A 280,728-nucleotide genomic window follows, 5' to 3' on the forward strand; every position below is an offset into this window, starting at 1 on the left:
TCTTCCCCTCCTTCCCATATTTCGTCTCTTTGTGTCTCCTACACAACCCAGCTCACGCTTGTTCTCTCCCATACTGAGAGGAGGCGGCGGCAAAGAATTTGCTGCTGACCGCTGCATCGCTAGGAGGCAAACACATGGCCGGCCTTGTGCAGGCCAGTTTCTGCCTGAGTGCCCCAAGTCACATATCCCCAGCATCATCTCTGGCACTGGGAAAACAGATGGTAGAATAAATGAGCACAGTCTGATAAAAAGGAGGAAAGGGTGCCTGCCTCGTCTGCCCCTCACCCGCGCAGAGACACACATCCAACATGGGCACAGGTCTCCCGCTCCTGTACCAGTCCAGTTTCACAGCAGAACTGGTCCACTGAACAAGGCACAAGGCTCTAGCCCAGTATCAGATAGAGAAGAGAGGGGTAGGAGAGGGTGGTAGTGGATAGAAAGACCAGTGAGGTTTTTTTTCTAACTGCATCTTATAACACCAGAAAGAAAAGTACATGGAAGGATCTAAACAGTCTTAAAATAATGGAAAGGGCTGTTAGCATGGGAGGAGTGGCAGAATTTCGGGGATGCATAGTTATAAGACCTTCATGTGCAGGGACAGTTAGAAGGAAAAAGGCAAGAGGCATGGACAGTGTAGAGGAATCAAATATCAAAATGGTTGTGGACCAAAATGGCATCCAGTGATCAGGTCTGTCTTGCTGAAGACGGAAAGCCACCTTACTGGCACTCTTAGCTGGGAAGGCCATAAAGAACAATGATTTAGTCTATTTAAGGAAAATATCCCCAGGTCTCAATAGGTCCAGAAAGCAGAGAGGACAGACTCTGCATTATTCTGTTTTTGCTCCCACCAGAAATATCTTCCTGCCCTTACCCAGTTTCACCATATTGTCCAAGAACGTTCCTTTACCTCCTCTACTACCTCCCAGACATCTGCACCCAGAGACTTGCAGCATCCTTTCCTCTGCATTTACCTCAGTTACAAGAAACCCACACTTGTTATCTGTTTCCAAACCCAGCGGCGTTCCTTCCTCATCTAACATTTCCACATTCATTGCAGCCTGATCTCTTGCTGCTGACAATAACACTGAAAAGCATTATCTTAACCCTGTAAGACATCTTTCCTAGATACTCTGTTCTGCTGTCCTTACAAGCTGATTTTATTCCTGATGCTTCAACTGCAACCTGAATTTCAAAACTTCTGGTTTCACAGTCCCCAGACTGAAGCCACACAACATTACAAAAGCAAAGTCCTAGAAATAGCACACAATGGCCACACAAAGTTGTTAGATTAAGAGAAAAGCGATGCTTCATAGGATTCAAAATAAATTAGCAAAAGCAGAGAAGGGAAACCAACACAGAAGAGATTCCTCCCATGCGGAGCTGAAGATGTTTTTTTATTGTAGGTAATTTTATTCACGAACAGAGTGTTTTCTATCTGCTTTACACTGGCATCACATACATTGCATTTTTCTATTTTTTGTGGTTGAATATTGATATTCTGGGAAGGTCTTCTGCTGTATGAACCTATCACAAAGCTTTTGCTGTGAGATGTCAATGCAAAAATTGCAGTGGGCACTTCCGCTTGGTTGAGTGAGGTGCAGGTTCTCTTTCCATTCCCTGAATGGATGAACATGATGTATTCAGGATGCTGCAGCACAATTAGGCATAAGTTTATGTGTTGTTACCTGCCCCCTCACCCCTGCCCAGAAAAAAAAAAGTTTAAACTAAATAGATCAGCTCTTTTTGTGGCAAAAGAAAACAGAGATAGCACTGGAACTAATTTGTGTTTTAAACAATACAAAGATGTGTGGGTAACACTTGTAGGCCTCTATTTCCCCCTACTTAGAAATCCTCTTGGAAGAACTGTACTCAATCTGAATTTCCAACACCTCTTCACACTCTTCCACTCTGATAGTCTGATAGTGTCCTTAGCTTACCTACTCTCTTTTTTCTGGTCTCATCTGGATATGCTCTCTCCAACCACTGCTCCTCATGGCATCACAGCTTGCTGTTCTTATCTCCCCACATGACTCTGAGGCTTATCATTCTGGACTCTTGCTTTTGTCCTATTGAATCCCAGCATCAACCCTGTCATGCAGACTTTAACTCATACTGCCTGGTTCTAACGCAGGCCTTGCATATTGAGCCTAAACTGATGGTTAGCATTGACCTTACTCATAATGGCTCTGAATTCTCCAAACTGATCTTGGCCCTGAAAATCTCTGTTATTTACTACCACCTGCCTTCCCACCTGCAGTGTCATCCAGCTTTATCCACTATATCCTCATTTTCCCCTCAACGGCTCATGCAAAAATTACTTTTCCTCCCACTTTACTTCCATACACCATTCTACAACCCAGGAAAAGCCTTACGTCTTCCCACTCCTAATTTCCATCCTCCCACTCTGCCTCAACAAATCCTTCGGGGTCTTCATGAAGGGATATAGAACCTACTATTTCCAACATATTCCTATTCCCCTCCCCTCCTGCATTTCCCCTGTTTGGGATACAGCAGCAGATCATTTCTGCCTTTATACCTTTCAGAGAATCATTCTGCTCACAGTCCCTAACTTGAAACCCTCATATTGTGTATTTTTCCAGTACTCATGGAGAAAGATTAAAAGCTCCACATTTCTCCAAGAGATGCATACGTGGCTGGAGGGAAACTCATCAAACTGACCCCATCCTTGACCCCAGCTTGACATGTAGGGTCTGTCACATTTCCTTTTTAAACATTGCCAGATTTGGATTTGATCTCAGAGATCAGGAAAGAGAGCAGTTCCAGGCTTCTCTTGACAAACAGCTCTAGGGGAGGAAACATGTGAAGCTGTGACAGAAGAACGAGAGAAAGACCCCCCCCCCAAGGAGTAAAAACAAACAAACAAACAAAAACAAACAAAAAAACCCCAAACCAAAACAACACCACCACACAGAGCTCCAAATCAGAATGAGAACAGCCAGTGTCTGTGAAAGTTACATTGCAGTAAGCTTTGAAGAGCCAAGATGAGGCTGCCAGGTCTCAGCTGAGGGTCTCCTGCCAGGAAATTACACTCCAGACTGAGCAACATCCCCATCTCTCAGGTGGCTTCGACAGGGAGTCACAATACCTGAAGAGCCCTGAAAAGACTAGAGAGCGAGTAGCCTTTTTCTTTCTCCCTCCCTGAAGCATTGTTGTTCCAGGTCAACAGAGCCAAGGGCAACTGGCACAGAAGACATTATTCTCAAGGCAAGATGACAGCAGGAGGAGGAAATAGGATGCGAGAAGCAGAGAGATGATGTGCCCTTAGGCTAAGAGAGATGTTGCAGGGTCTAACATGGCCCTTGGAAGAGCTCCTGCTCAGCTTCCACCTCTGCTGCAGAAGGTCCTGGATGTCCCTTAGCCCCAGCTTCCATGGACTACCATGGGAGAAGAGACCAACACCCTCCATGCTACAACCTCCTTTCAGGTAGTTGCAGACCGTGATAAGGTCTCCCCTCAGCCTCCTTTTCTCCAGTCTGAACAGCCCCAGTTCCCTCAGCTGCTCCTCATCAGACTTGTGCTCCAGGCCCCTCACCAGTTTTGTTGCCCTCCTCTGAACTCTCTCCAGCACCTCAGTGTCTTTCTTGTAGTGAGAGGCCCAAAACTGAACACAGGGTTTGAGGTGCTGCCTCACCAGTGCTGAGTACAGGGGGAAAATATACAAGCAGATGAGACAACAACTGCAAGCAGTTGGCAGCTGAACATCATAGAGACACTAATTATTAAAAGCAGAGCACAGTCTTGAGCGGGGTATGGACCCCCACAGATCTGTATAAGCACCAGCAGAAAGCAGTTGCTGCCTACAGAACAGAAATGCAGTGTTTTCCCTGCTGTCAGCACCTGCGTCAGCCTCCTGTTTCTCCTGAGATACAGCTCTTAATTGGGATAGATTGTACATCTTCTGCTGTAGCCCAGCCCAGCTCCCAGTTTAATTGCTAGTTTATGACTTAGCCTGTTTTGTGCTTTCCACGCTACTTCTTTCCCCACTTAATCTAATAGAATTATAGAAAGTATTGCTGAGAGGACCTCAGGAGGCCACACGGTTTATCCTTCTGCCCCAAGGCAGTATTTCATTTTCAACAACATCATGTGTCTTTTGCTATCAGGTCAGATCGGTCCAAGATGCATAGTGGGTAAAGAAACGAAGCTTACCCAGGGGAGTCAATTGGCATAAAAGACTAAATCCAGCCCTTTAAGTCACTGAAGTTGTATCAGAAATAACCCTGGTCCAAATGGTGTCATTTATCAGATCAGTTTTCTGAAATATGTCCTTTCTTAAGTTTTAAGTCTCTAAAACGAACAAATCTCTAGAAAAAACAAACAAACAAACAGTTTTGACAGCCCCATTTCAGTATATTTAATGCTTTATTATGAACAGCAGTGACCATTCCATTGTTAAAGCTGAACAGATCTTATCAGAGTACGATCAGCTTTGAAACTCCTATTAACTCCCACAATAAAACCTGATCTTGCTGGAATTTTACATCCTGCATTTCACTCCATAGTAGAATGTGTCTGGCAAGACAAAACCAAACCATTAAAGCTTCTTTAATATGACAACTTTACACAAACGAATTTCCAGTAAAATTACAGAATGTCAGTCAGCTTCTTAAGGTTCTTTCTTCCAAGACAATTTAACTAAAAATTCTACTTTTGTTTTCTTTTGTCTATTAATCTTTGTAAGAAGAAATGTCTTGCAGCCTTGGGAACAGATAATGCAGAAATTAGGATTTAAAAAAAAATCAGCTGGTGATGTATCAAGCTAAGTAAAGCAGGACACAAGTATAACAGGGATTCTGCACAGCAGAACCATGAGGACCAAAGGAAAGGTAAGAAGGAGGGCCTCCAAGGAAGAAAAAATGGGTTTTGTCTAATCAAACCAGAAAGCAGGAAAAAGAAGCACTATGTATCTCTTAAAAACAGTTAAAGGCCTCTTTGTTTCCTCCTTTTTCTTTTGAAATTTCAGTTCTGGTTGACCTACGTCTCTTCTGGGTTGTAAACATCCATGCTGAGCACCTGCAGCACTGCACAGTTGGACAAAACAGGGAAGCTGTAAGACGACAAGCAGCTTCCTGGTCAGCAGACAGGCTTTCTGCCTTCCTCCCACTGCTCTCCACAGTGTCTGTAATTCAGAGTGATGCTAAGGCTCTGAGCAGCAAATGTGCATCCTCACCCTATAGATGTGATCACAACAGTTACTGAACACCGTTAAGAGAAACTTAATGGCTACAAACCCTTGGTCCCCCTGCTTGTCCAGGTCACCCACTCACTACCCTAAACTCCTTCTCACAGACACAGAACTACTTTCCACAGCCTACCTGTATCTGGCTCCCAGGTTCTCTACCCGCTCTTCACTACTAGCCTCTACAACCAAGGTCACAAATAAGTTAGGAAAATAGCAACGAGCATCACCTGCATCATGCTGGTATTATATAGCACATTAGCCAGGAAGAACCGTCTCTTATGCTTTTAAAATGCATTTGGAAGGATTGAGGTGGTTATTGTCAAACATACCATTTTGAAGGACATTAAATTGTGTCTACATTAGTGCTTGAAATAGTCCTGTAAAAAGCAAGTTGGGCAACATGCTTCAGACACAACCCCTTTTCTAATTCTAGTCATGGCATGTGTGAAGAGGGAAAGGGGCAGTGGGTGAATCCCTACTGCTAGCTAATTAGATCACACATTCCCTCTCTCAGGCAATATATCTTTCCCTGCATGGGATGCATTTTTCTTCACTAACCTCTCAAAAGCAGCTTCCCTATAAATCACAAATCACCACTGCAAGCATTCCCTTAATGAGATCCTCCAGCTTTTGCATTCATTTAATAAAACAGTGTTCACCAATCTTCATCTTAGTGGTGTATTTAGACTGTTCATTTGAAGTTATAGGAGGTCCTTCTGGTGCGGAGATTGACCTCGCTGGTTAGAGACTGCATAGGATTCACTTTATCACCTATTCCCAAGGCGTTCGTCCCCTCTATATACCACGTCACAGGTGGCATACACACCTGGCATGCTATTTTTCAATATGAAAAAATATCTGTCTTGTGTTCTAATCACATCATCAATAGAACCAGGGGCAAAATGATCTACCAAATCAAAACAAAACTTTAGTTCTTTAATTAGACCAGCATAGCATCCAATATAACGTGTATTCTTAATAGCTGGACGTACTAGCACCTGCAGGCAAGACTCTACTCAGCCCATGTAAATCAACAGACACCCACCCAGAATTAACAAGAGAATCCATGTAAAATAAAAATGCCAGTAACAGTAATCTAATCCAAAAAGCAGTGAGTTTCCTCGTTACCCTAAGGCCATGGAGGAGCCCTTCTTTCTTTGGAGGAAGCAAGAGTTTTCCCAGCTGTTTCTGGCATTTTTTTAGGTGGCTTCCAGCAAAAGAACCTATTCATTTTCTTTTCTTGTGGGCTGAGTTTCTACTTAACCTCTTTAGCTGGTATTCATGCTCCCTAGCTAATTCCCGGCATCAACACTGCTGCCAGTGAAATGAGCCCAGCTGCTTCTCTAGATTCTCGAAGTGCTTCATAAACTCAACTACAACATCTGCAGCCATATTTCTTATGTTCAATCCAATGTACTTTTCCTAGCATTGGGCATAAAAATGGTTATAAAATGCACATTTAAAAGTCTTGAAACAGATTCCTGAAAATCCTGCCTGAAAATTCACTCACTGGTTACTCTCTACAAAATCCAGCTTCCCTTGCCCAAGGGGGGCTAACGTAATCTGGGAGAAGAAGATGGTTACAGTTTTGAACTCCTTGGTGTTAGGCTCAGTTACAAGGCAGTACCTTACCATGGATGCTTTCACATACTGCATTAGCAGACTCTCACACATGCAACATCAGCACTCCACACATAAGAGCAGTTTTCTCTAGGCTTTTACCCTTTCTGAACTTAGCCAGGTTTGCTTTCATTTCCTGAGTCCTGTTTCCACTAGTGATATCAGAATCATGGTCTTTAATCTGAAATTAAAGGACAAGCAGGGAAAGTTTAACAACAAAGAGGACTCTGATTCTAGTGAAGGATTGAGAATTGAACTTGGTATTGCCAAGTTCAGCTGGCAAAAAGAAAAATGACACAAAACCACATAAAATGACAAAGACATGAAGAAAATATAATTTCTTTAAAATTTTGGACTCAGAATAAAACAGGTATTCTTGCCACCTGACCACATTTTGCAGATAAGCCAATTTGGATGTGCCTGTAGGAAATCCTGCTCACTTCAAGAGAGGTAGCTTCAGAAATCTTGTGACCTGGGACCAGCAGAGGGCACTGCATTACCAAGTGACAATAGCACAGATGCCAGATCGTTTCTACCAGGCAGTGAAAGTGAGCCATGTCGAATAAAAGAACCAGATTCAAGAAGTCAGAAACACATATTAGTCATCAACATATCAGTCCTATGATTGATAAGATTAACGCTGTTAAAAAAGGCCTCAAACTCTGGGCGCTCCTAGAAACACACCTAAAGCGAGCTCTGTCCCCGCACATCTCAGTCTCTATGTGTTGGTTTTAAGGCACTGGTCCCCTACTGAAAATGCTTTTCAAGTGGCAGGGACACACCAGTCCCGCCCTGCAATATAGGCATCAAGGCTGCGTTGCTTAAGTTGAAAAACATCCTGTCAGTTTCCTCTCTCCTCCAAACCTCTAAATCCTGGCTTGTAGCAGCAGGAAGTCTGTTCAGACAAGAGACAAGACAATATCAAAGCAAAGAGCTGGCAATTTCCATTCTGCCCTCCCCTTTTACTCCCCACCTCCTCCAACGCAGCAGACTTTCAGTGAGCAGAGAACCAAGTTAGAGGACATGAAAGGAATGCTGAGGTAGCAACTTCAGAAGAGTGTCTTTCCACTTGCTTATTTCTAGTTTATTTTGAATTACCAGAAGATGACCATGAAGCAGCAAATAGCTCATCTTTTCTTCTCTCTGTATTCCATCCTGCAGGATTCTGGGCGCTAGAAAAAGCTTAGAGGATAAAAAAGTCATCCCAGTCACGGCCCTCAAGCTAGTGAGTGAAAAGTTTCCACTTTCTCTTTGTACAGTTGGTGGAATGACTTTGCCAGGATGTGGAAAGGTGCCTCAAAATTTTTCATCTCCTTCTGTAAAGAAATAAGAAAATTCTGAACGACAGATGGAATAAGCATTTGACTGTTTCTGCTCAAACTGCTTCACAAAAGACATTGAAACTGAGGGTGAGTTAGATGACATACAAGTGGAAAAAAGCCCCCAATTATCTTTCTTTACCTGAAAGAGAAGATAATTTTACACACGCGCACTTCCACAGATGGTGAAAGGTGCAGATACTCACCACTGACATCTCACAGTACGCCAGGCCATGTTTCTCAGCCCACTGCTCTGCTTGTTCCTGCTCCACGACTCGACGACCAACCAGGTCTGTTTTATTCCCCACTAAGACACCTACAGAAAAAAAAACCAAACAAAACACAAACAAAACACAAACAAAACAAACAAACATGAAACAAAGGAAAAACAACAACCAAGAAATGCTGACTTGTTAGCAGTAAATGCTGAAAAAGTTGGAGGTGTGGAGAACAGTCTACAACTACCTAGAAAAGTTTCCACAGAGAAAATATATTTATGCCTTATCTGCTTTGTGATAAAAGCAAAGAAGTTGGAGGAAGTCATGCCCACCCCTGGCTTAAAATACATATGCTATGCCACATCGCGACAGAAACAACTGTTGTCATACAAAAGGGGAGCAGACAAGAATCTCACCCATTTCTTACCTGGGATGTGCCTTCCAACTGCTTGAGCCCTCAGCTTCTCCAACCACTTGGCACAGTTGTTGAAAGATTGCTCATTAGTGACATCATACACAAGGCACAGGACGTTGGGTTGCTCCCACTGCACAGCAAGAAAGGAACATTGTCAGCTCTAATGAAACTGATGTGGTCAACAGCCAGTCTGTAACTACAGCAAACACAGATGCTAAGACAAAAATAAAATGCCTAACATATAGGAATTGTATGCCCTGGCTGAGGTTTCACACCTCAGCTGAGCTGACTGAATAAATAGCAAGCACTGGGAAAGGTGGTCCTGCGCTCCTTCCCCAGTCCTGTCTACACAGTCCTGCTACTTTACTTATAGCAGCTCTGACACTCATCTGATCCCTGGGTAAGCTGATTCTTCATGCTGAATCAGCGCAAAATTAATCCTCCAGTCTGAGAAGCTGGGGCAGCTTCTACAGGGATCCCTTGCAAACCAGACCTAGTGCAAGGGAAAAAGTGGAATTACCCCTTGTAAAACAATGAACTATTAGGTTGACTTAGCTGTCTTATGAAACCTCACATCAGTTAATTGATTGTACATCTCAAAATGGAGATACTGTACAGGTAAGGACACAAATGCATGAAAGAAAAAAATCAAGGGTGGTATTATGCTCAAGGACAAGAATGAGCCCTGTTGGATCAAACACATCACTATAACACAGAAAAACCCCACTGTTGGAGTAGCAGCAAAATAGATGTTTTTCTAAGAAATAAAAATCACTTTAACCAAGAGTACACAGCGATTTTCAGTTAAACATCCCTATTTCTTTTGTAAGAAAACTGAATGACTATCTGCCTTCTCTCCTCTGGAAAGTATTTCTTCCAGTACTTTTACAGGTTTTAGGGACACAGAACAGGATGCATTGGCAACTGAGGTAATTGCTCCCATTTACACTAAAGACAAAGTTTGCTACATCTGCCAGACTAAAGAGTTCAGATCTTCAAAGCAAAAGCACTTCTTCGGAGGAAGAGGACTGTTACATAAGGCTTACCAGTTTCTCCAGCATTTCAGAAAATAGATCTTTTCCTGCAGAGTCAAAAATGAAGAATTCCTGAAAGCAGAAGCAGAAAGAAGGCTCTTCCCATGAAAAACACAGTGTAGGGAAAGGTTTTGAAAGTAAATACTGGAACTTGTAACTCCTGCATTTTGTTCAGTACAGCAGTGCTGTGTCCCTAAGGGACAAGTTCCCCACACGAGAAGAGTCCAGTTCAGATAGTATGAGAAAACAAATATTAATAGCTATTTTTCATGTATAACCAATAAAATGGTTACCTCCAAGACCTCAAGTCTGGTTTCCATGTCTACTGGAAACAGAATATGGGGAGTGAGACAGTAACATTCACTATTAATACAAAATTATGCATGCGGTCCACATTCCACCAGTCATTAAGGAGAATAACAGATAAGTTCCAGCTTCTGTAGTTTTAAGAAACACAAACTAAACCTGAATGCCCTAAAGGACAGAACAGAATTCGAACAAAGCTGGCAACAGCTTTGGTTTAAGATGTCACATTGGATACAAGTATGTAAAACTTACATTTTTAAAATTAAACTAATCCTGGAGTATCAGCAATTGTACATGATCAGCCTCATTTCCTTAATGCAACTTAACGGCCTTATGAACACACAGAGCGATCTTCCACCAGAATGAGACTGAAGTGAGGTTTGAGCTCTGGATGTCTCTTTCTGACCCAATTTATGTCACAGAAAAACTCACCACACTATCACTTGTCTCTGGAATTGATACAGCCTTCACCAACAGTTCTATGCCCGTTGTCTGTCAAGAAGAATCAGGAAAACAAGCATCAGAAGAGTTTTTAAGAGCCTGTCTGACTGCATACGAACGATGCATTGGATTGAAGCAATTATTGTGAATCATTACAATCCCATCAAACATAGACTGCTGGGAACCACTCATAGCTCTGGCAACATACTCCCACCTACATGTCAAAGCCACATAGATTTGTTCTGATGGGGGGAAAAGATGGAGAAGAACCAACATCCAGAGATTTTCTTATATACAACTAAGGGTATTAGCTGGAACCTGCAGGGCTACGTTCACTATCACGCTGCTGCTCTAAAGCACGCCGTAGAACATTTTGCACCAACCATGTGATCAGCTAACATGTGGGACTGAGGTTATTTGTGCCTCTTCCACCTTTTATCTCATTCTGCTTTGTAGCTTGTTTGTTTGTTCTATTTCTATCCTTAACTTTTGGTTTCCATCTTTATTTCAATGAATAAACGTATTTTAGGTTTTTTTTCTCCACAGTCATATTTTCCTTTTTTTTTTTTAACTTTACTTATATTTACTTTTATTTTTATCCTGCTTCTGATTAGTCATCACCATTGATTTTCACACTGAAAGACTGCAAACTGTATCCTCTTCATCTGGGAACAGTTTCTGTAGATTATAATTACCTTGGGACTATGCAGCACATCTTCATGTTTGCATAGTGATAAGTGCACTGTCCACATGCACATTTAATAGTTGGAATTAAAAGCTTTCTCCTTCAGCAATGCTTTTTCATAGAGCACTCCCTAAAGGGGGAAACTCTCTAACACCACAAAAGCTTGTGAAAACATTGGTTCAGCAGGAAAATTATAAAATTAACTAAATTACTCTGCATTAAGTTTCAAAACCATCACCCACACAATGTAAAGACTTACAGAATATTAAATGGTTTCTCTTCAGAATCTAGGATGTAAAAGACAGAAAACCCTATAAGTCCCCACCTTGAATGCTGCAACTTAAAATCATATTATTTATTTTATTCTAGACCTTCTTAGTTTTATCATGCAATGTAGAAAAATGTTGGATAGCAGTTTAAGCTTGCTTACCAGTGTGTAGTTCTTCTGAAAATGAGCCCCATCATTGCGGAACATCTGGGCTAAAGCACTCTTCCCCACAGCTGGATCTCCTGCAAAACCAAAAACATAAAAGATTTTTGTTTCATCTTACAGAATCTTGTTTTCTCTCAGTTCTTTTACTATCACATGCCATAAGACCTTGGATGCTACAACTCTGAATACAGGCAAGATAACTGTCACAACAAGCACAAAAAAATATAAAAGGCAATACACGAAGAAATTAGTATTGCCATTATGCATACTGGTGCTGACATCAGATTTCTGCTCTATGAATGACAGTAAAGAGCCCCCAAACCAGAGTGGAACTGCTGTGTGTTCTAAAATTCATGTCTACCCTATAGCCTTTACATGAGAATTAAAATTTCTGATATATGTTGTCATATTGAGAAAACCACAATATGATAAGGAAGACTGGGCTGCATAAAAGACTATTTTATCTCCTAATATTACTCCTTTCACCAAATTCAAATCCTTGTTATATACTGAGTTAAGGGAAAAAACAAGTAATTTATATACTACAAAGCTGCTTAAGCTGCTAACGTTCCTCGATGAACTGTTCTTGCTGACCCTGCTAAGAGAGCAACTCTTGCTGACTCAATGCTGCTGGTGGCTCATTAGTTGCATTCTGGGCAGAACAGAAGAGAATGTCACTTGGCTGGAGAGAAAGAGCCTGCTGATTCATCCCTATATGAAAGGAAAACCAAGGGGCTTTAGTTTTTGCTCTTTTAGAGCCAAGGCTTTCTGGTATGGCTTGTACAACACTTCAGGCAAACTTGGCAGCTGCGTTCTTTGGCCTGCTGTTACAAAACTTGGTAAAATCCAAAGCAGTGGCAGAGAACTGCAGAATTCACCTATGCCCCTATCATTCCATGAAAATACCATCATCCTTGCAAACAAAGACTTAATGTTCTGAAACAGCTCATCCTCTCTTCACATATGGTCTCACTAGCCTCGACAGTTCAAAGGACAGGAACCAGAAACTAAATACCTCAGTGGTTCTTGCTTTATTCTTAAAGCAACAGTCATGACAGCCAAGCCTGGGATACAAGTCTTTGACCTTATGTTTTTAAATAATAAACCCAGAAATTGGTATATTTTGATCCTATTACAGCTTCATAGGTTGTGTTTCAAAGGAAATAGGGAAAGCTATCTGCTCACATAATATTATAGAGGAGGAAGGGTGTTTTGGATAGTGACAATTGCTCCTAGATGCATTAACCAAATGTACTTCTTGTTTAAACATGTTTAGCATGCTTGCTTACTTTGAGATGAGTTGGGTTCATAATATTTAGACAGAAAAATCTGGTAAGTCAGCTTGTTTGTTCCCTGCTCAGTTCAAGCTTGTGCTGAAGACTACACTCTGTTCTGAGTGGAAGCTATTCTGTATTTCAATAGACAATTAGATCTGTCTTTGTAAAATGAGACAGAGAAGCACACATTGCTCCAATCTGCACAAGCATCATCTGGTGCATATTCTTAAGTAATGTGTTGCCTTTTTTCAGTTTGACAGCCTCAGTTGTTCTTTCCCTCTCCTTATTCTTTGTCACCCTCTTAGCCCATTACTTCACTACACTTTCTCAAGATAAGTTTCCTTGCCCTTTTCATGTAGTTTGGTCTCACCTGCCAGTACCGCATCCCACAGTATTTATTCTATCCATACTTCTGTTATTCTGCCAGAACCTGTAGTATGGGTCTAAAACACCTGCTACTGCCAGCTGTCTTTCTACAATGAAAACCTTTTCATAGCGCTTTCATAGTAAGCTCAGACAACAATACCTTTTACTGTGTGTCTGTATATTACTCGAGATAACACAGGATTCACTTTCTATTGTCAAGTTAATATTCTCACTCTTGCTAATAAAAGCCCTTTTCCCCTGTTGTTCTCTTTGACCTTGGTGCAGTTCCCAATACTCTGAGCCACTATGTTCTTCATAACCATTTCCTAAGGTACACAAGAGTTCCCTGTTCCATCTCTGACGTTTTTGCTCCTATGTCATTGCATTTTCTTGTTCCCTTCAAGTTGTTGTGGTTACTCACCTCTTATGTATCCTTCACTATACTTGTCTTTTCTGTAAGCAAGAAGTTATTTTGCCTGGTTTGCTCCATTAATTTATTATTTTTAATAATACATGGATATTATTGTAGCACTTAGGAGCACTATATATGGGACAGGACCTTCCTGTTGTTTGTGTTATGGACAGAATTGAAAAGGCAGCTCCAGATCCAATTAGGATTAAGCACATAACTGGGTCATTCAAAAAAAACCTAAAGTGAATTTTAAATGGTCATAGAATTGGCCTTCGGTAACATTGAACAACAAAACGTGAAAGACTTAAATAGAGACTATGTATTAGGACCTGGAAACTTCCAAACTGGAAACGGTGTGTACATTTCAAATCCAGAAGACAGGCAAGATACTCATGCTGTCCACAGTAACTATCAACAGAGGCACCAGGGAGATCAATTCTTTTGCATATGCCAAAGATCACACCTGATTTTGTGTAAGCTGATGGTTAGCTGTTTCTGAGGCAATCATTTTAAAAAATGGCAACCATTTTATTCTGGATGAAAAAAAAGAGGTTTGTAGCAAAGAGTTAAACCCGGGAGATGTCTGCACACAAATGTTTTATGAATTCATGCTTCTGGCTGAGGGAAAGAAAAAAAAAGGTTTTCTTACTGTAGTGTTAACAGTCAGCTGTACTTAACTTCAACACCTCCATAATTCATCCTGACTAAATAAACTGGTGTCTTCACCTCAGCTCTTTTTTTCAGGTTAACCTCCAGTTTGCTTGGGGAAAAAGCTGCCTCTCTGAAGTGCACATGCTTAATCCTTGCACTGCTTGCTAAGGCCTCACCCTTCCATCACACACCCAGAATCATCCCAATTTCTGACATGAATTTTCCCTCCAGCACAAAGGGAGCTTCCCACAAGAGGCAGGACTCTGCTGTCTACCCTGCTCCCTTCGCACTTTCCCCCTCCTCAGACCACCTTTCCACACTGTAGAAATACTCTTTTTCTTTGTTTCTTTGATTTTTTTTGGATCCTATCCTTGCATTTCAGCTGGTCCAGCTACGCCTCACGCCCGCCCTGAATGCAGCTCTTGACTCTCCGCATGTCAGGAGAGGGAGAGGGTATGGGGTAGGTAACAGCGAATAGTGGCTGCCACGGTTCCCGTCCCCTGGGTGTTGCGGTCCCCACCTCTTCGCCGTCGGTGCGAACCCCTGACAAGGGGCTGAGAGAAGCCAGGCCACCTCCCGGCGCGGCCTGCGACCATCCACCCGGGGCTCCCCCACGCTGAGGGGGCCTGGGCGTCCCAGCACCGCCCCGCTGCTGGCCTCGCCCCACCCCACGGAGCCCGCTCTCTACCGCCAGAGGGGCGGATGGGACCGGGCGGCCTGGACTCACCTGCCAGGAGGCACTTGGCAGCAAGTTTCACCATCGCCCCGGTCCCCGGGAAGGCGGCGGCGGGACAGGAGGGCCGCAGCAGAGCGCGGTGGCGGCAGCCGCTGCCCTAGCAACGGCGCGGCCCTAGCAACCGAGCGCCCCGCCTCCGTCAGGAGACGACCAACCCCCCAAGCTTGGTTGGCTGTGGGCTCTGCTCATCGATGCTACCCGGAGTTGTTATGGGTTCACTTGTCTTTTCCCGCCCACTAGACTTCCTGTCATTCAAACCCGACTCCCCGCCCCTTTTAGTATCTAAGGCGGGGCAACGCGCTCAGCGGATGGCGCGGTGGTGTTACGGAGTCAACGGAGTAGTTTCTGCCCAGCAACTAAATACGCTTGTAGAGTCTGTTTGGTATTGGGTAGAAGACAGGGGACTGTACCACGTAGCCGAAATTAACCCCCTGTGGACAGGACAGAAAATAATAAAGCCACGGGCAAAGACCTATTACATAGGGGTGCGGCAGTACCAAGGAGAGAAAAAAAAAATAGAGAGTGAGGGAGACAAGCCTCAATTTTCCGCTTATGCCCTTCCCACGGAATGGGATCTTCCGTGCAGAAGCGCCCGCGCCCTCATCCGCACGCCTGGCTGTGTGCTTTCCTGCGCATGCGCAGGATCGGATGCTCGTCTCCTCCCCACTCCCGGCTCTCGGGGCCGGCGGAGCGGGTACGCGCTAATTCCGCCCATCTGCTGCGCATGCGCGGACGGTTACGCCCGGTGGCGCCTTGAGTGCGGCGATGGCCGTTAGGGGCGGGCGGGTGGCCGTTGCTCAGGCTGAGTAGTGGGCCTGGCTGTGGGGCAGGGGATGTGGGGCCTACCCAAACAAAGGGCAGGGGGCTGTGTCATATGTCCTGTCACCGGCTGCGGGAGTCTCGTGATTTGGGTCATTTTTTCCCTCAGGGCTCGGAGCTGGAGTCAAATCGCAGGATTTCAGGGCGGGTTGGGTCAGTATGTTTAAAATAGCCGGTTTATGAGTCCTGTGTGTCCAATGTGGAAATTGAGCAACGTTCCTTCTCAACCAGGGGCAACATTTGATCTCTTTCTTGCAGTTCATCTTTTTTGTTGCTTTTCACTATGTTGCTGTTCTAGAGAGGGTTCTCTTACTCACTGATTTCTTAATTGCTTTTTTCGTAGTATCTTGGAATTTTGTTCCTTTTTTTTTCCTTTTTTTTTTTTTTTTTTTTTGTTATTTTTGTAGTCTTTCACACTGCAGTAGGTTGTTTCCATTAATTACTTGGTTTTCTTTTTCAAATCTTTTTACTAGGATCTCCCTTGACTTCTCTTAAACTGTTTCTGTGCCCTTTTCTTAATCTTTAGACTGATCTATTCTCCTTAGGCAGTCTAAGTCAACCTTTATGGATTTGGGTTAGAGCTTGTAAGGAACATTTAACGAAGAACTGTTGTTTTTACATAACTGAGGATCTGGCACCTGACCCCAGCAGGGGGGAAGGACAGAGAGACATCGGACTATGAATTCTTAATGTAATACACAGTCTCTTCCCGGAATATGTACTGACACCTGTATACATACCGATACCTGTATTGATAAGTTAATTTAGGGGGAAGTGTAGCCAGAGTACCAGGAATCTGTATCTTAAATACATTGATAAGGGAAAGGGTATTTTTGTGCATTGGGATAGTCTGTAAACCCTGAAGTACCCAACCAATGGGGGGGAGGGAAATTGCAGTCGGGATTTTGGGGAGATATAAGCAGGGGCTTTTTGCCCTATTAGGTGTGCCTACCTTTAGGTAGAACACCCGGTCTTGCAAAATCGTTATTAAAATATGCTTTGCCGAGAGATCCTGCCTGGGCCTATTATATTTGCAAAACAATTGTTTCCTACAAGCTGAAAAAGCTGACCGTGAAGCTTCCTGCATTTTTTTCCCCCTCCTTCCAATCTCTTCGAAAGCTCTTACACAGTTAGAAAGCATGGCATCAATAACAAACAATAGTTTTTCAGGGTATAGACTTTGCTTGGCTACACATATTGTGTACTTTGGAGCACAGAATCTGCTTACTAGGAAAAGCAGTAAGCAAGCTTGGGAATAAGAGAATATAATCAGTAGTGGACCTGTGTTTGGATTATAAGATTGGACATTCCAAGAGCAGAGTTCATTGAAAATATTTTTTTCCAAGTGTTGTATTAATCTCAAAGCAGTGCCTGCCTAGAAATCAGCTTTTTATGGTCTTTTCTAGTATGAATGACCCATTTCATATGTTTGGGACTACGTGACATCTGCCAGTATTCTAGCCAGATAAGCAAATAACATAAAAATAATAACTACCTATAGCAAAATCGAAGGATTATTTTATATGTACATAAAAGTAATTGTTTCTTTAACAAAAATCCTAAAGGGATTTCTCTAGCCTGAGTGGGCAGAGACTTTGATTGTAGACGATGATTGTAGTGAAGTATAGTGATGGAGTCAGCACTTGGAATTCCTTTAAAAAGGAAAAGAAAAATTAATCCCAAGTCTCATTATTACTTTCACTGTTTTCTCCTCCATTCCTGAATCCTCCATCACATAAAACAGGTGTGGGGTTATTGATCTTCTATATCATTTATGTCTAAATAGCTTACCTGCTTTTTCATCTTTTCTGTCTTCCGCTCCATCCTCCAAGAAATTCACTTATCTCTGTGTTGTTCCATTCTTACAATCTTTGCGTTATCCTTTGTTGTCTATTTGTAATATTGCCCCAGTTTACTGACAGGTCTGTATGTGAAGGCTTTGAGACTCCATTATGATGCACTTGAGATTTATTGATCGTGGCTGTAACGTAGTGGTATCCATCAGCATTATACTGAGCTCTCAAACATCTCCACCATTTTACACTGGGATCAGTGTAATAGATGGCATAGATTATGTTGGTAGTGAGATTTTCATTGCTATTGAAAAATTCTGCTTGGAATCTGGCTATCTCCTTTCTCCTGTTTGCTGCTTTTCTATTAGCACCCTGGTCCTTCATCCCATCCCTCATTTCCTACTTAGTTCTGCATGCACTTGCACATCAAGCTCTTAATGTACTTGTGTCCTCTCCATTTCTGCTGTCCTTTTGCCCCACACTTCCTCCCCCCCACCCCCCCGCCCCGTCATGGTCTTTTCCTCTACCTGACTTCTCACAGGTAAAAGTTGCTCCCTTACCACCATTGACAGTGATAGATTAAGGATGGAATTACTTATCTGTGCCTTGTAATCCAAGCAGAATCACAGTCTGCTGTTAGCAGTCCACAGGGGCTGCTGCTGAATAAATTGGAATACTGGTAGCTGTGCTCACTGAAGCCTCTCTCATCTTGTATACGTGAGAAAGAGAGGGAGAGAGAAACCCTATGGATTTTAGAAAAAAACAAACGCCAACAACAGAGGATAATGTTCTTACCCTAGAGAAGTGTTTATTAGGTTAAATCCTATACTTACCAGCTAAGGAGAGATAGAGTGCTCTTCTTGTTCACACATTTAATTTCTTCCTCAAATAAAGCAAAATTCCTATGAGTGGGAAGCACCCCTTCTCTAACGTGAGCAGAATAAGTTGCCCTGACAGCCACAGGACCCTGAAATTTGAAGTCACGTTCATTTAGGCGATGGTCACAAAATGGTAGATAAACTGCATGTGTCCATGTGTGGCTCACATTTCATCGGGCTACAGAAGGCAGCAATGGTGGAACTGCAGCACCAGTAGCAGTGGCAAGGAATTGCAGAAGCAAGGTAAGGCTTTGCAATGAGGACTAAAGCAAGGTCATACGGTCTTTTAGACTGCCTTGTGCTTCACATTCTGTTGGGCACTGTGCAGGTTACTTCATTGTCTCCTTCACAGCATATACCTGTTGAAAAGTGATTTTTTTTTGAGGCAGAACTTGCTAATATTCCTAGGGCTTGTTTTTATAGTTATTCATGTATTGGTGCAAACATTCTGGCTGTGTTCAGAGTTGAGCAGGTTGCAACCTGTAACTTGAACATGCTGCCTAATAAAAGCTACTGAGGAAGTAATGCAGATTTCCTTGGGGTGAGCAGTGCTTCTCAGGAGGGCACTAATGTCGAGGAAAGGAATTGATAGATCTTTCTATAAGAAATCTCTTAAATACAAAGCGTTTCATCAGTATTTTTTTTCTTTTTTAAATCCTATGTTACTAAAAGGAAACAGTGTGGCAAAACAACATCAGAAATATCTTGCAAATGGATGAATATTCAGAGTTCATGAAGCTTTTAAAATCTGTATAGATTCTTACAGAATTGTCTATGAGTGTTCAGCAATATGTCTGGAGAGTTTTGAAAACTGCAGGAGAGGATGTGTAAATTTTATTATAGATTTCCGTCCTTTACCTATCCTCAAGTAGTAGAATAAATAGAAACTTCATCTGTTTTGAGGGCTACTTCATTGGGCATTCCCCAAAATTGCCTTTTGTTTCTCTTCAGAGTGGGGCTATTAGCACCGAAGTATGCATCTGGACGCTTTCTATATCACTGTTGATAACGGCATTATAGTTCCAGGACTTCAGATTTTTCTCTCTTGTGGTAGGGACTGAGGCACAGATATGAAAGCTTTTTGGCTGAGACTCGGTGCACTGAAATGTAAGATGATTATGAAATGGTTGAATCAGCCAAAGGATTTGTTGGCAGTTACAGCAGCGCTTCTGACTGATCTGGCATATCTGTCGTTTGTTTCTGATCTGCTACGTTGGGAAAGTGAAAGTTAGAAATGACTAGTGGTTGTGGCATCAATGAAAAGCAATAAATTATTAGATGTAGGGTAAGTACCTCTACAAGGCTGCAAACTTGGTTCAAGTATGCTAATTGTAACTGTCATGTCCTCTCTTTTCATGAATATGGAACGAGGAACAGATTTCTCAAGTATGCATTAAAATCCACAAGGATAAACATAAGGAGAATTTGGGGGGAATAATTATTCTTCGTATGTCCAGAAGAATTCCAGCTTGAATCTTTATTTGTTTGTTCTTGCACATAGAAGCTAAGAAGAGCACTGGGAACAAAATGTAAATCCTCATTTAGTTTTTAACAATATACTCCAAACCATTAGACATGGATAGTTTATCAGGAATCTGGAACTTCATACGGCAAGTCTTACTGTTGTATAGGATTCTCTGTGGGGGAGCATCTGTGACGGACTGAGGACTTGCTGTGGCCTTGTGTGTGGCCTGAACCTTTCTCAGCTGTGAGTACGCTATTATTGGAGCAATCATTGTCATGCTCTTTTGCACAGAGTCATGCATAGAGTGATTGGATGCTGGCGAGTGTTGAGTATGCTTCTGCATCATGGGGAAGGGGTTAATCTGTCAAATACAGAATATATGAATAGATAAAATCCTTAAATGAGCCACCCATAATTCCAGCATGGCAGTCATTATGTGGTGATGATGATTATGATATCAGCTGGGAATCTTTTTTTGGATCTCTAGCTGCCGTCTGCTTAGAAAGCAGCTGCTAGGTTTACACTAATGCTATATCTTATGTTAAAAACTGTAAGAGAGACTACATTCAGATAAATAAATTTATTAAAAAATAAAAGGCTATGTTTTGGTTTATATTCTGTTTATGGTTTTAGGGTTTGAATATTCAAAGTTTTCTCTGCAGGCATGACAGCTAGAATTTTTTTCCCCTTACTGAAAACTGAGAGTCAGCCATGTAATTTGAGAACCTGGATCTTTAATGGAAGAAGGAGAACAGAAATATTTGAGATTCCTAATTAAATTTTCAAGAGTTTTTAGCACTGTTTTCTATCATTTCCACTTTTCTAACAGGTTAATTTTTAAGCATAAACTTTTCCACCTTATCCATGTCCTTTTTTTCAAGGTCAATTTATTATAATGTATTTATACTATAATAAAACCCCTCGTGCTCTAAGCTTTTCAGATCCTCCCTCTAATAATATCCAATCTTTCCTTGCTCAGGATTTTCTTTTCCCAAAGTCCCAGACCCTGAATTTCTGTGGTGTTCACCCTTTGGCCCCTGTCTCGGGGCTCTCTGTCTGTGTATTGTTGCTCTTTCTTACTTCAAAAGCAAGGCTCCTGCTCCTGCATTGCCAGAAGCTGTTCGCACCAGCTGCTGAGCATTGCTGGGCAAAGTCTTTGTGGCTTTCTTCCTACAGATGTAGGGTCTTGGTTCCTGCTTCAGATGAAGTCATAAACATCTGGGCTACAGAGTGAACTTAGAGAAATTCTGAATGAGAAGGATCCTGAGCTTGTAAAAATAGTATACACACAGGAAAAAAATTTACACGGGGGCCATTCATTGTTATGTGTTCTGTGTTTTGTATTCTATAGGCTAGATGAAATTTCAGGTTAATTTTGACCTATCAGGCCTTCAGTGAGAAATAATTTCAGTTCTGTTGTATCAGTTATCTTCCTGTGGAGCTTTCAAAATGACGATACATTTGAACACTAGGATTGCCAACAGGCCAAAAAAATATGTAGACTCATTAGATCTATGGGCAAATGTCTCTTAAGACTCCTCTGCTTTGCTAAGAAGGCTATCACGTGTGAACAAGAATGTTAATACATGCACAGAGGAACAGAAAAACACTGACTCTAGTAATGGAGATTGTTACAGAACATAATTGAACACTGACTGCAGCAAAGCTAAAAGGAGACTTGCATTACAATGACATGAAATCTTTTTTTTCCCCCTAACCTCTGATTTCAGCTGTCTGACTAAGAGCAGGTGCTGGGCAATAGCTCAATTTCAGCAACCCATTGCAGCTGAAAGAGTAGAGGCAATTATGCTGTATCCAGCAAAATGGAAAATTACTTTAAGGGGGAGAATGCAAATGTTTTAAGACAGAAATCTTCATCTGCAGAAGGAAGTGTAAAATTAGCACAGCCACATAATTCTTATTCTCCTTTATATTAAAGCAGTAATAAATGCTTGATAATTTTCTATTACCTATATATTTTTGTATCTTTCTAGTGATACTTTTTTTTTTTAAACCGCATTGAATTGTGAAAATACAGGAAGTGGTTTGTTAACAATTAAAATGTTAGAATTAAAAAAAAACATTTCCCAAATCTGAACATGTGTCTGAACCATTTGTCTGCTCAGCATCCCAGGGCCCTTCCCTCTGATAATGAATGCTCAAGCATTTGACCTCTGGCCCTGCTCCTCTTATGACCTGTCTAGAAGTTCTAGTGGTAAAGTTGGAATTAACAGAGAGTTACTGTGTTCTTACCACCTGAAGGCCCAGGTATCCATTTGTTAATGCCAGTGTCATACCACTGTAACACCAGTGAAACCAAAAGTATTTTTATACCTAAACCATTAATTGCTGAGACAAGCGTCTCCTATAATTAAAAACTGTTGTTGCAATGTGAGTTGGACCTTCTGACTCAGGCACCGACAAGATCCTTTCACTTACATTTTCCTGGGTGGAAGACTGAATGAATTTATGAAAAACATATCTTTCCTAGCTGCATGTTCCATAGGTTTATTAAGTGCCTTCCAGTATTTTATATGGATATTCTGGTCCATGCAATGCCTTCTGTTTCTCTTGTGGCTGGAGAAGGGACTCTACTATTTGTATTTACATTTACTTCTGTCTTTAAAAGTGTGTCAACCTGTGTTAAGCTTTATTACTTTAGCAACCAGAAGAGCACTAACCAGAAACACACTTTCTCCCCTGTGAAGTAATTATCCCACATTAGGAGATCCTGCAGTCTGGGAAAGTTTTGACGATTGATCTCTCATGCACACAGCTAACCCCCTTTAGACACATTTGGCTTCGCTCTCTCTTGTTTAGGAGAAAAGTTGTTTTAAATGTTGGAGCTCTAGAGAGTGTTGGGATTTCTGAAGAGTGTACATCTTTGGGAAAGAGAATCTGCCAAACTAATCTCTCAGAATGAAGATGCAGCAGCTCAGGTTGAAGCGTGCATTAACAATGAGAGAGTCCAGGACCTAGAGGAGGTAGTTTAATCACTGGCATCTGCTAAATCCTATGCTGTTGTGTTACCCATGGTTCCTAGTGATGTTAGAGCAAGAACGTCAGCACATGGTTTAACCCAGATGAATTTTGGTGTGTTAATGTGTGCCATATAATTTCTTTTTCATTTGCAATTGATTTATAAATAGAAGAATGTGTTCTCTATCCGCTGAGCACTTAAATCTCAATCTGGGAATTTTAGAATCAAGTTATTTTGTGCATTATGCTCATTAATAAAAATATTGTGGACTAATGTGTGTCTTCAGTGAACCTTGTATAAATTAATAATCTTTGATGTTATTTTGTTGAGGCAGAACATGTTGCAAATATTGTGAAATGCCACAGTTTTTAATTCTATAACAATATTAACTCTGTTTTGGACAGAATATTGTTAATGTTTAGATGCTATAGCACAAAGGCTTTGGTAAAACTGTGTCTGTGTTGAACTGCATTTTCAGTCTTCAAAAGTATTCAGAAGCTAGAGGAAAATGTCCTTATTTACCCCCAAAAGATGCAAAGTCAGGAAAGTCAAAAGAAATGGACAAGCAAATTTTGCTTTGATTAAGGGAACAAAGAGTGGAAGCAATCATAGAACATTAGGCAGTGATGAGCTCAGAACTGGTGGATAGACTGTAAATATAAGTCCTAGCTCAGCTTCTGCAAAGTGAACAGGTGTTATGGCCTCCAGTCCATTGATTCCCAAAATAAGACATGTGGAAAATTGCTGGTCCATGAAACTCCATTACGAGCTTGGCAGGACCCTTAAAGCATAAACAATTATGAATTTATTGGTTAACAGTTTGGTGATGGTAGATGGTGATCGGAGAAATTTTAAGACTTGGTGATGGTCTATTAGTACAAATCCTTTTTGTTAAATGCTGATGTCATTTGTTAAGAAATTATGCTTTGTGTATGACTTGAGTAATTGGCTCTTCTTCCTTCTGAGTGTAGCTGAGAAAGAGTTGTATTTATTTCCCAGCAATATATAAGTGGTGTCTCTTTTTTTTTTGTATCTGTAAACATAATTTATATCTTTTAAATAATCCAGTTGTGTCTTGTTACAAACTATTGGCTATGAATCTAAGGAAAGGATGTGGACCGATTACTTAAAACTTTGTCTTCAACAAGATGGCTGGGGGGTTTTGTTGTTGTGGTTGGCTGGTTGGTTGGGATTTGTTTTGTTTTGTTTTTCCCATAACAGGACAAAGAAGATGATGTAATATGCCAATTAAGAAATTGAAGGTAAATGTTTCATGGAGAAGCTTAATCTTGCTCCTTGCTTATGCATGTGAAAATTAAAACCTCTTTCTTCATGAAACATTGCAGAGTAATGTGATTTTTTTTTTATTTTTCAAGCGTACAATTATCCACACTCTGCCAAAAGCCTGATTAAATTTTTTTTTGCAAATTCTACTTTCTTCAGCCCTTACAGTAGCTTCTGTGACAATCTTAAAGACATTAAAATGAGACCAATATGAAAATTAGTAATTTAATATATTGTATGGATATTGTTTTATATTTTATTTTAACTTAAAATTTTGCATTTCCTTGCTGCATTTTGGGCCATGACTAGATAACTTCCATCTAACAGGAAAATTTTTGTCAATTGGAAGTGGAACAATACAAGATTTGGGAAGTTTTGGAAGGAATTTGGGTGGGAAAAGTAAGCATCTAAGATAAGCATCAAAGAGCCAGAAGTGAAAAAAGTAGTACTTTGATAATTGATGAAACAGTAATTTTATGTTAGGGCAGAGATTTCTTTATATTTTTTTTCTTCAGTGGTAGAAGCATGAAGTATTGAAATTTGAACGTTGAATTTAAATTACAGTTAGGGAAAAAAAAAAAAAGTGATTTAAAACAGATTTTATGAGAATTGTGATTACATAGGTTATGAGTATACCGGTTGCATATTTGAATAAACTGACCAAATGTTTAGAGTATCAGGTACCATCACCATGAAAAGTAAAGATGGTATTTTGGAGGTCGCTCTACTCATTGTAACTGGTATCTATATTATAACTTTTTCAGTTTGAAAGTAAAAGGATATTTCTTTTCATCTTATCTATTACTATACAGCTGAAAAATTTCAGGCCAAATTAGGCACTTAGTGTTGCCTGTTCAGGAGTTGTTGAGGGAATAATGTGAAGAAAGACTGATATCGGAATCATTGGGGTCTTCAAACTTTTATGGCAGTGAAATATCCCCATTAATGTTGCTGTAACTTATTCAATTTCACGTAATGTGATATAAATCATTTTAGACTCATTAATAGCTATGTTTATTTGCTATTTGTTCTATTGTACTATTTTTTTGTTAAAGCCCTGGATAAAATCTCAGATTTTGTGCCGTCCAGTGAAGCATTAAAATACAAATCCTGGCAGGCTCAAAGAATAGAAGGAGACTATAGAGGTGTTTATGTAGCGATTTTTATGTTGATCTGTTACTCCATGGATCCTTATTCATCATACGTCGATAGCTAACTTCCTATTTTTTTTTTTTTTCTGTAGCCATAAACAATCTTGTAATTACATTTTATTGCCACTTGAGGTCAGCAGCTGCCGAGAAAAAGAAGTAAATAAACGGTCATGCTTCATTGCAATCCGTTTTCATTTGCTTTATTTAGAATACTTAAAAATCAATACATTCTTCAGATATGTATATACATTGTGCAAAACCAAAGGATTTCTTTTGAACGCACAGCAGCTTCAGCAAAAAGTCTTGTAAGTTACTATGAGAGTGAAAATCTAGAGTGGCTTTAGAGTGGCCGAGTAGCGTTGGGTAATCACTGTGGCAGAGAATGTTATTCAGTACAACGTGATGGTGACAGGGTTTCAGCTTTATTCTTTTTATATACTAAATTAGTGATAGTAAATCTGAACAGAATAAGGTATTATTGCTGCAGAGAATAATTTGGAATCCAGAAATAGCAAATATCCTTCCTTTCTATTGCAGTAGTCATCAATGTTATGTCAAGATGTGGGGAAAATATTCCCTAAAAGTGACTTTCCCCCCACTCCTTTAATTTTTGCTAAAACAAATAAATAAATAACAAAACAAAAACCCAAACCAACCAAACAAAAAAAAAAAACACCAAAAAAAACCCCAACCAAACAAAACAAAAAAAAACCCCAATCAAACAAAAAAAACCCCAAACCATGAGCTTGGTGTCAGAGTCAGGGAACAGGATGTGGGAAACATGTTTAGCTCTTGGCTCTGTCATAGGCTTACTGTTGGCTAGTCATTCCCTTAGCTTGACTTTCAACAGCTTCCTATATGTAAATCAAAGAAAGATATTCACTTCTCTGGTGAAGTTTTAGAATAAATGTTTTCTGATGGAATTTTTTTATATATTATTTTAACATTGGGAGTGTCAACAGTAGAATCACACCTGAATCTTGGTGTCCCCTTTCCTGAAATTCATACTGTTTTTTCTTGTGAGTATTCCATTCTCTCTGTCCTATAAAGTTGTGTAACATTGCTAGTAATATCTCCTGTGTTTTAGAAATGACCACTTTTTAATAGTTTATGAAGTTGTCCCCATGCATGATTGGCACCAACTGATATTCCTATCAAACCTTTTATCCAAAAATCTCCTTGCATCAGGCAAATTTAACAAATTATACAGACAAGGATCAATTTACCAATCCCTAAAATGCAGCAGGGAAGATGTAGGTTAAATATTAGGAAATACTTTTGAGCTATAACATTGATTAAGTCAAAAGAACAAGCTGCCAAATGAAGCTGGGTAATTGCCATCACTAGAGATTTTCCAGGCTATGAGTATGCATCCATTTAGCAGGGATGGCTTAAAAATAATGCAGTCAGTTTTGCCACAATTCAGAACTTGGACTGAATGACTCATTATATGCGGGTTTTATCCCAAATAATGTCTTAAATTTCTTCCCACTTTACCCTAGCTAGGGATAAAGCAGCAGGGATGTCAGCAATAAAGAGTGAAATTTTCTCTCAGCATGTGCCAAGCCTACATGAAGTAAGAAATAAGTTATAGTGAGAGAGAATAAAACTCAGATTGATGTGACCTTTATTATTTTAACAGTGTCTTTCAGCACAATTACAGAGTTGCAGGATTGCAGAAAACAGAGCTGGAGTATAAAATAACATAAATAAATAGAACAGGAGCCAAAGCAGCCAGCAGGAGGTGGTTGGAATCGGACAGTGAAGGATGGGTGAAGGGTTTGCATTGGTCAAAGCCTTTATGATTCAGCCACCAGAGTTGCAAATTCTGGAGAAGGGAAAAATTTTTGAAAATATTAAGAAAGGAAAATGTAAAGAAAGAGGAAGCATATTACAATGATTACAGAGTCACTGGTGTAGCAGAAACATCACAATAACAAAGGAACAAAGAAATCCAAGTTAATTAAAGGGGAGGTATGACTTGGGAAATCTTACAGTGAAATGAAAGGATTTTTTTAGGGTAAGGAGGAAATGCTATACATGCCATACTGTCAAGACTGTCTGCTACTACTCATCTGAAGAACTTTATTAGTTCCCTGTTTTTCCTTGGTAAATCTCAATGGGATGAAGGCAAGAAGTGGAAATTTAATTTTGCACAGAGATAAATTTCCTTTATATCAGAGTTTGGCAAAGTGTCTCATTAATGAGTCTTTCAGAGTATTCATGTCCCTATGTTATAAATATATTACATTTACACTCAATTTTGTAATGGCAAATTGCCTGAAAATGACAGATTACGAAACCAGACAGCTGATACAAACCTACGTAACAATCTTGACCACATTGGTGATAATGAGAAAAATCCCTGTGATCTCAGAGGGCCAGGATTTTACCCTGTGGCTTTTATTAGTGTTACATCTATAATATTTACATAAATGTATCTATTTGTAGCTTGGGATTATATAACACTTTTCAGCAGAGTGACAAAGTTATCGCAATGAATAGCCGGCTGGCATACTGCACTCTGAATAATGTACTACCCAAGGAGGTTTTAATTCCAAACTCCATCTAACCTTGGAACAGTTACATGTGAGAATACCTTGCAAAGTTGTGTGTGCCTCAGAGCGTTAAAAATGACAGACTGGAGGGAATCGCAAGAAGGGCAACAAATATGATAACGGGATTAGAGGGTATACAGAGAGAGTGGTTTATGAGTTTAACATAATCAGCTGAGAAGAAAATGCCAAATAGGGGAGGCAGTCATCTGTAAAGGCTCAAGAGAAAATTACTGAAGTTTGACATAATGAAAAATAATGTCTTACAAATAAAAAAAAGATAGGAGATTCAAATTAGACATTTTAAAGATCATTCTATTGTTCAGTTGAAAAAATGCCAAACTCTAAACAAGTGAGATCTTTACTGACTGGTGTGTACAAACGGAGAGTATTTTTGATGACACATCCAAAAAAACATGTTGCCAAATGCTGAAAAAACAGACCGAGAAATAAAAGTGCCAGAGGGTTTAAATTAAATCCAAATTTATCCATCATTTTGAAAGATGTAAATCCAAATTAGGATTAGTGATGCAGATTACTTAACACAAAACGTGTATAAATCCTGTACATGGTGAGTACATAGACTGAAAGTGTTGCAAACTGAATTTAGGAGATAACGTAAAGTACTTGTGATAGAAACCCAGACTCTTCTGGGCAGAAAAGGAAAAAGGCTACCATTATTACATCACTGTGTGAACAAATCCCACAGAGAGAAACTGCAATGGATGAAACCTTTCCAAAAGGGAAAACTAAATACGCATATTCTGTTAGAACAAGTTGTCATACTTGCTACAGGTAAATTAAGTCTTTTTTTATAATCATTTGTCGCTATGGAATATGTTTGGAAAAGGTTATTCAAACTTGCAGCCAGATAATTTCTATAGTATGTTATGATATTATCACTTAGTGGTAATATATTTCACAGATACTTTCTGATAGCCAGCAAACCGTAAAATACTCCTTCATGAGTAACTGCTATAAGCTTTCTACTATTTTTTAAAGGATTTTCAATATACTTTAAATATTTCAAAGATATTCCAGATGAATAATCATGTAAACTAGTTCACTATTTGTTTTCAGATGAAGGTTATCCCAACCACAGGTGGTTTGTGGAGGCATTGTTATAAAGTGCATTCATATACGCAAAACTTCTGAGATAAGCCACTGTATATTGGTCCCTGTCTCTTGGTCATTCTTGTAAATGTTTATTTCCTCTGACTGGCCTGTTAATAAGGCAGTCCTTGAGACTGACTACATGTTCTTCTCCAGCTGTAATTCTCCTTCCAAACAAAATTGAGTTATACCTTCCTTTGCACAAATAACAGTTTTATAGTAAAAGGATTTAGACTATTGTGTCATATAAAATAATTTAATAGCTGTCTTTTGTCAAAGCTCTCTATTAAAAAGAGAGGATTCTTTCACTGTGCTCAATATAGTTTAGTTGTATAGACCAGACTAATGTATACCCTGTATTATTTTACTGAAATGATGGATATCATTACAGAGGACATGTTGTAGGCTAGTGATTTCTATCATCAGATTGTGGTTTTTACATTACCTGTAAAATATCAAATCTGTTTAGGAAACTTTGTAAATAATGGTTCACAGTGATTTATTTTAGAAGATACAAGAGCACAAAGAGATAACAGAAGTAAGACTTCCAAAAGATTTTTTTTTGTCATGACTTTTACCTATGGCAAGGTCATGACTTATCAGTTGTAATTTTGAATGCTTGATGTCTCATTTTTACAACATTTAGAGAAAATAATTTAAACATTTTAAAACATTTGCAGAAGTTAGAGCTGTATCAAGAGAAATGTTTTGACTTTCTGGGATAAAAATTTGGATTTGTTCTGTCTTCAGTGCATGATCTTTGAAAGTTCTCTATGCACTTTCCAAGTTCATTAATATCAAGAAACTGAAAGGCATGATGTGCATGTCCAGAACTAATACACAAAATAGATTTAAAAAAACATTCTGAGCAGAAATCTTAATTTTCTTTTGTCCTCTTATAAACGTTCTCCTGAAGTGGACAGAGCTGTTTCAGCATCACTTCCCAATCCAATCTGGAAGCTAACATTTGCAGTTTTATTAGGCAGCCTCGCCTTGACCTGCAAGTTTTTTCAGATTTGTCATCTTCTGTTCACATCGGTGGAAAATGGAGGGGGCTTGACACCACACAGAAGATGATCACGTCTTGCATGAACAGGCTGCAAGTTTCCAACTGTCTGAAACTGGATCAGCCACAAACTACAAATCTTGATCTAACAAGAGGTAAGGTGGTGGAACTATTTCTGAGATGAACGGTCTTGCAGGAGTGCTAAAAGGTTTAAAGCAGGAGACCTGAGAGAAAATTTATAATGTGAGACCTCTAACTGGAAGAAGGCTGATTAGGTTGGGATTAATGTTTGTGATGATATGTGTGAGAAAAATGGCTCTGTGGTGTTAAAAATCCATGAAGATCAGTTCTTACAACTGCAATGGGCTCCTGAGGGATGGTGTTCAAGGGCCATCTAGTGAATTAACTTTAAGCCCTGTGAAAGGCTGCCCATTTGTGATCTTTTAGTGAAAAGTGATGCCTGATAACTTAGTTACAGGGAAACAAACAAATGGTTTGCAACAGAAATACAGCATTGCAATACTGAATATGAATGTGATATACGTTCATGGCTCTAGAGTTCGTTTACACAGGCAGTTATAATCGGGAATTAGATTTATGAACTAAAGGAAAAGCTGGAAAGTATCTGTCATCCTCATCCTTTGGTCACTGTCCCAGTTGATAAATTTGCATGTATTTCAAGCCTTCCTGGTCTAACAATTTGCTGTCTGAGTCAAATTTAAGAAGTGGAAAAGAAACTGATAATGTTGTATAGTAGGGATATGGCCAGAAGAAGCAGAAGAAAAAAGCCCTTCATTATCTTCTTGTTATTGCATATAAATTCAGAGTAATTCCAGTTCAAAGTTTAAGGAAGGGTAAAAGTTGCAGAAAAAAGAGATAAGAATAGGTGTTTCGTATGCTTTCTTACAACGTACCAGCTTTTAGGCATTGTTTCAAGTTTAAAAAAAAAAGTGACGGTCAATCTTAAATAAGTTAATGCTGTATCCTCTTGTATAAGGCATAATCATTCTGCAGTATAGTTCTTTTATTCCAATTGATACTGCTTTTGTTTTTCAGCCTTCTGGGAATAACTGAGAATGTATCTTATGTGAGGCTGGCAGATCAGCTGTAAGCTTACTTACATGAATCAATTTTCTTCTGAAAATCTTACCCTCTGATTTTAGTACCGCTGCCACTAATTTTAATGGGAATAAGGAGAACCAATATAATAAGCATATGGAATCTCAAATAATGACACACTCCTTGGGTTCAGTAGCACTGCTAGGGTTTAGCAGAAACTTCCTCTACGCGCTTCACAGTTGCTCTTGTGCAACTGTAATATAATAACGATCTGAGAAATTAAGACGCTCTGGTCTAGAAACACAATCATAGTCACCGATATGCCAACATGCTATGGACAGACAGTTTAGCTAATACATCACCTGACTAATATGTCAGTGGGTGATTTTGCATGCCATTTTTCAGCGTCTAAATGGGGAAAGTATGTTAGTTAACCATATTTTGCTTTTTATTCATTTTTTAATTGCTTTTGATTTGGAGATGACACTTTTTACAAATCCCAGGTGTCAGTTAACACAGAGAGATGTGAGGCTTTTTAGATATTCTTTTATTTCACCCTATCATATGGCTTGTCAGTATGGTGAAAACTTAGCAACTGCCTGCTGTCTAGGTGATTTAGTACTCTGACCACAAACCCCTGCTACTATCTCCTCCAATGAGGAAGGATTGAATTCAAAAATGCATCTCTTCATATCTGTGTCTCAAGGATACAGAAGAAAGAGGAAAAAGGATAAATTTGATATGTGGGCTAATTTGATCCATCCAAAGAGACAGCAGAAGACAGCAGTAGTTTTCAAAGCAATGCTGTGAGAAGAAAAGTTGTTCTTTTATTGTAGTACTCATATTTAGTAAAAGGGAGTGACAAACTTTCTCAGCTGTAAAGACTCACACAAACACTAGAAAAAGCTGGATAGACAGTTATTGTATAAAAATTACGTAGCAGAATGACTGTACTTTGACTTTTTAGAGTGTTGCTTTGCTAAATCTTGGATTACTTTCCTATGTGCTAATTATCAAGCAGAAATACTGGTATTCCGCTTTTTTCTTTGTCTTTTCTAAGTTTTATAGTCAAGCCCGGGTCTTTGAACTGTCAGTGTCTCGATCCTCGCTTCACTGAAATAACGGAAAAATTAAACTAATTGGAGTAGAAGCTGAATTGGTTCTTAGTCCTGTGCTGTACTGTGCCTTAACTACATCTCGGTTTCTGTAAGCTCTTGCCCCCTCTAGTGTCAGACCTCGGCTGCTGTTTCCCCTGAAGCCTGCAAGCAAGGTACGGCTAATGTAGCAGGACTTCGCATTTCATTAAATCCAAATTGTGTCCTTCAGAAGGTCACAGCCCCCAGTGATTCCTAGATTTCCTCAGTTCTTGTATGTAAGAGTAACGTTCGATTGTTACTGTCAAAGTTTACTCCTCTAATCACATACCATCAGCGCCAATTTTACCATCACCATCCTTATCTCCAGCAGCCAGAAGAGCCTTCGTTTCTTTGTCTGATAGGTCTCTTCCATCTGGGGTAAAGCCTTTCAGTACAAACCTGAAGAGGAGGCATGAAAAAAAAAAAAAAAAGGAAAGTGGTGGGGTTTTTGGTGTGTGTGTTTTTTTTTGTTTGGGTTTGGGTGTTTGTTGGTTTGCTTTTTCCCACCCCCCCAGAACAGTTCCACTTTTTAGTTATTTGTACCACTGATTTGATATATGAGTTGGAATCCCGGGTTGTATCTTCTGTTGACCTTCTTTAACACTCAGGAAGAGTGCTGTACTCTGAAACTTCATTTGACTGAAGAGCTATCTGTAAGGTATTGATGATTCATGTGTTTCAGGGTCCTGCAATGAAAGCTACAGCTAGCTACCTCCAGCACACTTTATCATGTAATCTGCAAACAACTGATCATTGAACACCAGTACTAGTCAAAGATTGAATTGTATACTGTTATCTAGAATCTTGTAAAAAAAAAAAAAAAAAAAAAAAAAGCCAGGAAATTAGACTCTTAAGACAAGGTTGTTTGAGAAGGGCGTATCTTTACTTACTTCAATTCTTCCTCTTCGATGAAGCCACTTCGATCTTTATCAAGAATGTGGAAAACCTTCTTCACATCTTCTGGGCTCTTCTTTTTCAGTCCTACCATCTCGAAAAACTTCTTGTAGTTAAAAGATTCAGCCGCTATAAGAGATGAAAAGCCAGAGAACTGCTTAGAAAAGTGATCGAAACATATACCAACACATACCTGTGGTTTTCTTCATCACTGCTGTGTGTCCTGCCCTGGGAGGCACAGTCGAGCCCAACTCTGGTAGGAGCTAGATGTACGCACTGTAATTGTCCGTTCTTTACAGACGCTAATTGAATTAAACAAAGTGGGAGAAGGATAGGGTATCTGTTATAAAGATGAAGAGCTGAGAGCTACAGAGGGATGGAGATTTGCCCAAGGTCACACAGGACAGAGTGACAGAGTTGGGAGCTGAAGTCTAACCTGCTCTGCCTCACTGCCTTACTCCTTTTTTTTTTTTTTTTAAAAAAAAAAAAAAAGTTTAACACTAAGAACAGTAATGTGAAAGCAGATTCTGATTATTATATCGCTGTCACTTTTTGACATTTCCACCCCTGGAAAACAAACAAACAAACAAGCGCTCTTGCTCAACCTCGGAGCCTAGCATTGATAAGAAGTGTTTCAGAGCACATGGCTATTTCAGCTCTGTGTCGTTTTTCCTGAAGACTTCCTAGAAATCAGTGTTGCATTTCGACCACTAAAGGTATGTGCAATCGTTGTTCGTAAGCTCAGGCGCTGCAAGGGAGTGCTGTACGGTACGCTGCCTGCGAGACCTTGGGAGGCACGATCGCCGGGGGGGGGGGAAAACCAGAGCCTTTGAAATCGGAGCCGAGGTAAATGAGTTTACCTGCTCCACCTCTCCTGTCCTTTGACCGCACCCGCTTTTGTTCCACCCACGTAGCCCAACGACTACGGTGGGAATTAGAAATCCAATACAGTGACCTCCAAAACGTGCTGTGGACTTTTTTTTTCTTTTCTTCCCCATGCATCCTTATTCCCGCCGCAGCTTTTCCTATGACATAAAATTAAGGAGGCTCAGTCTTTTGGGATCTGCTTGACTGAGGTCTGCCGTTAGTTGCTGCTAATTGCATCTGCTCTGGGACTTGGAGATGGCCCCAGAACAATGAAAGCTAATGAGGAAACAGCTGCTGGATCGAGCAAAGCAGTTTGTTGGTCCCTTCGACTCCCCGGCTGCGGAGTTTATTAGGGCTCAGCGGGTTTTGCGCGGCTGTCTGTCTGGGAAGGTCATCGCACAGAGCAGGACAGACAGAGGCTGCTCTCCTGGGTGGTAGGTCAGCCAGGTAGTCTGGGGGGAGGGGGGAGATAACACGCACCCCGGAACACGATTTCTGGCGTTTCTCTGGGAGCAACCTTAACTATATGCATCTTTGTAAGCACGAAGAGGGTTTGCTGTCAGTCTAGGGGTCGCGATGAATAAAAGGAGTAGGGACTATCTGAAACCCGGAGCAGTCTGAGAGAGAGGAGTGGACCGCTGCAGCCATTCGTCCTGCAGAAAGCTTCTGCAGTCGAGCAGTGTACCCGCTTGCTCTACTGTTGCCTTCTGCTCCATCCCGAAAAGCAAAGCCCACCCAGGGATTCCGCATAGGAAGTAAGAAAAGAGCGATGCCGAGAAACGGCAGTTCTGCAGTACCTGAAACTGAATTTTGGGGGTGAGTGGGAAGCTGCCGTCATCCACGGCTGACTTCCCTATCCCACATCAAGACATAATTCATCCTGGTTGGCCGAGGGTTTTATTCTTTTTGAAAGTATCCTGTCGGTAGAAGCAAAGTCTGTCCGCAGTTACTGCTTGCCTTCCTTTAAAAGAAATATTTCACCTCTATAATGTGCAGGCTAACTTTGCTGAGGATGCAGCCCGGCACTTGATAAACCCGTTATGCTTTCACTGCACTTCTGAAAACACATCCTCATTTGATATTTTGTCTAGCCGGATCCTCTAATCTTCCGCGAGTTTAAATAAATGCGCCGTTATCCTAAAATGAAGAAACGAGAGAGAGAGAAAAAGAAAAAAAAAAACACAACACTCACCTGAAAAGGCTCCCACAGCCTTCTTGATATCCTCAGCGCTGAGCACGTCAGTCATAGCCATCCTGCAACTGTTTGAACAGGGAAGCAAGTGCGAAAATATTAAAAAGTGCTTTTCTCATCATTTCTGCTCATATGACCAAAGCTGCAGTGCTGTGTGGGGATGGCACACCGGGGAAGGCTGGAGCCGTGCCAGCTCTATAGCTCTGCGTGGAGAAGTGCCATGAGCTGTCGCTCTCCAGTTTGCAGAGCACCAAGTAGTCCACGGACGCGGGGGTTAGGCTAAAGAGAGGGGACGGGGATGCCTTTGCGGGGAGCCGGATGGGGGAGGACGCGAGTGGGGGTCGCTCCCTAGAGCTTAAGCCTTACTGGAGGAGTGCCAGAGTCTGTCGTGATACCGGCTGGAGAAAGAGTTGTGCCAAGGTCAAGTTCTCAGGTGCCGAAGAGCTAGTCGTGCAGAGCAGAACCTTTTCCTTTAGTAAGTCGGGACGGGTTTTACCGGTTATATTCGTGGTGAGTAAGGAACTGCAGCATATGCCAAGCTTCAGGCTGTTCTTGAGGTCGGGAAGCAAACGTAATGTAGCTTTTGAACATTTGCCTTATCGTTCAAACGCTTTAAACATCTCCCCCTTCCCCCTCCCCTTCACACACATATTCCTTTTAGACCTCGTTTCTTTCGGGCCAGTCCATATTAAGCATCATCCTCGCTGAATTAATTATCACATCCCTGAGAATCCTACAGATCCCGTTTGTAATGCACAATATGCTGCAGAATCTTCTGCGATATGATATGGTGAAACGAGATGCGAGGTGATAACATGCTCGTGCGGAGCTCCTGTGCAGTGGTGGGCATCTCAGGCGGGACCGGGCATTTCCCGACATGGCCAGAAAAAGATTTAGGAATTGCAATGTGTTTTCTAGGTTTTGTTTTCTTCAATAAACTGTGCCCATATGGCAAGTCGTCCAACTCGATCTTGGGGTTTGGGCAGGAGCCATTGGGCTGAGATAGCCAAGGTTAGGGCCCAGTAGTAGGGCAGATCTCTGCAGGAGTATTGGCATCGCTGCTTCAGGAAAGACGGGGGAGGGCAGAGCGGCCGCAGCGACATCCCCACGCTGCGATCGGCGGGTACAGCCCGATCCCGCTGACGCGATCGCACCCTTGTCCTGAAAGGGACCGCGAGAGAGCGGCCTTGAAAAGGAGGCGGCTGCTGCAAAAACTCGGGTCGCTTTGTCAGTAATTCCTCGGCGCTTTTAAAAGTACGAGCCCCCATCATTTTCTCAGCGGCCTAAGTTCAGCTATAACGGGTGAGTCATTAGCATGCCACTGAGCGCAGAAGGACGGAGGAGGAGGTGACATTGGGGTCTCCTTTTTTTTTTTTTTTTTCCTTTTTTAAACAGGGACTCTGTTGTGGGAGGGACTGTCGTTTTTCTGTCGCTGAGATTTTTTTTTTTTAAACCCATTTCCGTGTGTTTCTTGAGATGCAAGAGAGACTTAGTCTTCTCCAAGGACAAACAAGGAGACGGTTGGAGAGCCAAGTCCCTCTCCCTAGGGTGAAAGCATCTTTCCCTGATCCACAAGGAAAGTGGAGCTTTGCGCTCGGATGCTGAGCCGAGATAAAGTGCAGCCCCGCAGAAGGGCTCTGCGCACCTTCCCGCAGGGGTAGTTCTCGCTCAGCTCTCCCCGTTGTTTTGGCGCTGGGAGATGAAAGGGTGCAATACAGATAGTAGGTGGGTTACTCGGGTCCCTTGCTTTAGCGGAGTTCAGCTTGGAGAAAGGAGCTGAAAAAAGCCTCGTGTAGCACAGGTTAAAACCCAATCGTTAGTGTGTTTGACGCTTAGGTTAAATGTAGACTCATCAATATACAGCTATTTACAAGATAAATCAATGTGCATGGTCTTCTGTAATTGGCGTCCCTTCACTTGTCCTTAAATGGAGGAAGAGAGAAGAGTCTTTCCTTATTTCCAGTGCAGACACCTCCGGCCTGATAGGACATGGCCATCAGCTTCCCTGCTTTGTAGCCGCCTTTCCCTTCAGTATCGGTGCAGTCTGCAAAGCAGCTGGGCCTCAGTCTCCAGTCTCTCTCTTTTCTTTCTCACGAAGCCGTTGCTGAGGTTTCCTCGTTCTTGGGGCCACAGAGCCTCCTTTGAGGTCCCTACAAACGGGAACGCTCCTGCCCATCCACCAGTGAAGATGCTCTCGTTGCGGGTGGACTCGTGTTTCGCTGTCAGCCCGGCTCTGCTGACCGCTCAGAGAGCATCTGGAGCGCTGCCCCCGGAGGCAACTGAAGCCGGGAGCTGGCAGCGGCGATGCGCGGCGCTGCCTGCTGTGCTGGCAGGCGCTGATCAGGTTAACTAGCCTCATGGCAAGCAAACCGGCCAGAGGCGCGTAGCTGCCTGCCGTCTAAAGCCCGTTCCGTGTCCTGAGGATGGGAGCCCGGCAGCTCCCTCCGCGTCCCGAACGATGCGCGAACGGCCCCGCTTTCCCTCGTCATCGGATCCGTCAGGTTGCTACGGCCTAATCGTGCTGTGAAGGCGAAAAGTGAGAGGTGCCAGAAAAATGAGGCTTCAGATCAGGTGGAGCCATTTGCATAGCGTAAATAACATTTCCCCAGCTTCCCGACCCCTGCTTGTCCATGGCGAGAAAAGTGAAAGCAGCTGCATAAAAGTTTAGGAAGCGGACAGTTGGGGATCTAACATGCAGCAGTGGCAGAGGCCCGTCTCTAATCTCAGCAGCGCATCCGTTTTAAGGACAGCCAGCAAACTTCTAGAAGCTTTTAAACACTAAGTTGTAGTCAAAACTGTTATGTTATTCTAATATAAAAGGCGTTTCACGAATTGGCAGTTTCACACTCGACCCTTCACCTTTTTCTCATCGCTCCTGCGAGATGACTGACGAGTTTTTCTTTATTTCTGAGATTTTGCCAATTTTCCTGCCCGGACTATTTGCAAAATCCACACCGTGGATTTCCAAGTTGTCTTCACCGAAGCTTTCGTATAGATCAACTCCTCTTTCCAGTATCCCCAGAATGATAATATTCTTACTAGGTAAATCAAGTAGATTAAGTAGAAATCAACCTGCCCTTGTCAAAAGCAATTAATTCACTGAGTGGCAAGAAGCTCCCACGCCAAAAGCTGAAGCAAAAAGCCGTGAGTCCTGTGTAAAAAGAATGACACGTTTCCATTATCTTCCTAATGGCCACACCAAGGAGAGCAACTTCATCCCGTCGCTTACGATCGTCTGTGCATAGAGATGTCATTTCTGCGATGTCTTTGGGGAGGGGGGGAGGTTGCTTTTGCTACACGACTGAGCATTTCAGTAAATTTTGTTCACCGAGTCCTTGCTCGCGTTCTCGTTCACTTTCTCCTGTTCCCTCCCGTTTTGTTATTTCCATTTTCTTACTTTCTCACCTAATTTTCTCCTTATTCGCCCCTCAACGTGTTCACCTATTCCCTCATTTTAATGGCCCTTTCTTGCCCTTTGGAGTCTTCTCTGCGGGAAGTCATTCCTCTGTGTTAGGAAGATTTACACCTCTTTCGTCTCCGGGCTTTTGTTTGCGGGAAGGGGGATAGGGTGGGAGTAATGGTAGATATCCTTATCTGCTTTCCTTCAGGCGAAGGTCCTGGGTTCCTGCCGGCAGCGGGCGAATCCACCTTTGCTGTGTAAGTTTGAACGTTTTATTGCTACTTACCTTTTGGATCTCTCCTAAGCACGCCTGGAAAGGGTGTTAGGTATGGAGGTGGTCTAAACGGGGTGGAACTCGGGGTAGGAACCCCACTTATATAATGTCTCTTGCTCTTTCTATTTTTGGCAGGTGATACCCACTCCTCACTGGTATCAGATATTCAGGGATTTTGGTAGCGGTGTCACATTTATCTTTCCCTTAACTAATCAAGGAACACTATTAATAATCCTTGGCACTCACCCTCCCCTGGCTGTGAAAACCTATTACCTCGGCAATCTGACGGTCCGCTTGAAACTTTATTGTTAAGGGTAGAGGCAGGCGGTATGAATCAGCTATTTGGGTACAAACAGGCACTTCATGGTCCATCAAATGGAGGTGGCGTCGGGAATATCTGTCACGATGAATCAGGAGGGTCGGTTCGAGAGTTGGGACTCTGCTCAGAAGGAAGCGAATAAATAGGAAGATGCAACCTCCTCATCAGAATGAGGGAAAGCAAGGACACTCAGGAGTTAGTTGTTTTCTCTCTTTAGCCCTGGCAGCTACTACTCGAAACTGAAGGGAACAGCCCTAAACTTCCTCCCGCACCTAAAGCTGCAACATTGAGCTTTACCTCTTGGCCTTGAAGGAAGGCAGAAATAATTTTTCCTGCAGGCAACAGCAAGCTCAATTGTGTAATTCTGGTTTCTCACACTTACAGGGACATCCAAAATCTCCATTCTAGGCCCATTGGGCAAGGTGCTGTAGAAGTAAAAAAAATTTACAACCCCATATTTCTTAGCAGAGGCAGAAAGTTGTAAATGAAGAGATACTATATATACAGTCACAATACATTGACTGTAACCTTTTCAGGATATAAATTCTCTTTATGCTGAGTTGCTTATTCCAGGGAAAGACACCTTTGAAGACACCTCTATTTTCACTCTGTTAAGCAATAATAACAACAATAAAAATGCCTTTGAGACCTGTTTGCCATTCTGTAATCCATTCGGGGACACTTTTCCTGATACTTAATGTTTTTCTGGCAAGGGGAATCATTTTATAAAGGACTATGAATCACACTTATCTGGAATATATTTGTGAGTAAAAAAAAAAATAAGATAATTCTGTTTCAGGACTCAAACCCACCAGTTCTTAGGTTGAAAAGCAACTCAGTCTGTTGTGATACAACTGAAACTAACTTTCAGGAAAGGCAGGTGCTGCAAAAGTGAGATTTGGTTTTTCTATCTTGGTAATTGATCCTAGAAGAGAGAAAAGGTAATTGAGGTATGTATGGGATAAGAATATTTTAAAATATTTCTCTACTGCCAGTATAATCTTGATGCTGAGTTCTGTGATGAATTGGAAATTCTCCAGCAGCTTTAGATAATTTCTAAAGAGGGAGCTTCATTGACTCAAACATGACAAAAGTTAATTCAATCAGTTTGATGTTCTTTCTCTTATTTATCTTTATTACACTTCCTGTAGTGGTTTTTGAATTTTCAGTGTGCTACAGTAGTAGGGGAAGTAATATTACCTTTCAGGCAACCTCCTTTACGTATGATAAACACTGTGTCTGTGCCCCAGCTCAGACAAGGTGAGACTTTAATTACAATGCGAGATAGTGACGCTTGTGGATCCAAATGTTTCAACAAACCATTGTGTTGCCTTTGAAACAGTATGATTCATAGTATTCTGTTTCCAAAATTCAGTGCAGTGGGTTTTGCATTACACTTTCACATATACACCCTTGATGCAGTAACAAGATTAGATTCTGGTTTAGAGATACCGGTATCTTGTGGTTGTTGGCTGGATGCTCTATTTCCATTTGGTAGCTGGCAGAACAACTTTTCTCTCTTACCTTCTATTGGCAGCTTAGAGAGAATAAGGATTGTCTTTTTGGCTACTGGAGTGTGACTTACATTTCTGTCTGCTCCGTTGGAATGAGTGCATTTGTCCTCTGGTGAAAGGAGAGCAAGTGCAGGGCTAGTAATTGTGATTCCTGTGTGTAACTCAGCCTTGTGAAAGCAATCCTGATTAGTGGAAATCCTTTCTTATCCTTTTAGTTTGCTCCTTACTAAAGCTTATTTACAAAGAGAGAAGCAGATTTATGACCTCATTGGGCATATAGTGAGGTCTTTGTTACATGTAAAATATTTAATTAATTAAAAAGGGGTTTTTTGTTAGGATTTTTTTTTTTTTTTTTTAGGTAAGAAGAATACAATCAAAATCTGACACCTCTATGTTATTTGTACAAATCTGCCTAAAGCTGAAAGACATGGAGAGCTGTGGCAACAGGATCACTGAGAGTTCACCTATGTGAAATTAATTTAGGGAGGAGGATTGTGTTACTGCACTAATCAGTTTCACTAATGTGATTACATCTTTACTGTCATCTCAATCAGGTTCATTCAGGAAGAGGTGAGGACTGAGCTTCCCCTTTCGGGGAAGCTTTCTTTTCTTTTTCTCTTTCCCACCCCACATAAATAACTCTAATCTGAATAATAAGGTGCTCCAGGTCCATATGAGCCAACGTACCTGAAATGTTTGATGTTATCATCAGAGTGCTAGCTTTGAAAAGGAATCTTGTCCTGCTGCTATCCCCAATGTCTAGTACGTGTGTTGTGACAAGTACCATCAGTCTTCAGGGGTAGCAGTCAGCCATCTTTCACTTGCCCTGCATTTCTGTTCCTACTTATTTGTCAAAGGAGCCATATGACTTCCTTTATTTGAAAGCATATTCTAAAATTTAGAGGTTTCATTGATAAGAAATGCTTCTTGGTCGCCAGCTAACATTTCTCTTATATATATTTATCTCATCTATGTTTCATATATGTCTCTGGATCAGCCTTCTTTTTCACTGTCTTCTTGGTGCTTATGCCTTTCATTGGATTTTACAAACAGTTATTATATCCTTCAGTCCTTGGGTTTGCCAAGATATACAGAATTATTTATTTTACATATTTTCTCATGAATCAGCCTCTCTAGACGCGTAATCATTTTTTCTTAATTGTTTTTAGTATTCCTCCAGTTTTGTTGGCATCATCTTGGTATATGCCCAGCATAGTATGGAGTTACTTTGCTGTCTGAGCTTGTAGAGTATTCTGAAGTATGTTACCTTCTCCAACCTGCTATATAAGCCAAGAAAGATAAATCAGGTTGAATTTATTGCAGTCTGAAACATATATACAATCTAGTACCCATCCACATTGCATTTAGATTTGGAAAGAATTCACACAACTATTTTAAATCTTTTAAAAAATATTTTGTATGCCTGCAGCATATTTTGGTTAAAAACATTTGGCAGCATTTTATAGCTGCCATTCATTATATAGGAACTCCTTCATTTTCCTCTAAGGCAAAGCTCAGTGCCAGTCTCACCTTTGTTTAGAGGAAATATAGGAATCCTTACAATGGTAGTATTTTATCTGGTGTTATGATGTAAGTGTATATTTCTTCTTGCTGCCGCTTCTCACAAGGTCTTAGGTATTTTGTCCTCTTTCATCTTACTTCTAAAAAAAGGAAGAAATATAATATCCTTCTTAGCTGAAATGAAATACCTTGGTGCTCCATATAGCCATTGAAAGTTACCAGATTCATACATGACATATCCAGCTTGTGAAGTTCCTGAGTTAAAGTGGTTCAGATTTGGGAGGTGATTAGGGGAAAGCGTCATGTGATTGCCTTGTGGTTATGTTCCTCCAAAGGCTTTTGTCTGTGTCCACTGTTGGGAACAGGATACTGGATTAGAGCACTAGAGGAAACTTATTTTGATCCACTATGGTAGTTCTTAACTTATTTTCCTCAGTGGAGTTCATAATACCACACACGTGAAAAGTGGAAGAATCAGATGGACAGAATTTATATGAAAAATAGAACAGTTAAAAGTAGTCATAGAAACAGTACTCACAGAAAAAAAATCCTCACTAATATATAATAGGAAACTTCAGTCCATGTTTACTGTGACTGCTTTGTTTATATGCTGCTCTTGAGTTCACATATGCCCTCTTTAGGCTGCATATGAGCATATTTGTTCAGGTATATGTATATTTTAAACTACTACCCTGTGACTGAAAATGTCAGGATTTTGTATATACTAGTTATAATTTCCTTCTGCCAGATGGAGTATATCAGACTGATTCGGGCTTTTTAGATTCTGTTACTTCTTCATAGCCCACGCAATGGACTCTTCTTTGTTTTGCCTGAGAGAAGTCTGTATTCCTAGGATCAAAGCTTAGTGGTTCCATTTTTACACACAACTAGTCTGATAATTGGCTCAAAAGCTGGAAATAGCAAATGGCTACAAGAGATACCCTGGAGGCCAGAAGTAGGTCACTAATAGTCCATGCTATCAGTGGGCTTTGGGGACTCTCCAGCTTGTACTGCAAATGGTGTGGAAAAGAAAGTAAAAGGTCTTGAACAGTATCACCCAAAGGAGATAATACAAATGAAAAACAGCAATAGGTGTTTCTGTGTAAATCCCTGATGAGAGTTAGGCTCAGATTACCTAACAAGAAAAAAACTTAATGCTGAAGAGTGGGTCTGTGTATCATAACACCTCCTAGCAACTCTCAAATGGATACTTACAGCAGGAAAAAAAGCTGTTAGTCCCAGTGGGAAACCCTGACCCAAAGGTTAAGAGAATGGAAACAGTTGGTTTTCTTCACAACAGACACTTTTGGGTATCAGACATTTGTCATAATTGACACTTCAGTGTTGTTCACACTGGGATGGATAAGCCCATGTAATTATTACCACAGGGGTTATATTCCAGGAAAACTAGCACAGCAGAGGGAGGGCTTCATTATTAATTCCCATTTATACTAGACGGCTGGTAGGAGAGCAGTCAAAGCATTTAGATCAGGGTAAACAGCTTTTGGGGAAATCTGACTCCAGTTTTAGCAGTTGAAATCTTGTGGTAACCTAAATTTTGATAGTTAATTTTGATAGTTATTCTTTAATGAATCTGTGTTCTTTTGTATTTTGTTTTGTTTTCTTTTTGTGCTCTTATTTGTTTCAGAGCTGTTAGTGCACATGTTAAATGGATTTAGAAGTCAGAGGTTTGTAAAGGAGTCAAATGTTTCTGGGTGAACAGCAAGTGGGAAGAATTTTATAGCAGTGATGCTCAAATGGCCAGTTGGGGCTTTTCCTGCCAACATCCCAAGTAGAAAGTGTTGGCTAAGAAAGTCTATAACTAGTTACACAAAAAGAGCAGGGTTATGTCAGCTGGTTATTTATTGTCAATATTTCATTAGAAAACAATTCTTCTACTTACAGGATTGCTAAATGAGATATCTTCTCAGGTTTAGGTCATGATTCGAATGCAGCCAAGGAGAATCCCAGCAAATGAAAGTCATTATTCTGTAGTAGTGTTTCAGTCACCCCGATGAAGTGAGTTGAACAGCCCCAGTCCAGTTGTTAAAAGACAAATACACACAAACGAAACTTACTGGGACTAAAAGAGTATTCATGGCCTGAATCAGACCCAAACACTGAATTCTCCTGTACTTTCTCTTCTTTATCTCTTTAGATTGCCTGAAGGGAGGACTGCAGTAAGGAAATCCCTACTCTTTTTACCTATGCTAAACTTCTTAGGAGAATGGATGGACATTCAACTGTTAGCTTGTCCAGCAGCATTCACTTCTGCTTCATCTGGGATTCTCTTAGGTAAACGTCAAATTTAAAATTTGAGTTTATATTTTGTAACGTACTTATCCTCTGTCTTCTGGAGAGAATTTTATTATATAAGGACTCACTGACATATCCTAAGGGAAGTCTATCTTCCCTGCTGTTACCAGTGTACCACAACTTCTTCTTACAATTACCTTTTAGATATTCCTTCTGATAATCATTTTAACACCTTGTTCATAATTTTATGGATGATGATTTATTTTTTTCCTAGGCAATGTGAAAAAGTTTATTGCCATGACTTACAACATGATTTGCAAAAAAAAAAAAAAAGAAACAGTTTTATTGGGGTAACCCATTTTATAGAAACTTACATGAATGTTTTTTTATTCTGCACATCTGAATTGATGCTCATTATGGGCATACATTTTTTTCTTGGATGCTTTTATTGTTTCTCGTTCCTCAAAACAGTCACAGTGGTAATCTTGTAGATAAACCACCTTATTGCAGAGCCTTTTTACACTCCTTTTAAACCTTTGTGAATATTCCTTGTGTAGGTAAAATAAATGTGATCTAGAAGTGGAATATTGATGTAGCATGTGGTACAGATCTGAATGATATGCAGCAGCACTTTTAGCTCATGCTATGGTATTTTGACCATTATTTGCAACTGGCAGTAGCCCTCAGGCTCTTTGAGTTTTGGTCTCAGTGGGACACAGAAGCTGCTCTATTGAAGAAGAATGAGATAGTTCAGTAAATTAACCATTAGTATCTTGCTTTTGGATGAAGCAGAAACTTGCAAGATGCAAGTGATTTGCTGACTGGCAGTATTTTGCCTCTTTGAAGTGTACCATCTCTGATATTCTTCTGCACTTGTGTTGACATTTCTACCCTCTAATTAGTGAGAGAAAAACCAAGTAGCAGGGCATACTAAAAACCTCATTGATCTCTGAACTAGTGTACCTCATGTTTTCTATTACTATTGTCTGACTGTCTTGGTATTTATTTTTCCACCAACACTTCCTCCTGTTAAAGGGCAGACAACTGAAACACCCACAAATTAACTGTTTGCATGAGACCACACACTACAGTGGCACAAGAAAACCCATGTTGTATCCTGTCCTGGCACAGTATCTTCAAAATTGGACCATCCTTTTATTTTTTCTTGTTGCTCTAGATTTTGATTGTGAGGAGTATAGCTTGTGTTAACAGTTTCACTTGGGTGAAGCAAGAGGATCCTCCTTTTCGCAGAAAGGATCTGTTTGTTACTTGACCTCTTCTTTGCTACCAGGTTCACCCTGTGTTTTGCACAGAATCTTGTCTCTTTTCAATTGAGCTTCTCTTACCCTTTCTTAATAGAGCTAGATTTTTTCTGATTATTAATATTATTCATAGGCATGTTTATTATAATAGTTACAAGAGGCAGGGGAAGGAGAGCGGTGCTTCCTTCTCCCAGGAGAGGGAAAGTTTGCTGATGCCCTGGGAGGGAATGGCAGATGATTTCTCTCTCAGGTTACACTCGCTCTAAATCCTCTTCACCATTTCTTTCCAGCAATGAGGAGACAGATGCTACCGTAGCAGCACAGAACTTGTGTGAGTCCCTTACAAGGACCTTTTATTGCTGCTATGAGTAAAAACAAATGATTTGCTTAGCCTTTCATCCTATTTTTAGAGAGCTTTACATTTCTGAAGGGTATATCTGATTTCCTTACATGGCTTTGGCTAGTCTTCTGTTGTTGACATTTTTTTTCATTTTCTTTTAGTGTGACATGGGAGGATGAAGGTGGGAGAAAGCAAGCGTCTGTTTCTCTGAACTGTTGTGTTGGAATTTGTTAACCTGACATTTCGTGTGCTGTGATGTGGCCAATTCCCTTCCTAGCTGTAGCCATGGGGATATAGACAGCAGAAATCACACTTCCTCTCCTGAAAAAAAAAGCTGGTGAATATGAAAGACGAATGATTTTGGAAACAAATCTTTGATGTGTCCTCAGAGTAAATACTATGAAGTCTTTGGAATGGAAGTTTTTTTTATTTCACCAGTTTACTGTAACCTGGTTTGCAATGATCGATTTTATATCCAGAGAGCTGTAGTCTTGACTCTGTTGTCTTTTTTAGGACCTGAGCCACCTTCCACAGTTGTCATGAGGACTCTTTCTGGTGTTTTTAATTGAGATTTCACCAGGCCCCTCTTCTAGAGCTTTTTACAGAAATTGGAAAGAGATAGGGATCAATTAGTACCACTGAGTAACTACTTTGTGGGGAGAAGGCCAATCTGTTAGTAATTTGATTGACACCATTGATCTATGTAGGTACTGATCTCTTGTTAGTGACTTCTGAAAACTACTGATGATTTAGATTGCAATTACTGTTCCACAGGTAAAAAAAAATCTATCTTAGCTATTTCCTCTTAAGCATCCATATTTATCCTCTACTCTTTTTTCTTTTTAAGAAAGAGTACATGCTGGACTGTATCTGTTTACGTTTTGTTTTGTGTGTGTTTTCTGCGTGTGTGTGAGAAGTTCACAGTTCTGGAATAGTAATGGACTATCGTATATTGTCATCAAAACTAACCAGCTGTTGATGTTGACATGCAAATTATTTAGGACACCATGTATTTTACTACTTAGTAAAAGCAGGAGGGATATATGTCCTGATAATTATTTATGAGTGTGAGTGAGAGAAGTAAACAAGGGAATGATTCACTGTGTGAGGACAAAGACTGGGCAACAGACACACACACACACACATATATATATCTACATCTATCTATCTATATATCACATACACACACATATATATGTAGATAAATACCTTTTTACCTCATATGTGTCAGTTGGACCAGATGTCTCAGGCATGCATGCCGCCTTAACCTAAGTATGTGTGTACCTCCTCCGTAGATAATGTACATGCTTGTAGAGGAAAGTGGGTACTTGTCTGCAAACTTGTGCAGACATATGCATGCACACACCTAGTATGGAATTAAATGACAAGTGTTTCAATAGTTGAGTTCCTGTTCTTATAAAATCAGGGAAATTGTAGTGAGCTTGAAAAATGTGTGGAAGCTTTGAAAAACCGTTGGAGGAAAGCAGGGTTCTCCTACCTCTTGGTAAGTGGAATATTTGGAGCTTTCCGCTCCACCTCCCCTAGCAGAAGTGCATCTGATACACTGTACAGGGATTTAAAAGTTTAATTTAGCTTAACTCTTGGCTGCAATCGACTGCTGATAAATTTAGTTGGGGGATTAGGGAACCTTAAAGACTAATAGCTCCTTAAAAGGAGCTTGAAGATCAGCCAGCAAAACAAAAACATCTGCTAAAGTGTCCCTTAGAATGGTATCACACCATACAGTAATAGCTTAGAGAAATAAATAGATTGTGTTAGGGCGAGATGGGATTTTTGTAGATGTAGAGACTTGGAGAAAGAAAGCCAAATGTGTGAATATTTATGAGAGTTGTTGCCTCTACTAAGTGAAGGAAAGGTTATTCTGATTAGAATCAATAGTACATAGCAAACACTCTTCCGTAGTTCTAGATCATTTGGTAGCCCATAAAATAGCTATTGTTAACTTCTTTCTCCCATTACATCTTTTTTAAACACTGTCATGTTTAGATAAAGTTTTTGCACTTCTGTGATAGCATTAATTCAAATTTGAGTTCTTAAGCATGGCTACCCCATCTTCTTAATGCTGTCTATGGAGCGTAAAGTAGATGTGTTGACCAGTTTTCACATGTGCAATGGAGACTCAAACCCAATCAATACAAGGAAACTCAGTCAGGTATTTATTTGGAGACAAGACTTACTAAAAATTACTAGAAGTTTATTTTCCTAGATGTTGCTTTCTCACTTTTTTTTGTACTGCATCAATTTTTGTAGATCCAATTGTAACTAGGGCCTTCCCTAAGTATTGTACTTATATGTCTCATAGCAAGAAACAATTCTTGTGCCAAAGACACTGTGATCTTGCAGAGCCTTCTGCTTTATGCTTAACTTTCAAACTATGAATAGTTCCTCTGAAGCCAGATTTGAAGCCTAAGTGAGAATACAGTAACTATTTAATGCCTTTTTCATTTCTTGCCTTCTTTACTCCTTCTTCCCCTATCCTACAGTTACATTTTTAGTTTTTCTATTGCCCAAGGGCCTGAGAAAGAACTTAGGTGAGAAAAGGTTAAAAAGAAAAAAGTATTTGAATAATTATTATTCAAATTAAGTTGGAGTAATCATTTGATAAAATGTAAATCTGCTTAAAAGGAATGTCCTTTCACACAGTGTTTAATTATCTTGTGGGTTTAGCAGCTGGATGGTTATTATTTCAGCAAAGAGTTTATTGAGATTTGAAGAAGGATTATATGTAAAAGTAGAGTATCTGCTGTCAGCTTAGCTAAATCGGGTAGACTTTGAAAGCATAAGACAATCAACAGTAGGAGTAAGAATAGGAACTATATTGCCAAGGCAGGCAACTGTATTTTCTATTTGATTTTATTTTTTCTGCAACATATGGAATAAAGCACTATTGGAAAGTATTCAGAGTGGGAATACAGGTCTGCTCTGATGAATCAAAATATGTATTCAGGAATGAGAGAAACTAACAATTTTTATAGTATAAAAATTTCTGATTTTCATAAACTCTTTGTATAGTTACATCATGACATAGGTGGATGGGTAAGCATTGTGTATGGCATTCAAACATGTGAACAGCAATTTTTCTGTAACTGAGAGCAAAATTACACTGAATTTTCAGCTTATATTATTCAGGACACCAATTGGATTTATGTAGTTAGGTGGTGAAAGTGTTCTCTTCTGTGATTCTTGTTCTCTGAACCAGATATGTTTGTAAAAATCTGCAACCTTTCTGATTGCTCACTAGTTAATGGCCTAAAGACTCCAGTTTCAAATTGTGTGAATTTTTCTTCATCCTTTTTTTCACTGTTTCAGACATATAGACAAGCATGCTAAGTTTCTGTAACCATTTTATTTCTTACAGTAAGACTCTTGGTGTCTAAACGCCACAGCACAAACAACAATAAGGATACTAAGGGTAATGAGAGCCAAGTTACTGAAGAACTATATTTACTGCTTATAAAATCAGTGCAGGTCTAATGCTTGTGCAGTGCATACATTTAATTTCTCTATTCATTTTCATGGTGGGTGTATTCCGCTCCTCCCCTCCTTTCAAATACTGAATACTTGATGTGTCAGGCAACATTTGAGGAAGGCTGCTCTAAGGTACTTCAGGCATCAGACTCTCTTGTTTATTTTACAAGTATCAGTAATGCAGATCAGGCTTTCCCTGGGATTACCAGGTCAGTTTATGGGTTTCTTGGGCATTCCAAAGCTTCCACACACACTTGTTGACAAGAGAGATCTGACAAAGCAGGAGCAGGCCCAAAGCCAAAAAATTAGCTGCTCTTTAGGGGATGTGCCTTGAAGAATTCTTTTCCAACTTGGGATGAGAGATTTAGGAGGAGAAGAATAAAGAGTGAGACAGGGCTCAAAAAAAAAAAAAAAAAAAGACAAAAAAAGTGATGTGGAAAGGAAAGCAGGTTGAGGAAGAAGATGGGCTTGGACAGGGATGAGTCCCACAAGGGGAAAATGGAGAGGAGGGAAATGTTAGTGTTCCAAGAGGAAAGAATTTGCAGATGCATGAGGAAATCCAGTCCAAGAATATCCATCAACATGCTTTACTATGAAGTTATTAAAAGTAATATTTTTTTTAAGTCTTGTTTTTCAGGGAACTTGTGTTCCTCCTGTTCCTTTTTTCTTTTTATACAGAAAATTTCATTTTATAGCGCAGTACCATAAACTGTCTGAAATGCTCACAGTTGACAACTGCATGAGAGCTTTTAATTTATGTTAAGCAGATTGTCCTGGATAACGTGACCTGTAACTCAGATAGAGACTTTGGTTAGCTGAAGATAGCATCTGGTATTTGCACAAAGCAAAAATAAGGTTAGAAGAGGCCACTGGATGTTGTCTACACAATGCCTTGCTCAAAGCTGGTCTAATATGAAAGTTAGATCAAGCTTGTCTAGTGAAAGTTTGCAAATCTCACTGGATGGAGACCCCATACTCTTTCTGGGCCCTTATTTCAGTGTCGTATTGAATAATTTTTTCTTATGTCCAATGAGATTTTTCCCTTGTTGCAACTTGTGATTCTTGTCTCCCATGCTTTCATTGTGCACCTAGGAGAATAGTCTAGATATATCTCCTCTTTAATCTCACTTTGTTTTACTTGATTAGCAATTAGATCTCCCTTCTAGTCTTCTCTAAGATAAACAAACCCACTTACTTCAGCCTTTCCTCATATATCATATGCTCCAGCCTTATTTATCCTCTGTGGGAGTCTATCCAAGTTGTCAACGTTTCTCTTGTTTGGGGGGGCTCCAAAACTAGTGATAGTATTCCAGATACAGTCTTATAGGCATTTAGTAGAAATGAAAAATAATTTCTCTTGACCTCCTGTTTTGCTAATTCCGAAAAAAAAAAACCCCACAAAAAATATATGTAGAGAGAAATGAAGGAGATGAGATAAACAATTAAGATATGTGAAAAAAAAAAAGAAAGAGGAAAAAACAAGGATTTGAGCAAATCTCAGTCAATGAAATTGCAAGTATTGTACATCTGAAAGTGTAGTTGTGCTAGGCAGCCATGCTGTCAGGCAGTGGAAAAAGGGTTCTGATCTATTAGCTTTTATAATGGAGAGGTTTTGGCAAGGAGTATTGCCACTTCAGGACACCTGCAGATTTTTAGGTGCTCACAGAGTATATCCCAGGCAGTGCCCAGGAGGGCAAGGACAAGATTCTTATGCGTCATTTTCCTCTTCCTCTCTCCTAATGTAAATCATCTTGGCTCATCTAAGAGACATAATTTATGGCCAGCCTGTTGGCTGGTCAGCTTCATGTCTCTCATAAATTAGATAGCCAGACATATGTGGGTCAAGTCTGGACATGCAATGCATGTCTTTTTAGAGGAGGGATGGATTTTTCCCAGTCCTTCTTTATATTTGCTTGTTTCCACACATCCCTCTTTATTCCTTTTATGTTCCTCTTTTTGTCAACTGTGTGTCTCTGTTTTTCCTCTCATTCTCTTCTTTTTTTCCCTGGTGAGCATGTTGATGGCTGTACCAGATCAGTATCTGAACTTATCTGACTTTTGTGCCTAATTTTTCATTTATCCCACACCCCAGATACAGAACAAAGGACTGTGTTCTTCCTCCCAGTCTTCCCTCCCTTGTCCTCTCTACTTAGGCACTTATTTCATCATGAGAGGGACTGTGATGAAAGTTCTCTGGATGTCAAAGCTCACGATGTTCTGTTGCAGCTGAACAGCAGTAAAAGTCCCAGCTCTTCTCACATTCTCAATAAATATTTTATTTAGTCTCAGATAGGTTTCTGGGCTATAACAGCAATTGCTGTACATCAAGGCCTGAGATTTTTTTTTTTGTAATTTTTTTTAGATGAAGTCTTTAGGCAGTACAGTTTATTTTGTTCTGGCATAAAGTGTATACAAGAGGAGAAGTTACTGATATAATTCTGTTATCAAAGTCCTTTTTTTCCTTTTCAACCTGTAGCTCCCTCACTGTCTATTTGTTGATGCAGTCAAGAGAATTAAAAGTTGGAGTTGGGAGAAATCAGTCATATGGGTTGTTCTCCTTCTTGTATCATCATCAGCAGAGTATAAGGAAGTAGTATTGAAAATGGATCTAATTCAATACTTTCTCTACTGTGGAAGTGATGATTCCACTAAAAGGCTTCAGTAAAAATCGGTCCAGTTAGCTGGAAGCAAAAAGGGGTGTCTGGCACAAAGGCTTTTCTAGTCAGTTAATGGGGATATATCCAGTTCAATCCCCCTTTGAGTATGATCAGGCCAGGTTTTGAAGGTTACTTGCCCATTTTAATTTTAGTGGAATATATTACAGTGCAGATTATCTCTGTGAGATTCAGAAATGTTAATCCTGGTGGGGTAAAAGAGACACCAGTTTCTCTTTTAAATCCTCTATTATTATCTTGCAGAAATCACTTCTTATTCTGTCTCGTGGTAGTATTAAAAGAGCCTTGTGGCCAACAACTTGATTTAGTATTAGAGCAGCCAGGTAGAATCTAATATAGGGAAAAAAGGGGGGAGAAGTGAGCGCCTTAAGTTGACTGAGTTTTTGTAATTACTAGCAAATCCACTGGACTGGTCTATTGACAAACAAGACAGGGAGAGCCGGAGGTAGATCCCTGCTGGATAACAGAGCAAAAAATCAGCCCAACATCTTGGACAACTTTGGAAACTTGTTTCTTGTCTGGCTCATTTCCTTCTCCCTGCCCCCATTTCCCTGCAGCAGCAGCAGTGTTGAAGGGTGTGTACTCTGTCTACCAGGCTGTTGGAGGAGTCTCTGGCCTCAAATTACACAGTATGAGAACTCTGTGCATAAAATTAGCAGCAGAGTTCTGTGTATTAGGCGCCAGGGAAAAATGTCACATTCAGCAGAACTCAGAGGCGAGAGGAGGAACAGAAAGAACTGGAACGGGACATCAATCCCCCTCTGTCTCTTAGTGTTTTGCAGCAAACATCTGAGTGTGTCATAACCAGCAGGCTTGGAGCAAAGATTATTTGAGTAGGAAATGGATTTTATTGAGTGCCTTAGTAACAGGGATGTTTGATTTTTCTTCCTCACCCATCCCGCTTCACTTGCTCTTTTTCCTTTATTCTGAAGATTTCTTACTTTTTGCCTTTTCACAAGGAAATCACTTCTCAATCATGAAGAAGTGCTGTTGACATACCGTTTTGTGTCCCCCTTATCACCTTCCTTTGGTCTCATTCCTGGTGAGAAACCCGCTGTAGTGATACTACATTCGGATTGTGAACAGTTTATACAAGTTGTTTGTAGTGAAATCTGGAAAACTAAATAAAGTACTGGCAAACAGAGCAAAGGCACGAAAGCAGAGAGAAGCAGCTATTCAACAACTGGATTCTTTAGCTACTATCTCAGTAGCAGCTATCTCATTCAGAAAAACTATTACAGAAAAGGTCATGGTTTGAGGGTGTGTTTTGGCTCCTTCCTTACATCGTAAAAGCCATAAAATCCTTGCTATGCCAGTGTTAGATTGCCCTGAAGCAGATGCATGAAAGAGGCTGCATTAAGATCTGTATGTGGAGATGGATTGCCAAGGGACATTAATGTACACTTGCCTGAATTGTTTGGGGAGGTACATGTACACACGTACATTCACTGCGTTGTCAGAGTGCTTTTGTAAGACAAAGTTATCAGGCAGCAATGCTGGTTTAATGTATCCCTCCCCATTCGTTCTCCATATTGATGTCTGTGGTGTGAGCTGGGCTGGGAAATTGATCTCTGGTTTAAAAAACTGTTTTTACAGCTGGATTAGTTAGCTGATGTATTTTGCAGCACAGCCTCAGATGTGCCATCCTGTGGGGCAGGAAAAAGCAGGAGTATGTGAGGGCAGGGTATTTCCCAAGCTGATACCATCGCCATATACTCATTTATTGAAATCACAAATTCTAAGTCCCCTATTACCTTTGATTGGCTCAGATTATTGAAGCAATCTGCAAGCAAGATGGTGTATTCCCAGATTAGATTGTGCTCTGGGGCAGAAAGCTGTTCTTGATTTTGTTTCCTTGTTCTTTCAGTAGTAGAACAGGTCCATTGACTACTGCTGTTTAATATATGTGATAGTTTAGCAACTACATTCTTTTCTAAGGGTTTGGGAATCAATTATAAGACCTGGCATCAGAGCATCATGGTGCATTTTTAAAGAGCTATGTTTTTATATTGTTTTCAGTTGGCACTGTGAGTGATTTTGAGTGCAAGTGAGTTGCTAAGGATAATGGTTGTCATTTCTCACTTTTCACCTGACTTTCCCAAAGAATTATATCTCTAGTGAGCCTTTTTCCTCCTTACTCTCCCCCCATGAGAGAAGTATTACTGTCAGCCCCATTTTACCGATGGCAAAGCTGAAGCATAAGGAATCACTTGGCAAGCCCACAGCTGAACTGAATGCAGTTAATTGAGAGGTCTCTTCTTCAGACTCAGCTTCACATAGCAAGGCAGCTTTCTGCCTGTTGAGGTATGGGAGACACAAGCTCCAGCCATCCACACTTGAAATGGCAGCTGTCTTGAGATCAGATGGCTTATTGATACTGTAATCGATGTGTTCATTCCACATGTCTGTCTTTCAAGGAATGAAGACTGAAATGATAAAAGGCCAGTAAGTGAGGCAGCAGGTGAGCCTGGCTAGAAGTGTATGCTGTGAGGAACACTGATGGAACTTTGAAAGTTACAGGATCTTGATATTTATTATCTCTTTATTCGCTACTTGCCTGCCTATCCTGATCTCTAGCCCCGTTGCCCCCCAAATTTATTAGGGAATATTGTCCCAATTTATGAACCATTAGAAAATGAGCCATAAACTCTCTATAATGTTGGATGTGTCTGCACCAGAAAATTGTGCTTCTTTGACTATATCAGTGTAGCTAAAGTAGTACAACTCCCCTAGGGTAAAGACAATTATACGAGTGTAAAAGTGCATATCCAAATATAGCTGAATCCCAAATGGGAAGGTACCTTTATACTAGTAATAACTAGGTCCACAGTAAGACACAGATTTATTTCCTTAAATTTAGGAACCTGAGGTGGCAAAATTGGGAATATAGTTACTTTATAATTCATGTATATTCCAAGGAGATAGATAAAACCTTCAGAGGGGGAGTTGGCCCACTTGAAGTCTGATTTAGTGGCCAGTGGTGCCTGTCTCTCTTTCCTGTCTATTCAGAGAACTTCCACTTAAGTAAAATCACTTATCTAAAGTTTCTAAATTAAGTAAAAGGAATTTGGTGGTCATAAGATTTCATCAAATACATGGGGAAATTAAACTATCAGGAACAGTTTAGGATAGTTTGAATGTAGCACTGCACAAATTTTAGCAAATCCCAACCCTGTTTTGAGATTTGGGAAAATTCAGTGAAAAATTCGTTTGAGTAATTTTTACAGGCCTTTTGAACTTGTGGAACAGATGAAGCAGGATTTTTTTTTTTATCTTGAGCAGTGATGCTTTTTGACTCTCAAGATGATTAGGAAACTAAAACACAGAGACTGTCCTGCCACAAAGGGTCACCACTGGTATGCACTTAAAAGGAGGTGTTAAGCTTCTGAAAGAATGGTTATAGGCATAGCTCTCTCAGGAGTTGTGGATGCAGCTGTCCTTCTTTGCAATGGCCAGTTACCACATTTTGACATTGGTACTTGACTGGAGCATATGGGTCCACCTCCAGCCCATGTCTGTCATACATAGTGGCAATGGCAAGCTCTGCCCTATTTCTTCCCCATTTGCCTCTTTTATTCTAGAAGTGATATGCTGTCTGAGTGAAGAAATATTCCGTTGCTGTTCCTGAGCTTCCATTCTTCTCACTTAGCCTGGTCTTGAGCATCAATATCCGTCTGAGCTCTGCAAGAACAAAAAGCCCCATTGCTCATCAAGGAGAAGTTACAGCTGTTCTGGTAAGACTTCCTCTAACTCTTCCAGTCTGAAGGGATCCTAACATATCAGAGAGAAATCCCATATCTTTTTAGAAGATTTTTAAAGGAAGCAGGTTTATTGTAAAGGGAGAATTATTTTCCACAGAGAGGAAGACCATAATACTGTTTGTGATACTGCTCTGCATAAGAAAAGTTTGCAAGATCTAGCTATATCATCATGAACTGACAAAACCCAGAATGATACTGTCAAATGCAGATTTCCAAAATGGCTGATGACTGAAGAAAAACCTCACTTTTGGGGGGTATTTTTTTCTGCAATACTTATTCCTTCATGAGTTGTTTTGCTCAAGCAATTGAGGCACTAGAGCCGAGATTCAGTTATGGAATTGAATTTGGTGTTCCTAGAAAAATGTCATTTGAAAAAGAGGCTGCTGTTTCTTTATTATTTGGTTCTCTAAAGCCTATTCATGTTGAGTAACAATTTATTCTGTAAATGACACCATCAAGTTCCTTATCAGGAATAGTGGTAGATGCTGACCTTTTTTTTTTTTTAGCTCAAGATGGATTGCTTAGTTGTATTTCGATCAGGAGGGCATGATCGCGGTCCTTCAGTCCTTTTCTACAAATGCCTATTAGTTACTTTTCATCCTAAACAAGCAGTCATGGAAACTGTCTCTAGACTTAAATCAAAGCAAATTTCTGAAGTTCTATTTATTTACACTCTGTGCCTTTTTTCCTCCCAACACTGTGTGACAGGGAGGGTCTCCATGCACTCAGGCAATATGGATTCAGCCATTATCTAATTAAGAATATATAAAACCAATCAGCTCAACTTGACTCCTTTTTTTTTGGAAAGAAGTTTGGAAAGATAGGATTTTTTTTTTTTTTTTTTTGGTGAGCTTGTTTTCAGCTGTCCTCTAAGCACATATTGAATAAAGAGGGTCTCATTACTTACCATTGGACCAACTGCCTTCTAAGAATTTTATAGCACCACCTGCAAAAGAGCACTGAATATTACAAGACAGACAACAGTATCTTATGTAATTTTTGTCCAAAAATTTTGCAGAGCTGTAATTCATTATTCATATGCTATTATAATAATGATAAAGAGTTCAAACATTATTGTATTTGAAAATAAATATTGTAAAAGTTTATTAAAGCATTCCATAAAGCTGATGGTAACCATAAAAGAAAAATCTGTACAAGTATGTAATGTGAATGGAAACTGGAATATAGCCCCAAATCACTTTCCCCAAATCAGTGTTATCAGTTGCAGCTCAGCCTCAAGCAACCACAGAAGAAAAGACACTCAACTGCTAATGACGTGTATGCTACAGAAACAAATATTCCTCATATAATTTGAAAACAATAGGTTGGATGAAAGTATCTTGCAAGCCAAGTCTGTGATATGTGTTCCTATTTGATGTTCAGCTTCCTTGCAGTGATTGTTAAAGTGTTATTTCCTTTACAGATTAGTCTGTGATGATACCAGACATTTTTAAGAATATTATGCTTGTTCACTTCATTTTGTCACTGAACAAGTTTATTCTATGGCTAGGGGTTGAACATAACTATGCAGCACTTCTCTAATGTCAGGTGCATCAGAGAGAAGCCATTATTCTGAAGCGTGCAGATATGCACAGCCAAAATAATACAGTAGCTGCTGCCCTAGTAGACCCGGTATGTAGTGGTGTCATAAAAATTGATTCAGCTGAGTATTTTTGTTATGTTCCTTTGATTTACCTTTTATTAGTGGTTCATGTATCTTTAGTGATTTGGGACTACATTCCCATTTTCTGTTAAAATTCCATACTTGCTCTGACTGTTTGCGTGTAGCTGATGCTCTGAGATTTCCAAGGTGCTATTGATAGAGGGAACTAATGAACTAACATTTTAAGGGTTAACCACATAATGAGTGCCTAGTTTAGAGCTTTATGTAACCAATTATATTAAGAAAAACAATGCCTCATTGAATGCAAAGATAAGAAGTCTTACAGCACACAGCTGTATCCTTGAGGAGACAAGATAATGAAGATTTTCAGCAAAAGGGGGGCACCAATCTGGTTTCAACTGACTTGGCAGTTTGGGTTCCAGCCAATTCAGCATACGAAGCCAAAGGTAAAAAGTTCACTGTGACAAAGCTGAAGGAGCCTTTATCCAAAGATCCCCAAAGACCCCTTCTCAAGACCACCAGTTGGCACCGTGCAGGTGCAACAGGGAGGGGCCAAGGTCCTGGAACTCATTTTAATAAGAACCACCTTCTCGGGGAATGGTTATGAATATGTATAGGTGTTCCTGGGGTTACTGTGAATATGTAACACCTTGCTGTATTTAAACACACCTTCTATTGTTAGAAGGCACGTGCAGGATTAAAGGAACAATCCTTCACGCACCCGACGTCGAATCAAAACATACCTGCTTTATAACCTTGTGAGTTGTAAAGTTTTATGACTTTATAGGTTGTAAAGTTGTTTCCGTGCACCACTATATGTATCCTTTTACAAGTATTTTCTAACAATATGCGTGTTAGACAATGGCTGCAATTTCACAGCTCACAGGCATACATCGCCAGAATAATATAGTATGTGCTGAACTGCAAAAAGTTATGTAATCATGTCAGCACATGGTCATAATTCAGTCATCTGAGGATTTTCTTAGTATTCATTAGTATTTCTTGCAGCTGGATTCCTGCTTTCTCTTGCACATGGATAAGGGTCAGTGCATAGTGCCATAATGACCGTGCAACCCATGGCATATTGGTGGATTTTCTCAAAACTGAGAGCTGACCATGTCAGGTGATGAAATGGGATACTTTCCTAGTGCAGACATATCTCTTGGCATGGGTACTGTCACTAAGGTATCAGTTTTGTAATGGACATTTATTTTGTTCATCAATAATAAAGTAATTATTTGAGCATTGAGACAATGGGGATTTGACTAGACTCAACCCATTTCCTCAGGCCAAATAGTAGAACTTGCTGTTTCTACTATAGTAGCACAATAATAGAAACCTTGTAGTTGAGGCACAGATTTGGCACAGAAGAATGTGGCAAAGCAGTGTTTCAAATCTTAGTCTCTCATAGCCTAGGTGAGCTCTCTATCCAGCCAGCTATCCACTCTTCTGAGGTAGGAATCTGCCTTTTCCTCAGAAAAGAAGATCTTGGGTTTGGTTTAGTTCAGAACAAGAAAATACTGCAGAATCAGAAACTTTCTTAGCAGGTTTAGCATTATTCTGTCAGACTATTAGTATTACTGGCTATAATCTCTAGTAGAGAGCAGTGAAATTCAGGAGCTGCTCTCAGTTTATTTTACTCAGATTGCAGCAAAGCCATTGCATATACAGTTTGTCTGAAGGGTTGTCTGTTGACATGTTATTGAAAAACAAGATAAACAATGAACAAGTATTTTTGCATTGTGTCATATCTTCTGTCTCTTAAAAGATGTATCTGCATTGTATCTAGATTATCTTCCAAGAGATTTGAAAAGATTAGAATATCCATTCTATGATTTTCTGGTCAAAATGATGGTATGCATCAAATATGAACAGTTACCTTAAAAACACCTCTCCAGCCTTTCTCTTTCACTTCTATTAAAGTTTGCCCAGTTCTTGTGCTTTCCACGATCTTTTTGCATGGGTCAGGAGGGCCCTTCTGAATTTTCATGAGTTCATATATATTGATCTTGTGATTAAGAATTCTGGTCAAGGTGATCTGTTCCTATTGCCTTCTGAATGTCAGGAGAAAGCAAGAGGATTGCAGTTAGAAAACTTGCTTATTTGTCTCTCTCACTCGAGGTAAAGGGAAGAGAATAATGAGCCTGACTTCAGGTTACATGAGGACTGCACATTTAGAAGGCCTAATCAGGAAAAAAGAATACCAAACAGGGTGTGAAGGTCTGGGGAAATACTTATATCCAACATCATCGCTTAAAACAATTCTGCTAAGTCTGTGTGGGTGGCACAGAGTAGCAGATCACTCAGAAAATACAGTTCAGAATTTTGTAGCTTTCCTTGTCCCTTTTGATCAAGAGAAACTATACCCCCTCTCAAATTCTATAATGGTGCCTTCAATTATCCACAGGAAAGAGAAGGGTGAAGAATTTACTTCATTAAAATGCAATGAAATGCAGTTTACTCTCAAGGTTGATGATTACAGTTGTAAATGGAGTTTTATTTTGAAGGATGCTTGTTGACTTTCGCTCTATTCAGATGAGAAGTTTTGTGCTTGACAACAGGAGGAGAAGGAAACAAATATGTAATGAACATGAAAATGGAAGAGAGCTAAAGAGTGAAATGGGGAGGCAAAGATACTACGTGACAGCTTTTGACTGATGCAGATAAGCTATGCTGCAATTTATCCACAGTGTTAGAAAATGATGGTTTCCTCATCATTTTCTCACTTCTGTTTTCTTCTTGAAAAATTGTTCACTGATGTTATACAAATTCTGTATCAGTACCTTTTGTGTACAAGGTGGGGCAGTCAGGATTCTCTTTGAGTGAGCCATGATCATGGATTTGTAGGTGGCAAATGTGGATTGTTTCGAGCATACGGAGCTGAGAAGAGCTCTTTCAAGGACTCATGTCTTACTTGCATTGATCCATCCTTCAAAGCTCATTTCCTAATTTCTTGTGCCTGATTTCCTGATACCCATATGTTTGACAAGGTTACATTTCCTGACCACACTTTCTGCTCTCACTTGAAAATTTATTCTTTGGCTCCACCTCCTGGCTTTTGGTCCATGGAAAGGAGGATTCTCTGGAATCACAGAGACTCAAGAAGAGATCAGGAGTATTCATCCTAGTTTACAAATGTTAGTGTAGAGGTGTATGTTGGGACATTTTGGCTGGAGCAAAACAGAATTTGTTGAGCCCACTCATACTTCATTTCCACAGAGGCAGATGTTTTGGTGGAGATGTGGACAATGGAGTGTGTGGCTCATAGTTTCTGCTTTTTTGGGGGCTTTTGGTTTCGTGACTGTGGCAGTTTCAATACATGACAGACAGCACAAAAGAGCCTTTCTTTATGACTGTTTTTTCTCTAGTACTTCCTCAATCTCATGGGGGAGGGGAGGTACAGAAGAAGTCGTCTGACACTGCAACATTAAAGAAAAAGATCTCTGAGGCCTTGCAAAGGAGTCTTGATTCATGCAGGGAGAGTTGCTTTGACTGTGTTAATCCTATTCAAGCAGGAGCTGCCCAAGAAGCCGAGGAATAGATTTTAGCAATCTGGATTTAAGAAGGTGAAACATGTCTCTTCCCCGCCAGCTGCGCGAAAAGAGGTAATGTGTCTCTCCCTCGTCCCACTTCCCCACGAGCCTCCATGTAACTACTGCAATCTTTTCATTTAATTTAGATGCAGGCTTCTTTGCTGATTCTAAAAGTGTTCTTGTTATCATAGCTTCCAAACTATTAGGCTGCTCAGTGGAGCAGATCATTGATTAAGTTGGAATGGGCTTGCTTGCTTCTTTTCCTGGGGGATATTCACCACCTAGGACAATAGTGGGTCATTGTCCTCTTTAGAGCTGCAAATGGTTTCCCTTTTACTGCTGTTTGTGATATGACTAATTATGTCTCTTGATGTCCATAGCCACATCCCTCTTCACAGTAAGTGGTAGTATTTACGGTGCCGTGGGTGGTGCTGATTCATGTCATTCTTCTTGTACAGGAAGCTATTGCAAGACTTTGCATCATTACTTCAGCCTTCCAGATGGGCTACACATTGTGGAAGCCCCTGATTTGGATATTCTCCTAGCAGAATAAACTGAGCCAACTGCTGTTTTTGTAGTATTATCAGAATATTTAACATTACTTCAGCTTGGCATATCTTAAATGACCCTCTTTAAGGTTTCTCTTTCTACCTCGTTTTTTGTCCTTTATTCATCATTCTTGATCCTTTTTACTTAAGTGTTAATATAAATACCACTCTAACAACATTGAGTTGTAAGATCGAAGCAATGGTGAATTTGTCTTCTGTTTGTCAAAGAAGTTGTACCAAGGAGAAGGTCCCAGAGGAAAAAGCACCTGCCAGTCCTTGCTGTTTCATTGTGTGGACAATATACACAAGAAAACGTGACAGCATGGTCATGTGTCTGCTCTTTAGGTGTTCCTCCAAGGATCTTCCTTCTCTCTTGATTCAAACACAATACTTTCTATAATAGAATCCACAAAACTTATTCTAACTTGGCCCATTCTCTTGTGTTCCTTCACACATTTTTGACATTTTCAAACATGTATCTTTGTGTTTGCTTCAGGTTGTCTGCTGTGGCTGGGAGGTCTCATAAGTATTTCCTAGGATACTCCTGCTCTTTTCAAAGCCTCTTAAAGAGTCCGCTTTACTGTGTTGTTTACAAGAAAACGTGACAATGTTTTGACAGCTGGTGCAGGCACCACTGCTTACGATATAGAACAATTCTATGTCTTTGTTTCTTTGCTTTTTTTTCCCCCGTTTTTGCTTATCCTTCTGTTGTTTCTTATATTATATGAATAAGGTACATTGTGTACATCTTACACATAGAGTGCAAGTATTTCAGGAATTAGTTTTGTGCTGTCAGTTTCTACAGCACCTAGTACAACAAGCTCTTTTCTCAGAACTGTTTCCTATTCCCTGCAGTAATATAGTAACAATAACACCATTAATGGTATATAACTGTCTCCTTAGAATAAGGAATACTGCTGCGGAGTTGTTGTTCTAAGTCTATTAGGCGCTGTAGGAAGGATTAAGAATGCACCCACAGTTGATCCCATTTGTCAGGAAAAGTTTACCATCTTAAGTGTTTCTTTTGTAGCCTTGCTGCTCTAGCAAGCCTAGGATTGACAGGGACTTTTTTTAGGATTGACGGATCTTCACAATGATCTGACTGACTTAGGCTGAACATAAAAGCTCAACATCTCAAGATCAGACTTCCAAATGAAGAGAATGGCACCATGAATTTCTAACTTATTGGTTTTGACACTAGATAATGTGATGTTGCCTAACTATCTTTTGTTCTGTACGGCACAGAGACCTCCAAAGGCTAATACCAGTATGAGTAACCTAAATCTTTTATTCTTGCTTCACAGTGATTTTGACCAGCTTCCCGATGATGTCCCTGTTTCAGCTAACATTGCAGATATTGAAGAGAAGAAAGGCTTTACTAATTATTATGTAAGAAAGGAGATTTATCCTGTTGTTATGTGCCCTCAGCTGTGACTGGTTTGGTTGTGAGATGCAAAATGCAGTTAATCAATAAGTTGTGAAATACCGTAAGGGAAGGTAATAGTCGGGAAAAGGCCTGTGAGATTTTCTGAAGAGGGATTTTGGAAAACACCAGCTTAGTCTGACTTCTGCAGGATATGCTGCTTTTGCTGGAGACATTGCTTGTAATGCCTTCCGACTGCAGTGTGCAGCTTTTACTCTGGAATATAATGATGTTTGGTTGCTCTGTCTTTATGTTTTCTGAAGGAGCTGCGCGCAACATGACTCAGAAGTCAGTGCATGGAAATCATGGGCTCTTTTACAGGAAAGCAATTTTGGCAAGAGATAAGAAATAACATAGTGGTTGAAGGAGGGCATTACAAGTAAGATGACTAAGTTCTTTTTCTGGCCTTACCTTTGGCCAGACCATAATTTCTGAAATTTTGTACTTTAAAGTCAGAAAGAAGTAGGAATACCTGCAACTCTGAAAATCAATTAATTTAGATGTCTGTCTATAGATTTAGATGTCCAAAGCATCCTACTGTAAAATGTTTGTATTTACCTCCCTAATATATTTTGATTGTCACAGAGGGAAGGTATGTAAGCATAAAGTAGCGTGTAGTCATTTCAGGTTTCCTTTTAAGATTAGGTAATAGAAAGCAGCCACATGGAAATGATCCATGGGAAAGCTGGACCCACACATATACCACAATGCCTAGTGCTAACTGGGTATTTTCTGGTACTTGAGTCTGAAGACATTTAACTTCAGTCTTACTTTCCACTCTGCCTCTAAGACAGTATTTCCACTGCTGGAGCACTGATCTTATGTTCCTATTGTATGCCTCACTGTGATTTTTTAAGTATTTATAATTATGAATATCAGCCTGGATACCCCTTCTCTTTTTCAGCTGTTTGTCATTGAAGTAAAGCTTAAAGGTGGCGGCAGATACCTGATTTTCCGACGCTATCGTCAGTTCTATGCCCTGCACACCAAACTAGAGGAGAGATATGGGGCAGAGAGCAAAAACAGTCCTTTTACCTGCACACTCCCTGTATTGCCAGGTAAGCTATCAGTACCAAATCTGTGCAGGATTAGCAGCTTTCTCAGTCCTGGGCTGTCCTAAAGAGGAGTGCATTGTAGGCAAGTACACAGGATTTCTACTTGTGACAAGGAACTAGTTCCCATCTGTGGATGCTGGAGAAGTCAAGTTCCACTAGCAGTCCCTCCACTTGTGGTAAAGTTAATTTAGAAATCTAAAATCCTGTAGAGAATATGTATTTTCTTGGACATCCTACTTTCTACTGTTTGCTTCGTTTCTCTGACAGCCTCCATTTTTTTCTTCAATAACTGTCACAGGTTTCATATTTTCCAGGAAAAGTTTATGTTGGGTCCAAAAAGGAAATTGCTGAGAACAGGATTCCTATCCTAAATGTCTACATGAAGGTAAAGGTTAATTTTGAAGTAGAGATTGCACTGAGCATGGGAGATACTTACCCCTTGAAATCATCTAAGAGAGACTATACTGTTTTAGCCCTAAGTATCTGCTTCTCTCTGTACTGTTTTCCCTGAAGACACATTGTCCACACTGTGGGACAACCTGCAGTCCTAGTCCTGAGATTGTTCAGACTGTAGGATCTGCTGGACAACACAGTTCACAAAGGCTTGCTCCTTGCCTTTATGTATAGATAGATATCCATAAAAAAAAAAACAACCCAAAACACACAAAAAAATCCCCCCCCCAACAAACAAACAAACAAACAAAACAGACAAACAAACAAGATGTATGAGGAAATGGTGAATCTCCAGGTGTTGCGTGAACATGGAGTTGGTATGTGCATCAAAGGGACCAAGAAAGTGGGGTGGGCTTCTAGGTGTACCTACTCTACAGGGAAGACACAGCAAGGCAAGACACGGAGGAGATAAATTCTTTGTGTACAGGTTAACTGAAGACCTGACTTTAAATCAGTAAAAGTCTGAAGCACTGACCAGGACTTCCAGTACTTAAGATTGCCTTCTTTCCACAGTCATTCATGTTCTGAAGGGAAACACAAAGAGCAATTTACTCCTTCTGCAGTAAATCAGGCACAAAAAGAGCGAAGCAATACATTGGCCAACTTCTGGAGTAAACAGGAGAAACTGTCAGCTGTTCAGCTGTGTCCTGCTGAGAGAGAAGGGAGAGGAGGGAGAGTTCTGGCAGTAATGAATAACCTTCATGATCCTGTAGGTCCAAGAGGCGCATTTGTTACATGTAGATAAATAGAGAATTGATCTCTCCCAGTGTTATATTCTGCTTTCTACTTGCTCTTGGCACAGAACCTACTCTGCCTACCTGCTTGGGTGTTGATGGATGAAGAGGTACGACTGTTCTTCTACCACTCAAACTTTGATTGTGAACAAGTGCCTCACAGATTGAGACGGCTTCGCCCACGGACACGCCGAGTGTAAGTGATTGACATGTTTTTTCAGCATTGCTTGCTGTAAGAGATGCTGTCCACTTCTGGGGGGACAGAGAGTCGAGTATCACCACTGTGTTTCCAAAGTGAATCCATGAAGTCCTAATATGAAGATCTTTATAGTAGAGCAGACACAAGATATTTCTTGTTTTGAGTAGTCTCAAATTTTTAAAGGGGATATATTGTACTTGTATTAAAGGAGAATTCAAAAATGACAATATAGCTTGCTTTAAAAAAATGCTGCACAGCTCTATCTATTGATAATTCTTTAATGGTAATATCTGTTATAATGTACAGAATATACAGGCCAAACTTAAGAACATAGGTTTGCACCACTAAAGTCAATGTGAGTTTTGGCACTGAATTCAGTGAGATCTGGTTCAGATACTAAGTGGAACTGAATATGTAGTTTGTTCCTGTTTGTCTAAACAGGGGCCTGTCCCACATAGCAGTATTGACACCCTTTTGGAGAACTGCTAAGTAGACGTTATACTTCATTACCCTTCAGACAAATTAATTCTCCTTTCAAAGATGGACCTGCTTCCTTTTCATTTACCCCAAACTGCAAAAACTGCACGTGTGTACGCAGTCTCGGATGTGTGTGTGATGGCAGAATTTTAACTGAATGCCATAAATGCTAGAAACAGTGATGCCCAGAAGGCAGAGTAAGTGGGACTGAGCTGTGCTGTGGCAGAGAGGTCCAGGATACTGACTGTATTGAAAATTCCATCTGTTCTCAGCTGCAGACATCTTCAAATCACTGCTGCTCTGCACTGAAACCAAGAGAAGTAGGGCAATGTTGTTGCATCCATATTTCTTTACTTCAGTGCTGCACACAGATTCTCGTGCAGTTTCTCCAGTGATCTATGGCTTGCCTACCTCTTGAACAATGAAAATGCAGACATGGTACTGCTGGTCGCATAGTATTTTTGATGACTAGAAAGGCTGTTGTCTCTTTTCTTTGCAGTAAAAGCATTTCACCTCAAGTGCCTGTTTCTGACCGTGTGGCAACTCCACGGGCTGAGGTGAGTATTCTACACAATCTGTCAAGGGATAGGAGATTAAACTCTGTTTTACTTTGGCATCTCATCGATCAAGTTGCCTTTTCCAATTAGAGTTTGGGGAAAGAAGGGAAGTGAAATCGACACAGGAAAACAGCTGATTTTTAACAACAGGGAATGAAACAAAGGATGGAAATAAGTGTTCTGTTCCTCCTTACTTGAGTAAATAAGAAGGTCCATTGTGAAGGCAGAATGACAGGAGGTTCGAAACTGAGACATGTACAGCTTACTGCCAAATGGTCTGCATTTGCATAAGTGATACCCATAAATTAAATTTAAAACAAGCACAAACTTCAGTCTCATTGACTTCAGTATATGTTTAAAAGCTTCACAGGTGAGGTATCTTAGTATTTTCTGTAACGTAATTGTTCTACTGAAAAACACCTGTACCCTTTTCTTTTGCTGTATATTGTCTTGGTATTAAGCACATGGAACTGCTTTGTAACCAGCACTTATCTGAGTATCATCTTGTATCCTGGAACATGTGACTTTGCCATGTAAGTTTAAAAAACCATGCAGGTGCTTTGAGGTTTGTTTGGTTTGTTTTTCACACTGAGTATGGCAGGTCTTGTATCAGTCATATCTCTTGGGTTTTATCTATTAATTTATTAATATTGAATATACCTACCAAAACGTTTCAGTAGACCAAAAAAGAGTTTTGAAAGAGCTATTAAGTAGACGTATGAACTACTGGCACAACAGTAGCCATTGTCTTTTTTTTATTAGAAGAACTCTTGTCATTAACAAACCCAGAAGAATAATTTCAAAATGGAATAAAGAACACTTTTAAATTTTTGCATTTCTAAAAGCATTTAAATGACTACCATGTTCTCTGAGGACAGTGGGGGAGATATGTATTTTTGATAACTTGGCCCCTTTAACTATTCAAGAACAGCTTGTTAGGGTGGTAGCATGTGCTTACTACTTCTTTTTTTTTTTTTTTTTTTTTTTTCCCCTGAAGGGGGCATCTAAGTTCCATTTTAACTACATGTCATTTTCCCAGACTTCCCCAAATCTCTCAGTTCAGCCATGAACAGGCCTGAAAGCTACATATAAAAACAACAGTTAGTTACCCCTAAATTAGGACACAACCCTTCCGCAATTTTTTAAGGCTCGCTGTGATACTTTGCAGCAAATCTGAAAACTGTAAAACTGCAACCAGAAATATTATATATATATTTTTTTTAATACTCAGGATTTCAAGTTGTCAAGTTTTCAATTTGCCTGTTGTCTTCGGCTCTGCTGACTTACTTGCTCTTAAGTGTTTTCAACTTTCTTTTCTGGTGCTCAGTGTCCTGCCACTTTAAGAATCCTAGCACATAGCCCTCTCAGAGCCATGTTTATTCTAGTGCTTTCACTACTTTCTCAAAGCATTTTTGTGTGTGCTGAGTAGAAGAAATTGTGAGAACTTCGGACTACGGTCATATATATATATGACCTTACCCCAGAAATACAGCTGTGATGACAAAGTACATACTATTGTGCTGCTTTATGGTGTCACCCCAAGAACAGAACATAAAGAAGGATTCACTTTTGTAATTCTGTGAATAAATACTTACAGTGTTATTGCTTTCCATAGGCTCTCTTTGATTTTTCTGGAACCAATAAACTGGAACTCAGCTTCAAGAAGGGAGACTTGATCTATCTACTCAGCAGAGTAAACAAAGACTGGTTGGAGGTAAGACTGCAATACTAAATTATTAGCATACTTTGAAATATATGAGTAGAAAGGGCTCTCCTACTCCTTGTGACCTGTCTTCTCCTTTCAATGAGAAACTGCATCATAATCAGGTCTTACTGTCAAGAACAAATCCTTGACTCCAAATTTGAAATTGTTTCCTTCCTTGATGGTTTTTAGCTTACAAATTTTCTGCCCTCTAGACTTCAGTTTGCATTTGCATTTGCTTCTGCTGGAATGTTTTTAAATTCTTTGGAAGTGATTAGAACATAAAAAGGCCACAGAAAGGAGATGGAAACTCCATTTCAGTGATTAATTGGTTTCTTGCCTCAGGACAAGTTGCTATATACTTTATGCTTCATACCACAACACACGTCAGCTTGATTAGAGAGAATTTGGGCAATGCGGCAGTGTTCTGAAAAAGGACGAGGAGAACATACTGTGTGTTTGCTGATAGGATATCTCTGCTTGCTCAAACACCACAGCCTTCCTTGGCAACCATCTGACTTTCATTTTTTACACACTGTTTCACTCCCCTGCCTTCTATTTGACTAAGCAATTGTATAATCTTTTTGTAGAGATGCCATCAGGTCATTTCCATAGCCTTTCTTTTCTTGATTATAGTAGAAAAATTCTTACTGTTGTTTCCATGGAAATTAATTGAATTCCAGAACTTACTGTATGTGACCAAAATGGCATGGTTTTCTTCATTCTAACAACTCTTATCATTCCAGGGAACAGTTGATGATGCCACTGGAATATTCCCATGTGCTTTTGTGAAGATCATAAAAGATTTACCACAGCAGGAAGACACAGTTAATAAAATTCGTTGTTATTACCATGATGAGGCAGTGAGCACTATCAGGTAATAAGAAGCAGTTTACTGCTGAAGAGATGCTGACAAGTCTTTTTTCATTATGTGTAATGATTAGATTTGCTCTCGTTACAGGGATATCTCAGTGGAAGAGGATCTGAGCAGCATTCCATCATTCAAAGATCTCATGAAATTGATGAGGTACAGTGCAAACAGTTAGTTGTATGTTTAATATCATTTAAGCATTTGTCAAGTTCCTTCCAGTTCTAGATTTTCTATATTCTATTTGGTTATCGCCATGTTTTGGGTGTGAAATACTTTTCAAGTGTCCTGAAAAAGTTGTACTTTGCCTTGGACCAGGGCCATCTGTGCAGACACTAGTCTGCCTTGGGATAGCCAGTAAACATGGAATGTGACACACTTCTGTCTCATTTAAGCTGGACGGAAGTTTCCATTTCTTGTTCTAAGACCAGAGCCATACTCCCATGCAGGGATCTTTGGTCTAATATATTATACTTCTGCAGGATGCAGAAACATGAAGACATTAGAAGATCAAATATTAGTAATACCTATGTTAACATTCTTCCATTCCTTAACCTGCCCTCCCCTCAGGAAAAAAAAAAAAAAAAGCAACCATAAGTAGGCAAAAGTGGGTCCGCAGTCAACTGTTCCGCATAGGGATTTCATCAAACTCACAGATTAATTTTGCCATGCATGTTGTGTTACTGGAAATGGGTCTTGGTTCTTACAGATTTCTCAGCTTAAACACAACACAGCATGAATGTGGCTGTATGATCTCTAGTACTAGCTGTATCAAGAATGCCAAGACACCCAAGGCTTTGTGTAGCTTTTAGCAGAATTAAATAGATTGCCAGTATATCGTTCATCATGCAACATCTCCCAGGTGTTCCTTTATTTCTGGGGATCAATCAATTTATTTTCTACCAGGCGGGAGTTTGACCAAGATGACATTGTTTTGAATTACCGGGACCTTGATGGTGATCTGATCCGGTTGCTCTCTGATGAGGATGTTGAACTCATGGTGACTCAGAGCAGAAGGAGGCCATCTGAGAAGCATTTCTTCCCTTGGAAGCTGCACATCACTCAAAAAGATGACTTGGGTGTCTACAACACTAGTCCAGGAATAGGTCTACTCAAGCAGTAAGAGCAACATGAGTGCTATATAGAGACTTTCCAGTCGGTAGCTATACAGTCCTGCCATAATTCCTCTTTGCAGACAGTTTCCTTTAACAAGCCTTTGAAGTGATCTTGAAAAGAGCAATTTTTAGTAATATATTACCTTTCAATGTAAAATCTGTACTTAGGTAACTTCTTCAGCTTTTTAGCACTCCTCTGTAATAGACAAAACTACATAGAGACCAGATAAAGTGAGGAACAGAGAAATAAAATCACTGGCCGTATTTGCCAAGCAAGTCAGTGTTAGCTTGCAATAGATGTTTAGTGTCCTGAGCCCCAAGAACTGCTCTAATCTCTGTTCTCACTCCCAGAGCTAGTTAATTTGTCCAGAATGTCTTCATAAGCTTTTTTCCTAGACTGCCATAATTTTCTCTTCATTTGCTGATATGAAGGTTTGTGTGCCAGTGCTTACAAACACGTAATTATTTCTGTCAAGTTGGAGTCTACTGGGCATTCAGAGTTTGTTCTGGAAACATCAAGAAAACTCTTTCATATATCAGTGAAGAAATTGCAGCCTACCTTTGCTTTCTTTTTTCCACTGACCAAAGTTCTGAATTCTGTGAATCAAACCTAGTACACCTGTGGTGTTCCTTGTAGATGTTTTTGTAATTGTACAGGCTACTTATTTCCACGTTCTGGGAAAATTTGTGTGATGCCTATTCAAATAGCACTTTCTTCTCTGTCTGCCTTCTGCTTTCTCACACCTCATTGAAAAGTAGAACTAACAAGAAATTACTGTATCGGACTCTTCAAAAAATAAAGTTACGTATGAGATTATTTTATCAGTTTCAATACAAAAGGAGGTTTTTTGGGATATGAAATAATTTTCCTCCTTATTTTGCTTGAAAGTGAGATGATTTTGGAAGAAGAGTTTGCATGTCACCTATTCAGCTTTCCTTAAGGAGGAGTTATATTATTGCAAAAGAATGTATCTTGCAATAATTTCTTCAATGGTCATGCAATTAAAATATTTTCTTCTTGAACAAAGTTACTGCTACTTGTAAGAATTACAAGTTATGTATGTTTTACATAAATTGTTTGATACCTAAAATACTGCATTTTAAAAACAGCATGCAGTCATGATGTTAAAGAGATACCAACAAGTATAAATATAATCAGTAAAAAATAAGAAGTTAAAAGAGTGTTCAAACACCATGCTTTGCATTCAAGTGTTAGTTTCAGTGGTACTAAGCTACAATTCCTAATGGTACAATTCTGTGGTACTAAGGTACAATACAAGAAGGTTGTTCTTAACCTACTGCTAAAATTTGTACAGAAAAAAGGGAAGATTAATAAGTATCTGCAGGTACTAAGAAACAGTTAACTAACAATGCATAAATAATTAACCTACCCTTCCCCAAACTGGCAAAATAATGTTTTCTCTTTTTCTTAGATGTTACCTGTAATGCTATCAGATAATAAGATCAACAACAACAACAAAAGTATTTAAGGCAACTTATCCTTTAATTTTTTTTCTTCCTGATGTATATACATAAACTTATTTATATACATAAGCTTTAATACTGTATTATCTGTGGCCCTGCATTTATGCATTTAAGTGTATTGGAAATAAAGGAAAGAGTTTATATTTAAAGATAAGCATGTCATTTGCTATATTTGGATCCATAAATCATTTCTTACTTGACACTTTATTAAGTACACAATTCCAGCACTATACCAGTCCTCTACAGACTTGTCTAAGAAAATGCACTCTCCAAAGAGTTGTTAGATGTGCTACAGGCCATATCTGCTTTCCAGGTACAAAAGTTCCACCTGAAGGATCCACACATACTAAATTTTGGAGGTAGATGACATATATTCAGAAGAGATACAGATTATATCTTCCTTTCTACTACTGACGCAAGATTTTAGTTAACAGTATTTTACTAAAATGTTACAAAATGTAACTTCCCACTTCAAAGGCGTTGTAGCAGTGTGGTTTAGGAAGGAGATGAAGAAATGTACCATGACAATGTTAGTAATCTTACACCTTGTGATACATAACAGAATGTATTGTAAATTAGAAGCCTAACTGGCACGCATGGCCTGTAAAGCTGCTGGTGTGCAGGGTTACCTGTTACCTGTTCCTGGAGTTCAACAGAGCAAATGATGTCTGAAGATTTTTGCTGACAGCTAGATCCTGCGATGTTACCAGCAACTCAGCAAATCTGTTTGAAGACGAAGGAGCAGTTTCAGTGAGGAAGGAAAGGAGAATGTCTTCTGGGAAATAAGAAACCCCTTTGCTAAGCATGGGGGAAGAACATGCATGAACTTACTGGCCTCTGGAAATCAGAGCAGCAGAATTCCTTTCTGCCTTTATACTGTAATGCAAAGTAAATTCTGCCCATCCAACAAAGTTGCATATTCCTCCCCATATTCTTCCCCCCCATATTCACCATATACATTTTTTTTTCCTTGTATTTTGATGTAGTTCTTGTGAGATCCTAACTGCACTAACTAAGGTTTGGTCAGTATACAGGGATCTAAAGAAGGTGTAGTAGCAGTGTAGGACAGACTCTGGCAGTCATATTCTGTATTTGGGGACTCATCTTAGTTCCTTGTAGTTTACCTTTGAAGGTGCAACCCTGTGTGTGTCTGTCCCTTATGGCTACCTAACCTTCCTATAAATCTTAATATTGAAGGCTACTGGACTAAGTTTTAAAGCTGGATTTAAAACAGTGTGCCTGCCATGGATGTAGGATGTAGGATAACTTTATTAAACTCTTCTCACCAGTTTTCTTTTGTTTCTTCTATGTACTAGAATACTTATAATTTGTCATTGATTGTTGTTGAAATAGGTAAAACTTTTAAAAATATTACTCAAAGGCTTACAGAGATAAAACCATACTTCACATCATGCGTTGACCAATTCAAACTCATACACTTGTGTTCCATACGTTAACCCATACAAGTACAGAATTATCCCTGTCTTGAAGATTGTATCACCTAGAGTAAAGCAAGAAACAGTCTTTCTCACATCTGCTGCACTCAACCCTCTTTTTTTTTTTTAATTTTCTGCAAATAGATTAGTCCCATGATCTGGTAACTGTTAACGTGCAGATTGGCAATGACAAATTTCCTTTCCCTCCCTTCCCAGTTAAGCAGTCCCATCTAAGTGCGTGCTTTGGTGCCTAAAATAGGAAGTACAGACTTCCTTATTTTACAGGCAATTACACAGACTTTCCTTGAAAAGGCGTGGTCTGCTTCTTCGAAAGTGGCATTTGGAGTGCATAGAAGATATAGCAGTTATTTTGAAGACTTACTTGCCAAGAAAATCCTGTGGTCAATTCATTGCTGTGTCTCCAGTTCTAGGGAAGTGTGGTTTTGCTGGTTTCTGCATCAGAGGATTCTGATGCTGTGGGGGGAGGCTGGACAGGGAGAGTCACCCGTCAGGTTGAATCATCTGCCTCACAGACAGCTCTGGATCCAGGTAAGGGAACTGCGTCATCTGTGGGGAAAGCAAAGCGGCAGAGAGTCTGCTCTCATACAAGGGCTTGTAAGTAATTCTAGTAATTCTAGCTGTAGTGATTATTCAAGGGCTCAGCCAGCTGTTTCTGGCATTCAGGAATCTGAAAATCAATAGGAATTTAAAAGCACCTATTTCCATGCTCCCCTAAAGTAGAAAAGAGTCTCAGCTCTGTGACATACCTGAGTAGGTGAGTTTATTAAACTTTTGAGAGAGCAATGACAGATGGCCAATAGGACTTGAATTCCAGTATTGAACAATGTGATCCCTGGTCTTTGGACCACTCAATCTACTCTCAGTCTCAATAATAATAATAATAATTTAAGAAAAGAGTTTATTTGTTATTATTTCTGCAATTTGCAACTTGATTGAGGAGTAACTAGAAAAGTAGCATGTTGAAGAGAAATCTGAAGGTGAATGAATACAGAAATTCAAGCCCTGTAGCTCCCAGGAGCTGTGTAGTTGGAGATCATATTTTTAAGGAAAGGTAAAAAACAACACCATTGTGGTTCATTAGGAGGGCTTTGAGCATGAAGAGCAGAAGAATGAATGAATTTGAAAGCTGAGTTCTCTTCAGATTAGGATTGTTTCTTGTTGCCACTCAACTGAAAGACTCTCTGCACTTCCTTAGAAATGTGCATTTACTTCTTCATTCTTTGCTCATATTGTAAGCTCAGACAGTATGAAAACACAGATTTCGTCCTACAATAAGCACTTGGGAGAAGTTCTTTCTGAATGTCACTCCAACACAAAACCTAAAGAAGTTCCCTAATTCAGTTTTACTTCTCTTTGTGTGAAGTGGAAACAAGAAGCCCCACCATAAACAGAGCAAGAGAGTAGCCAGTGAGAAATGAAAACAATTGTCTTCTGAACTAGGATCGAACTTGTGCGCAAAGGACAGTGTGAACATGAGAGAGATTTTCATCCTTCTGCTGAATCTGTATTTGGTCTTTGGTGTTCAAGCCATTCGAGGTGAGTTTCAAATTTATGCTCTCTTTTATCTTTCCATTATTGCCTTTCCTTTTTTATCTCCTTCTTTCAGCTAATGCTCTTCCTCATTTTGTGCTTGCTTTTTTGCTTTTTTCTGACACCATCTTCTATACTGTAGGAGAACAGACAACTTGGTCAAAACCAGTGTGTAGCAGATGCACGTGCAGACAAACCACTTGTAGGCTGGTGGTATGGGCAGGTGAAATACTGGAAAAATGGATGAGATGAACAAGTTAACTGGTCAATCGGTGAACAGGAAGGAGGAATAGAGCCTGAAAGTTAAAACACAGGAAAACAAAGGGCTGAGTGTGTGATCCAGGTAGTGTACAGGAGTAGAGACAGTGTAGAGGAGAGACACAAGATGGGGAGGAGTGTGTGGGGGCTACCAACAGCCCCTTAACCAAACCGATAGTAGTTCTCGTCAAGAAAAATTTAGAGAGCACACTCATGTTTGCATGCTGACATCTCTCTCATCTGAAGGTCATATCCCAATAGTGTACCACAGGTATTACCTTCAGAGAAAATAAAGAAGTAGAAGAAAGCAACTTGCTTTATAGTGCATGTACCAGAGGAGGCATCTATTTTTCCACTTCACCGTTGTGAGGTTAGGAAAAAAAGTTATCCCTGGCGAGAGGTGTGGCCATTTCTGAGTCATAAATCTAGTTCCAACAAATTAGTCTGGGCATTCTTCTGAGTCATAGCAAGATTATTCTCAGAGTATCTCACTTTTAAATACACCTTTCTAGTGTCATAACCTTTGCTAGGAGGTTAGTGGCAAAGAAGTCCCATGCAGGAACACACAAAGATTAAATGATCACTATATGCCTGCTGACAGTGGCATCTACTAATCCTTGGAAGCATTCAGTGTTTGAAAAATGATACCTTGGATAGAATTAAGTACTTTGCAGGCACAGAGGTCTCACTTCATTGTTGTTACTTGTAGCTTGGGTTGGACACTTGCCTGTTGTGAAGATGTGCAGAATGGCCACAATTCTGTACGTATTTTCACCAAGAATCATTTTCTGGTGCCATGAGGAAAGTACTGTTATCAGTGCCTTCCCCATCCTTCTGGCAGAATCTCTCACTATTTACATTTGCAATCACTGCATTTTTTTTCCTGAATTCCTTTCTCAGAGAGCATCCCTATGAAGAGCTTGAGCTGCTACAATGACTACAACTCACAGGTGACCTGCACATGGATGGAGCATTCTGAGGCTCATGCCCTCGTCGGTATGACTCTTTACCAAAGAGATAATATTATAATGTGAGTACCTGAAATGTGCTGTGCTGCATAAAAGTCCAAAGGGAAATTGGCCACAATCGCAAGGACCTGCAGTCAGGTTTTCAGAAAGCATGGCCACCTCCTCCTGTCATCGGGTTAAAATAAAGGTTGTGCCAGCCTCTGAGGCCTCTTCTAGGAAGGGAGGAATGAATAAGGTGAGCTAGTGGAGTTATTTTTATCACTTTTACAGTTGTTTTCCCATAATTTTGTTGTGGGATCATAGATATGAAGTATGATGGGGCATATAGGTCGCTATTAGTGAGGTGAAGAAGACGATGTTAGTACAACTGTGAACCTGAGTATTGTTTATGAACCCAAAAGGGAGTAGAAATTCCCCCGTTATTTTGCCTATTTAGGAGCATCACTGAGTGTGGTTTTGATCACTACTGAGGAACATGTATAAACTGTGTGTTTGTGAGATAGAGAAGGCTGTTAAGTTCATCTGTGCTATCAGTTTTCCTCCCAGAGATACTGGTCTGTTTCTGACAGTATCTCTCTGTTACATATTTCGTTATGAAAAGGGAACTGAATCACCAGACTGGATCGATTGTGAGGATAAGAAAGAAATAGTCAGGGGAGAGAGGAAGACAAAGATGGAAAGCTGAGAAGAAAATGAATTAGAGTCTGGGGATACAGGAAAGAAAGGAAAGAGAAAGAACTCTTGATTTTATTCTAAAGAGGAGAGAATTAATAGACCTAAAAGCAGGTGAAATCAGCGGAAGGTCTTTGGAACAGAACCTTGAAGCTAATGCTTCTGGGAAAAGATGGTATAAAATTACTTGGACCTTTGGAAGATTGTCTGTGACATCTTTACATGATAGAGTGTGTGGATCACAGCAGAAACATGACAGAAGTGAACTAATCAGACAAGCAGGTATTAAGTGTGGACAGTCATGCAGATGAAATTAAAGTGGCCAATGGTTAAACTAGCTCAGCTCATAGATGAAGAATAGTTGACTAAATCCCAAACTGTAAGGTAATTCTAGTGAACAGACAGAAATATCTTCAGGACTTCACAACCCTTTGACTGACTCTTCTGTTTAAGGGTATGCACATGTATTGTCAATGCCAGCCATACTTAAGAATATCTCTGTTTTTCTTGCTAATACACAACTTTTAAAAATAACAATAGTGCTGAATAATGCTTGCTGACATAAAGTTGGCCAGGAGACTCCATCCTATCCTGGAAGACAGTATTTGGCCTTAGATATTCACAACTTAATATTCCTCATCTGAACTGGAACAATGTAATATACTGGGTATGAAACCATAAACACAAACAAAATTCCTGAGGGTACAAAAAGAAGCAACACATGTCTCCAGCAGCTCAGGCTACTGCAGGCACACAAACAGTATCCTCTCCTGTCTAATTTAAAATATCTTTTTAATTTTCATGATGCTCCTTGGCCTGGAGAAAGGCTATCTGAAAGGATGATTAACATCCTGAATAAAATCTTCAATGAATACATAAGGTCCCTTGACAGAACAGAACTACTAAGTACGTTTTAGTAGGAGAATTATTTTTAAGTGTCTTTCTGTGACTGCAAAATTAATGTCTTCAAGAAGCTAAGGATCATCAGAAACTGTCTTTTACTCTGAGTAAAAGGTATATTTCCATGACATTATTTTTCATCACGCCATTTCTCACATTAAAAGTATGAGATTGCATAGAGTTAGGCTAAAAACTAATGAAAATAGGCTGGTAGCAAAATATACTGCTGCATAACTTTGAAATGGGAAGGCATTTGACAAAAATCCTAGTGTTAAAAATGTTTGTCCTATTAAGTGAAGCAAAACAGGACTAATAGGTTCAGTGAGGATATAAATGCCTAAGGGAATTATAACAACAGAATGGGGTGGAATTGGTTTCAGACATATAATTTTGCATTAACTATAGGGCTCCAAATCAGATCTTTATAGATCACTTTCTCTATACACAGGGAGAACAAGGAGATGTTCTGCAAACGCCAGACAGAAAATGACTTACATGAGGCTCCAGACTCCTATGTGCACTGGGTTTGTCTCAACGCTACAGACAATGTTGGAATAGGCGTAGAAGATATTTACAGCTTCAGACCTGACAAGATGCTTCAAGCAGAACTAAATGTTGACCTTTTCCAAAATGGTAAGGATTAAATGCAAATTATCATTTCCCAATTAATATTAGGTATCTCTGAGAATGTATTTGCTGTTCAGCCAGGAAGTGAATTCCACTTCTATTCTGAAAATTGCCAAAGAGTTCAACATTGAGAGGATAGGGCAGGGAGGGGAGAGGCCAAGTTTCTGGGAGCAGCTGGACCTGGAAGGGAGAATCAAGCAGGAGCTAATTCGTGTGGCAGGGATAAAATAATCTCGAAATGGGGAAATTTAACTAGGCATTTTCCTGTCCTCCTCATGTCTCTGTCCTCACTACCTCCTCTCATGGGTTGTACCTTCACCTTCCAGTTCAGACCCTCCCACCTCAAAACCTCTCAGTCAGCTTGATGACATCAGGAGACTTCTTGCTGACCTGGAAAGCAGCTGATGGAAGCCAAGGGCTGGGCAATGCCCTGGAGCACGAAGTCACTTACAAGCGGGACTGGGAGTCCTGGGAGGTAAGAGAGGAGGAGCTGGGCTGCCCTGGTTTGGGCTGCACCCTTGTGGCCGGCTGAGAGCTTGTGGAACAAGCTGTGCAAATGAATGCCCTTCCCCTTCTCAGGCACTGTGAGGAGCTGCAACACGTTGTTTCAGGTCAGGAGGAAGGGGCTCTCTTTCTGCTTGCAAGTGACTTGCCCAGTGAAATACCATTTATCCTGAATTGAATGTAAAGATCTGTCCTTCACTGAAAAAAAAAAAAAAAAGCCCCCTGCAATTGGTTTTGAGTTGGAATTGGTTTTGCCCTGAATCCCTCCCAAATGTAATTAAAGGATATTCGGTAGGAGCCTGTGGGTTCATGTGGGGAAATGGCAAAATCCATTTGAGGCTGCTTCACCTTCCAGGAGGATATGTTATGTCTATTTTTTTTTTTTTTCAGTTTTTAGGACTCCATATCTTTTGCCCTGTTGTTTCCCTAGATATGCCTGTTGTGTACCTGTCAGCCTGATCTTTAGTTTTTAAGAGAAGTATCTTGTCCAGATTCCCACAAAGTTCTGCACTGAACAGTGTTGTGAACTTGTATAGCTGGTGTTGAAGACAACCAGGGCTCTGCAAGCTGTGGGAGCTGGCCCAGCTGCTGGAGCATATTTTGCCCAACAGTGCTTGCCTGTACCTCACCCTGCCTGCACTGTGTGGGCTCACTGAAGACCCTCTAGTATGGGAGCTAGGAACACTGCATGACAGCATGTACATGTACCATATCATGCATGGGACTGCTGGGAGATGCAGCCTGGCAGTCACCTCCTCTCACTTCTTCCCTGTCTTCTACCCCTCTTCTCCATTTCCCAACTCCCCAATTTCCTCCCTCCTTTCCCCCAACAACAGAAAGCTGTCTCACTTTTGCTCTCCAACACCACACGTTGCCACCTCAGCTGCAAGGACCTTGTCCCAGGGAGCAGCTACGTCGCCCGTGTGCGAGCCAGACCGGGGCGATCCAGTGGATTCTCTGGGCAGTTCAGTGAGTGGAGCACGGAGGTGTCGTGGGAGACCCCTGAAGGTAGCGTAGGACAGAGCGGGGATGTGCAGGGGTGGAAGCTCTGGCTGGGAAGCCAGACCTTTCCTGTGACTTAGCTCACTCTCCTCTGCTCTGAAGGTGGCCTTCAGCCCAGGAACCTTCACTGCCTCTTCAATGGTGCAGATCGTCTGACATGCAGCTGGGAAGTGAAGAAAGCGATCATCACCTCTGTCATCTTTGGCTTGTTCTTCAGGGCCACTCCAGCATCAGCGTACGTTCTCTGTCCATGGCAGCATGCCTGTGACCCTCCCATGGAGTTTCTGCTCTGTTTCATTCCCCCTGATCTCAGCTCAACCTCTTTTTGTTCCCTCAGAGAAGAGGAGTGTTCTCCTGTGCAGGAGAAGTCTTTGCCCCATGTCCCATATGTGGTCCAGAGCTGTGAGATCCTTGTCAGCAACGCCAGCAGTCAGAGCCAGTACCATGTGTCTGTCCAGGTCAAGACAGAAGAGAAGCTGATTGAAGCCTACAAGCACAGTGAGTTGCTGCGTTGTCTTGTTTCTCCTGGTTGTTTCTTGGAGAGACACCTGGCTGTGTGGTTGTGGCTGAGGTCAGTGGTGCTGAGGAAAGATGAAAGATGAAGTGAGCTGGACTGATGAAGAGAGGAACTGGACTTTGTGTCAAGTCAGAGGCCTGGGAGAAGTCGTTTGTAGGTGTGGAGTTCCTCAGTGGCATTTGTTACTCTGAGGAAGGTGGCATCAGTGGATGCTGCTCTGCAGAAATTCGGGTTGTGACCCAGAGCTTCCTGGTGAGTGGTTGTCACCCTGATGACTTCTCTCTGACTGACCTTCATGGGTGCCACAGGTTTCAGGGAGCTGTGGTGACAGGGATTGTGGGGAGTGTGTCACGATGTGATTTCTTAAGAAGCCAGTGGCGTGTTGTGGGATTGTGCGGTGGCTGCTGGAGCACTGGATGGGTCAGGACTTGTCTGCTGAGTGAGGTGTGCCAGGTGGATCATCTCTGCCTGCATGTATCTGGAGGTACTGGTGCAACTTTTCACACACTAACACTGGGAGAGCTCCTGCAGTGAGTGAAAATACCAGTATAGATGTTTCAAATATTGCTTTCCTGCTTTTCTGTACACAGGGAGTGCTGTCAATATTAACGGGTATGGATTTTCTGTTATTTCATGTCTCTATTGCTTTATTGTTTTTGACAAGAAAATTAAGATGTGGGGATTTAATAAATGTTAAAAAGCTGAGACTACTTACATTGCATACAACAACATTGTTCTCAGTGTCTGCAAACTATTAATAGTCACAGTGGTGAAAGGAAGTGCTGGACCAGTATGTTGATGAACAGTCTGAGACATTCTTGTGTGTTCCAGTTAAGGTGATGCCACCTACCAATGTGTCAGTAACAGTGACAGAGAACCAAGAGTATGAACTGAGGTGGATAAAACATACTTTGGCATATGGCTTCATAAAACAGAGATATGAAGTCAAATACTGGAAAAACAACCAATATGAAAAGGTGAGCCTTAGAAAGTGCAGGAGTCCTGGATTTCTCTTTGTTGGCCAAATGGGTAAGACAGTTCCTCTTATCTCTGTCATTTGTGCTTCTGTCTTCTCTCCAGACTCTCCAGAAGTTAAATATCAGCAACGATGAACCTCCTTTCACCTTCACCCCGCAGATGCTGGCATCATCTACAGAATATAGGGGGAAAATGCGTGCAAGGGTGAATACGCCTCTGGATTATGAGGGACCTTGGAGTGAATGGAGTGAGGAGTTCACCTGGAAGACTGAAAATGGTACTGCTCATGGGGGCTACTTCTGTAAGGTTTTGTGGACTGTTAATGGTTCAAGTGCCTCTATTAAAAAATACATTCTCTCAGCTGGGGTTATGTCCAGCCATGAGCTAGTTGGGGTCACTTCACAATGGAGCTGTGCTGTCTGCATCCTTGCAGTACAGCAGCAATGCTAATGAGGGAGCAGAGCAGGAATGACTTTAAACTTCTTCCCTATGTCCATTCACAAGGTGTGTGCAACCAGTCATAATGGTTTTCACATGAAGAATCAAGTGAAGATCCTGCCCCAAGGATCATCCTTGTTTCCTAATGCCAGTAGTGCCTTGTGCTCTCAATGACTGAAGAGCCCGAGACTGCAAGAAGACACAATATAATCTATCAGATTTTAAAATTTGCACAGTGACTATAGGGTGGCATAAAATGCACAACAGAGTCTACTGGAGATCAAGCTTTTACATGTTTTTTGCTATATCTGGACTTTTGTGTCCAAAGTACTGTGATCTCGCATGATTTGTCCTGAGGAAGTGTGTAGTGGTAAGACAGTGGCTTAGGCAATTCTGATGAGTGTACTCAGGAAGAACTTGGAATCTTGTTGATGATCAGCTGTGGCCACTAGCAGATGAAGCTCTTTCTTAGAAAATCCCTGAAACCACCATCTCTTCAGAACTGTACAGACTAAGGCAGACCTCAGACGCCTGAAGATGTGTGTTATTCATGGTGGAGGGAGGTACCTAACCATCTGTTTGTTAGCATCATTTCTTTACTCTGTCACCAGTAAAAAACAAACAAGCAAACAATCAAACAAACACAAAACAAAAAAAATCCAAAACAAACAAAAAAACTAAAACAAAACAAAACAAACCCTACCAAAACTCAGCACAGGAAACTATTAACTCCTTCAGTCAGGAAGCTGTTCAGGGCACTTTTGGTCTCTTACACCTCGGTGGGTATCCCAGCTGTTTGAAGGCCTCATGATCCTGTCCCTGACCACCTGCATTGCCCTCATCTGCTTGTATGTGACCAGAGTGAAAAACACATTGTGGGAAGCAGCCACTCTGCAGGTGGATTCCTATTTCTCTTTCCTCTGTTTCAGTTCTGCCACCAGTGGTTCTCCCAGTGATGCTCCCAGTTCTCATCATCACTTTGCTAATCATTGCTTATTGCAGCTACAGATATTTCCTCAGGTAGGTTTCCATTGTGAGCAGATTTAGCAGCGTGTTGGCTGTGTGTGTGGCATAAAGGCTGAGGCACTTCTTGTCCCCATGAGAGGCTGGTCTCTGTGGAGATGAGCCGTAGTGTGTGATGGGCAGCCTTGTGCATGTCTGCGAGTCGGGAGGTGGTGTGCCAGGGCTTTGGTGGTGCCTCACACTGCAGGGCAGCGCAGCGTACGGGGTGCAGTCTTGTCTGGTTGCAGCCACATTGAGAAGCGAATCTTGAAAACTCTGTGTTGTTGTTGCAGGAAGAAGCAAATGTGGGAGGAAAAGATTCCCAACCCCAGCAAGAGTCTCCTGATCCAGAGCTACCTGGAGGTAAGAGGGCACTGTACCTTGAAGGGTTCATTATTTCTGTCTTTTTCAGGACTTCAAATAATCCTAAGAGCATTTCTTGTCCCCTAGTCCACAATGAACAGATATCTTCTTTAATCTATGCCTAATATTTCAGAAAAGTTCTGGTAATACCTAACATAACTGTGTTCTTATTTTGGTGCTAGTATACTTCTTTGTGTTGTGCTTGTCAGCATTGCTGTGATTTAAAATCCAGCTAGAAAGTATTCAGTACTTCAGAATTTTAACCGACTGAAATAATCTAGTGCCATTGGCAATGTTCATCAGCTGGTGCTTTTGTTCATCTCCAAATAGTAATCAACACTAATTCAGAGCTTTTTAGAATATGATGGTAGCCCTAGTAGAGAAACTTTTATTTTAAGGAACTGGATTTTCTGGAATAAAGGTTACAACATGCTTGTCTGTTAGCAGGACAATCATTCTATATTGGAAATAAAGCAACACACTTAGACAGCATTTGGTCAAAGCTATGTAAATAGAACACCCCTCCTTCCTCCCTTCCAAAAAAACCCAACATCTGGAAATGTGGTATATGCATCTCTAGATTTTAGTGGTAAAAGTTTTAGAGTCTTGCAAGCATAGCTTATTCAATAACATGCCCAGCCCAACACACACATACACACAGAAACATACTTTTGTATAACAGTTGATTCTATTCTATGTTCATGAGGGATGGGTCACTATAAGTTTAGATTTGTGGCAATCCAATTAGTATAATTTACAACATGGCCTTTGTGTGAAGTGAGTAAGCACTTACAGTAGTTTTTCCAGGAACTGAGGTTAGACTAACAGGTCTGTAGTTTCCTGGGTGTTCCCTTGTGCCCTTCTCCCAAATTAGAATGATACTGGCAAGCTTCCAGTCTGCACGGACTTTTGCATAGTCCCAAGACTTTTGGTAGATGATTGAGAGGTGTCCTGCTGTAACGTCCACTAGCTACTTCAGTACTCTGGGATGAATCCTGTCAGTCCCCATGGACTTGTGAACACTCAGCTGATACAGCAGGTCCCTTGCAATTTCAGTGCCTGCAAATGGAAAGTCACTGTTCCCATACTCACAGTCCTCTGATTCGGGGGACTGGGCAGCCCAACCTCTATTAGTATTATTAAAGACTGAGGCAAAAAAAGCATCAAATGCCCCTACTTTTTCTTCATCCCTATTAGTCAGGTGACTATGATCAACAAGTATTGGTCCAGTGTTTTCTTTAGACCTCCTCTTGCTTAACGTACTTAAAAAAGCCCTTCTTGTTGTCTGGTACAATACTGGTGAGCCTCAACCTAATTGAGCTTTAGCCTTTTGTTGTCTTCTCCCTGCATATATGAACCACAGCTTCTGCAAAGCCTCACCTTGCTTCCAGAGATAGTATAGTTTCCTTTTCATCTTGAGCTCCCCTAGGAGTTCCCTATTCAGCCAAGCTGGTCTTCTTCCCCTCTTGTTTGACTTACGCCACAATGGCATTGCCTGCTCCTGTGCTTTTGAAAGGTAGCTCTGAAAAACTGACCAGCACTCATGGACTCCCAAACCCTCAAAAGCAGATTCCCAGGGGACACTACTGAGTAGCACCCTGAATAGCTTAAAGCTTGCTTTCTTGATATCCAGGGTAGCAACTCTGCTGTCCTTTTCACTCATTACTCTGAAAATTTAAAACTCAACCATGTTGTGATCACTGTGGCCAAGATAACCATCTACTATCACATATCCAATGAGTCCTCAATTCACGAAGAGGGCATCTTTCCTAGCTGGCTCACTGAGTACTTGTAGTTAGGTCAGTGGAGGTCAAAATGAGTTTGAAATAACCATCTTCTGGAGAACAGAACACACCTTCTAGTCATTTGTGAAGTTGTATCCCTGTTGCTAGTTGCTGTAGGCTCTCCTATTTTTTCTATTTGTCCATGAGTAATTGTTGCAGTTTAACCCCCAGCCAGCAGCTAAGCATCACCCAGCCGCTTGCTCATTCCACCAGCATGGGATGTAGGACGGAATCATAAGGGCAAAACAAAACAAGGGATTTGTTCACTACTTTGCAGTAGCAGACAGGTGTTCAGCCATCTGCAGGAAAGCAGGGCTCTGTCACACACAGCAGTTACTTGGGAAGACAAACACCATCACTCTGAACATACCTCCCTTCCTTCTTCTTCTCGCATATTTATACACTGAACATGATGTCATATGGTACAGAATATCCCTTTGGTCACTTGGGGTCAGCTGTCCCAGCTGTGTCCCCTCCCAACCTCTTGTACACTCCCCACCATCTCACTGGCAGGCCAGCATGAAAAGCTAAAAGTCCTTGACTGCTCAGCAACAACTAAAACATTGATGTGTTATCAACATTATTATCATACTAAATCAAAAGTACAGCACTATAGTAGCTACTAGGAAGAAAATTAGCTCTACCCCAGCTGAAACTAGGACAGGAATGTATCGTTCTTGGTTCTACTGCCAGTGAGACACTGCTCTCTTCTCATATCTGCCTTTTTGTTTTCAGAAAGTACATGTAGGAAACTGGCCAACAAGCAGCCAACTGGACTTCAACAAATATAACGTTTCAGAGAAGATGGAGCAGGCTAGCTTCCTTCAAGTTGTGGACAGGTGAGTGAACAGCACATTATAGTGACTCTGTGGGTGACTGATAGTCTCAAAGAGCTCCATAAGTCATGGCAGGATATAATCACATGTTCTGTCATTAAAATGCCTATACAAGTTGCTTTTGAGGAAGGGATACAGTTTTTTTTTCTATCTAGGTTAGCCTGTTTCCCCAAGAAAGATTTTTTTCTAACCCTATGTGTAGCTATGTTTGTTTTCAACTCAGCTTGTTTTATATTTAATGTTTACCAAAATAATATCTCTCACGAGCAACTTTTAACTTTCTCCCATTCAGGCAGATGAAGAGTTTGGCAGAATCCCCTGAAGGGCAGGCTAAAAAGACAGATGTTTCCCCTGTTGCACTGGACCTACAGAACTCATACCATGCTTTAAATGAGTCAGAGCATGCCCCAGTTATCTGCTCAAGTCAGATTGCTGGCCATTCCTTTTCTGTTTCAAGGAGAAACAGTGCTGACGCAAGTATTGCTTCCCAGATGGCAATCCCTTGCTTTGCTTTCAATGGTCCATACTTGTACAGCTCAATGATGTCCTCCCAGCCTGATATGCATCAGACCCTGCAAGTGAACCTAGCAGGACTCCATGGGAAATCACTTTCCCTTCAGTATGTGACCCTCCCAAAGGAGGACTGTCCCCACGCTCCACAGGGGCAAGAACAGCCAGGAGCAGGTCCTCCACAGCCCTTCCCAGATCAGAAAGAAATGATGCAGCACCTGAGCGATCAGAAAGAAGTGCCTTTGGCCCCACCAGCTTGTGGGCAAGATGCAAACATGAGAACAGAAGAGCAGAAATCTCCAAAGGCTCTTAGCTGTATCACATCTCCTCAGCACTGCCCCTTGGAGTACATCACCACAGAGAGCCTGTTATTGCCATCAGCCAGTGACTCGACCCATCTGCCACCTATCACTGCAGGGGAGTCACCTGGTGTCTCACAGGAGCCCCAGCTCCCCAGTGACCACTCCTGCCCTGAGTTTTCTCCTGGGAAAACTGGTGTCATGGTCCCAGTTTCAGGTCAAGCACCAACCTCTTCTCCTGAATTGCACCTGGATGTCTTTGGAGACTACCTTACTGTCCCTTTAGGTCTCCATGGACTTTCAGAACCACCACAAATGTCTTTGCCTGTCTTACAGAAGGGAAATGATCTTCCTAGAAAGCAGACATTGTCAGAGAGTAACTTGGTGGTGTTAAACCCTGACAGCACTGAGCCAGTTTTCCTTTGCCAGGTTGGTGACTATTGCTTCCACAGCCTCAAGTCCAGTGTGAAGATGGATATTACTCAGGAAGACCACCAACTCAAGAAACCTTCCAAAGGCAAGACAGTGCCTGGGAAGCCTGTGTCTGATGATGAATCCATCACTGGCAAGGAAAAGGATCTATCAAAAATGCAGGCTATTCAGCTTTTCAAAAACCTGAAATCAGATGATTACTTTTCCTGGCAGCAGTCTTTAAGGATCACATAAATCTGTTAAATGGGCAAATATTGACGAATACCAAAGCTACAGGTAACTGAAAGAGTTTGCAACTGTCTGATGAAAATGAACCTTCAAACCTAGGAAAAAATAAATGCCAATTCCTTTTTCCAGCTTCCCACCTAACATGTTGAAAGACTCGAAGTAGCTCAATATCCTTCTCAATGATCTTCACAGATCTGGCATGAAAGACAATCCAAATGTCACCCTTTGGTGGTTTTCAAACTTTTTGGCTTATCCATAATGAACAGTTCAGCCTCCTCATGATTCTGTGACAGATCACAGTCATCTTGCAATAATACCAGATTGACTGGGGCAAACCTCATGGCAGCAAATGTAGACTTAACACCACAAAATGCTATCAGAAGAAGACAGGCTTGGAAACTTGGGAAAGAGAACTTGTATTCTTAAGAGAAATTTTGTTGAACTTTGGTATAATAGATCTAAGAGTCACCAGGGTGCTTTATATCTCTACCATTCCACTACTGGCACTAAATAGGTATTGTCTAAGTTGAAAAACCACAAATATTAATAGAAGGGTAAACCATTCTCAAGCGCAGTGTATCACAGCATATTCTAAGGGCAAGAAGCAAACATTACTGGGATACATAAGGCAGACTGCAGAGAACCATGGGGAGAAGATACATTACAGAAAGAAAACTCAAGGACTTGTAAGGTGCAATGAGACGAAGGGAGTGTGGATGGTAACAGAAAATGACAGGCTGTGAATGTGCACAAGCCTGTATCTGCTGAGGTTTTTCTAAGTATTCAAGCACTATATATGTTCATTGGCTGTTTCTGCATTGTATAATTAATCTTAACTATGTAATTTATTCTTTTTTTTTTTTTAATTTTTTTCTGAGCAATAAGCTTTGTTGAGAAAAAGGAGCTGTTTTTTCTCAGTTCTGTTGTAAAGAAAGTGCTGCAAAGTAAAAGTATTTGTTCAGAGCTGCCACTCTGTGATCAGAAAAAGGCATCAGTTTCAGATGGGTAGGTGGGCTTGCATTACAAAAAACCACATTTATTTTTTCAAATATAAGCCTTGTACTAATAAAAATATTATTTCTTCCTATAAATCTTTCTTTTCATATGTTAAGAGCATTATGGTTGCAATGACATTACTATTAGCTCGTCTGAACAGGCCTTGAAAAATTCTGTAGGTTCAGCTATGTCACCTGTGAAGTAGGATGTTTTCTCTTGACTTTGCTATATTATTTGACAGAGATAATGGGAAGCGGTTTTGTGTTTGTGCCAGCCGATTCCTCCTGCTGGGTTAATGGGACAGTGCTGATTCAGAAATTGCAGTGAAATGCAACGTATTTTTTTTTTTCAGAATTTAAATCTTTATAAATACAATTTAAAATTTGAAAGGTGTGCAAATTTAATTTGGTGTTCTTGACAGCAAAAGGCAGGCAGTTGCAGCCTCTGATAGAGAATACTGAGGAACACTTTGAGGGATTTTCAATTTACTCCTTTCCTAATCCATGGATTTTTTCGTTAGTCTCTTCTTTGACCTTTTATGAGTAGCAGACACAGTTTCTTCCAGATTGTATGATTGTGCTCTATCTAGTCATTTGTTAAAAGTAGATGTTCAAATTCCTATGCAAATTTGGTATCTGGATTTCCATCTTAGATATGCCACCTTGCTGGGCCTTGAATTGCTATGGATTTAATTGCCAAGAAGAATAGTGAGTGGGAGAGCTTTTGGTTGCTTTTGGGTGAAGCCCATTTGCATTGTCATCAGTATTCTAAGAGCTGTCTATTCCTCCTGTCCTTCTGCATTTGATTGAGAATTTGCAAAGGCTGTTTTTGGAGATAGAATTTGTAGGTAGAAGAACATTGGATATGATCCCACAGAGCAGATATTATGACCTGAAGGTTACTTCAGAAACCTGGAACTTGAAGAGTAACACGCCATTGTCAGGCTAGGGGAGTTGACAGTGGTTTTCTTTTGCAACTATAACAATTGTTTTAGGGCAGAGTGAGTTTCTGCTCCAGGGACTTGATCAATATCCACTTAAGCATCATTAAATAAAATATGTAATGAGCATTGGAAGCAGGGGTCACAACCTACAGCTTTGCTGTGCCAGAGGAATCCACTTCTTATTGGGTTACAGAATCAAACCTTCCATAAACTTTGGCTGTTGCTGATCCTATAAATCTTCCATTCCCTTCTGCATGAGGTCCAGCTGCAGTGGGGGTGGTAAAAAGCATTTTACAACCCTGTAGCCTGTTGAGTCAGGACTTAGGAACTGTTGTGAGTTCCCTGTCTTCAGCTTCCTGATGATTAGCTTGAGCCACAAAGTTACTGTGCAAAAGGAGGTGGCTGCTACTTTTCCCCGTGCTATGTATTGATATGTAGGAGAGGAATCATTTTTCTGATGATTCAGGAGCTTATGACATGCTCTTCTCTGTGGGGCTTCCTACTAAGTAGTTCCAGCCCCTCAGCCTGTATATCTGAGTGATGATTCACCAGTGTTTCCTAGGTAGTCAAAAAGGAGAGGTAGGCGACTCAATTAATACTGGTAATTGTATTTTACAAATCTCTGTTTACGCTGAATATATAGTTATGAAATCTCTGCAACCCTTTCCTTACTGTATGCTCAAAAATCAAAGATTCTGCCTGTGTTTTAACAGCAAGCTATTTTCATTGCTCCGAGGTAATCAGTTTATTATTCCCTTATCATAATCTTCCTCAGCCAGAAATATATTACCTGAATTTGCATGAGATTAGGGTAGTAAGTATATTGTGACCTCAATAATTCTAATTAAGATCCATGCTGAACTAGTCTGTTGTTCTGTTTCTGCTAGCCTGGGGACGTCTTTTATGTAAGGAAGGAAAATGAGGCTGAATGGCTTGCCAGAAAAGGAAAGCCCTCCAAGGTCTCAGGGAACAATAGCTGGAGAATTTCTTAGAATCCTGTATGCCTGCGGGATAAAGGAAAACAAACCCAACCCATCCTGCCAGTCCCTATGTAGTGTCTTGTTCATTCAGTCAAACACATTTGTACACACAATGTAATTCCCATACAACTCCCTCTGCTCTCACTACAGAGCTGAAATTTCCATGAAAAGAAACCTCACATGGCATCTTCTGTACAGGGGGAACAAGTTGCACAATGACTTCCTGCCTCTTTTGGCCCTTTTTTTGTCCTTACAAGTGGCTGCCAGGATTCTGTACGGTCCAGCCTTGACCCTAAGAACTCCTCATACTACCTGATGGATGTTTCACCATGCCGTTAGGTGGGTAGACCCAGACTGCAAACTTACTCAACATGAGCCAGCTTTAGGTCAAAAGATTTGTAGATTCATTGTGTGCTTTCCAGTTTTTTGGTAGAGGAGCATATTGTTCTTGTTGTTGAAGGCTAATTTGTTTGTCCAGAAAAGGAAATGTAAAGCAATTGAATGAATTTTCCTGTTGTCCTTTAAAACATTTTCCAGCTCCTTGTTCACACTGTGCACATACATTGCACACTTTTGAGATGAGTATTTTTGCATCTGCTGGAGCCTTGTAGTGTACTTCTAACCTCTTAGTCTTTCTGCTGTACTCAGAAGTACATGGGATGTTTACACACATTTTTAGTTTGTTTTATTCACTGCAGATTGATGGATTCATGCTGTTTCAGCACCTACAGACACTCTTTTCTCCCCTTCTACTTGCAGCAGAGACTGTCATACAGGAAGATAAGACTAACACACTGGCTATAAGCAGTCATTCCATCTTGCCCACTATTGTGTCTCTGCCAATATTTACACCAGATAATGAAAGCCAGGCTGTAGTAAACATGGAGAAATACACAGTAAATAATTAAATCCTTAGGTAATATATTTACATGGTATCTGTCCCAGAGCCTATGTGAGTTGGAGGTGACATCTAAGCTGTTGTAGCTAACATGTACTTAGCTCTAGCCTTTAGAGATTTAACTGATCCCTTTCTAAAACCACTTAACTTTTGACTTCCTTGTGTCTGATAGTAAAGCATTAACAAATTTGTTTATAAATAAAAACATTTTTTAAAAAGCACCCATATTTTCCTGGACTCATTTTGTGCTAATTGCATGGTAAGTTAATCCTTTGTTCTTGTTCTAGAAGAATTGATAAACCATCATTCCTTATTCACTGTCTCCTGTTTGATGAGATGAGATGCTACAAACTTCTGTCAAATCATGTCTCAGTTATTTCTTTTTCCAAGCTGAAGAATTCCATAGTAATTAGTCTACCTTCCCACAGATCCCATATTTCTGATAACATTGCTGTGCCTTTCCTGTTTTTACAGTGTATTCTATAGTATTCTTTCAGACAGGAGATGACAAGAACCGAATGTGGTATTCAAGAAACGTGTTATTTAGCCAGTCTGGGATAACTGGACTCTCCCATTGCTATTGTCTACTCTGACAGGTTCTTTGATCTTGTTGTATAGTTAGAATTATTTTTTGTCACATGAATTTCTATGTATTTATTAACACTGAATTGATTAATTGATTGAGAGCAGCCCTGCAGAGAAGGACATTGGTATAGTGGAGGATGAAAAATTAGACATGAGCAAGCAACGTGAGCTTGCAGACCAGAAAGCTGATGGTATCCTGGGCTGCATCAAAAGGAGCACGGCCAGCAGGTCAAGGGAGGTGACTCTACCCCTCTGCTCTGGTGAGACCCCATCTGGAGTCCTGCATCCAGCTCTGGGGTCCCCAGTACAAGCAAATCATGGACCTGATGGAGAGGGTCCAGAGAAGGGCCATGAAAACTATCAGAGGGCTGGAGCACCTCTCCTATGAAGAAAGGCTGAAAGACTTGGGGTTGTTGGAGAAGAAAACTCCAGGGAGACCTTATTGTGACCTACAAAGGGGGCTTATAAGAAAGATGGGGAAAGACTTCTTGCCAGGTCCTGTAGTAGCAGGACAAGGGACAATGGTTTCAAACTGAAAGAGGATTTAGATTGAAAGGAATTTTGATGATGAGGGTGGCAAGACATGGAAACCTGTTGCCCAGGGAAGCTGTGGATGTCCCATCATTGAAAGTATTCAAAGTCAGGTTGCAGGGGGCTTTGAGCAAGCTGATCTAGTGAAAGATATCCCTACTCATTGCAGAGGAGTTGGAGCCTTCTAACGCAAACTATTCTATGGTTCTGTGATTCTAATTTCATACACCATTTATACCTAATAACTTAGTGTTTTCTCCAGCATCATTAGATCGGAGCACCCTAGATAAAATTTTGTCTTTCTCAGTCACCCACATCTCTCCTCTGAGAGATCATTTAAAATGATCACTTGTTGAAGATTATAAGTTCCTGGAACAACTCACTTAAAGCTCTCCTGCAACAGAAAACCTAACCATTAATTTCTCTCACTTGTTTTCTGTCTTAAACAGACTTTAACCTGAATGATAACTTTCCTTTTATCTCTTAGTTTGTTGGAACCACATTTTTGAGGGACTTCATCAAGATTTATAGACATCTAGGTATAATACACTAGTTGGATAACCCTGTATCTGTTTGCTCCTGGAGTTCTTCCAAGAACTCTACCAGTTTTACGAGGCATGACTACTCTCTACAAAACTATGTTAACTCTTCCCCAGAACATTTCTCTCTGCTATTTCTATTTTTCATTATCATTTATATCACAGATCCTGTACAAAAGCCAGCCTGATTGGTCAGTAGTTCACTGGATTCTTCTCTGAGTACTTGTCAAAAACTTGCATTTGGTACTTCTTTTCTCTCATGGTGAGACCCATTAAAGCCTTGGATTATTTACTACAATGACTAGTTCAGCAATTGAATTTTTAAGTTCCTTTGCAGATTTTATTGCAAGAAAGCAATTGCGTAAGAATGTAGGTTATGCAAGGCTTGTAAGGAAAGTAATTATATTAAAATGAAATACTTAGTTGAAAAAGATCATTGGAAATTATAATTTTTCTCTATATGTCTTGCCTCATTTACTTTTTTCAGAACATTAAGGCTACAATAACCCTGCCTTTATAGCTTGGCTAGACTTACAAAAGGTGTAAGTTCACTTTTGAGTTTTTAAAAGATACTTTTGACAGTCCCTTTGGCACTGCAAACATTTGACCCTTTTAACAACTTCTTGGGCTTATTTTTTGCCAGTCTTGTTATTTTTATGTATTCCCTTAAAACATTATTGTAGTAAACTTGTGTCTTTTGTTTTTTTCAACTTATACTAAGTCTTGCATGTTATCCAGGACTAAATCAGTTTGTTTATTTTGCTGTGGGTGTTTTCACGAATAACTCTGAGAAGCAATCATTTATAGTGACTAAAAAAACCAGAATCTGTGACTAGATCCATACTAGCAAATAAAGTAGACCAAGGTCCATTTCTGGCTGTCAAAGCAAGTTGATGTGGAGCAGTCAAGGAAGATCCATGCATTCAAGCTCTCTCCCCAACAGTAGAAAGTAGCCTGTTTCACTCTGTGTATTGGAAACTGTCCCTGGCTTGCTCATTGACATGGACAAAAGCCATGTAAAAGAGTTCACTAACTATTGATCACAGTCTATGATGTCATTCCAGAACTCAAACCTTTGCCTTATCCTGGTTTAGCCTACTAGTGCAGACTCATCATGGTTCACAGTGACATTTACCTGGTCTAGTGGGACTGGACTGTCCCATTTTTACTGCCTGTCTGCCCTTCAGGCTCCCTGTTTGTCTCCAGCATTTCAGTCCCCTCATTTTGGTGAGGTGATTGATAGGGCAGCACTAACAGCATCCTGCTCCTTCTAGTGTGAAATGAAATTCTGCAGCCATGGAAATTCTGTGGTGCAACACAACTGTTGACACATACCCTCTTTGACACTTTACTGTCTTTAACATGTAAATGCAAACTACACTCCTTGTACAAAATGTATTAGTGTTCCACTGAATATCTTCTTTTTGTCAAACTGCCATAATGCCTTTTACATTTTTTTTAAATGCTTTTGCCAATTGTTCTGCCATTTAAACCATATTTTAAAATAGAAGTATTTGTATAGATATATTTGTTCTATCGTCTTGACCTAGCTGCATATTATTATATGCTCTACTTACCTATGATATTTTTTCTTTTTTTCTCTTTTTTCTCTTTTTTTTTTTTTTCCCCACTTACCTTCTATCTATTTTTCTAAGTCATAGGCTTTCTGTTTTTTCACACTACACAGATATATCAATCTGAAAAATTTGCTTTCCACAGCTGGCATGATTTCCTTGATTTTTATTTTAAAATTGCCTCATAGCATTTTCAATCTTGAATGTCAGCAGCACTGATTCTGTTTTGATTAGGTGTAACCTGTCTCATATAAATTTCATCTGCTTCAAAAATTTACCAGATACTAATAAATATAATCCCCTTTTGCCTACACAGTTTAATCAATCATACACTGAGCCTCTGTTATCTGAAACAGTGCATAAAACCAGGACCAATGAAGAATGCTTCTATGTAGGACAGCGTTTTTAGCCTCCTGGTTTAAACTTTGCTTTCAGGACCTCTTGCCTGCTGCTTGTTTGTTGGTGATGTGCATATAAGCCATAGCTATTGGGTCTTTTTTAGGACTCACTAAGAGATTGTCTAGATTCCTCGTGGTATGTGCCATCTTTTTAACTGCACACATCTTCTCTAGTAAAATGTTTGTCCATATTTTTATTTACTTGGTCATGATCTTAATTTTATTAGAAACAAAGGAGATATTTTCCTTTTTCTGCTTCTGAAGCGAGCTCATCCTACTAAAGACACCTGTCAGCCTTTGTTGCACTTGGTATCTGTTGAGTAACTCATGGAACAGCATTGGCTAGTGTTCATGTCATCCAGGACCACTTTTTGGGAGGTGACCTCCTCCTGGAGGTGAAGACCAGATCCAGCAGATGAGGTCCACTCGGCCCTACCAGGGATACCTGGCTACTGTGATATCAGTCTGTGACATCACATGCCAGATCAAACTTTCACTGAGTGCAAGAGAGACTATGGATGGCCTATACAGATATGACAAGACCCAGACAGTGTCTAAAGGATGGTTTGGTTTCATCCTCACGTCCTGTGTTGGAGCTGAAAGTCTTGAAATGTCCATCCACTCAGTCAAGTTATATCTCACTTTGGGTTAACTGACCAACAAATGGCCTTTTGGTGTATTGTCAGTTCATGTTTCTATGTTTTCTGAAAGGATTAATTAAAGTCTTTCTGGTCAAAGAGCCCATCCTAGTAGTCCTGAAGAGATTACCACTGAATTTATGACAATCTGCTCACTCCTTTTTATATATACCCTTGAAAGTTGCTTCCACTACGGCTCAGCAAACAAAGCAAGAGAAATCCAGGGATTTAGAGTCATCCCTCCTACCTGGTCTTCGTATCACAAGAGTTTTCTTGAACCTCTTCCCTAAGTTGCTGCTAAAGTTTTTTACTGGATTTCACCTTAGAAAGGGAATTAACATGCCAGTTAACTCCCTTTGTGAGGCGTTTAAAAAGAAAGGCATTACTTCACAATCTGATTATATAGAGGAAGTTGCCTTTCAACTTTCTGAAGCCAGAGCTCTTCAGGCCTTCGTAGCATATATATGTCTTGGCACAGTGACTTCTGTGCAAACTAACAAGGTGTCAGACCCTGCCATGAGACAAGCACAGTGAATTTACTGTCACTGATTCAGACACACTCCATGCAAGCTCAAGTATCGGTAGCAGCTTCGCTGGAGAGGCAATGCCTCCATTCCATCCAATGGAATTTTAATCTGACATTCACCAAGCATTGCTCTACTGCAGAAGTACTGCATCTGATAGGTAGATCATTTGTGTCTTGGGATGCCAATACCTAATTGGAGTAAATTAAATGAGAGGAGTAACACAGTATTGCTTGGAATCACACACAGTGTGAGGGTGCTTAACAAGCATGAAAAGAAGAAAAAGCAATTACTTATGAATGACTGAAGTTTCAAGAGACATGATGCATGGGTATTCACTAACAATTCTCATTTTTTTCCACTGAGGTCTCTGCATGTAAGTGGAATAATTCTTCTGCCTGTTAAGAAGAAACTGAAGGGATAAGCTTACACATCTTGTTGTTGTTTTGTTTGTTTGTTTGTTCTGTGAAAGAAGCATGAACAGAAGGAGAGTCCATGTGTCCCCTTTGGGGACTGTGAAGACAAAAACTCTTCATTCTCAGGCTCATGTCCATGCACTGTGTGCAATGTTCACTTTCACAGCTTATCCTGAAAATTATTGCCAAGTATTTTTCATTACATCTTCCTCTCTTTGGCCTACTCTGCTTTTCTTTTAGGTTTTAAAAATGTTTCCAATGCACTTCCAGAAGCCACTGATTCATGAGAAATTGTGTATGCTGCAGAGGATGTAATCCAAAGTTGCTTGAACGGTGTTACTTGCAATTGATAAAGGTATTGCCTAAAACTATAGTAGTCTCTTCACAGAGACTGCAGTCTATGTTAGAGAAAGCAATAAGAAACTTCACCACCTCTCACTTCTTTAGATGCCACCACTCCCCTTCCTTTGTTTCCTGAGATGAAAAATAAGATCAAATATATGTTAAATTACACTTTCTCAATTTGAGTGTGTTTTCCTCACTTCTACTGATGCAGAGTGATATTATGACTTAAATTAAAATATGTAATCAGAGCATGGATTGAATTTTAATCCCTTAACAGTGTGGGTTGGGTTAAAGCTGAATCGACACTTCTAGTGCTACTATTTGGATGGAGACTGTTTTATACAGGTCAGGCTTAGCAACAACAATGTATCTTTAAGACAACATTCACAATGTAAATGAATGTTTTATTTATTGACCATTTAGCTTTATGTCAATTAACTTTCCTTTCAGAAAACATTGCACACAAGGAGAATGATGATTGAAAAGACAGATTTTGAGTGCAGATCAACAGAAAAGAGAAAAAGCAGAAACGTTCAGCCTCTGTTAACAGATCACTGCATCTTATTTGCGGAAAAGTTAGTCACATTTCTTGGAAATTGTTTAAGCAAAATGTAACAGTGGAAAATACTTCCCTCTTCCTCATAATTGCATGACATCTGGTTAGGAACCTAGTTGCTATAAAGAGGAAGGGCAGAGAGATCAAGTCAAACATGTCTCTGGTGCTGAAAACTTCAACTGCACAACTGAAAGGGAAATAAAGCACCAGCTCATTGGAAGGGGTGGGGCTGTGGGTGTCCCCAGTAGCTGCATTTGCATCGACGCTATGTGAGTGATAAATGAGAAACTCAACCACTTGCCGTGAAGCACTGGCCTTAAAGATTACTCAGCATTCAGGTAAAGTTGTTACTGTGGGGAAGGAATTGGCAAGGAGCCCTATCTCCTCAAACAAGCAAGGACTTAAAAGCCCCATGAAACAGGTTATAAAGTGAAGAAATGGAAGGACTGGATCTCTCAATTTGTCAGAAGTACATTTTTGTGAGTAGGAGTGGTAAGAGAGGCAAGGAGGTGTTTATTTTTTGACAGGTTCATGATTCAATGGAACAGCAGGATGTGCTTTGTTTGGATCAGATGGGTAAATCAGCATGGATAATTAATTCCTTCTTATAACTTAGGGGTTATTACTTACTCTTGAGGTGAAGGAAGGAGGTGGAAAATCCTATCATTAGTTCCAAACAGCAAGCTTTGTCCTCGTCCCCTGGGGAAGAGGCAGAAAGCTTTCCCAATTAATAAATTATCTTCATATGAAGCTACTCTGAGAGATCATGTTAGTGTTGATGGAAGAGGTGGTTTGGGGCCAACAGAAGGCCCAAGACTCTCCAAAATAACCACATGAGTTTTGCTTTCAGGTACAACTGGTGCCCAAGAAGGAAGAACGGTGGCTGTTGTGCATGTTCCACATGCATTTGAAGAAAAATAGCCAGTGATGCAGGAACTTGTTGCCTGACATAAGGTGATGCTTGTGTGTAGATGTGGAAAGATGAGAGAGCTCATCAGTCTTCTTCTGGCTCCATGTTTGGTTTTGGGGGTTGGAACTACTCGAGGTGAGTGTCTGACTCTTTACCTCTATGTTTTCCTCCTTTCTTTTCTACTATAGTTCCTTTTCTTTTAGCCTGATATTTCTCCATCCTCCCTTTATTTTCTACTTTCATCTTGGTGACAGAAATAGCAGAGGATTTGGTGAGTGTACACGTGGGTAGTAACCAGGGTTATATAAAACACTCCAGATGTATGTCAATGGATACTTGTGAGTGGTATTTTAGCAAGACCCCAAACTTCGTGAGCTAGACAATGTTCAAGGTCTGTTAGTATTTTTACTTAAATTGACTAGCCATTAAGTTTCACATCTGAGTATGCCTGACTATTACCAGTATGAGCAGTGACTTCACCTGTCCCATTGTTAGATATTGCTTTGGTTTATAGCAAAATATTTTTCCCAACTTGCCTTTTTTTCCTCAAAAATAGCTGTCTCCTTATTACATCTATTGACATGTCCTGCCTTCAAGTGATAGCTCCCTTTTCTTTAGAGAGCTGGCTGCTTCCTAAGAGACAGGGATCTGAAAGCAGGTTGATAACACAGCTGGCAGAGCAGAGGCACAGCACCTGTGCGAGTGAGGAATTTAGTCATTACTTATGTGTTGAAGGCTCTGAGGTATTGAATAAAAGGTATTGAAATAAAAGGTACTGAAAAACATACCCATTGCACACCTGTCTTTCCAGAGACAGACACGTCTCTGCTACTTGGGAGGATTATGCTCCCTTGCCTAACTTGATTCACAGTACTGAATGTCATGAACTCTGTGATCTCTCAAACATTAGTCCTATGATGACTAAAACAACCTTGTCTTCGCAGCATATTTCACCTTTTCTACCTGAAAGTGACTTGGCTTGGGCACTGTTGTTTCTTGCATGATTAGACATCAGCTGCCCTAGGCCTGCTGGGAATGCAGAATCATTCCTTGTCATTTCTGGTCTGCTGTTTCTGAAAAAAAGAGCTCTCAACCAAGCTGACCCTCGGTCCATAGTTCCCATCATAGAAGGGACAACTCCAGTGCCTGCTGTTGGAGTTTGAATTCTCAGGGAAAGGCACATTCATTTTCCCAGGTTAACAGTAACCTTTCCTCAACACAGACACAGCTCCTCCTTGCACAGAGCCTTTCACAAAGAAAAAGGTTCTCTGCAAATCCACCTGTGAGGCATGCTTGTTGCTGATAGAGTGACACAAATTTTTCCGCTGTTGGATTTTTAAAATACGTTTTTCTTGCCAGGAAGCTTTCTCCTTTCTGTGACTTAAATGTCATTGGAGCTAATCAGAGTGGGTGTCTCTCACTTTCGCATTTGACGTCTTAGAGGCATAACTCTTGCTAAGGCGAGTGGGCTTATTCGGTGGGCACATGAATGTATTCACCACCATGACAACAACCCACAAAGGCAAAACTGAATGTCCTGCTTAATGAGGCATCTGTTGGTTTTTTTTTTTGCCTTAAACAATAAATCACTCACTCATATCCTGCACTTACCACCTTTCTACTGAGATATCCCTGGACTACGAGAAGAGCAGCGAATTGGTGAGAGCATTTGTTTGGATTCTTGAAATCTATAAACATGTTCTTGGAAGTTGTTTTTATAAATGTGTCCCAGATTCTTTTTTTTTGTTAAGGAGTGCAAAGGTCAACACGACACTACTTTGGTCCTGAACATCCTCCCATTCAACTTGGACCCTTGTTTATTACAAAACTATGCAGAGGTTTACCAGGACTCAAAATCATGCTGATATTGAGACACTGATGCTGATGTGAGTGGTCAGCTGAATAAATCCCCATTCAGGATTGCCTAGTTGGTCTTGGTACTCTCATTTCCTCCTACTGGGAATGTCAAAACATCATTCATAGGAGAAAACAAGCTTCTTATCAGGGAGAGCTGCTCTTTTAGGCTCTCTGTGTTATACTCACACTTGCTTGACCAGCTTTCCATCTGCATTGGAATTTCATGGAGCATCAGGCCTCTGCAGTTCGGGAAGAGAAAAAGACATTCAATCTGAAGTCTTAGATCATAGTTCATTGTATCAGAATGGCCGTGATTCCTTTCTAGGTGCAGGGAGTGGAAAGGGGAAGATGTAGTTTGAGGTTTTAGCCAGTGTAATGAGGCCCTTTTTCTTCAAAGATATGAAGGCCAATGAGGCTTAAAAACACTAAGCTTAACCCTTTGGACTTATCTTTTGAATTAGAATATTTCTTGAAAATTAATTTTACCTATTACAAAACAATTCCAGCTTTTCTTCACAGGTTGTAGACCAGAATCTTAATTTTCTTGCATGACCATTCTGATTTACAAACAAACAGAGTAAAAAAGATGAGTATTTCTCTGTCCAAAGACTCACAGTAAAATTCTAATAAATGGCAACTTAATGACAGTCCAGCCTGCTCTAAGAGCAGCAGCTGCTGTTGGAGACTTCTTACCTTCAGGATTTCCCATGAAGGACCAAATTTTATTTGTAGAATCCACACAATATGAGCTGAACAACATAGGGGATATTCCCAGGAGGTCTCATCACTCAGGTCCTCGCTTTGTTGTCTCTGCCTTCTCCAGCACAGTAGCAGACCTTGTGTTCATTTTACCATTTCTTACTACCTCCTTTAGCCCCATCTCTCTTCTGATTGTTTCCTTTTTTCAGTGAGCATCCCAAGGCATACCCTACAGTGTTATAATGACTACATGTCTCTTACAACTTGCACATGGATGGAGTGTTCAGAGGCTCATCAACTCCTGAATGTGACTCTGAACCACGGCTGTGAAAAGTAAGTGCCTGACTGGTGTTCTGTGAAGGGTCTACAGGGGCTCGGCTACTGAACCTAAGAGGTGGAGCTGGGCCAAAGGACAGTGGACTGGGCTTGCAGTCAGAACAGTACCCAGCTTGCAGACACCAGTGTTATGTCCAGGCCTGGGAGAAAGTTGCATCTGTACAGGATGAAGAAGAACAGGAAGAAGAGAATATTAATACTAATCAAGTTTTTTCATTATGTTTTCATTCAGTCTCCCCTGCTTTTGCTGTGAGAGCACATGCACAAAATATGCCAAGCCATGTTAATTGTTGCACCTGAGTGGAGAGGGATGTGTCACACTAGATGCAGTGGTGATAATAACTAATCAGAATGGCAAAGAAGGCTTCTTCTTCCTTATGCCAGCAAGAGCAATAGCTATGTTGAAATAATCTCTGCAAAAGAAACTGTGAGAAAAACAGAAGTTGTACATGTTTGTTTGACTTACTTGGTTTCCTCTCAGAGATACTAGGCTATGTCTTGCATTATCTTTTTGCTCCTTCTGCTTCCTTTCAAGAAAAAAATAGAGAACAGTCAAACTTGAGAGAATGAGGGAGAAGAAAGAGCAAAAAGATAATGCAAGAGAAGACAGAAGAGAGGGGAAGGGGAAAAAGAATAATAGAAGCAGGAAGTGGAGGAGTAAACAGCAGAGAGATTGGAGGGTGGGAAGAAAACATGACATAACAATAGGAAGAAGTTATTTTGTTTTTTATTTTTGAGAAAGAGCTCTAGGATTCATTCACTAATTCACCTGACATCTGTTGAAATCAATGGAAAAGGTGCTCTTTACAGTCTCTACAGTATTGCTGTGGACTGAAGTCTACAAATACAGAAGTGTTCCTGTGGCACAAAGGACTCCGCAGTCTGCATGGATTTTTTGTTTTTGTTTTTGGTAGGAGGACTGCAGAACCACAGTCCTCACAAAACTTCTGTCCCAACTGCGAGCTGCTTTTCTATGGCTTACCTTTTTTAACTTCTCTAGTGTCTAGGGTAGCATAACATACATATGTACACATGTCAACTGCCAACGCTACTGTTACAGAAACAGCAAGTTTTGTTGGCTAAGGGAAGGTGAACTATGAGTAGACAGTGACAGTGAGGCATTAACATCATTGATAATGGCATAAACCCACAGTAACAAGAAAAGCAGAGCAGTGAGAGTAGCTAGGATCAGCCATCAGTCCAGATCCCCAAGGAGGTCTCTATCCAGCATGCAAGCTTCAGGTCAAGGTAGGAAGTAAATTCCACCGGTCACAAGCAGCAATGTGTATCACCAGGCACAGACATGGCTGCCTCACAGCCCAGGCAAAGACCAAACACAAGGGCCTGAAATCAAAAGTAGATTCTGAGTGAAGGTGGGGAGGCACTCAGGCTAATTGCAGCTTAGACAGCCTTGAGCAGGGGAAGCCAAACCCCTTACTGGGGGGGGCAGTGAAAGAGCTTGTGCTCAGGGCACAGACACCTACCAACCTGAGACAGTTATTGTGAGTTCATCTCCCTTGGAAGAAAGGAAGAGACAGTAAAGCAGGTGTGCTTGATATTAGAGAATTTATTTATGTCACTTAATGAACTACAGGAGTCTGCCACCATAATTCAGTGGTAGACATTGATCTAGAAACAGGACAAAATAGCACGTGAGGAAGGTTTCAAACACCACACTTTGGGCCACTTAGCCGCATCCTATTCAGACAGTCGTGTTTTTTTTTTTTCTTTTCTTTTTTTTTTTTCTCTCTGTATAACTAGGAGCAAAGAAATGACATGCAGGTCTCACGAAGGTGAAAACCACGCTGACTGCCAGAACTTCACAATGCATTGGGTGTGTGACATCCATGCATGTGATGAAGAAAACTACAACTTTGAATTTGACCTGACATTGCAGGCAGAGCTAGATGTCTACTTGTTTCAGAATGGTAAAGATAAACCACTAAGTCTTGTCTCTATTCTTGAATATTTAAGAGTTTTTCAGAGTAACATATTGAATATCTAACCCTAAAAAAACCCGCTTAGGTCAGCCCTTAACCTGAAATGTAAGAAAAATTGGAGTTAAATGGCTACAAGGCCACATTAGTACCCTCACATTTATTTGGGATATGCAAAATAGTCTGTCTTCAATGACTACAATGGAAAAAAATGGGGGCAGTCCTGCCAGCAAACCAGTGTCTTGACTGGGACTGGAGGAAGATATCAAAAAAGCCTTCCATTTCAGCACCATGCTCTACATGCACTGTGGTATATTATTTCATAAAATTACTATAACACTGCAGAATGGCACCGCTCTCTCAACTTTCCTCTTCCAATAATGAATACATTTCCCAGGTCTTGTAGAGTTTGCACTTTACAGTGAACAAGAATCATGGACTATTTGTAGCAATCCAGGAAAATTGTTAAATATCCAGATTCTGTCATTCAGAGAACATCCGCAAGAGATTTGCTTCCTCTCTTCACATCCCCGTCCTCACTACCTCCTCTCATGGGTTGTACCTTCACCTTCCAGTTCAGACCCTCCCACCTCAAAACCTCTCAGTCAGCTTGATGACATCAGGAGACTTCTTGCTGAGCTGGAAAGCAGCTGATGGAAGCCAAGGGCTGGGCAATGCCCTGGAGCACGAAGTCACTTACAAGCGGGACTGGGAGTCCTGGGAGGTAAGAGAGGAGGAGCTGGGCTGCCCTGGTTTGGGCTGCACCCTTGTGACTGGCTAAGAGCTTGTGGAACAAGCTGTGCAAATGAATGCCCTTCCCCTTCTCAGGCACTGTGAGGAGATGCAACACATGTTGTTTCAGGTCAGGAGGAAGGGGCTCTCTTTCTGTTTGCAAGTGATTTGCCCAGTGAAACACCATCTGTCCTGGATTAAATGTAAAGATCTGTCCTTCACTGGAAAAAAAAAAGCATCACACTTGATTTTGAGTTGGAATTGATTTTGCCCTGAATCCCTCCCAAATGGAATTAAAGCATGTTCAAACAGGAGCCTGTGGGTTCGTGTGGGAAAACGGCAAAATACATTTGAAGCTGCCTCCCCTTCCAGGAGGAGGCACTATTTTTTTTTTTTTTTTTAATTTTTGAAGTGTGCATATCCCTAACTCCCCAATTACCTCCCTCCTGTTCTCCCTCCTTTCCCCCAACAACAGAAAGCTGTCTCACTTTTGCTCTCCAACACCACACGTTGCCACCTCAGCTGCAAGGACCTTGTCCCAGGGAGCAGCTACGTCGCCCGTGTGCGAGACAGACCGGGGCGATCCAGTGGATTCTCTGGGCAGTTCAGTGAGTGGAGCACGGAGGTGTCGTGGGAGACCCCTGAAGGTAGCGTGGGACTGAGTGGGGATGTGCAGGGGTGGAAGCTCTGGCTGGGAAGCCAGACCTTTCCTGTGACTTAGCTCACTCTCCTCTGCTCTGAAGGTGGCCTTCAGCCCAGGAACCTTCGCTGCCTCTTCAATGGTGCAGATCGTCTGACATGCAGCTGGGAAGTGAAGAAAGCGATCATCACCTCTGTCATCTTTGGCTTGTTCTTCAGGGCCACTCCAGCATCAGCGTACGTTCTCTGTCCATGGCAGCATGCCTGTGACTCTCCCATGGAGTTTCTGCTCTGTTTCATTCCCCCTGATCTCAGCTCAACCTCTTTTTGTTCCCTCAGAGAAGAGGAGTGTTCTCCTGTGCAGGAGAAGTCTTTGCCCCATGTCCCATATGTGGTCCAGAGCTGTGAGATCCCTGTCAGTAACTCCAGCAGTCAGAGCCAGTACCACATGTCTGTCCGGGCCAAGAAAGAAGAAAAGCTGATCAATGCCCGCAAAAACAGTGAGTTGCTGTGTTGCCTTGTTTCTTCTGGTTGTTTCCTGGAGAGATGCCTGACTGCACAAATGTGGCAGAGGGCAGTGGTGGTGAGGAAAAGTGGGTGGGAAGAGGAAGAGACTTGGATGCATGCAGAAAGTAACAGGACATTGTCTCAGGTCAGAGATCTGGGAGAGGTGGTTTGTAGGTGTGGAGTTCCTCAGTGGCATTTGTTACTCTGAGGAAGGTGGCATCAGTGGATGCTGCTCTGCAGAAATTCGGGTTGTGACCCAGAGCTTCTTGGTGAGTGGTTGTCACCCTGACAACTTCTCTCTGATTGACCTTCATGGGTGCCACAGGTTTCAGGGAGCTGTGGTGACAGGGATTGTGGGGAGTGTGTCACTATATGATTTCTTAAGAAGCCAGTGGCGTGTTGTGGGATTGTGCGGTGGCTGCTGGAGCACTGGATGGGTCAGGACTTGTCTGCTGAGTGAGGTGTGCCAGGTGGATCATCTCTGCCTGCATGTATCTGGAGGTATTGGTGCAACTTTTCACACACTAACACTGGGAGAGCTCCTGCAGTGAGTGAAAATACCAGTACAGATGTTTCAAATATTGCTTACCTGCTTTTCTGTACACAGGGAGTGCTGTCAATATTAATGGGTATGGATTTTCTGTTATTTCATGTCTCTATTGCTTTATTGTTTTTGGCAAGAAAATTAAGATGTGGGGATTTAATAAATGTTAAAAAGCTGAGACTACTTACATTGCATACAACAACATTGTTCTCAGTGTCTGCAAACTATTAATAGTCACAGTGGTGAAAGGAAGTGCTGGACCAGTATGTTGATGAACAGTCTGAGACATTCTTGTGTGTTCCAGTTAAGGTGATGCCACCTACCAATGTGTCAGTAACAGTGACAGAGAACCAAGAGTATGAACTGAGGTGGATAAAACATACTTTGGCATATGGCTTCATAAAACAGAGATATGAAGTCAAATACTGGAAAAACAACCAATATGAAAAGGTGAGCCTTAGAAAGTGCAGGAGTTCTGGATTTCTCTTTGTTGGCCAAATGAGTAAGACAGTTCCTCTCATCTCTGTCATTTGTGCTTCTGTCTTCTCTCCAGACTCTCCAGAAGTTAAATATCAACAACGATGAACCTCCTTTCATCTTCAACCCACAGATGCTGGCATCATCTACAGAATATAGGGGGAAAATGCGTGCAAGGGTGAATACGCCTCTGGATTATGAGGGACCTTGGAGCGAATGGAGTGAGGAGTTCACCTGGAAGACTGAGAATGGTACTGCTCATGGGGGCTACTTCTGTAAGGTTTTGTGGACTGTTACTGGTTCAAGTGCCTCTATAAAAAAATACATTCTCTCAGCTGGGGTTATGTCCAGTCATGAGCTAGTTGGGGTCACTTCACAATGGAGCTGTCCTGTCTGCATCCTTGCAGTACAGCAGCAATGCTAATGAGGGAGCAGAGCAGGAATGACTTTAAACTTCTTCCCTACGTCCCTTCACAAGGTGTGTGCAACCACCCATAATGGTTTCCACATGAAGAATCAAGTGAAGATCCTGCCCCAAAGATCATCCTTGTTTCCTAATGCCAGTAGTGCATTGTGCTCTCAGTGACTAAAAAGCCCGAGACTGCAAGAAGACACAATATAATCCATTAGATTTTAAAATTTGCACAGTGACTATAGGGTGGCATAAAATGCACAACAGAGTCTACTGGAGATCAAGCTTTTACATGTTTTTTGCTATATCTGGACTTTTGTGTCCAAAGTAATGTGATCTCGCATGATTTGTCCTGAGGAAGCGTGTAGTGGTAAGACAGTGGCTTAGGCAATTCTGATGCGTGTACTCAGGAAGAACTTGGAATCTTGTTGATGATCAGCTGTGGCCACTAGCAGATGAAGCTCTTTCTTAGAAAATCCCTGAAACCACCATCTCTTCAGAACTGTACAGACTAAGGCAGACCTCAGATGCCTGAAGATGTGTGTTATTCATGGTGGAGCGAGGTACCTAACCATCTTTTTGTTAGCATCATTTCTTTACTCTGTTGCCAGTAAAAATAAAATAAAATAAAAAAGAATCATTACAGGAAACAACTTGTTTAGTCAGGACCATATCTGGTCTTTTCCACCTCAGGGGGTATCTCAACAGTTTGAAGGCCTCATGATCCTGTCCCTTGACCACCTGCATTGCCCTCATCTGCTTGCATGTGACCAGAGTGAAAAACACATTGTGGGAAGCAGCCACTCTGCAGGCGGATTCCTATTTCTCTTTCCTCTGTTTCAGTTCTGCCACCAGTGGTTCTCCCAGTGATGCTCCCAGTTCTCATCATCACTTTGCTAATCATTGCTTATTGCAGCTACAGGTATTTTCTCAGGTAGGTTTCCATTGTGAGCAGATTTAACAGGGTTTTGGCCATGTGTCTGGCATAAAGGCTGAGGCACTTCTTGTCCCCATGAGAGGCTGGTCTCTGTGGAGATGAGCCGTAGTGTGTGATGGGCAGCCTTGTGCATGTCTGCGAGTCGGGAGGTGGTGTGCCAGGGCTTTGGTGGTGCCTCACACTGCAGGGCAGCGCAGCGTACGGGGTGCAGTCTTGTCTGGTTGCAGCCACATTGAGAAGCGAATCTTGAAAACTCTGTGTTGTTGTTGCAGGAAGAAGCAAATGTGGGAGGAAAAGATTCCGAACCCCAGTAAGAGTCTCCTGATCCAGAGCTACCTGGAGGTAAGAGGACACGGTACCTTGCAGGGTGCTCCTGCAGAAATACAACATGGAGTTTTCCAGGTTGAATAGAAAGAAGGGAGGAGTGTATTCGGATGTCTGGTTGAGGGGGAGATGCCAGCTCATGGTCTGGACTACCACTGGACAAACTGACGTCCTGTCTAGGAGGATTATGGACCCTGGCTGAGCCTCATGAAACCCTTCACTACAGACTTTGGTCTTCTGTCTCTTTTCCTTCCTTAGTATACAGCACCTAAGAGTTGAAAAAGAGAACAAACTTTTGCCTGACACATCTGGTCAGGTTTGCCATCTCTTTCCTCCAGAATGCCTCTCAAACTCCTCATACATGAAACCCATTGCCCCTAGATACTCTTGACCTTTCTCTGTTACTGGTCAGGATGTTGCCTGACTCTCTTTAGTGCTGCCTTCTGTAGTCTTTGCATCTTTACCTTCCTGTATACTCTTCTGCAGTTGCTGGAGGTTGACTTTATACTGTGAGATATATATTTCCTACTACACACTATAGTTCCCAGATATGGACATTTTTTTCTATGCAAGAGAGGAGAGGGCAAAGAAAAGGAAATTTATAGTTTACACAGTCATATCTTTAAAGGCATTTTAAAATGTAAGTGGCTTATTTTTTACTCCAGCCCTCTCCCTCACCCATTTCCTGATTTCATCTCCAAGGGTCATGCAGATCTTGTGATCCAAACCAATTATTACCCAGTAGGTGCATATCAACACAAGGCACTGCGTGGGCTATACTTGGAGCTTTATGAAAAGAGTGGCTAGGTTCCCTCCTGGAGCTGACTCTTTCATGTTTCGTTTTCTCAGTATTGTAATTCCACAGCCTTATCTCTTTGCAATTCTCCCCTGGAACCATTTGATTTGTATTTGATCTCACATCTGTAACGTCTCTATCTCCTTAAGGCAATGCTGCTAATCTCCATTCTACAGACAGAGAGCTCATGCTATTTTTGCCACTATGTTTTATCTTCTACTTAAGCTAAATGACTTCCACCTCATCTCTGGCTCCCTGCAGTGCAAGCAAGTGATGCACAACTCCAGGGAAGAGTGGCCTTTACAAAGATTAACTTAGAAGTTACTTATCCAATTGCAACACTTTTAGCTTTTCACCCCTCTCTCCTCTGTTACCCTCACCCTTTACCTTGAAAGTCCTTTTGTCCCAATTTATATTTTCACCTTAAGTGGAGTGCCTGATCTTAGCTTTGCTCTTGAAGGTGCTGAGCATGGTGGGCTGTCATGGTCCTCAGCTAAATGTTCATTTGAAAACTGATATTTCTCAGCCCCTCATTCATTCAGCAAGCAGCATCTCTCAGGCATGCATCCAGTTAGTAGCTGATTCAGGGGAAGTGTGTTACACCAGGCTGCTCTACATGACGTGTATCTGCATGTTTTGCAGGCTCTGATAAATTCCCCTTGCATATCATTTGTTTGTTCTGATTAATTTGGCTGTCAGCAGACATCATCAATTTATTTTTCTGTCCACACACAATAATCGACACTATTACAAAGTTATCCACCACTCTAAAAAGCATCACAGTAGTGTTGCTACTTGATATGCAGCTCTCCATCCACTCTCTGTTCTTAGTCATGTGGTTCTGACCGTTTTCATCCCTGTAGCAAATTCCTTTATCCTAAACTTTGTAAACATCCCAGCAATTTTGTTTCTCTGGTCAGACAACACAGGAAAGTCCTTTGAGCTCTACAGCTGCAATGTTGCCCAAAGCGTCCTCATATGCTGCTGAATCAGAGCGGGCATTCCACAAAACAGCAGCTTTGAAGTTTCTTGTGGTGGGAACTGCAGTAGCCACTGACTCCTACGCTGCATAAAGATAGGTCGGGGTAGGCAATGTAGAAGAGAAGGGATAGTCTTCTGGAGGACAGGACATTACTATGTAGCCACAGCTGTCAGATTGTTTCCACATTACCATCCATTGTGACTGGAAGATTGAAGAGAAATCAAGCTCAGCTTCTTCTGACTGGATAATGAAGGATGAAATGTGACGAGATCTGCAGATTGGGGTGAGGACAAAGGAGGGGAAAGCTGATAGATGTTGGAACAAATCAAAGTGGTATGAAGGTGCCAGGAATACACTCAGACTGGCAGTTTTTTAAACCTGCATCAATCTATTACAGATTGCCTGTAGCAATGTTACTGCTGTGTTTAGGAGAGGAAACAGCACAGCCCTAAAAATGAGAACATCAAGGTTGTTGGAACAAAAGTTATTTAGAAAAGATTACTTCTAAAACATAGGCTCATAAACTGATAAATGTGAATGCCTGGAAGCTCGTTCTTGCACTATCACAATTGTGCTACTAGCATTCTTGTGTCCATGGCTCCCAGCTCTTCCTGGCCTTAACATGACATCTCTTTTCTTAGAAGTCTCACAATCTTTATTTTCTCTCTTCAGAAAGCTGTCAGCCAATGTCCAGTCAGCCAGGTGGGCTTATGTAGACAGAACACTTCTGAGGAGCTGGAGCCGATTAACTGCCTTCAAGTGCTGGATGGGTACGTAGGCAGCTCATTCCCTCTTCCTTTCTTGAAAGGGTCCTTGTTAACCATGGGGTAAGAGCAGGCTCCGCATGGATATCACCGTTGCCATGGGGAGGACAAAGCATTTTCACCTGTATATCTCCTAAGTCTGTGTACACCTTCCAATCATCTATGGAAACTGTAATTGCTGTGGCTGCAAACCTTGACTTTCTTGGCTGGAAGTCCAAGGATAAAAACTACTTACTTTCTCCCTCTGTGTTTCCTTCGGAAATAGGTTTGAATAACCACTTAACAGGGTGGAAATCTTGTTGGCTGAATTCCTCCCAGCCCACCTGACCACAAATTCCCTCCCACAAAAATACACATATTTCCTTACCTCATCATCCCCTAGAACTGACATATTTTCTGCTCCTTGAAGGAAAGTCTGAACTTGAAAGTGAAATGTGAACTAAGAAGAGCTGCAGTGGTCCTGCCCAGTGCGCAGCTATCCTGGGTTGCAGAGCAGCCAGGGAGGTTGACGCAAATTAAATTGACTCTTGGGTTTCATTATAATTGTCTGCCTTTTAGGAGAGAGTGTCAGGTCTTTTTAATATATACTTTTGTAAGCCATGTGAAGGAAAAATGAATTATGTTTGTTACTTCTTTGAAATCTCTGTCTTATCCCCTTGTCCAGCTTCACATTCAGTGCTTGTAAGAGACAGAGGCCCTTTATATTGAAGAAGTAACTGCAAAATATTACTGAAAGCTTGCGAGCTGCATAAATGCTGATGCTAGCAGTCATACTGCCTGAGTCTGAACTGCTAAATAAGTCAGGGCCAAGATGTAGTATCAAGCACTGCCTTGTAACTGCTTGCCCTGCTTTGTTGTCAGCACTCTCCCTGCCATGGTTTGGCTTGTGCCAACTAGTGCTCTCCAAGATGACACTCTGGCACAGTCTGGGAGATAGCACAGGGTAGCAACTATTGCCAGTAGGCAACATGGACATGATTGTACCGGGTTAGGCTGTGTCCAGTGTCCTTCAACAGTATTCTAGCAGGCTGTGCACCCAGGCCGGGCAACACACATCCTGTTTTACACTACGAATACAGCTGTAACACAGCGGTCACACTATGCCATGCACTTTGAACTGAAAGGAACAGACACAAAACCTTAGCTGTGTTTTAGACTGCAGAGACACTGCAGGAGGCCCAGAAGATGCCATGGCCATGCAGTGTGGACACAGCTAGTCTATGCCATTTTACCAGAGGGCCAAGGAATGGTCCCTATCTCTGTTTTCCCAAAAGCTGATTTGTGCTTGGCACTGAGAAAAGTTGGCACTAGACAGTTGATCTCTTGCTGTGGCACAGAAAAGGATGAGGCTTGCATCTTCTAAGTAAGGTACAAGAGATGTGGCCAAAGGTTCCTTTTCATTTCCTGGAAGATAGTGTACCCACTTAGAGCACCTCTTGTTCATATGCAGTTACCACCTTAAAGAGCTGTCAATTAGAAAGCTGTCAATAGCAGCTAAAAATCCTGTGTTTTTTCACTTGAACAGGATGACTAAGAGCTCAGCAGAGTTCCATGGAGCTGAGGCAAAGACAGTGCAGACTTTCCATGATACACTGGCTCCACAAAACTCCTGCCAGAATTCTGGAGTGCCACATAAAACCTCATTTTCCTCGTCCGCGCTCATCTCGCCATTGAATCAGACTGCTGGTCCATCCTGCCAGTTTGCCAGGCTACCGCACAGGAGTGCTTCTCATGCAAGTATTGCTTCCCAGACTTGCTTTGCTTTCAATGGTCCATACTTGTACAGCTCAATGATGTCCTCCCAGCCTGAGATGCATCAGACCCTGCAAGTGAACCTAGCAGGACTCCATGGGAAATCACTTTCCCTTCAGTATGTGACCCTCCCAAAGGAGGACTGTCCCCATGCTCCACAGGGGCAAGAACAGCCAGGAGCAGGTGCTCCACAGCCCTTCCCAGATCAGAAAGAAATGATGCAGCACCTGAGCGATCAGAAAGAAGTGCCTTTGGCCCCACCAGCTTGTAAGCAAGACATAAACATGAGAACAGAAGAGCAGAAATCTCCAAAGGCTCTTAGCTGTATCACATCTCCTCAGCACTGCTCCTTGGAGTACATCACCACAGAGAGCCTGTTATTGCCATCAGCCAGTGACTCGACCCATCTGCCACTTGTCACTGCAGGAGAGTCACCTGTTGTCTCACAGGAGCCCCAGCTCCCCAGTGACCACTCCTGCCCTGAGTTTTCTCCTGGGAAAACTGGTGTCATGGTCCCAGTTTCAGGTCAAGCACCAGCCTCTTCTCCTGAATTGCACCTGGATGTGTTTGAAGACTCTTCAGGTATCCATGGACCTTCAGAACCCACAAAAATGTCCTTACATATTCCTTGAAAAGGCAAGGTTCCCAAAGAACCTGTGTCTGAGAACAACATAGATAAATTTATTCCTACCAGCACCATAAAATTTTCCTCCACTATGGGCAATTGCTACTCTGTCCCCAACCTGAAACCCAGTAAGAAGGTGGAGTCAAGTCAGAAAGATTCCCAAGTGTATTTGGTTTACAAGTCAAGTTTTTGACAGCAGGGAAGCTACAGGGGTGGCTCCCATGTGAAGTTAGAAGCTTCCCCCATGTCCAGCAAAGTTCCAGCCAGCTCCAAGATGGACCTGCCACTGGCCGAAGCTGAGCTCATCAGCGATGTTGGTAGCACCTCTGTGGTAATGTATTTAAGAAGGGGTAAAAACTGCTCTGCAACATAATTGCCATGTACCTGCTTTAGATAGGCTTGCTTCATATTCCCCTGATAGGTGCAATTGGCAGGGGAAGCAGACAGATTTAGCTTGGGCTTCTTTCTAAAAACAGGTAATCAATTTCTGCTCAAGCCTCTTAGGTTATAGGAAAAGAAAATTATTTTTCTGGGGTACATAATAGGTCTGGATAATCAGTTTTGCTGCTCAAGACCAATGAGCCCAAGTGTTTAAAAGAAAATAAATAAAATGGCAGCTCAGCATAAACACTGGTAGGCCTGTTTACTAAAATCAGCAGTACAGCCTGAAAGCTTCTTGGTAATGTGGCCCATTCCACTGTTTTGCCCAGATCTGAGAGAGTCCATTGTCCATGAGGAGACGGTGCTTCTAAACCTCGCTTACTGTTGCCAAGTGCAGTGATCCCACCTCTGATGCTGGGTCACTGCTCTTAGCAGCTTCAGCCCATGGAGCCTTGGTTCTGTCCACAGTCCCACGCTGCCCCCTCAACGTTTCAGATCCTCAGAGAGGAGTCTGTGGCAAACAAAACCCAAAGAGAACCCTGAGGAAACACCTATTATTATTACTATTATTTTTTTTTTTTCACTTGCTTGATCTATGGCTTCTTTGCTCTACCACTACCAAGGGGAACACCACAGGTAATTCTTAGCCCTCAAAACACCATTCTCTCTTGATGGATGTTTTAAATACCTTTAAACTTAAGACACAATTGTATTTCAACCACGGTGCCCAAGAATGGAATCCACTGAAGTCAGTTCAGTTGCTCCCTCTTTGTTGTGATCTCTAGCCACTTCAAGCAGTGCTGGATTTCTCTTTTATCCCATTAAGGGCAGGATCAGCAGTAACTACTCCATTCTTTTAGGAATACTAGGCTTACCTCCAGATAGATGTAGCTGCAAATTCAATTTTTTTTTTCAGTGTAAGCTTTACAGAATAAAGGATTGAATTTAAGAGCAGGCTGAAGACACTGGTAAGAGTTCTTGCAGTGATTGTCATCTCCTGTTCTTACAGCTGTTACAGTTTCTTTAATGAGCCTTTCAAAGTCATTTGCAGTGGAAATACCAAAGGTTGGAATCATTCAGCATAGCATGAGATAGGCAGAAGTCAGGGGAATATATGAAAAGAGATTGGCTGGAGAAGAGGAAATATTAAAAGTGATACCCTGCAGAATGATCTGTGCCTCAACTGCAGGGACTCATAAGCCTAAATTGGGAAATACCCTTTACTACAAGAAATAATAGAAGGTATGAGGAAAGAGCTGCAGAAACTTAGATGTACTTGGTCTCTTCTACTTCAAATTGCTGTAGTATGATTATCTGTATTTCAAACGGATCGACTGTTCATAGATGACTGAAACAGTTCTTAAATAGCTGTATTGGTGAAGGTTTTGCTACACCAGATAACCTATTTTTTTTCTCCAAGTTCTGCCCTGCCAGATAGAAACGTTGGCTCAGAGCTGCCACCCAATGATCAGACCTCGCAAAATCACTGAAGTACAGGCTGCCCATGTTGTCAAGTGCTGAGTTCAGTGAGAAAATATAGAGACCAACTAATATCTCACTGCAGTGAAAGGCCATTTCCCTCTCCACTCCCTTTCCATTACTCTTTCTCAACATTTACATACCCCATCATTCTCATTGCCTCACCTGCAACAATGTCCTTTGCTTAGAAGATTTAATTTGTTAACTTGTTAACTTTGGTTTTTTTTCTTCTGTATTGATTTTCTGCTGGTTTATCAAGTTCAGTCAGTTCAGATTGTAGGCAGGTGTGTCAGCACCAGCACAAACAAGCAAGAAGGAATGAACTGCTGAGAGCAGAGGGATGGCTAGAGGGGAGATTTTGGGGATGTGAGGACTTATTTCAGCCCTGTTCTTGTCTCATTGCATCTGACATGCTACTTGGAGATCCAAAACTGCCTTTAATTACATATGTTTGGATACTCAAAGCATTCTGGTCAACACAGAGTGCCATACGGGGTAATGATCCTTGCCAAGGTTTTGGCTAAATTAGTCTGCTCAGCACTCAGAGACTGCAGGTATTGATTGCTCCCAGTGGCTGCGCTGCCTCATGGAAAGCCATCTCAGTTATCTGTGCAGTGTGTCACCCATCAGAAAGTGCTTGCTCTGACTGAGCTGTAACATTTGGTAGAACAAAGAAGATGAAGGGGGATTGCCACACATATGTTCATCTGGCACCAAACACCTGTCACCCATCTGAGTGCATTATAAAATGTCAACTATTTTGTACTATTTATGTGCTTATAAAAATATTTTCATTTGTAAACAGTGTACAAAGTGGCTTTACTCCACTGCAGGAGACAAAAAACACAGTTTGTGGCAGAGCGTAGCAGTGTACCAACAAGACTTTTCAGTCTGTTTCCCTTCTGATGTAGTTTCTTCATGAGCCTTCCATGGGTGGCAAAGGGCATTTGCTCCAAGCTGTACCATAATCCTGGAGTCTGCCTGCCCTCATGTCTCTTTAATTCTAATGTCTATGAGAAATAGATCTGTAAACCTATGTGCTGATTCAGCCCACATGTTACGTTTTGTGCATTAGCTAACTGTGCCCTGAACTGCCTGCTTCCAATATGCCAAACAGCATCAGTAGACTTCTGTTCAGCTCTGTGTTTTCTGGATTAGGGCTTGCTGCAGTCTCAGAGGACAGCATTTGTTATGTACCTGGAGTCACGCTGGTCATCAGTGCTGGATGCAACACAGAGAACAGGGTGTTCTACAGAGCTGTGCTGTTCAGCTGGTGTGTGCTCTGACAGAAGCCACGTGGTGCTGATGCACAAGGAAAACCCACAGGGAGGTTTCTACAAGCTGCCATTTGGCCTGTCTCCCTAATTTGAAAGACTTGGACGTGTGCCTGGAAACATCTAAGTTCCAAATGGTTAATTATTGTTGATGGAAAATGATTATCACTTGATTATCATTAGTTACATTTTAACCTCCTTCACTACTTTCATGAAGTCAGCATATCGTTATCTAATACACCACCAGTGAAGGGAGAAGTAACAATCCTAATTCTGCCCCAAAATGGTTCATATCAGAGAGCAAAGCATCAACCTTTTGACATGGTGAAAGCTTGGGAACAGATGGGAAAGTGCGGGGCATTGCTATTCCCAGACACGTACTTGGTGATTGCTGCATCAAACTGCTACACTTTGGAGCTGGAAGGCAGCATTCTGGAATAAGGGCCATTAAATACTACGAGAAAAACAAATCAGGAAGCCCTAAAGACCCTGCATGTCCTGCATCATTCAAGCCTTTGGGTGGTCCTTGGTTACTGTCCAGATATACTCTCTGAACTTCAGATTATGCAGACTGTATGGTGAATGCACATGCTTCCCTCTGAGAGACATTTATCTTTGAGTTAAGGAAAAAGCTGACAGGGATGACTATGGCTTATGAGAGCTTCTCTAAGTGTCCATTCTCATAGTGGGGTGATTTGCAGATTGGAAAAGCTCTGGGGGTTCTTGCAGATTTCCTGTTTCCTTTAGGTGGGATAAACCTTTTGCATTGGCTTGGCCTGCAAATAGTGTGGGCTTTAGTGAATACCCCAATGAGTACCTCAGGTGAGTTTCTGTTTTTGCATGCTAATGCTGCTCCCTGCCAGGGTAAGAGTTTTCCCTGAAATCCTCCAAGTGGCAGATAATACAACAAAACTAGAGTGGTGGGCAGAGAGCCCTTCTTTCCTATCCCAGATAGGCACCTGGTGCCAATCATATGGAGTTGTGTCCAGGCTATTGAGTGGACACCATTTGGTACGTTGCTGGCAGAGAGTCCAAATTCACCTCAGAAGCATCAACAGGGAGCTGGGTCTTTGCTTGGTGTGTCCAGCTGCCACGTACACAGAGCTCTGAAGCTTCCCTGTGTGGCAGTATTACAGCCTTCAGGGTGGGGAGAGGTAAGCAGCATTCAGGTCCTTGGGCAGCTCCGGTTCATTCCCAGTGCATCTCCTCTACTTCTCTCTGGACTGCTGGTCACCTCCACATCCCTCTGCAAAGGTGTGTGCCTCACACACTAATCAAGACCACCTAACTAGTGACCAACAGAGTGATTTTTTTCTTTTTGTATTAATATTCAGATTTATCTTGCATTCTTCTCCCCAAGGGCATCCTAATTGAGAGGGGAAGAGAGCACCAGCAACAAATACGCTGTTGACAACTAGCAAGTAATGAGCTTGTGCTTTATGTGGAGGTTTATTAGACGGCTGAGGAAAGAGATCACTCGCCGAATGCCCTCCAAACCTCAACCTTCATCTTCTAAGGCTTCTCTTTTTTCTTCCCATATTTGTCCTCCAGTGCTTTCTGTAGTTTAAGATTTAGGGCATTTTTCTGATGCCATTTCCCTGTAAAGAAGGCAAATCACAGTTCAGTCACAGCCTCCCTTCTAATGTTATTATCTCTCAAGGATTTTTCTCACTGTAGAGCTTCTCTCTTGTGAAAGTGCCAATTTCTAGCCCCCCTGCACCTTTGCCCAAACCCATCCATTGTCATTGACAGGAGCAGCACCCATCTCAGGAATCCAACAATGCACTTTTCCTGGCAGAAGCCATACCTAGCTCATCGGTCCTCCTTCCATGCCAATTCTTAGGATCCCTGATTGCCTTCTGAATTATATCAGGGGTGTAGGAATCTTTCATCAAGCTTCGGCTCTCCAGTGGGCCACCTGCAAGGAAGAGCAAATAAAGAACTGTACGCAGAAACCACCCTACTGCGGTCCTGGAATTGAAGCAGGGGAACAACATCAGCAGTTTCAGGGGCTAAAGGCGTGTGTTGACTGCAGTACCTTTGGTCAAGTGTGTGGCTAGGTGCTGAATAACAGCTTCATCATCATCAGGAGGGAGCTTGTGTTTGCCAATTTATCTGCTTTTCATCCTCAAGTATGAGACACACACAGAGGGTGCCACAAGTTACCATCTTTATTTGTATCCAAGTGCCCTTTCTTCATTCAAGTGCCCACTTATCTCCCGTTCAATCCCCTTATTCATGTGAGTAACTTCCTACTCAGCAGCACAGTTCCACAAAAAGTACCATCTTACCACTCCAGGCCTTCTTGAGTTCCTTTTTCTGCCATGATACTTACAAATAATGCTCAACTGTGACTTCTCTTTTTATCCCCCCTTGACTTTTAGTCATTTGAGGGGGCTTTATTTTAATCCCTCAACCTTTCCTCTTCACCTTTCTTTTTATTGTACCTTATACTTGATAATAACTATTTTGACCTCCCTGGGGAAAGATGTCCTTCCTTTCTGTGTGACTGCATAAACCCAGGACAATGCAGGCTTCAATACCCAGCAAGGTCTTGTCATGGAACATACTGTATAAGGAAAAGGAATCTGTTTTATGCTGGTACATGAGAAACTAGAGTCAGAGAAAATTATTTCAGAGTTTCTTGGATTTGGTGGTAATGATAATGGAATGAAAGTATAGTTCCCAATGTTTGTTTAGATGGAAGGATCCCTGGGGACCATGGAAACAGAGGTTTGGGCAAGACATCTCAGAGCCCCACATCTCTAAAGGTGTTGAAAAGAAATAGTGTTGGTATTGGAACCAGAGGTAAGTTGAGACTGGAGATGATAGGGAACATTGAATAGCAAATGATGTGGATTTGGACAGCTCTGAACATGGAGGACAGGGGTGAAGATACACCTGCGCTTTTCACATCTCGGGAAAGGAAGAGTGAAAGGAAAGAAAGTGATAGAATACATGGAAAGGGAGGCTCTAGCTTTCATTTCCTCAAGCACCACCGCTTGGAAAAGCAGTGACTGTGGACAGAAGGAATACGAGGGGAAAGTGAGGATCACCTACAGTCAGATCGCTACCCAAAGCAGTGTGGCTGCCCTGAGCCCAGGCAAAGTGATGACAGAATCAGCTTGAAGGTCAGGCACAGGTATGTATGGTTCCTCACCTTGGAAGATATTTGACCTCAGGTGAAAACCCAGCTGGTTGTAATCAGCAAAACGTGTACAGTTCAAGGGGTCTTTCAGCATTTCAGTACGGTCGCTGAGTCTTTTCTGTCCCATGATTAATGCTGCCATGCACAGAGCTCGCCGTTCCTGAAAACACAAGTAACAAGGAAACACTGTCAGTCCATATTCCCTAAGTGCAGCAAACTCCTGGCATTTCCACCCCTGCACAGGTCTTTCAGCTATGACTTGTCCCTGGGATCTGGGTCTGTCCTCGAGTCTCTCTCAGCAGCTTCTGTAGGCATTGTAATTGCATGGGACAACTAGGACTGGTAAAAAGGCAGAGAATTAGAATGGGATGATGGTTTTGGGCTCTGGTCTGGGTCCTCGCACCACATTGTTTTGCCTTGCTCAGATGGAACTGGCTACAGGAACCGTATAAATGAAAGGCGGATGGAAAAACAAAATTTAAAAAGATGTGGGAAAGGCTGTAGAATGTGTCACTGCTCCATAGTGTGAAGCTCAAATCCTGCTGCATGTCTTCTAGAAACTGCTAATATACTGCTAATATCCCACCCACTCAGCCCCCTGCTACACCATAAAAACAGCCTTCAACCTGCCACAAAGGATACATGAAATGGCCTCCTCCAATACCTCTTCGTCGCTAGTAAGTTCATCTGCATTGGCACATTTATCTTTGCTGTTTCTCTTCTCCAGAAGTTGCTTCCATTCTTGTTTCATATCTGACTCTGATGACTCTAAGGACTCTTTGGAACTTAATCTGCTGCAGGTCTCCTTGGCTTTTTTGTAGCTGACTTTGATAGTCTTCTGGGAAGATCCATGTCCTCTAGACCTCAGTGTTTGCTGCTGGCCTGCTACTAGTTCTTGGGCATTTGAGATGGATTTGATGTCTTCTGCCTCTGTCTGCTTGGATATTGCAGACAGATGGGAAGTGCTGCTGCTCTGTATTGGCTTCTGCACCACTATGGGGTCTTTGGTGGCAGAAGTATCTTCTCTTTCCTCTTCAAGGCTTCTTGAATGAAGACCCTGCGTGGGGGGAGTTTTAGCCTGGAGACTCTCTTTGCTCTGGTTTTCAGTCTGAACACATTTTGCAGAAGGAGATGCCTGGGATTTAATAGAAGTGGAATTCTTTGCTCTTCCTTGAGCCACTGGGTCCTTGGGGGTCTTCCAGGAGGCTCTGCTGGAGCTCCTCTGGGATGTTCTCTGTCTGCTGGGACGTAAGCCTTTTGGAAGAAGCTCCTTTTTCACTTCCTTAGGTTTCACTTAAAGACAAAAATAACAGCTCAATGAATTTGATACTGTTTTGATAATAGCTGGTACTGTAAATGGAGCTGGAAACAACCCGACATGTCATTGTGTCATTGTCAAACAGAGACATTAAAGGTCTCAGAGGGAAAGAAAAAACCAACAACCTAGCAGTGTTATACCAATCGTCTTGCTGAACCAGGTGAATGTTTCTGAGGAGTCTTAAAAGCTCTTGTGAGATGAACATGCACAGAAGCATAGAAGTAAAAGCAAAGGTCTGTATTTTCTTATGTGTAGGGCCCCTTCCAATCCATGATTCACTCTCATGAACATGCAGTTATAGTTTCTGTGGCTCATCAGTATTTGCTGATGAGTTTACAGCATGTCAGTGCCTTATTGTGCTTGTGCAGGGAGGTAGTAAGACAAGTCCTCCACTGGACTTGGGGCAGGGAGATTTTAACCCATCAGCCCATGGCACATGGGATCCCTCTCCAAGTAGTTTTCACTCACAGGGGTATCTGCATGAAGGGACAGAGGGAGTGACACATGGCTTCACAAACTGTGCTGCAAAGCAAGGTCTGAAGGAGGGACAGCTTTGTCTGCCATCTCGCTTACCTGAAGTACTGCTGGTCAGCACAGAGTCACTTTTTGCCATGTCAGGTGCATGGGAAGGTGGAACTTCTGGCACCTCCTTGGAAGAGAAACAAGGGCTGCATCAGGCTCAAAGACAGGAAATAAGGGGATGGTGGCCCTGCTCATCTTTAGATGAGATAGGTTATTCTCACACAAATGCATTATACACCTCCCCAGATAAAGATCAAGCTGTCCCTGCCTGCCTGCTTGGTTGGTCCTACAACCCATGATGCTCTTAAAAAAGCATAGAAGTCCTGCAGGATTTCACATTAACAGCTCACATGGGACAGCCTGCCTACAACACAGCCAACCAGTGCCTCTAAGGAATACCGAGCTGCAAGAGTTTTCACAGGCAGTGGTGCAGACACAAGCCAAAATGGAAAAATACCTCAGTGAAAATGTAATTTTTTATTTTGAAGCACTTATGAGATATCAGATCTGTCATGTGCTGTGCAGTTACAACAGTTCCTTCCTTTGGTGCCAGAAAAAATTGGGAGAGGAGTTGATAAACAGAAAATGCCTGTGCAATGCTGTCTAGGCAAAGGAAGAGAAACAGGCTGGAGACACAGTTTCTTCCCTGATTCTGGCAGACTATCCTGTTTTGCTGTGCTAGTCCTGCTGATGTGATTGATCCAACACTCAGCCTGTGCAAACTGCCTCCTGCACTAGGAGGAAGCTCAAGTCTTTCCTGCAGAGGGAATGTCTGTGTAATCCTCAGTTGTCTCCTGCTGATGGTCTGTGTTCCTCAGTCCAGCAGGATCTGTGACAGGTGACAACTGAAGCCATGGCCCACAGTGGTGAACATGGTAATTGTGAGCCTGCTGGCACCAGCAAAGGTACACATGGCATCTGGATCCGGTAGGGATATATGTTTGCATTTGCCAAATTAGGTCATGGCATGACATAAGATGCTTACCTTCTGCTCTGGAGACTAATTCTTGGAAGTAAGACACGATTGCTGATGGGGCCGGAAGCCCATTGCTTCAAAGTTAACTCGCCAGGGCTGACCTGAACCAGCAGCTTGTATTTTACATTGTGCCACTTCACAGCAGCATGTCTGGTACAACATTGGGATCTTAACGCTGAAGTTACTCTATTAATCAGATTCCAGGAGTCAGTGCTATGTGCTCTGCAAATGTGTTAAGAGACAGAACCTCTCCCACAAAAAGAACAGGGCCACAAGAGATGAAGAGAGGAAACCAGTTGTGGCTCACAAGGTGGGATCTGTTTCTTCTCTGCATGATTTTTCATTCTTTTTAAAGAAAAGCCAAACATGTACACATGACCAAAGTGCAGGAATCTGTGTTGCTAAATAAACTGTGTTAATGGCCTCCTCCTTAAGTAAAACAAAAACATGTCTGTTTGTTATTATTACTATGTTCAGCAGAACGAACTTTCCAGCCTGCTGTTGTAGAAAATTCTCCTCTCCCATTTCTTCCAACAAAGCAGGATTTCTGTGTAATGAGGCAATGTGCTCATTTCCCAAATTCTGTTCACTGATAACTTTCCTTTCCCCAGTTCCTCCTGGACAAAAGTATACTGAATCCTGCAACTGTTTCTACTTTCTAGTTTGTAATTGTGTATAATGTTACTGTTACTGTTTATTGTTCATTTTACTTCTGAGCCTGAAGGTCCAAAGTCAAAACACCACTCTGAGACTCCTGCATGTCAATGCCAAGAAGGACTTGAAGGCCATTTTACCGTCATCCTGGATAAAAGAAACCACACAACTACGTCTAGTTATTTCTCTGCTAAGGCAGTGTCAGAGACTGATAAGGGTAATGGCTCAAACATTGTGGCAAAATGAGTTCATCCAGCCACAGGAGATGGTACATTCAGTATAAGGTGAATTGTGATTTACATATCAACGACAAACTAACGAGCCACAGACCAGGCCGGCTGGCTGATACACCTTCTGGTACGCCTGGCATGGCAGATAGGGAAAAGCTGAGACCCTTCAAGATGGCCGGAGGTTTGTCAATCTTTTGCAATCACCCCCCTCCCGACTTTTCTATCTTTTGCAATAACACCTCTACAAAAGACCAAAAATTACACAAGTGGGCAACCCAGAGGGCTATGAAGGCCCACCTTGTGCAAGCACTGGCAGCCCCCACCCACCGTCCTGAGGACCACTCTGCCCGCCAGTCTCACCGCATCAACTGAACAAGACACTGGAGGACACCGCGCATCACTGGATCCGAGACTGCAAACTCCGTCACACATAAAGAGGAGCCATAAGGATGGTGAAATCTTTCTCTCTCTTTTCTTTCCCATACTTCTACTTTTTTTTTTTTTTCTTTCTTTTTGTATAAGTAACAAAGTAATGTAAAATTTACAGTCCCGCATATGCCACAAACTTTTTATGTTTACCAGTTGAACCTACAATAACATAAATCCTTCTGCTATCAAATCATATACCATTTGGGCCAAGCTGTAAAATAAAAGCCTTTTGTTTGTGGACCTTAAGTACTGTGTATACTGTTTTCCAGACCATGAACCTGAGCAATTTCTCCCCCTCACTCACACCTCTGGGCAGGACATGACTGGCAGTTCTGTGAGAGACGACACACCAGAAAAGACGTATCTTGATCAAAGAGCTAAAAATTATTAAACTTGATCTTTCTTTTGAAATGAAAAAAAAAAGAACACAAAAAACCCTAAAAATGTATGTTTAGCATAGCCTAGTACTCTGAGTTTCCTGACATGCAGCTATGGAGGAAAGAAGCAAGCTGTCCTTCCCAGGCAGAAAATTAACCTCCTCAGCCAGGTGTAGGAATCGGTATGCCTTTCTCACCAGCCACGAGAAAGGTCTCATGGGCCTTCCACATCTGGTTGAGCCTCCAAAATATGAGATTTCAGTGACTCCCCAGACCTGAGAAGCTGCATAGGTGTCAAAATGGCACCAGATCTTTTATCTTTTGATTTTTTTTTAAGAAAAAAAAAAAAAATAAAAGCTCCAGGGTTTAATAAAAGGCAAAACCTCTTCCATAACTACCTCTCTCACTTGGTCCATGATCCCTGATGTGGTGCCACAGTGATTTTTACAAGCAGGCAGGTCCTGCTGACGTCCAGTCCAGGTACAGAGGTGGGATGAAGGCTGAACAGGAGAGATGGTTGCTAGGGAACAACCCTCCCTCTATCTATGAGCTGTGGTCTCCACGGGAACCAGAAGAAACATGGTAGAGATGGGGGCCATCCTGGCTGATTGAAAAAAACAGGCATGGAAGAGAGTAAAAGGCTCATGTCTCATGAAACTCCTGTGCCCAGAAGTTCTCATCACATGCACAGGATTTCTTGGAGACTTTTGTAACACAGTCACAATAATCCAGCAGAACTGGATCTTCTAGCACCTCCAAATGCTTCACATGAGCTCACTGACCCACATCAGAGATGCAGGGAAAGGTGCTCCAGTTTTCTACTTCAGAAAAGGGGAGATGGTGAGCTGGCAAAATATCTGCCATTGAGTCAGTGACAGAACCACAGCTTGAGCCTCCTGTGTCCAGCACCCAGCATTATATCTTAGTCCCAGACTTTTCATCCATTCTGCTCTCACCAGGCCACCAAAATCTCTGCAAGTCTACAGGGAAGAGTGCAACTCTCCATGTTGCAAAGCTGCTTTTCCCACCCCGCACAAGTAGATCACAGGCAACAAGGAAGAATTAGAAATATTCCAGATGCATCATCTTAGAAGTAGATTTTATTCACTATGAGAAACCGACAGATTGATAGAGATCTCATTATCCTTACTAGAAAAACTGACAAAATATAAATTAGCATGTTTTTTCTGTACTTCTACCTCCTCCCTTTCCCTGTACCCTGGGCTGGAGACAGTTGGTAGATCTCATTGTCCAAGAACAACTCTTCCTCCTCTAGCCCTTGTTGCGCTTCAACTCAGAGACCTTGTAGTGAGGTGGGGCACGGTGGAACCACTCTGACCAGGAACCATCATAAACAGCCACATCACGCTTGCCACACAGGTAGGCTGCCAAGGCAATGTGACATGCTGTGACACCTTTGCGGCACGTGGCTGTCAGCGGCTTTGAGAGATCCACTTCCTTCTCACGGAATATTTGTTGAATCTCCTCAATACTCTTCTCGTGGCCAGTTTCTGTTAGGAATGAGCGGAAGGGTATGTTCACAGAGCCAGGTATGTGACCAGATTCCAGCCCTGAAAGAGAGAACAAGAAAAGTAAACATGAGCAAGGAGACATTAACATAAGTGATGAAAGACACCTACAGAAGAAACATCAATGAGACATCACTGCAGATACTTCCACTCTCTCCAAGATATTAATACTAATTTATTTCAGGTAATGATGAGGATGCAAAGCAGTATGGGGCTAAAAAGAGAAGGACAAAGATTATTCAACTTTGCTGAAGTCAAAACATCCAGAATATTTAGCAAACTATTCTCCCCTGAAAGCAATGAGAGGTAGGAATCTGAAGAAGCCCTAGATATGACAAGAATCAAAGAACCACCACAGAAAAGAAGCTAAGAAAGGCATTAAGGGGGTTCTGTGTAAAGAAAAATGCAGCAGTGCATTTCTGACCTTCCTCAAGTGTGCCAGCAGTGTGTAGTGGCACAGTTTTCAGAAGCAGGAAGTATGGCTTGTATGTGGCATTTGTGACAGTAGCTATTCGATCAGTGTTAATTCCTGTGTCACCTTAAAATTGTATTTTAGAAAAGTAATGCAACCTTAAAGTCAGCCACATTACTGCTGAGGCAGATAACCTGGGGCAATGGGGTCAGAGAAGTGGGAATTTAGATTTTGTACCACTTTTTATCCACTCCATGGACAAAATCAGCAGGTATTCTGTTTTTCTACTGGCATTACTGACCACTCCAGGCAAGTTGAAAGTTGTATCTCAAGAACAAGGTCTTTTGAGAAAAGCAGATATAAAATTATGGTGGATAAGATTTTAATCAAATTCAAACTGTCACTGTGGGCTTAATCAAAGTCCATTACATTCGTTGGAAACTTTTCCACTGACTTTGAGAGGCTTTGGATCAAGCCTCCTTGGAGCAGGAAACATTACATATTACGTTGAAAATGCTTTTTAGGGAACGGTTCCTTGCTAGGTTTGAGCTTCTAACAAGACAGCCCTGGGAAAGCCACATAAATAGTATAATCTTTTTCACTGACAGCTTTGCATGTGCCTAAGTCATCAGGGCAACTGATCTCAGGGATTGGGGCAGGGAAACTTTGTCATAGTCAAGTGATTGGAGTACAGCTAGTCAGAGATTGACATCACACATCATAATGATACTGTGGTTTCACCACTCATGTAAAGTGATGTCACAACAAGATGAGATATGTCACAAGGGGAAAACAGGGTTTTGGTTGGGTATTGAAGAGAGGATTTTTGCTCTGCTTGACAAGGACTGAGAACCTAAAGACAATCAAAGCTACCCTGAGTCAGCTTCATAAGATCTCTCCCTGTTCCAGATGGACCTTCTTTGTCTCTTGATTCATCTTCCCCGAGTATCTTACAAATCTCACACTGTTGTCTACTAGTCACCTCATGCACTCTTCAGTGTTTAGCATTACAGGGAGAAGTCACGAGAAAAACTGCTGACTTCTGGAGGGACTAACATTAAAAAGAAAATAAAAAATAAGACAATGTTTTGGACTGATGCTTTCACCACATTTTTTCCAGTTCCAGAAAACAACAGTTCATCACTCCAGTACAGGGAACTGCAAAACCTACATTCATTAATATTGTGTCTGTGTGACAGAGGGGAAATAAAAATAATCCAAAAAATGAGTATCAAAAAAACCTTGTTTGTAGTTAGACTGCAGATCTTCTTACTGGAGAATTACATGCCAGGGTTAGGCTACCACTTTCCCAGAGTGAATGGTCCTGACCCTGTCATTTGGCAAGGGATTTCTGCAAGGCTCTGCTGCAGTGCTGGTGATCACCCCAATGCAGACAAGTCTGTGAGCTGCAGAACAATGCTCTCACACCATCCCCGGGCACTGGGAAGTGCAGAGGTCAAGAAGTCCTGGGTGGCAAGAGCCAGCTCTTGCTCACAGAAGCTTGTGGGGCCACCAGTACAGTTCTTAGGTGTCCCAGGCCCCATGGTCATGATTGCTTTCCTAGACTGTTCAAACATCTTAAAATAGGTATGCTTGTAACCCTTCTCTTATTGGGAACTGCTGTGACAGACACTCACCACCCTTAAACAACTCTTCAGTTAGGAGCTGAGCAGATGTGAAAAGAACAGTATCATTTTAGAGTATTTTTGATTTTGAACTACAGGGAAACTTTCCTTGCTGCAGAGATTCAAAAGTCTGTTGGAGCTGGACACCAGTGCTTACACTCAGCAAAAGATGGGGAATTCTGTAGCAACTGCATTTGCTCACGTATGTGAGTGTTCAGCTGAAAGAAGGAGCTGACATTGCACAATCACAATCTCTTGGACTGCCTAGGAAGTGCTCTTGAGTGGTTGAGGAAGTTTTATCAGCTCTCTCTGCTAGGACAAGAGCAGAGAAACACGGGACTGGAAGGCGAGGCTGGATGCAGCTGGGATCTGAATGGGGGAGATGATACATCTGCTCCTGCCTTATATGACACAGAGTAAACTCCCTGCCAGATTCATGCAGTCACCCTCAGAAACGCCAGGAAAGAACCCCAGGATTACAGAGTCTGGCTCCCAGCTACTACAGGGATCACCTCATAGGCTCCCTATCATAAAAGCATCCATCTCAGACCCAGTTTGGATTGATGCCGTGAAACTTCCCACTGAGACACCTCGTTGCTCATGTGAGGAGGAATATGCATTTGCATTGTTAAGTTTGTCACAGTCAGCCCATACAGCATTTATCCTTGAGCTGACATTGCCCTGTGGCTGAAATAGGTTTTCTCCCTTCCTGCTATTGCTCCAACATACTGGAAGCGAGTGCTCAGCGCATCCAACAGCCTCAGACCCTCAGCCTAAACCCAGTAAGAACTCATTAGACACACTGTTCACTGCCTCGAACACCCTAGAAACAGTTCTAGGTGACCACCAGGCTTCTGGATAAGGCAGTGGCATTTCCTAGTATCTTGATTGGTAGAGAGAAAGATAATAATTGCTGTTGTCAAGGTCAAATCACATCTGAGGATCTTGCACCAAACTAATCCATCCAAGTCTTATCCTCTTCTACTGCCTCCAAATGTGGCTCTTTGGCTTGTAAGAGAAACACAAGTAATTAAGTGTTTTAGGCTCCTAAGCATCCAGCCTTGCACTCTGTAGCATTATACTTGGTACTTCCATCACTGCAGGTGGTACCTCACATAACACTCCCCGTGTGATCAAACCTTCCTCAGGCTGTGCCAGCAGCACATTTCAGTAGCAACTCCCTCTTGCCTCAATGATTCTGAAAAATATGAAATACAACACAGAATCATAATGGTGGGACCATGCTGGCAACTTCCAGCCCCACAGATCTGCTTTCGGCACAAGCTATTCTTATCCTCCTTATCTCCCTTCCCGTCAGCTTTTTGGGAATCTAACAGTACGTGTGCTATTTGCCCTCTTCTCACATTGAACTAATAACTGCCTCTCTAATATTATGTCCAAAGTATTAATGAAGTCTGAATGGAATAAGTATACCTGATAGGTGCTTCCAGTGGCTGGAAGAAAAGATCAGACATAACTTCCAGGCATACATGTTCCCATTTCTCTCATATGGCACATCAATTCTGTTGGCAAGGAAATACAGCCCTTAGGTGCAATGCAAGCCTACCAAGGTATTTTATTAAATTTTGCCTTAATTTCAAGTATTTTTTTTCTTGAATTGTTTTTGAAAGCCTTCCAGCCTACCCATGTTATGATAACAGATCAACAGCTGCCTAGGTTGTGTTGTACCTCCTACCCTAAATACAAATACAAACTTTGCTAGTGTTTCTGTCCTAGGCATGCTCTGATTAAATTTATTAAATTCTTGCCTCATGGGATTGCAATGTCATGACTGATTTCTGACACATATTTGGGATGGAGATTGTCTGCCTCACCAGTTTAAGCACATGAATATTTTTTGTTTATACTCCCTCTTTAGAAATTATCATTGCTCCCTTCTCTTTTTTTTGTTAACCCTCCCCCTACTGTGCAGACTTATCCACAGGAGGGAAAAAAAAAAAAAAAAGAAAAAAACAAATGGCAGCACAGCCTCAGTATAATTCTGAGGCAGTACCAAATAATCTTTCATTTGGAACCCCATTTAACTGCATAGCAACCCTATTTACTCTTTCTTTCCTTGTTCTCTTTTTATTCACTTTGGTCCAGCAGTTTTTGTTATGTTTTAATTTCTTTTGCCAAGCCTCACTCAGCTTGGCTTCTGGCAACCCTCCCTCACAATTTGTGACCTGTTACATGTTATCTTCTACAGCTTAACCCTCTTTTCCACATCTGTTAAGATTCTCTGCTTAAATATATATTTTTTGTTGGGTATTTATCTAGCTAAGACTACAGTGCCTTCTCTCTAGCCTTTCCCTTTGCGATGAAAGCTCCAGATGGGATTTCTGAATGTCAAAAAGATAAAAGATGTGCCTTGTCCACATTTAACTCCCCATGGTCTTGGAACTGGCTGGCTGCTGATAGCTGCTCCTTTCCAAACACCTCCTCTGTTGCCTCCTTTTTTATCTCGCTCTTCCATTCAAATTGTACGCCTCAGAAAGGACCATTAGTGATCTCACCTAACCTACCATGAACTCATTGGAAGGAACACTTTAAGCTTCATCCTGGCCAGCCCTTTGAGAATTCCTTGCAGTCGAATGAATAAGCCTTTGCCACCAATGTCAAAATACTGTGTGCATATACAGCCAGAAGAGTCAGCTTTAAGAACCAGCAGGGCCATGGTGCTAATCTTGGAAGCTGATGCTTGTCAACCTCAGCTTTGGATTGTAGGTTCCTGTGAGTTGAAACAGACTTGGATAAATTCTCTCACTCTCCACATTGTGCTTTAAGTATTACTTTATGGTCAAAGTAGAGCCAGTTCCACTCTCAGCTGCAGATTCCACTTGGAGAAGAGAGGAGAAGAACCAGCAACATTTCATTCTCACACTCACTGCCACTGAACATTCAAGCTGAGCAAAAGCTTTATGTTTGGGGCAGAGAGGACTGAGAGCTGGGAAAATGGGCAAAACCTTAAGCTTTGTGTATGCCCAAGGGAGAAAAGGATGACTCAGGGGCTGAGAATGAGAAGAAAAATAGTTGGAAGCTCATTAAATTACTTTGGATTTGCTTTTTTTTTTTTTTGGATGACAGATTTCTTGTCTGGCAACTTTTCCCTCTTCTCTCAGGTGTCTGCAAAAAAATTCAGAATTTCACAACTTTTCTGTATGCATTTGTTCAGCCAGAATTCTTGTTCCTCAGTTTTCAGAACCCAGTACTGCAAGAGAGTCAGCACCGGTAACCATTACGTATTAATTTTTATCCCTTGCCCGTGGACTGCCTGGGATTATCTCAGTTCAAGCTGGTTCCATAGCTCTGTACCCTACAGCACCTGAGTACAGACACCCTGGCAGAACCTGGTTGAGCCACTGCTGATCACAGGTAGAAACACAGCACTGTGCAGGGACACCTTTAGTCACCCAGTGCACGGGTCAGGGCTGCACATCTGATGGGCTTACGCTTCACACCATGCATGAACATCCAAGCTTTTCCATCCAAATCAATAGCTGTATTTAAGAGCCATGAGACCTGGCCAATAGAAATGACATCTATTTTTCTCCACCCTGGCAACCTCGGTAAACCTCTCCCAGCAACTAAAAATTAGCCATGTATTATGTCTTACCTTAAATGGTACAGTACTTAAAAATCCCAGCAAGGTAGCTGCTGCATAAAAATAAAACAGGGAGAACTAATTCGTACTATAAAGAAATGAAAAACTGAAGAGGTAAAAGAGTCAGCTGAAATTAGCCTCTTCTAGAGATGGAGTTCATGGAACTGGAGAGATTAATTGACTTAATTAGGAAATCAAGAGCTGAGGCAATAATTAAACTGAAATCACCTGAGAACATAGCAAGTTCCTTAACCTCAAGACCATTCTTCTTCTCTAAATTGCAGGCAACGTTTCTCCTCCCTGATTGGATGACCCCTGTAATTAATCAGCATTGATTTCAAATTGCTCTTTTAGGTGTAAGTGCTGCATTTTACCCACTGCTGACTGTAGTGCAGCTACTGACTGGCCTGATTCAGAAGGCTGTCAGGCTCCTGTGGAACAAGCAGCTGCAGCTGGAGTGGTTATACTGCTGGATCTGCTGTGGGAAGCAAATACGGACCACCACAAATAAACTGTTCCATGCTGACTCATTTCAAAGGAAAAATCTGCTTTCAAGACTCTGTCAGGGGCTGCGGTATTTGTCACCTGGTGACAGCTCCCACTTTGGGAAACAGATGTGAAGTCCACCAGCTCCCAGCAAGGAGCGTTTTATTCACATCTTGAGGTTAAAATTCAACCTTCACTTTGACGGGCTGCAGTAGGCAAGGAACAGAATAAATGATAATATCAACTACCCCTCTCCCCTTGCAAGTCTCCTCTGTCACACCCATTACCTTTCTCACCTTCCATGTTGTCTTGCACAGGTTGAATGTGTTTGGGAGGACCTCACTGCGGACACTTACGAGAACCACAGGTACAGAGCCATTTACAGCCAAATACCCTGGAGTTTGGACATGGGAAGCAGTGTCCTGCTCAATGGCTGCACAACAGCACACACACAAGAGAACAGTCAGAACAGAATGACAACCTGCCCATGTGACAGCAGCGCAGAACCACCACATGCCCACTCCTGCAGCATGGAGCTGGACTCAGACCCAACAACTGTTGCTAAGCTTTTTTGTGCTTTGGTTTTGAAACTGCATTTCTTTTTAAACTGTTTCTGTGACTCCTTCTCGGAGGAGAAGTTATTCTGGGATATACCAAGGCTTAAATTACACAGTAAGGGCCTCCTTTAACAACCAACTTGAATTTCATTCTAGGCACATTGCTGTACCAGCTGTCCCCACTGAACAGGACTTCTCCCACCCCTGCTGCTTGTGTGTTCAGTGTTTGACCTTTGTTATAAAATCAGCTTTTGTTTCTTCTACTTTGGGTATCGAAAAGAGAGAGGTTGACAGACCAGAGGCTTGAGGTTTGGGTCTTTTCTTACTTGAGCTTGTTAGATTTAATGGCAGAGAGCAAAAGGACAAAGATCAGCTCAAGCAAGTTCTCTTTTTGCTGGGAACCAGATCAAGAAGGAAAGTGTCCCTTGGGTTACTGTATTGCCTAAAACCTGCGCTTTTGCTGGTGCATTCATTATGGTGAGAGACGCCTGTATGAATACTGATAGTTTGCGCGTGTCTGCTAGCGTTAGATAGGACCCTGAACAAACCCCTGGGAGCTCTCAGCTCCGGTATTTGCATTCTGTCTGATTAACTTCTGCAGGCTGTGAGATGGGGGATGCTGGAGCCAAGTGACTGCAGACCTTCTCTGCTGCTTCCTCTTGCAGCTTTACAACCAACCACAAGAAAAGCAACTTGTGAGGGCACTGGGATCCAAATGCTCAACTGTGGATCCCTTAAGGTGAATCAGTGAGTTAGGCTGAGGCATGCCTGTGCATTAGGAAAATGTTTGCTGACTGGGAGGAGTCGCCAGGCCCAGACTAGTATGGACACTCATAATGCTTTGGCGCAGGGGGTAGGTGCCATTCCCACCTCCATTACCTTGGTCCAGCTCGGTCCCCCGGAACCGGCCCTCGGGGCGTGAATCCACCACCTGGAACCGCAGGGACCCCACGTTCTGTACCATCTCCTCGAAGGTCTTCACCAGGACTGTGTTCAGCCTGGCCTTAAAGACAGCTGGCTCGGGCTGGCTGACCTCGGCCGTGACGGGGTGGCCCTCCTTCACCCAGTTCGTGAAGCCGCCGTTCAGCACGGACACCTCCTTGTGCCCGAACACCCGGAACATCCACCAGGCACGGGGAGCGTAGAAGGTGCCCAGCTCGTCCCCATCATACACCACCACATGGGTGTCACTGCCGACCCCCAAGCGCCCCACGTAGTCAGCGAAGTGGGATGGGCTGGGCAGCATGAAGTCATAGGGGGAGGACTTGTCGCGGCACTCCTCGATGTCGAAGAAGGAGGCCCCGGGGATGTGCCTCTCCTTGAACTCCTGCCGGGCGTTTCGCTCCTGTGGCGGGTACCAAGAGGCGTCCAGCACCCGCAGGCTCGGCCCCACTCGCCCGGCCCGCACGGCCTCCGAGAGCCACTTGGCGGTAACCAGCGCCCTGCCGAGCACCTGCGGCGCCATCTCGGGGGGCCGGGGCCGGGAAGAGCCGCCGCCGCTGGCAACACACACAAAATGGCGGCGGCTGGGGGACGCGGCTGGCGGGCGCGGCCCGGCGGGGCGGTGCGGGGCGGGCCGCACCGCCCGGGACCGGCCCGCTGGGAGGGTCTCGGCTCCCGCCCCCGGCGGCTGCCATGGCTGGCGGGGACTGAGGGCGGGTGCTGCTCGGCTGAGGCCTACCACAGAGGTACGGGGGGCCGAGGTGGACTGACCCCGCTCCCTCCCCGGCTGCGGCGCGGAGGCAGCTGCGGCCCCGCCGGGGCTGGGGGTGTCCGGGGCGGGAGGCGGTGGCAGCCCAGACTGCGTGGGGGCGCCAGGGCCCCGTAAGGCCTCGGCTGGAGATGGGCTCCGCGGCGGTGAGCGCGGTGGGGCAGAGCCCGCACCTTGTCGTGGGGCCGCGACTCAGCCTGGGGCGCTCGGTCCCCTCACCCGGGGTCCCTGTGGCCACCCCGCTGCCCTGTGGCCGCGGGAGGCGGCGGGGCCGGGGCAGGACTGTGCCATGGCTGACCCGCTCGGGACACCGTTTGGGTTGAGCTCTGTGAAACCTTTTATTCCCACGGATGGAGCTGCCAAACCCCTCACGGTAGGCTTAGGCAGCACCTGCATGCAGACACAACTCTTTTGTCCCAAGGTGCGTCTTTGTTCAGTTGTTTTCTGTGAGGCTGGTCACTAATTTGCAGTTTTCTTCCTTTTGCAGTCAGGTAGATTCAGGCAGACCTTGGGAATCAGGTAATCTTGGCCAGGACTCGGGAGCGATGTCACAACTCCTCTACCGTGCTCTAGTGTCTGCAAAATGGCTTTCAGAAGCCATCAAGTCCCAGCAGCCCAGCCTGGCCTTGAGAATCGTGGATGCATCCTGGTATTTGCCGAAGATGAAGCGGGACCCGAAGCGGGAATTTGAGGAGCGCCATATCCCTGGTGCAGTTTTCTTTGACATTGACCAGTGCAGCGACCGTACTTCACCTTACGATCACATGCTGCCCAGGGCTGATGACTTTGCTGAGTACGTGGGGAAGCTTGGTGTGGGAAATGATTCCCATGTTGTGGTGTATGACGGCAGCGACCAAGGTCTCTTCTCAGCGCCCCGGGTATGGTGGATGTTCCGGGCCTTTGGACACGAAGCTGTATCCCTTCTGGATGGTGGCCTGAAGAACTGGCAGCGAGAAGGGAATGCGCTGAGCTCTGGGAAGAGCCAGGTAGCTCCCGCTGAGTTCCACGCCTCCTTGGACAAGTCGCTGGTGAAAACATACGAGGACGTCTTAGATAACTTGGATTCCCACTGCTTCCAGCTAGTGGATGCGCGCGCTGCAGGACGGTTCCAGGGAGTAGAGCCAGAGCCCCGAGATGGTAATGTGCCTTGTAAGACACTGGCCTAATAAAAAGGGGCTTCATTTAAGGTGCCCATCAGTTTGATTCCTCTAGAGGTAATGAAGGGAAATATAGTTGCCCTTTATGAGATGAGACTTGAGACAGTGTATCCACCGGTCATCCTCTCCTTTGCCTGGCAAGTGCTGCTGTTTGAAAATTCAGGAGTGGGAAACTGTGTATCTTTTTTTACTCATGAGGGGCTGGGGTGAGGAACATAGCTTTCATACACCCCAAAGATATTAGTTACTCTCTTTGTGTACCCTTTCCTTCAGAAGGGACTGTGCAGGTGCTTCAGTCAGTGCCTTGTCAGAGTGGGTTGCTCTGATGCAGGGGAGATGTGGAGGCAACTGAGAGGAGGAACAGAACTTGGCAGGATTGTGTCCATGTGGTAACCTGAAGGTTAGAGCCATTGTTCCTGGGTGATCAGTAATCTAGTAAAGCAGAGTTTAACAAAAATGTATGTATTTGTTTTAACAACTTATACTATATAATAAATATCCCTCCCAGTGAAACAGAGCAGGTTTTGCAGTGGATTTGTCCTAGACTGTAGAGGTTAATTCCTATCTGTATTGCTTTTCCTCCAGGAATTGAGCCTGGTCATGTCCCTGGGTCGACGAACATCCCCTTCACTGATTTCCTCACAGAGTCTGGCTTAGAGAAGACCCCTGAACAGATCCGCAGCCTGTTCCAGGAGAAGAAGGTGGACCTCTTAAAGCCAGTGGTAGCCACATGTGGCTCTGGGGTCACTGCCTGCCACGTGGCTCTGGGAGCATTCCTCTGTGGCAAACCAGATGTTGCTGTGTATGATGGGGCTTGGGTGGAATGGTACATGCGGGCGCAGCCTGAAAATATTATTTCTGAGGGAAAGGGGAAGACGGTGTAATAAGTTGCTTCGTCTCCCACCTGTGCAGATAATTTGCCTTGAAACAGGATTTGGACAAGATGGATTTAGCATTCCTGGTTAAGGGTTGTGAGGTGAAGGTGTTGGATGACAACTAAGGGCACATGGTACTTCAGCACTTTCTCCTTACTCCTGCTGCTGCTTAGGATCATAAAGATGACCTGGGCAGCCAGCTCTAGATGATCGTGCATGAGCAGGTGGAGTGAACCACATCATAGAATCATAGAATCATTTTGGTTGGAAGAGACCCTCAAGATCGAGTCCAACCATAATGTAAATCCAGCACTAAATCATGTCCCTAAGAATCTCATCTATATGTCTTTTAAATACCTCCAGGGATGGTGACTCTACCACTTCCCTGGGCATCCTGTTCCACTGCTTCACATCTTTTCCATGAAGAAATGTTTCCTAATATCCAATCTGAACCTTTTCTGTCACAACTTGAGGCCATTTCTTCTCATCCTCCCACTTGCTTCTTGGGAGAAGAGACCAACACCCTCCATGCTACAACCTTTCAGATGACTTCCCGAGGTCACTTCCAACCTTAGCCATTCTGTGAATCTGTGATCTTTTTACCGTATCAGATGGAAGGGAGAGAGTGCTGGTGGCAGCACAGGGAAGTAATTGAGTCAAGCCAAGCTCATGACTCAGGACGTTCCACCACGTTCACTCACAGGATGGTCAGACTGGTATAACTGTGCCTCATGATCCAGCTCTCTGCCTCTCTCCTAGAAACTGTGCACTTTATGGCTATTTTAAGTGCAAAACTTTGAGGAAAGACATAGCTCTTAAAGGAGAAAATATGGCTTCTTAGGCGGGCACTTGAGTTAGAGACTTGGTTTGGATTTCTTCTTGCACTCAGACTCTAACTGCCATGTGTACTTAACCTGTTTGGTACCCCCATGGTTCAAAATTCCCTTTGGGGGGTGGGAAAAAAAAAATTATGGGATTGAAAAAGGGTAAATAAACATGTGTTTCAAGGACTTTCTACTGAATGGAACTTATGTGAATGATTTATTTTCAGGAACTCTTATTTTTTGTCTTGGTGATTCAAATGAGATGTTTCCTTCTCTCCTTGAGTAGAACTACTACTCTTAACCTTAGCAAGCTCTTTGGCCCAGGAAGAACAATGGCACATCTCTCTCTTGGGACTTCTTAACATCTTCCTCCTTTCATTCCTTGTCCATTTGTTTTCTTGCCTAAAACTTAGGGGAATTGAGACCTACAGACAAATAGCCACAATTTTTCCCCAAGACCATTGCCTTATATTTGAGAGTGAAATCCCTCAGGATATCCCTGACAATGCCTAAGAATTTGTTCTCTCCAGGTTTTTCCCCTCTGAAAAAAACAAAACAAACGAAAACCTGCACCTATTCTGACCCACTGGTGATTTAGAAAGTTAATTAGATGGGTTCTGCTCTTGGTCTTGCAGCAACAGGTACTTGTGGACATCTGAGGAAGATGGGGTCGTCCCCTCTAGGGGATGCCATGGGTGCTTATGGTCACAGATTTGCAGGGTCCCTGTGTAGCCACTGAACATGAGGGCTGTATCTTTTCCTATCAGAGAGTGTTTATTTATTGCATTTTTTTCTGGCCTCTCTTGGCTGCAGTCCTGGCTTCTGGGTTTGACTTGCATGCACAGAAGCCCCCTTTCTCCTCACCTCTTGCAGAGCTAAAGTTTAACAGTCCAGATGATTTATTCCTGTGTTCTCCCCCCACATGCGTATAGCCTGACCTTTCTTTCCAGCCATTTCCAGTGACTGAAAGCATTCAGTTTGCCTGTTTCTAACCAAACAACCTGGCTCTTCAGGGACTTGGGACTGGCATTTCAGCAAGTGCTGAGCATAGAGAGTGTGCAGGGATCTGAAATGAGTGACCCTTTAGTATGCAGTATAAGATGCAGATCTGGATAAACTAATAAACCTTTATATTTGCCAACTTCCATTTAGTTCTTTGGGCTTAGACTTCCAAAAGGGCTTCCTTTGCAGGTTACAGTGTGACCTGCAAATTGTTAAGGCTTCCAATTCTGGATCTAATTTATGGTTTAATTAATTTTCTTCTCCTTCCTGCTAGGGAAAGGTTTTCTACCCCCATGCGTTATGAATTTCCCCACCCAAGTAATCACTGTATTTTTAAAGGCTGGTAGCAACACGTTGCTGTATCCTAAGTGGGTAATTTTGTAGCAACTGTTTCCTGCAGGGGAAAGGGAAGAACCAGGCAGCAGGTCAAGCAGGACGTGATTGGAGCCTGTACTTGAGAGCACTTAAAAAAAAAAAAAAGTGCCAGAACTTTTAAAGCTGAATTATGGTGTTGACATGAAAATAAAAGGATGAGCACTGGCTGAGGTGGCTGTCTGGGAACAGCAAGTGATGTTAAACTCTTTGCTGGAGAGGGTCCAGCGTAGGGCAACCGAGATGATTAAGGGAGTGGAGCATCTCCCTTATGAAGAAAGGCTGAGGGAGCTGGGTCTCTTTAGTTTGGAGAAGAGGAGACTGAGGGGTGACCTTATTAATTTTTATAAATATATAAAGGGTGAGTGCCACGAGGATGGAGCCAGGCTCTTCTCGGTGGCAAACAATGATAGGACAAGGGGTAATGGGATCAAGCTGGAACACAAGAGGTTCCACTTAACTTTGAGAAAAAACTTCTTCTCAGTGAGGGTGACAGAGCACTGGAACAGGCTGCCCAGGGAGGTTGTGGACATGTCAAAACCCGCCGGGACATGTTCCTGTGCGACCTCACCTAGGCGTTCCTGCTCCGGCAAGGGGATTGGACTAGATGATCTTTTGAGGTCCCTTCCAATCCCAAACATACTGTGATACTGTGACCCCCCCCAATCCGAGCAACAGGGGTGCTGCTGCTTTTTAAGATGTTTCAAATTAAAGATAACTGTACAGACATCATTATCTAGTGTGGGATGTTATAGCAGGATCTGGCTTGTGATGTCTTTTCAGGTCAGGGTTTCTAGCTTTCCCCACCATCAGCCAGGCTAAGTGCCTTTCCCTTGCTGGATCATGAAGGCAGAACACCCTGGGTGTGGCTGGGAGGTGAGGCTGATGTTGTCGATATGTGGCCAGGCCTTTATGTACAAAGAGACAGGAATGCTGTGCCTGCTCTGTTTCTCCAGGAAAATTTAGTTATTAGAGAAAATTGGCACATTCTTTCAGACTTTGTTAATAATTTCCAGTGGACACAGGGGGCTGGCTTTTGCTCTTGTCCTTGCAGAGCTTTTGGCAATACAGCTTAAGCACTGTGTTTCTTTTTTCCCCCTGATCTCAGCATTTTCTGGGGTCAGTTGGGAATCTCTCTGCTTCCTCTTGAGACTGAGCTGCTTTTCTCTGTCCTGTGTTTCGCGGGCAGGTGTCTGGTGCAGCCCAGCCATCCACCTGGAGATCACCAGCTATGAGAAAGATTTTCCTTTCCCCTTGCTCTAGATTTTGTGTCTGTGTGCCAAGGTTGGCAGTACTGAACTGCCCAGCTGCATTTTGAACCACAAAATCTCAGCAGTTCTTCAGTTTGCCAGCTTTTGGTAACTCTTTTACCAGATGCTTAGCTTTGCCATGATTTCCCTCAAAGAGGAGCAATGGAGAACTTCCCACGACAAGATACTTTGTGTTTCTGGGTTATGCCCTGTTACATCATATATCAAAAAAATCTGTCCAAGAGTGTCTTCTGGTATTCTCCCTCCTTTTTGTTGAGATTTGTTCTCACGCTGCAGGCAAAGCACTGGGAACATTGTGGAGACTGAGACAATGTTTTCAAAGCCTGGAGACTGCAAAAACCTATTTTGAGCCATAACAGATGCTACTGGACATATGGAACAGCTGAGGGGACTTGCACTGCAACTATAAATGTTCTGTAGATCTTTATGTCCCTGACTCAGTGGGTGTTTTTTCTGTGGAAACTGGGAAGGGGAGAAAGGGATGTGAATGCAAATCACTAATGTTCACGACCCTCCTGTGGAAAATTTACCACAGGGAAAGGAGAATAGCATATCTTTAGTGGGATAGGTCTCATGGTGACCAAAAAGTAGCCTAAAAAACAGCCCTGATGTAGGAAAAGGGTCACATTGACCCGTGGCTAAGTTGAGACTGGAGCTTTTAAAGCTCTCTCCATAAATTTGAAAATCCCAGGCCAACATGTAAACTCTTTATTGGTGTATTTTATTGTCTGCAATACTTCTGTCCTGGAGCAGTTTTGGACTCTGTGAAAAGTCTGGTCAATGGTTCTCCAACAGTAATCCCACAGTCCCTTGTTCCTCATGTGTCGTCTTTGTTCCCTGCCTTCCCCTTCCTTCCCTACTGCTGCCTGGCAGTCAGTTTGCACTCTTTCACACTTCATTTCCCTGTAAACCTTTTGTTCCCCTGCAAAATTTCCCAAATCCCAAAGCAGTGCTTCTGCCAGCACTGCTGTCCCTTCCCACTAATGAGCAATGGTAATTGCTGTTATCTGCAGGGGCTTTTCTTCTTCCTCCTGGTTTCAGCTCACAACTGGGTGCTATGTGGTTGTTTTCTCTCCTCCTTCCAGCACTCCTGCAGCAGAGTGATGCACATACACACACAGACTTTACACACTGTTTTGAATGCAGGTATGTTGCTCACAGACTGCATGAAACACAAGGAACTGGAGAAAGATCAGTGTACCTGCCCACTCTGGGACCTTTTTCTTCCAGCTGCGATATGCCTGGCTCAGCTGGCAGTCAGGTTGGGCTCTGTTGGCTACAAGTGAACCCCCTGGTTCAGTATAGTGACTTTTCCCAGTTCACTGCTGGCTTAATGGCAAATATCAGAGCATTACTTTTCCTCCTCTCCCACTACCTATAGAGAAGAGAGAGGAAATGTTTCATCTCTGGTGCCTCATACCACAATGTGTCAATTAACTAAATGATCACACAGGTTTAATCCCAGATGTGTGTTCCCAGCCTGCCAACATATTGACACTGTCTGTGCCCACACACAGTGATCCCTGCTCCCACCGATGCTCCACAATGCAACAATCCCCTGAGAGCAGCTCCACAATGTCAAGGCTGCATCCTAAGCCGTGCACCCAGCTGACTCGTCAGGCTGCAATGTATGTACAGAGTGCTGCAGCGTGCGTAGCTTTCTGCAGGTTTGCACTGCAGGCCTGCTGCCTGCTCAGCCAAGAAACTCAGTTTTGCCCCTGCTCTGTTTTCCTCAGCTCTTGCTATCACCTCTCTACCCCGTGGCTGTCCAGAATTTCCTGCCCTCAGTCTATCTGCACAATCGTTCTCATGTTTAACTGGGTGCTCAGTGAGTCTGTATGGTATTATACAATCACATTGTCCTGTGTAAGCCCTTGCTTGCTGCTGTCTCTGTTTCTGTGCATGTGTTTTATATATAGTTATCATCAAAGCAGGAGGAACAGCCATTGGATTATTTAAATTTATTTCTCCTCTCTTCTATTGCTTAATTTTAATGGACCTTAACAAGGACATGCTGGTGCATCTCAGAGCTATGGTTGGTGATGGTGTGCAAATCAAGCCTATATTTAGCCCATACCACCAACTCATCAGCTGCATTTCAGCTGGCAACTCACCCGGGACTGACTTCTTCCTGAAGAGCATTTCAATGTACTATGGGGAGTGCCCTGGCCTGGGGGTTTCCAGCAAAGTTTCTGCTAAATATTGTGGAAAAGAAGGCTCTGTGGATGGGAGTGGTGAACCTTGACCTCTTAACTCACTTGTAGTATACGTCTTTAGTTTTACTAACTAACCTGGTCCTGGGGTGAGCAAGACTTGAAGTGCTGGCCACAGATGGAGGATGATGTTGATGGAAGAAGGTGTGCTCTAAATACAGACTATCCCTGACCTGTGAGCAGTATTTGCATGGGAGAGGCCAGGGAAGAAGGCGTTGAAAACAAGATTGGGCCTAAAAAGAAGCAAGAGGCTGATGGCCTGTGAGAGGAAGAAAGTGAGACAGAGTGAACCCTTGGTGGAAGAAGGAAGAAAACAAAGGCAGGGCAGATTTATTGGAGGGGGAGATAAGGGGTTATACACTGCCACATCCAGCCTCTGTGTTCATATCAAACAGCCACAATCCTTGCCCTAATTCTCTGCTGGAGCTGTGGCCAGTACAGACAGGGTCCTGCACCCATTGCACACCAGAGTGCAGGGAAGAGCTCTCAGATTTGCCATGGTTTGACTCAGAGGCAGAAGTAGGAGGACAACAGTTCCAGCCCAGAGCTGTGCTGCACTGAGTGATGCTTCAGCTCAGGTCAGTGTTAGTCTGAGCATCTTTGATGCACATACTGCTCCATGGAGACTCGTCCAAGGGCTGGGCACTAATTTGGGCCAAAGTCTACTCCATAGAGGTAGGCAAAAATAATTTTTCATCTTCTCCCTATTTTTGGTCACTCTCGTGCTAGCTGGTTCCTGACATAAATTCCAGAAGATGCAGAGTTATTTGAATTTACAACCTGCAGCAGCTGAATTGTTTCTGTGCTTAAATTAGCTGGAGGTCAGCAATCTTGGAACTTTTACTGTGTTACCCTCTCTTCCCCTCCTCCCCTTTGCACTCCTCTGCAGAAGGAGCAAAGTACAGTTACACTGTTTTTCTGAAGGAAGTCCTTGGTGATTTGGGGGAAGGGTGGTCCTGCCTTTATGTCCTGTAATGAGAAAATGGAGTGATTTGTAAGTAAAAGAAAAGAGATGGATGAAAATAAAAGGAATAAAAGGGTAAAAAATTATCCACTCTCTTCTTCCTCTAATAAACCATCACCTCAAAAGACACAAAGATCTAAGTGCAAGAACAATACACGGTGTCTCTGCAGTGCTGCATTGCCCTGGCAAGAAAGACCCAGGAAGCTGCTTAGGGAGGAAGGCTTTGGGCCATGCTCAGGTGAAACATCAGCCTTTCCTTTCTGTTCCTAATATGCATAAGCTGCTGGCAAGCATGGCTGTGCTTAGATGGGAGTGGGAAAAACAGAGCTGCTGGAGAGAGCTCATTCAGGTTGTGCCCATGCCAAGGAGCATGTCTGAACAGAGTCCCATGGGGCAGGAGCCGCTGAGCTCCAGGCTCAGCCTGGCAGAGGCAGGGTGAGATTTGTACATCAGGACTGGCACATTGGCCTTGGTGGGTGAGATGTGCCTAGGGCAGAGGTAAAACTCCATACAGAGCTAAATTAAAATCTGAGCTCTCTGTTGCCCAGACACAAACAGGGATGGCAGGATGCAGAGGGTCTCTGCCATGGTTTGTGCCAGTCAGGCAGCACTGGGCGGGGAGTTTGCTGAGGCAGCAACTCCTCTGGAAAAGGAATTATTCCTGCCTCCTGCCAGCACTTCATGCAGATCCAGGATACAGCTCCCAGAAGTGTCCCTACATACGTTAGCAAGAAGGCAACGGTCTGTACATTTTGCAGCAGGAACAGGGTGGCATCTCAAGCAGCACTGAGCTGCGAGCCTGGGGTGATGGAGGTCCTGAAGGGAAAGCCGTGGAATATGGTGCTGACCAGTTAATCTGCTGACTGCTGGGGAGCAGGTTGTTCTCCCTGACTCCGAGGAAGCTTGCAGGCGGGACCCAGGACTGGGAGCAGGCAAACCACAAGCCGCAGGGCTGGTGTGATGTACTACAGCACAGCCCTTTCTTTACAGCATCCTCATTGCAGGGACAGCAGACCGGGAAAACTACAGCTCCCAGCACCCTTTTATGCATGTCCCTGCAAACTACAGTTCCCAGAACGTTTTAATGAGCCAGAGAGGATGCCTGTGGAAATCAATGCCGACGATTTTTGCATAACACCCGGCGCCTCCAAAGTTCTGGCCAACCCTTAGTTAGTGGAAGTGGGAAAAGAGGAAAACTCAGGAAGCATCAGCGCCGTGGAGCTGTGGTTTATCCTACTCTTAATAGGTGTAGCGATATCCCTCAGCACTGAGCACCCTTCCTTTCCTCCGGACTCTCTTAGCGGTTCCAGGGAGGATCCTCCTCCTCAGGAAACGCGGCTACTGCGGAGGGAGAGGCAGATAAACTACAAATCCCGGCATCCCCGGCAGGTAGCACCTGCGGCAGTCCCCGCACGACGAGGGTGGGGGGGGATGAGGATGAGGATGGAAGGCGGGGAAGAGATGCAGGGCGCCGTGGGGCTGCGCTCCACCTGGGACACCCCACTACCCGCTGGCACCGCGGCCAAGTGGGTGAGGCTCAATGTGGGGGGCACCATCTTCCTCACTACCAGGCAGACCCTTTGCCGGGAGCAGAAATCTTTCCTGTGTCGCTTGTGCCAGGGTGAGGAGCTGCAGTCGGACCGGGTAAGGCAGCTGGGTTGCCTCCCGCACCATGCCCGGCCGAGCAGGGGGAGGGCTGGTGGGATGCAGGGATGGAGATAAACCCCAGCAGCTGCAGGAGTAACTGAGCTAAAAATGCTTCCTCTTTCTCCTTCCTCTCCCGGGAAGGATTTCCCCCTGCCAGATCCCACCTTGCTGTGTTGTAGCATGTCACCTGTCTTATGGAGTTGAAGAAAAGAGAGGCCATGTCCCCTCCACCTCTGCTCTCCTGCCTCTCTAGCACCCCACATCCCCTGGGTCCCAGCTGCATCTGCCTGACTCAGCCTTGTCCCCTAGAAGGGGACTCTGCTCCCTCATGTCAGGCCTGTATGCACAATTGCAGAAGGAGGCTGAGGCCTATTTTTTGGCTTTCTCTGCTGTGTTAGTCCACGCTGAGATAGGCATGCTGAGCATAACAATACAGGAGTTAAAATCCAAGCTGGCTGGACTTGGATAGAGGCTTTCTGTTGTCCATTCCAGGAGAAAATTGCAGATTTTGGTGCCATTTTCCATGGGGGGTGAAGCCTGTATAAAGTCAGAGTTCAATCAAAACTTAAAAAAAATCTGTGGTTCCTTCCCCAAAACCTCATGGTGCTTTGCAAAAAGGCCTGCTCTTCACCTTACCTAGGGGTGCAGGTCAAGGTGTCCCCCTCCCTGGCTGTGCTCTTGCACACTGGGTGGCTCTTATTCTGTGTAACTCCTTGTGCATACACGTGCTTTGGGATCCTTATGCTTTGGTTCATCATCTTCCTTTGGATAATCTCACAAAGCAGTGGCAGTGGCATCTTCTTCCACTGGAGAACTTTGCTATATGCACTGTCTAAGTCAGGGTTTTCAAACTCATTTTCACCACATCAGCCTCGTGGTTGCCTTCAAAGGGCCAAATGTAATTTAGGACTGTACAAATGTAGCAATAGTAACATTTATACAGTCCTAAAATTACATTTGGCCCTTTGGAGGCAACCACGAGGCTGATGTGGCCCCCAGTGGAAATGAGTTTGACACCCCTGGTCTAAGTGATGGTACCATAGAGGAACTGAACCATGGGCAGGGCCCATAGTTTCCAGGTAATCTTAGAAACAGTAGTAATTTTTGCTTGGCTTTGTATTTTCTTGTAGTCTGGAGCATTTGAGGATTGGTTACAAGTTTCCCACGGGATTTTTCTCCTCATAGTCTATCTCTGTTGCTAGGATGAGACTGGTGCATACCTAATAGACCGGGACCCCACTTATTTCGGACCCATTCTGAATTTTCTCCGTCATGGGAAGCTGGTTCTGGATAAAGATATGGCTGAAGAGGGTAAGTCTTGGAGCTCAGAAACTTCCCATGTAACATTGCTACTGGAGCCAGAACACAGCAGGACTTTTTGTTGACCCTGTTGTTTCTTTGTTCTTCTGGAGGTTGGTGTGGGGATTTGAGAGGGCTATCCCTGCAGGTCTTGGAATGGATACTGAGGGGATTCAGAATATGTGGGAGAAGTATCCTACAGATGTTGTGGCTTAACAACTGTTAGTTCAGCAGACATGTCACCGAGACAGAAGTAGGCAAGATCTTTTAGTCTCAATACACTGTTTTATTCCTTGTTCCTGATCCACTTTTAACCAGGCTTTGTGACTGAGTTTTCTGTTGATGACTGTTTCTAATTAGGAATGAAAACCCAGAAGACCAAACAAGACCAGGCTCATCTCTTCTACTGACTGTAATAAAGACCATCATTAATCAGTGATACACAATGTATGCTGCTTTTGCTCTGATGGGCTGTGGACTACAGCAATTCCAGTGGAACAAGCCAGCCAAAGCAATCCTTCATATGAGGCTGACAGGAGGTCCAACAAGATAACTCAGTAACATCATCATGGTGTTACCAGCCAGCAATCCCCAATGTTTTGTTATTTTTTGGATGCTAGAGTCTAACAAGCATCCAATTCCAAAGACAGGCTGTGCTGTCTGGCCCTTGCCAAGCACAGTTTCTGCATGTTCATTAGTTTTCTTGCCCCCCCCTTACATATTTTTATCTAATGGAACAAAGTTTTCTTCAGAATTGACCTATGAGTTATAATTCCAAAAATATATCTAAGCAATGGTACAGAATTGTAATAAGCACAATTCTGAAGTGTTTCCTACTTGCCATTGCTGGTAATCCTGAGGTTGGATGGGATTCACCTATAGGGTTTAACATCAAATCTGAGGCATAAACTGGAGTCCCATTCACAATTTAACGCTGCCTTTCATTCCTGCCCAAAGGCTCAGGCTGGCATGAAGCTAACCCATTAGGCAATTCACAGCTGAGTGAGGGACTCTGGAGGAATCTGAGTGTGTCCGGTAGAGAAGGATCAATGCCCACCCCTGCAGTGTCTGTGTACTGTCCTGGGGACATGTGAGTGTTTTGGCTCTGAGCCTCCTTCCCCTGACTGACCTTCTGGGAACCCACCTCCCTTTCCCTGAAGGCCTGTTAGCAAACAAGTGAGTCTCAGGAGAGGTGATGGATGCAGACAGTACAGAGGAAAAAGACTGAATGCTTCTCTGTTTACCTACTTCGGGATGAAGCACTGGGAAGCGAGTGAAAGATTGTCTGAAGTCATACAGGGCTGCAAATGGGTGCAACTCCAACTGGCCCAAGAGGAAAACTGGGATTTTCTAGGGTCTTTTAGTGACAAGGTCAGAACGATTTGTGGTCAAGAAGGTGGCCTGAACAAGGTGATAGCTACTGGTCATTGAGAGAGGCTGGAGCCTACATTTATTCTCCTTGGCCAGTAATTTGGGAAATGTATTAGCAGTCCTTGGCACAAGCCTCCACTGTCTGTGCCTGTTTCTGTAAGCATCATAAGGAAATTGGAGTGAGCATTAGAAATGCAGTGCAGAGAGCCAGGTTTCAATTTTCTGCAGTAAGAATTTCAGGTGACAGAAACCTGTTAAAAAGTGAGGCTAGAGTGTCATTTCTCCCTCTGCACCTCGGGAAGCTCAGAGCTGAACTTTTTCAAGCCAAAAACCAAAGACAGGCTGTTAATTTTCTGTCTTTGTGGTCCTTCTGTCTTTCTTAGGGGTCCTAGAAGAAGCCGAGTTCTATAATATTGGTCCTTTAATCCGGATAATCAAAGATCGCCTAGAGGAGAAGGATTACCCAGTAACTCAGGTACGGGGAGAAATGGCAAGGAAAGATAGAGTGGGGCTGGTGAAGGAGGGGATGTGGAAAGGGAGAGGCATGTCTAGAAGGGAAACAGAGTTGGGAAAAGCAGGAAGGAAGGGAAAGAAGTAACTAATTAGAGTTTATGTGCCAATGTCTGCATAGACAGGCTTGCTAGGGACAGGCTACCAGTATTTCAGTTACAATAAACAAGCAACAGGCTTGTTTTGCAGCCTCAGAGGTAGTGCTGGATGTAGCTCCTGAAACCAATTAATCTCCTCTAGCAAGAAGAAGCAGCCAGCTGGTTGCTGTGGGGTATGGAAGGATGTTTGTGAGGAGAACAGAGGTGTCATGGGGAGGAGGGCTCTGGTGTGGGGAGTCCTGGAAGTGTAATCACAGTGGAGAGCATGGGGAGGCCTGCAGAGAAACCTGGAGGGAACAGATGAAGGGATGTCTGTGAAAGAGTTAAATGCAGAAAATGAGGCACAAGGAAGCAATCCTGTGGCACAATCACACTTTGTACTGGCCAATAAACTTTAAAAATCTGTCTTCTTGGAATGATGACTGACATCTCACTCTTCATCAGGTATGCCTTCAGGTTGTAAGCCTCCAGCAACAGTCATTTTGTTCTTGCAAAACCCCATCAGCATTTGTGGCATTTGCATAAATGACTTTGTAATAACAAATGCAAACTCCCCGTTGAAAGAGCCAAGTATCTTCTGGGGACAATGCAGGAAGCTCTCAGCTCAGTCCCTCCTCTCCAGAAGAGATACCATTGTTCTTGCTCCCCATGACAACATAGTAGAAAGTTGGGTTGTGGTTTGCATTCCTGTTTAACCTGGGACATGGGGAAGAGGACATGTCTGTCAAGGAAGGGTACTGCCAATTGCTTCTGCAGGGTGCAACAGCCTTTAGCATTTGATTGTTGTCAACATGCTCTGTAATTTTTCTGCCAGGTGCCTCCTAAGCATGTCTACCGTGTGCTACAGTGCCAGGAAGAGGAGCTCACTCAGATGGTTTCCACCATGTCAGATGGATGGCGCTTTGAGCAGGTTTGGAGAAGGCAGAGGAGGCTGAGCAGGAGTTGTCTTTTGGGGGAAAAATCATGGGTACCATACAGTCCCCAGGCAAGGCACCTTCCCTTTCTGAGAATATTAGGTCAGTCATTGATGGTGCTGTCACACTGGCTCTATCTTGCCTCTTCTCTATAAGTTCAGAGGATGCTGTGTGAGGTTAAGCTCTTTCGCATCCTGACTGACTCCTCTCCTTCTTCTCTGTGCTGCCTCCTCAGCTTAGTTATGAGGCCTTTCTATTGGGGGTAGGGATTGTACTCCAGGCTGCATGGTTGGCTTTTTGTCTTACATGTGCTTGTGGTTCTTGTTCTCATCTTCTCTAGCTTGTGAACATTGGCTCATCCTATAACTATGGCAATGAGGATCAGACAGAGTTCCTGTGTGTGGTCTCCAAAGAGCTGTACAACTCATCCAATGGCCTAAGCTCTGAGCCCAGCCACAAAGCCAAGGTGAGACCAACTTCGTTACGGCTCTGCTCACCCTTCACTCTTGTTTACTCCCTTTTCTTTCTTCTCTCCACTGTGACTGTGGGGCACCTCAGTGGCTTGTCCTGGTGTTCAGCAGCGTGGCATTACACCCATGGCCCAAAAGGAGGACCGCATGTGTTGAGAGTGGTGGTGTCTAGCTGTGTATGGCAAATTGCTTTCGTGAGTGACCCTGGCACTTCTCATGCTATTCTAACATCCCCTTCATGCCTCCTCATGACCATGCTGTGTGTCACTCTGCTGCTGGAGTGTGATTTCCCTGGAGGTCTGGCAATGTTCTCTTTCCTTTTGCTGAGTCCCAGACTAAGGGGCAGATCACTTGCTCCCCTTTTGAGGTAAGGACAGAAACGTGTGACAGTGCATGACATCCTGTAGGCACCTAGGATACAGGAAAGAGCACTAGCGACTGATGGCAGTTGTTGGACAGTGGGAACACAGCACTTTTAAGTGGGTTAGACAGCCCTGACCTCATGCTCCAGAGGAAGACAAGCCTCTTTGCTCCCTGATCCAGAGCCATCTTGGCCATGGGGAAAGGTCTCTTTTTATTCCAGTGTCATGACCATTGCTTTATTCTCTTGTGTGTCAGAAGGAACTGCCATGGCTCATCTTGCAAGTATCTCCACTCTTTCTTCCCTTTGTCCTGCATGCTGGGCCACAGAGCACAGAGGAGGACCTGGAGGAGGAAGAGCAGGAGGTGGAGGAGGAGGCAGAAGCAGAAGCAGAGGAGAAAGGTGCAACAAATCCTTGAGGAAAATGATAAAAATAACCCCCCAAGCATAGACCCATCCACCTTTCTGGTGGGAACTCACAGCTAGCGGAAGGGAAGGACTAGGACAGGAGTGGGGTGTAGGGGCAGTCCTCTCCAGGAGCAGGAGTCTCTCTGGAGATAAAGCTCACAGGAGAGAACTGTTACCATGGCTGCTGTTTTGTATTTTAAACTGTTTGATATATTTGTAGTTATATTTTTATTTGCACACTGTCCATCTGTTCGGGATTCCACTATAATCTTTCTTCCTCCAGACTCTCCCTCCTGCTCTCCTCTATGCCATCCCAGCACTGTCACCTGCCTCCCACCCTGCCCCACTCCCCAGCCTCTGGCATCCTTCCCTCTGTGCTCTTTGCCCCCCAGAGCTCAGTGTGCTCCCTGCCCGGGGCCCTGTCTCTCTCTGCTCCTCACTTTTCCTCCTCTGCAGGTATGTTACCTGTCCACACTCTCAGCTGCTGCCAGCCTGAGCTCTGCATGAGTGACTCACTCCCCTCTTGTGGGTATGGCCCTGGTTTGTAGCGCTTGGGGAGGGAAAGCAGGTAGGGGATGTTGACTCATACCTGAGGTGGCTTTTCTGATTCTCATCCTATGTGTGCCTTCACCCACCAAGCAGGCCCTACGGCTGTGGACCAGAGGCTCTGGCAGCAGAAAGGAGAGCGCAGCTAGGAGAAATGAAGAGAGGTGGAAATGAATGCAAAGCAGGCAGGGGTGGCACGGGGAGGGGGGAAAAACTGCCACGTGTCTGCCTGACACGCATGCCAGATCGCTTCTCCAGACTGCCGGCCGCAGCTCCTTTGCCTGCCAGCCCCAGAGTGGTTTGCAGAAGGTAGCCTGTGATTTTTCCCCTCCCTGTTCTCACTTCCCTGGGCTTTTCTCCTGCTGCCTCTGCCAGGATGAGAGCACAGTGGGAGAGGGTGGCAAAGGCAGAGCGGAAGCAGCTTGTCCTTTCTCCAGATGTTCTCACAGCTGTATGTGAAATGAGCCTCTGTGCTCAGCCTCCTGCTCAGGAAGGCTGCCTGCCCTGCGTGCATGAGGCTGGGTACAGAAAGCTTTACAAGGAGGGTTCCCCTCTCATACTGGAAATCTGTGGGGCTGTTGTTAACTTGGAGGTGCTCAGTGCTACTCTTTGTTCTGGTGGAGAGCCCCTGTTAGCTGTCTGATATCCTTCTCAGAGCCTCCTTGTCCATGGCTGTGGGACCTGTGTGTTATTCTCCTAAAAGTCAGTGTATGTTAATCACATGGGCTTTTCCTTCCTTTTTCTCTGTTCTCTCACCCTCACTCCTCACATCTTCTCTTTTTCTTCTGTTCTTATGCCCTCTGTCATTTCCCTTTTCCTGTTCTCCCGTTTCTCACTCTCCCCTCCATGCTGAATGACATCTTCTTTTCTGCCATTGATTTTGTTTCTCTCTTTCTCTTTTCTTCCCTAGCTGTTACAAGCCAGAGGTCTGAGGATGTGACCTTCACTCTCCAATCCAGCCTTTTATTTTCTGGTTTATATATTTATTTTTGTACTGCAGTGCACGTCAGCTCCTTGTCCCACAGTGACACTCCCCAGCCCCCTTCACTCTTCACAGGCAGCCATTCTTTTTTACAAACTCATCTTGGAGTCCTCAGCCTCAGCCCTGGAGGACGGCAGATGCTCCAAGGACTCCCTGGGCTGCTGTAGGGGCTGGAGCCCACGGGCCCCCACTGGCAGGCCGGCTTTTCTTAATGTCACAGTGGCCCCTGCTGGGGACATCAGTCATCAGCCACTGCGGCCGGCAGTCTCTTCCTGAACACCCTGGATGCTACTGGGGCCCCGGGGTGGTGTCCACTGCAGAAGGCCCAGTCCTCACCCTTTGGCTGTTGCAGGCAGCTGGTCTGGGATTGTGGGCAAATGCAGAGCCACTGCCCTTTTCAGAGACACCCACACTGTTCTTGGGGTGCCCCTGTTCTGGGTATCACACTCCTTGGTGCCTCTCTCCCTGTCCCCCAAAGCAGCTCCATGTGGGCAGGATGAGGAGGAGATGGGCATGATGCCCAGGTACCGCGAACACACTAGCACCTGATGTTGTGTCAGCCCCAGGAGATACCTGCCTCGGGGAGCGGGGTGTTTTCCTCACTGCTGTATCTGAGGACACCAGATTGTAACTCCTGAATAAAATTCACAGTCTGTTCCTCCTTGTTGCATCTCATTTCAAGTGGCAGAAATTTGGTGCTGGTAGAAGGAGGTGGGAGCTGGAGAAGAGGAGCTTGGATTCATCATCTGGAGCCACCAAAAGCTGCTTGTGCTGTGCTGTTCTTCTGGGGGCTGGAGATTCTTCCCACTGCATCTGTGCTGCATCCCCACTGCAGGCAGCTGGGCTACAGAGCAGGTTTGCTAATTGGCATCAGCACCCTAAAATCCTAACAATAAGTGAGGACCACCTATCTACCTAGCATAGTGACCTCACTGTGCCTGGGGGAAGCTAAGGGGTAGGGACAAGGATATGGAAACTTTTGTCACTTGTCAGTGCCAGGATTGGGGTTTGATCAAAAAGATACAAACCCCAAAATAATTTTTAACAGAGTAAGGCAAACTAGAGCCAAAAAAACCATTGCAAATTAATTTTATTTCTAATTCCAGAGTTTGACCTGTTGTATACATATATGGACACACATATATTTGTGTGTATCTTTAGTAAAAAAACCTAAATCCATAGCAGTCACTGTTAAAGTACTGTGTCCTTGAGCCACCTCCTTCACCTCCTGGATTTTCTGCTTTAGGAGATGGAAGCAGCTGAGACGCCCTCTTGTTAAAGGTGATTAAAAGGGCTGAAGGAAGGAGAGGGGAGGCTGCTCCAGAGCTTTTACTGGGGGGCCGGGGTCTTTCCCGGAGGAAAGCCCAGCCATGGAGGCTGGGTGCTGCTCCAGCAGGGAGGCAGGACACGCGCTTGGGGATGTGATGCTGGACTCGTGCCTGGGAGTCAGTGAAACATGAAGCGTTGCCTGGCTGAGCTGAGCAGCACACTGAGCAGCACACGCCAGCTGAGAAAAGAAGCAATTAGGGAGATGGAAGAGGAGGAGTGATGGGAGGGGAAGGGGGAAGAAGGACAAGCAGCAGGAAGGAAGAGGGAGGCAGATTGATTTCACAGTTACTGGAATCTCTAACTACATCAGTCACATTTCCTTTCAGCAAATGTTCCAGCATAAGATTGTGGCTAAATCACATGGTTCATGGAAAGTTCAACTCCCCCTATTCTTTTTCTCATTAACCATCAACTTGGGGCTGTTGCTGTGTGTCATGCCACCCCTCGCCCCCACATCCCCCAGCTGACTCTTTTGGATGGATGGCCTAAAAACACCTTGGGATGCTCTCTGGGAAGCACTGAGGAGGAGGAGGGTCTGCCTGCTTTTCACTACAATCCCAATGGCAGGCTTTTTTTTTTTACCCTGCTCAGAAGAGCATCTTGGGTCTGACAACATCCTACACAGAAAGTCTCTTTCTCTGAGAGGCAAGTGAGCAAGATCAGGAATGAGTGCCATGTGAGTGTAGGTCTGATGGGGAGAAGGCAGAGATGCACTTTTCTCAGCTCATTGTTTGATTCAGCCAGCCCAGCACTTGAGTGATCCTGGTGTACACTCCATAATGGTTTGGACGTGCGCATCCCATTCCCCAGCTGACCAAACCAGCCAGAAACCACCTGCCACTGGGTTCCTTGCAGGCCAGTGGACCTCCAGAATCACCCTAGAGAAAGTGAAAGAAAAATGGGGTGATGATCAGGCATCAGCTTCTCTTGCTGGATGGTTATGTTGGCTCTGAGTCCCTCTCTATGCAGATTCCTTTATCTGCTCAACTCATGCCTGGGACATCTGCAACACCCCTTGTATTTCAGGCAGATGTCAAAACCAGTATCCAGTGCAAACATCCCACCCATTGTTGCATTCCTTCATCATGCAAATTCCTCCCCCTGAGGCTGGTCCTAAGAAGCTGAAGAAGCTGGTTGAATTTAACTGGATACCCAGAGGGATGTGAGACATAGGAATTCCTTGGGGTTGGTAGCAATGAAGGGACAGGTATTGTGCATGACAGATGCTAATGGGGCTGAGGAGGTAAGAAACTGATGTAGACATGTGACTTGAAAGTGAGAGGTAAAGAGCATGGGCTGAAATGGAAAATGAGACATTTAAGTATATTTGGATCCTGTCTAAGACAAAGGTACTGGGAAGAAGTGGTCTTGAGAGCTGTTGTTGGCCACATAGATCAGAAGAAGTGTTGGGGGAGTGAGGCATTTTATGGCCTTTCACCCTCATCTCAGGCTATGGAGTGCATTTGGGAGACTTGGGACACACCCGACCTCCAGTAGTAAGCCCTGATCCCACAATTTCTCTGTCACCTGGCAGGCATCTTTCTTGCCCTTGTGGTACCCAGCACATAGCATCCTGGGAGAAATCATGTAGTGATAGGCCTCGCTGCAGATGTCCTGCTGGATGAGCTGCACATCCACCTTCTGCAGAACATTACTGATGTGTCCTGTGGGGTAGAGCACCAAAAGCAATGTAGGTGAGCAACGGTGGAGCTTTCTGCCATTTACCATGGTCCCCCAACCCATGCCCATCTCACTGCATGCTGAAATCTGCCATCTGAATTATTGTTCTGCTCTTCACTGGCATTGTGATCGCTGGCTCTCAGTAGAGTACTTGATCTGTAGGGAAGGAGTAACATTCCCCTGCAGTACCATTCCCTGCAGGGGTATGCTGTAGGCACATCAGCTTTTGGGACAAGGGGGATATTGGTCTGGTGAAACCTCTCGGATATCAGAGTTTTGGGTTTGCCTCTCATTGAAATGGATATTAAGGTCTTCTGCCTAAGTATGCAAACCAGGATTGTCCACCTTTGGATAGACCTCTGAGTGTTTCCATTTGGGAAGCAACTGGAGAAAGTGTGTGAGTGTGAGTGAAGTCACTAAGCTGACCTAGGTGAGCATTCCTGTGTCAGGCACTACTAGAAAACAGTCTGGGCTTGTTTGTTTTCCCTATGGGGAAGGAATATGAAGGGGTCATGATCATACAGCTACACTCTTCCTCACAAAACAGAAAGGACACATCCATATCACCCCATGGGAACAGGTCTTGACCATGCTGTCCCCCAGCAGTGTGTGGGTTCTCTGTGGTCAAAATGGTCAAATAATACCAGGGCACACGTTAACAATTATACTATGTGATTTTCAGGGGACTCTGCACTGCTCCCATTGAATTTGCTAGGCCAGGTTTTGCTGAGGGGACCCAGGTCCTAGAGTCTTTGATGTGGGGAAAATGTTGCTGCAGAGGCCACAAAATGGTGTGCCCAGGAGACAGGCTTGATTTGATGAAGAGCAGGTTTTTAATCTCAACTGTCAGGCACTGTCCCTGGGGAACAACCAAACAGGATCCCACATGTCTTTGTAAGCATGGGGCTGGGCTTTGAGACTGGGGCTACTCCATGCTGTGACCATGACTGAATAGCCACTAGACAGATGCCTAATTTCTGAAGGGCTGTTTTAGTCTTCAGATGAAGGAACACATGTTGTACATAGACCCATGCCTGCCTCTCTGAATGAGGTTTCAAGGCACTCAGCAGGTAATTTTGTTCAACCTGTGACCCAAAATCAAAGGGCGTGAAGAAGGCATAATGCTTCGGGGTGAACAGAAGTCTATTCTGCCTACTCCACATCTGAATCTATGTTTCTGCCTTGGCTCTGCTATGGTAGTCCACCAGCAAAGACCTTGCACCTACCGCCTTCCTTGAGGGCTCCCCAGCCAGTGATCCAGCAATGAAGGCCAGGCTCAAAGAGGTGAGAGGGAGCAGGCAAGCAGATGGGCTGGATTAAAGGTGAGATGATCACAGGATGGTCCAGCTGGAGCAGTGCCACATCATAATCATGGCTGTCCTCCTCATAGTAAGGGTGGAGGAAGAGTCGGTTCACCTTGAAGGACACCTCTATGTGGCTGGTGGTATTTTGCAAATATTTGCCCAAGTAAACAGTCCAGATGGAGGCAGAGGCCAGTCTGTAGGATGCAGCAGAGAAGATAACTCACCACATGAACAGAGAAGGCTGGGGATAGCCTGGTTGCTTCTGTCACAGTCTTTCGAGGAGTCTCTGATCTGGATGATCATCTCCCTCAGAGGGGCCTCTTTTTTTATTTGGCTATTGATGTCAGGAAACTAGGTGGGACACCTCTTTGAAGCCTTGACATGCCTGTACAGTGGGACCAGCTTTGGGCAGGCACTCATACACATAGGTAACTTGCTTATATTTGCTTATTTTCCTCAGCAAAGCAGGCTAAAATGTGTACATAGGTTAGGCAAGCAAGTGGGTTGGTCATGTGCAAGTGACTATGATAGGGCAGAGAGCAAGAGTTGAGCTGGTGAAGCAGAGCTGCAAAGAGGAGACATGGAGAAGGGGAGCAACCCCTGAGAAATTTCTAAGAGGGAGTAAACTGAGGAAAGGAGCTCAGAGGTGAGGGGATTGAAAGTTATGACAGCCCTTTACAGAAACAGGGGCTACAGCTGGGGACAGGCTAACAGGGTGACACCTCTGAGAACAGAACAGCTAAGAGCTAACAGCCAAGGGAAACCCTGTCTCCAGCAGGAGGTGAGCAGCAGAGGGGAACTTACCCTGGACCAGAGCAGGAGGAAGCAGGAAGAAGGCCGGGTCTAGACTCAGAGTCCTGTCCACTTTTTGCCTTACTTGTTTTCGCCCACACTGCCCTCCCATGTGTGAAAAACTCCCTGGTTTGGTTTGACTGTCTCTCTTGCTCCAAACTCCCCTTCAGGACTCACCTCCAGCCTATTGCTTGCACTGGCTGCTGCTGTTCTGCTCCTCTTTGTTTCCCTTACTCTTTATCTCTCACACCATTTAAATTCTCTCCCTGACAGGCACACAGATATGCCATCTAACAGGACTGTGCTAGCTTCATCAATCCTGCATGGGGACACTCCAAAATAGCCAGGTCCAGCCTGCACGGGCCACTTGAAAGGCCTGCTCCTAGTGCTGGTGGTCTTCCTTGCAGGGTTGTAGGACACAGGTTGGAGTGTAGGCGTGGGTGTAGGGTGAGGTGAGAAGTGCAACTGCAAAGTAGCCCTAGTCCTCTCGAGGCTGGTGTCACCATACAGAGGATGACCAGCATCTCCTCCTCCTCGAGCTCACGTAGTATCAGGAGGGAAAGGGGAGCTGGGGAAGTCCAGCAGCAGTAGTAGCTAGGGAGCTGGGGGATCCCCACTGTCTCACTGATAGAGGAAAATGGGAGTTTGGAGGAATTGAAGACCAAGTCTGAGGGTGCACACTCCTTCCACCACCCAAACCTGTTGCCCAGCACAGCTGTGGGCCTTCCTCTTCCTCACTTCTTTCCAGTTTGAAAGAATGAGTGAAACCCCATGATCTGTATGTTACTGTTGCTGTCGTGGTACATACACTGGGTGGAAGGAACTGGGTGAGATACCGTACGTCCTCCTGAAAGAGCAGGGCCTGGGGGTGGACAGCATGGGACCCAAACAGCATCCTCAACAAGTAATGTTATCCTGGCCCCATCCTAGCACAGTCTGACACCTCCATGGTTGTAACAGCATGGGGACAAGCCAGAGCCAAAGCAAACGTGGAGCTGTGAAGTATCTTCTTCCAATACCATTGCCCTCCCAAAGCTGCTTTGTGAATCCCAGCACGGCCCCTTTTCCCCTGCACGCACACCCACATACTCGTGAATGTATCAATGCCCCTTTCTCCAGCTCCAAGCCATGGAGAAGCATGGTACAGGTGCCAGACAAGGGGTGTGGCTTCCCTGTGACATTTTCACAAGCTGGATGATCCTCCCATCATGCATGACATAGAAAGCAATGAAAATCCTTCTCCTGTTCAGCAATCTCCCCTCTCCATTTACCTCTCATCCTGGAAGCAGTGGGCAGCTGAGACCACCCAGCGGTCAGCAATGAGTGTTCCCCCACAAATGTGGTTTCCCCGAACTTGCAGGCTGGCCTGCCATGGCCATTCCCCTTCCACAGAATTTGCACCACCCACAATCCTGCTGAGAGGGGCTTGCAGTCCACAGTCTGAGGAGGAGAGACAGCAAGTACTTCAGGGAAGGAAGGAAACATGATACACTGTGCGTGCCCTTCCTTTCCCACTTAACTGACTGATGGGTTGGACCTCTGCTCCCTTGCCTTAGTCAGCAGATGCTTTATGTACTGCCCAGGACAGGCCTAGCGAGCGCTCTCTCTCAGCACATGCCCTGGCAGATGCCTGCACAGCCTTACCCCACCTCCAGCTGCAGCCTGGGGATGCCTTTGGGCCAGCACGCTGTCTGTGCCACATGTTGACCTGCTGGGGAACCCCTGTAGCCATTCCCTTTTGCTGCTCATGGAGGCTCCAGAAATAACAAGGAGGGAAATCAAAACATGAGCTTTCTCCCTGCCAGTAACCATGCAGTCACGGGTGATTTTCCTGGCTGGAGCCTTGTTGCGTGACTTCACATAAGCCAGCACAGTGGTCCAACAGGCAGCCTCTGGGCAGGACCTGGTCTGTGGGACAAGTCTATCTGGCCCGATGCCTCTGCCTGAAGGAGATGGAGAGCAGCTGTCCAAAGAGCAGACAATGCCTCCTGGCAACACAGCACAGAGTCCTGGCTCATCACTGCTGCTGCTGTCACTGCAGGATGGAGCAATGGCACTGCTGCCATGGGGCCGGGATAGGGTGGTGGAACAAGGGAAGGAGGGCAGCCGGGAGAGGGGTTGACCTGCAGCTACATGGCATCCTGAACCTGTCTGGTTGATGTGCCACTGAGCATTTCCTCACCACAGCGCTTCTCGTCAGACAGGTCCTTGCAGTCTGCAATGGTGTCACACAGGGGGTTGGGTTTCTTCACACAGGTCCCATCTTCACAGCGGTAGGTGAAAGGACCACAGGGAACCCCTGCAAAAAGGAAAGGGATCCAGGGCTGAGGGAGGGCAGCAGGTTGTAAACACAGCCTGAAGGCCTCTGAGTGGAAGAAAAAAGGCAACAGAGAGCTTGGGAGAACTCCATAAATGATGACAGGGAATTTCCTGAGCAAGCTTGGTCAGCTACCAACAGAGCAAACATTGTGAGCAGGTTGGGCATGTTAACTCCCAGCTGGTGCCCTCAGCTCACAAGATGGGAATACGCTACTGACAGCCTTGGCTTGAGTGTGGGGAAGGTATTTGTCAGCCCCATGCCATCCCCTCCCTACCTTCACTGCACTGCTCCTCATCGCTTCCGTTGATGCAGTCCCGTTGTTGATTGCAGATCCTGCTGAACTCAATGCAAGTGCTGTCCTCACGGCACTGGAACTTTGCAGGGCACACTGCATGGAAGGGGAGAACCCAGGAATCAGACACACAAGACAAGGCATCAGGTGTGAGGTCTGGGTCCTAAGTGAACCCGTAGGATCTGCAGCCTATTTCCCCACCTCATAAGGTGTGCTTAAGCCCAGCTTTGATATAGTGCAGCTGTGTAGTCTTTGCCTGATCTACGTTGTAGGTATGTCTGCACCCTCTCTCACACTTTGCTGATGCTGACTTAACTTTCCTTGACTTTTCGCCTTGGTCTCAGACCTTCCTCATCATTATGGCCTTGCTTTGCCATCACTGCAACCTTGGTTGACCCCAGGTTACCATCACCAAACCTGGTCTGCTTGCGTTGTTCAGGTTCTGCAGGACTGCATACTGTCTGGTGAGGTCACTGTTCCTCCTGCGTTGCTGTGACCCTCAGCTCATGGGTCACCTTCCCCTACAGAGCAGCTGCTCCCCTTGCCCTCTGATAAGTAAGTTCTGAACAACAATTCAGGATTCCTCGAAGTCCATGAGCTCTGATAGCTGCTGGGGATAGAGATGGATCTAGGGTGCCTACATTTTTATAGCAGGAACTTGTCCTGTGTTTGTGTGTATATATGTGCAACACCAAACATGATGGGCCAGTATCTCGAGGGCATTTTCTCACTGCAATGACTACAATTTCTTCAGTAATTAACGTGAGGCTTACAGATGACTAAAGGCACCTTCATATGTTCTTTCATAGATCTGAAGCAATGTGAACACTGATTTTAAAAACAGGGACTGTTCCATATAGACATGGAGTGAACAAGCAGACATGCGACAGTGGCAAGAGAATAAGAAAGGAAGGAAATAATAATATATATATATTTTTTTTTCAAATATAAAGGGATGTTTGAGAACACTGAGAAATAATCTTTTCTTCCAGTCTTGGTCTGTATTAACCTGTGAACTGAATGACACAGGTTATCCTGGGGTCCAAGAAGCTAACAGGATCCAAGAAAGCATTAGATATTCATAAGGATGCATATGTATCCATGTCTATATGAGGGAAGCAAGCAAGCCCTGATGTCAGACAGATGGATGATGGAACAAAGTGCACCATCAGCAAGGCTGCAGGCAATATAGAACCAAATCTTGGTGATCTTGTGAGACCTCTCACATTTCCAGCATTGAATTAAAGATTCCTTAAGAAAGATTTCTCCTTCCTTTTACTTTAGACTTTTCTATACCTTCCCCATAATCTTTCAGAATTGACCACTCTCTCCAGTGGTTCAGGAATCTCTCTGTCTGTGGAAAAACAGCTGTAGGGATCAACTAATGAAAAATTGGTGGTGGTAGCAATGTGATGTACCCCTCAACTCACACCAGGGATGGGAGAAGAGAAGAATTAGGTGTCAAGCCTGAGTGCAAATAGCTATTCCTATGAGAATGGGCCTTTTCAGGAGTCCTGGGATGCTGGGGGTTGTGTCTGCATCAGCACTAACTGCTTTTGGCAGAAGAATTGACGGTTGATTGAGGACTTAGATGCTCCCAAGCTGGGGTGCAATATATGGGTGAGGATCTGTACAGATAAAGTGTCACAAATGACCTGGGGGGAAAGGGAGAGAGCAGGGCAGTGGATGGGCTTGGGGAGGTCTGGGCAAGGTGGGAGGGTTGGGCAGGGAATGTTGAGTGGTATGACAGCAGAGGGGGCTGTAGGCCAGGGCTGAGGTTGATTGTTGGACCTGGGTATGGGGAAGGCAGGACAAGGTAGGGGACAGCACGGGCAGGGGCCTTATTTCAGGTTGCCTGGAGCTCTTGGTGCACAGGTATTAGGGGGTTCTCCCAGGACCACTGTGCTGTGCACAGGAGCAAGAAGTGTTGCTGTTCCTTCTTAAGAAGACTGAAGCCACAGGGCAGTGGGATGAGGCTTTTAATGCTGCAGAGGTTTGAGCTCCTGGAGGGGGGCGTGTGAGGCTGTGCCAAAGCCAACTGAATCCTTCCCATCTCTCCCTATCTTTAGAGGAGCAAGGGGCTGTGTCCTGCTGAGACCAGAGTCCAGTGGGGGAGAAGAAATCACTCACCACAATTTCTCTCATCCAACCCATTGGGGCAATCTTTGATTCCGTCACAGGCTGGAACACACAAGCCATTCACCGAACACAGGAACTCCCCGGGACAGGCTGTGAAACCACCAGAGAGAAGTTAGTCCCCAGTGACTGGAAACCTCCTTGCAGCAGAGCATCATGACTTGAAAGTGGAGCGTGGAGCTGCACACCTTCCTGACCACACATGTGCTGCGTGGCATGCAGGCGGCCCTCGCTGCACTCCCCAGAATCTGCCACGTCATCTGCTCTGAACAAGGGCAAACAGAGACAGGGTATGCAACAGGGGAAAGAAAGCTCTTTCCCTGCTTCTCATTGTACCAAGAGGCAAGGCAACCACATGCCTGGCATGCTATACTTCTGTGCTGCTTCATGACTCCTGAATGCTACAGGAAAGCTGGAACAGGTTCTTTGAAGTTGTTATTAAAACTTGGTCAGGGCATTGAAGGGGTCAGTGTTAGACACATGTTGCCAGGTGCACGTATTCAGGGACCAGTATGCATTACAGGCACCCTTTAGGAGAAAGGCGGAGAAACCTTGAAAAGGCAGATAGTGGGCGTGCATTTGAACATGTGTGTATGCGTATTTGTGTGCGGTTTTGTTTTTCTCTCACTTACACAGATTCCAAGGTGAGCAGGAAACAGCTCTAAGAGCTCTTATAATTGAAATAAAAGTCACTTCAAGCTGGAAATGCTCTCTCATTGAATCCCCAAGGCTAGTCCATGATGTGGGCATGGGGCTGAGACTGAAGACAACTCTCTGACCTTGGGCTCTGGTGCATGGATGCTCTGGCAACATGAGGCAGGGCCACATGTGCTGAAGCAGCTTCACACGTAAATGCCTCTTCTTTTTGGGAGATCAGTGGTGTGTACATAACCAATTTGTGAGCATGTGCCCAAGGGACAGATGGCCTCTGGGGCTCATGGGATGTATCTTGTGTTTCTCCTAAGACAAGCCAGGTGCACAGGGGCTGCTGGTAGCCACCACCCCACTAAGGAACAGGAAGAAGGCAGAACTTACGGTCAGATTGGTTGTAGAGGCTGTAAGCAGCCTGTACGCCTGGGCCAGTTAAGGAGATCTGTGAGGTGAAGGTGATGGTGATATCAACTGAGGATGTGACTGGGATCCGCTCGGCGTAGGCTTGCAGAGTCCGCAGGCCACACAACCTGAGGGGCAAACACAGGCAGGATGGCCCAGGCGGGGAGGGAGGAGAAGACAACAAAGTGGGGCAAGGGAGTTTGGTGGGGATGGGGTGTGAAGGGGGCTACACAGACTGGGGGTGTGTGGGAAGCCAGGAAGGCAAAATGCCTTCACACATGATGAGATTATGAAGAAGCAATGGTTTCCCATTGTGTGATTTAAACCCATGCTGAAGAGCTGACACTGGATCTTGCTCTGCCTGGTCACATCTTGCTGAGTGAGCAAGGACAGAATGAAGAAGGACTAACCCTGGTGAAACAAGAGGTCATTTCTGGATGCAAGACAGTATAACTAACCTAGGTGTTCCCCCCTAAATGGCTGAAGAAGACATGTGAGGAAGTCCCAGACATAAACAGGAGTGAAAACACCATCAACACATTAATGCTGTGGTGGGAACTGATGCAGAGAGAGAGGAAACACCTGGAATAACCGTGATATTCAGCATTGAATAACTGGGGACAACAGGCCAAAATTAGGCCTGATAAACAGGACAAAACCAGTCTGTGGATGTGGTGACCCAGTTCTGACCTCAGACCATGTGTGAGTCCAAAGTGATCCTACTATCTTTGGACATTTCCCACTTTCTAGGCAAGTACTGAATTCAGGCCACACAAAGCAATTAGTTTCTTACATTTATCTTCCGAAAGAAGCCATATTGTAGAAACTGTGGCACTGACAGTTTAAGAGAAGAGAACAGGGAGAGAAAAAGTGAAAATCCTAAGCCAGGGGAATGTAGCTTCTGGATCAAACCCCTCAGAAGAAAAGAAATTACCTCCACAGGAGCAGTGGAAAGGAAGTTGATGGGCTGGGGGAGGCTTTGGGGGGAAAGTGGCAATTTTGCAGTAAGTGGAAGGGAAAGCAAAAGCCATTGAGCTCAGGCCTGCTTAGAGGAGGTGGCAGCGCAGCAGCTCTTGGTCCTTTGCACCTGGGTGGTGGTGGGCAGCAGCCCTAGCTGCATATGGATGCTGATTTTTGGAAGTCCTGCAAGGGAAAATGGCTGAAGTCAAAGCAGGAGGATGTGGAGCTAGGTGGAAGATTTGTACAGAGGTGGATGAGAGGTAATAGCACACAGATAATATTGCAGAGGTGGTGACAGGCAGATTTGCAAACACAGGAGACGTGGGAGGACTCCAAGGTTACACACAGAGGAGAAAACTAGGAAGCCTGATGCAAACAGCAAGACAGAGAAGGCAGGCTGGTAGCTCAAAGCAAATCTGTAAGAAATGTGCTCACTGGAGAGCCTGCAAACAGGAGAGGCTGAAAAAGGAGTAGACAGGCAAGAGGCACCAGCACAAATAGAGGCTGCTGAGTGTGGTGTTGGGCCCTCCTTCCTCCGACCTGGTGGCTGAAGTGAGCAGGGAACCTGCAGAGGTGTAAACCCAGTTTAATCCCACGTGGGAAGTGAGGAACAGAAAGCAGAACCCCAGCACACACCTTCTATTCTGAATTATCCACTGGCCTTGGGTACAGGGCAGCTCGTGCTTCTGTCTGCTGAGTGCGTAGGCATCGAACCACAGGCTGACCCCATAGTCGAGGGATGGGACCTGCAGGCAAGGGGGTCCAGAGCAGAGTGGAGATGGCTCCTAAGAGTGCTGCAGCCCACTCCAGATGACAAAAACAAGCAGGGTAGATGTGAAGGGGAGAGCTGCAAATTGGCACATTGCAAGACAGAAGGAAGCACCATCTAAACTGGGGGCATGCCACAGCTTAGGGTGGCTCTGCTGCTAGTCTCGAAGTATGGTGATTCCTAGCAATTTCCAGCAATCTGATTCTGCATAAAGAACTCCTCTGGAGTCCAGATTTCAGATTACTCCTCAGGTATGGCATCTCTGTGCCAGCATCAATATTAGACTCTTTCCCCTTCAGAAACAGACGTTATGTGGAGGCTAGGCAGGCTGTCACCCTCTCCTTGCTTCTCAGGATGATCCGAGTGATACTGCTATCTGTAACCCCCTAATGTGGGGAGTGCCATGCGGGTTTCAGGGAGGGGGTGGATGCTCTTTCTGGAGCTGGCTCTTACCGTCATGTGCCAGGTGCACTGGGTGTTGGGTGAGTAGTAACTGGGGTAGTGTGGGGTGCCAATCTTCCCCTGCAGCTCCAGGCCTTCCCGCAGAGTTATATTCACTTCACAGGCTGTAAATACAGACATCAAAGCCCTGATAGCTGTCAGCTAAACCACAGCCTGGGCATACTAGCTACCTATCCCATCGTAGGAGAGGAGAAAAGGGGCTGTAAGGCCTGATGCTAAAGGTGACTTGTATGTTTCACCAGCCCTCCTCAAGAGGACATTTCTACCTGGCAAGACTCTCAGTCTCCTTCTCTTTTTCAGGGAAGGGTAATTTGCTGTTTTCGACTCTTGCATTGCATTGATATTTATCTGCAAATGCATCTAGATGTGATGTCCAAGCCACATCTGGTCTGTCCATGCCTGAGAGCTTGGGCTTGCTCTTGAGGTATCACAATCACTCAGGCCCTGCTTGCCAGAGCCTGGCATGTAGAGACTCAAGCCAAACGCTATGTGTTAGTCCAGGTGAAGATGCAAAATCTAACCTGCTCTTTACTGACCACCTCTTCTTGCAATCTAGAGTGAATTCTGCCTCTAATGCAGATAGAGCATCTCTAGGAGTGGTAATTTTGTAGAATACAACCTGTAGCTATGGCAAACCTCCTCCAGCCTTTCTCACCTTTGAGGGGCACTGCCTGTGCTGAGAGGATGAAGGGGTCATAGTAGCTGTACATGGCTTTCTTCCACACAATGGACATGACAGGGCCTGATGAAAGGACTTCCACAACGGGCTCCTGCCGGCTGCAGCCATAGATTCTGAGGACCAAGAGATAAAAGGATGGGAGTGAAACAAGCAACAAACAGACGAAAAAGAAGGAGGAGAAAGAGAGACTATGGAGGTCTGTGTTATCCACAGCAAATGCCTGCTGTGAGGCACTAGCTGAATCAAATAAAGGGCCAGCAGAGAGACAACTCATGCTGCTGCAATCTCAGACTGAACAGCTGCCTCTGTGATATCCCACATCAGTGACTTCGGCTGATCAGTGAGAGGCAGGTTCTGCATCAAAGAGAATTTCCTCTGATGTAGTCTAACACCTTCCCCTGCTGCGGTGTGTTGTGCCATCCTACCCGGCTTCCCCGCCATGCTCACCCTGCTCAGGAGCTACCTACGAGGTGATGAGGTGTTTCTCCAGGGGCCCGGCTGTGTCATACATAGCCAGGCGGTCTCTGCAGTCTGGGAGAGTCCACTCCAGGCGTAGCTTAATCATGTAGCCCTCAAGGCCATGGAGGTGCCAAAGACAACTGGAGGCCAGGTAGTCAGGACCCTCCAGCCTTAGTACATCATCATCCTGGACATAGCTGTACCTGTAGCAACCTGAATCCAAGGGGAATATAGAGGGATTTAAACCTCAGGGTGATATAAATGGAGACAAAGAGGGCTTAGGGATGGTTGTAAAGGAAATTAAGACATGGGATTGTCACTTGGGATATCAGTGTGAGCCCTATGTTGGGGTATGGCTGACTTCTTCCAGTGATCTCAATTTACTTCTACATTTGTTGCAGTAGCATTGGCTCCCTCATACTGTTGCCCCAGTTTCTCTGTAAGAACTGTCCCCTCTCCCTTAGTTAAGCTAATACTGCCTCAGGCTTTATTAAATATCAGCACGACACAGTTATCTTCCGCTGGCTTCACCTCTTTCTCTCTCACCCCCATATTCTTCCCAGTTTTACATCCCCCTTATCTGATTTCCAGGTTTCAGCAGGCTTCCAGACCAGGATTTTTGAGTAAAAGTTGGCTTAAAGGTGAGTTTCTAATAGCATATCTACCACAAGCTGCCAGTCACAGCCCTTATGACACTGCCTGAAATTACTAAAAGCACCTTCAAATTTTGCTAAGACAACAGACTCCTAAATGACTGACAGCACATCCAGTATGGAGCCAGACAGGGAAATCCCCACCCCACTCAGTAGGTTTTCATAGGGCCTGGAATTTGCACTGTTGTACCAGTACACCAAGCTATTTGACAGGACTCATCAGGACAGGGACAAGACAAAGGTGCCTGCACTGCCCTTGGGAGCTGGTGTCTCTGCACTGAGGTGTGCTACTGGGGCAGAGATGTTGGGGTGCTCTGAGTGGTCCAGCACATAGCTGCATCATGTAGTTTGGATCTGGCCAAGCAGCAGCACTGATGCTCCCTTGTTACTGTTCCCACCTCCCCTTCCCAGGATTTACAGTTCCAGGAAGCCGACAAACTTTCTGTCCCCTGTAAAAAATCCCTCCCACAAAGTCACAAACTCAAAAAGAAAGCAAAAGATAGCCTACCTAGCGTGGATTTCAGCACTACTATATCTTTCACACTGGATTCTGTTAGAAAGAAAATATATAAAGGAAGATAAAAAAAAAGATAAACCAGCAGTATCTGAATGGTAGGTAATGACTCTCTCCCTTGCTATGTAAAGGGCTCCCTTAAAACCTTGGCTTTGGGCATGCTCCAGGAGCTTCTCTGTCTGCTCTTGGGGACCTGTTTCAGTCATGCCTTACCTACCCCCTCTGTCTGCAAAATCTCTCTAACCTCTGCCCCAGATACAACAGTCCCAATTCATGCTTTCCAGCACACCATGGGTTTCTCAGCCTTTTTTCCTTTCTTGTTTTTGTGTGCTATTCCAGGACTTCTTTTCCTTCCCAGAAGGGCTGGGCATTGCCTCAGGCAGCCACCCCCTCTTCTGTCAGCCCCACCACAGGGTATAAACCCACTTCCCAGAGCCTTCACCATATGCTTACACATCCCTCATTCTCCCAGTTTAAACATCTCTCACTGAAATGCATAGTGAAGAAGGAGGTCTCTTTTGAAGACCACTGGTTGATAAGCTACCCAACATCCTTACAGAGTCCACATCTGGGGAAGGGAGATGCAGAGAAAGCCACCAGCAAAGACTATAAATCTGAGCTAAATAGAGCCACAGGGTGGATAACACTTTTAGGACAGCTGGGCTTTGCTCCAGCCTCCCAGCTGAACTGGGAGCGGCCATAGATCAGGTGCTACTGGGAATAATTGCCAAAACCAAAGGCACAGTGAGGTCAGTTGGGTGTGAGAATTGCTGTTGGGGCTTGCCTAGGTCAGGGCTTCGGTCTTTTGTAGCTCCCAACCAGAGCTTTCAATTCTGTGGGGAGAGCGGTTTTGTCATGGCAAAAACAGATGTTGTGGAAAAGATGATCCTGGAGGCATAAGGCAGGCTCCTGGAGAAGCTCATGTGCTGTAGGGAAGGATGTATGTGGAGCTGATACTAACTACTCTTTTATCTGAAGGTAATAAAACTGAGTTCCTTTAAGGAGAAACTCTTTAAGGGAAAGAGGAGGCTAGTGCCCTGGAGTGAGTGTAGCTGTTAGTAAAAATAAAGCATCAGAGAGGTTGGAGAGCTTCCTGCACTAGTCAATGGTTTGCAGCTCTGTGTCTTAAGGCAGCCACTGGCAAGAGTTAAAGTTTAGAGCTAAGCAGATCAGCAAATGAATCTCTCAGAAAGCAATGAAGTGCTAATGACTTGCTATTAGCTATTAGCTATTGCTATATAGCTATTGCTATTTTTTCAGTCCAATTTTACAGAGCAAATGAAGCCAGAGGTTAAGTCACTGGCTTGTGGTCACTTTGGCCCAGCAGTAGAAGATGTTTCTGGCCTTTGCCCTAGTTGCCAGACTGTGCTTCTGACTGGAGAGGGAAGTGGAAAGGACTAGGGAAAACAGAAGGAGCTGGAGAAACTACGGCTGGTGTGTTAATTTCAAAATAGAAAGAAGTGTCTTCTGCTGAAGTGAATAAAACAGTGAAGCAGATGCAAAGGGAATAAGAGGGAACTGGAAACAACTAGAAGAATGCACCATCATTTTTATTTGTTTACAAATTACATTATGGAGTGAGTAAATGAAGGGAAAATACTAGATGGGTTGAACTGGAAGCATTTAACGTATTGTCTTGTGGTATCTTTCTTATGAAAATTTATTTAAATTGGCTGAGCGTAAGGTCTTGTATGGGGGAAACAAATCATAAGTAGAACTAAGTGACTAATGGTAACTGAGGGAGGAGAGCTGTTCATGAGATGCTAATGCAGCTTCAGAATAAGATCTTAACAAAATAGTCTGAAAGAGGGAATGAAAATAATTTTGAGGAAATCAAATTTTCTTCGGGGACACCAAAAAAAATGACCCCCAAATTAAAACAATTGATTTGTGAAGGGAAAAGCTGAAGAAAATACGGGTGGGTTATATTAAAATAAGATCAGCCTTAGAAAAATGAAAGATAACGTGTCTGGGGAAAAAAAAAAAAAAAAAAGGAGCTGTAGCATTTCATGGGAAAAGGAAACTTGGAAATCAAAGTCCTAAGGGGAGAGAACAAACACAATGTATTTTAAGACCTGTGAGGTTTGGGGCTCTGTAAAAGGGATGAGATCAGGCTGAGAAGTTAAGCCTCATTATGAAGACCAAATGCAAATTCCATTGGACTTGGATGCATTTAGTATAGACAGATTCCCCTAGTCCTTTATCTGACACATATTTTAGAACAGTCCTGTAGAGGTGGCTTTTTGAACAGGCTGTGATTTTCACTTTGCACAATGATAAATAATCCTTAAAATCGTATGTCAGGAATTGAAGTGGTAACAACATTTTTTTTCTGAGAATAAGACTAGTGGTGACTCAGGTGTACATTGCCTTTATTCTTCCCTCAATCATGTAGACTGTAATAATCTCCCAAAGGAAAGTAGGAGACTTAATTGCTTGCTATTTTTGAGTCGAGCTGATCAAAATCATGACCTATGTAAGGTCTCACTCAACAGAAGCTAAAACTGATGGGAGAAGGAGGAAAAAAATTGTTTCTTGGCTGGTCATGGTCAGCTGTATTTCCAATAATCTTTAATCCTTCAAAGGAAAGATGTTTTTGTTGTTGTTATTGTTGTTTTGTGTTTTTTTTTTTTTTCCTTTGGTTTTTAAATCAAAATTCGGTTCTCCTTTATCAGGAAGAATCATGTAATTGTATCTCCTGATCCTCACTTCTTTCTAATAATCTTCTGGTTTCCCCTATCCCCCTCGGCAGTGACTTCTGGCCTCTTCTACTAACCGCCCTTCAGCACCTTATAGACCTTACAGCATTCTTGACTGCTCAGGCCACAGCTGAGCAGCTGGTACTTACCCAGCAGAATCAGTGAGTCTGGGTTGACCCTGTACTCCGTCTGGTAGGACAGGCTGCCTGAGCTGTTGGAGCTGGTGGAGAGCTCTTGGTGGAGCATTGTGCTTACTCTCTCAGCAGTCATCTCCTTCTGCTGACTCTCAGGGATTTGGAGGGCAAACCAGAAGAAGAAGGTCAGAGCCCCCTCCCTAACAGAGAAATAGCATGTTAAATATCCTCCCTCTTCCTCTCCAGAATCACTGGAGGGGCAAACCCCAGAGATTAATGCCCTGCTGTTTTTCCACAAATCAGACATGTCTGTGTGGACTTTCCAGCTTACTGCTGTGACCCAGAGGAACCACTCTGAGTGGGGCAGTAGACTTGCTATAGTATGTCCATGGTGCTAGTTAATGTTCAGTCCTTTGGGGTAGGAAGCCATCTTATGCCATCTGGCTTCAATGATGACTGAACACAGTCGAATTAATGTGATAATTAATCAAGACTGGTCTAATGAGCAGTCTCATTTCAGGTAATAATGACCTTTGGTTACTGCTGACCAGAGACTGAAAAGGAACACGTAAGACTTCATTGTCTCACCTCCCAGTGGTGACAAGTGGATGGTTTATGACTCAGTACCTCACCACAAGCCATTAATGCTGGGCAGGCTCAAGCTGCAGGAGACTGTGACTGAGAAAGCTCTGTTCAACAAGCTAGCAGAGAAAATTGGCTGAAGGAGGGACAAGAGACGTTGAAACAAACTTTTGTTCAGTAAAAGGCTAGAGGAAGAATTGAAAATGAAACTTTTTTTCTTTTTTCTCCCCAGTTGAAAATGGAGTTGCATCAAAACTGTGATTTTCCTGAGCTTAAGGACAAATTAGGGCTGTAGATTTCTGTGGGAAAAAAATCTGAAGTAAATGTATACATCAGAATGGAAGTAACTTTAGCTTTTTTGATCTACTGTGATGACCTGCAAAGCTGTAGTCCCACATCTCTCCTATTCCACTGTTAAGCTATTCCTAGGTAGACCATGTTTCTTGGCTGAAATATCTTTTCCATGGTGCATTCTGGCCTCTCTCTTCTGGTGCCCACAATCAGGCCATAAAATTACTTTCTTGAATTACAGAAGTTCATTTCCAGCTGCTCAGTTTCTACTGAGAATACCAAGCCCAGATATTTTTTCAGTTCTTTCCAGTAAGTTTTTTTACTCTCTTGAAGTTTTGCCTCTCTGAAAAATTTCTCAGTTTTGGCTTTTCGTCATGACCTTGGGTGAACATGAACATCAAAATATCCCTAGCTCTGTTGTGCTGGAACTGTTCTGTATCTGGACTGCCCAGCCTAACCTAGAGCTCATGTTGCGGACTGAAGCAGTTTATCATTGCCAAATTTCAGTGAAACTGGAGTACAATTGACTGGAAGCTTTCACACATCAGCAAGCAAAAATACTCTGGGTGCTACTCACCCAAAGGCATACACTGTGCTCGAGTTGTAATATCGACCCAGTTCTGTGGCACGAATCAGTTCCTTCAGCTGCAACGAGAATGTAATCTGATAACTACCACACAATGTTACAGTGGAAAAGGACCTCTGGCCAACCATATATTTCATCCCTCTTGCTGTACAGACCCACCAAGTCTGTCACTTGGACGGAGTCACCTGACCCCTTCCTCTTTCTACTCACTGAACTGCCTGAAGGCCAGCTCTGGTCATGGAATTACCCTCACCATCTTCTGGAGCTTAGATGACTCCAACCAGAAGGCTCTGGACTCCACCTGCCCAAGGTCTGGAGAGTACTGGCGATTGAGGACCTGGAGGCTGCCAGAGTAAAACTGCAGGACGGATGGTTCCAGGTGCCATGGTCTGTAGTCTGCCAACAGAAGACACTACTGGATTACCTTGATGATATATAGGGGAGAGGGATTTTCCCCTACGTATGAGTCTGTAAAGATCACCCAGAGTCACTAATGCACTTTGGGCTGAGCATTGCTTTGACTACACCTCCTGCATGGGGACAAAACATGTTGCATTTTTACCTAGGAAATACCAGGTTGCTGCAGCAGCTCCAGCCAGCAAAAGAAAGATCATCCCGAGGAGCACATAGCGGAGGGAGTACCGTGAATTAATCTCTGATTCATCCTTTGAGAGGGAGCTGGCATCTTCCTCCTGTTCCTCGGCCTCCATTGGGGGCACCTGGTGACACAGCACAGCATGGTCAGGCTGGGGTTTCTGTATCCCTTTACATCTGTCTCTGGAGGTGCTCCTCTTCCAAGATCTGTAGCCCCAAAAGAACTGTATGCTAGCCATCAAAGACTTGGCTCAGTGCAAATGTGAGTAAAATTCCTAGTTCAGTGGGAGACAGGCTTCCAGGACACTGTTCTGTCTATGCCTCCTGGGTAATCTCTCAATATTCAAAGGCATTCCCTGGTTTTTGCTTCTGCCAAAACCGCAAATGAGTACAAAATGAATTTCTCCAGAGACAAAAGTGTTGTCCTCTCAGGCTGGAAATGTTTCTAAAACTGCTATTTTATTGACCTAGAAATCAATGCAAAAGAAAATCCATAACCTCCAATGGACACAGAAGTTGCAAACAGCAGCCCAGCCTGGGAGCCTGAAGTTGCACTTTGCCTGCTGTGCCATTTTGCTCTAGGTCCCTAAAAGTAAGCAAACCTTGCCATTCCCACCAGACCATGTGTTCCAGGGCTAAGCCCATGCTGGCACTGACTCACTAGCTGAGCTAGTGATGAAAGAGCACCTGAACAATGTTCAGCCCTCCACCACCCTCTGCTTGTGCCAGGGGACACCTTCTGGCTTCCTTTGCCCCTCATATACCCTAGGCTGATGCTTCTGCTTTCTCCTGACCAGCACCCCTTCTAGAAGGGTTCCACAAGGATCATCAAGTCCAACTCCTGTCCCTACATATGACAACCCCACGGTTCACAACACGTGTCTGAGAACGTTGTCCAGTCTCTTCTTGAATACTGCCAGGCTTGGGGCTGTGACACAGCCCTGGAGAGCCTGTTCCAGTGCTCCACCACCCTCTAGGTGAAGAATCTTCTCCTAATGTCCAACCTAAACCTTCCCTGGCACATCTTCCTGTCAATCCCTCAGGCTCTGTCATTGGTCACTAAAGAGAAGAGTTTGGCACCTGCCCTTCCTCCTCCCCTTGTGAGGAAGCTGAGCTGTAGCTCAGTCTCCTCTTCTCCAGGCTGAACAAACCAAGTGACTTTATCCACTCCTCATATGGCTTCCTCTCCAAACTCTTCACCAACTTCGTAGCCCTCTTCTGGACACTGTCTAGTAGCTTAATAACTTTTTTTACACTGTGGCATCCAGAACTGCACACAGTGCTCCAGGTGATGCCACACCAGTGCAGAGCAGAGTGGGACAATCACCTCCCTTGAGTGGCTGGCAATGCTGTGCTTGATGCACCCCAGGACACAGCTGACCATCTTGGCTGCCAGGGCACACTGTTGGCTCGTGCTTGGCTCATGGCATCTGTGTGGGAGGACACAGAGGTCTCAGGGAATGCCTATGCCATGTCTATGTGTCTGTGAGTTGTTTCTGTGCTCAGTGGTGTGTGTGACCATGCAGGCATGAATGCAGAGGAAGGACATGTTGCAGATGGTTGGCCTCGCACCTGTTTTAGCCCACATGGATAGCCTGGAGTGTTCACATGATAAAGGTGAGTGGTCTTCTCAGTCTCCTTGCTTTCCCCTTGTTACTGAGCCCTGAGCCCTCCAGGCTGCCTTTCAACACAAAAACATGCTCACACCAGATAACTCATTCTGAAACGTTAAACACAGCTTGGTGAACACCGACACTTGTACAAGCAGTTGCACACCTTCTTGCTGTAGTGCACCCTTCCAGAGAGACACATGCTACAAATAGGCCCAGCACAGATTGCCCTCCCTTGGTTCTTGTGGGCCACCTTTCTGTGTAACCTCTGGGGACTATCTCCTCCCCAGGAACCAGGTTGGGTGGTCCCAGAGAACAAGCGCATTTCTCTACTATCACAGCATCCCTTCAGAAACAGCAGGAACAAGCAAAGAACCGCAGACAGAGGGGTGGGGGAAGGAGGGCAGGAAGCAGCCATAGAAGAGCCTCTTTGTTAGAAGATTTGATGGTAGGCACTGGGGTTTCCCCCAGAGCTGCAGACCTACCTTTGAAACCTGCTGCCGCCTGTGAGGCCTGGCCCACACCCCCTACGCAAGCCAGCTCACGCACGCATGGAAGTGGAGGGAGAGGAGGACATCTATTTACCTGGGCTCAAGGTCTCCTCAATGATCAATAATCTGATGCCATGTCCCTTCAGCTTGGCCTTTGTCCTGCACCATCCTGCTGCAATGGGTCAGCACACCCCATGCAGTGTTTTTTTTTCTTTTCTGAAATGGAGGTTTTGGAGGCTTGCAGGGGGACAAGATCTGTAGGCAGAGCAGGGGGATCCTGAAAAAGTCAGGGTAGGAGCACCTTCAGCTGTGCAGAGAAGGACAACCCAGGAGGCTGGTGCAGATAGCTTACAATGTCCTCCTCAGGGGACAAGAAGTTGCTGAGCAACTGACGTATTTCTTAGATACCCTCCTTGGTCCCATTGGAGGGAGAGGCAAAACGCAGGGTGTCTGCTCCCTGGCACAGAGGTGGAGCAGGCGCTGGCTGGCAGGTGTAGATTGCTTGAAGGAGGGAAGATGGCAGTAGGCAGTGGGTCTGGTTACTACAGTGGTCATGCAGATGAAAGCAAAGCACAGTGTCTCTCAGTCCTCACCTGCAAGACTCCCTCTGGTCTTCTTGTGCTTCTTGCTGCCCTGTCTCCTGACACTGGGCTCCCTGTACTCCGTGGCACCAGAACTCACTCCTTCCTGCAGCATCTGCTTTTCTTCCAGCCCCAGGTCCTCCCCTGCCTTGCCTGTACCACCTTCTTCTTACAGCCCTGCAGCTCTGTACGTGCCCCTTTGTTTATCATGAAAAGCAACCAAGCCCCAGCTAGAGCAGAGTAAATACAGTTAGCCTGGGGGGCAGGGATGGGAACATAGACAACTATTGACCTGGGGCTGGGCTCCAGCCAGTGTCATTGACCTGGGGCTGAGCTCATTCGGGCCAGGGCTCATTTGGGCTGTTTTCATCTCTGCCCCCGGTTCCAGTTTAGTCTCAGACTGCATGAGGACCAAAAGCCATTGCTGTAGTTGCCTCGTGGTGGATTCTAGCAGATAAACATTACATGTGAGTTAAAAGCTTCAGTGTTTGACTGGGAATGGGTCAGTGTGGTTATCACGGCTAACTCATTGCTGTATATATGGGAACTGAGGCATGCAATGACAATAAATGCTTTCAGAATTGCCTGAGAGATTTAGGAGACCAGATTTCACTTTAAAAAGTTACTTTCAGCCAAAATTTCCCAAGACAACTGGGGTCTAGCTGCATCTTTTGCCTACATGTGTGTGTATATGGCTTTCCCAAACTTACATTATGAGGGCTTGCTACAGTGGGTCAGAACCCAGCTGAGGGTACTTTGCAATGCCAGAGACCTCACTTTTTGTATCCATCTTTCCTGGAAAGAAGCATCCTCCTTCTCTGCTGTTTTCAGCAGAAAAAACCCCATAGAATCTCAATCTGATCTATCTAAGCAAGACACCACATCTATCACTGCAGGCTTTTGAATCAACCAAGGAGCCAAAACCTTGATCAGATTTGACTTCAGAGGAATTCCTTTGCTGCAAGTACCTTTTACTTTTTGCCTCTCCACAGGAAAAAAAAAAAAAAGAAGGGGTATGCGAGGAGGCTGAGGGTGATGTTGCCTATTTACAAACAAGGTATGTTGGAAAGAGGGAGATAAGAGATGTGACAGCTATCTTTGCTGTCTCTGGGCTTAAGTTAAAGAGAGGACTTGTGTCTGTGGTGGTTAGCTCAATATTTTCCACACAGTGCTGGCATTCAGCTTTGGTTTGTCTCTGATACTGATGGACACCATTGCAGCATCTTTCTGTGGTTTTGTGAATCACACACTGTGCATTCACATCATCTTGAAAGGGGACCGCTCCCCATGTGACATTTCCAAAAGAGGTCTTGGGGACCCAGCAGAGAAAGGTCCCCATATCACTGAGAGTGTTATGCCTCTGGTATTCACAACCCAGGTTACTCACACAGCAGACCACATGACCTTGTCTTCCTGGAAGAAAAGTCCGGTTATCACCAGATCTGATGTTGAGCACTTCCTGCCGTGGTGTGTCACACATTCACACCCAGCGTGCCTGTGAAGGCAGTGCTAACAGATTGCCAGCTCGAAAGCTGTCAGCACTTTCACAAGGTGCGGAGAAGTACCCAGCCAGCAGAATGGTCCCTTGGGGCTTGCAGCAGGATCACTTCCAACTCCGCTTTCTGGTTTAGGTGGCTGAATCCCTTGGGGAAGGGAGAGGGAAGGAAGGCTAAAGGTATATGGGTCTGAGCAAAGCTTTGTCTAGTCCCCTATTTAGGAAAGCTGTTAATTCCTTCCCCCAACCCCAAAGGACAGAAGAACATTATAGATTCCTTAATATTTATTTTATTCACAAAGAGGCAAAGTTTTTCTTTTCTGGTCATCTTAGCAGCAAGAATAATTGAGAAGCTTATGAAGGTCTACATTGGAACGGGATAACTATCAGTACAGCTAGGATCCTTGGCCCAGGTGACATAGCAAATTGCCCATCAAGGGCAAGGGATTCTTTGTCTCTTTTTGAAGTCCATCTGGGAAGTTTTTCAAAGTACAGCAAACAGCTGAGCACACCTTGTACTTCCTTATCAGGGAAGCCGTGGGGTCTTCTTCACCTGCTGTCTCCTAGAGACAACAGAGCAGCCCATATCTTGATGCAGGTAGTGAAGAAGATGATGAGAGCAGAGGTATATCTCTCCCAGCCTCTCAGCTGCAGGCAGGCTCAACTCCTTGGAGTAGCTCTTCTGAGGTGAAATCCAAGCCAGTGGCTGACCTCATAGCTGGGACTCATAATGACAATCATGCTGCACAATGCAAGGTCAGGCAACAGTATGGGACCAGGACAAAGGGGAAACTCCACAATTGTACAAGCAGAGGTAGGGAATAATTAGTTCTGGGTGATACTCACAGGGGTGACGGAAGTACCGACAAGTTTGAAATCCTTGACCTTTTTGATATAAAAATTCTGAGAATAAATATCTTTAGCACAGGGCTGGTATTTTCCTGCTGCTGAATAGTCCAGGAATATGGCAAGAAAGTGGACAGACAGTAGAGATGTTGAATGCAGGGATGGATATAACTGGAACAGCATGTCTACCCTTGCCTTGCTACTTTTCTTCAGTGGTGTGCTGCTTTTTCTCAACCAAGATCAGCAAATGCAGAGGAAAAATTAAAAAAATCTGCCTTTGCCATCCTCATTCTTCGTGAGTGGATTGAGGTTTCTTTTTCAGCAAAGGTGCTGATTTGTGTGTTAGTTTTCTGGGCTCATTCACCACATCTTTGCTGCTAATTAGGTAACGGTTTCCCTTGAGCAATGGAAGGAATGGGCAGCACGGTTGCGATGTTTTCCACTAATACAGGATGTGGGATGAGCTATTCTGCAATCAGCTTATCATAGTCAAATAACCGTGTTTTGCCAACAGGGCAAGAGAGGCTTTCGATTTCATGAAAAATATTGCAGCAAGAATGGGAAAATGTGTGCGCTCTTTTTACTGCCATCATCAGACCCGGGGTAAAGAAGGAGGGGGGAGGGGATTTCCCCAGTATTTTTAACCCAATAATGGGGATTTCTTTTACACTGCCCTGCTTACACAGCTGACACAGCTGGCTCTGAGTTGACCTTAGAGATTTGTGTCTAAAACTGGACTGAGTAGCTCAGGAGGTAATGTCTGATTAAAACCTGAAGTGCGGACATCACATTAAAAATTAGACTTTTGGTCGGTCAGGAGTTGTCTTCACCCATTTCATCATCAGCCTCAGCACTGTGCTACTGTTCCTTGTATAAAACTTCATATTCACCTTTTCAGGTATTTCTCCCTCCCATTAGAGGGTTTTAGGCTGGGATGAGGTAAATGGACCACGTGCCTGCTCAGCCTCAAAGCTAAGTGTTATTTAGATGAAGATGCAGAGTGTGGATACACTGGCACAGCCTCCTGCTGGGAGCTGGGAAGGAAGAAACAAGCTGGTGAAGTTTGGGATGGCACTTGAGCAGTGTGGGAAAGGGTTTTTATGCCATTATATCCAGTAATAGCTGAGAAACAGGTTCAGTTGTGAAGGTGAGTCCTTGCTGGCCTGTATGCCTAAAAATCAGGCTTCTACATTTCCATGAGTTGTGTAGCCACTGAACAGTCTTAATGTGCCTTTATCATTCTCCATGTGTTGCTTCACTGTCCACTAGCCCAGTTCACCAGAAAAAGAGTCCTCTAATTTCCAGTGGTCTATTTCACTAACACTTTACCTTGAGAACTAATTCTACCTATGTAGCCATCCATGAATTTACACCTTGTCCATCCTATCCCTTTACTGGTTTTGTAGCCCTGGAGTAACTTTGTTCTCCAGACTCATTAAAGAACAGTCCCAATGGGTTTGATGCTGAAGTTACATTCATTTCTTGAATAGAAAAACTGTCCATCTAGCCTTCCATGAAGAGAAGGCCTTTCCCACCTGTGGGTTTCCTCCAGGCAGATCCTAGACAGAGCAATGGCTGTACTGGCTTTGGAGGTCCCTCAGAGAAAGGTAGGCACCAGTGTTTAGGTCCTGGGTGGAGAAGGCTGTTCTGCACAAATCCTCATTCTGGGTTTGCCTTAGAGGTGGAGGCTGAGAGAAAGAGGAGGTAGCACGTGCTGCTGGTGTACAGGGGTTATTTGAAGGGACTGCCTTTTCACTCCCCTCCATTATATCGATAGTATTGCTGTCATGAAGGTCTGGTGGGTCAGAAAAGTCAGTGTCCAGCTGGCACGGGGCCTCAGCAGGTTGTAAAGCTGCTTTGTCCATCACCTTCTCATCCTGTTTCAGAACTGGTGTTGGTGAGGTGCTTTCCCTTGACTGGAGAGCCCCAGAAATAACCATGGCCCCTTGGGCTTCACCTTCTCTCTCTCCCATGAAGGAGCTGTTTTGGAAGCCTTGGGTCGCCTTGATACAGCGAAGGAAGTTATGGGACAACACGGGCATGTCCTCTGCCAGTGTGCAGAGGTCTGGGGAGGGGAGAGCACGGTAAGACTCGCTGTCCTCACTGCTACTGCCCTCCTGGGTGAAAGGCTCATATGTGAAGTAGACCTGACAGGACTCGATCTCAAAGGAGTTGGGAAGGTGGAAGAAGAAGTAGCCTTGGTTGGTGAAGCAGCTGGATACTGAGTTCCCACTGGTTTCTAAAGGTGGATCAGGAGTCATTGTTCCCTTGGAAAGTAGGAACTGGGATTCCTGGTCATTCTTCTGCATCACCTCCAGCATGGAGATCTCCGGGGTTGTGCTGTTCACACAGTAGGAAGATGTGGAGAATGGAGAGGAAAGCCATTTCTGGTAGGGAAGAAACACAGGAGAGTGACTGTTACATCCAAACACTCAGTGAAGAACCAAAGTTTTCCTCTCCTGAGCACCCACAGCAATCACGTAACATTTTGTCTGTCCAGGCAAGAGCTGCTGGAGGTGGTGGGGAGGGAAATTCACATTCACGATGTCTCATCTGCAGGATTTTCAGAGACAGTATATCTGTCACTTCAAAATCAAGACCAGATCTTGCAAGTTTATGTTTCGAGATTTCTGAAGTGGGGGATGGAGAATGAAAGATTAAAATGATAGGAAGGAAAAACATTGCAAGACCATAAGATAAGTGAAGGTGGAAGAAAGAAAAGCAGAACTAAGACATGTCTCATGTGATCTATTCATAGGTGCTGAACCAGTTTCTGATACATCTACATGGCTCTATGCAGATTTCTTATCTAAAGTGCTCTTCCAAGACCCTTGTGCCTAGATTCCCACACTCACCATGAGTGACATCCTGCAGTTCATCATTATCCTTGAAAATAAACTGGTTTTGATAACATCCAACTTCATTGCCTTCATGGCCTGTAAAGCCAATTCTTCTAGTTTTCTGCACGGAGGAAGTGTGGGTGCCAGCTGAACACCCCTGCCCCCTCCCCTCTCAGCCCTGTACTCCTCCCCTCTAGTTTAAGCTTACTAGGGCTTTTTGCACTTAGGTTTTCCCAAAGCTTTGCTGTCCTCTGGAACCTCTGCAGTTTGTTCCCACCCTTCTTAAAGCGAGATGCCTCTTGGGATCACCTGCCGAAATGTCTCACATCTGACACATCCTTTAATACTGCACAGAATGGGAGTTGCCTACTTGCAGGTGCCCATATTCACAGAGAGATCATGGGAAAGGAGAAAGCAGGGGTGGAGAAAGAAGAGAAAAAAAAAGACAACAGGAATGCAGAAAACAGCTAAGTGCCATCCAGTGTGAGGGCAATTCATATTAGGAGCAGAGGAAAGGCTCACAGCCAGGAGGTGGGGATCACAACAGGAAAAGTGGGGAAGAGCTCAGCAGCCTGGGGTAGGCAGGGAAGGACTGAAGTGGGGTGCAAGGGGATCTGAGAGGCCAAGCTCCCTCCTGCAGGTCCCTTGTTGTCTCTTAGGCTCCCTGTTAGGGGAGGAGGGTGATGAAGTTTGAGTGGTTTGCTGTTTCTCGGTTCTGTAGAGACACTTCAGCTGAGTGTCAGGTTTTAGAAGGTCAGAAAACAAAACTCGAGGGGAGAACCCAGCAGCTGGTGCTACAGGCACATGTGTTGTGTGTGCACATGTAGATTCGACAATGGAGTGTCTGTCTCAGGCATGTGCAGCTGGACCCTCCTTTCCCTCACTTCTCCATCAGAATCCCTTGCTCCATCCCAAGTCCCATACCTGAATGTCACCTCCATGAACTGAAACGAGTGGGGGAAAGAACTTCTCAGGGTCTGGGATGTGAATCTTCAGGATCTTCTTAAACCTTGAGAAAAGAAAATGAGAAGGAAGAATGAAGCAGGGCCTGATTCTGACCAATCTGGCATTGCGGTGGGGGTAGGAGAGAGCAGCACAGCTCATGGCTACTACACTGGTGTGAGGGAGACATAAAGTAAGAATAAGTCTGAGGGCTTGCCTTGCTCTTGAGCGGCCTAAAACACAGTAGGCTGAAGGATGAGAGATATGGAGACCAGGCAGTTAAACCCAGCATTGGAAAATACATTCCCCTCAGCCTTTTCCCTGGGGAAGCACAACCAATCAACAGTACACTGGTTTCTTCCCTGCCTTGGCTGGTCACCTTGACCTCTCCACCTGCCCTCCTCCCCTCCTGCCCTGATGACAAGATAGGAAGGTCTCCCTTGTTTCCAAGGTCCAGCTGCTGTGAGTTGCCCCCTCTTTGCTTTGCTGTCATCAAAATGACTCAGAGGACCACATGGCCTGAATGGGACTACCGCTAGCAAAGCTGTGCCACAACTGTCTGTCCTGTTAGTACAACACTGCATGGTATAGCTATTATAGGACACACTGCCTGTGCAATCCATCTGAGCATGCCTTGTGTCCACCCAGTGGCCTCTACTTTACTGGATCCAATGTGTTGTCATCCTGAGGCAGCATGAATTGATCTAATCTGCTCCTCAGTCTCTCAGAGATGTCGACTCTTTGCTGAAGCTTTGCTGTGAGATGCTCTAAGGAAAGACCCTCCTGACCTCTGGAGGCAATCCGTGTGCTCTCTGAAGCATCATTTGCTAGTTCTTGCATATAAACTAACTTACATCACTGCAGAAGCTATTTTTGTTCATGCATGTCTAATTCTTGCTTGGATCTTACCTCAGCATTATCCTCTGTCCAATTCTCCCAGGTTAATTATACTCTGTGGAGGAAGGAGGCACTTTTATCTCTCTCAGTGCCATACAGCTAACATTTCCTCACCTTTGTGGTATGACTCAAGGTAAAACACAGTGACTTGTGACTTTCTCAGTATCCAACTTCCTTCAACATGCTTCTCCTTCTCTTCTTATAGAGAAGCCGTCCCTACCTCTGCTGCCTCAACCCTGAGAACATTTCTCCCTGCTCCCTGCCATGAACATCAGCACCCTACTTCTCTGTCCCTGTCCTGAGATGAGAAAACCTGAGGCCATTTCTAACCTCACCATGCTGACAGGTCACCCTCTGTATTATTCCATGGGCTAACCTTGTGAATACTTTCAGTCCCGAATAAAAGCAATGTCTGGCTAGAAACAAGGATAAAAAGGTCTTTAAAGCATCATGTAGATGTTTACCAGCATACTCCAGGACTGGACAGACCACGGAGAGGAAGACTTGTACTCCTCGCTTGGGAGTTTTGTCTATAGACCAGAAGTCCCTACGTCCTGTCTGAGCTCTTGCTGGGGTGTTTGAGTATGTGAGAAGGTAGCGGTACCTAGGCTTGCTTGGTCCTCTCCACTGAAGGAGTGCTCAGCCCACTGACCTGATTTTTAAGAGGCAATTTTGTGCGTCCCTGCCAGGGAACAGCACTTTAACCCATGGGCAACAGGAGCGCTGAGTCATCTATTTTTAATTTAGCCAGGGCATAGCACCAGATCACAGGAGTGTGGCACAATACAATGATGGTGCTGAAACCACATCATCTTGAGTGGCGATGTGTCTCCCCAGACAAATGTCAGCCTCAAAACGTTGGGATGCAAACCATATTTTAAAGTCACTCCCTATCCTGAGTAATGCCACATAAAAATAATCCTGGTTTTGAGAAGACACAAGATACAGAAGAGGAACAGAGAGGAAAACTTGGTTCTCATTTACCATTTCAGGGTCCGTAGATTAATAAGGAAGGCAGTCCCAATGATCACGAAGATGCAAGTGCTCACTATAAGAGCTGGCAAGACCGGCCGGGATGTTTCTACAAGATGAGAGAGAACAAGAGAGTTGCTGTAAATATTTAGCCAGAATTCTGGAGGTAGGACCTGCATCAATTCTATGCCTGTTCAAGCTGATCGAAGCGGGCCTTTTTTATAATAATGTATAATATATAATATTATATAAAATTATAATATACAAGTCAGATAAATGAGTTCTGCTGTGTTGTGTAGGATGCCTTTGAGCTGAGTTGGGTTTCAGAGTCTACTCAGCATGGCTTAGAAAATTTGTGCTGAGCAGTTTGAAATCCCTGTTCATAGCAGCACCACAGCTGGGGGTTTCCACAGACAAGGTGCCACAGTATATACTGGTTGAAGTGTCCATCAACCTGTCTGTTTTGTTGCAAAGGAATGCTGGGAGTCCTAAAATCAACATGGCACTTGAAACACCATTATCAGTCAGTGGTGGAAATAGAGGCATGGGGTTCATGGGTCTTTGAGAAGGCAGGACGACCAAGGATGGAGAAGGTTAGAGGTCAGGGAGCTGACTTATTTCTTTGAAGACATGTAGAAAAGCTTTAGGAGGCTAGGAATGTTGCAGCTTTCCACTACATAATGATTTTGGTACTTGGACTGTGGGGTTAGGAGAAAGAGACTGAGTTCCCACATTGCCAGAGCTGCCAGCACTCCTCAGGCTTGTCTGGCATTATCTCATACTTTTCTTTTCACACGCATCTCCCCAATGAACTTTTGTTTGGTTTTACTATTCTGGTGCCTGTCTCCTCTGCCTGCCACTCACATTCCCCTCCATCCCTACTACCCCTTGGTCAGGGCCTGCAGAGCTCCTCTGGGGTAGTTGTGAGGGAGCAGAGAAAAATAAAATAAGGAGGAGACATTTTTAGGACATTCTTTCTTTGCCTGTCCTTGACATGCTACTCAGATCACTTTGTCTCCTCTGTCTCTGGTACCCTGGTTATCTTTGGGCCTTGGTTGCTATGACAACTGGTTGCGGCTGTATCCTATTCATTGACATCACACACTGTCAAAATTTGATCGCCACAGCAACACAGCGCCCTTTCTAAACATAGCTTCTCTGTTTATACCAGCACCAGGCACAACACGGGGGGGTGGGGGCTGAGCAGGGGCAGAGTGGGGGTGAGATTAGAAGGAATAACCTCTATCTGCTTATTTTTTGGAAAAGAAATGACAGAGACCACAGCCAGTGACTCACCAAACAGACTTGCTTAGGGCACTGCCTTTCAAGGCTGGAGGTGTCCTCCATGCTGTCATTCATGGAAATGACTGATGCAAGTCTCAGCAGATGTTTTTGGAAGGGACTTACATGTATGTAAGTCTCTTTCATTCTCTGTGAGACTTTGCTTCCTAGGCTCAGGTCTCCTTTTCTTCAAGAGCTGAGTGATCTCTTTCACTGCATTTCAGTGATCAATGGCTCCAATGAAGTGGGTAATTTTAGAAAGCTGGATTTATGTTCCTAGGTCACAGGAGCACCTGGGAAAATGCCAGTCCTGGCCACTGCTTCTGCAGGTCAGACATCTGGCCTTACTGCTCTGGGCAAGCAGTCCCTGATTTATGTCTTGTGGATTTTGACTGTCTTCTGGAAGTCAGAGGGGCTCTACTGGGGTCAGGGGGTCTTTGCCCTTAAGCCCTGTTGAGCCATTCTGACCTAACAGATTAGGAGAGGCAGATCATTTCTGACCTTTCTATTGCTCTTTGATTAACACAATCCTCCCTATCCATCTTCATCCAGCTTCTCAGCCAGTTTGGCCCTTCTACTTTGTTTTCCCTGCGTCCCCTTTTTCCCCTCCAAGCCAGACTGCCTGACTCTGATCCTTACGGTCAGCGTGTGTCCTCCACAGTATCGTCTCGCTCCAGTCGCTCCACACGCCTTTGGAGGTACTTGAGGCACCTGGCCTTGCACGGACAGCTGCCTCATATTTCAAGTCAGGGGAGAGGCTCTCAAACACCACCCACATCTGGTCCTGCACAATGGTGAAGTTCCTGGCCTCCTGTGAGTAGGGTAAAATTAGAGCATCATCAACACCCTGGTTTACAGCCTCATGTACTCATCTTTTCCAAGGCCCTCAGAGAGGACCTATCTCAGATCCCTGCACCTTGTGCACTGCTTGTTCACTCTGAAGGACAAGTCTTATTCACTTTGCTTTTTTCATCCCTTTCAGGTCTGTCCTGGGCCTATCTGTATGTCTGAGACAGCACTAAGTAAAACAGGATTCCTGTCTGCCTCCATGTCATCACCAAACGCTGGCAGCAGGTCACACAGATAAGAGGGCAGGAGTTGTCATCTGCTCTCCAGCTTCACCAAAACTCGCTTTGGCCTGAGGGGAGGCCCAGGAACAAGCACTGGGTGATGTAAAGAAGACCAAGATTCATATGGTAACAGGTCCAAGTGCCCCACTCCATACTCACCTCCCAGGACTGACTCGTGGTTCGGTACCGCACTTGGTATTCCCGCTCCCCATCCAAATAGTGGGAGGAAATATTCAGGCTCCATGTTAAGTTGTAGGTGTTTTCAGTTTTTCTAACCAGCTGAAGATTTCCTGGAGGCCTCAGCTTTACTGGAAAGAGAGAAGGAGCAGGGCTGATGCCCCTGCATTGTCTATCCGCGACAGGGCTCCACTGCATACCCTATTGCAGCAGGGCTGGTGACTCAGCTGTGCTCACAGACTCCAGCCAGCCACAGCCACGTGAGATGGTTAGTGAGTTCTCCCCTCTCTGTTCCTTCTTCTTCCCCACTGTCACTGCAGGAGAAGGCCTGTTGTCTCCGGACTAGGTTAAAAGCAGCTCCTCCTGTGAGACTATGAAAGTGGCCCTTGCAGTCAGTGCAATCAATCCCACATAGCCACGCATTCTGTCTTGTAAGAGTGACCCACAGGGCAGTTATGCAGAGAGGAATGGAGCATGGTTGGGGTGGCAGCTGCTTTTCAGCTGCAGCCACAGAGGATGGAGTTACACAGACTGTCTGGGCTGACCCTTCCCAAAGCCTGACTCCAGCCATGCCTTCGTATGCCTCACCTTCCAGCAGCCCTGTTGGACCTCTCCTTGAGCAAGGCACACTCAGCCATCCAGCAAAAAAAAAATTACTGAAGCAGATGTTTTTCTGCTGGTTTAGTGAATTGAATCCTTTCAGCAAAGACTGATGCATGGCAAAGCTGTCTTAAAGGAGGGTAGTAGCACATAACTGGTAAGAAGGGCAAGGGAAGAGCAGTAGGACTTTCCTTCCTTGTTGCAGCATGCATTTTTCAGGAGGTCACCTGAGATGTCATTGCCAGTTTGAAGCCAGAACTCCTAGTGAAAAGCACTCTCATTCAACAGTGTCCCAGACACAGGACAGGGCACAAAGTGGCTGGCATGACATTGCACATTAGAGGTGCAAGTGGTTCATCTGTGCTAGGTATAGTAGGCAACAAGGAAAAGAGACAAGTCTAAAATCAACATTGGTTGTTGCATAGGGGTGGATGGGGAAGAGAAATTAGCTATTGTGGGGAAACTTCAGAGACTAAAAGACAGATGAGTACTCACTATTTGCAAGTGGACTGAAATCTTCTATTTGCACGGGTATAGACTTGTTTTCTCCAATCTGGCAATGGACGGACATGGCAAGACGGTCTGCAGTGGTGAAGCATTGAGTCTGAAAGGAAAATTTACCACTAGTAACACTGAAGCCTCATCAATGAGCATTTGTATTTCTAAGCATTGCCTATGTATAAGAGGTTTAGGAATACTTGACAATAAATATGGATTATATTTGTGGCTGAAACGCATAAGCCTCAGTGGTCAGTGCATAACCAAAGATTTATACTTGATGTAGCTGGATTTTTTTGGTTCATTGCTGAGAAGGGCACAAAATATTGTGACATGCTAGGCTTGCTGTATGTGCTAAGCAGGAAGAAAAGTTACTTTCTATGGGTGACATTTATTGGGAAAAAAATTTTTACTAAAACATTCTGTGTTCATTGGTAAGATTGAGCCAAGATTAGTATTAAATATTACTCTTGAAATGCAATGATACTAAAGGACCACATACATCATGTAGTATTAAATTAACAAATGAAAATTAACTTGATTAGAAAGAGAAGATTTTTGAACTAGCAACTCTGCAATTTGTCTTTGCACGTAATGTACAAATGTAGGACAGTTTGTCATTAGAAATGGTTGTGACTATCATTATCAGAATCAGCTCATATTTGGGTGAATTATTTTTCTGAAAACACAAGGATACAGTAATCCTGGATATCACTGAAGGAAGTACATATGAGTCTAAAAAAGACTGATTTAAATAAAGAATAACAGCCAAAGGATTTGCATCACCATTAGCTCTAGTGATATACTGCTGTTGCACCTTGTATTTGACACATCTAATCAGACTTTACTGTAGTTAATGATCTGTAAGATGGTACTGACCTCTTCAATAAAAATGAGGTCAAGAGGTGACCTCAGAGCTGGTGGTGATGTCCATCCCTCCTCAGAGGGATTAGGGCCAAACCCAGGTAACTGGGTCATGAGAAACTGTACGTGATCTGTCTGTCCTGCATCTCTTCTGCATGTATCAGGACAGCATGGCCCAGCTCACAATGAAGCCAGTCCTTCCTGCAGCGGAACCCACAGGGACTGTGCATATCAGTAACACACAAGAGCAAGCCAAGCACCAGAACTGGAGTCAGGGATTAGGTTTGGGTTTTTTATACCGCCTCTGTGTGAGACACTGTTTATACACCCAAAATCCACATACAAATCCTTCCCACCTTGTCATTTGCCAGGACATCCCAGATGAATTACTCACATTACTGTTTTTGCTGAAGGTCTTGATGCACCTCCTCAGTCCTGTCATGTGTTCTGCCTTGGGTAATTCACAGTGCTCCTTGAATTTTTCAGGTAAGGGAAATGACCTGGGGTTTAAGCAGGAGAACTCCAGTGAGCCAAGGAGGCTGTTTTGTATTTATGTAATGCTAAAGGCCTTTCAAACATTTTGCATCCTACCATTTTTGTTGAACAGGTTACAGGAAGGATGTAATTCCACTTTCTCTCCCCACTGCATCACTCATCCAAATTTTATGTGCTGGCACATGGAGAGTCAATGCATCCCAATTATTTCAAGCCAAAGACAACAGCAGGTTTCTGGTTTCCAAGTCTTCACAGAAACCTCTGGCTACCTGCTCTGCTTCCTGTTGGTACCAGAGGGCACACGGAACCCAAACACACCTGCTGCCCACAACTGCACCAATGTGGCCCTGGAAGACGGGTATCTGTTTCAGCCTCTCTAGAGTTCACAGGTCTCCTTTCAAGCCACTGACAGTCCTGTAGGATCTCAGATACCAACTGAGATACCGATTGTCTGAACCAGGTCACATCCCAGTCAGCCAGAACTGTACATCACTCTTGTCAGTGCTACACCATGACCTCTTTTCTGCTCTGACAAGTGTGGCTGGGTGGCCTGAGCTGAGCTATGGCACAGAGGGTGACAGGGCAGAGAATATCTGGGGGCAGCTGAGGGGTTATCAGACTGAGATGCCTGCTCCATCTGTAAGGTCAGATCAAGCCCGGGACTTGCTGACTGTGGGGAGAAGTGATGTCCTATGGCTGTGGTCAAGCAATGGCACAATTCCAAATTCACCTCAAATTCCATCCCCCCTCTCTGTGATTCACACTCATGGAGCAACATAAATGTTTTGGCTTTCTAGGTCCATTCACCAGACCCCAGAATATATTTTCCCTTGTCCCCCCATTGGAACTGTCTCTATGACAGTCACAAACAACGCACCCACTGCAAGAATCACACTGAGCTATCCTTATGATGAGAACCCAGGGAAGCCATGGGGTAAGCTGGCATGTCTCTTGACTGGAGATGTTATACTTGGAGATCACAGAGACTCAGTCAGCTGCCACTGCAGTACTGGCCACACACCAACCCCTCTGCTGGGAGACATGTGGGAGAGGAAACCATCATGAACTGGGAGAAATGAAACAGCCAAGGGAGGTAAGGGGAACAATATTTTCCTTCATTTATTGTTACTCAGGGTTCAACATCCCAGTTCATACTGACAACAGCAAATGGCCCCTGTACAACTTTAATTCAAACCTCCTCTGCCACCATCTCTATACATCCTCCTTTTCCATTGAAAATGCCTTTCTCTCTAGAGAGTGGCTATTAAGGAAGAGGAACTTTTTCTGAAATGAAGCACAGTTTGGGATTGTGAGATGACAAACACTGAGCCATGCTCAGCACCTCAGCCGACACAGGGTTAGAGACAGAGTTCCAGACAAAGCGCCTCTGCTACGTGACTCCGCTACACCTGGCCTGGGGAGGCGGAACTTACATTTTTGTTAAGTGCTAAACTTTCCAGGACGCTTTTCATTCTAAACATTGGCTTTACTCAGCCTCTCCAGTCACTCACCTGTCACAAAAAGCTAACTTGGATAGAATCTCCAGCTGGCATGGTGCTTCAACCAGGTCCCTTCCTGGGTTCCAGTCACAGAAGAGAGCTGCCCGTGAGTCATACCAACAGGTTAGGCTGGAGGCACCTGCCCGCAGAGAAGAGATCGACAGCAATGTGGCTGAATTAGCAATGATGTTTGGCATTAACCATCACCCCAGATAGTTCTGCCCCATCCCAAAATACAGACTGGCTCCTCTGCTGGGTAACTGTCTCCAGGTAACAAAGGCAGAGCCACTCACTTTGCAATGTCCTTGGAGGTTATGTTCTCATAAGAAACCTGTAACTATTGCAACCCGCTCTGGCTGTATGTTACAAAACAAGCATTGCACAGCAACACACCATGGCAAACAAGCTCCTCCAGTTGATCCATCTCCCTATTCGCCTATCTGCCACGGGTTAAGGGAATCACTTCCTACCTTGTGCTGAGTCTGATGCCCATGAGAGACGTGTGAGGCTGAACAGCCAGAGGTGACACAGAAGCAGCAAAGAGGGCTTCATCTGTACTGGTGACACACTGAAAGAGAGAAGACGCCCCCCCAATATAGCTCAGCAATGCAAATTAGGAAGATGTCATCTCACAGGAGGCATCCACTGTTCCAAGGCAGAACTCAAAGCCAGTGCCAATCTTCCAGGCTCAAACTCATACCCTTTCCACTCTGGATTCTGTGCTTTTCCCTCAACACCTCATTGTTTTCCTGCCTTGGGTGCTTTTGCTCAGGACTAAAACTGTTCGTAGTACAACACAGGTGGGCTGTTTGCAGGAGTAAAGCCTTCTGGAAATGTGTGTCTCTGTGCAACCGTCCGCTCGTATTGTTTCAGGCTGCTTGCTGACTCAGGTAGAGAGTGCTGCCTTGGTTGCGCACGGCTTGCGTCTTGAAGAGCTTCTTTTTTTGGTAAGCCCAAGGGCTGAAATAACTAGGTGCTTGCTGAGTAAGAGGGGTCCCTGGCTGCAAATGACAAAAGTTAGTTGCAGAACTTGTGGCTTAAGAGGTAGATTTTGAATGGCTTGTTTGGGACAGGGATGAAAATCAGGCAGAAGAAGGAGTTTACCAAGTTCTGGAAAGTCAAGGTTTTACCGTATCAGAAAATATTGCGTAGTCATGCACAAACCATGCACCATCCTCACCATGTAGACCCCGCACTTCCTTGGAAGGAGCAGCGCTTTTAGGGGTAGCAGAAAATTTGGGCTTTGTAACTAGGAAACTTTGCAGCACCCCTCATCTACTTGTGGCACTCAGGGAGACTCCTTGTCTTACAAAACCTGTACAGCCACGTTCCATATTGGACAGACTGGGCTTACGGGCTTCTCATCCAAGCGTCCCACCCTCCTCATACCCCTGGAAACCCGGAGCTCGAGATCTGCCTCTACCCACAGAAGAAGTGATCACCCTCACCTCTCAGCAAGCCTGGAGCCCAGGCAGAGCTGGGCAAAACAAGACATAGTCCCGCTGGAGCCTGCTGGGACTGCCAGGGCAGCGGGAAGAGAGGGTTTATAAAGGGCTGGCATGAGGCATAACATCGATTCCCGTTGCGATAAAAGATTAGGTTCAGAGGAAGAAAAACATGACGGCAATGATTAACAGACAAAGGAGAGAGAAAGAGAGAGAAAGCAAGCAGGCGGTGTGGTTGTGAGATGTGGAGTATGATTTGAGAGGACTGTGGAGAGACAGAGAGATAAATAAGTGCTCAGCCCTCCCCAACATCGAGATTCAGTTTGTCAGACCGAAACTCCTTCCAAGACGCTTTTCAGATCAGCCACCCCTGTGTGGGAGAGAGCTGGCATCGTCCCCTTTACCTTCCAGCTCCAGGAACCCAGCGGTCCAGACGCAGGGAGTCCCCAGAGACCGGGTTGCGGGGCTGGATAGATGCAGGTGCTGGACGTCAAACTGTGAAGGGAACAGGTAGGGAGGAAAGGGAGAGGGATGGAGGGGGATATCCTAGCTCAGTGCATGTCCAGGTGTCAGCCAGTGCTGCTGGCATGAGAGGAGAGGTGCCTCCAGCCCAGAAGTTCTGCTGCAGGACTGTTCTTCTCATACATGCACAGTCTCTCCGTCTTCTCGTCTCACCTTTTCACAGGAAGCTGCTGCTTGCTTGCCTTGTCAGACTGAGACAAGGCCCTGAAGTATCGAAAAGGATAGTGAGGCCGAGAATAAAAAGCCCCAAACCACGTCCTACTTCCTGCTGGTAAAGCAATAGGTGCAGAAACAAGGGTGGAGGGATCAGGTGTTAGCTTGCTGTGCTCAGATATACTGGGACCAGTTTATAACTATTACTGGGAAGCAAAAGAGACAGAGAGAGAAGGACCTGTCCTATTGGGACACTGGCAAGAGATCCATAGTTTCCTCTTTCAGACACCCAAACACATCACTCATATCGCTCTCAGGGTCTGTGCACGTGCACTGATCACTTTGAAACTGGGGATAGGAGTCAATCGGCAGTAGAAATACCGCGGACTACTTTGTGAAAAATTACTTGAGTCACTGATCTAAGCAATACCAGAACAAAACCAGCCTCCCCACCAGTGCCCCAGTTTCAGAGGACCCATCCTGTGTCAGAGTGGGAGTGGAACGAGGGCAGTCCTGAATGTGAGCAAGCTTGAGGCACAGCCCTCACGCTTGCAGATGGTGTGGCACCACAGGAACACCCATCCCATGGCCTCCCTACCCAGCTGAGCATCCCAGTCACTCCACAGAAGGAAGAATCATCCCCTCTGACCTGAGCCTTGCAGCTGGTCCAGACAGATAACACCGCCCCGCAGTACCTGCAATAACTGCTTGGCATGGCTTGTCCATTCAATAGGCCCCACAGGGATGTGAAAACTATGTCCACCTTCTTCCAAAGCTTCATGTGCCCTTACCTTCACAGACAGATAAGGCCTCAGGGGCCCTGCAGGACATATTTAGTTTTAGAAGATCCTTTTGCCACAGGCAGATAACTTCCCCAGCACACTTTGTCTTCACATCCCAAGCCAAGACAGACACAACTGCAAATCCACAGTGTGATGGCATACACATGCACATGTCCCCACACACCTCTCTTTTTCCATACACAAATATAATTCTCTGAAGTGCAGCACATCATATTTCCTGTTTGGTCGGGGCTGCACAAAGATGGCCACTGATGTGGGGCCAGATGATGAGAATCTGCTTTTATACACACGCTGATCACCACGCTCTGCACTTCTTACCTTTCTCTCCTGGAGCAGCTCAAGGCCAAGCTCAGGTCCAGCAAGCACATTTTTCTGACAAAAAGTTGCCAGAGCCTAATCCCAAGTCTCCAGACAGTTCCTTTTTGAGGACTATACAAACCTGGAGGATTAAGCCTCCTTTAGCAACAAAGGCATCTTGGTTTCAGGTAGTGGAAAACATGTGTAGGAGGAGGATGAGTTTTCAGTCACAGGCAGCAGAGCCCAGAGACTGGATCTCAGAAGATATTAGACTTCAAAGAGAAAGACTGTTGGACTGTTGGACCAAAACAGTGATTTGATGGCATGGGTAGAGCCATTCTGAAGGAGTTTGTAACAGTGGATCCCCATGGCCATTTCTGAGAGAACATTGCAGTTCGAACTCCACTCAGGCATCAAGCACTCAGCCAGCAGTCTGACAATACCTTCTTCTTCACCACCCATGACATGGATCAAGAGTGTGAGAGGTGCCATTTGGATGTTCTTGCCAGTCATCTGAAGGCTCCTGTTATGGCCACCGTTTGTGAGGGCGACTGGGGAACCTGACTAGCCAGCTTCTAGAGGATGGGCTGTATGCTTTCCTGTTCTGCAACCACTGACTGTGGTATCTACAGCTTGGAGGGTCCCACCAGGGTGGATCTGCAATGGCATGTACCTTCAAGGCACAGCCCACCTTTCTCAGGAGCTCCTAAAATGAATGCAGTATACTCAGGCATAGAAGTCCTCAACTGAAACAATGAAGTGCTCTGTGAGTAACTTCTTGGTATTATCAGCTCTGTGGCTGCAAGGCAGTTTTTATGTTAACCATAATTTTCCATGTTCTTCCTTCAAGCTGAGAAATCTGCATCTTCCTTCAGATCAAAGATCACTTCGGGAAAGAAAGAACACAAAGCATCCATTTATTGTTCAGCTTATCACAGGGAAAAAAAAATGCACCGACTCCTTTTTTTTTTTTTTTAATGTAGTAAGAATCAGATGAGTTGCACACTGTAGTACCTGAAATAGTGGAAGAGGAAAAATTAACATGTAGTTAGTCCCTGGAGAAGATGAGCAGCTCCTACAGTTGAAAACAAGGATTTACCTAGTCAGCCAGTTCACTGGATACAATTTTTTCTAGAACTGGGTCTCTGTGATAGATTTTCATATAGATTTTTTTGATACCTGGTAAAGACTGGTGTCATATTGAAGACTTTCCCAATGAAGGTCCTAACAGAGAGACAGCTCTCAGAGAGACACCCACCTTTGCTTAACTTTAGCAAGGGATGTACATCTTTGTCAAGTGTGACTGGAATTGACTTACTTTTCAAAAATTGTGGAGGGAAAGGTAATGGTCTGACAGATCAGCCAACAGACAGTCAAATACCGATGCATGGAGACACAGACTGCCTCAGCATGTTTAATTTCCATTGGAAACACAATTTAAATGTGCTAAAAACAACAACTGCATGGCATTAGTAAGAAAGTGTTTCCTACGCAGACACAATGCCATGATTGTGTCCAGACTCCATCTGATACAGATAAATACATTTGCTGTGAGCACCGTGTACAGACTCAATTGCCCAGGATGTTGTGCTACTGACAATTTGGCACTTTTAATCTCCTTTATACCAAGATTGTTGGGAATGGTGCCATTTGTAATGTGAGAAGCCAAACAAAACCACATTGTCAGCAACACATGTGAGGTGTTCTTGCGATTACCTTCCTGTCCCCATAATGGTGACTGAGACGGGTCATGAACTCAGTCATTAGCAATGTTGTTCAGTGTTAAAGCAGCAGGTAAAAGTGTGGTGTTGGAGATTTGGTTAAAGGTGTTGTTTTGGCCAGATTGGTGTTTTAGAAGTAACGTAAGTTTTTAAAATCCTCTCATTTCGGGCAGGTGCTTATGCACAGGCTCATCTTTCCCCCCTTCCTGCACTCTGTTTCCATCAGAGAAGAGCAGTGCTGCTGAAACTTCTCATTTTCAATTGCGCGTCCTCCGAGAGTCTCCGCAGAACAGCGGAGGTGAACAGGAGAACAGAGAACGTGAAGAACTGTGAAGGGCAAAAGTCTCGTGTGGTGTCAAATTATCCCATGATTCATCAACTCATTAGCTGTTGTTAGGCTGGACACATCCCTTCCCTTTCCTGGACTGGAGTCCCAGGCTAACTGGGATGCCTTGCCTGTGGTTTACAAACATCCCAGCTCACCAGGGGTGAACTCAGTGGAGGGCTCAGTAGATCCATCTCGGTGTCTTGTCCTCATGGGACTCTGAGTCCAGCAGCGGGAAGGCTGCAGAGCCAGCAGGAGGTGAGGGGACGAGTGCGGAGATGCCCTGATGGCCACCCAAGTTCGCTTCCTGACAGGATACACTCTGAAGATCTCTAGACGCTCTGTAGGTTATTTTTGGTACTTTCCAAATAATGTTATTTCAACTATAACCTTTAAATTGAATTTCCTGCCATTCGTATACGCGCACTTCTCAAAACTAAGACGACGTTCTACATCTGTTGTTATTTTCCTCTTAAATTGTAGCTCTGCTCTGAGAAAAAGCCTGTAAAAATGTACCTGCAGGGGAACCACTGTTTAGTGTGTCAGTGAGCTCTTTATTGAATTTCTTCATTTTACCAGTTTAACAGAGGTTTTGCTTTGTATCAAAATGGCAACCTTGGGCCAATGTTAAAGGGGTTTATTTTCCCTCCTGCTCCATCATCCCTGGGGATATTCCTGATATAGGATAAATGCTGCCCTTGGGTTGATCTCCATCACCATGTTTAAGTGGAGAGACATTTAAACAATGGAGTGTGAGTTCTGGGATCAGGTACTTCAATGGGGTAACCATTCCGGGCAGCAACTGTTAAGCCCACCTACACAGCAAATGAGTTCCTTGCATTTCTTCCCTTCCAGCTTCTGTCCCACAGAGAGTGTCCTGCTAGATCTGCCTGATAAAAGTAGAAAACATCAAATATACACATGAATACACAAAATTTTCAAAAGTAGGGATTCCCTAGCCCTGCAAGCTATGGAAGAACGTGGATAAAAGTGGTAGGAAGCTGAGGCATTTATTTGCAGGCACTCTCTCCTCGTGGCAACTCTGGGGCCACAGGTGGGAGGAGATGGAGGAGGTGTTCACTTTCACTCCCTGATGGTGATGGTCACAGGCCCAGAGAAGCGGGGAAACAAGGGTGGGAGGGGGAAGCGTGCCACTTTTGAGTAGTTTCACTCTTAGCCTGCCTGGCTGTGAACACACAGCTACGAACTCATGAGCACAGGACGGTCACGAGATGTCCCTACTCAGCACCTGAACCCCGGTTCCTCAGTATGTTTGGACAGAACTAGACAGTGTCAGGACTCCAGTTCAAAGCCCACGCAGCAGACTCAAGGCTTCAGAGAGCTCCCAAGTGAGGCTGTGTACCTCCTCAATGGGTGCTTGTGGTGCCACAAGTGCTGCTCAGACCCAGGTGGCTTTAGCCTGGCACAGCTGCAATGGAAAACTCACCAGTGTGAACTGGAAGGTGGTGTACCCGTGGGACTGTTGATGTATTTGTACGGCTCTCACATCCTCTCTGTGTCTCAGTTTCCACAGCAGAAAAGAAAAGAAAAAAAAAAAAAGGCATAAAGGACATCTTCCCATCTTTAAGAACTGAGACTTGCAGAAGAGGCACCTGATCCTGCATCGCAGATGGGTGTCTGCTGCCCAGGTCTGTGGGGACATTATTGACTTCTAGTATTAAAATGTGCCTACACATATCCTTGAGGGTTTCCCTTGCATTGAATGCTGCAGAGGGATGGCCAGTGTGCCTCATGAACTCGGTCACAGGTCTGTATTGAAGAGGGGGTACCTATGCAAGTTATGATTTAAAGGAGGGCAGCACCAGATTTGGAGACCAACCTTATACCAAATCTCTGTCCGAGCAAATTAATAACCTGAACACTGGCCAATTTGCTATTCAGCACCAGCGACTGCTCTTGTCCTTGAAGGAGATTATTACCTTGTTACCCTGGGCAGTCTTGGAAAGATAAAGCCCTGCTCTATTTTGCAGCCTGCCAATGTGTTACATCTCTCTCTATTTAAAGTTAGAGGGGCTTGTATGAAAGTGCTTGACAAACCTAATATGAAGCAATGATGGCTTCCGGACCTAATAAATTGGGAAGAATTTTGAGATTATTGTACATTCAGAAGTGCTTGAAGGCAAGACATGATACTAGAAGCAGATTCTTGGGAATAAACCCTCAGGTGCTCTGATTAGCAAAGCCCGCTCCCAATTTAATCACATTTACCTTCCTTCTCTAGAGGAAAAATCCATTACAACAACCGCCCCCGCTCTGCTCAGAGCTCTCCTTGCTCCTCCATTTTCTTCATTTCTATGCCTGAACAGTTTCTAGAAGGGAGTTAATTAGATCGTTGATTTTGTTTTAAAATATGCTTGATGATGTCACGCTTATCCAAAGGCCAATCCCCTGCTCCCCCTGAAGCTCTTCTGGGTGTTACTTATTTGCGACTATGGCAATTATTATTTTTCATGTCATTAAAATGCCTCAACAGAAATTACTTGTTTGGAGGCAGATGCCTCCCTCCCTACAAACTGATGTTCAGGAATTGCAGTCCTGTCTCTCCCCTGGGCTCAATCAGGAGAGAAAATTTCTTCCCCTGCTCTGTAGTTTCTCAGGTTCAGCCCTCCCCATTTGCCCCTTCACCTCACTGCTCATAAGCACTTTACTCTTTCTTCCCCACTCTTAGAAGGCAGAGGATATGATGAGAAAGGCAATGGACCCAATCAGTATGCCTGGATGGAAGGAATGGCAGGGAAAGGTGAAGTCCAGGTCCACAACCTGACCCAAGGACTTGAGAGCACTTCAATCCCTCAAGTGATGTACTGCCTTGTGAAACAGGTCAACCCAAAGGGTTCCTCATCCCTCTTGAGAGCCCACCTCTGTCAGAGTTTCAGCTGTGGGCTCCCTCCTCTGAGTGCTTTTCTTCCTAGGGAGCCCTACAGGTGAACTGCCTGCAGCAGAGTGGCTCTGTGGCTTGGTGAAGCTTTTGAGTATGGCTGTATGCAATTGAAGAGCCCATTTTCTGGCTATGGCAACTAGAGTAGGAAAGGCTGCTTGTTACTGGAGACTCAGTAACTACTCATCAGATCCTGATGAACACTGCAAGACCACCACTTGGAGGAAAAACAAAGAGTGTGGAAATTACTGTTTGCCCCACTATGGTCTCTGAGGAGCCTGAAGATGCTCCTTGAGAGATGTGACACAGAGCCCTTTACATATGATACATTTCAGGTTCGTTGCTATAACACAAAGCTGAAGCTCACCACATCTGTCCCATTGACTGCACCTGTATTTGGGAAATGGGATGTGGAGGTCTTGGGGGAAATGGGATTTGGTTTCCTGAGAGTAAGACAGTACCAGTGTGTAACGTTCTTCCTCATCTGTTCCTGAGAGCAGCATGCATGGACAGGAGGAGAATACCCTTTTGAATATCTCCATTCCATGTTGCTCCCTCAGCAGAAAAGGGCACAGAGCACCGAAGCATTTCATAATTTCATGATCCCTGTCCCTGCAGCTCAAAAGAATGATTGCAGCGGGGCAGGGAGGGCTATTTTAGGAGGGTGCGGTGCCACACAGTTGGGAGCAGGCTGTAGAGAAGGTCGGGGGGGGGGAATGCCCTCTGTCTGCACCTGTGCACACATTGGCACACACAAACACACACGCACGCACAGCTGCAGCCCAGTGGGGAAACACAGAGGGGATCAAGCACTTGGCTCCACTTGAATGCTTACCTTGGGAACAGGCCAAGGACATGTGTCCGCAGGCACCAGGGTCCAATCCCTTAGCCACGATCTACCCAGGTGAGACCTTATTTCTAAGAGGAAATGAGCACAGTTGCTTTTATGTTTCAAGGACAAGAGTGTCAGTATGGTTCTCCAGTGCTGACATTCCCTGCACCCCAAGAGGAAGGATCCCCCCCTCTCTTCCTGTTTCCCCAACTCCTTTTCTGCTAGCAGGTTCCTTCATCAGAGATGCTCAGTGCCCAAAGGGAAGGTGGCTGTTGAAAAGGACTGCTTATTTGGTTTTGGTTTTGTTTTTTTTTTCCCTTAGGTCTTGGAGATGGTGCTGGCAGCCTGATGCAGTATCTCTCCCTCCTTCCCCCCTCCCCTGCCTCAGCCCCCGTGAGTGGGGAGGAAAGAGCGTGGGTGGTGGAAGGAGCTGTGGTCCTCAGATGTGTGAATTGTTGCCGAATAGAAATAGTGCACTGCGGACGGACAAAGAGCAGAGCAGCTCAGCTGAGAGCCATCGCTTTGGGCTTGCGTCAGTGACCTTTTCCTCTCGCCCTTCTCGGTCCTCACCTGACCCTCCCACTGCTTCCCCTGCACTTTGCACTCAGAGAGCTCTCTGCACAGCCCTTCGCAATGCTGAGCAGGGTTGTCACAGGAGTTTAAAGGGGTGGGGGTGGGGGGAGTGGAAAAAAGAAGAAAAAGCACTGCAGCAAAGACAAAGCAATACAGTGATCCTGTGTCCATTTCCCTGGAGCTCAGGTTGCCACTCTGCTGGACAAGAGAGCCATGGGCTGAGCCATCACACCACGGTGCCTGCATGGTCTAGCCATTGCAATGAAGCCATAGCTGTCCTGCCCCTACAGCTGGCAGGGCTGGGGATGGGGGAGGAGAAGTGAGCCTGTTCTAGGGTCAGTGGAGTGCTTCAGACTCACTTATCACAAATAAATGGAATTAAAAAAACAAAACAAAACAAAACAACAAATGAAAAACATTTCAAAGCCTTGTGGCACCAAGCTTCTAAGATGGTACAATTGTAAAAACCTGCATAAGTCATCTAGAGAGTCAAACAATGCCACCCTCATACCACATGGAGAGAAGTGGCAGCTGGGCAAAGCAAGGGTTTGGGAGGTGTTCTGAACTGAGGCAATGGTAATTCTGTGGGCCCTTGGCCCAAAAGATCTGCTGAATTCCTGCCTGTGGCTGCAGGGGACAGGGCTTGGTTGCCTGGAATGTCCTTTCTAGTACTCTGCTCCATTCCACTACTTCAGTACATGTGATGGGGGAAAAACGTGTGTTGGGGCAAATGAGAGAATGCCAGGAGCCCATAAAAGCATGTGTGGGGCAAGCAGGAAGATGCAGTGAGCCTCAGGTACCCCATGGAAGATGTTTGTGCAAGTCTCACATTAGGACATTGTTATGTCAAACACCTTGAGAGTGGTCAGGACTTTAGAGCAAGGGACCAGAGCAGTGAAAATGATGTCTACAGGCTCAGTGTCTGTTAGACAGGAGACCTGCTGTCCTCTTTAGCTTGTCCAACCCAAGAGTTCTCCATTCTGCTCCTTCCCGTTTTAGTCATTGCATACAGACTGGGAAAGGTGTGAGATTTCATTTGTGAGTTAAGTGACACAAACTCAAGAGATGGGACTGGTCCATGGGTTGAGAAACTGTCAGAAGCCTTTGATTTAAATCTTCTGCCCTGCCACTCACTGTGGTATAACTTTGGGGAGGGAGATCACAGAGGACTTGTTGCAGAAGGGGGGAGGCATGTTATGACATGAGGGAGCTGTGCTCGTACTGAAGAGGCCTGGAGCCTCAGCCCCCCTCTACCTACCTCCTGATAGCATCTTCAGAGCAAGCCAGGCTTGCAAAGGGCAACGGTTTCCGTTGGCAGGAAGGTGAGAGATGTCCATACAGGGCTGGTATGTTTGTGTGTACATGTGTGGGTGTCATAGCACCGAGCTGACCTCTGAAGCCCGGCATGGCTTAGCAAATGCCTGTTTTCCCACTGCGGTCAGAGGAGGGCCATGTCACACGAGGTGATGGAACGATGGTCCTCAGTGATGCAGCTGTGTCCCATCACCCATGCAGACATGGGCAGAGTCTTCATCCAGCCCTTTGGGCCCAATGGCAGCTCCCAGCCAGCAATGGGAAAGCAAAGGTGACCAACAGAAGATCCGGGGTAGGTTCAGCCCATTGATGGCATCCAGTTGTGATGCACAGGATGGAACAAGGTGGGGGCTCTGCTGGCATCTGCCAAGCCCACCCTTGATAAAGGGTCAATGGAGATGCAGTGCCAGGTCCTGCCATGCTGCACCACTTGCACTTCATGCAGCTTTGGGTGCAGGCACGTGCACCTGTGTCCAAGTGCCCACAGCAGGGTCAAAAGTCTCTTTTTATACCCCTTTTCTTGCTCTGCTTCTCTCTTTCCATTTCCACATCTATCACAGGGAAGGGAACTATTTCAAGACCTTCAGCTTCTTCTGAGCTGGTCCCAACACATGCTTCTTTCCCCAGAGACAGCACCATATCCTGCCCTTTACCTCCTCTCCAACTGCCCCATTTTCATACCTGCAAGACCAGAAACTCGCAGGAAGCCAGTTTAGAGGGCCAACCCCTTGGCACATACGTTGAACAAGCTTGAGATGCAGCTGCAGACCCTTTTGCAGCAGAACTTGGACCTGTCTTTCAGGGGAAGACACGCACAGCCCTCAGGGTAGTTGCTGCATCTGCCCACTCCAGGGCATGCTTCTTGCTTTGACCAAGAGAGAGGTTCTGGCTTGTCACCTCCCCAGGCTCACATAACACAGGGCAGCCCCACTGCATGGAAAAGGACCCAAACCTGGGTGAATGAGGTGACTTGAGGTCTTGTGGCTGTCAGAGCATGGCTGGACCCACTGGCTGGGCGGCAGGGCTGGTCTGAGCCAGTTTAGCCCTCATTTCTTCAACAGCATTGCAGGCTTCACCTTGCCTGAGCTGAGCCTCACCTGTGGCAACTCCCCAGCTGGGCATCCACGGTGTGATGGGTGGCACTGGCTACACACTCCATTTGTCACACATGCATCTTAGCCCCAAGAAATTTGGCTGAAGACGCTCTTCAGGTGACACTTTACTCTCCAAGCAGGCAGGCTGAAGGATTGTATCACAGAAAACTTTTCTAGAAGATCTGGGCTACACATTTCCGCTCCTCCCTCGTTCCTCACCTTTTGTAAGTGTGACAAAAGTACCTCCAATCTACCAGCATCTCACCTCAATGGGCCAAGAACACGCACAAGCGTAACCCCTGCACTTCCTGAGGACACGTTTCTACCTGGTTCCTCAGAAGTAAATAAAAAACCCAAAGAAGGCTGTGGTCCGACCTGTCAGAGTATCGCGTTTACTAGGGTATGTATATATAGCCCTAGCTCTGGGCCTAACACAAAGTGGCCTGTAAGGATGTGTATGATTATGTTTTCTACTCCTTGCCAAATGTAGCGCCTGGTACACATCAAAACACAGGGGAAGCTATGTGAAGACGAATTAAATTCAAAACAGAAGGTCCTATATGGGCATCTCCTCTTGTGTTCCACCTCTGACCTGACCCTCAAACCTTTCCCATCACACACAGGTCTTCCAAATATTTGTGGCCAGCTTAACTCTGGAACTGTCACCCATCTCCTTGTTAGCAAACAAAAGTTTCTAGTCAACAGTCTGATGTCCCTATACATCCATACTACCTGGCTTTTATCCTTTGCCAGAGAAAATAGAAACACCACAGGGAAAACACGCATGCTTACTAACTACATGATATAAGGATGTACTCAAAACTTCACAAGATAAAGGGTCTGATCCCTCTTAAAAGAAGTCCAGCATTAGCCCAGCCTTCTCAATAGATTTAGCGAAGTACCTGAAAACTAATTCTACAAGGTACTGTTTTGCCCTCTTTTGTTTTGATAATTTCTGAAGAATCCTTCCTTGAATTTATGTAAAATTTTCCCTGCAGGGAGAAGAGGGTTGTCATAATTAGAAGTGTCAAAGTAGTACATAGATTTAAGGTTATGGCTCTCCATAAAGGAAACAGACAGAAGATTGCCAAGGACTGCCATGGGAAGTTTCAGAGCTGAGTTAGACTTGGTACCTGTCTCTTTCAGGTCATTGTCTTCTCCATGACACTATTTGATTATAAACAGAGCTAGAAGGAATAGGTTAGGAGGTAAAAGCAGACTTAAGTGCAAAACAACTAGGGAAAAAAAGTTTAATACCACTGGAAAAAAAAAAAATATATATATATACACAAAAGTTTTTGGAGTTTGGTTTTGTAACATAAAGCACCATTAATTCCACAGTACATTACAACTCAGCCTACTACATCTTTCAGAAAGCATCCAATACTCCTGAAATCTGGTTTAGCACCAAGGGATTGACATCTTGTTTAGCACCAAGAAGCCTGTTAAACATACCCTTTGGTCCCCCTACCCTCCCCTCTCACACTCATCAGGCACCATCTGGCTGCTCATGGGTTGCACGTGAGAACTATCACTGGCATTCAAACACCAAATAGAAAAGGAGGAAGAAGGGAGCTTGTTTCTGGAGAAAGAGGCTTGCTTCTCATCAGGGAGACACAGGGGTGCTACACACTGTAAAGAGACAATATCTGGGTTTGCAACCTGTTGAGAAAAGGAGAAAGAGATTCTGTCCTGAGCATCACCTCTACTGCCTGAAAACCTCTCTGAGCAATTCCACACACTTGATCTGATATCAGAGGGGATAAAACTCAAGTCTCCTTTAGTTCCCATGATCCCATCATCATGTTTCCCAGGAGAAAAAATCCAGCTTTGCCTCAGTGAAACCTTGTTTTTATACTCATTGCCTCAGTGACCGTGGTGGGGAGGATCCAGGGCAGAAAGTGCCTGAAACTCATTCCAGTCTGTACAGCTTCCTTAGCAAAGCAGGGAAGGTAAGTAAACAGGGCAAGAGAGAAAATGTCCTGCAATTCTCTCAAGCTCATATTTAATATCTAGCCTGGATCCCTGTGCCTTCACCATCCTGGGCTGAGTGTACCGGACCTAGTCTCGTATAATAATCTGATGTGTATCTCCTATGGGAGAGCTCTAGTAGTCCCAGGTGCTATAGGCAGAGACCGTGGCTAATCATGAAACCACAGAAGCTAGGTAAGGCAGAAGACTTCATCATCAGTGATGGGCAGAGGAGAAACACAGTTTCCCCTGCTTGTCCTGCCCTGAGACTCAAAAAAGGGACAACTCTTGGCATTGCTGTTTACAGGAGTACCACAACATGTGGAAGCAGGTTTCCCAAGTACTGAGTCAGCCTCATCTGCTTGCCCCAGGACCGCAGCAACCCCAGAGGGATGTGAGTGAGCGCAGCGTGAGGCCAGTACAAATCCTACCCCTGGCATTCCTTTCCCACTGCGACATCTCCAACCTGACAAGAAGAGCAAGGGTTTGTTTTAGCCACATGCTTTTCTCAGTTGCTCTGATGAGATTGCCAGAAAAGGGCACAGAGCATGTGGCAGGAAAGCTTTTAACCCTGTGCCAAGGTGCTGTAATCTCACCTCTCTCTCTTTTCCATCACAGAGGTAGGAAGGAGCCAACCTGCCCAGGTTTGGATCTGATTTAACTGCAACTGCCCTTGCAGCCTCTGGCTCAGGTCCTGCAACAGCAGTCCTTCAATACCAGCATGGGAGAACCGCCTTCAGGAGGACCAGTGCAATGGCACACGGGAGCCAGGGCCCAGCCCTGGCTCTCCCCTCACATCAGTGAGTGTTAGGGATGGCTGCTGATGCCCATGGACGGATGCACCCCTGCCAAAGAGAGCAGATTTGGGTTCACTGTATGGACTAGCTTCCCACAGCCAGGGAACCACAACCAAGTAGCACCGCATGCGAGGTCTGGGAGGGAGGTTTTGTAGGGTTGTTGCTCTCTCTCTCATTCTGTACTTGTGGTCCGTAGTGGGAATAGAGTGGTGGGCTCTACTGATTCAATGACAGATGCCTCTGAAGGGTCTGGCTGAGTGTCTGGCCCTTATTCTTTTTGAAGAACTAGAGCTGGCACAGCAGACAACCCCACCAGGCCCAGATTTTATAGCCAAACAGAAGGGTGTCTAAGGAAAGTCAATGAACACACTTCAGAAGGCCAACTGTCCTCTTTCTTGGAAAGATGGTATCATCTCTCACTGCTCCTACATCTTACTTGTGCTACAGGAAGCCATCAGACCCCAGTCTGCTCTCCAGACTACAGGTGTGAGAGGTGACACCAGGGCCATGTTGTGGGCTGCAAAACTGGCATGTTTAGTTGGAACAGAGAGGAGCCAGGATGCACCTGGGTGGCAGGGACTTTCTAACCCTTTCTCCCGGAGGCTCTTGTGTATGAAACCCCAAGAAGAGACGCATCCCCAGGAACAGCATTATAGCTTTCCTCCTGATCTAGGACCCTAAATGCCAGGCACAGTTTTTTGGCAGATTTAGAAGAAGACAATAACCTAAGTTGGGGTCATGAGGTGAGGGGGCGAGAGATGGTAGTGTCACGCTGTAAGTGGACAGATATAGGCCTGGCTACAAGAGACCCAGTGTGGCAAGTTTCACACTCAGTGCCTGAGACTTAACAGGCCCATTTCTAAGTGATTTGCAGTGGTTACGGGCAGTAAAGAGAGAGAGAGGAAGAAGGAAAAGGCCAAAGAGGCCCCAAGGAGGAGGGGAGGCAGTTAGTCAAGGCTGGGCTTGACCAGGTACCCGTTGAAGGTGATGTACACATCAACATCATCGCTGTAAATGGCATTCTCCCGCTCCCGCTTGTAGAGCCTCACCCAGATCTCATCATTTTCCTGGAGCTCCAGCATGAGGCTCTGGCTCTGCATAATGCTGCGGTCACTGGGTTGGGCATACAAGATGACTGCCTCTTCTTCGTTGTGCATGATGTGCATGTAGGTCTCCTTGAAGTTCCAGGTGTGGACATTGAGGCTGAAATAGTAAAGTCCACCTACATAGCAGTAGAATTTGCCGTTGAACATGTCGAAGTGGCTGTAGAGGTTGACAAACACAGTGTCAAAGATCAAGACCTGGTAGCCTTCACTGCTATGCAGTGCTTTCTTGCGACCAACGGAGAATGCAGCGTACTGGTGCTTGCAGGGGTCTCCTGCTGTGCCCATCTGTCCTTTACTGCCTTTCGGGCCCTGGGCACCCCTCTCGCCTCGTGGTCCTTCTTTGCCCCATTTTCCCGGCATCCCAGGCTCTCCTCGGTCTCCTTTCTCTCCTAAAAGAAGCAGCATAAGACAGAATTCCTGTGTGATACCAGAGAGACGGAAGTGGCTGTGAGAAAGGCCAGTGAGGAGGCAGAGGATTGCTCAAGGATGGAGCAATGCCAGAAGAAGGAACATTCCTGAGGGTCACAATACCATTGTGTTTCACGGGACAGGAGCTAGCACAGCTCTGCATGCGACTGGGGGTCTCTTATAAATACCCTGCTCACCACCTGATATGGCCTTGCTGGAGGCACTAGGACCTGTTCCTAGGAGACTTCAGCCCGAGGTAGAGCCCAGCAGTGCAAAGTACCACTGGGACTCTTGACCTTTTCTTCTTCCACCACACTCCTTTACCTCCACCACAGTCCCTGCCCTCCTACACACCTCTCCCACGACCCAAATATCCACATAATATGAACCATGTTCTTCCTGTAGGCTGGAGAAGGACAGAAGTGCTAATGCCCATGGGAGAATATGACTAGAGAGGGACAATGAGCTGGTTCAGATGGGAAAGATCCAACCTGGTTTTGGCAGATGGTGCAGTCCAAGTTAGAGGGCTGGTATTTTGACAACACTGGCATCGTTTTGGCAGAATGAGCACCAGAATGTACTTTGTGTATAGAAAGAAAATGGGGGTCAGAGCAGCCTCCAGCACAAGTGAGAACATCCCAAATTTGGGCCTTGTTCATTTCCTCCTGTCCTTTCCCTGTGTGGTTTTGAAAAATTACTGGTGCACAGGTCTGCACTACCTGCAACTCCCTGCTTCTGTCTACCCTGGACACCTTCTGAGCTTTTATGGATTGCAGATATTTTCAGGCTGGTCAAGAAAAGGCCAACATCTGCCCAGCTAGTCCAGAGGAACCAAAGTGCAACAATAAGTGAGTGGGAGCAGGATCCAGCTGCCCGCAGCAAAAGCTAAAAGGGGAGCCCTGAAGGGAGGAGCTGGTCTAAAATAAGGAACCTTTTCCCATAAGCCAAGCCAGCCACAGCAGGGTGGAACAAGCTGGCGGTCACTGCCAGTTAGCCTGGAGGTGCTTGCAAATAGATGCTACTTCCCCTTGCCCTCCTCTGAAATACATGTGACCCATGGAACTGAAGAAGGTTCCCCGAGTGCCAACGACTACCCTCCAAACCTGCTTATTTTGCAGCTGGGTAGAGACTGCTCCTTCCCTCACACACTACAGGACTCTGGAAGTTTGAGGCATGGAAGGTGTCCTCCTAGCTTGGTGAGAGGCTGACACTGCTACTCCTGTGCTAGCAGGGAGGAAGAGCTGGTAGCAGGCAAAATCCTGAGACACAATAGTTACAGCACGGGTATGCACTGAACTCCCTCTTCCCCAGGCTACTCTTGATCACAGCACAAAACATCTAGACCCTAGACACAGTGTGTGTGGGCACACACTCTTCAGGATGGCATCTAGCAGCCTGTTAGCTTAACCAGCATGTCAGTGGTCCAACTGTCACCTCCACTGCAGTGCCACCTGTCCCCAAGCAGGCCTTTGCATCCCAGGACCAAGATGGGCACTTACCCTTCAGTATGGTGATGTTGATATAGGGACGGACCTCCGGCATTGGGTAGGGCAAGTGGTGGTGGCTGGGAGGGAGTGGTGGGTCATCTGTGGAAGAGTCCAGTGGGTCACAACACCGCTTGCAAGCACCAGGGGCTGGTTCTCTGAGGTTGGGTTCATCAGTGGGTGCCCCAAGCACAACAAGAGGGAGAAGAAGGAAGGCCACGGGTGTGCGCAGGTAGATTATGTCCATGGCGACCTGGGAAGAAATGAGGAAGCATCAGGGTAAGGTATAAGAAGGGAAGCACACAGAGGATGGAGCAGAGATCACCACAGAATATCTTTCTATGGCTGGAGCCAAGGGTGGGACAAAATGCCACTGTCCTGTCTAGGGAGTTTACATGTTTGCGGTCCCTAGAGGTTCAAGGCTGCAATCTGAGTAGCAACCGCGTGGCATAAGAGGATGCCTCATGCCCTTCTGCCCAGACCAATGGAGACTAGTGGTAACCCTGGAAGATGATTTGACCGTCAAACCCTGTCACTAGGCAAACCATTGGAGACACTAGAAGATTCAGTCCCCAGGCTTGGCTAGAGGAAGGAGACATGGCAAACCACACGCCCCTTTAGCAAAACCATACTCTGGTAGGCTGCTGAATCTGACGGGAGGGCTGAAGAAGCTTCTCCAGTCCTCCAGTCACTCGGTATCCACTCTTTATGGTAGTCTAACCAAACAACTCCCCTGTCCCAGCTGGAGTCTGACCCACATCTCTCTGCAGAGGCCCCTTCTCCTGCAGACTGGGAACTTCAGCCCCCTCCTTCCCCCCACCAAACCCCATCCCTCCCTGTGCCTCAGGTCCCTCCCACCAGCGCTCAGTTGTGCTCTCAGCCAAACCCCAGCACCTTCCCGAAAGGATGGCTGGCTCCTCCGAGAGCGGCAGCAGCGCCAGGCCCTTGCAGACAGACCAGAGGGGAGCTGCTCCGCCGCACAGGGTGCAGGAAGCAAAGCTCAGAGCAGGCAGCCTGCAGAGAAGCATGCTTACGAAAGACAGACACGCAAGCGAGCTAAAAAAGCCCCTTTCCCAGCCCCCCTTCCCTCTGCCTGCACCCCAGCACAGCGTGGCAGCTCACCCTGGAGGATGAGGGCTCCCCTCTGCACTTCCCAGCCCCTGCTCGAGGGCTCCCCTCCGCCTGCAAAGCCGGCCCCCGGGCCCATGGCTTTAAGAAAGCTGGTTCTTGGCACAGGCACTGCTGCTGCTGGCTGCGAGGCAAGCTAGGCTTGGACCTGCTCCCTACTCGCTCTTCTCCCTCCCTTTCCCTCCCTGGCCTTGGGCGCTCTCCATTGCAAACCGTCTTGGGCTTCGGCGCCTTTAACTCTTTCCTAGGTAGCGCCTTTTCCTTATTTTTTTTTTTCCTCTGCCTTTTCACTTCCAAACAGCCTAACCCTGGTCAGCAAAATGCAGGCATCTCAGATTGCTGTATCCTGTGCAAAAGGTGGGTAGGTAGCAGGCCAGTGTCCCACCCTGAGCATCTCAGGGTGGGTAAGGTGGGGTGCACCCGTGCAAGAGACAGGCTTTCCTTCAGGTGGGATGGTGCAGCACTCTGCCCTCACTCCTTGGCATTAGTCCCTTCTCCCATGCATTAGCCTTTAACCCATCTGGCGCTCCTCTCTCTTCAGCTGTGCTGGTCCCACTCTTAGTCCCCGAACTTCTTCATCTTCCATTCTTTCCTGCATAGTTTCTTCTGCACGTCACTGCAGCCTGTCACCCCAGGCACAATATTTCCAGCAGGCTCATCTGCCAACTGGGAGAGGCATCATTTTTTTCCCTCTCTGGACATCCCCTCTCCCTGGGCAGAGCCCCAAGCCTTGCACTCCGTGTATGTCATCCTCCGGTCATGTCCCTGGTCAAGTCCCTGGCCGAGCAGTTTGCATATGAGTGGTGTGCCTGGCCTGAAGCACAGCCCCGCTGCGGGGAGGTGCCTGCCAGCAAAGCTGAGGATCAGGAGCAAACCCTGGCCCTGATCTTTGCCCTCAGCCTGGCACCAAGCAGACACACTTGTACTGTTGGCATGAGCACTAAGTGGCTGCAACAGAACCTGAGAATGAGGGTGTTTTGGTGGGGAGGAGGAGTGTGAGGACACACAGAGGAGACTTTCCTTATGCTGCAGAAGGAGAGGGGATGGGAGACGATTTTGGGGGTCTTAGCCTACAGCAAACCTGATTTGTGAACTTGTACCTGGTGGGGGTGCCTTTGAGAGGCTGAAGGAAGGATGGGCAATAACTTTCTCCTTTGGGGTCAAAAGTGCCAAGTCAGCACTATGCCTCCTGCAGTTTCTAAGAGAAGCTGAAGGCTCCAAGGTTTCTAAAGGGGAAAGGGTTTTATGTGTGCCTACGTGTGCTTGGACTTGTTTTTTTTGTTTTCTTTCTCCCATTTGTTTGGTTTGGGAATGGGAGGCCCTGCTTCCCAGAGAGTGGCTGGCGTTTGGCAGGACCCCAGAACCACTGGAGAAGCAAGCAGGAAACTCTGGGAAAATATGCGCTGCAAGCTGGGGGGAAGGGAAGAAGGGGGGCTGGGAGGCCTGGAGATATTCTCAGGCTGTCTGTCAGCCTGGAGCTCAATTAACATGGAGTGAACATGACTCCCAGTCGGAACGTGAAGAGGACCAAGAAATTTGTTGCTGTGCTCATGAGTTCCTAGATGGGCTCCAGCACTGACATGCAATGAGACTCATTGCAAGTCTCCTGTGTCTGGCCTGAGCCTCAGTTTCCGCTTTTGGAAAATGAGGGGTGAAAATTTAGGGCAACACCCATTGCTAATGGAGCCTTGCCAGCTGACAGAAGTGGCTTTTTGTGATCAGTTGCATTGTCTGTTCCTGCCTGCTGCTAGTGGGCATTTTGGCAGCTGACAGTAGTATTGAAAGCAAATAAATTTTCTGGGGTGCATGAAAACTCAGAGGCTGACATTGAAGACAAAGTTCCTCACTGTCACATCAACACTATTACAGTGCCTCACTCCCTCAGGTTTTCCTGCCTGGCTTATTTCCAAGCATGACATTACCCCCTTTTGCAGCTCTCGCCCTTATGTCTGGCCTCCTCCACCTTTCCAAGGGGAACAGGTATCAGGGAGGCTGTTGTCCTTATTTCCATCTCATCACAGTATCACAGTATGTTTGTGATTGGAAGGGACCTCAAAAGATCATCCAGTCCAATCCCCCTGCTGGAGCAGGAACACTTAGGTGAGGTCTCACAGGAACATGTCCAGGCGGGTTTTGAATGTCTCCAGAGAAGGAGACTCCACAACTTCCCTGGGCAGCCTGTTCCAGTGCTCTGTCACCCTTACTGAGAAGAAGTTTCTTCTCAAATTTAAGTGGAACCTCTTGTGTTCCAGCTTGATCCCATTACCCCTTGTCCTATCATCGTTTGCCACCGAGAAGAGCCTGGCTCCATCCCCATGGCACTCACCCTTTATATATTTATAAACATTAATAAGGTCCCCCCTTAGTCTCCTCTTCTCCAAACTAAAGAGACCCAGCTCCCTCAGCCTTTCTTCATAAGGGAGGTGCTCCACTCCCTTAATCTTCTTCCTCATGTTTCCATCTGCACTCCTGAGTTGCTTACAACCAAGCAAGCATTCTTCACGGAGGATCTCACCAGCTGGGGCCTTTGCCTTTGTCTCATCTGACTGCAAGGACAGCTTACAGTGGACAACGAGCGGGACTTCATATTTAATGTCTTGTCTGGCTCCCACAGGGAGCCAGCAGACAAAGACTGGTGGCATTGCCCAGCTGGGCAGCAGTTTATGCCAGAAAAGACACTTTTGCCAGTTCCCTGAATGGAACTGGCTGTACCATCAACATTTTGCCAGGGCAGCCACATTTGCAGGAGGTTTTGGCTTGTGTGGCCGAGTGCTCAAGGACTGCAGTTTTGAAAATGCTATCCAATAACCCTGTGCCAGTCATGCTTTTAAGTGTAACCCAATCCTGAAGGCACCTTGTGCGCCCAATAGTCTTCCCTCTCCCTCATTGCACACTCTGCCTTGGAGGGAGCCCAGGGAAGCTCTGGCCAGATTGGACTGCAACAATCCCTGCTCAAAAGCAGCTGCTTTATCCTCCTTCTACACTTCCAACCCTTCTCCTGCAAACACCTCCACAGGGCAAAATAGGGGGATAAAGCCTGGCTGTCCTTCAGTGACTGCCTCCATCTTATTAACCCTCTCTACCATGGGTACAGAGGGAAGGAAATGACTTTGATATTTCCTCCCCTTTCCACCCCTGTGTACAGCTCAGCTCCTCTGCTGCACATGTGGACCCCCTGCCCCACTACACATCCACATGTACTCGCCTCACCCACAAACACCCACACACTCACCCGCCAAGAATCCTCCCTCACCAAAACCTCCAAAGCAAAGGTATTCTCCACTAGAAAAGGCAGAGAAACAGCCACTTCTCTTCCCCTTCCTGGCTGCTTCTCCTCCACTGCAGCTGCCTTCCCTTTCCCCCCTTCCCCACCCTTCTGCCCCACTCTCCAAGAGCATGGCAAGCCAGGAGGGGAAGCGGAGGACCTCTTACCTCCGCTCCCCTCCAGAGGGTCCCACGCTGGGTTATCCGTATCCTCAGCTGCTCCTGGGTAGCAGCGTGGGGAGGGAGGGCCGGCAGGGTCCAGCTGACTCCAGCCAGATGTTCGCCAAGTGCTCTTATGTAATTACTGTCTTTTCTATCCTGCCTCCAAGGCCTTTGTGAGTGCCTCCCCCCGCTGCTCTGGCCCGTGTCAGGCTTGGCTCTCCCTCCCTCCTTCCATCCGCCCCACACAGCATCATGATTTGCTCAGCTAAACAGCTGATTCCTTCTGGAAACAAAGTTCAGGTTTTTGGCTACTGCCTTTGCTACCCTTGGAAAGAGAGCTCACATGTTTCAAGAGCTGGGAAGTGATGGGCGGCACTGCTCTCCACTTACTTCCTCTCCATCATTGCCCAACCGCAGCCGGGTTCCTTCAGCTTGCTCTTCCATAGTACCTGCAAGTGGGAAGGGGGACACCTGAGACATGGAAAGGTGGCAGTGAGCTTTTATGCTTCAGGTGCCCCCAAGTTACCCTGTAATAGCAGTGGATCCTCAGCCATATTTGGATCACTGATCATCTCTGACCAGGCTGCAGAATGGGTTGGGAAGACAAATCTTTTCCAGCCTGTGGGCTCCATGGCTGTGAATGAGGCTTATGTAACAGCCAGCCCTTGTTACCCAAGAGCACCAACACAGTATGAAATTGCTGGCTTAGAATATCTTGTACGTCTCTGAGGACAGGCAGGCCTGTTGGACATCATTTCTCTCATTTCTCTCATAACTTGTGCCCATGTGGGGCCAGGATCAACCAGGAACAACACATTCCCTGGCTTTATGTAGGCTGCTGCTGAGTCTGAGGGCACTTTTGCCAGCAGGGATTTCTGCTGTGGGCTGCTCGGCAGCCTGGACTGTCTCACAAGGAGATCAAGGCCTGGCAAAGCCATTACATTTTTTTGCTCTGCATTGCTGAAATGCCACGTGGCTGAGGAGCAGCTGGAAGAGCTGTTCACCTGTACTCATTGCTGGAGCAAAGCTGTTGCTAGACCTGGCAGTCTCCAGCACTGAGAATGAAAGCGTGAACTTGTCCTACTTCCCATTGCCCCCACAGCTAGTCTGACACCATACGTCTGCCAGACACAGCTGAACGGTCTATCAGAGACTGACTGACAAGCTGTGTCAGTTGGAGATACCTTGCAGCTAAGGGCACATCACCCAGGCTGCCCCTCTCCCCAGAGGCTGCTTTGCCAACTTGAGTGTCCCACCTCCTACCCCACCTTGTGAGCCTGCCTACAAGACCACTGAGACAAGAAGCTGCCCCAGTATCCACCCCAAACTCTGCCAACTGACTACGAGCGCTAATCCTACTGCAACCAGCAAGACTTCGCTGCCTTGTGAGCATCTAGACCCAACAGCTTGGCTGGGTGGGAGATACCAGGTGACACTGCAGCCTGTTTGAAACAGTTCTTAAAAATAAACTTCGGCTGAGCCTTCTGCTTCTCTGCATCTGAATGCCTCCTTGTCCCATCCACTTCTATGGAGACTTCTATGGAGCTTTTACCCCTGTGCTGCCATCTCCTCCACATACTCCCAGCCCTGTCCTGAGCCGCAGTAGGTCACTACTGGGGTCACCTCAACTCTCACAAGTAATGCTGAGAAAGGTGGACAGTGGTAAGGGAAAGGAAATTCTCTTCAGGTGTCCATGATCTTTCTCACCAAAGAAACAAGCACTTCATGGCAAGAAGGAGGGGAAGCTGGTGTTTAGGAGCTCACAGAAACTCTTGGATCTGTGACAGGTACTTCCCAGTGAGGGAACCACCCTGACACCGAGACAGTTTGAAGCAGAGAGGTTCCAGTGTCACTTGGTTGCACTGTCCTGAGTCTGGCCCTAAAACCAGCCAACAGGGCAAGAGTCTTGCCATGTTCTGTGGCCATTTGATCCAGTACAATCATGTTCATCACTCCATCTTCAAGGCATGGGGCACAGTCGTTGTTCAATATCTGTGCAGCAAAGCTCGATGCTTTCCACAGCAACAGATCTCTGCTGAAACTGTATGATGCCTTTTTGTTATGCCTGAGGGTCCAACGGAGGGCTCTGCATGGATCTCCACATCCACGCACCTCCACGGTGAATATGTGAGATTTCCAAGAAGATAGTGATGTTGGAGAGAGGGGTCCCAACGAAAGTCCCGACAACATCCCTTGTTCCAGCAGTCAGCACACTGAGGTGTGCAGAGGTGGCTGGGACCATTGGTGCAACATTCCTGCCGGGCACGGCAGGGACTCAAACCCGAGACACTTCCAACCGGGAAAAGGGCAGGTGTGTGACAAGCGGACAGGTCTCTGCCGCAGCCCGTCCGGCTGCCCACCCCCCCGGCTCCCCGCCCGCCCGGTTTTCCCCGCCGGATGCCGCCCCCCCGCCAGCTCCCCGCCCCCCCACTCCCGCCTGCCCGGCGGCTGCCGACTGCCCCCTGCAGGACCTGCGGCGCAGCGCCCCGCTCCGCCTGCTCCCGGCCCCGGCGCTGCCCGGCTGCCTGCAAAGGGCGGGCAGCCCGCTTGTCCTGCACTTGTGACCGAGGGCGGGTTGCTGGCTTGGGTGGGCTCACGTTCCTCTGTCCTCTCTGCAAACCCCCGCTCACAGCTTAGCAGCTGCTCTGGTTAAAGACCGTCGAAGGAAAAGGTGATGGGGCACCGTCTGTGCATTCACAGTTCATGGGATCATAGAATAGTTTGGGTTGGAAGGTACCTTCGAAGGTCAGCTAGTCCAACCCCCCTGCAATGAGCAGGGACATCTTCAGCTGGATCAGGTTTCTCAGAGCCCTGTCCAGCCTGGCTGTGAATATTTCCAGGGATTTAGCATCTACCACCTCTCTGGGCAATCTGAGACATGCCATCAGTCAAAGCATATGTATTTCCTTCCCATACAGTCCTGTTTGTCATATATAGAAGGACATGCTGCAGCCCAGGCACATCTCTTTAGCTGGCTGCATTGATGTGCCGGGTGTGTGTGAATGTGTGTGTGCATGATGTGGTAAGAGTGAGAGCTGAGTGAGCCGGCTGCATTGTGTGTGGTGTTTGCATATTTTATGCTTGGGAAGGCAAAGAACACCAAGTTTTCATGAGCAAATATTTGCATATTTTCCACTTGTTCGAGCAGATAAAGCATTTCAATTCTCTGTTGCATCCTCAGGAGAGCCAGGAACATCATCTTCTCAGCAGTGTTTCCCTTTCTTGTATCTCTCTGCCTCTTTTTCCTAACAGCTCCACAATTTCAACAACTGATTCAGTGCTTCCTGCCCCCTCCCCACATGCCCTTGTTCCATCGTCCTGTGTAGCAGCTGAAGCAGAATGTGTCCTGGACAGTTTTGCTGTTGCCTGAGCTGAGCTGCGGTGTTCCCCTGCTGACGACAAATACAGCAGCTCCCTAACAACAGCTTCAAATGACATTAAGTGTGGGCTGTGTTAGTAACAGCCGGAATCGTACCCTTGCCTCTCCACCCTGGAACCCCTCCCCAGTCGCCACTCACTGCCCTTCCAGTTTCTCTCCTGAGGATCCATTACAGAGCAGAAGGGTCACACTGAGTGGGTCCAAAGCTCCCCCAGGCCACTGTTAGGCTGTCAGGAACTTGCTTGGGTTTGCGTGTATGGTGGGTCCGTGTGTGGGCAGGGTCATTTGCAAGGTCAGTTTCTCATCACCCAGTTTTAGCTTATGTGTGGGCTGTGTGTGTTGTGTTCCTGTGTTCGTGTTTAGGCCAAGAGGTACAGGCATGTCTAGGTGTGCATGCGTCTGTGTGGGTGGCCACATATGGTCTCACGCACACACAGATATACTCGAATCAAAGCACCCACAGACATGAATATGTATATATATTTATAAACACTCACACAGTCACGTGTACCCACACATACACAGATGCAATCACATAAATACTCATTTGTATGCACGCATACAGATCACATACATACACCTCTCTATATCTGCTGTTGTGCACTCTGACATGTGCATACAAACTATCTGAGCAGCTGGCAGAATGAGCTCTCAGTGTCTCTAACATTCTGTCTGTGATCAAACATTTGCTGGAAAGAGGCATTGCACAATGCTGCTGAAACCATTGCGGCCTTTTCTAGTCCTGCAGCTCTCATCTCTACGTGATGGGAATAAAACCTTTTATGCAGTACAGGGCTTGATGGAGCCCTTATCTCTGTGTTTCTGCACCCAGAATAGAAAAATCCATTTCCACATATGACTGGAACAAATCCCACTGAACATCAGCCAGAATTTCACTTAGCCACTGTGCACAATCCCGGTGGCCTCCAGGTTGCCCAGAGTCATCCACACCTTCAACAGGAGAGGGATCCCAAGGGCGGTCAGAGTAATATGCTATTACCACAGAGAAACCTGGGGATGCACCAGGAAGGAGACAGAGCTGAGGACAGCAGCAGGGGTCGGAGGTCTGTGATTCCAAACATCTGTTCCTCTGAAAAACAGCCTTTTAATCAATGATGATGCTTTGCAGAATTTTGTAGCACTTATTTTCTCCTCCTGAATTTCAGACAAAAAAAAAAAACAACAAACTTTTTCTTTTCCCTCCTCCAGTCTTATTTAACTCCATTTTTTTCCCCCAATTTATTACTGAAGAATAGAGTGCAGAGTAGGGCAGGAGAAGAAAACACAAGACAGAAAAAATATTATACTTGCAATGCTTTTAACTCCTGTTTAAATGAAAGATCTTCAGTTTCTGCAGGTCTTCCTGGAAAACATTTTGGTTTTTCCCAGCAGAGCTGCCTTGCTAGTGGGCTCAGACTCCATGTATCACACTGATGTCTCCTTGGCACGTTTGCTCAGCACTGGCATTGAAGTGCTTGGGCTCTTCAGAGATGTAGGTATTTTAAGAAGCCAACCAGTTGGTGGAGTTTCTTGAGTGGTGATGTGCAGCAGATGGAGCTGCAAAGGCGTGCGAAGTGACGACTCAGCTCAATTCAGTGGTGAAGGAGAACGTCTCTGATAGTGTGTTGGCAGGCAGGGAACTACCCCACCTCCTCCAGGCTGCTGGGCAGCCCCTCTGGAGTACAAAACCCTTTTGATATCTGCCCCCCACCCATCTGATCTGCCTCCTGCAAGATCCTCATTCACTGTCACGTACCTTCTTCAGCATCTGGTCATCAGCCATGACCAGTGTTACATGCTCCCCAGCTAGTACCATTTCTCCTCTGTCCTGCAGTGATTGCGCTGCCAGTGGTGCCCAGCATTCACCTTGCCCTGTTCCTCGCTGCAAGAGGAGCAAAACAGACCTCCATGTAAAGTACTGTCTTGTCCATCTAGTTAACCACTCGGTAACCAGAGCTTTTAATCTTCCTAGTGTTTGTTGCCCCATATAGAGGCAGGAACTTTGGCAGTTCATCTTCATTCTTCTGGGATTCCTTGGCTGCTCTTTGTCCAGTGGATGTGGTAGCTCCCCAAGAGGAAGAAAAAAAAAAAAAGAGAAAAAAAAAAAAAAAGATACTTCTTTAGTCCAACAGACTGTGTATCCCACACCCATGAATAATTTGGCTGCTTTCTCACTGAGGCCCACAGTGTGGGCAGCTGGTGCAGGGATGGAAGAAGGAGATGTGAAGAGGTAGCAGAGGATAGAAACTTGCTACCAAGCGCTTTCTTTTGCCCATGAGTTGAGCCAGCACTCCTGGGTGTCTGCTTGCACTCAGAGGAGCAAGCACACTCTGTAAGAGGAGCAAAGCAGTAGCTGTGTGGTATTGCTGGTAGCTCAGATTCTAAGCCTACAGGCAAGGATGGCTTGGCACCAGCATCCCAGGCTCAAAGACCAACCAAGAGGATGGAGAATTCATAGGGACAACCGTCACCTCTGTCAGGGAGGTGACGGCTATACCAGTGGCTGAGAGCACAGCTGAATGTCTTTTGCTTGGTCATGTTTGTAGTCCCTCCCCACACCTCCTCTGCCCTCTGGCCTGGCTAGAACATGTCTCCTCACCTGATGCTCTGCTACAGTCTTTTTCCAAACTCCGGTGTCCTGCTCTCCAGTTCCTGATGGCTACCAGGCCTTTACATCTTCTCCTACCACCTTTTGGTGACGTTGCTTCCTCATATAGTGATTCTGTCCCTATCATCCTCAGCTGCTGCAGCTTGTTCTGCTTCCCAGTCCAGGGCTTTTTTCTTCTGTCCCAGCACACCTGGCCCCATGCCATCCCTTCCTACCTTATACCTTCTCTCAAGTTACCTGTGAGACACCTTTCCATCACCCAGCCAGCTCTTGTCACTGATCCTCCATGGACTGCCTCCTCCAACATCTCCTGACCTCAGGGAGGCATGGATTCTCGTGGTGGATCCTGCCTTCCCATTTGTCAAAACTATTTGTGGAGAAAAGTGCCCAGATATAGCCAAGGGCTCTGATATGAGAGTCTTCTTGGTGTCTGTATCTTAGCAACAGCATTCACGGAGAAGTTCAAGGTGTGGGGACAGTCATTTAGTAGCGCCTGCAGGAATGAAGTCGAAGCACAAATATATGTGTCTGCTCCTCTAGCCTGCACACTCAGACAGGCCCACCTACAACTTCCCTCCAACAACCGATGCACAGAAGCAACACTCATCCACCACTCACAGCAACACACATCCTTACCCAAGCACTCACACGTGCACATATTCCCATATGTACCTGTGTGCTGCCACAACCATACCTATGCTTAGATGTCCCACAATTACATAAAAACACTTCCTTGTCTGTATTCATATATGCTTATACATACACATACCCCCTTGTCTACATTTGTACACATTTATGAACATCCCACAGCCACACACAGATTGGCATCAGTGTCCAACCCACACACAACTCCCATCAGCACTGGCTCCTCCACATCTGACCATGTTCAGCCATTCATACAGTCTAGTGATCAACCTTTGCATACAGCCACCTTTGTACACATGTAGACACATCATTTCTTCTCCATCCTGAGCCAAGTACCGTATTATTTCCCATAAGACAAATTAATTCACACACTGGAGATCCCACAACCTCCCTCTGCTCTCTGCCCCCATCCTTGATCTCCTGTACCAGCTAAACATTACTCCGTCCAAAGACCAACTCATCTCAAAGACATTGTGTCTTCTCAGGAGAGCCAAATCTATGGTACCCTCCCTCCCCTAAACAAACAGAATGGTTCTGCCCAGATGGCCTTTTAAGTGCAAAGGCTCTTTTTTTTATTCACAGTAAGGCTTAGGGAGAGGAAAAGGTGAAGGGCATTTCAGCTTGTAAGAAACCCTGCCTCCAACCTATGCCTCATTGTCTTCTTCTCTACCCTTGTTACACCTTCCACCGGGGTGCAGAGGCACCAGGAAAACCCTGAAGAGTGTGAGGTTCAGGAAAGAATTGTCCCATTTGTTTTCCCAGGCAAGTCTCATCAGCCTGCCCAGAGTGCATGAAAGCCTTGGAAAGAAAGAGGAGGCTTTGACCAGTCAGAGTGGTCTCCAACCAGGACCAGCATGGATAGGGAAATTGTCCCCAAGACTTATTGGAGAGAAGCTGGCATGTCTTAGCTCCAGACATTTTTCTTCCTGTTCTTCCTTTAGGGTAAACTGCTTCTCATGTTTATAAGGAAGATAACCAAAGCACTGGGATGCCTATTCGAGATCTTCAATGGCACATGTCGTATATGCCATTTTAAGGACTTCCTTGAGGTGCCACAGTCAGGTGGCAGCTGATGCCCTCTGCAGCTGGATGATTTAAGGATGGATCCTGCAATCTAGGGCTCACCTTGCTCTCATTATATCTTCAGTGCCCATTATATCTTCAGCTCTCCCTGGATCCAGTCCTTCCTTTACCTGGTACCACACGAACTGCAGGTGTCCCTTCCAAAGCCAAGAACAGTGCCTTGCTTATTTCCGAAGCTCATGGAGCCCTATTGATCTTTAAGCGGAGTTTTGGCCTTGAATATTCTCTTGTATCAACCTCTCCCATCACCTTTGAGGTGGTAAATCACAGAGGGCGAAGGGGATCCCAATATCTCTTTCCCCTGCACCATCCTTTTCATCATAAATAACTGACATGCAAGTTGTTGCTGTTTTCACACCCCACAGGCTCCTCGGGGAGTGTTTTTTGCTCATTGCTTTCTCCTTCCCTACTGCTTAGAGGGTGTTCCTGCCTGTCATTACCATTCTGGGTGATCTTGCTGATCTCACCTTCTTCCCTTTCATCATCAGTCTTCTCTGGGGGACATGCTGGTACCTCCTGGCTCTGGACTCGGCGGGACGGCCTGAGGATGGCCCTGCGGAAGCCCTGCTTGAAGCGGTAGGAGAGGAAGCCATAGATGATAGGATTGGCACAGCTGTTGGCGTATGGCAGCACCACCACGAGGAAGTAGACACCAAAGAGGGATGGCTCCTCTGGCAGTGGGCAGACGACATTGATTATGTTGAGGACATAGAAGGGGAGCCAGCAAAGGACGAAGACAGCCACAACAGCCACCACCATGCGAGTCACCCTGCGCTCTGAAAGCTTGTGCTTGGAGGACAGAGCCCTCACCCGCCTGCCAGAGGAACGTACCTTCACAACAATAAGAAGGTAGCAGAGACAAATCACCAGCAGTGGCCCAAAGAACCCCAGGGTGGCAGTGTAGACAATGAAGCCAGCTCTCCACACTGAGGCAGGCTCTGGCCACTGAATATGGCATGTGCTCATCCCTAAGGGGACATTTGAGAAGACCACCACCGGCAGTACCACCACGGAAGAGAGCACCCACACAGTTGCACTCACAGCCTTGGCCACCCGTGCAGTCCGCCATTTGGAGGACTTCCCTGGGTGGACCACGGCCAGGTAGCGATCAACACTCATCACTGTCAGGCAGAAGATGCTGGTGAACTGGTTGATGGCATCCACAGCCATCACCAAGCGGCACATGAAAGACCCAAATGGCCAGTAGGACAGGGCATTTTGTGCAGCCAGAAAGGGCAGGCCCAGCATGAAAAGCTCATCAGCTAGAGCCAGATTCAAGATATAGACATTAGTCACCGACTCGCTCACAGAGTGACGCAGGACCACATAAATGACCAGAGAATTCCCAATCAGCCCCACCACGCAGACAACGAGGTAGACCAGGGGGATGAGGACACCGCTGACAACCACACCAGGGCTGGCGGTGGTGGAGCCATTGGGAGTGGTGAAGCCTGCCCAGCTGCCAGAGACATTCTTCTCCTCTGACACTGCCGGTGTGGGGAGGCTGAAAGCAGAAGCGTCCATAGCAAAGGCAGGGAAGACGGTGGGAGATAGTGTCCTTGCAGGATCAGTTACCAATCTGGAGGTGAGAAGAAGAGACAAAAAAAGCCATTGATACTGGGGACATGTCAGCTGGACAAGTCACAGGTAAAATCTCCACATTAATTGTGTGTAGGTATGGACAGGCATGGGAAGTCACGGTGAATTTGAAGATGCTGGCAGCCCTGAAAGATGTAGGACAATATTGACTGCATCTAGACCTGGGAGGCACAGTGAGTATGGTTGTGGCTCAATGTGGGCCAGTGGATCCTCTCCCCTAGTGAAAGATCCTCTGGGTAAAGAACCACGGACTACGATAGGGACAGGGAAATTTTTCATGTTCTGCTAATGGCTCCAATACTGAGGACATAGTCACCAGGGGGCTGATTCTTATTTATGAATGGCAGGTGCCTTACAAACAAAAGAGGGAAGAGCATCCAGTGACAAAATGCCATTTCAACTCTGGCTCCCCCATTCACTGAGTATCCTCTTGACTGCTGAAGCTCTTTTTGGACTGGGCAGGTTATGGGGTTGTTAGCCCCACCAGCAGAAACAAAAGCACCTCCACTCTCAATCCAAACCCAGAGGCTGAGCTCAACACCTGAGCTGAAAGGCAGCTGGTTTGTGTTATGTCAGTTTGAGAGTAAAGGAAAACCCAGATTATTCTGGGTACACAAAAAGAGGCCAGTCCAGATCTCTCTCTTGTCTCTTTCTCTTTTTTCTCTCTCCTTCTGCACCTTGCAACACACTGCTAATGTAAGAAGCTCTGCCCGCCCCAGCTGTTTGCAATACCAAAACAGTGTCCCAGCCCTCCTAATCTGAGGTGCCCAATTGCCCATCACGTCAGGGTTTGGCATGGAAACAGTGCTCAGCTCACTCAGAGAAAGCCTTGAACAAACAAGGTTTCCACTCTCCAACAGCTCGCTGCTGACACTGGGTGAGAAGCTGCAGGGAGAGAAGAGACAGAAAAGGGAAGGATGTGCCTTTTGTTTTTTGTCAGGGCTCCAGATATGTGTGTGACAGAGTCCAGCATATAATGCAGAGCAGAGACATCCTGGCAAAGCTTATGTGGGGGAGGTTTGTGATGCTTTCAGGATCAGCTGGGCTATGGCAAAATTTTCTGGAATTATGGACTGGCAGGGTCACTCTTTTGATGAACTAGCTCCTCGGAAGTGAGGATGACTTGGTGGAAGAGCCCAGGGACCCTGAGGCTCTCTTTTACCCATCCTAACAAACCTCTTAGGGCTCTGAAGCTTCTGTGTTATTGAAATAAAACCTGAGGATCTCAAAAGAAAGGACTCCCAATATTAACTACTTTTGGGAGGCCAGAAACACTCCAGAGACTTTTCTCCCAGGTGCAATTTTCTGTAGCACCACAACTTTGTTCACACATCTTGATATTACAGCATTTATTCTTTTTTGTAGATGTCTGTCCCGGTTTTGTTAAAAACAAGTTTCTCTTTTAGTGAATTTGCCTGTCAGCTAAAGCCTTCATATTAACTGCATTTTCCTGGAGAACCAGACACATGTTTTGGTAAACCTAGCAATGGAATGCAAACTTATTGATAAGCATGGATGGACATCTCGGGAGAGGGGCGAGAAACCTGCGACCAAGAAACTGACCAACTGTGTATAACATTCCGTTCACGTGAATACTTCATATAAATGTGGGAGATCACGAGGATCTCGTCCTTTTTCCCTTTGCCTTTTTGCCTTTTGCCCTTTTCCCTTTTTCCCTGCTGCTTATGGCCGACATTAGGAGAGGACCTTGCTAGTCGTCCCTGCGAACTGAGGCCTAGTGAGAGACTGAATCCAGCTCCGGTTGGCTGCAGAGTCCAATCCAGGACTTTGGGTGCCGGCTCTGCAGTTGCTGAGACTTTCAAGATGGGTTTTGTATATTTTGTATTATTTTCTCTATTCTTATTAGTAGCATTAGTAAAACATTGTTAATTTTTCCAACTCTCTTCTCTCTGTCCTTCTTTTCCTCCCAATTGCCTGTCCTTAGTGGGAAGGGGGGAGAGGGAGGGGCAAAAAGGGGGAAGTGGGGGGGGAGAGGGGGTTAACAATACATCTGCCAGGGTTTTATTGTCACCCCACAATCTTAACCCTCGACAATGTCACTCCAGCTTCTGAAAACCTTAGGGGAGATCTGAGCTTTGGATGGATTCCTTGGACATCAGATAGGCAAATCCAGCAGATTCCACAGGTGTATCAAATCTTATGCTGAAAGAACCTCATCTGATAGACCCCGAAAACCACAATTGGGCAACTATGTCTTAAGGCCACTTCTACAGGTTATTGCATAAATGTTTCCTGTTATAGTTAAATATACTTTGAAGGACTGGAATTGTTTAGACTCTTTATTTTCAAATGCCTTGGGCTGTGACATACTGTCCTGATAGAAGCCCACCTCTCAGGGCTGTCCCACACATCATGAGTAGCTGCAATGAATGGTCAGAGTAGGAAGTTATTCAAAACTCTATTTCTAAACTCAAGGATCTTTTCTCTGATGTATTTTTCCAGTGTTGTTCCAGTGACAAAAGTCACTTGTTGGAGGAAAGGGGAGGGTGATGGCTGCTCTGGGGACAAAGTTGGCTGCAAAGGGTGGCAGAGACCAGAACAGTATGTTCACAAAGTGATGATCCTCTGTAAGGTGGGGACATAGTTAGGAATCACTTTGGATGTTCCTCCTGCATGCAAACAAATTTCCAAAAAAGAAGTATTTGGACAGAGAACTACACAAAAATCAAATATGGATGGGGACATACGTGCTGGGGTTGAAGAGCATATGGGGAAGTATCTGGCGTCTAGACCTCAAAGATGATTGCTCAGGCTGTGGCTTAGCAATACAGTAAACCCAGCTTCAGGGTTTCAAAAGCCCTATAAAAAATGCCAAGGCATGCAATAGAGTACTATTTCACTATAAACTCATTCTCCTGCTCAGAGAGCTGTAGTGAAGAAACTTCATCTTTAAGCAGGCATGGTCTGCCTGTCCCATTTTAACTTTGTCAAGTACCATATACCAACTCAAACACCATATCACATATTTTGGCTAGTTTGACAGAATGACGACTGGACACCAGTGCTTCATCTGGATTGGATCCACTCTGATGCTGCTTCGGCAGCGCGTGCATAGGCAGGAATTGGTTTGCCTCAGACTTTTATAATGTGTTGGCATCTGCTTGGGGTCTGTTACCATTGATGAGGAGAACACCTGTTGCAAGGTGCTTGAGATCCCCTAACAGGTGCTGCCAGAATATACCTGGTCCCTATATGTGGAGAGCAGAGGGAAGAAGGTAAGTTGGTGCCCCTGTTTCTTTAGGGGAGAAAAAAAGAAGTATATATTTCTGCATTGCATGAGAGGAGGAGGTGGATGCTAAGAGCTGAATATAGACCTGCTTACAAAGCAGGAATAAAAGCTGCAAGGGACCAGAGAGTCCAGGAACCTGCAACCTTCTTGCCACCCTCCCCTCCTGTCCACCTTGTTTCCCATGGCCCTGTCCTAGCTCAGGACTGCCCCTGCAGATTTCCTTCTCTGGGACTGCAGAGTCAACTTCTGCATGGACTCATGCGCGCGGGAGACATCTGGGAAGAGCAGGCAGAGCTGCCTGGTACTTACGTGTCGTTGGGATGTACATTTTCCTCTGATTCACCAGGAGAATCCGTGTCATATTTTTCCCCTTCCCCTTTCTTTAAGAGCAATTGAGGAAAGCAGTCCCAGGAGGGAGCAGGTCCCGCCACGCACTACCGGGGACGCAAGTCCTTCTTCCTTGACCTGCCCATCGCCCCCTTCTCCGTGACTGGCGTGGGACTGGGGCCCACTCCCGTGCCCCGCAGGTGGCCGGTGGCCGGGCTGGCGTCCGCCCGGGGCTGCGCGGTCCCTCACCCTCGGGCCGGCCGGTCCCTGCCCCGCGGTCCCCTCGCCATCTGAGGGAGAGGGGGCGCGTCCGCCGGGCCGGGGCAACCGGAGCAGAGCGGTGGCTACCGGGGGGCACGGATACCAGCAGCCAATCGCCGCCACGCACGGAAACACCGGCAGAAGAAGCAGAAGCGGGGGATGGACGATAGGGCAGGAAAAGGGAGAGGAGCGGGGGGAGTGACGGGATGGAGAATAAAAGAGGTGGGGGGGAGTGCAGGAGAGGGGCAATAGAAGACGGGGAGCGTAGAGGAACGGAGGATGGAAGGATGGGGAGTGGGGTAAAAGAGGCTGAGGACAGTGGAGAGGGAGAGAGGGATGCAGAGAGCAGCCGTGCGGTGGGAGAGCGGCGTGGCGGGGCGGGGGGTGGTGCTCCGCTCGGCTCACCGGCTCCGTGTTTCGAGGATCCTGCGTGCAGGACCGGTGCTGCTCAGAGCTGCAGGGACACGGCAAAGCCTTCTGGCTGTCAAGATGCTCAGAAACCGGGATTGATACTGAGCACACAAACCCTTCTCCCTTCTGCTCTTCCCCATGAGCACCTCCACGTGGATGGTGCAAAAGGCAGATAGGCTATTACGAGGTCTGTCTGTCTCAACTCTCTCTCCTGGCTCGACACACAATCTCATGTTTTTTGCACCACCTTTAGGAAAAAAGCTCCAGTTTAACAGCCCCAAAGTCTCCTACCAAATTTATTGTCTGCTGCAAGGAGTGGACCCAGAAGAAATGTGCAGGGCAAGAAATGAAGCTCCTTTGTGTGAGCAGTTTTCCCAGGAAGGAAATTAGGATTTCCCCATCCCATTCCCTGGACAAATGGCTTTCCTGTGGTCCTCATCCCCTTCCCTGTCCTGCAGCCAGCATCAGTGGTACTACTTGTGCTATGCAGTCACCCAGATCTTGACATTTGGCACTGCTGCTATGAGCATTTGAGCTCCTAGGACCGATTCCAGACTTAAAAGAAGTAGGGAGTATCTCTGTGAGCAGAACATAGCCAGGGTCTAAAACCTGGCCTTCCAAACCTGTCAGGAATTTTATGTCCAGCCAGTGCTGCCGAAAGGTGAACAGGTGAAGGCAGTATGGGGCTTCAAAGCTGTCAGAAAACCTCAGCCTAGATCTCAGCCACAGCAATGTCTGAAGATACGCAGGAGAGATGAGGCGTCAGTGGAGAAGGAATGGCATGGGCAGCACCCAGTGGCTGTCCTTGTCACAGCAGGACAGGTATCTGCAGCAGCAGCATACGAGTCCCTGAGCTCATATTTTAGAAGTAACAGAGCCATGCAACAGCAGAGCTCTATCTGGGCCATTTGCACCTTGCAGGACTTGTTGGTGTAAGCTCAGTCATAGGGCCACAACTGCAGCTCACTTCTTCAGTGCTCAGAGTCCAGCTCTATTCTCTGCCTCAGCTCCAACAGGGTTGCACAACCTGTTTGAATTGTGTTGGAAGGAGAGCTCAGCCTGTGCACTTTCACGGGTAGCAGATATATGAATTTTCTTCTATGCAAGTGGTGAGCCTCTCTGCATTGCTGTATGTGACACAGGACAGGGCATACTGAGAAGGAAAAGGCTGAGACTTGGAAACTGGAAAGGAAGTAATAATGCACTGGAAATGAATTGGTTTGAGTAATGTTTTATATGTTTAAGGGAGGCTAGATCCCAGTCTTAAGGGCTTTGTGCCCCTTGCCCTTCTACAGGTATATGCTCACATATGTTCTTCTGGACTTAGGTTGACACAATTTACATTATATTTGGATGTGGCTTGGGCAATTCATCGAGCAGCAGTGCAGACATTTGTGGAGCTCGCTACCACAGCATGTCCTCCAGGGTAGATCTGGATGTTATCAGTGGGTAATATGTCACATCACTGAATTAACTGCCTTACTCAGATCTTGCTGTGAACTGAATTTTCAGAAATTTCCCTGGCAGCAGGCTATGAGAGGGGCTTCACTGTTGTGGGTTGTTGCTGATGCTAGCCATGCACTTCCTCAGTGCAGGAAGCAGCCTTTGAAACTCAGAAGCGGTGCTGCATCGGGGAGTGGCAAGCTGGCTCAACTTCACAGTTTCTTTATGCCCTTCTAGGACTGCAGGATTTTTCGGTGCCAATCATTACACCCTGAGCCCTCCTCCCACCCACGAGCTGTGTCAGTAGCAGCCACCCTGTAACACTTCTTCCTCTCAAGTCCCTGCAATGCATCAGGAAGGCAGGTGCTCACAGCTGCCAGATCCATAGTACCACTGGGACCACTCTCTTCTGCTTAATTTTAGTGACTTAGAGGCAATTTGTCTGGACTGGTGACTCATTCCTTGCTCTTTTATTTTTTTTCCCCACCCTCCCCCTTCCTATTCTCGCTCTGCCTGTGCCTGGCAGTGTGAGTGCTGGTACTGCTATGACTGACTGTGACGTGAGCTTAGGAGCGTTAATGCAGAAATGTTTTGGTGAAAAGGTGTCCCCAGCAATCTGCAGGGGCAGTCCCCAGGGAGAGAAGTCTGGGCCCGTGTGTCCCCTCCCAAAGCCTGCATCTCATCCTCTGTGTGTCCTCCAGGGGAGACAACTTCTCCTTCTAACATATGGAGGCTGAAAGGGAGAAGTGCAAAAGCTGAGGTATCTTTGGCTGGCACATGATATTTGTACCTTTCTGAGGACTGCAGGGGACTCAGCTGAGAACATAGCAACTCAGTGCATGAATCAGGCCTCATCTCTTCATCTTATAGTGGTTGGGGCTTCCCGATACCAAACTCTGTCTGGGTTGTCACAGCTGGCAGGTGCCTCCAACCCAGCTGTCCTGTTGCTCACTGTTCAGGGCTGTGTCTCCCCAGGGTGTAACACATCACAGACATGGCAAGAATATGGTCTGTTTATTTGGTCTTATTCACTATGTTGTAAACTGGGGGGTTGGTGGGGAAGGGAAGGGGCAGCTGGGGTGGGGAGAGTGTGGGGAAGTTGTGCAAACGGATAAACCAGTGCTACAGACCCACAAGAGTCTTTCAAGCCAGCAGAAGTAAAAAGCGCGGTGACTGCCACAAAGTACTGAGCTCCAGAATGCTGGAGCCATTGCTCTCCTGGGTGCTGGGCAGAGTCTGGCATCGGGATGGGGCCGGAATCTGTAGCCAAAAACATCACAGAGCTCATGAAAACATCTCGGCTATTTTCTTGCTCTCCCTCCCTCTGTCCTGGTGGTAGTGGGAGAACGAAGGGGCAGGGTCCCAGCTAGAAAGCTCCCACTCTCTCATCAGGTTCTGGCCAGCTTTGCCTCTCATCCTGAAGCCTCTCTCCTGAAGCATCTCTCCTCCCTCTCCTGCCTTGAGTTGAAGGGGAAGGGCAGGTGGGTACAACAGGAGGAGTAAAGGAAACCTGGGGGAGAAGCTGGTGCCTGCCAATGAACAGCTCACCCTGGAGGTGAGGGGGGCCTGGTAAGAGGAAGGGCCATTAGGCAACTACTATGAATAAGGAACAGCTTTTTTTTTCCCCCCCCCCTTTTTTTTTTTTTCCTTTTTTCTTTTTCCTTAGACAAGGGCTGTGGCTTCACAGCTCTCATAGCAGGTCATCCCCAGGGCAGCTTGGACACAGTTCCCTTTGTGGCAGAAGGTGACAGACAGTTCTCTGTGAGGGCAGAAGTGGAAAATCCTGAGTGACCATGCACCAGGAGGTGAGGGGAAAACCTGCCCATGGGCAGGCAGCAAGGAGGGGGACATGGTTCAGGGATCCACATACTCCACCATACCATGTCCTGTCCTTTCCCCAGGCAGGACTGCTGCCTCTCCCTCTCTGAGGCTGATCCATCCCACCAGAGACAGCAGGTCATAGGAACCCAGTGGCTGCGACGTTTCGGGAGCAGGAAAGGGCCACTGGTGTCACTCCCCAGGATCCTTTCAGACTTACTTGCTTAGAGGAGGCTGCACACTCGTTTCTTTGTCCGGGTGGGCTGTGGACAGAGGACTGCTCGGATGGCCTCGTCAAACACTGTCTTGAGGCCACGCTGCGTCAAAGCCGAGCATTCGAGGTATTTCACAGAGTCTGTTGGGAGGAAAGCAGGTGGTGTAATGAGGAGGAAGGGAACTGGGGTAGGCAGTTGGGGTACCCATGAGTCTGCTGCAGAGGGTCCTCAAAAGAGACACACGCAGGAGGAATACTACAGATCACATCAAGCAGGAAGAGATGCATGTGCCTATACCACTGGTAGGTTTCTGGCTCACATCATCTTACAGCCACAACACCCTCCTTCCCCAGTGCCTGTTTTACAGTGTCCTGAAACATATACACACCACCTAAACACTCCCTCAGTCTCATCTTGAGATGAAGTCTTGTGTCTTCTCAGGGTTTGAGTGTCAAGCACATTTGGTGGCATCTCAAATCATGCGGCACCTCCCTTTTGGGACTCTGCACCTCTAAATTCTCAGAAACCTTGTGCTGAAGAGCAAGGCACTTGGATTTGCCTGAATTGAATAAACACGGCTCAGGTGTTGATCATTGTCAGGACACACTTCACTCATCCAGGCAGTCTTGACTTCAGGGCAAAGCTTGCCAGCTGTATGAGACCAGGGTTTACCTGTTCTCCACCCTTGTAGCTAGAGCAGAGCCATTGTGTGAGGCTGGCTTTGTTCCCTGGTCAGGCATCCTCTCCTCTGAATTCCTGATGGAAAACTTTTCCCTCAGGCTGTGTTTCCCATCCCCTCTGCTGCCTCTGTGTGCTACATCTGAGAAGACAGATTACCTGGAACAGGCATTTGTGCTTGTCCCACAATACAGGAGGGAGCTGATGCCCCTGAGGTGAATAGTGGGGTGAGACATGAGTACCCAGGGTTGCATGTACAAGCCCCAGCAGTCAGAGGCAGGACGGGAAGCTGCAGTTGCAATTCTTCCTGAGAGATGTTAGAAAACTCAGTCTTCCGCCTCTTTCCGGATGTGGAGGAGAGGCCTCTGCCCACAGAGCAGCTGCGGCTTTCACAGAAGAGTATTGGCCCAGATAGAAATAGCAGAGTAAAAGGGAAGGGGAATATACAAGCGTATATTTGTGTGTGCGTATGTGGTGGATGGTGGCCAAAGAGAGGAAGAAAACAGAGGCTTGAGGGGTTGAATCTTCCTCAAGGAACAGGTCTCCTTCCTGACCCTCCTCAAGTGCACTTTGTTCCACAAATCTTGAAGTGTCTCCCTGTGTCCCTCACTGTGAGATACCTCTAAGAAAGCCTCATTAGGTTGAAGGGAAGACCATATCTTATGCTTCTTGCCTTCCACTAGGTTCAAGATGTTGTCCCAAGCACATACCGATTTCCTTGGCCAGTGCAAGGCCCTGAGGATATGTAATGGGCGACAGCTTCTTCTCCTTCAGCTTCTCAATGGTGTCCTTGTCATCACGAAGATCCAGCTTTGTGCCCACAAGGATGATGGGCGTGCTAGGGCAGTGGTGCCGCACCTCGGGGAACCACTAGCAAGAGAGCAAAATGGCAAAGATGTGAGGAAGGGTCACACATATGGGCATGCATGAGAGAAACAAAGAGGCATCCCTGAAAAAATGTCAGCAAGATAGCTAGCACCATCAATCTCACCCTCCTCAACCTCTAAGGACCAGGATACCTCTGTCTCACCTTAGCACGGACGTTTTCGTAAGATGCCGGGCTGACAAGGGAGAAGCAGATCAGGAAGACGTCCTGTAGGCATACAACCGTGGTGCAGAGTTAGGATGAGAGTGTGGGGTTGCATGACAGGAGGCAGGGAAGGGAGAGAATAGCTGGCTGAGCAGCATCTTCCCTCTGCAGCAGAGGGTCATGCTGGGGAAAGCTGTCTGTCACAGTGTAACACAGTCCTGACTGCTGCCAATTGCCTCTAGAGGAAAGAAGGATGTTTGCTCCCCTGACTCATGGTAACCATAGCCACCATTATCAGAAGAGCCAAATGTTTAACTATGAGTATGGGGTTTTTGTGGTAGGCACACTCATCCTCATGGGAAATGGCCTGACAGCATCCTGCTCATTTCTCACAGAACACCAGGGAGCTATCAGGCCAGAACAATTTTGCCTGGTGTTGAGACAGAGCTGGGCTCAGCCCAAAAAGCGCACACGCAGGATGCAAATGAGGTGGAGTTTTGGTTATCCACATAAGCAATTCTCCTGGGCGTGGTAGAATTTAGACCTCCATTAAAAACCAAACCAGCTCTTCAGCGTTACATTTATTTCATCTGACTTCACCCAGCTAAAACAAGGGTGTCAGGCCCAAGCTATCGATTTCTATACTTCTACAACTATCAGAGGCAAGTACCTTGGATTACATCCAAGTACCTTGGAAACAGTTCCCCCACCTATCCTTGGTATGTGCCCCAGAGTGGGTGCAAGCATGTTGCTGAGAAATGTGACTGCTTGTTACGAACTGTAGAAGGAGCCTAGGCAAGCAGCCTGTGCCAAGTATCTGACCCTTAGGTGGCTGAACCTAGCTGAAACAAGTAGTATCCTCAGTTCCCAGCCCTTTTGCTTGCAATGGCAACCTTCAGACCAAGACCTGAGGCAGCAGAGTCTTTCTGAGCTTGCCAAGAGCCTGCTTGGAACAGCGTCTGCTAGGAAAGGTGATTTTGAAACCCTGAAATCACTTCATCAACATGTTGAAAAAGTGGTAAATACAGTATCTGAGGAGAGGTATCCACTTGTTCTGCTAGAGGTGTGGGCTTAGTTGAGGCATCAGTAGATCAAATATGTGTCCACACATCAGATCTCTTTTAAAGGCAGAAGCCAGAATAGTGTGGTTCACAGAAATGTGAGAAGCTCCTGCCGTGGATCCTAAATTCCGTGAGCCACATTAGCTTCGTGAGACTGGGGGGTTTTTTGTTTGTTGGGTTTTTTTTGTTTGTTTGTTTGGTTGGTTGCTTTTTTATTTGGTTGTTTTTTTCGTTTGGTTGGTTGTTGTTGGGGGGGGGTGTTTGGGGGTTTTGGTTGTTTGTTTTTTGGTGTGTGGGTTGTTTTTGTTTGTTTGTTTGTTTTCTGGTTTTTGTTTTTTTGCCAGGGCTAGGTAATGCATCTGTCCCACACTGGAATCAGTGTCAGCTGGGCTCATAAGTATCTTCGAAGATCTCAGTTTTCTTGCTAAGTTATCCTCATAATAAAGTTTAGGTAGAGGTCAAAAATACCTTTAGATGTCTTTTACTTTTCGAGTTTCAGCACACTGGTATACCAACAAAGGTATTCTCAGTAAACTAAAGAGAAAGGAGGGAACAGCCCTGACACTGTGTTATGGCAAATGTTGATTTTGCAGTGAGGGAAGGAGGCACATCTGAGGGAGGAACAGTGACCGACCGTCTGCGGGTAAGAGAGTGGCCTCAGCCTGTCATAGTCCTCTTGTCCAGCAGTATCCCACAGCCCCAGGTTCACAGGCTTGCTGTCAACCATCACGTTGGCAGAATAGTTATCAAACCTGAAATGCAGAGACAAGCCATGGCTCAAAATGGAGAAGAGGGAGCCTTTCTAGCAGAGTAGGGGACATTCACTAGGTACACTCCAGAGCAAAGTGATTCCTTTTCTCAGCTCACCTGGGTGATGCTGGTTTCCTGTGGAACTCCACCTTACAGAGTTCCCACTCCACATCAACCTCCTCCCCATCACCCAGCTGTCCTGGACAGGTACCTGGCTGCAGCTCCACCTTTGCCACCTTGTGTGCAGATCCATAAATCCTTGTTTCCCACTTCTTTCCACAGTATCCTTCCCACAACTGTGTCTGCTCTAGCCCTGCCCCTCTTTCTTTTGTGCTCTAAACACCAGCTTTCTTCTTAAAAGTGAAGAAGCTATGTTTATGTATCTCCCTCAGAGCCTTGCAACACCCCTCCTCAACACCCCTGCTGAAATGGAGGCCAATATGCCAAGGTGTGTCCCCTTACTCTTTCGCAACCAGCATGAAATATTGGAGAACAGCTGTCAGGATCGCATGCTTGGGAGCAAAGACTTAGAGGAAGATAAGGATATTAAATCAATAGAGATGTTCCTCCTCTCATCCTAGAAAATTTCCTTTCCTGTTGCTTTTGTATTTTTTTTTCAGGCTAAGGTGAGGGAAACCAACGATAGGAAGGAACCAATGCAAAGACCTTGTGCATGTGCTCATGGCATACACCGCCATTGTAAGATACGCCATGCAGTCCAGGGCCACAAAATGGCCTCCCTTTCACATGTCCGGACACAGGTCTCAAACAGGAGAAATGGTGTGTGACACACAAAATGGGTGGCCATTTTACTGCTACATGCTAGGAAGGGATGGCGCCTTTCCACAAACCAGCTTCTGAGAAGAAGTGGGTTACTGCTGCTGAAACCATCTTTTTTGCAACATGCATTGCAAATGGGTTTGGAGAAAAAAGTGAGGCTCTGGGGTTTTCCTGTACCTGTGCTTCCCAGGGAATCTGAACCTGAGCTGGCAGTCTGACACACTGTGCCCAGCTCCTTTTCCCACCTTAGGGAGCACGTAGTTGTATTCCACAGCACAGTGATGTAGTATGAGTTCATGCAGTGTGCATCCCCAAACATATCCCCATGCACTGCAGGGAGACAAGTGCATCTGACCACTCAAACTAAAGCAGCTCTAAGCTCCCTCCTTATTTCGACAGTTTGCAGGTCTTTCCCAGCCTCACGCATACATGTTCTGGATTCCATAGTGCTTCTACTGTGGCACTGAACTGAATCTTGCACTCTTACCATCAGGGTTATTGGTACCAAATCCAATGACAGTGGGTGCCTTGGACAAGGAAGGAAGTGGGAACTCCTGTCCAGCCAATGGTCTTCTCTAGGGTCTGGTCCGATTTTTGTAGCCTGGTGCTGGGTTGTTTTGCCTAGCAGGACCCCATCTACTGTTTGCAAACTTTGCTGGCAGATAGACCCTTGGCTTGTTTTCTGTCTCCCAAATATCCCATTTTAACCAGGGTTTTATAAAGCCACTTGTGCTTCTGATGAAAGATGACAGATCCAAAGTGTAGAGGCACCTTTGATGGTCTGGCAGCCTCTGCCAAACCTGGCAAAGGCTTCCTCTGCTGGCATGGAAATTGAAACCCTGCCTTCAGAGTGCGCAACAAGGGGTTTCTGCACGGCTTTGCATGCTGCTTTCCATGCCTCCCACCCCCCCCAGCACCTGTTTACGTATCACTCACACAGTGGGGATGTATTCTCCTGGGAAGGCATTGGTGGTGTAGCTGATAAGGAGACAGGTTTTCCCCACAGCTCTGGAAAAGAAATAAAAAATAGCAGGAAGTCATGGTAGTGCAGGTAGGCTTGCTAGGGTGAGATGGGGATGGGGTAATTCTTCCACACCTCTAACCTAGCCCTGTCAAGAGACCCCTGGAAGCAGAAACACATTCACAGGACCAAACAGCACATAACCATAAGTTAGACAACTGGCAGGAAGAAAGACAGGATGTCACCCAGAAGCGTTTGTTTTCGTCGAGAACAAAGGCTTGTTTTTACAGTATGGTACAGAGATCACTCAGCTAAAACACATCCACTCTGAGATGGAGGTGAGGACCCATTTTCCGGTGTGTGCATGGTGCTGTAGGCTCACAGCCGGGGTAGGTGTATTGATTCGGGTGCCATGACAAAGCAACCCAGCCAGATACAGCCCCTGAACACCAGCACTCCTGCGGCCAGGGGCTGGTAGCACCTTTTCTGGACTTAGCCACAGCACCTTCCAGTCTTGCTTGTCTGTGGTGAGCTGCAGCAGCATCTGCAGAGAGAGCCATATGCAACCAGCAAGATTTCTCTCCCCATGGGTGACAGAGGCTGCTGGTGGGGTTTCTGAGCTAGAAGCTGGTGTTTCCTTTCTCCTCAGTCTTCCCCACACCCATACTGCAGCCAGGGTGAGCAAAAATAAGCCAGGGTAGCAGCACAGTCCAGACGGTGCGGGGAGTATTGGTGTGAGGGAGGTGGGAAAGGGGGTAGTCAGGCTATCAAGGGGAGGAGAAGGTGTCGTGGGCAAGGCAAAAGTTGTGATGAGGGAAAGAAGAAGAAGAGAGAAACTGGAAGAAGACAAAGCAGCCAGGGCAGGTGTGGAAAGGAGAATACTTCTCCTGTTGGGCTGCTGTTTCTCAGGTCTGTGTGGCCTGGGAGGGTCTGGCCATGCTTCTGTTACAGTGTGTGTGTAATGGAGGTGGTGAGAGCAACCTGCTGCCTCAGCCTATGAGCACAGCGGCAGGGTGAAGGAGACACCTTTCCTGGGGGGAAGGCTGGAATCCTGCTGCTGGGGACATTCTGACCATCTCAGCTGTCTTCACCCTGGTCACAAGGCACCTGCCTCGGTCACCGCACTGTGGAGCAGCTGAGGAGGAAACTGAGCTCTTCAGTGTACTCTGACACTTGTTTCTTCCTTCTGCCACCTCTCTGTCTTAGATCCTCCTTCCTCAGTCCCTTCTCTTTCCCCAGCTCCCTTGCTTCCCTCTTATAATAGAGATGTTGAGGGATGGCTGTGGAGGCTCCCTGAAGTTCTACAGGAGATCTACAGGGCTGCAGGGTGGCTAGTCATGGAAGTAGGGGTGGTTCTGAATAAGTGTGGCTAATAGAGAGGAGCATTAAGGGTCAGTGAAGGAATTAAGGTTATGGCAAAGCTGTTGAAAGATGTGGTGAGGTTAGTGACACCAGGAGTTTCCTGGGACTGAATGCAGGGAGTGTTAAGAGGTCAGCAATGCATGGTGGGAAGGGCTATGGGACCAGAAGGAGGCTATGGGGGAACACGAGGAGCTTAGCAGAGCAATAACAGAAGGTCCTGTAGTCAGTAAGGTCGAGCAGAGGGAGGGTGACATGGCTGATATGGCTGGGAGGGTTGTGAAGGGGGGTAAACCAAGAGCTTGAAGTGATGGGGGAATGACTGGACCACTACTGTGTTGCAAGATGGTGAGAGGGGAGGCTCAGTGTACAGAGAAGCAAAATGACAGGACAGAGGACATTTAACAGGAGTTGCAGTCAGAGGGGTTGAGAGTAGGATGTGTTGTGGGGTAAGCCACGATATGAGGGGAATGCTGCCTTAAGGAGGGTTACAGAGTTGGTGCAATGTGTGAGGGGAAAACTGGGGGAGTTAACAAGGCAACAGATAGATGCCCAGTGAAGTTGTCCATCCAGCTCTAGCTTGCAGCTTCCAGGGGACTTTTCTTAGAGGTAACAGTGGTATTTTGGGGCTCTGCCCTTCCTTGTCCCTTTCCCCATCCCTGAGAATATGTCTGACATGTACTGTTGTGTTTGCAGACATCTTCCCCAGGCGAGTTTTGAAGGAGGAAGTGACTGTGGGGAGCAGGGCTGCTGCAAATGTCTTTTCATCTGCTACCTGATAGCTGCCCCAGATAACATTCTGGCCAGATCCCAGCTGGGAAGTGAATTAACCTACTCCACGCCAAATGTGGACTCTCCTTCCCTCACTTCCCTACATCTACTCATCCCACAGGACAAGAAGAGGCCTTGTCTACCCCATCCCTCCTGCCCCCAGCGGCACTGGCTGCTTCCTTGTTGATGGTTTAGATCAGGTCATTTCCAGGAATCATGGGACAGGGGCAGTGATGCCATCATATTGTAAAAACAAGGTTGTGTTACCCCCTGCTCCCAAACTGGCATATACTTGTGCCTATCTCAGTGGAAAGAGCTCCTCCTCCTTGTGCCCACGGAAACCCCTTGCCAAACAATGTCCCCCACACGCCAGTACAGAGAAAATGTGCCGAGAAAAGCTGAACACAGAGATGCTGGAGGACACCTCATCAGGATCACAGTGCTGTGCCCTCTCTCAGTCAGCTCTAGTGAGCAGATGGCTTTCAAGGAGCCGTTCACCTGCAGGAGAGTGCTCGCACCTTTTGTGTTTTAAATCTAACTCCTGCCTACAGGTTGCATGGTTGAATCTGGCAGCAACACCACCACCTTCTGTGCGTGGGACAGATCTGGTCCACTTTCCATGCCTCTTTTGCAGATGCCCTCCAAAATGCCCTCTTTCACACCCTCCCCCGGGGGAGAGAAGAGCAAGGGAGGAAAAGAACACAGTCTGCAGAAGGTTAGAAGCAAAGCTGGGCACGTTCCCTGAAGCAGCCACCTTTTTTCTCACCCCTTGTCACCACCCATCCCTCCCCGCATCCACAGCAAAGCAGCGGGGTACCTACCCATCTCCCACCACGACACACTTGATGGCTTGCATGTCTCTGGACCCGTGGTGGAGGACAGCGCCTGGGGCAAAGGAAAGTCAGGCCAAGGCAAACAGTGGGGAGAGATGGGCAAATTGGGGTATCAGTCCTCGTGCTGCCGTGAGCAGCAGGTTACAGGAAGGGAGGAAGTGGAAGAGGGAACTTCAGTCACACAACCACCCTCCGGTCCCTCCTCCCCTCCCACCGCAGCAGCAGCTCTGCGGCCAGGCCGTTAGCTGAAGGCGGGGCGTGCATGACTTCACGGTTGGGATAGTGACTGCTGTAATTATTTTTATTTCTCTCTGCATGTGTTTCACCCACTCCCTTCCCATCCAATCCCAGTGAATGGCTGGGGGCACCAAACTGCATTTACAAGGAGCTGAATAAGGGTTAGAAGAAGGGAGTGAGGAAGTGGAGTGGTAGGTTACCCCTTTCCTTCTTAATCATCCGAACTTTGGAGGAGGTGTAAACATGCAGGGGTATCTGAAGTGGGATGAGGTGAGGGATGAATGGCAATGAAGATTTTTCAAGTCTCCCCAGTGCCCCTGAGCATCAATGACAAAATGTCACAGGGAACAATGTGGAGGCTGAACAAGGAAGTTAAGCAGCCTCTGGGAAGCAGCAGCCACCCCGTGGCCCATTCTGTCCCTCCTCTCTTGTGGTGATAATGTCCTGCTACACTTCCCCACTTGCTCAGATTACCAGTATTATACCAAGAAGCATTGTGGGAATCTGTGTGTTCACCATCGAGGGATGCAATGAACGGTTTTCTCTCCACTATAAGAGCCAAGGCTAGTGGATGGGAGGAGCCCCTGCAAACCAGCTTCTCCCTGTCCACTCTCTCCCTTACCTCTATGCAAAAGTAGCCAGTGAGAGCTGCTGCCAGACCTCTTCCATCTTGTCTTCAGAAGATAAGAGTTTTAGAGCTAAGTAGCAAGGAGAAGGAAGCAATGACCCTAAGAAAGAAGAATCAAGGAGCAGAAAGATCCCAGGAGCCTCTACTCCTTCCTTTCCCTACTCAAAATGAGGGTCTGTCTCCTCTTCCTTCTCCTCCCATGCAACGCTAAGCCTGTAAAAGTGCATATGGGTGTGCACATCTGTGTGCCCCAGCCTGAACTGATAAGTAGATGGGCCAGAGATGCATTTTATAGAAGGGATGTAGTGACACAGAATTAACTGGAATTTCCAAGCTTTGTCAGGAGGCCAGTTAGACCAACAACAGTGGGTTTTCAGCTGGGATGTTCCCGAAGGAAGGAAGTTTAAGGGAAAGTGTTTCTCCAAAGGTTAGTGACCTTTGTACTGATGCAGCCATGGGAGGCTGTTGCAGCTGACCTGCTCAGGAGGATGCTTTCCCATCCATCACTCAGCACTGGCTGCAACCCAGAAACCTTCAGCTGTGGAGTGTTTCCAAGTCTTGCAGCTATTTCAGAAGCACAAAGGGACCAGCTGTACTAGGTGTTCTCTCTATGGGTGGTAGGGAAGGGGGAGGAGGGAAACCCACTGGCTCCTCTGCAAGCAAGAGCAGGAATGGGCCATAGAAATACAGGTCAGAGAAGGACAGAAGGGAGAGTGACCAAGGCTGCTAACAGAAGAGCAGCAGCAGCAACTGGAAAGGGCAGTCAGGTGCAAAATATAGTGGACCAGAAGGCAGGGACTCACTCGGAAGAGAAGGCAGGTTTATCTGGGTCTAGAGAATGCTACTGGTGGACGGAGAAGAAATGTTACAGCTCCCTGGGCAACCGGACACATTGAGAGCTCTCTGTGGTAGACATGGGGGTGATGAGTGAGGGCCCAGGGAGCTGGAGCTGGCAGGGTCCTGAGGGATTCAGGGAGCTCTAGGTTGGGCAGCCAGCCTGGCACAGGCAAACAGGAAACTAACCCCTTTCTGGGCATTGGTAAAACTGCATTTGGAATCAACCTCTCCAAAGGAACATTTCTGTTTTTACCAGATCTTTTGTCTGAAGGATTCCAATAACCCTTATGTGCCTGGGGAGATGCAGGGCAGGAAGAACCAGAGAGTGAACACCCAGGGTGGGAAGGATGAGGATGATAAGAAAAGATCTGGAGAGAGATGGAGAATATATTGGGTCTTACCTGGGACAAAGTAACAGTCATGTGAGGATACTGGGGCTGGGGATGGGATTCAGACTAAGGGAGACTGGTTGAAAAGCTGGCCGGTGGCTTGGTAGGAAATGGTGGCAGGGACGAACAAGAACCACTGACCTGCTGAATGCTAATGCATCCTTTTGTCCTTGTAGTCTGTCATATGGTCTTGTGAGACTGGCAGCATGGAAGGGCATGTGGAAGAAGACAAGTTAAATCAATCAGGGAGGAGTTACAGATGTTGGGACCCCATGTCCAGGTGAGCCCCATGTCAAAGCCATTGTAGTTCTGTATGGCCAACAATGACCTGTGGAATTCCTGGCAAGGAGGTATATATCTCATCTCCCTTCTGGGCAAGTTACTTTTGAAAGGTAATTGCCTGTTACTGCTATGGATAGTTAATTCTTGTCCAAGTCAGTGGGCTGTGCTGTGAATCCATAAACATTCCTTCTCTGCCAGTACTTCTGCAGAGGGAAGATAGGGATCTATAGAAAGGCCTTTAGGGGTTTTCTTTCCATCATATTTAAATTATTAAAAATGGGATATTACAGATATTACGTTCTAGTAACACATACTGTAATCGCTTTAAGAACAACTGGCACCTGCTACATTAAAACCTCTTGGTTGTGCATGCTGCAGGAAAAGGAAGGAACCGGCAGGAAATAGGCCCATAACCCTTAACTGAGCACATACTGAAGTGTGGCTGCTTTGATGTCCTCTCACACCACCAAGAGGTGCTCTTGACATGAGTTTCCTTCTGCATGTGTAGTGGCGCTGGAGGAAGGCAGGCACCCATCTGGGGGCGTTTCTTGTTCCCTTTGCTGAATTTAAGGAAGATACTAATGGGAAAGAATTGCTCAGTGAGACAGTTTTGCTCTGAGAGACTTCCAGGGCCCTGGGCTGGGTCACCTCCAAGTAACCCATCTGTGCTGGGTTTGCACAGCACTCATGTGGGAGAGTGGGCAATGGTGGAAACGTGATACCATTTTTCCCCCCACAAGAATCCAAAGCAGTGAAGAATGTGGGTAACTCCATCTCTCCCCCTCTTTCTGTGAGGTTCTGCTCCCTTAGGAAGGGTGGGAAAAGTGTGAGGGGGCTCTTTGAGAAACGATATTTGCACTTCACAGCCCTGCACAGGGGGGCAGGAGCTGGGCAGGAGCTGAGCAGGAGGCTTGTCCTTCAGCACAATCAGGTAGCAGGGGGAATCCTCTCCTGGAGGGAACATGAGGTTCATTTCTTCGCACACTCAGTGCATGGCCACATCTGGTATTCTCATTACCCTGGGCCCTGCCAGGATTTATTATATGTGAGCTATTGCTCAGGCAGTCCTGAGTGGCCATGAGAACTTCTTTGTGTGTGCTGGGCTCCCACCAGGGAAGAGAGTAATTTGCTTCAGCCTGGCTGGGCTGCAAACTGTCCCTGTTTGCTATATTCCCCTTTTGTTTCTTTCCACTTCCCCATTCACACAGCTTTGTCCCATCTGCCCTCTGCTTTTAGTTCTTACTTTGCTGCTTCTCTTCTCCGAAACTCCCACCCCTCCCTGTGACTCTCCCCCTCACTGCTGTTGTTTCTCGCTGTCTGACACCCTTGGCTGAAAATCTCACCCTGAATTCAGACCTCAGATCACAACTGGAGTGCGGCAATGCACCTCAAGCCATGATGTTCTGCAGTCCCTGTTAGAGACGTTGTGGAGTTGCTTCATACAGGGTCTTTTTTCTCACATGGCCAACCTAAGGCTTCTCTAGCCTAAATTTACTCTGTCAAGCAAAAGCTGGGAAAAAAATGAAGTTTCCAAACCAGCCTCACTGAACAGAAACTACCTACATTTACAACATGACTCAAAAGCAGCTCAAATTGCTTTTACTCAACTCAACTCAACTCAACTCAACTCAGCTCAACTCAACTCAACTAGTGTTTACTTAGTCTTGGACTTGTCTGGCTCATGAGCTTACCTAGAGACCAGGCCTATTGCAATCAGGGGCAAGTGGTCCATTCCTAATACATTGTACCACGGAGGTTCATCTATTTTCAGGCTGTAGTTGCTCTGAGTCTTTCCAGTTTGGGGCAAAATAATGGGTCCACTGTCATCCTCCTATCTGGAGCACTGAAAGAGGTTTACCTCTTGCACCTCTTTTCCACTACGCACACAGGTAAGCAGAAGACCATGGCATAAGCCTTTGGACATCAAGTTTTTTGTGATGGCTGATTCACACTTGCACTTCCCTCAGATGAGAAGTTACTCACAGGCTCTAAATCATACTGGTTTTTTATGGCTTGGTCTTATCTTCTTCTCTGTACTTCTGCAAGTCCCCAGTGATTCTGATATCGGTTTCCATTCTTACAGACATTTTGTTCTCAGTCAGCGACAAACCCCATCTTGCAGATACCAGTCTGTTACTTAATGGTGACAAATACAGATCAATATCTGATTGTGCATTCTTTCCTGCTAGGTTCTCAGATGGTTCAACAACATTTTTCACCTGCCTATTGTAGAATGGAGGTAACAGGGACTAGAAATTACATGTGCAAATTCTAGATTGAGTATCAACTGCTTGACTCGGCACTCATACCTGCCAGCAGTATTCATACATTATCAGATGTTAGATATACTAAGTGTTGTAAAAGCAGATCTTATACATATCTTTGCCTGGTAAACTGTGGTATCTTCTAGGAAGGCTGCAGCAGGGAAGTGAAAAGAGCTGTTTAGAGTACTGAGGAAATGATCTATAGTTACTTTGTTTTACAAGCCTAATATTTCCTGAACTACCAAAGTAAAATATTTTGCAACTTTTTGTTGTTGTTTTGGTTTGGGTGTTTGTTTGTTTGTTTGTTTTTTCCCAAAAGCATAAAGTTTCGATCTTGCTGCACTTCTGAGTCCAACAAAAAAATCCCTCTGGCTCTTCATTCAAGTTTATCAGACACTGAGTGGCTCTTCTGTAATCTTTATAGCAGCGGGGTTTCTTGTTTGTTTATTTTGTTGTTGGTTGTGGCCTTTTATAATCACCATCTTTCTATGTTTAAAATAAAATCCAGTTCCTTGAATTAGTAAAAGCAGCTGAAAATAGCCTATTCCAGGTACTCTGCACCAATAGCATTACTTACTGCCTGCATGTTTGCACCCTGAGCTATTGCTTTGACTGTCGCAGTCTGTATTTCTCCTCACACTGGACAAGGATTATTTTATTTTAATTGCTACATGAAAAATTCTGTTATTGTATTTGCTCTACTGCTGTTCTACCTTGCATCAAAATACTGCCTGCGCAGCTCATAATCCCCACATTATTGTGCAAGAAGTGTTACGCTCTCTCCGGACATACTGCAATCCCTAAACCAACACGAATGGCAGCTGAAACCTCCTGAAAGAGCTATTGAATTTGTACAAACCTTAACTTTGTCTCTCTGTGGATAGTTATAGGAACCCAGTTGACATGATCAGCACTGAGAAATATTTGGCATTGGCTTTGTCCCTTTGAAAGTAGTAGGAAATACTTATACTTCCTTTGTATTTACACAATCATTTTAAGCCTATATCAACTAGCAGAAAAGGGCACCCATGGTGTTGGTTTGATATTTTCCTTTGTGACCAGCAGAACTACAGATATTTTCAGGTCCAATTTAAATCTCTGTTTACAGACAGGGAGCATTCTTGGAGAAAAAAAAAAGGAGTCACAGGGGAGAGGAGTCACAGGGAGCAGCCTGGAGTACTGATCTGCAGCAGTCTGCCCAATCTGGCCATGCTTGATGAGATGAGGACTGGTGGTCCAGCCTGGGTGCCCACATTACACACACTCCCGCCTGTTGCCCAGCCTGAGCTACTCACAGCTGGGAAGGATGTGCAGTGGCAGCAGCAATTATGGGATCTAACTCTGTATCAGAAATGCTGATTTCCAGGGATCTGGTTCTTCCTGTCCCAACAGTTCTGGAGGTACAGGAGAATTGCTGTACCTGTGGGGTGGTGGATATGAAGAGGAGTGCTGTGAGGGACAAAAAGAGCCAAATCCCACCCCAATCCAACCCAAGACATATATGACCTGTCACAGCCTGCTTCACTTACCCTGATATTATGTAGGCCGCTCAACGCCCACTCCCACCCAGTCATCTTGTTCCCTTGTTGACAACTCTTCTTGCACAGCTCAGAGAACTTTGTTTGCACCTGTGAGCCAGGAATGTCTTGGAGCAAGGATTGGCCATTCTCATCTTTACTCTTTGCTTTGTTGAAATAACCTTTATCACCTAGAAAATGTTCTTCCTCCAGTCTCCTGCTTTTCCAAGGAGTGCATTGCTTGATGAGACATGGCCTTGATCTAACCTGGGTTGTTCTTTTCCGAGATGTTACTGCAGTCATCATAGTGGGTTTTTTAATATATAGACCACAGATTTCTCTAGAAGAAGGAAGATGCCAGAACCAGTGCCTAATACAAGAGTCAGTCCCCTGAATGTAGGTATCTTCCAGCATAAGTTGACTTTTGCTGCATGTCAAATTCTTTTTACTTAGTCTGTATTTGACCTAAAACGTATCCACGCTGGCCTTATTGACAACAATTTTCATGCCCTGACCGCAGAACATGTGTTACTTACCTTAAGGGCATATCCAGAGGCATTGCTGGCTGAGATAGTATTGATATCCGCCTGAGTTCATGACAACTCTATATTGTCTGTCTGGGCTGCTCAAGCAAACTCATGTCTCATAATGGTCTAGGTTTCTTCAAGGGAGGAACTGGTTGTTTTGCTCCAGGGTAAGCCTAGAACCAAACTAGTTTGTGTGCCATGTGGATGAATGAGGGACTAGGGACTTGGAGAGGGAGATATACTTACCCTACACTTTGGAAAGCATGAGAGATGCTCTAGGCTTAGTTTAGTCATATGATCCTGTCTCACTTCTTGTGTACCCTCATGAAAAAATATCTCACAGGTGTTTCATTTTTACATGAAATAGACTTATGCAGTTTTTTAATGCTGTATTTCCCATATAGACTCTTCTGGTTGAAATAACTGAAAGTAAAGTTCATCAAGACCAACCACTGTTAAAACTAAGGCTACCAGAACTAGGAGAATGCAACTAGAGGAGTTATTAGTTAAACTGAATTAGTAGGTAAGGTCCCAAAACAGGACAGTCAGGGATTCCAAAAGAAAGGCTGTGGGAAGAAGGAAGCATCAAGAAGTAAAGAGATCAAGAAAGTATGGATTAGAGACACAGGTACAGGTTTTGCATTGCTGCTTGTTGGGGTGGTTGAGAGTACTTCTGCAGTGCACAGAAACATCCATTTTGGTGTCTGCAGGGTGCTTGTGGTTTGACCTGCCCACAGATACATGTATAAGGATCACCCTGATCAAGCTGCCTATATATGTCTCCTACCCTTTAGGCAAGCAAGATCAGGTCTTTCAAGGATGTGTTTTAGGCTGACGTGTCTGCTTAATGTCAGCTGCAATACTGCTGAAACAACCTTTTTTGTTTTTCTTTTTGTAGAAAGCAATGGTGGAAGGACTGCAGGTGATAGGCTGGACCCAGTCCCAGTGCAGGAACTAGGAGACTGGGCCAGCCTAGGGCAGTGAATTCTCCTCTGGTGTGGCCCAGAAACTGAGGACAGAAATTGAGTTTACAAAGGGTGAGTTCTTGGGAAGCTGTGACCCAAAGGCAGGCATCCGATAAATTTTAAGAATGGACGTTGGATGTGCTGAAGGTCAAGGCAGACATGGGTGTGATGGTTTGGAATCAGTTTGCATTAATCAGTCGTGCTGTCTTCTCCTTCCTTTTATCCCTCCCAAATAAGCTCCTAGCTGCTTCTTTGACAATGTTGACCCTGACCATGGAAAGAGACTGCTGAATCTTTGCCACTGTCTCTTCCTAAAGATCACAGGTGATTTCTGACCCTGCCCACAGCTCTCTGTGTAGATCCATTCTGGATTTCTGCCACACCTTGACACAATGCCTTTAAGGTCGGGATATCTCACTCTCTTCATTGGAGGTTATTGGAGTGCTTGTTGCCTCCAAAACCAGCAGTGAACATATAGCATAATCACAGGTAACAGCAAGTGCAAGAGACTGAAAGGAAGCAAGGACAATCTGTGTCTTTCTATCTGAGGCTGAATGGCCTTAGAGCAATGGACTTTAGCCAGAGTACTGCGGCACATCCTACCTTACATGTCAAGCCTTTAAAGGGCCAGTCGTTCATAGAATCATAGCATACCAGGTTGGAAAGGACCACAAGAATCATCTGGTCCAACCTTTCTTGGCAAAAGCACAGTCTAGACAAGATGTCCCAGCACCCTGTCCAGCTGAATCTTGAAAGTGTCCAATGTCGGAGAACCCACACTTCCCTTGGGAGATTATTCTAATGACTGATTGTCCTCATAATGAAAAATTTCCCTCTTGTGTCCAACTGGAATATTCCAGGAGTCACTTGTACCCATTACCCCTTGTCTTTACCATGTGCCTCCTTGTAAAAAGTGAGTCTCTGTCTTCTTTGTAGCCACCCTTTAAAGACTGGAACCTGGTGATGAAGTCTCCCCTAAGCCTTCTGTTCTCAAGGCTGGACAAGCCCAGTTATCTCGACCTTTTCTCGTATGGCAGCTTCTCAGTCCTTGGATCATCTTTGTGGCTCTTCTCTGGACCCTCTCCAGCCTGTCCGCAACTTTCTGGACCCTCTCCAGCCTGTCCACAACTTTTTTGTACAGCAAGTACCAAAACTGAACAGAGTATTGAGTAGAGTAGAATAATGGCTCCTTTGTCTTTGCTGGTGATGCCCTTATTGATGCAGCCTGGCATCCTGTTGACTGCCTTTGCCACAGCAGCAGCACACTGTTCGCTCATATTGAGCTTCTTGTCCACCAGCACCTCCAGGTCCCTTTCCTCAGAGCTGCTCCACAGCAGGGTAGATCCAAGCCTGTGCTGCACTCCTGGATGATGTTTTCCCAGGTGCAAGACCTTATACTTGTCCTTGTTGAACTTCATAAGGTTCTTGTTAGCCTGCTCTTCCAATCTATCCAGGTGGGTTACTCTCTCCAGAGGATCTCAGACCAGACTGAGTTAATGGGAAGCCTGTTCTAAACAGTGCTAAGTGTACATAGATGCTAGCTCTGACCTGTTACACAGATAGCTCTGACTGTGTAACAAGTCAGAGAGTCATTTATTTTTCTACACATGTAATGTCCTTGCAAACTCTACCATGCTGTCTCATGAAAATATGGTAGGTAGAAGTCTGGATCTGCTTTGCTTTCCTGTTCAAGGCCTGCTGTGAATACAGCGACAGGTGGGGGAGCTAAGCATGTAGAAGTAGGTGTTCATGCACAGAGAGGAGCCATTCCCCTATAGCTTTAGTCCTGCTAGAGGAGGCAAGAACCCTGTTTGGGCATCACACTTGGTTTGAATTTTACCTTGAACTATTTATTCACCATCAACAGTTATTCTGTCTCTGACTTGGTGCTCTTCTGCACACTCCTTTTTTCCCCACATTGGCTACATCAGGGATCTACCACATAAATCACATGTCGACCAAATTCAACTAATCCAAGGAGAAGTGTACAGCCTTCTGGGGCTGTGTGGAGCAGATGGAGGAAAAAGAGCACCCTTCTGCCTCACAAATGAACAGAGCAGCACATGTTCCTTCAAATCTGTCCTGCTAATGCCAGCTCTCCCACTGGCAGGAGTTTTGCTAAGCCTCAAGAGAGCACTCCTCAGACTTAGGAGGTTTCCCAAGAAAAACAGTTTGTTAGTGGGGAAAAAAAGGAGTACAAGTCAGTTAGTGGTCAGTGGGGGAGGGAAAAGATGAAAAAGGCTGTCTTCTCATCTCCATTAACCACCTTCCAGTTTTGGAGTGTTCATCCCCCCCACCACTTAAAGGAAGAATCTTTCCTTTAAAATGAAACCACTTCCCGAATCGGATGGGTTTTCTGAATCAAGAAGTTCCCCCTCCCCTCCTCCCCGGCTCTCAGAGTATCTCAGACAAAAGCCCGAGGTACAATCAGCCTCTCACTACACATTTCAGTCCCCTCGGACACGTGTGTGTTCGAAAGCTGCTGGCATGGGAATGCATTTGTGGATTTGCGTTACAGAAGCCGCCAAGGAGCCCGCGTTAGCTGACAGCAGTATGCACACAAGGTTTCCTTCACTGATGCAAGCTGATGAGATGTGGTCGGAGGGACGAGGAGAGGAAGGGCGGAGTCACGGGGCAACCCGCCCCCCAGTGCGGCTGCGATCTTGGTCACCGGCTCCAAGTTGTTTCAGTTCTGTGAAGCATCTGAGCAAGCAGAAGGCAAGGAGGAGCACCACTTCTGTTGAAAATACATCGCGCTCTTCAGGATGGATTTTTGTGCTGCTGGTAAGCCTTGACCTTCTTGTGCCTTGTTTTCTGCGAGGGCTGTGCGCTCAGTTTGACAGGGCAGAGCACACCACAAAATCCCAGCAGCAAGAGTGGGCGCTGCAGCTGGTGGCTGGAAGAATGAGATGGTGGAAGATCCCTGGTGGTGCAGTTAATTCTTGTCAGCCTTGAGCATTAGCCATGGTTTCCTTTTTACTTACTCTCTTGTAAGCAAACTCCTTTCACATCGGGAGTAATTTTCCCGCTGATTTGAATGGCCTTTGTGCTGAGAGTTTCTATTGCTGGTGATCCTGAGCTGAGCTGGAAGCTGACTCAGGGGTATCAAGGGTATATATGACACTTGGATTGAGCACCTATAAGCTTTGGCTTCTCTCCATGCAGCTCTGACATGGCTTGCAAGCCTCTCAGTGATATTTCCCTATAGCACCCAGGAGCTGGTTTGCCTTTGTTGGCCTCTCATGCAGTTGGGTATCTCAGTGCAACATGCTTGCAAGGCTTTTGGTACTGGGGGCTCCTTTGCTTATGTCCATGTTAAAGGTAAAATACTATATTAGGGTTCTATCAACTCCAAGTGACCTGCAGGTGGGCCTGCCTGTTTCTGAAATAATCTCAAAAGGCAGATGTGGGTGGGGGGAGATAAGCCACATCTGAGGAACTGAAAGACAGCTCAGGTTTTATTTCCTACTTTGGCAGGTGGTGGATAAAGAGGTTGGGATTCAGCAGGGAAAGGCATACTGCCAGACCAAACATTTCTAGCCTCTAGCTGAGGAAGCTTTGAGCATGTGTCTGATCAAAGGTGGTAAACAGTGAGACCTGAACAGGAATGGGCTGAACAAGGGCCAGGAAGAAAAGGGATTATCTTGCAATGGCCCTGCTGTGTCTGACTTTGTCCTCGGAGGCTTTTGCATAGAGGATGTAGAGCACGGAGCGAAGGGAAAAATCAGTGCCCAGTTTCAGCAACTGTTCTGCACTTTTTAGCTCCTTAGGTGGGTAGACAAGGAAAGGTCACGCTCAAACTGCGCCAGCCTTGCTAGTCAGTGAAACTGATGGAAACTGTAGGAGCTGAGCTCTCACCAGCATCTAGCTATGCATGTTGGTGAAGGCAGACCTCTCCAGATCACCCAGCCCTCACCACCTGAAAGCAACTGTGAATAGACCGTCTGCAGGACAAGCTGGGCTGGAGAAGGGGTACCTCATGTTTTGCTGCTTATTTTGGGGTGTCCATTCCACAGAAACTAAGGCTTTCAGAACTGAAGGTCTGATGCAGTCATTCACTCAAGTTACATGTTACTGAGTTAATTATATCTTAAAAGTTACACACTGCAGTAGCATGATGAGATCCTGCTCAAGGACAATGTGGGTTTACTCAGCTCTGCATAGAGGCAGAGCCTGAAGACAGGCAATGCCTAGAGAGATACACTGGTTCTGACCTATGTCTTTGTTCAGTCCCAACCTGTCACTTTACACCTGGGTGGGAAAGTGGGCTTGTTTGAATCTGCTCTAGCGTGGGAGCCAAGGCTGCCCTCAGAACACAGAATCACAGAATGGTTGGGGTTGGAAGGGATCTCTGGAGATCATAGAATCATTTTGGTTGGAAGAGACCCTCAAGATCATCTACTCCAATCCAATGCAGCTTTACAGTGAGCTTTGGAGCACTGGATGTGTTTCAAGTCTTGCAGTTTGGCATGATTTTCCTGAAGGTCAAAGGCGTATTTGCACCTTTTCCTGGGGCTTCTGCTTCCTGGAGATGCAGTGGTCCTGTTCGATACCTGTCTGACACAACAGTATCTATGGGGAGGCTGCTCTCCCTGCAGTAGATATTCTTTTCCAGCTTCCTTCAGAATCCTCTAGCAACTGTCTGGGTAATGCCACAGAGCCAGTACGCCAAATCCGTGAGCTGGGTGTGTGAGACATGGGAGAGCAGGCTGATTCCATGGTATCAGGTGCTAGAACATGTGGGGTGAGACCTACAGGCAAAAGTGGCTGCAAGCTATCCTGATTGCTGTAAGTTGTCATGTGGGATAAGAGGACCAGGACAAAACATAAATTCTTCTTCACACTTTTCCCTCCATAGCTGGAATGTGCATATAAAACCTGTGTGAGGTCCATGTTGAATTTCTTCTGAAACAAGATGGAAGAGAATTGTGGAATGGCTGGAGGAGGGAGAAAGATTGGGCTGGAGGGAACTCAGGAGCTGGAAGGTTTCCTGTTTTCTGCCTGGTACCAGCCTGGTACCTGCCCGGGGAGCTGATGGTCTGTGCTGGAAATTACACAGACGCCATATTAAAAAAATAATAATAATTTCAGGTGAATTCTTCCATCAGAGCACCTTATCCAGGCAGAAGGTGCCTATGAGGCTGCTCTGCTTGTGTGTTGTCATGGGTGGAGTTGGCCAAACCCTTTAGCAGCCACACTTGGAGCCCTACATTGCCTTGCAAATGGGTCAGCTGAACCTCTGCTGTTATTCTGTTGGTGAGTAGCATGTGGATGGTCCATGACAGTGTTACAGAAGCAGTCGTTCTTCATAACCTTCCCATGCTGTTTCAGCAGTCCACCCCTGCAGCTCTACTCCTTTGCGGGCCACGTGAGTACCCAGACTTTTGGGTAACTCCGACCTACCCTCCAGATGTACAGACTGAGGGCGTAAGTCACCACAACTGCAATCGAACTCTGTGTTCTGAGTGACAGCACTATAAATACAAGCCTCATTAAGAACTGGCAGGTCTTTCCATGTGGGTCTGCCCTGAGTGTGGGGAAACAACCTCAAAAGCAGGTGTGAGCCCCAGAAATGTGATGCTGATGTGCTTTCCTTTCAATTTTTGGTGTCTGAAAATAAATTCCAACAGCAACTTAATGTCAGGCACTGGAACAGGCTGCCCAGGGAAGTGGTGGAGTCACCATCCCTGGAGGGGTTTAAAAGGCATATGGACGCGGTTCTTAGGGACACGGTTTAGTGCTAGAGTTAGGTTATGTTTGAACTTGATGATCCTGAGGGTCTCTTCCAACCAAAATGATTCTATGATTCTATAATTCTATGTTCTCTTTGGAAAAGATGCTAGCCATTTTTTATGTTGTGTGTGACCTGGAAGACTCCAGTGCTGGTTTGGCTGACAGCATCGCCCTGAAACCTGCTGGTGTTTTCATCAGGGTGAAATTTTCCCCTGTGCAGAGAACCCTGACCAGGGCTATGCTTCATCTGTGTCCTGACCTCGCCCTAGAGGGAAGTGGAACTTGGTGGTACTGAGGACTTTGGCAAGGCTGAAGCTATTCCTCAGTCACCTGCTGCAGGGTTGAATTCACTTGGCCATTGGAAGCATCTGGAGCGAGCCAGGCTATGTGTCACTTGGAGTGTCCCTCTCCTGCTGGCTGGGCTCATTCTCATCTTGGAGAGGGATGGAAAGGCAAAGCAGCCACTTCTCACTATCTCGTCCACTGCTTGCTCAGCTGCCTCTGCTGCCTTCTCTGCCTTTCTGTGGATGGTTCCTCAAACAAACCGTTTGTGTTCACTACCCCTCACTGCAGACCCCAATGTGTGCAATAACATTGGTGAACAGCTTCAAAAGATCCTTGAGCAGAGCATTAGGCCTTCTGGTAGGGAAGCAGAGTAACATGCAAGGACTGACCTCAGAATTATTTTCCAAGGCAATCAGGGACTTAATCTGTTTAGGAAACCTCGGAAACCTTACAAGGACCCTCTCTACAGCTCAAACTAAATTGCCCTGAAAGTTTAATCCATCAGTTTTTTCCTCCCAATTCCACCCTTTCTTTGTTTTTTATCCCTTGATTCCCGCCCCTTCTCTATGACTTGTATGCTTTTTCTCCCCCACCCTCCCCACACACAGTCCTTCCCACACTTTTCTCGTTCTGACACACTGCAGAGGTACATCACTTGGGAGTTGAGGTTTTCAGATATTCAGGAAGAAGGCATACTGAGTTATTTACAGACTTATTTGGGGTCATGTGGGTGAGATGGTGTCCTCTGGGAGCCTCATGTCTCTTTGAGATGCTTTAGGCTCCTTCAATAGACAAAGAACAACTGAAGCAAAGCAACCAGCCACACCACAGACTTTGCTAATGGAGGGGAAAAGGGTGGTTCCTCAAGTATGTCCTGCTCTGGTGCTTTTGTGGAAAGAAATACAGGACAAAAGGTGTTAGTGATAATTTGTTGAGAAATCATGCTAGTGATTCTTCAATTACCAGCTCCCATAGGGATGAGGGAGATAAAGCTGGGGAGGCCAAGAGGCTGGCCTCATCTCCTGCAGATGCCAAAACCACAGGAGAGATGAAATAAGCTACAGGACTCAGGCAGCACTCACAGATGCAGGGCTGACATTCAAGGGGAAGTCAGCAACCTGCCTAACAAGCCACAAAGCAGCTACACAGGGGTTTATTGTTGTTTCTGTTTGTTTGTTTGCTTGCTTGTTTGTTTGTTTGTGTGTTTTGGCCTCACATACAGATTTGGCTGTTGTGAATTGCTGGATGGCACAGGTTTTCCTCCTCTCTTGACTGGCTTCAGCTGTCAAACAGCTTCTTTCAGCTCTTCACAAGGGCTGCTTGCAGAGCTGGGAGGTGACGGACACAGGTCCTTCCCAGCCCAGGCTTCATGTTGGCTCTTTGCCTAGTGCTTTCTCCCAGAGGCTCAGCAGCCTCTCCCCAGGGAATGCAATGCCTGAAAACAGCAGGAGGAGTGATGGGGAGAGGCTGCAGCCTGAGAATCACAGAATCATAGAATAGTTTGGGTTGGAAGGGACCTTCAAAGATCACCTAGTCCAACCCCCTGCAATGAGCAGGGACATTTTCAACTAGATGAGGTTGCTTGGAGCAGTAATAGGACAGACTTAGCACATTGAAACCCAACCAGCTGGGAGGATGGAGGAAAAATTAGGATTGGGGAAGGTAGGTCTCTCTGAGTTCTTGTGGTCGTAACAGGAAAGAGGCACATGGACTCCTGGATGACTGTCCTTGTCCCCTTTTCCTTCTGTCTGTCTTAGCTGGTTCCTTCCCCTTTTTTCCCCATTCATATTTATAGCAGTTTTTTGCATGTGAGATCCACACTAAGAGAATTTCCAAGGCAGCTGGTGCCACTTCCCCTTTTTCCAGGAAGACAGGACACCCAGGGAATTTTGGCTTATGAAACAGTGGAGCAGGACATCCAGCGACCTGACCTGCCTTTCCAGAGAAGCTTTGTCTCATAGTATTTAGGTGCAGCAAGTATCCTGACTGCAAGCTCTGCGGTGACCTCCCAGGAGCTCCAGTCCTCTCAGCTCACATGCCCCCTGATGTTTTTCCTGGAGCTTACCATCTACTTTGTCTCCCTAGGGCTGCAGCCTCCTCCTTTTCCTTGCTGAAGAGGCTGTGCCTCACCTGGATTATATTTAGCAGCAGTGCTGTCACCCTAATTCTTCTAGGTCTCTTATGAATCATTTTGTGGTCACTTTGGCTCTGCTGGTATCTGTTTGAGTTCCCGTACATTACAAGGAAGCCTACTCATATTTCTGCATTGTCTGTAGTCCACATAACAACAGCCACCCACAGATGCTCCTTCTTCAGCAAGGCTTTCATCCCCCCAATCTTGCCTTCAGACTTGAAAAACCTCAATTCTCTCTCTTAATCCATTTCTGACTCCAGCTGCAGTGAATCAATCCATGGAGCCAATGGCTCTTCATGGGAGCTTTAAATGTAGATGAAGTATTTATGTCACAGCTTTACAGAGGTAAAGGTATTGTCCATAAAGGTGCCTGACATTGAAACTGCCACAGAGCATTTAGTAAGATCTCTCCATTGTGCTCGTAGCAAGCAAAATTGGTTGAGTAGGCGGGGTGGGATGCTGCACGGTTAGATCAGAGACTACCAGCACAGCATCTGGCTGCTAAGAGGGGTATCTGGGTCTGTGCTGCTCGCTCTGGAGTGAGAACCATTTGCAGGGCAAGACTGAGATGCAGTGGTTGCAACAGCAGGGAACGTAGATGCTGGAACACAGAAATCAGAGTTGCTGTGGCATGACCCTAGGAGAGTGTCTGAGGCAGATTTTCCTGTTATATGTTGGCCCCAGTACTATTCTCACACGCATCTCTTCATTCTTCCAGGGTCATCTGGCTTGACTGAGGCTGAAGAGGCTGAAATAGAGACAATCAGGCAGCACAGACAGGAGCTTTTGGAGGACATTAAGGTAAGGACCATCTTGTATCTTCCGTCTGCTTAACCTTCTCAAAAATGTTTTCATCAAGGAGTGTCCTCACTTAACAGTCCAGGCCATGTAGAAAAGCTTCTGCACAGGAGACACTTGATCTGGCATGATCCAACTTGAATTCTGGCCTTCAGGCTGCCCTGGCACATTTGCCACCAGTGTGCATCCAGCCTATGGTACTCTCTGCTGCAGGAGTCATCAGCTACTGTAATGGGATATTTGAGAAAGGCTGGTCAGCTCATTAGCAGGGATGAGCTGGGATTGCATGTTTAGGATTAAGGAAATGAGTATGAGTAACCTGTACTGGCAGGGATCTGGCTTAACATTTATGATTATTTTTAATTACTGATTACTTGCTAATGACATGTCAATCCTAGTTACCTGGTGCATCCTCCTGTGTTTTTCAATATTTTATTTGGTTTGTGGATGTCCAACAACTCCTCCATGAAGGATCCTGTCTCTTCAGAGAGGTTTCATGGCAGGACTTTCCACATACATTTCTATGATTGAACTTGCTTTTCTTCTTCCCTTTTAGCAAGCTCAAACATTTCTCCACTGACTCCTAAAATGTCTGAAAGTGGCAGATTCAAAATCAGTCAGTAATACCACATCACAGCCATGCGTGGTGCTGTACACTTTCTATTCTGTTCTGCCTTCACCACCATGGAATGGGGGTTCCCATTTGTGGGAGCTTGTTGCGCTGAATCATTGAACCTGCACTGATTTTCCCACAACATGAAGATGTCCGGATGTCTGGGGAATAGGCACAGTATTTCCTTGTGTAAAGATTTAAGCCAAATTACCTATAACTTCTCAGGCCTCCAGATACACCATCTCTGCTACAAAATCAGAATGGTATCTTGTCCTTCCTTGCAAAAAAGGTGCATGCAATGTATATGTGCATGAGAAGCTGTGGATGCCCCCTCCCTGGAGGTGTTCAAGGCCAAGCTGGATGGGGCTTTGAGCAGCCTGGTCTAGTGAAAGGTGTCCCTCCTCATGGCAGAGGGGTTGCAACTAGATGATGTTTAATGTCCTTTCCAGCCCAAACCATTCCATGATTCTCTGTGGTTTGCTTGCGTGTGATTCTTATTTCTTCAGTTTTTGGAACAGGCAATGGGCACTGTAGAAGGCAGAATATTTGAATAGGAGTACTACATTTTTTTTACCCACATGGGGCAGAGAAAAGCTGCTAGACTACACAGACCCATTCTCTAAATCTCAAAGCCATTAGCCAGTGGGGTATGCATTGTCCAGCAGAGCAGAATGAGTTTAGGTGAAAGAGTACCTATAACTAAAGTTGTTTTCCCAGGTGGATTTCATCAGAAAGTATCTATCAATACCCTTTAACACAAAGACTTGGGGGGATGTCTGGTGGTGAGAGAGGGAGGATGGGTCTAGACTTTCCTGTTATACTGCCTGAAGACAGCAGTGAATAAAATAACAAAACTGATGAACATTTGAAATCCAGGGTTAAGATTTTTGTTACATTTGTGCAATACCTAAAGCTTAGTAATGAACACTCACAACTTCGGCAGACTGATGAAGCACAACAGAATGAAGGCCAGAGAAAAAGTGAAATCCAAAAGGTGTATTAGATCATGGGATATTGACAAACTTCGCAGTTTTGCTATCTGGGTGCATACTGTGGCCACACCCTCACTCCTTGTTGAGGCAATATCTGTCATAAAATAACCCAGCTTCCCCTGCCTGTTCTGGTTTGCACAGGGAAAAATTTGGGTGATTCCTGGAAGAAAGCGGTGATGCAGTCTGGCTCTGAGGGGGCCATAACTGCAGGATGGAAACAAAGAGCTACAGGCATCTTGATTTCCTTGATAACACAGAATAGCCAGCCAAGAAGGCCATGGCTTGTCATGGGCCTAAAGGAAACTGAATTCTACAATAATTCTGGTTTTATTTTTGTTTTTAATTTGACAATGATTACTCCTCTTTTATTCATCCTCTCTTTTTCACCTAAAGACAGGTATCTGCTCACTGGTATTTGAATGATAGATATGTTAACTCTTGTGTTTCACACCATAGCCACTTCAGGTTCATGTTGACCTCACAGTTCCTGGTTCCACTTCCCTTTTCCTGGATGTGTGGCAGAGCTATGCAAAGTAAAAGCTGGAAGGAAATGGGCATGATGGAAGGAGCCTCACATCTGGCATTGTTTGAGGAACTGAAATCAACACTGGGGTAGAGTTATCTGACTCCCCACACTGGCTAAGCTTGATTGACAACAGACATGACAATATCCTTCTGCCCCTATCTCTCATTGTTTTCATCTGGAATCCATCAGGGTCACCCCAGAGCAGTGCCCATTTCACAGACATCCTTGATTGGTTGTGACCATCTGACCGGTCCTTTTCCTCTGATTGAGGGAAGAAGTAAGACATACTCTGTATGCGTCTGCTGTTTTTTCCTCCACATCGCCTTCATCCTTCTGCTATTTCTTTTGCAGAGGCTGAAGGAAGAGATTGCTGAAGTGTTTGCAGAGATTGAGTGCTTCCAAAATGCAGAGGAGAGGCAACAGGCAGACAATAATCCTGGGGAGCAGACCAGGCAAGTGGGATGAGATGGGTATTTCTTTGTTTACAAAGTCTCTGTCTTGATCTTGAGAAAACAAAAGCACTGATGGGATTTGGATCACAACAAGGAGATGGAAAATAGGCCAGGAATACCCTCGTCTCCTCTGGGATTTCTCTTTATTCCTGGATAGGAATTCCTGTTCTGGAAGACATCTGTCCTTGAGATACCTGAGTTACCTTGTGAGGTAACCAAAACATGGCCCTTTAGTCTAAGCTTGACTTTCCTTCTTGTTTGCAGCAAACTATCACAGAGGGATAAGCTTCTGTGCCTGGGCCGGAAGAAATTCAACATGGACCCTGCAAAGGTAGGATTTGCTCATTCCACCTATGAGGAGAAATCTGGAAGAACTTCTGTTGGCTACTGGTCCACTTGCAGCTACCCATGCCAAAGGAACTATGGCATGGGACTGTGGGGCTGGTTTCCTACCGCACTAAGGCTCCAGTTAGTAGCACCCTCCTTTCTGTCCCTGAATAAAGTCTTCTGATATGATCAAGCTGTGTTGCCTCCCACCATCATGTGCCTATAGGCCATCCCGTAAGATGCAATCCAAAACTAAGAGAAAAAAGGGAGGATGGTTTAATACTGCCAGTGTGTCAAGAGAGCCAAATCTCCTTCAGCCCAGCTCTTTTTGCCTGTGAGAGGCTAAGAATTTGCCATAGTCTGATAGAAGAGAATGAAGTAAAAAGAAGTTGAGATGTTTGAGAGTGTGTCAGGTTCCTTGGCTCATTTAGAACTGCAGAAGACAAGCTGTCTCTGTCATTTGGGGTATAGTTTTTGTTTTGGTAGTACTGGTTGGATTTTGGAGTGAATCCAGGTTTTCCACTTTCTGGGACTCTGACCAGCAAGGTCCAGCCTTCGTAGCTTTCAGCTCTCTGCAAAAAGCTCTAAAATTGTCATGATTAAGTAGAGAAGATGTGAGAAAGACAGTTCCCTCTTCCTTCCTCTTCAGTGGTGGGCCATTTTTTTGAGCTCTGTAAGGAAAACCACAAGCTGCGATCGAACGGTTGCTCATCGTCAGCTAACCACCACAGCTAGCATCTGAGGTGGCTACTGGTCTGAGTGACAACTTTTCATGCCTCCTCCTCTGCCCCACTGAGATCCTCAAGATGCGTTTTCCCCAGTGTCCACACCATAGCTGGAGTGCTTGCCAGCCCCCTGGATGTCCCTCTGACACCGGGAGCTGTCTCGGAGCAGTGATATCAGCACTTCCAGCCTGTGTGAGAGCAGCTTTCATTCTGTCTTTCCGTCTGACCTCAAAGGCCTCAAAGGCATCTGGCTGTGGCATTGAGCCATGCCGTGCAGAAATACCTGAACTAGTTCTGACCTCAAACTAGCTTAGCTTTGTTAGTTCAATGCTGATCAGCCTGGTCGAAATGTCATCCTATGTGCCTATATTATTTTTACTTTAGAATAGGCATATGCAGATCTCTGTTTATTGCTTCCTTTTTGCTACATGCTGCATAGGCTGACAGGTGCTGCAATGCAAGAAACTTTCTTTGCCCCTCCTTGCTAAGGTTACACTTCATCTATGCAATGCTGATACTTTAAATGAGTTCTTATCTTCAAGATCTGAGAGCAAGTTCCTGAGGCTAGAGGAGGGAAGCATTAGGAATCTGGCTGAACAGAACCTTTTGGGAGAAACATATTCTTCTGTAAAATGGAGCCACATCATCGCTGCGATGCTTTACAAAATTAAATTGATTTTACTGAAATTCCGTCTGGGGAAAAAGAAAGGAAAATAGTGTGGAAAAATCTCACAAACATTTCAATTTCTTCTTTTGAAACTGCTTTTTCTTTGGGGCATTTTAGAAATAGTTTCTTATATATTACAAGGCAAAGTGAATTGATTCTGTTGAAGTAGAACATTTTGATGGATCTAAACCAATTTTCATTCTTGTATTGTATTTTGTGAGGAGAATTGCAATGTGGTCTGTAGAGTCACAGTGGTTTTAGATATTGCTAAGAATCAGAACAAAAGCTGTGACTTTGAAATTCATGAAATTCCCTTTAAAATAGAATATCGACTCTTTTTACAGCCCAACTCAAACCCTCTGTATTCCATAAAAACAATACTCCATTCTTACTGGCTGGGGAGGATAGAGCTGAAAAGATTGCAGACTTCTCTGTTCTGTGGCATAGATGAAAATTTAGGAAAAATAATTTTGAATTGTCTCAAGCCCATAGTTCTGGCTGAGTACATTTTTATTGTCATTTTTTTTCAAACATTTCGGTTTTTTTGTTAAGTTAATTGAGAAAAAAGAGAAGACATTTAGGGAGAGAACACTGAGATATTGTATTGAAAATGTTAAAATGAACTATTTTGACTTTGCCTTAAATCTACCTGGCTTTTGGACTTTTAACCTACATTGTCCTTTTTTGTTTGCTTGAGTTTCCATCCCAGCGAAACATTTATCTGAATCTAGGGATGAAATGGAAGTGGGACTGATGCACTATGGTAGATTAAAAGGGATGGACTAAGGGTGGGAACATGGCTGTGGTCTCCCATTAAGGTCCTGGGGAGTAACAGAGGAGGTAGCATCATCAAAGCCAAGGAAGGCTGACATAAGGGTGTTAGGGTCCTACTTTCTTATCAACCCACAGAGATGTCTTACTTCACTGTCTTGCTTCTCCTTCCCCAGGGGATCCAGTACTTGATTGAGCATGAAGTGTTGTCCCCAGACTTGCAGGAGATCGCCAAATTCCTCCACAAGGGTGAAGGCCTGAACAAGACCGCCATTGGGGATTACCTGGGTGGTAGGTGAGCAACCCAGCCAGGATGAGGAAGCCCTTTGGAGTCCTGCCTGACCACTTTCAACTACTATTTAGATGACCCCTGGCAGACCTCAGTCAGGTGCCAAGACTGAACATACCTCAAACTGCAGTGGGCTGGGTGGGCAGGACACTCCGTCATGGGTGGGGCTTTGGAGTGTGACTAAGGCTGGCTCTATGGGATACCTGTCCCCCTGCTTGTAATGGGGTCAGTCTTCCCAGATAAGAGTATGCATCTTGGCGTCTTGTTGGTCAGAGGGAAGTGAAGGCTTAGATGGAGCCAGATGTATATCATCACACCAAGGGGCATCCAAACTGAGCAGGGTCAGAGCTGTCTTCTGACCTTTTCTCTGTATCCTCTCCCAGGGACCCCACAAATATTCAGATCCTCCAAGCCTTTGTGGCATGTCACCAGTTCGCCAACCTCAACCTGGTGCAGGCGCTGAGGTGAGTGAGCATGCAGGATGCAGGAGATGGAACAGATGCCTGCTCAGCCACTGGGTCTTACCACCCAGGAAGGTTGTGAAGCTCTGCTGGTTGGAAATGGGTCTTCCCAAGGCCCTGCTGTATGTGTTGGCTCCAAGACTCTTGTCCTGTGAGGTGTTAACAGCCTTTCCTGGGGAAACTCTTTCATGGCCCCTTGACTGGACTTGCCATAGAGAAGCAAGTCCAGAGAAGATGGGGAAAGCAAGGTGGATCATCATGGATTTGATGCCTGAGGGGACAGGGCAAGTTATTTTTTGCACCAGGAAACATGTCTGTCCACAGAGCCCATTATGTCAGTGACAAAATGACTCTGGTTTAGGGCATCTTGGTTTTTTATACACCAGCCTCCTGGCAGGACCCTTTCTCTTGAGGACTCTGCTGCCTTGCAGGGCACTCATTAGGAAAGAGTAGCCGTGATTTCCAGGATGCTTAGTTCTGCTTCCTCCTTCAAGTGTGTTTGAGACTGATAAGCCCAGGCAATTTCTAGCAAGAGGAAACCTCCTGCTTCATGCACTGTGTTCTCCCCAGCATGATGGGAAGTCTTCTTTTATTTTCATGGAGCCCCATGGGTTGAGGGAAGGGATAAAATTTCCTTGCACACAATCTGACTAACTGTCTGTCGTGCTCCTCCTGATAGACAGTTCCTATGGAGCTTCCGGCTGCCTGGGGAAGCACAGAAGATTGACCGGATGATGGAGGCCTTTGCCAACTGGTACTGCAAGTGCAACCCAGGCGTATTCCAGTCAACAGGTAGTTATGGGTATAAGAAGCCCTGTAAAGCCGAACGCCACTCTTTGCTAGAGAGAGGAACTTTATCATTCACAAACCACAGAGGGCATCACTTGGAAGTGTGGATGTTTCCCTTTAAGCTGAATGAGGCAGCCCGGTTCCTGTGAAGCTTTTCAATAGACTGATGGCCTCTAGTCCTCCTTTTGCTACTATGCTCCAACCCATCTCCATGGGCAATAGACTTGAGAAGTTCTCCCAGCCCCACATGAGATATACCTCATCACAGCAAGGATAGCACTAAGAGACACGGGTCTGTAGAAACTTTCCTGCTGGCAAAGCCATTATCAGGCCAGATCTACCCAACCTGCCCCATTACCTTGGGAGGATGGAATCACCTCCACCACAGGAGATCAGCTCTCCTGTAGACCTGCCTGTCCCTCTTACTCCTAGCAGAGGGGACATCTCCCTTTTCCTCCTACAGTGGAGGGGATGAGGCTGTTCTCCAGTGACTGCAAACTAAGCCACCTGTTAGGGTCCAGATTGATCTGCCCTCTAAAATAAGTACCACCCATCCTGGTTTTCTTTCTCATTGTCAGATACCTGTTATATACTCTCCTTCTCTATCATCATGCTTAATACCAGCCTGCACAACCCCAATGTGAAAGACAAACCCCCCTTTGAAAGGTTTGTATCCATCAACAGAGGCATTGACAATGGAGGGGACCTGCCAGAAGAGCTCTTAAAGGTAAGAAGACCTCCCATTTTCTCTTAACTCCCTCTTCTCACTCTGGCTTGGGGTCCACTGAGAAGTAAAGGTCCTCAGGTCTCAGTGTAATACAGGCCTACTGACCTTCTGCCATACAAGGGGAAGAGCTGCGTGAGGAAAGAGAGCAGTATGTACAAAAGCAAAGCTGGAAAATGTGGAAACTGCTTTGGAGAGGGGCTGCACACGTGCTTGTTGGTGAGGACATGGAGCAAGAGAAAGAGGCTGGAGACATTCAGGGAATAGCAGTATCGGTTAAATAAAGTTCGTGTTTTAAAGTGTGTCTGTGTGAGAGAGGAACAATACTGTGAATATGCGAAAGAAGTAGACATGAGCTGCGGGTGCCTGTGTGTTGTGTAAGTATGAGGCTGTGTGAATGGGGCACGCACCTCTGTGGGAGCTAGCTGGGCACCTGAATCTTTTTGCCATCTCTGGGAGTCCTGGCCCCTTAGGGGCCTGTGTATTTCTTGTGTGTCTGTGAGACAATGTCACTGTGGCCCAGATTACAAATCCTTTTCCCTTGCTCATGCCTGAATGTCTCAGCTGGCTGTAGTGTTCATGTCAGCCAGGACACGAGTGCCTGACCTCTCTTACACCAGGATATATTTTTGAGTGGGTAGAACCAATAAGCCTCAATTGAGTACCAGGGTCTCTTCCAGCATCTGTAAAGCTCTCAGCCAGTCCATGGTGTCTCTCATCCCAGAAGATGAAGATGCAGAATTGGGGAGACAGAGACAGGGGAGGAATCCGTTAGCAAAGCTGGAGCTACCATTTTCCCAAAGGCTCATCAGGCATGGGACCTGCCCTGTGAGGCAAGGTAGACATGGGCAGCCTGCCTACATGTGTTTACCTTCACCCAGCCATCCTGGGGAGAATTACTGGTGTCTTCTGTCAAAGAGACAGCCTACATGCCACACTTGGGTTTTCTGAGCAGCATCCCCTCAGGGTACAGGCTTTAGATTTTTCTCCAGGGTGTCATTTCTCTCAAGCAATTTCAAGGATGTTGCATGAGACTGTAGTTTCTTCTTTTTCTTTTTTTTTTCTTTCTCTTGGCTTGGGACTTGTATAATAAATGTTCACAAATCCAATGACATGAGTGACATTTTTGTGTCCCTTGAAAGCTGGTAACCTACCTCCCTGTCACTCTGCTGTTACGAATGTCACCCTTTATGCCCCTCAGTGCAAAAGCCTTGGTTCTACGAAATGTGCCTCCTTGTGGTCATATAGATGTGTGCATTGCTCTCTACATATCAAGTTATCAGTGGAGCATTTGGTACCACCAACCCAGGGCCTAAATGGGGCTGTGGTCTCTGCTGTGTTGTGACGCCCCCAGTGCCTTACTACCCACAGCAGCATTTTGTGACATGCTGGCTTTGGTCACTGCAGCCCCTGTTGATATGGCTGCACATTTTTGTGTCTGTGGCTTTCCAAATTGGGTCTCTTTTTTTGACACAGGGTGCGCAGAAGAGCTGGTGACCCCCTGTGAGACCCTGAGGTGTAGACTGAGGGTTGTTGTACCCCCCGGTGCTCACTGCCTGTCGCCCTCTCTATTCAGCCTCCCGCTCCTGTGGAAACAGAGTGATGAACCAGATGGACCTAGGAGAGTTGTGTACAAGCTTTGTCACAAATCAGTCTTTCTTTCTCTCTTTCCATCACCAATGCTCTGGGGCAGAATCTGTTTGAGAGCATCAAGAATGAGCCATTCTCCATACCAGAGGATGATGGGAACGATCTCACACATACTTTCTTTAACCCTAACCGTGAGGGCTGGCTCCTGAAACTAGGTAAGGGGGAGGATTCCCCTAGCTCCTCTGAATTCTGTGCCTGCCTGCCTCCCATCACAAATACCCACAAGAACCCACCAGCATCTCCGCTGTCCTTCCCTCCTGTTTGCTGCAGTGGGGTGAGGCTGACACCTGCTGTTGAAACCAGCCACCTGCTCTCTCCTGCCAGCCCACTCCTGCAAGCTCTGACTGCTCAAAAAGGAACCCAGAAAGATAATCCCTCACCCCTCCCTGTTCCCAGCCCCATCAGAGCAAAACTGGCTGCCTGCATGTGTGTGTCCACCATACGGCATCACATCGGTGGTGAGCACCATAGATGCTTCCTTGGGGCTGATCTCCAGGGAGAGATGGGAGGGTTTGCCTGTGTGTGCACATCTGGAGCTTGTAAGGGGAAGGGAAGGATGGCAGAGAATGTGACTAATGGCTTTTGAACCTCTTTGCCTTTAGGAGGACGTGTGAAAACCTGGAAACGCCGTTGGTTCATTCTGACTGATAACTGCCTGTACTACTTTGAATATACCACGGTAAAGGCTTAAGTCCCATTTGAGAAACTGTGTCCTGGGTGGTTATGAACCTCTGAGGGTCCAAGGAGGAGAAGAGGGTAGAGGGCAACTTTTCCTTTCAATCCTGTGCTCCCAGACTGAAATCAGACCTCCCTTCTCTCCTGTGGTGTTTCCTTGCCTCCAGTCTTGAGGAGAAGAGAGGCCGGACACTACAGATGTTGCTGTGAGCTCCTGTTAACTTAGCTCTCCATTGTGTAAATGGAGATGGTCTCCCCAGGCATGCACTGCTCTTGTCAGCCCCCCAAATGTTCACATCAGAGAGGCTGCAAGTAGTGGCATAGTTTGGGGGAGCGTGCTGAGTGTTAATTCACGTTTCCTCTTTTTCAGGACAAAGAGCCTCTGGGCATTATCCCCCTGGAGAACCTATCAGTCCGGAAAGTGGATGATCCCAAAAAGCCAGTAAGTCTCCATTGCTTGGTTCTCTGCCAACACAGGCAGTCGGAGGGTAGACAGGGTGCACACATGCTACTTTTGCCATGCTTCTCAGAGGGAAGTTGCCTTTCCAAACTGTCTAGTCACCCATCTAAACATGATGGTATCTAAACATGACTGTATTTTACCAGGGAAGATCTGGTGAAGGGAAAGCTATCCTTTGGCTGGCTCATTGTATGTGTGCACATGTGTGCGTGTATAGTGGGGCAGAGATGAGTGCACACAGCTGACTCACCACTCATTTTGCACCAGGAGATGTGAGTTCAATTTCTCTCACCGGGACTCTCCATAACGAGTTACAGCACATGTACAGCAGACAATGCTGTGCTATTAGGAGACTTGCCCAGGAAGTAACACTCCCTGTCTGTATATCTTCTATGGACACCCACTCTTTGATGTGGCAGAAGTGCCTTCTGTCTGAGTGGTGACAGGCAGAAGAGAGAATGTTGCATCTACTTAAAAGGGGAAGAGATCTTCATGAGTGGAGCAGAGTGACAGATCCCAGAAGGTGTTTTCTGGTAACTGTTGATGCTCCGCTGGAGAGAGTCCAGCGCAGGGCAATGAAAATGATTAAGGGAGTGGAGCATCTCCCTTATGAGGAAAGGCTGAGGGAGCTGGGGCTCTAGCTTGGAGGAGACCGAGGGGTAACCTCATTAATGTTTACAAATATATAAAGGGTGAGTGTCACGAGGATGGAGCCAGGCTCTTCTCGGTGACAACCAAGTAGGACAAAGGGTAATGGATTCAAACTGGAACACAAGAGGTTCCACTTAAATTTGAGAAGAAACTTCAATAAGGGTAACAGAACACTGAAACAGGCTGCCCAGGGAGGTTGTGGGGTCTCCTACTCTGGAGACATTCAAAACCCGCCTGGACACATTCCTGTGTAGCTTCATCTAGGTGTTCCTGCTCCGGCAGGGGGATTGGACTGGTTGATCTTTTGAGGTCCCTTCCAATCCCTTACATTCTGTGATTCTGTGTGACTCTGTGATTCCATCTCTCCATAAAGCTTGGTTTAGTGTCTAGACCTTCACAGGGGGAGTGTGTTTACATGATAGGTGTGGCCTGGAGATCTAATTCATAAGTAATATCTTGGGGTGGGGAAGGAAAGGCTCTGTTGCATTTCAGAGACAGAATGCTCCCTTCCCCTTTGGAAACCTGTCATCCATGGTTGAAGGCAGCATGTTCTCCTTGGTCCACCCTGTCCTCCCCTTCTGCTCCATTTTATTCCATTTCTGACAGAACTGCTTTGAGCTCTTCAATCCCAACTGCAAAGGGCAGAAGATCAAAGCCTGCAAAACAGATGGGGACGGGAAAGTGGTTGAAGGCAAGCATCAGTCCTACAAGATCTCAGCAGCCACACCAGCAGAACGTGATGGGTGGATTGAGGCAATACGGTGAGGAGACCAGAACTGGAGGCCTGAGCTTGCCTTTGTTCAGCCTCAGGGACTGAGGTCGTGCAGTGTATGTGGCTACCAGAACATGAAAAAGGGGGTAGAAATAAATGTCTGCAGTCTAGTAACAGGGGTACCTCTTGACTTCAAAGAGTTTTGAGGTCCCTTCTGGAGAGTCTCCAGCCACAGCTAAATCCTCTTCTGCGGGCCTGCAGACCTCCAGTCCTGCCTTTTGTTGAGTGGTCTATCTGTACAAGTTCAGTTAGGCTGCCTGTGCTGCTGTCCAGAATTTACTTACTTTTGCTCCCATTTCCTCTTATTTCCAGGACCAGCATCACACAGGATCCTTTCTATGACCTGGTGTCTGCACGTAAGAAAAAGATTGCCAGCAAAAACTGAGCCCTGATGTGGTCATTGACAGCAGGGGGATGTAATTGTTGGACAACTTCCCTCCCATGCTGGGCTCTTCCAGTCAAGAAATTTGGGAGAATTAGTTCCCTCTGCCTCCCACTTGGCAGGAACATGACTGACAAAACAACTTGCCAGATTTGATTCTTCCTTTTACAAACTGAAGGCAGAGGTGCAGGGTACAATCCACTGAGGACTGTCAGAAATATGAGCATGGCATTTCCCATGTCTGAATGCAAAGGCTCAACAGCAACTGGTCTTTGGGTTCTCCCATATAGCCCCAGGCATGTAGGACAGGATCTGAGGAGAGAAAAGAATGTCTTCAGAATGTCTCCAGCCTCTCTTGCTATCAAACCAGGCCTGGGTATTTTTCAGTGAGGAACCATATAGATGCTCTCAGAGCAGCTGAGCATGGTCCAGTCAGCTGCAGAGCAGAAAAGCCCCAGTGGTTTATCGTCCACGAAGAGTTGTGTAGTGGTTGTGGAGAAGGGGCCACTGACGTTTAACACCTCACTGTGAAACCAGAGGCCAAGAGAAGATAAGAAGCCCTCTGCTCAGAAGAGAACCCTCACTACCTCTTCCTACAGCTGTCAGGGCTGTAATCCTGGGAAGTCCCTGCTCTGTAACTGAGTCATAGGTTTTAGAAAGTTAAAGATGCTGGATAGGGAAATAAGGTGTAACTGAGTGCAGAGAGGCCATGGGATCAGGGAAGCAGCTCTGGATCTTTTGTGTCTCTGTTTTGAGACTCAGGGACCACCACAGGTTTCCCTAAGGAAGAAACCCAAACACTAGCTCTCCTCCTGGCTGATGGCCCCCAACAAAAGTTGCTTCCTTGTACCATCCCAGAGGCCTGGGCTTTGTATCTGAAAGGCCTGCAGCCAGAAGGCATGAAAAATTAGAGGTGCATACACACCACATGGACAAGCACACACACACAGAGGCATTCCCATCTTCAGACATTGGTTTCATCTGGAGTCTTTTTTTTTTTTTTTGTCTCTTGTGTCAAGAAATAAATAAAAGTGCTTGAAACAAACCCCAAACTCAGGGTAATGTGATCGTTTTAGTGATAAAGGCAGAGGATGCAAGATAGAAGCGTTGTTTTCCTGTGCCTGGCGCAGCAGCCTGAGCACCACTGCAGCTCTGCACTGCACCTAGAATGCAGGCAGCTGAGCACCGGGCATGCAGGCAACATGGGAGGGAGCAGAAGTTAACAGGACAAGAGGAAAGGCACAGGGAGCTGCGAGCCAGCAACACCACAGAGGCAAATACCAGGGACTCGCTAGAGACAATTAGACCTGCAGGGTCAGAGGACATGGTAAAGTATTGCTATTTCATCTGTTACCTTTCAGGTCTCTTCTAGTTAACACTAGTGCTGTCTCAGTCTCCTGCCCTTTTCCTTCCTGCAGAGGGCTCTACCTACCAGGCAATCTGTAGCAGAGCCAGCGCAGCCCAATTATTCATTCTAGTTATTTTTGCCCAAGCCACAGGAATGTTGAATTAATTTCAAGAGGCAGGGAGTGTATCTCGGAGTTGAAGCACGCGCTCACCCCGAAGAAGGAACGTGAAGGTTTTCTTCTGCTCACGCCTGCAAATGTCTCCTGTGTTGAATCTCTTTGTCACTGATGTGATATGGAGCAAATTTGCTGCCCACTGCTCTAGAGCACGTGTGCTCACACACACATTCATTCTTGCCTGGGGCTCAATGCAGGGAGGCAGGGTTGTGTCCAGGGTGGGAAGATAAATCAGAATATGGTCCCTTATCTTGGCACCATCTCCAACATACGTAAGAGAAATATAAATATGCACTTGGTTGGTGAAGGATGCCCCAGAGCCTAGGATTTGGGTGAGAAATTTCTGTCCTGGTGCCTCTCAGGCTTGTGTTTTGTGTGACAAAAGCCATCAATATGTACCCCAGATTCTCTCTTCTATCCGCAATCTGGTCTTGCGTGAGGAAATCCAGGCTAAGCCCTCCCCAGGGTTTACCTCTATCATTCCTATGACAGCAGGGTCTATCCAAGCTCTTCCTAGTCCTTCATCACCCCAAGTTCTTGCTATTCTCTTCAGGTTGCCTACGTTATTTCCCCTCTCTTCTTCTGCCAAATACCCATGCACTGCAGAGCAGAATTATTCCTAGTGGGAACAGAGTGAGAAGGACAACTTGTGAGAGACAAAACAATGTAGAGACAGGAAATCGTGTGATTTCCAGCCATCCAACTAACCACAAGTGTCAGTAGCAGATGGACCAGTTTTTTTTTTCTCCTAGAGACTGAGGTAAGTTTGAATTTCCATTGCCTTTCCTCGGCTCCCGCACAAAAAATTCGTTTCCAGACTCCTTGTTATACCATGTCCCAGTCTCCTCAGTACCGTGAACACAATGGTACTTGATGCTGCCCACCAGTAATGCAACATATGGACTCTCCAAGTGGTATACCCGATCTCATGCCTGCTGAATACCAATGTGTTTGGTATTGGCCAGAGTGTCTCAGGACAGGTCTGTAGAACTTCACCATCCACTCATATCTGTGTGCTTTGACAGCTATGTTTGGAGCCCTTGCAGATTTATGATGGGAATAACTCATGCAACTACAGTTGCACCACCAGGGCATGTGTTGCTGGCCACCATCACACGGTCCCTTTGTTGAAGGCAACTGCAGTACCACACACATGAATGCAGACACACAGACACACACAAAGCCTTTCAGGTACTAAATCTGACAGACTGCGATCTGGTAGATGTGTTTCTCTTTCTCATCATAGGCAGCATATGTGGCTCACACAGAATACAGGCAGAAGACTGACACTCATTCCCTGCCTGCTTAAGGACTCCTGCACACACCCAGTAATTCATTTTCATAATAAATGTCCATCTATTTTAACAAACGTGCTGGGAGGAGGATACTGCGAATGAGTGGAATAAACCACCTAACTGCATCCTGCCTCCTCCCCCCTTCTTCCCTTCCTCCTGTCCCATGTTTATCAGTGCCTTTTTGGAAGGCTAATGCATTTTAAAAAGGCTTTCTAGAAATTGTTTGCAGTGACAGAGACGGAGCAGCTGTGAGGAGAGCCAGCAGGCTCATTCCGTGCAGCTTAGGTATCCAGCAAAGGGTAGAGAAAAGCTCTGGGAGGTGGAGGGGAAGGGCAGTGTGCGAATGGAGACAGACTGGATTGAATTACAGATTCAGAGCCGATCAAAGGGCTGGAATTGAACCTGTCTTTTTCCAGGGGGTGAATGACCTTGGTGACGGGAGCTCATGAGCAAATGGAGGCCTGTGGGAAGGCAGGACTCTGCAAGTACATTAGCCAGCAGTGCTGCTCAGTGGTGAGGTGAGAGCACCCATTTGTGATTCCTGGCAGGCCTGAAGCTGCTCAGCTGTGTGTCACACACCCTTCAGCACAAAGGGAAAAATCAAGCACCTCTTTTCCACTAGTGAAACAGGGTTACCTGGAATGGGACTGCCAGCCTTTCAGCTCCCCTTGTGACATGCCGTGTCAGCTCCCACACCTCACCCCTCCACACCAGTGCAGGGATTGCCACCAAGAGAGGTCAACAGGTTTGCCAGCTTATCCCATAAACCTGAAGGAAGAGAAGGCTGTTACAAGGGTCTCAGAGACATGGGAGCCAGTTGTCATATCCTCTGGGATCAGTCACTGGTATGGAAAGGAGCCCAGCCCTGTTGTATTAGAGTTGGTTGGAATGGTGCAGTCAGATTTGCAGGGTCAACATCGGCAGTTCTTCCTGTCTCCCATCCCTTATGTATGGTGGCCGGAAAGCTACTTGTTACCTGAGGGTGGGGTGCCCCTTGCTGCAGTTTCTCCCTCTTAAAACTGTCTTTGAAAACGTGTTTCACACAGAAAGTCCAGAGCGCAAAGCTAAAGGGCAGGATGGCTCTCAAAGGTACCATGTCCTCTCTGCTGTACCTTGTTCTGGCTCACTTTCGGTTTCCAGCCTGATGAAGGACCAGTCTGGGGGATTGGAGGAAGCCCAGGCAGACCAGGGCTGAGACCTGATCAGGGTTCCAAGGAGCATCACTGCTGTCACATCTGCAGTGGCTCTGCTCTAAGTGCCTGCGACAGAGGCATGCAGCAGTCTCATCTCACCACGCCATTTCCAATCCTGCTGCAGCCCTGTGACGAAGATGAATGTGTCCTGTCCCAGGTTATCACATTCCTGTGTGTGTGAGCTGGTGTACAGACATCAGTTTGCTCCTGGAGGCTGGTGCTATTGGGCTAACTGCAAGGAGGCTGTGTGTGGTCGGACAGAGGACACTACAAGGAAAGAGTCAGGGAGGATGGAGGAGTCTGGGTCTTGTGCGGGTAGTTGATGAAGAAGGGCTTGCAGTGACAAGAATATGGCTTTCACTTCAGCTCCAGAGCAGGGGGGTTGCAAATGTCAGGAACAAGGTTTGACCTCCCTTGAGCAGCCTTCAACCTTTATCGCAGTCACTGTGTCACACCACCAAGGGGCACTCCATATCTCAACAGCTCTCCTCTTTCCATTGGGTTGAAGAGTAATGTCACTTAGACCTGCCAGTCCAACACTTCAGGGAAAGAGTGGAGATGGTGCAAGGCGGCCACCAAATCCGGGCCCTCAAGGGCACAGCATGTGCAAGGAGAGGGCCATATGCACTGCTAGAACAGCATGTCTTTGCTCCTCTACCTTGCTGAGTAAGTGGGATTACATGTCCCTTTCTGCATGTGAGTACAAGCACAGGTGCAGATGTGCATATGAGCATGCTGTGTCCTGCCCGCTCATGGTCACACATACTCAAGCACATCTGTGCATACACAGGTACACACACAGTCCACACACATCCCAGCCCAATGCCTCTTCTTGCAGAAGTGCTTTAGTAAAACATCTTGTAAGGGAAGAAAAGAGATCACAGGGGAAAGGGGAAGAACAGCCCTTGTGAGGATGGATAGCAACCAGTATGTGTGGACAGGGAGGCAGGACAGACTGCAGTGAGGTCTACAGAGACCATAGGACTCCTGTCTCATGGGGGCTACACTAATGGGAACACAGCCCTTCTCCTGAGACAGAATCTAGGGAAGGACTGTGGTGGCTATGTTAAGGGACATTGCAAGGTGAGGCATTTAACAGTCCCCTCTTCCTTCTGAGGTACTAGGCTGACCTTAAGGCACCTACTGAAAAGACATTTTCTGCTGCCTCATTAACTATGGTGGGTGGCAACAGGACTCCTGGGGTTGGCTGAAGAGGTGGTGATTTGTGCAATTAATGTCTAATCAATTCTATGAATATTTATTGCTAGTCAGCAAGCTCCTGAGTGACAGTGAAGCCCTATCTGAGTGGCATCACATTCACGTTTCAAACAGCCTCCTTTTGGGTTCACAGGCCTCCCACTGGGGCAAAAAGTCCAAAAGGTACAAGCATCCTGCTGCACATGGGATGCATAGGAACCACTGGGGAAAAAAAAAAAATGTATCTCTTTTCAGGGGAGGAAAAACTGAGGTTTTAAAATTGACTGATGGGGGAGAGACCCCATGAAATAGTCTGATATATTAAAAAGCCCATGACTGAGTTTGAGCTTGTTCTTTTTTTTTTTTTTTTTCATTTGTGCTCTCGCATGTATCTTTTGTTGCAACATGGGAGATAAAATAAAAGAGAAAGAAATACAAACTCCTGCAACTTTTTGAAGAATCATGTAATAGGAATTTCTTGGAGCTTGTAATTGACCTGTCCTCCAACATGGCATAAAGCATACAGAAATCTATTATTTTGTTTCCTCAATAAGTACTACTATTTAGACTTTCTGTCATCATCAGAATTGTGATGCTTCTCAACTTTGTCCATATTTATGCTCTTTTCCAGAATCTCCCATTCTCCACCTTTACTTCCCCCTGCTCTAATCCCTTCACCTCACCTCTGTCCCTGACCTCTCTTTTCCCCGGTGCTTCTACCCTCTGTGCTTCACAGAATCACAGCATGGTTGGTGTTGAAAGGGACCTGTGGAGATCATCTGGTCCAACCCATCTGCTAAAGCAGGTTCACCCAGAGCAGATTTCACAGGAATGTGTCCAGGTGGGTTTTGAATGTCTCCAGAGAAGGAGACTCCACAGCCTCTCTGGGCAGCCTGTTCCAGGGCTCTGGCACCCTCAAAGTAAAGAAGTTTTTCCTCATATTCAGATGGAACCTCCTGTGCTTCAGTCTGTGCCCATTGCTCCTCATCCTATTGCTGGGCACCACTGAGAAGAGTCTGGTCCCATCCTCTTGACACCCACCCTTGAGATATTTATAAGCATAAATAAGATCCCCTCTCAGCCTTCTCTTCTCCAGGCTGAACAGACCCAGCTCTCTCAGTCTTTCCTCATAAGAAAGATGCTCCAGACCCCTAATCATCTTCATAGCCCTCCGCTGGACTCCTTCCAGTAATTCCTCATCCTTCTTAAACTGGGGAGCCCAGAACTGGACACAATACTCCAGATGCAGCCTCACCAGGGCAGAGCAGAGGGGAAGGAGAACCTCCCTCCACCTGCTGGTCACACTTTTTCTGGTGCACCCCAGGATACCACTGGCCTTCACTGATCCCTTTCTATAAACTCACGCCTGTCCTACAATCTTCAAAAATTCTTCCTCTTCCCTTCTCCGGACAAGCGATGCCATCTCTCCTGCTCCCCAGACGGTCTCTGTTCTGGGAGCTCAGTCTGCCTTGGCAAAGCTCTGGGAAAACCCCCTATTCTCAGTGGAAAGTGAGTTACTAAATCTGAGCCAAACTCCTTAGCTCCTGCTGCTCACCTGCAGCTTGGGTTTGTGCTGGAGGCACTGCCAAAAGACTGTTATTACCTAAATGAAAAAGATTCACGGCCCTCCCTGAGAAGGAAAAGACACAGATAACAGTGATTTGCCTATTGCCTGCTGCCTTCTGACTGGGAAAAACACCACAGATTCCAGCAGGGCTTCCAGGACCAGACCTCAGTGGAAAGAAAAGGACAGAGACAGCTTCACACAACGAAGGCAATGTTTTCACTTTCTGCACAGACAGGATCTGTGGCTTTTGCTGGCAGAGTGACAGAAGATCCTCTAAATTTTCACCACAGATATCCCCCTCCTCTTGCATGACTATACTTGGCCTTGAGCTAACACAGGACCAGGAAAATACAAAAATGGGAACCAATAATCAGCCCTGAAAAAACAACAAGGTATCAGGGGAAGGAAGAGAAGGGAGGAGGGTTGGGAGGGTTGGCAAGCCTGAAATCATTATTTAGTATATAAGGGCTCTGTTCTGCAGAGCTGTTTTCCTTGCTGCAGCCCTTGACTTGCCTCAACAGCTGCACTGCTGTTCTCTGAAGCTGTGATTTCAATATCCAGGAGCTAATGGGTTGCTTGGCCTCCTCTCCAGAGGTCATTTGGCAGGAGAAAGTGTCCTTCACACACAAAGAGGCTAGAGGGACTTCAGGGAGGCAAGGGGAAAGGGCAGGGGGAGCAAGCAGCTCAGAGCCACATGCTGCAGGGAAGAAATGCACCCAGACGTCCCTGGAAATTTCAGCTGATCCTAAAGCTCAGACGTGCACAGCTTCACCTTGCACGGTTTGATGCTCATACAGTGATGCCTTTTCTGCGACACAGTGAGAATTTGTGTAATGGCAGACAACACATTGGTGTGTGTAGACTACCCTTAATGAAAGGTGTCCCTGTCCTTATTATACCCTTTCAGTACTTAAAGGGGTTGCCAGGATTTGTAGCGACAGGACAAAGGGCAACTATTTTAAATTAAAAGAGAGCAGATTTAGCCTGGATATAGGGAAGAAATTTTTTATTGTGAGAGTGGTGGGACACTGGAACTGGTTGCCCAGAGAAGCTGTGGATGCCCCACAAGGAAGTGTTCAAGGTCAAGTTGGATGGAACTTTGAGCAACCTGGTCTAGTGGAAGATGTCTCTGCCCATGGCATGGGGCTGAACTAGATGATCTTTGAAAGTGCCTTCCAACCCAAACCATTCTATGATTCTATGAATACACGCACACACACGCATATCTCTTTTCCCCTGTAGGACCTTCTTATACCCATTTATTATTTGTCCACATCTCATCTTTGCCAAACTAGGCCAAAATATCACAACTTCCTCAAACATAAAACTGGACTTCAAAAAAATAACAAGATTGTATTTCAGTGTCCAAGGGACACTTGCCTAGTTATATTTTGATGATATTTTGTCCCTCTGGAGAAGAGAAAGAAACGTGCTCCCCTCCTTCCTTTTTTGTATTTGGTGTGAAAATTAAAATTGTCATTTGATCCCACTGACTCCAGGTGCTGGGTTTTTAAGGAAAATAGTAAATATAATCATGCTTAGGACAAAATGGTGAGAGTTTGCATCGTTTCCATGGACTCCATCAGACACCTGTACTCCTGCTGCAAGGCATGCTCTTACACTCAGATCTTCTCCTAACTGCTTGCCCTCCTGTGTTCCTCAGCACCTGACAAAAACCTTAATGCAGCTATGGAGCTCTGCTTAGTCCTTTGCAATCATTCACAGAAATACTATTGAAATACTATTTTTTTTTTTTTACAGAAAGGCCAATGTTTATCTTGCCACAGGGACAAGATACAGAGTCTCTTCCCAGCTTTCCCACAGGCACCTCCATGATTCCCGGCTTTGCAATAGACTCCTCTGTGATACCTCCTCATCCCTGTTTCCTAAATTGACCAAGGAAGCAACTATAGCATGTACTCTGAGGACACTCAGGAACTCAGAAGGTGCTAGAAAACATTCAGTGTGCTGCTAAAAGATCACACGTCATTCAGTCTTATTAGAAGAAAGCAAGGCTACCATTTTCATGTCAAATCCCTACGCTTGCACAGCCCACAGCTCAGCCCACTTTTGAAAAATGTCCGGCCCTTTAGCTGCAGGACACTGCCCAGCTACACTGTTGTGCTCTGGGCAACTCTCCCACCTTCAGAACATGGATTGTTGGCCTGAGCAGCGAACACCCAGAGCTGCAGGTGTAACCATGGGGCTCTGGTAACTCTTAGCAAAACCATGGGGTCTTTGCTGTGGGGGAGGAAGGAGAAAACAAAAGCCCCTGTCTTTTAGGCAGTTTTGGGAGCTGCTGGATATTTCCTCTCCCCTCCCTTGAGCAGGCAGGCTGCTCCTGTGAGCTGGGAATTGCTGAGAGATTGAAAACCTGTTGCTGTGAATTTCAGAGATGCCTGACAGGGGCAGCTGGAGCGATGAAGGGTTCAGTGCATTAAACTCAGCATAGTAAAGCCATAATGGGATTTTGCATGCTTCTGCGACCAGAATACCCAAACCTGCTCAGCATCTCACCTCATCAGGCACGCTTTCAATACCCCATTCTTGCTGCAGTCCCTCACCTCCAACCTGCAACGTGTGTCTCAACCCTAAGGCTTCAGGAGGATGTCAATTTGTACAGGAGGAAGGGGGGCTTTACCCCTTGGGTCCATCTACCTCCCACAGGCTTGATGGCTTCTTCCTCTGCTCATTTTAGGAATGTGATAAGCATCACTGATAGGTGGGAATATGTCAGTGGTGAAGGGGACAGGGCAGAACTGCTTCCTAGGAAGAAGGAGCAAGAAAATGAGTTCCTGGGGAGGTGGGCCAGATGTATGTGGAAAGGAGGCTTGGGAAGAGACAGGTGAAATGACAAATGGGACATGAAGGAAGGGCATAGAGCAAAACTATGAGGAGGGAAAGAGATGGGAATGGCCTGGGGGGGAGGATACTTTCAGAATAAGGAGGGTGTGGACAGGGGTCTGGGAGGAAGGGTACCCAAAGGATGGGGCTGTGAAAGGGCCAGGCACTGGGTCTGAACACAGGTTTGCAGTCTGTGGTAAGGGGAGCACAGGGTGGGGGAGAGGGGCAGGTGCGAGGTGGGGTTGCATTTAGAGGGGATATCTGCACTATTTCCCATAGGGTTAATTTGTCTTAGAGAAAGCCAGTTTGTAAACAGGAAGATGGGATTTGCTCTACTGGATCTGCCTCTCTTCTGCAAACCATTTAAGAGAGTTCATCTTGTTAAATCATTTTCACTGGGGAAGGTGAGAAGGTGAAATGCTTTCTGGGGGATAGACGCTTAGCAAAGCTGTTTCCCTACAGTTGCAGAGACCCTACACCACCACCATACCCTGTCACCCTCCATCCAGTTCAGGCTCATACATGAAAGGAAGAAAACAAGATGAGAAGTAAGGGTGGATGCGAGATTGAACCCTTCTTCTGTCTTGCATGGGATTCCAAGGCTGTGTGCTATCACCCGAAGCTGATGGCGCTACCTGCCCAGCCCCGCAGCTGCCCGGAAGGGGTGAGAGCAGGGAAGGTCTGGGGTTCCCTCCCAAACCCCATGGGCTGGTTAACTCATAAACACCCAAATCTGCTAGTGAGGTCCAGATTTTGAAGCAGGAGGAATATATAATGGGCAAGTGCCTGAGGTGCCAGTGCATCAGGGAGATGAGAAGTGGTGGTAGGGCTTGCAGAACTGAGAAGATTGGCTAGTACATCTGTTCCTGCCTGACTCTCTCAGTGTGTTTTGGATCAGGAGTTCTTCACTTCAGGCACTTGAGTGGTCTCTGTCCCACAGAGCTGAATCTGATGTGCAGCTCAAGGGTTGGGGAAGCTGCTTAAACCTGGAGCATGGGTCTGTTGGAAGCCTGGGATGGAAAGTAGGAGTATGGACAAGATTAGGACTGAAAGAGAAGATTAGCAAGGAAGAACAGATGAAGGAAAAAGTGAGAAGAAAGAGGGCAGATTCACAGAAGGAGCCACCATGGCAACCTGTGTTTACATTTATTTAGCGATGTTGCTGTGGACTCCTCCTTTGCCTGATCGTTTTAGCCCAAACATGTGTTGGCCACTCATGAGAGTACAGAATATGAGGCAGGAGGAAACCACCTCATCATCCCGAGAGGTTTTGACTGACAGTAGGAACTAAGACCTAACAGCCCCTTCAGAAACCCTCAAAATCAAGAAGGTTTTTTTACCACCTTACCTCTTGAGCACCTGAAGGCCAAGACTTCACCTTGAATTAGAAGGTGATAAATTCACCTGTGGAGAGCTGAAGCTCAGACCTCTCAGTGTTGCTGGGGGTTAGCTATTTTACCTTTACTTTTTCCTTATGTTGCCTCTATAAAATGGGATGTTATACTGGAGTAAACCTTTTGCTTCTCCAGGGGTTGCCTCATCTACCGAGCTGCAAGTTCTTTGGGGTAATGTAGTTGCTACAGCTGCACAGTGCCTGAATGCAATGACACTGTTATTCTTGTTGTGGCTACTGGAAATATCCCTAACACACACAACTGAGAGGATGGACTACAGACTCACAGATGTCGTCTTCATCATAAGCACAATCACAATTTAAATCACTTTCTGGAGAACCTGACCCCTACCTATGCATATTTTCCTTCCTATTTCCACCTTGTTTTTCAACTCTTGTAAGGTTTTGCCCGCTCCCTCTTTCCATGATTACTCCTTACCTCTCTCCTGAGCTCCTCAGTGGGATTGTGCTTGGCTCTTTCTTGGCCAATATGTATTCTCCTTCACTGCAATGAGGAGGTAGGCAGGGAGAATAGGAGGGAACTGCCACGCTGGTTTGGGTTATCTGACGCCAGGGCTTGGCCATCGTGACAGAGTTGGAGCTAGTCTCCCTCCCTCTCCAGCCCTGTCAACCCAAAATATAAGCAAGAGTGGGAGTGAAATAAATGTGACTTAAAGTAATGGAAGATTTGTCAGCATCAATAATTTAGTAATTTGGAATATTTGGGGTGGCTACCTCTGACACAGTAGGCACTAGCTCAAGGAAGGTGTGTGACCTTTCTGTGCACACTGCTCCTTCCAGCCTAGAGGAAGCCAGGAAGGTACCTGAAGGTTTGCTCTTCAGCTTGCAAGGAAAACTGCATTGCTTAGGTCACTGACAACTAGACTGGCCAGAGCCCCAAGGGCCATGCTCCCCAGCTGGCTGGGTAACAAGAGCATCCGTCTCCAGTGCTGGCAGTGTGGCAGTCAGCCACTTGGAGAAAATATGGATGAAATCATAACACAGCCAAGGAAAACCTGGGAGGGAGATGGAGTCCAACTCTGACAGGCCAGGCTGTGGCTGCTTAGCAGCAGAAGGACAAAACTCAGTTGTGTCTTTTCTTTGGCACCCTGGAGGGTGAGGTCTAGGTGTGGATAGATAGGGGTGAATCCTAGTGTCACTGTGAGCAGGAGAGGGCTGGGGCATCGTACTTACGCCTCATTAGCCTTATCTCTCAGCCCACAAATCAGACAGCAATCATCACCCCTGTTTCGCCAAAAAAAAGTGCAATACAAATACAAGGAGAGGGCAGAGCAGATTGAGGGGAGTGGGTGGAAGTAGCAAAGGGTACATCACTCTACCTCTTCCTAAATGTTTCCTGTTTTCCTTTTGACATCCCAAAGGCAGCAGTCTCCCATCTGCCCAGTGAGGAAAGGCAGGTGAATCCCTTCCTTTCACCATCTTTCCACAGAGGCTTTCCAATGGGGAATGGAAATATCTCATTTACCAGTGCTCTGCCACAGAGCGGAGAGGCAAGTCATACCTGACTGAGAATGGTACTACCACCAGGACAGGCTAGAAAGACCCAACTCACAGGCCTCCAGCCAGCAGACAGCCACTTCTGCCATGTCTCCTCACTCCACTCCGTGGGCCAGGGGAAGATGGCTCCATACTCAAGATTTCTCCTTCTCTTTGAGGGATGGACATGTCTCCCTTTATTCTTCTCAAAGACAAGGTATCCTTGGGCATAGAGAAGGAAAGCAGATCTGTGTATGTTTTGGAGAATGGCTTCCCACCTAGAAACAGGCATGGTGTTAGCCAGCAGCACTGCTCAAGATTGTCATCATGAGATGCGAAGTCACTGGAGTAAGCTCCCTGACAAGAGGAAAGGGCAACCCCGTACTCAGCACGTACAGTCTGCTGGCCCTAATTCCTCCTCTGCTCTGGGCTCTGCGTGCCAGGATGAGATGCGTCAGGAGAGGTACCATTTTGCTAAATCTTGAAGCTGACACTTTTAATATCCATTAGTGTTGCTACTCTGCCAGAGAGCATTATCTGAGATACACAGACTGTTTCCTCCCTGATCTCTAGTCCCAGCCCCTACTATCCATTTTTTGTCTCTCCAGCCCAGCCTAATGGCTGTTCCCAGTACAGAAAACATCAGTTATCTCAAGCTCCACCCCTCTCTTCAACAAATCTGTTATTGCCATCTTTCACTCCACTCCTCTTCAAGGATTTTTGTATCTTGAGGAAAGTGACTCTCTACACAATTGCACATGGACTCACCCAGACACATACCTGGCAAAAGGTGGAAGATGAGACTTTCTTCTGCCTCCAAGAAACGAATATGAAGTTACTAAGTGGAGCAAAGGAAGGAGAAAGTTTGAAATATAGATTCTGGCATTCCCACTTGGCTGCATTGCAGGGGTCAGCAGAATACCCTGCCAAAATTTGTTTTTGACACACTGTTCAAATGAGTTGTCAAAACCATCCCTGCCATCCCTCCACTAGTTTGGACTACTGAGCATCCAAAAAAGCAGAACAGTTGGTGCTCCTCTACAGAGGAAAGTGAGTAGGATTTGTGCTGGATGTCTGTGACCTGGTTAAAAGATGGAGCTGGCCCTCTGTGCACTGGTAAAGCTGCCACAGACTCAACATGCTACTTGCCAAATCCAAGTGACCTGAAACAGCTTATACTCGGGTAGTTAAACCCTACCTTCCTCTACCCAAACAGGAGGCCATGTAATGACCCTTGGCATTGGCCCTCCCTCAAACCAGGCATGAACTTCATATAGGAGACTGCTGATTTCTGCAAGCCACAACCATGTTCAGGAGTGGCCCAACAACCACAGCGTGGGCAGCCTGAGAACTGTGCTCAAACTGCCCTGGATGGGTTCAGTATAGATGTAACCCCAAAGAGCTGGGCCCATCAGCCTTCAGAGTCTTCTAGGCATTGAAGAATCTTTTAGAAAAGGGAAGAGGAGGACAAGTAAGAGGAAGGGCTTTCTGGAGAGGTTGTTTTAAGTGACCCAGGTAAAGAAAGGGAATTACTGAAAGGGGGTGTTTTGGCCTGACCTTAAATAGACCTCTGCAGCCATTGGTAGAGGATGTGTTGGTGGAATCCCCAGGTGAGATTGGTCAGGGCAGTTAAGGCTCATTAGTGCACTCAGGACCCTGACACTAATTAATACCACTGAGTGCTATGCTTTGAATATGCTGGTTACTGCAGTTGTGACTAAGGAGGAGGGGGAGTGCTGGCAGCGGTTATGCAGTTATAGCATAGTGTGTGCCTATGATGAAGAAGTTTGTGTATGCATAATCTATCAGCATGCTGATAGGAAGCTGTAGGGCTACTGAATTCAAAGGGGGGGGAAAAAAAAGTGGCTGATAAAGCTGCTTCCATCTATTCATCCAGTGACCTGGTCTGATCTCAAAAGTATGGGTGAGTTACTTTTTACCTTTGCTATTGCTTGCAGTTTAGATAAATTAGTGATGGGAAAATCTTTTCAGAAAGACAAACCTTAGCCTGAAGTTTGTTTAATTTCTTGGCCTCTGGACTGTTGTATTTGACTGAGTTTGAATCAAGGTGTCTGTGAATTGCTGTACCTGGAGAAGTAATGGAATGCACAAATGTGCTTGAGTGATTTCTGTCTACAAAGATACTGGATAGTTTGTTAAAGAGTTTGTAGCTACACTAGAAAGTGAGGAAAAAACAAAACCCAACAAACCAAAACACAGATTGGGTTTTCTTGAAGGTGGGGAGGTACTTTCTGGGATCTGCCTTAGTAGGATATACTAAGGCAACTCTCACAGTGAGAAAAAGGAAACAAAAGTTTCTTCCCTACAGGCAGATGATGTTGTCACATTGTCCCTATGCAGAGCAAAGGAAAGAAGGGCAGGGAAATAAAACTAATCAACAGGTGCTAAGGCACAGTGGCATGAGCAGAAGTCTGAAAGAACCACAGACACAGAAGAAGAATTGATTAGAAGCTCAAATAAAGGAGATAAGCATTAATCAAAACACCTAGAAAGACAAAGTCTATAAAAGGTGTTACTATGTAAAAACAATTCTGTAGCAAAGCATAGGTATGAAAAGTCATTATCTCATATAGAGATCTCTTGGCAGAACATAGCATGCTTTAGCAGCTCCATCCCAGCCCCAATACAATGGCAGCTCTGGGCTATCTCTTGTAATGAACCCTGACCCTGCTTTCTGGTACAGGCTGGGACTCAGACCCCACCTTTGGCCCAGGCCACAAACTTCTCAGCTTGGGTCTCTTGACAGTATGCATTTTGGTTTGGCTTTCCTGTTTTAGACCCCCTCCAACCATACTTCTAGTCCTTATCTTTTATCCTTTTTACAGGATGTAGTGGATTCTCATAGGCTGGACTCTAAGCCATGGTGTTTGCAATACTAAGTTCATATTTGATTCTCAGATAGTTTTCTTAAAACATCTGAAATGGTAATATGGTGCTTTCATTTTACTCTGTTGTTTTTCTAGGAAGAATCCAGCTATTTGTCTTAGGAGAATGAACTGGTATTTGCAATGTCTCCTATCCACATAGTGTTCAAGCACCAAGCAGAAAAATACCTGGGAATGAAAAAAGACAGGAACTGCTTCTTCTGGAGATGATTGTGCTCAAGTCCTCTGGGACAGACCAGAAATTTCCCTCCACTGAGCCATGGCCTGCTCAAGAGCAACATGTAAGATCAGACCTAGAGGACAGAGAAGGACGGAGGGTAGAGTGAGGACTGTTACTGTCTGGCTTCTTTGTCCTCTTGTTTTGTCTTCAGTACCGAGGTTGTTGTGAAACCATCTCCTTTTCTCTGATTGTTCCCTTCTATCACTCCATCCCTTATAACGGCACTCTTCTGACAGCTTTTAATGGTGAGGTTTGGAGGAAGGATGGCTGGGTCTCGATTGCTGGCGGTTACTTGAGACTGGCAGGACTTCATGCCCTATTATCTACAAGCCAAGATCAGTGTGGAAGTACAAGGTGAGGTTGATGGGTGAGAGGGTCTGGATACAGCAACACAAAGAGTGTGAGCAGGTGATGCAAGAAAGGAGGAGTCAGAAAGATTTGTGGAGCCTCTCTGACCCCTGTGATGATACTAGGTCAGGAGTTCACAACAGAGCCAGGAAAAAATGGGCAGGAAGTGATCTAGGCCTTTTTCTGAGAAAACCAAAGAACAGCAAATACACCAGCCTGCAAGGCCTTTTCAGTGGGCATGGCAGGCAGATCCTGGGACAAGGAAGAGCTCCAGAACCAGGCACACCACCAGGTGTGTAATTCCTATATAGATACCTAAATTCCTCTTGATTAGATGGGAACTGCAAGTGTGAATACAAGTCCTTTGTCATTCCCTCATTGTGGTTTGTAAGGGCCAGATTAACACAGAAACAGATATAACGAATGAATGAAGCAGCTCTGAACTAATCTCCAGTTTAGCAACATGTTCCTTTTGTCCTCAGGAATTATTAGATAGACAGCACCTCAGTGCTGACCTCTAAGCTCTACCTGCTGCCACTCCAGGCAGCCCAAGGTTGATTTGCCTTGGATCTGAAGCAATTGCTGTCAATAATATAAACCTTAAGAGGCAACAAGCCTCCTCATGAGATCTAATTTTTTCCCCAACCACCCTGTCTGCTCCCGCAGCTTTAAACCCAATGAAGGAATGAGTAATTTTTTTCTAATGATTGAAAGAAGGCAGATAAGAGGTAGGTCTTCAAATTAAGAATCCAAGACTTGATTGCAGCTCTTATCATATTTTTCCATTTTTTCCCTCTTCTTCCCAACAGAAAATAAATTGCTTCAATAAATTACATCTTTAATCTGCATAGGGGACCAGCAGGTTGGTCTC

General features: G+C 45.1%; 15 protein-coding genes across 21 annotated transcripts; 6 read left to right on the forward strand and 9 right to left on the reverse strand.

Annotated features, from left to right (window-relative positions):
* Nucleotides 1–4,364: 4,364 nt before the first annotated feature.
* IFT27 (intraflagellar transport 27) lies at nt 4,365–15,343 on the reverse strand. The gene is made up of 7 exons (XM_082070720.1): nt 15,108–15,343; nt 11,672–11,751; nt 10,548–10,607; nt 9,822–9,881; nt 8,788–8,905; nt 8,349–8,458; nt 4,365–8,139 (listed from the first exon to the last, which is right to left on the reverse strand). The coding sequence occupies exons 1-7, from the start codon at nt 15,139–15,141 to the stop codon at nt 8,041–8,043; spliced, it is 561 nt and encodes a 186-aa protein (XP_081926846.1). The 5' UTR covers nt 15,142–15,343; the 3' UTR covers nt 4,365–8,040.
* An 11,753-nt stretch (nt 15,344–27,096) lies between these two features.
* Nucleotides 27,097–39,049, reverse strand: PVALB (parvalbumin). 2 transcript variants are annotated; one of them, XM_082062362.1, is made up of 5 exons: nt 38,995–39,049; nt 35,309–35,376; nt 33,246–33,378; nt 32,645–32,754; nt 27,097–27,314 (listed from the first exon to the last, which is right to left on the reverse strand). In XM_082062362.1, exons 2-5 carry the CDS (start codon nt 35,367–35,369, stop codon nt 27,286–27,288), a joined length of 333 nt encoding a protein of 110 aa, XP_081918488.1. In that variant the 5' UTR covers nt 35,370–35,376; nt 38,995–39,049; the 3' UTR covers nt 27,097–27,285. The 2 variants fall into 2 exon arrangements, with proteins under 2 accessions (XP_081918488.1, XP_081918487.1); XM_082062361.1 differs by lacking the exon at nt 38,995–39,049 and having other exon boundaries at nt 35,309–35,393.
* Nucleotides 39,050–61,139: 22,090 nt separating this feature from the next.
* On the forward strand, nt 61,140–72,566 carry NCF4 (neutrophil cytosolic factor 4). The gene is made up of 10 exons (XM_082075933.1): nt 61,140–61,348; nt 63,129–63,213; nt 64,152–64,305; nt 64,617–64,687; nt 65,558–65,685; nt 66,665–66,722; nt 68,338–68,436; nt 69,171–69,301; nt 69,386–69,451; nt 70,199–72,566. The coding sequence occupies exons 1-10, from the start codon at nt 61,317–61,319 to the stop codon at nt 70,413–70,415; spliced, it is 1,041 nt and encodes a 346-aa protein (XP_081932059.1). The 5' UTR covers nt 61,140–61,316; the 3' UTR covers nt 70,416–72,566.
* Nucleotides 72,567–73,678: 1,112 nt separating this feature from the next.
* Nucleotides 73,679–91,187, forward strand: LOC309451943 (cytokine receptor common subunit beta-like). 2 transcript variants are annotated; one of them, XM_082075930.1, is made up of 14 exons: nt 73,679–73,877; nt 74,713–74,885; nt 76,038–76,167; nt 78,126–78,310; nt 78,631–78,779; nt 79,645–79,816; nt 79,913–80,045; nt 80,148–80,308; nt 81,159–81,304; nt 81,408–81,582; nt 82,673–82,763; nt 83,039–83,108; nt 85,628–85,731; nt 86,021–91,187. In XM_082075930.1, exons 2-14 carry the CDS (start codon nt 74,822–74,824, stop codon nt 87,201–87,203), a joined length of 2,763 nt encoding a protein of 920 aa, XP_081932056.1. In that variant the 5' UTR covers nt 73,679–73,877; nt 74,713–74,821; the 3' UTR covers nt 87,204–91,187. The 2 variants fall into 2 exon arrangements, with proteins under 2 accessions (XP_081932056.1, XP_081932057.1); XM_082075931.1 differs by having other exon boundaries at nt 74,790–74,885.
* Nucleotides 91,188–97,978: 6,791 nt separating this feature from the next.
* LOC309451960 (cytokine receptor common subunit beta-like) lies at nt 97,979–114,934 on the forward strand. Its single transcript, XM_082075932.1, has 13 exons — nt 97,979–98,165; nt 100,796–100,919; nt 102,684–102,850; nt 103,435–103,583; nt 104,067–104,238; nt 104,335–104,467; nt 104,570–104,730; nt 105,586–105,731; nt 105,835–106,009; nt 107,014–107,104; nt 107,380–107,449; nt 109,882–109,979; nt 111,499–114,934. Exons 1-13 carry the CDS (start codon nt 98,078–98,080, stop codon nt 112,355–112,357), a joined length of 2,433 nt encoding a protein of 810 aa, XP_081932058.1. The 5' UTR covers nt 97,979–98,077; the 3' UTR covers nt 112,358–114,934.
* Nucleotides 114,935–116,974: 2,040 nt separating this feature from the next.
* On the reverse strand, nt 116,975–124,103 carry CIMIP4 (ciliary microtubule inner protein 4). The gene is made up of 6 exons (XM_082063370.1): nt 123,537–124,103; nt 120,524–120,599; nt 119,297–119,925; nt 118,645–118,792; nt 117,292–117,402; nt 116,975–117,082 (listed from the first exon to the last, which is right to left on the reverse strand). Exons 1-6 carry the CDS (start codon nt 123,552–123,554, stop codon nt 116,997–116,999), a joined length of 1,068 nt encoding a protein of 355 aa, XP_081919496.1. The 5' UTR covers nt 123,555–124,103; the 3' UTR covers nt 116,975–116,996.
* Nucleotides 124,104–124,220: 117 nt separating this feature from the next.
* On the reverse strand, nt 124,221–132,898 carry TST (thiosulfate sulfurtransferase). Its single transcript, XM_082063395.1, has 2 exons — nt 132,231–132,898; nt 124,221–124,709 (listed from the first exon to the last, which is right to left on the reverse strand). The coding sequence occupies exons 1-2, from the start codon at nt 132,814–132,816 to the stop codon at nt 124,411–124,413; spliced, it is 885 nt and encodes a 294-aa protein (XP_081919521.1). The 5' UTR covers nt 132,817–132,898; the 3' UTR covers nt 124,221–124,410.
* Nucleotides 132,899–132,908: 10 nt separating this feature from the next.
* On the forward strand, nt 132,909–136,121 carry MPST (mercaptopyruvate sulfurtransferase). The gene is made up of 3 exons (XM_082063392.1): nt 132,909–133,039; nt 133,550–134,199; nt 134,805–136,121. The coding sequence occupies exons 2-3, from the start codon at nt 133,608–133,610 to the stop codon at nt 135,101–135,103; spliced, it is 891 nt and encodes a 296-aa protein (XP_081919518.1). The 5' UTR covers nt 132,909–133,039; nt 133,550–133,607; the 3' UTR covers nt 135,104–136,121.
* Nucleotides 136,122–143,177: 7,056 nt separating this feature from the next.
* On the forward strand, nt 143,178–149,536 carry KCTD17 (potassium channel tetramerization domain containing 17; the record flags this gene model as incomplete). Its single annotated transcript, XM_082063407.1, has 7 exons — nt 143,178–143,384; nt 144,590–144,698; nt 146,441–146,532; nt 147,480–147,575; nt 147,920–148,045; nt 148,740–148,812; nt 149,275–149,536. 7 exons carry the CDS (start codon nt 143,178–143,180, stop codon nt 149,364–149,366), a joined length of 795 nt encoding a protein of 264 aa, XP_081919533.1. The 3' UTR covers nt 149,367–149,536.
* A 1,997-nt stretch (nt 149,537–151,533) lies between these two features.
* TMPRSS6 (transmembrane serine protease 6) lies at nt 151,534–170,765 on the reverse strand. The gene is made up of 17 exons (XM_082063354.1): nt 170,603–170,765; nt 170,294–170,436; nt 170,032–170,099; nt 168,597–168,781; nt 165,743–165,784; nt 164,590–164,794; nt 164,099–164,235; nt 163,435–163,547; nt 162,849–162,958; nt 161,235–161,380; nt 160,194–160,292; nt 158,046–158,159; nt 157,634–157,750; nt 156,723–156,891; nt 154,582–154,853; nt 153,203–153,339; nt 151,534–152,553 (listed from the first exon to the last, which is right to left on the reverse strand). The coding sequence occupies exons 1-17, from the start codon at nt 170,748–170,750 to the stop codon at nt 152,395–152,397; spliced, it is 2,364 nt and encodes a 787-aa protein (XP_081919480.1). The 5' UTR covers nt 170,751–170,765; the 3' UTR covers nt 151,534–152,394.
* Nucleotides 170,766–175,120: 4,355 nt separating this feature from the next.
* IL2RB (interleukin 2 receptor subunit beta) lies at nt 175,121–191,154 on the reverse strand. 2 transcript variants are annotated; one of them, XM_082057417.1, is made up of 11 exons: nt 191,034–191,154; nt 189,642–189,963; nt 188,263–188,360; nt 187,805–187,931; nt 186,193–186,298; nt 184,932–185,040; nt 183,819–183,967; nt 183,229–183,400; nt 181,321–181,417; nt 179,422–179,506; nt 175,121–178,044 (listed from the first exon to the last, which is right to left on the reverse strand). In XM_082057417.1, the coding sequence occupies exons 3-11, from the start codon at nt 188,342–188,344 to the stop codon at nt 177,217–177,219; spliced, it is 1,755 nt and encodes a 584-aa protein (XP_081913543.1). In that variant the 5' UTR covers nt 188,345–188,360; nt 189,642–189,963; nt 191,034–191,154; the 3' UTR covers nt 175,121–177,216. The 2 variants fall into 2 exon arrangements, with proteins under 2 accessions (XP_081913543.1, XP_081913544.1); XM_082057418.1 differs by lacking the exon at nt 191,034–191,154 and having other exon boundaries at nt 189,913–189,938.
* Nucleotides 191,155–200,995: 9,841 nt separating this feature from the next.
* Nucleotides 200,996–206,870, reverse strand: C1QTNF6 (C1q and TNF related 6; the record flags this gene model as incomplete). The annotated part of the gene is given in 4 exon segments (XM_082043342.1): nt 200,996–204,033; nt 205,552–205,789; nt 206,659–206,826; nt 206,829–206,870. Coding segments are annotated over 4 exon segments (996 nt in total). The 3' UTR covers nt 200,996–203,485.
* A 10,412-nt stretch (nt 206,871–217,282) lies between these two features.
* Nucleotides 217,283–223,120, reverse strand: SSTR3 (somatostatin receptor 3). Its single transcript, XM_082065644.1, has 2 exons — nt 222,964–223,120; nt 217,283–219,384 (listed from the first exon to the last, which is right to left on the reverse strand). The coding sequence occupies exon 2, from the start codon at nt 219,327–219,329 to the stop codon at nt 218,124–218,126; it is 1,206 nt and encodes a 401-aa protein (XP_081921770.1). The 5' UTR covers nt 219,330–219,384; nt 222,964–223,120; the 3' UTR covers nt 217,283–218,123.
* Nucleotides 223,121–226,093: 2,973 nt separating this feature from the next.
* RAC2 (Rac family small GTPase 2) lies at nt 226,094–235,528 on the reverse strand. 2 transcript variants are annotated; one of them, XM_082051722.1, is made up of 7 exons: nt 235,341–235,527; nt 232,365–232,436; nt 230,533–230,650; nt 228,838–228,900; nt 228,518–228,677; nt 227,135–227,269; nt 226,094–226,356 (listed from the first exon to the last, which is right to left on the reverse strand). In XM_082051722.1, the coding sequence occupies exons 1-6, from the start codon at nt 235,373–235,375 to the stop codon at nt 227,139–227,141; spliced, it is 579 nt and encodes a 192-aa protein (XP_081907848.1). In that variant the 5' UTR covers nt 235,376–235,527; the 3' UTR covers nt 226,094–226,356; nt 227,135–227,138. The 2 variants fall into 2 exon arrangements, with proteins under 2 accessions (XP_081907848.1, XP_081907849.1); XM_082051723.1 differs by lacking the exon at nt 226,094–226,356 and adding an exon at nt 226,411–226,625 and having other exon boundaries at nt 235,341–235,528.
* Nucleotides 235,529–245,601: 10,073 nt separating this feature from the next.
* Nucleotides 245,602–264,920, forward strand: CYTH4 (cytohesin 4). Of its 3 annotated transcripts, XM_082070439.1 has the most exons (13): nt 245,602–245,782; nt 251,869–251,951; nt 254,431–254,531; nt 254,796–254,862; nt 257,198–257,316; nt 257,694–257,774; nt 258,451–258,563; nt 259,139–259,287; nt 260,978–261,089; nt 261,537–261,613; nt 261,980–262,051; nt 263,327–263,481; nt 263,805–264,920. In XM_082070439.1, exons 1-13 carry the CDS (start codon nt 245,764–245,766, stop codon nt 263,875–263,877), a joined length of 1,221 nt encoding a protein of 406 aa, XP_081926565.1. In that variant the 5' UTR covers nt 245,602–245,763; the 3' UTR covers nt 263,878–264,920. The 3 variants fall into 3 exon arrangements, with proteins under 3 accessions (XP_081926565.1, XP_081926564.1, XP_081926563.1); XM_082070438.1 differs by lacking the exons at nt 245,602–245,782; nt 251,869–251,951; nt 254,431–254,531; nt 254,796–254,862 and having other exon boundaries at nt 257,196–257,312; XM_082070437.1 differs by lacking the exons at nt 245,602–245,782; nt 251,869–251,951; nt 254,431–254,531; nt 254,796–254,862 and having other exon boundaries at nt 257,285–257,409.
* The last annotated feature ends 15,808 nt before the right edge of the window (nt 264,921–280,728 follow it).

Source organism: Streptopelia decaocto, assembly GCF_964273445.1.
Source record: "Streptopelia decaocto genome assembly, chromosome: 1".
NCBI lineage: Eukaryota > Metazoa > Chordata > Aves > Columbiformes > Columbidae > Streptopelia > Streptopelia decaocto.

What these genes read in the sequence shown, in the direction of transcription:
- IFT27 (XM_082070720.1), bottom strand. Translation starts at nt 15,141, where the DNA reads ATGGTGAAACTTGCTGCCAAGTGCCTCCTGGCAG. An exon ending in CTGAAATGCTGGAGAAACTG is followed by an intron (nt 8,906 to 9,821) that starts GTAAGCCTTATG and finishes CTTGCTGTGCAG; the next exon opens with TGGGAGCAACCCAACGTCCT. An exon ending in AGTTGGAAGGCACATCCCAG is followed by an intron (nt 8,459 to 8,787) that starts GTAAGAAATGGG and finishes TTTTTTCTGTAG; the next exon opens with GTGTCTTAGTGGGGAATAAA.
- PVALB (XM_082062362.1), bottom strand. Translation starts at nt 35,369, where the DNA reads ATGGCTATGACTGACGTGCTCAGCGCTGAGGATATCAAGAAGGCTGTG. An exon ending in GGCTGTGGGAGCCTTTTCAG is followed by an intron (nt 33,379 to 35,308) that starts GTGAGTGTTGTG and finishes CATCTCTTATAG; the next exon opens with CGGCTGAATCTTTTAACTAC. An exon ending in TGGTAAAATTGGCGCTGATG is followed by an intron (nt 27,315 to 32,644) that starts GTATGTGATTAG and finishes TCCCTTCTCCAG; the next exon opens with AATTTGCAACTCTGGTGGCT.
- NCF4 (XM_082075933.1), top strand. Translation starts at nt 61,317, where the DNA reads ATGTCTCTTCCCCGCCAGCTGCGCGAAAAGAG. An exon ending in CGCCAGCTGCGCGAAAAGAG is followed by an intron (nt 61,349 to 63,128) that starts GTAATGTGTCTC and finishes CTTGCTTCACAG; the next exon opens with TGATTTTGACCAGCTTCCCG. An exon ending in GATCTCATGAAATTGATGAG is followed by an intron (nt 69,452 to 70,198) that starts GTACAGTGCAAA and finishes ATTTTCTACCAG; the next exon opens with GCGGGAGTTTGACCAAGATG.
- LOC309451943 (XM_082075930.1), top strand. Translation starts at nt 74,822, where the DNA reads ATGAGAGAGATTTTCATCCTTCTGCTGAATCTGTATTTGGTCTTTGGT. An exon ending in GTCGTGGGAGACCCCTGAAG is followed by an intron (nt 79,817 to 79,912) that starts GTAGCGTAGGAC and finishes TCTGCTCTGAAG; the next exon opens with GTGGCCTTCAGCCCAGGAAC. An exon ending in TGATCCAGAGCTACCTGGAG is followed by an intron (nt 83,109 to 85,627) that starts GTAAGAGGGCAC and finishes TTTTGTTTTCAG; the next exon opens with AAAGTACATGTAGGAAACTG.
- LOC309451960 (XM_082075932.1), top strand. Translation starts at nt 98,078, where the DNA reads ATGCTTGTGTGTAGATGTGGAAAGATGAGAGAGCTCATCAGTCTTCTT. An exon ending in GTCGTGGGAGACCCCTGAAG is followed by an intron (nt 104,239 to 104,334) that starts GTAGCGTGGGAC and finishes TCTGCTCTGAAG; the next exon opens with GTGGCCTTCAGCCCAGGAAC. An exon ending in AAAACAACCAATATGAAAAG is followed by an intron (nt 105,732 to 105,834) that starts GTGAGCCTTAGA and finishes TCTTCTCTCCAG; the next exon opens with ACTCTCCAGAAGTTAAATAT.
- CIMIP4 (XM_082063370.1), bottom strand. An exon ending in AACTTACTAGCGACGAAGAG is followed by an intron (nt 118,793 to 119,296) that starts GTATTGGAGGAG and finishes TTGTGTTTTCAG; the next exon opens with GAACGGCGAGCTCTGTGCAT. An exon ending in GAGGTCAAATATCTTCCAAG is followed by an intron (nt 117,403 to 118,644) that starts GTGAGGAACCAT and finishes TCTTCCTTGCAG; the next exon opens with GTGGCCCACTGGAGAGCCGA.
- TST (XM_082063395.1), bottom strand. Translation starts at nt 132,816, where the DNA reads ATGGCGCCGCAGGTGCTCGGCAGGGCGCTGGTTACCGCCAAGTGGCTC. An exon ending in GGGGACCGAGCTGGACCAAG is followed by an intron (nt 124,710 to 132,230) that starts GTAATGGAGGTG and finishes TCTCTCTTTCAG; the next exon opens with GGCTGGAATCTGGTCACATA.
- MPST (XM_082063392.1), top strand. Translation starts at nt 133,608, where the DNA reads ATGTCACAACTCCTCTACCGTGCTCTAGTGTCTGCAAAATGGCTTTCA. An exon ending in AGAGCCAGAGCCCCGAGATG is followed by an intron (nt 134,200 to 134,804) that starts GTAATGTGCCTT and finishes CTTTTCCTCCAG; the next exon opens with GAATTGAGCCTGGTCATGTC.
- TMPRSS6 (XM_082063354.1), bottom strand. Translation starts at nt 170,750, where the DNA reads ATGGAGGCCGAGGAACAGGAGGAAGATGCCAGCTCCCTCTCAAAGGAT. An exon ending in CCTCTACAACCAATCTGACC is followed by an intron (nt 160,293 to 161,234) that starts GTAAGTTCTGCC and finishes GTGGTTTCACAG; the next exon opens with CCTGTCCCGGGGAGTTCCTG. An exon ending in CACTGCTTCCAGGATGAGAG is followed by an intron (nt 154,854 to 156,722) that starts GTAAATGGAGAG and finishes TGCATCCTACAG; the next exon opens with ACTGGCCTCTGCCTCCATCT.
- IL2RB (XM_082057417.1), bottom strand. Translation starts at nt 188,344, where the DNA reads ATGAAGCCCTCTTTGCTGCTTCTGTGTCACCTCTGGCTGTTCAGCCTC. An exon ending in TTTCAGTCCACTTGCAAATA is followed by an intron (nt 183,968 to 184,931) that starts GTGAGTACTCAT and finishes CTCTCTTTCCAG; the next exon opens with TAAAGCTGAGGCCTCCAGGA. An exon ending in TTCATGGAGGTGACATTCAG is followed by an intron (nt 178,045 to 179,421) that starts GTATGGGACTTG and finishes CTTCCCTACCAG; the next exon opens with AAATGGCTTTCCTCTCCATT.
- SSTR3 (XM_082065644.1), bottom strand. Translation starts at nt 219,329, where the DNA reads ATGGACGCTTCTGCTTTCAGCCTCCCCACACCGGCAGTGTCAGAGGAG.
- RAC2 (XM_082051722.1), bottom strand. Translation starts at nt 235,375, where the DNA reads ATGCAAGCCATCAAGTGTGTCGTGGTGGGAGATGG. An exon ending in GGAGAATACATCCCCACTGT is followed by an intron (nt 230,651 to 232,364) that starts GTGAGTGATACG and finishes TCTGCATTTCAG; the next exon opens with GTTTGATAACTATTCTGCCA. An exon ending in TGCACTGGCCAAGGAAATCG is followed by an intron (nt 227,270 to 228,517) that starts GTATGTGCTTGG and finishes TCCTCCCAACAG; the next exon opens with ACTCTGTGAAATACCTCGAA.
- CYTH4 (XM_082070439.1), top strand. An exon ending in AGCTTTTGGAGGACATTAAG is followed by an intron (nt 251,952 to 254,430) that starts GTAAGGACCATC and finishes TTTCTTTTGCAG; the next exon opens with AGGCTGAAGGAAGAGATTGC. An exon ending in ACTACTTTGAATATACCACG is followed by an intron (nt 261,614 to 261,979) that starts GTAAAGGCTTAA and finishes CCTCTTTTTCAG; the next exon opens with GACAAAGAGCCTCTGGGCAT.